The 262,873-nt window shown below is 47.1% G+C and overlaps 10 protein-coding genes across 15 annotated transcripts; 7 read left to right on the forward strand and 3 right to left on the reverse strand.

Moving 5' to 3' along the window:
* Nucleotides 1–3,793: 3,793 nt before the first annotated feature.
* On the reverse strand, nucleotides 3,794–20,697 carry SUCNR1 (succinate receptor 1). Of its 4 annotated transcripts, none has more exons than XM_074834440.1 (4): nucleotides 18,141–20,697; nucleotides 14,628–14,772; nucleotides 8,304–14,149; nucleotides 3,794–5,943 (listed from the first exon to the last, which is right to left on the reverse strand). In XM_074834440.1, the coding sequence occupies exons 3-4, from the start codon at nucleotides 8,505–8,507 to the stop codon at nucleotides 4,993–4,995; spliced, it is 1,155 nt and encodes a 384-aa protein (XP_074690541.1). In that variant the 5' UTR covers nucleotides 8,508–14,149; nucleotides 14,628–14,772; nucleotides 18,141–20,697; the 3' UTR covers nucleotides 3,794–4,992. The 4 variants fall into 4 exon arrangements, with proteins under 4 accessions (XP_074690541.1, XP_074690542.1, XP_074690544.1 ...); XM_074834441.1 differs by lacking the exon at nucleotides 18,141–20,697 and adding an exon at nucleotides 15,235–17,135; XM_074834443.1 differs by lacking the exons at nucleotides 8,304–14,149; nucleotides 14,628–14,772; nucleotides 18,141–20,697 and adding an exon at nucleotides 8,068–8,151.
* Nucleotides 20,698–20,785: 88 nt separating this feature from the next.
* Nucleotides 20,786–30,178, reverse strand: AADAC (arylacetamide deacetylase). Its single transcript, XM_074834439.1, has 5 exons — nucleotides 29,679–30,178; nucleotides 24,581–24,803; nucleotides 24,269–24,338; nucleotides 23,745–23,916; nucleotides 20,786–22,638 (listed from the first exon to the last, which is right to left on the reverse strand). The coding sequence occupies exons 1-5, from the start codon at nucleotides 29,814–29,816 to the stop codon at nucleotides 22,030–22,032; spliced, it is 1,212 nt and encodes a 403-aa protein (XP_074690540.1). The 5' UTR covers nucleotides 29,817–30,178; the 3' UTR covers nucleotides 20,786–22,029.
* A 45,730-nt stretch (nucleotides 30,179–75,908) lies between these two features.
* IGSF10 (immunoglobulin superfamily member 10) lies at nucleotides 75,909–86,550 on the forward strand. The gene is made up of 4 exons (XM_074833276.1): nucleotides 75,909–77,110; nucleotides 77,824–82,191; nucleotides 82,853–83,753; nucleotides 84,151–86,550. Exons 1-4 carry the CDS (start codon nucleotides 76,729–76,731, stop codon nucleotides 86,057–86,059), a joined length of 7,560 nt encoding a protein of 2,519 aa, XP_074689377.1. The 5' UTR covers nucleotides 75,909–76,728; the 3' UTR covers nucleotides 86,060–86,550.
* A 1,880-nt stretch (nucleotides 86,551–88,430) lies between these two features.
* MED12L (mediator complex subunit 12L) lies at nucleotides 88,431–227,147 on the reverse strand. Its single transcript, XM_074833278.1, has 48 exons — nucleotides 226,967–227,147; nucleotides 220,503–220,607; nucleotides 218,531–218,722; nucleotides 216,719–216,878; nucleotides 213,392–213,561; nucleotides 212,672–212,782; nucleotides 211,984–212,253; nucleotides 209,703–209,852; nucleotides 209,066–209,165; nucleotides 208,756–208,892; nucleotides 200,806–200,937; nucleotides 199,605–199,731; nucleotides 197,932–198,146; nucleotides 196,704–196,808; nucleotides 195,526–195,702; nucleotides 131,639–131,786; nucleotides 130,971–131,089; nucleotides 129,673–129,816; nucleotides 128,968–129,131; nucleotides 128,413–128,544; nucleotides 125,613–125,840; nucleotides 123,023–123,164; nucleotides 122,047–122,167; nucleotides 121,019–121,120; nucleotides 119,243–119,356; nucleotides 115,981–116,180; nucleotides 115,236–115,424; nucleotides 114,399–114,473; nucleotides 114,086–114,276; nucleotides 113,598–113,759; nucleotides 110,928–111,039; nucleotides 109,631–109,720; nucleotides 107,309–107,418; nucleotides 106,653–106,788; nucleotides 106,003–106,164; nucleotides 104,259–104,621; nucleotides 103,119–103,275; nucleotides 101,755–101,969; nucleotides 95,291–95,380; nucleotides 94,422–94,645; nucleotides 94,118–94,265; nucleotides 93,047–93,297; nucleotides 92,931–92,940; nucleotides 91,814–92,051; nucleotides 91,630–91,653; nucleotides 90,616–90,737; nucleotides 89,610–89,892; nucleotides 88,431–89,192 (listed from the first exon to the last, which is right to left on the reverse strand). Exons 1-48 carry the CDS (start codon nucleotides 227,063–227,065, stop codon nucleotides 89,140–89,142), a joined length of 7,269 nt encoding a protein of 2,422 aa, XP_074689379.1. The 5' UTR covers nucleotides 227,066–227,147; the 3' UTR covers nucleotides 88,431–89,139.
* LOC141927290 (P2Y purinoceptor 13-like) lies at nucleotides 137,898–139,681 on the forward strand. 2 transcript variants are annotated; one of them, XM_074834446.1, is made up of 2 exons: nucleotides 137,898–137,971; nucleotides 138,498–139,681. In XM_074834446.1, the coding sequence occupies exon 2, from the start codon at nucleotides 138,511–138,513 to the stop codon at nucleotides 139,540–139,542; it is 1,032 nt and encodes a 343-aa protein (XP_074690547.1). In that variant the 5' UTR covers nucleotides 137,898–137,971; nucleotides 138,498–138,510; the 3' UTR covers nucleotides 139,543–139,681. The 2 variants fall into 2 exon arrangements, with proteins under 2 accessions (XP_074690547.1, XP_074690548.1); XM_074834447.1 differs by lacking the exon at nucleotides 137,898–137,971 and adding an exon at nucleotides 137,996–138,173.
* Nucleotides 157,847–160,194, forward strand: GPR87 (G protein-coupled receptor 87). Its single transcript, XM_074834445.1, has 2 exons — nucleotides 157,847–157,880; nucleotides 159,158–160,194. Exons 1-2 carry the CDS (start codon nucleotides 157,847–157,849, stop codon nucleotides 160,192–160,194), a joined length of 1,071 nt encoding a protein of 356 aa, XP_074690546.1.
* On the forward strand, nucleotides 173,893–183,938 carry P2RY14 (purinergic receptor P2Y14). Its single transcript, XM_074834448.1, has 3 exons — nucleotides 173,893–174,355; nucleotides 179,673–179,763; nucleotides 181,574–183,938. Exon 3 carries the CDS (start codon nucleotides 181,592–181,594, stop codon nucleotides 182,603–182,605), a length of 1,014 nt encoding a protein of 337 aa, XP_074690549.1. The 5' UTR covers nucleotides 173,893–174,355; nucleotides 179,673–179,763; nucleotides 181,574–181,591; the 3' UTR covers nucleotides 182,606–183,938.
* Nucleotides 190,997–194,500, forward strand: GPR171 (G protein-coupled receptor 171). Its single transcript, XM_074834449.1, has 2 exons — nucleotides 190,997–191,080; nucleotides 192,773–194,500. The coding sequence occupies exon 2, from the start codon at nucleotides 192,819–192,821 to the stop codon at nucleotides 193,794–193,796; it is 978 nt and encodes a 325-aa protein (XP_074690550.1). The 5' UTR covers nucleotides 190,997–191,080; nucleotides 192,773–192,818; the 3' UTR covers nucleotides 193,797–194,500.
* A 6,585-nt stretch (nucleotides 227,148–233,732) lies between the features above and the next one.
* Nucleotides 233,733–242,817, forward strand: CLRN1 (clarin 1). Of its 2 annotated transcripts, none has more exons than XM_074834622.1 (3): nucleotides 233,733–234,014; nucleotides 239,850–240,033; nucleotides 240,982–242,817. In XM_074834622.1, the coding sequence occupies exons 1-3, from the start codon at nucleotides 233,762–233,764 to the stop codon at nucleotides 241,280–241,282; spliced, it is 738 nt and encodes a 245-aa protein (XP_074690723.1). In that variant the 5' UTR covers nucleotides 233,733–233,761; the 3' UTR covers nucleotides 241,283–242,817. The 2 variants fall into 2 exon arrangements, with proteins under 2 accessions (XP_074690723.1, XP_074690724.1); XM_074834623.1 differs by having other exon boundaries at nucleotides 239,916–240,029; nucleotides 241,017–242,817.
* A 962-nt stretch (nucleotides 242,818–243,779) lies between these two features.
* Nucleotides 243,780–257,817, forward strand: MINDY4B (MINDY family member 4B). Its single transcript, XM_074833279.1, has 12 exons — nucleotides 243,780–243,865; nucleotides 244,120–244,147; nucleotides 244,653–244,889; nucleotides 245,573–245,692; nucleotides 253,274–253,365; nucleotides 254,035–254,224; nucleotides 254,663–254,728; nucleotides 255,268–255,338; nucleotides 256,140–256,212; nucleotides 256,567–256,732; nucleotides 256,780–257,004; nucleotides 257,675–257,817. The coding sequence occupies exons 1-12, from the start codon at nucleotides 243,780–243,782 to the stop codon at nucleotides 257,815–257,817; spliced, it is 1,497 nt and encodes a 498-aa protein (XP_074689380.1).
* Nucleotides 257,818–262,873: the final 5,056 nt, after the last annotated feature.

Consider the following 262,873-nt stretch of genomic DNA (forward strand, 5'->3'; position numbering starts at 1 on the left):
TGGGAAGGAAGCGAGTGCTCGGGGTGTTGTTTGCTTAGTCAGGGCATGCAAATATTTTTAGTTTCTTATTCTGCAGCTCCAAATCCTGCTCATTTGTGGGAACCAAAAGTAGGTTTTGGGTTGGGCTGCAGGACCTGGGTCCAGAGGGGCAACGCGGGGCCCAAGCCTGCGCCCAGCTGAGCCCAGCCTGCTCACCCCCCGGCCCTCAGACCCCGCGCTGGAGCAGCAGTGCTCGTCCCTGTGTCCCTGCCAGCAGCTTGATGCTGCCACTTCGTGGGAAATCGTTGATGTGACCTTTTAGTATTCTTCTTGCAGTTTAATTGCATAGAAACAAAGAAGAGCTTAGCAGCTGCCAGCCTGTTCCTGCTCAAGTCAGAGCTATTGCAGTCCTTCAGAATTTCAGCTAAATGAATTAATAACCAGTTTTCTAATTAGCTAGCCTCTGTCTTTTAAAATTTCACGTACCATGACATGATCAGTACACGTACTAGAGAAATAATAGCATTACTATTTTAAAAAACAGTTGTCATAACATATGGGAGTTCTACTAAGTGGTGCTGGGCTCTCAGATGCACAGGCAGCAGTTTCTAACTTTGCACCTTTTTTATGATGCATATATAGTATATATTAACAGAAAGAGCATATATTAGAGATGATGATTACTTGCTGGGTACCAAGCCAACGGGGAATAGCCATGTGGGTAAATGCAACACGGTGTGTACAGAGAGAGGTATCCTTAGTGACTCAGTGCATTTAATAAGGAGCGGGTGACCCTGCTCACCTCAGTGGACACAGCAAAGCAAATAATTGAATGTATTAATCCATAAGAACTGTCACTACACCTTGTTTACAGAGAAAAATCACCTCCTGGCCATCGATTACCTGGACACCGGTTGCCACATGCTATCCAGACACATCTCTGGTGGGTAGAGGGCAGCAGCACCCGGTGTGCCCACAGCTCCAGCTCTGCCACAGGGCTTGGACCAGCCTCGGCCCAGCCTGGGCAGGACAGTGGAGCCAGATCCCGGCAGGACCCTGGCAGCAACGCCTGGATGTTGTTGGGCCGGCAGTGCCTCCTCTTCCAGCCTTGAGGAGAACATCTGAACCCAGACCTATGTGCCAAAGTAACTTGAACTTCTGCAAAACTATTTTCTCTGAAAATACCCAAAAGCAAAACCGTAAGTTTCTGCCTGGTTTATAGGGAGAGCCCAGAGTTACCTCCCTGGCAGTAACAGAATTGCTGACACCACGTGCTGACAGGACAACCAGACCTTGCTTTGATAAGGCCGTGACAGGACCCCATCCCTGCGTCTCGGCCGCAGTGGCTGTGCCCACCCCCAGGCAAGACCGAGGGGCTGCGGTGCTCCCCCGACAAGCCTTGCTGTCCTATGGGCTCTCCGAAGGGGCAGAGATGTGTTTTCTAATATTGTTAGAAGTAGGTTGTGGTTTACCATTTCATATTCATACAGGCCTAATTAGATACTTTCCAATTACCAATGTGGATGCTCCTGGGGAAGCTGCTGGTCTCCATCTGCCCTCCTGCCTGCACAGCTGCTGGGGGAGGCTGAGTTGGCAGCTCTCTGAGCTGAGTATTGCACAAGCTGTTTTCTGCTTAGCGGCTGACAGGCGGAAGTTTATTTCTCTTCTGCCTTCTCCTTCCTTCCTGCCCTGTCTTCAGCACGGGGCCTAAACGGGCGCCCAGCGACCCTCCCCTCTGCTTCCCCGCCACAGCCGAGGTGAGGATGCTCAACCCGCGCTTGCACAACAGGGAGGTTGCTGCCATCCCGCCCCTCCAGCACGTACGGCCGTCACGTAGGGGAAAAAAGTGATGGCCGGTATCACAAAACTGCCCCATGACATCAAAATCTGAAGAAAGCTGTTTCCGTAGATGAGGGCAAGCACCAGAAGAGAAACGCTACTACCGAGAAGAAAGGGCACGTGACGGACTGCCCGCAGCGAGCATTGCCCCCGACGGGCCTGGGGTGGGGGCCCCATGAACGCTGCACAGGTGGCAAAGTGAGACGAGGGGGGTACTCTAGCCTTACCAGTAGTCATGGCTTGACTATGCTGATCTCGGGGCTAACTCTGGGAGGGGAGTGGCTGAGGGAACTGGGGAGGTTTAGTCTGGAGAAGAGGAGGCTGAGGGGAGACCTCATGGCCCTCTACAACTACCTGAAAGGAGGGTGCAGAGAGGGGGGATGAGTCTCTTGAACCAAGGAACAAGCGCCAGGACAAGAGGGAATGGCCTCAAGCTGCGCCAGGGCAGGGTCAGACTGGCTCTTAGGAAGGATTTCTTTGCAGAAGGGGTTGTTGGGCGTTGGAATGGGCTGCCCAGGGCAGGGGGGGAGTCCCCATCCCTGGAGGGGTTGAAGAGTCGGGTTGACCCAGCGCTGAGGGATCTGGTGGAGTTGAGAAGGGTCAGTGTGAGGTTCATGGTTGGACTGGAGGAGCTTCAAGGGCTTTTCCACCCGAGATGGTTCTGGGATTCTGTGACTGGAGGTGCAGTGAGTGATAGGCACTGCGGTTGGTTTGGCAGATGCCTACGTGAGGCATGCGTATGAAATCAGGCTAAACAGCAAGCAGGGTTGTGTTGAAAACGCAAAACTTCTTTTCACACTCTCTCTCTCAAGCCCAAGCTGGATGGCAGCAGTGAAAGAAATATAGATAGTCAGAAGCAGGAGCTGACAACCACAAATCTCTAATGCCAGAAAAAAATTAAACACAAACAGCACATCCAGGCACAGTGCACACAGCCTTTTCACCTCTACTATAGGATTATGCACATATTTAAAAAAACAAAAGCCACCAACTCCTCTTGTGCCTCACATTAGCCGATTCACAAGAAAAAGAAGCCATCTGAGCTGATACAGGAAAGCCCCAAATAGCTACAGTCTTAGAAAACAAGTATTTCTTTGAAAAGTCCTGTTCTGTTCACTGCAAGAGGCAAAGGTGAGTCTACTAAAGGTGTTTCAGCTTAATATTTATTGCTATATAGCACTTTCCCTGGAAGAAAATTCCTCTTTAACGTGTTAGACTCCAACATTAAAAAGAGAATATTCGACTCACTTTTGGCAAATCTGCTCTTACCTTCATTTGTACAGGGCTGAACACGTACAACGTCACACCCAGCTGGATTATCACCTCTTGGTGCTGTGTACAACAGCCCTTAAAAACCAGGAGGTATTTATAACAGAAAGTCAAGTGCAGCCTTATCTGTCCCAGGCCATAACATGCATGATGGATCTTTTTTCCACCACTGACAGAGTGATTTAGCGATTTACATGTACAGATTTGTTACAAAGCAAACAGAGGGAAGGAAATAGGGATTTACGCACATTTTACAGCCCAAACTCTGGTTAGCACTCCCCACACACACCTTCCCCGCCAGCATGGCCTGGATGCTGTTTCCAGCCCCCCTGAGATGTGCAGAGAACAGCAGCACGAGCATCTCTGGGGGGGACACACCAGCCCCCCACCCCCAGCAAACCTCTCAGGGAGTGCTGCTAGAGGCACTCCTGTGATGTGACAGCAAAATCCTCCCCGCAGCATCACCCTGAACTCAGGAGGATCCCTGAGCACCCAGCACATTGGGGCCACCCCGGAGGAACGCTGGCACAAGGCTTTATGTGAGATACTTGCAGGGGAAAGCAGCTACTTCATCCCTCAAATTGAGCTCAGAGAGCTGTAGGGTCTTACTGTTATAACAGGAAAAGGCCAGGTGGAGTGGCTTTACGGATGTTAAATAGCACATAAAGCAAAAGAACACAAAAGAGGCACTGCTGTTTGGTTTTAAACAGGATGCACAGTTTATTATAATGAGGCAGGTAGGTATCAGTGAAACATTTAAGCCCAGACTGCTCAGCACACCCCAGCCCTCTCCTCCTTGGCAGGTCCTTCCCCAGCTTATTGCTTCATTGATCTCTTCACCTTTTAGATTTGGAGTCAGGTCAGTCAATCGGAGAGTAAGTTCTGCTGCAGCAACAGTTCTGCAGGGATGTTTGGCAGAGCACTGGCTCCTCAATAGCTCCTGCTTCATTATTGGAACTCTTAATGAAGTTCAAGCTGTGAGGTCCAAATTCTGCTTCAAGCTATACATTCTGCTCACACTTATAGATAATTACATTAAAGGTAAGTAAATCTATACTTTGAAAAGCGACTGTGAAAATGCCAGTATGAACATGCATAGCTGTCCCAGTGATTTACGAAGGCAAATCTCAGTTAAGAACTAAAACATTAGATCTTCTTATTTTTACTTCTGCAAGCTGAATCCAGCTTTAATATCAAAGAACCTGTCTGCACACACAGACACAGGTCTTTACTGTCTCAGTGCTCCCATGAAACGCTCATAAGACCAGCAGCCAAACGTTACAGCTTTCTGCAAAAACAGCAACCTGGCCACTGCCTCCCTTCTGCAAGACCAGCGCCGCGTTCCACCCCGGCGTTTGCATACCTGCCTTTTTGGCCACATCCGAGGTGCCAGCCCTCGCCAAATCAGCTGGAAATGCAAATTGTCCCAGTTATTTATTCTGAAAGATAAAGCCCCCAGGAGATGCGGAGTTTGCAAACACTTATGAAAAGACACCCTTGATCCCCGGACTGTGTTGAACATGTAAATTAGTGCCCCTGGCACGTTTTACCCAAGCCCAGGTCCAGTTCAGCATCAAGTTACAGCTCACAAAGAAGCTGTCTGAGAGCAGCGAATTTTCCCTCGAAGAACTACCACGATGATCCTTAATTTACAATATTAATAGGCCGTAACGTATCCTGCTACGAGGGCACAGTTTCCTGCCGTACTGCTGTGAGAGAACATCGCTTCTGGTCTGCTGGAGTCCAGTAGCAGGAGGAGGTCTCCTGTACAATAAGGTAACAAGTGCATTTAGAGGAATGCAATCAGCTCACACATATTCTATATCGCATAAATAAAGTTATCTTAAAAAAAGGCACTGTATGTGGGTGAACACATCTCCCACAATGAGAGGTTTCCTGACTCATTCACTTGCCAGGGGTTGTCAACCTGCTCAAGAGCTGCCTTAGTTTTGCCATCAGCATCTCTCTGAAGTGGTCACCCATTAAGAAATAAAAGACAGGATTAATGGCACTATTTAAAAAGGCAATGGGTCTCGTGATGATGTAAATGGTGTTGATGATGCCCTGCGTGCACAGCGAGACGTTCAAGGCCGGTATTCGGGAAGCAAGTCGGACGTTGCGCATTATGTGATAGGGAGTAAAGAGCACCGAGAAGATGACCACTGTGAGGACCACTAACGTAAGGGGTTTTTCAAGAGTCAGGAGGGAACTGAGTTGCTCGCTCCTGTTTTTAAGAAAAACAACCATCTTCACATAGAAGCAGCACATGATCACAAGAGGGATAAGGAACCCAAAGACAGTCAGGAACATGCTGTAGATGAGGTTTTCCACAGGGTGTCCAGAGCTCGCGTAATCAAGACACTTGTAATTATTGGCAGCAGTTATAGGCTCCAGGAAATACACCAGCGGCAGCAGTTCCAGTATCACCCCGATCCATAAGGCAACAGACACAATAAGGGCCGTTTTCCTCTTCTGCAGAATATGTTCTCTGAAAGGATATTTTATGAGCATGTATCGGTCGATACTGATAACAGTGAGGAAGAGGATGCTGCTATACAGGTTTGCATGCAACAGGAATCTGTTGCTGTGGCACAAGATGCTCTCCTTTGCCCACTGATCTCTGGAGTAGCTGTTGACGAGTATTGGAAGAGTACACAGAAATAATAAATCTGATAATGATAAATTGAACAGGTAGATGTTGCCACTTTTCCACTTTTTCAGGCAGAAAATATAGCCAAAGACAACAATGGTGTTTCCAGTGAAGCCTAAAATGAACTCAAGGCTGTACATGGTGGACAGATAATACTTTTCTAGGGCTCTGTTCATCAGCAAAGAGCCGCAAGTCTCGTTCACAGCCTGGAAAGTCAAAAGGAAAAAAAAATAAACACCAAAAATTAGTAAAAGATCACTGCATGGCTATTTTTATGTTACTGCTGTAATCAGTGAATACAGCATGCTATTTCCTTACAGCTTATATGGTAAGTAGAGACTTGAACTCAAAGACTATCCCTTACACACACAAAATTTCTACTTTCAGCTATTGACCAGAGTTATCGAGCAAGATGAAAACTTGGGTAAGCGAAAACCTGTGTGAGGAGTCTGAAGGAAAAGCATCATCTGAAGACATCTACCTCAACACGCCAGCTGCCGCTCGGCCAAGCCCACGGCGCTGCCAGAGGCCAGGAAAGTGAAACTTGACCGTCACCACTTTGTCACAGCCCTTTCTGGAAGTCAACCACCGTCCTGTTACCCAACCCCTGTCCCGTGGTGGCCTCGCTCATCTCTAAAGCAGAAGTCTGCTGGCAAGACTGATAAAGAATGAACTCATTAGCAGCAATATGGCCACGCTCTGACAGCATTACTCAGAATTAATTCAAAAGTCAGGAGAGAGAGTGTGTTTAATAAATTAATCGAAGCATTCATTATGCACTTTGTACGGTTCTGCTGGTAACTCGGTAGCAGAACAGCACGGGCAGGGCTGTGAGGATGAGGCATGTATCCTCTGCAGCACGGCAGACGTGCCAGAGGACCTCGAGCCACTCCTGCAGACACGGGGCATTTCTGCTCCTGGTTTTACAAGTATCTTCTCACTTTTCTACAAAGGGCCCTTTCAAGAAGGGAAAGTTCAGCTACAACTGATGAGTCCCTGTTGATAAGAAAGCAACTGTAGTCAAGAGGACAGCACAGTTAATTTCAATATAAAACTCCTTTGAAGCCAAATTCACAAACTTAAAATCACTTTTGTTACTAGCTCCCTGTGAAGCCAGAGCCCTATGTATGATTTACCTGATGGCAGCTCCTAACTGCTGCTAAGCCCCCGCCTGGGTACAACGGGGTGCCCCGAGCCCAGCCCCATGGCGCAGCTGGAGGAGAGGCCAGTCCCCGCCGGCACGATGCCGACACCAGGGTGGCCACCCAGGAGAGCTGCCGGCACCCTGCCTCCCCTCCCACACCACTGTGCCGTTTGCTGCTTGGCCCCAAAGAGTTGCGGCTTCCCGCCTGCAAGTAACACAATCTGTATTCTTCAAGGAGCAAAGCTTTCTAGGAAGCTGCGCCAAGGGTCTGTGCCTGGGGACAAGTTTTGCTTTCTAAGGGTGGGTTAAAAAGGTGCTTTCATGCTACAGGGGAAGAAAGAGAGTAGGATCTCAAGTGCTCCCTCCTGTCCCTCCCTCCTCTCCCTGCTCCAGCAAGGACACCCGTACCCACCTGCATGGGAACTGCAAGATAAAGACAGCTTTTAGCAAGAGCCTTTGGTTAAAATATTAGCAAACCAGTTAGAAATCAGGGCAAAACAAAACATCAGAGAAGTGGGATATAGGTTAAAAGTGAAATCAAGCTAAGTCTAAACTCTGGAAGAGCAGCAATGTAACAATGCCACCAAACCTGCTAAAGACAGTCTCCACAATCATGCAATTGTTTTAAGTATTTTCAAAGTTGTTCTGGTGTCTAGAATTTGTTAATTGGTCTCTGCTCTCAAAGCACTGTATTTTACTTTAAAAGTAGACTACAAGACAGAATAAAGTACAGCATAAACAAAGCTTCATAAAGTTATATCCAGCAAATATCTACAAGTTATATCCAGCAAATATCTACACTTAGGCTGTGTACCGCAGGAGACAAAAATTAGCTAGCCAGGAATGCTCACTGCAGTCGGGAGCAGCTCAGATGCAGCACCCAGCCTAACCCTGGCTCTTCAGGCTCTTCAGAAGAAACCCAACATTTCAGTGAAATTTTAATTCTAAAAATCACTGCTCTAACATCAGCACTTTAAATAGAAATGATAATTTGAGAATTACTGTATTGACGGATGCGTTGATTTAGATAGTTGTTAGGAAAAGATTGATTAATCACTTTTAAAGTAAGCAGCCAGGGTAAAGCAGTTAAAGGGTTCGTTCAGAGCGGGTCTCGCTAGAGGAATAGCAGAGTCTTTGCGAGAAGTGTCAGGCAGAGAGCCGGCTGCCGGCACCGGGACGCCCTTACCATCCCCTCAGTGCTCCTGCACCATCCCTCAGCGAGGCCGTCGGGATCCCTGGAGCGCAGCACCGCAGCACCGGCTGGCCTCGTTTACATACGATTCAATCATTAATGAGTCAGGGCAAGGGAGCGATTTGTTTGGCCGAGGGGCATACGGGGGCAGATTTCGTGGGAGGAAGGCGCTGCAAAGCGCGTGCTGAGCCAAGGAGACACGCAAACACACACTTCCCCTTTGTAGAGACCTGTTTGGAAACCTCTGGGGAGGCTGCAGCTCTGCTCCGCGCCGCTGGGCTCTGGGAAAAGGTTTCCCATGAAACGCTCCTGCCCGGGCGACGTGCAGCTCTCAGGGCGAGGCCCGGGGACGCCCAGCTCCCACCCAGCACGGTGCTCCCATCACTGCCGCGGTGTCGTGGAGGCGTGAGGAGGAAGAGGGCACTGCTCTTCATCCCACGGGCTGAGCGATGCCCAGAGGTGCCAGGAGGGCAAAGCCTGGCAGCTTGTGTCCTGCCTACACCCAGTCGTCGTCAACCATGGAAGAGCCTCTCCTCTGACACCAGAGATCACCACGACAGAGGCAGCAGCTCGGTGATATCTGTAGTTAGCAAACCCATTAAAACAACATATTTGCATTATATTAAAGCAGAGCGCTAAAGAAGAGCACTTAGTTTTCACATAGTAATTTTAACTCTTCAAAGTGTGCTGGTTTATTCATCATTGCTATGTAATATTACCATGTTTTTAACCTTGAGAGTTAAATGCTGCTAATGCAAAACGCCTCTGCTCTACTGCAACTAATGCACCTGAACCAGTTGATATCAGCACATTTCTTGGTTTCAAGCAATACAGTGACATTTTTACCTGTGAACTACTGTCTTCCACTGCTCAGAAACCCCAGGGCCTAGGTTTCAATTCCCTGGGGCAGGGCACACCCAGCCTGGGTGTCCTGGCTCAAAGCACGAATCGTTGCACCAGAAAGGGAGGCTGCTGCCGTTTTCTTGCGTAAAAGCGAGCAGGAGAGCAAATCTCAGGGGCGTCTGGGCTGAGCACGGCTGGTGGCTGACCCACACGAGATGTTCCCCGGCCGGGATTTCCGCTGCTCCCGGGCAGGTTGGGATCCAGCGGAGATTTTGAGGCAACCCTGCACTGTGCAGTGTCGGTTTTCGTATGCTTCCATTGAACTTCCAGTGTTGCACATAAGCACAGAGTGAGGGTTCAAACCAATAAGCTGCTGCTGCATGACCTGTCAGTACACATTAATGACCAACTACGAAGGGATCAGTCTTTCTTTCCTGGCTCATGTCAGAAGTGGAGCTCTTTCCAGTCTGCTACAGAAAAACATTTCACTCTGTACACAGGCTGCAGGGCTGCATTTACAGTTGCTAGGCCTACTTTGAGGCAAAATAACACCCCAGCATCTGGGGGGCTTATTAATCACCCCTTCAGTAAACAAGCCCAAACCACTTTATTCACCCGTTAAAGGCAGCTTGGCAACACCAAACCAGCTGCTGCTGCACCCCGAGCAGCTGCCCCGCATTTGCAACACGCACCCGTGTACTGACATCCGACCGCTTCATCCCATCCCAGCAAAAACGGGACATTCATGTGGTGTTCAGGTTGCAAACGACATCTGGAAAGCACAGGGGGTGCTGGCGCTGCTGTGAGCTGGGCGAGGGACTGCTTTGTCCCTCACATGGGACAAACTGAAGCTAGGCTCCCATGTTTTAAGTGTAGCTAAAAAAAGTATTTAAGTGCATTTGAAAAAGCCCCCGGGGGTTGCAGCAGAAGCCTGGGTGACAGCAGGTGACAACAGCGGCACCATGCCTCACTGGCCAGGGCGGTCCCTTCACTGGGGAAGGTCATGCCCAGGAGAAAGGGAGGTTCCAGCTGTGGGCAGAGCATTGCTGGGGGGTATCGCCAGGACTGGGGGGACCGCTCGGTCTCAGGGTTGTGGAATTCCCAGGCTCATCCCTGCTCCTGCCGGCCCAGGTCTCATCACGACCAGCCCAGGATCGGGGCTTCTCCATGCTGCCACAGAGAGCTTTTCAGAGGAAAGCTTTGAGGTTGTCTGCAAAACCAGCCACCACACAGCTAAATAAAATTACTTTTGAAAGCAATTTCCTTCCTTTTCAGAAAGAAATACGAAGAGCTGGGAAGATAAGGCTCACTTCTTTCCTCCTCTCCGTGTACCCAAGAGCCCTGCGGTGCTGACAGAGCTCCCGTACCTGGCAAGGGAGTGCTCAGAAGAAAAACCTGATGCTCCAGACATTTTGAAAAACTGCAAGAAGAAAGAGAAGCACCAGTGAAATCCTGAGCTCTGTGAATTCCCACTATGAGATTAAGAAGAAAAGGTCCCCAGCCCATGCTCAGTCCGTTCCTCTGGCTGCAAGAGAAAACCCAACCTGGGGGCCAAGGGCAGAACCTCCAGCCACACTCTGGGCCAGGACTGCAGCTAAATCACAGGCAGTTATTTATTATTTTTAATAAACATAAACATGGGGCACAACACAAACTTCTATACATCAACATTCACTGTGGAAATCCAGAAAGGAAATTAAATTATTATTAGCATTTATCTGGGAACACGTGCCTCACCCCTGCCCGTGGTGTGGCAGTTTGGACAAGCCGAGCTCACTTTAACGTGGCTGTGTAGGACGGGTGCTTTTGGAAAACACTGTTTAGAATTAGCTATATTGTTCATGCCAAATACATTTGTCAGAAATGAAAATTGCTGGAAATTGTAAGTTTAGCAAATACAGTTACATCTCCTAAATTTAAGCCAGAATTTGTATGCCTCATTTTTAAAGCATCAGTAAAAAGAGAAAGAAGCTACAGGTCATATGCTGATGGCTGCAGGAAAACTAAAATGAACTTGAAAAAAGCTAAATAAACTAAACTGCTAAATGACACATTAGCTTTCGGTCCCTGAAATTTTGGAAATAATCAGCACCTGCCAGCCCTAGCAGCTAAACTGAACAAGATGGGGAACATCGACTACAGGAATAAATAGTGGTTTCTGTTATGCTCAAAATAAGTCTTCTAGCTCTGCATATCTTTTGCCCCAGCTACCAGAGGGATTTAATTTCCTTTACTATGGTCAGCAGTAACATGGCCTGAGCTTTAACAGGACGATGGTCTCCATCTGTTTACAGTGGGGACACAGCTATCAACGAATGCAGAGCTGTATGGAAACTGCCACAGCAGCTACGTCATTTCTGCATCAGTATCTTGATACGTGCCATAAAAAATGCAAAATGGAATAGAATGGGCACTGATAACAAAGAACCCATCACAAGTGAGTCACCGTACATGACTGAGGATGGAAGAAGCTTATGGAGGATGAAGTGCTGTGAAACAACCCAATACTATGTGCAGAAAGCTCACAGTAAATGGATGACTCAGAGGAGACTTCTTTAAATGGCCAAGTAAAGCACTAAAAGGTAACACATTACATTAACCCATCCTTTTAGAGTGCTACCTTATACCTGTAAGGAAAAGTATTACCTTAACTGATCTTGAATTTCCACATCTTTCATACAACTGTCTTACAAAACCAGGATTTTTTCAAGGAGACCTGGTAGGTTATGCCAAGGCATGACGCTTGAAGCCCTGGATGAAGGTGATCTAGTGGTCATGATAAATCCAGATTTCCAAAAGGCCTTTGCTGAAGTCCCACCCACACCACACGTTTATGAAGAAATCCATTTTCTCTGTGGGTTTCTCTAGGTGAATCCTGGAAATCCCCGTGGGTACCAGTTCCACCCTCCCAACCTGCTCCTGTGGGCACAGCCCAACTGTTTTCTGCTACAGAAATTCTGGATTTTCCTTCTCTGGCATGAATTGCTGTCACAGGGCAGGAAGGAGCCAGGCTGGCACCAGGGCGTGGGAGATACCGGCGCTCAGCAGGCGGGCTGGCAACCAGAGCCCAGCCCTGGCTTCGTTCAGCGAAAGAGATTCACACCCAGTTTCTCTGTCAAATGAGTCAAAACTACGCTTTTATAATTAGCACAAAGTTTACCGTAATATTCTTCACTTACTGTATCTGAATATTATGATTAGATGTGACAAGACGAAATTATAGATCACTAATAAATCATGCTTTTCATGAGCAACTGCCAGACTGTATCTAAGGGAGCACCAGCCTCACGCCTTGTCCTGACTTGCCCGCGGACCACGAGGAGCCAGCAGCAGCAGCATGAGGGCAGGTCGGGCTCTCGCAATGACTGTCTGCACAACAGGTGCTCCCCAGTTATACTCCTAGGAAATGCTGATCCCACTACAGGGTCAGAGACAAATGCTCTTCTACGAAATATAATGATCAGAATTCTTCCTAAACCTTTAGATTTGTTTCAGGTTTTTTTGTTTTGGGGCAGGTTTTTTTTTTTTTACATAATTTCTAGTACTTTCTAGGTATATCATGAATGTTCATTCAGGACAAACTAGAAGCCTTCAACGCAATCAGCTGAAGTTAGTATTATGCTAAAGTAGATCTTATACAGTTTAATGATAATTAAAGACTTTTTTGATACCTATAATACTGAAAAAAAAAAATCAAATATTGGCTCAGAGGATGGTGAGCAGGGAGCAAAGTGTTTTCTCGACAGTTTTTCCCCTCTGGCTCCATCTCTTCTACTGACTCATTGTTCAAGATGGATGTTCAGAGCTCTTCAAAATATCGTGGACAACCCCTACATTAAGCCTCAGCAGAACAAAGGTGCTGTGGGACCAGAGGGTCTCCCCTGCTCTCAGCCCCCAGGGATACCCACACCACGTGCCAGGGCAGCTGCAGCTCCTGGGCACACACTGCTGGGAAACAACCACCCCCCAGAATCCTTCACCCTCAGAATACTCCACACCCATCAGCCCTGTGTGAGGTCATTTTCCAAATACCTACGTCCTTGATGGGTCATTTATTTAGAAACGGATTTGAAAGCAACTGGTCTTTTCCTACCTACCAGGCTTTAGGCAAGCACAGCTCCCCGCTGCCGGCTGGGGTAGGTTCTGATTCTGTTAAAAACAACCACTGCGTGCAAACAACCAATCACAGCATCCAATAAAACCAGTGTCTATGGTGAAAATAGTGTCGCACAGCCAGAATACCAGGTGTGTGTGCTGGGCCTTTTCAGAGCACCTGAAGAGACCTGTGTTTGCCTGATAAGGTTTCCAGCACAGGTAATAAGGAAACTTTAATTACACAATGTTGACACAAGTCACAAACCTCTAAACACTCATGCAGCTAGTGTGTTTTTCCACTCTGCCACTGAAAGGCAGAGGGATTTATTTTTCAAAACAAACTGTGCTTGAGAAAGGTGGTGTTCTGCCTGGCAGCAGCTCACAGCACCACGCTGCACCCCAGGGGTTTGATTTGGGAAGCCCATCGCTCTCCAGACCTGCTGACGGTACCTTCTGCTGCCCAGAGGGGTTTAAATAGTGTTTTGAGGAACACAAGGCACCTCATCTAGAGCTGTGTTGAAAGAACAACTTCATACAAATTGCAAAGTCAGTACTCAGGGATTTACATTTACAAGGCTAATCCTCCAGAACAGATGTGGGTCCAGAAGTGAGGAGAGAGACAGTTCTGGGGTGGGGGCACAGGAGGAGTGGGAAGCCCAAGCGCTCCAGGGGTGCGGTGAAAGCCCATCAAGGCCGGGAGCAGCAGGACATGGCCTTGGCCACTGTGCACAATTTGCTGATCCGGGGTACACACCCCCATAGTGACTTTGCAGGAGGGAAATTCATCCCATACCTGGGAACCCTCATTCCTACAGCACCCCAACAACGCTCTTGTATTGCAGTCAACTGCTCTTTCAAGGAACATCATCCGTACCAACCCTTCTACTGAGAAAGAACCCAATGCAGCCACCGTCCATCCGAAAGTCATTACAGAACCTCCCCCCGCTGCTCTGGCCGCAGTCTGTAGTGTTTCTCGGGCAGGCTGTTGAAATGGCACCGCCAGATTTCATCCTGCAGCTCCTGGCAATTTGAAGCAAGCGTGCAAAAGCTGGGCCTTCGACTGGGAGACAAGGGCAGGCTCCGGCTGTGAACTAACGCCGTGCTGTTAAATTCATTGGGCTCTTTAGCATCCTGTGGGCTTTAAAGAAGAAATGCAACTGGAGTCAGGCACGTTTGTTGTCATTAAATACCCATTAGTCAATTTATATTAGACTCAGGCTTATTAAACGAGTCATGCATATTTAACAGCTTATTATGATGTATTTGCATTTGACTGATGGGAATGAGTCATTAAGGCTAACCTTGAGCAGGATGTGGTGCCCTTCCTGCAGAGCCCTTCAAACAGGGGATGTTTATTCCCACTTGGGATTCATCCCCATGAGCAAAATGGAACATGGGAATATTCTTTTAAGTTATAAATTATTACTAGGGGAAATTAATTAAATACCTTGCCCTGACTGCCATGAGCCAGCAGAAGAGAACTTTGCCGTGACAACTGCAGTGCCCACAGGCAAGCAGCACAGGCTGATGCCATACCCCAGCCCATTACTGTGAAGGTGAAAGCCCAGTGCTGTTTCTGCCCTGGGCACAAAGAAGGGACAGAATTAAACACTTACTTTTGTTTATCTGTGGAGTGTTTATATTAGCCCAGCAGTACCTGGTTTCCCTGTGCGCCAGAATAAGTGTGACTCGTTCCTCCTTTGCTTCGGTCCCTGAGCCAAAGTCGATGTGTTTGGACCCAGATGCTTGTCTGGCAGCTTCCTGACAGAAAAACACACCTGAGCATTTCTGTGCTTTCCCCAAATTCAGCTCTCCCCGATGAAGGGGCCACAGCAGCTCCCGCCCTGGCTGTCCCATTAATTAGGGGACGTTTGTAGGGCGCTCCAGATACCTCAGATGCTAAAAGCAGCCCACATCCCAGCGATCTCACTTTACCCCGGGGTTGCTGTTCTCCTGCAGGCATGTGGCACCAGGACCCCAGCTCCAGGCTGAGCCTTGCTGGTGCCCCACAGTAAAATCCCCCACTCAGCTGAACGCCGTGGGACAAGTGGGCACCGAGGGGCCGTCACCCCCGCAAGCATGCACCGCGCCGCTGCGCGGCCACCGCCCTCTGACTGCAGGTTTGGACAGACCCATGGAAGCCCCCAACTGCCCCAAAGTTTGGGGTGAAGCTTTCCTGGCTCGATTCCTTCTGCTGAGCTAGCATAAAATAAAGCTTCCAACCTCCGACACGTCCCGCGATTCGGCTGTGAGCCTCCAGCTCTAACACGGGTGCTGCCCTGCTGAAGGAAAGCAGCGATTCAGGCACCTCCCAGGCAGAGCTGGCTTATAAACATAATTCAAACCCCATTTTGTTTGGCTCGAATGCAGTTTACTGCAAATGCCAGATCTCCTGGAATAATGACACCTGAATCTGGTGAGGAAAAACTAAGTGGAGGCAGGTGGGGAGGGCAGGATGCCTCCTTGGCGCAGTGCTGTGACCATTGGCCGTACCCCCAAGGGCTCCACCAAGGAAGGCTGCAAGCCCCACAGCTTTGCCACCCCCATCCACTCCCCCAGCGGGCAGCACCAGGCTGGCACAGCTCTTCTTGCTCAGCACCAGCCCCAGCACGGCCAGGCTCCAGCATGCCAAACCCACAGCCCCAACGGCACCCAGGGCCTCCACCAGCGTTAAGCTTTTGCTAAAGAAACAAAAAATTAAGGTATTTTAAGGTGTTGAATGTTCAAAATTAAATAAATCCGGTATTATAGCAGGAGAGGCAGCCTGCCCCGCCACGGGCAGCTCCTACCACCACAATCAGTCACCCAGGTGTGGTGCCCGGCCTTTAGCTGCAGTCATGCCTGAGCACCATCAGCTTCCCCCAGCAGGGTGGTGTGTCCACACAGCATTCACCAAACCCCGTGACTTTCTCCATAGTGCAGCATATTTACATAATAAGAGCTTATAGAGATATATAAAATAGCTGAACAATCAACCAGGAGGATTATACTGCATGGACCTTTTGCAGCCATTTCTCTAAACCAGAAGTTAGATATTTTATTTTTTTTTTCCCATCGCTGCCTTGAAGAGGCAATGGGTGACTCTCTCCAGCTCCTAAAATCAGAATGATTCAGGATGTCAGAGAGTAAATGCCAGGCTTAGGAAGTTAGAAAACCCACAGCACCGCAGTGACTAGAACCCGATGGAGGAAAGGGGGTTGTGCTCGGAGGGGGGAGATGGGCTGAGCATCTCCGGGCTGACGGTGCTCACCCCCCCCCGCCCCCAGCAGCACTGCACTGGGCAGGAGACCTGGCTGTTACGAGCTGCTGTGCACAAACAAGCAGCACATCTAAAGGGCAGATAAAGCCCAGCTGAATCCACTCCCACCCGTGTCTCTCCTGCCCGCAATTCTGCTTTTACGAGGGCAGCGCCTGAGCAAGCCCTCAGTGTGGCAGCTGGACAGGGGTGTTTGCGTAAGAGGCCTCCATAATGCACATCTCAGACAATCGCTCCCCTCAGCACTTTGCCATCTGTTATTCAGGATTGTACTAATTATATGCAGGGCCTGAAAATGAGGAAAGACATAAAATTGCTTCAATTCAATTAATTTTTTTTCCTAGGAGGAATCTTCATTAATAATGTATGTTCCAAGAAGTCCAACATGCAGATTTTTTCTGCTCCCCCAAAGCTATAAAGCCCTTTTTTTAACCTCCACCTCCCAAGAGGAGGAAGGGGCCTTTGCAGCTCCTGGCTGCTGCACAGAAACATCACCCTGGGGACTTCCTCCTCCTGCTTGCAGACCACCAGCCCAGCCCTGGGGCCAGGCAGGAGGGTGGCAGGTGAGACCCAGCATGGGCTCTGCCACCCCAAGCCCTCCAGATTGCCAGGGCTCCCCTCACACAGCTGCAGGTGTGCAGACAGCTCTGGTGTTTCTCTAAAGTACAACATGCATCTTACTGAAAGTGTGAAATTCTGTTGGATTTATACAAAGCAACATACATAAACTATATATCATACACTTATAAATGCATTTTTTATAAAATACCAGTGGCATCTCAGTGTAATTAGGGCTTGGTGAATAAATCCAGTAGACAAGTTAAGCACAAGGTCATGACACACATCAGTGAAGTCTGAATACCACCATGATTATTCTTAAATGGGAAAAATAAATGTGGATCAGCTGCTAAAAATACCTTTTTTCCTTCCTTCCCCTTTATTGTGATGTACTTTAAGGTTAGCAAATATCAACCTTATTAATATCTGGGATATAATAGTTATTCTAGCTTTTCTCTAAAGACAAGGCCAATAAATCAGCTAATATTTAAGCATTACAGAAGCTGCTTTAAAAGTTCCCACGTGGCTGATAAATAATACCAGCTTCTCATTTACCAGCTTTTAAATATCTTGTTCATTCAGTCACCTGCTGTTGCACTCAAGGATAAAGAGGGGCTGGATAAATGGAGCGTTTCTCCTTACACGCTGCAGTAAAGCTTCAAAGACCCAGTGATAGAGCAATAAAGCCATAAACCCCCCAAAACACCCTGCCTGGCTACTCAAGCAGGTGAGTTAGTGCAGCAGGGCTGGGCATGGGGCTCTGCAAAAGTAATCCCAGGGTAGATGCGTGCTCTTCACAGGTAATTAATAACTAACAGGTAATTAATAACTAACTTCCTCAGCACTTTCTAGCCGCAATTAGTGGATTTATATAAACCAAGCCCAACAGCTGAGGCTGAACAAAGTAAAATGCAGTTTGTTGGGTTTTTTTTGTTGTTGTTGTTGTTTCAGCTTTGCTGAGGGTGGGACAGCCAGGGCGCTGCCAGGAGAGCCGAGCCGTGGCAGGGGCCCCCACACCACTCCCCCCACCCCCAGTACCTCTGCCAGCGCGACTGAGCAAGGCGCAAATACTTCAAAGACGTTTCAAAAAATCTCTTGGAGCTGTTATAGTTAAAATATTCTTAACGTCATTTCAGTGGGTTTAGATTTTTGTTCCAGTTTAATATCTGTATGAATATTGTGTAGATTAATTTCATTTCTGAGCACAGTTTTCTAAACCTTGATTATTTTGAGGCCAGAGACTTAGCAAAACTCCGTCGCACAAGCTGGCATCTATAACTACGTCATGCTCCGGTAGCTCATCCCTAAGGAATACCTGGATTAAAGGGTCCGTCGGTGCCAGAACAGCCGGGTGTCCCACACAGGGTGCTTGGGGTCAGACAACGCCGGGCAGCCCCGCGCTCTCCTGGCTGGTGACACAGATTGAAGCTGTGCTGTCCTCTGCTGGGAGCGCTCGGCCCCGGGCTCCTGCACAACCTTCCTGGGAAAAAACAAACCAAAATAAACCAGCTCTACGGGTCGGCCTCTCGAGAGAGCCCCTGAAACTGCTTCTGTGAAGCGGTTAATGGAAATACCGAATATGCTGAGCAGCACCAATGCGACTGGGCCTTAAACTGAACTTGCGAGCAGGGAACAATTTAATCAACAGTTCTAAAAATACTAGAAAACCAAAACTACTTGCCAAGTTTTGTTTTTTGGGGGTGTGTTGTTGTTGTTTTTTAAACCAGTATAGTACTTCAGCAAAAAGTTAAGGACTCTTAAACTGACAGTGGGGGAAACCCTAACTGAAGAGGATGTTTTATTTCCTCTTGCGTTCACCTGCAAGTGTGAATTAATTTCATCCTCTCGGCATACGCCTACCCCCGCATCATGTTTTAGGCAGGTGCTGGGGAAGTGGAGAGTCCCAGGCTTGGGCCTCTTCAGAGGGTTTGACCTCTGTGACGGGAGCGGGTGAGAAACGGAGGAGCCGGTGGCAAGAGGCCGATGCTGCACCCGAGCACACACCGGCGGGGCGAGACCCGGCACCAGGGGGAGGTTGGGCCCAAGGGGCTGAGCTGCAGCAGGGCAGAGCTCCTGCAAGTCCTCCCCAGCCAGGCAGCTGCTGGCTAAGCCACACCATAACCAGGGCAAGGCTGAGCTTTGTTTTTTACTATCAAACACCAGATTTGATTTTGGTTTCCGGTGGGAGGCAGAACACCCTTGGGGTGTGTTTTACTGTTTTCTGCTCTGGATAAATGAGTTGCTCACTGCAGCTTCAGCCTCTCCTGCCAGAGACACTGACATTGCAGTTTTCACTGTCTCATTTTGTGCCTCACCAACCACTTCTAACTCAAAAAGTCTATTTTAGGAACCTAATCAAAAGCACATACAGTCCAATCAATCATGGATCCATATTTAGGTGCTGGTGGTTAAAAGACATTTGCTTCTTGTTCCAAGCAGAGTCCTATAAAAACATGCAGAGGGAGGTCGGTAATACTGTTGGAATTTTGCTTAGAACATAAATTTTTCTACTACTTTAGAGGTATAAAGCTTTTCTAAAGGCAAGAAAGATCATTGCTAGAGGTGTCTTTCAGCTCTGTTCCTCTCACTGCCAGCACCTTCACTGCTTTGTCTCTTTGATGGGTCAGATTCTCCACTAATTTAGGCATTTGCCCTTAAGGCATGGTTTCATCACCTCCCCAGGCTTGCTTCTTGGCCACCGACCATCTGGCCTTCCCTGCCAAGCCCTTCCTAATGCCTTTCACGAGAAGAACCAGAGGGAATGCCGGGACCCATGCCCCAAGCCCTCCACGGGCTTTGCCAGGAGTCACGCACACACACTGGGCGACCCCTGCCATGGGGAAGCGCAAGGAGGACCCACAGCCCTGCTCAGGGTGCAAAGGCTGGGGGAGCAGCACCCTCCTGACAGACCCCCTGCTGCTCTTACAGTGTCGGGTGCTCCCCGTGTCCCCGCTGTAGCCACGACAGAGGAAACACCGCCTTGGCAGCAGCGGGGACAAGGAGGGTGTCCCAGGTCGGTCCCACTGGTCTGGCACAAGTTCTGCCACCTCTCACAGCAGCGCAACCCCAGCCTTGGAGCATCTCCCGCTCCGACACAACCAGAACAACTCTCCTCTTCAGATGCGCGCTCAAGCAAGTCCTCCATTTATATGGAGGAAAGAATAAGGCAGCCTGTAGGACTCCAAAAGGATCACTGACAGCAACTAAAGGCCACCCCAGTAGCCTTGGAAACACCCTACCCGGGGAATATTCTTGTGGGTGTGACCCTAACACTCTCTAGAAAGTCAGACCAAAGGTGTTACTGAGACAAACCCCCCAACCCCTGCTTCCTCAGGAATGCTAAGCTGCTGTTAATTCGTTCCAAATGAGGGAGAAATAAAACCCCGTTTGAGATGTCTGCTGGCAGCAGAGGGGAGCCCAGTGCCGGGGGTGAGAGCAGGACCCGCCGGCAGTATTATGGAGAGAAATAACTTCCCAAATACGCTGGGAGCTCACACGAGCCCCGCGGACGTGGGGGCACGCAAACCCATCGCGCTGCTGCGCAGGGGGGTTATACAAGATGCTTTTTAGCCCCAGGGTACGTGTGGCACCTGGCGCGCTGGCAGCGGGGCACTCGCCGGTTCGAGGCCGGGCTCAGCAGCAGAGGAAGGGAACGTGCCTGCGGCAACACCCAGCCCGGTTTCCTGACCCTGTCTCCCGAGGCTCAGCTCCCCGCTGGTCTCCAGCCCAGGCACAAGCTTCAGCATCTGTAACTGGTAAAAGACACCTACTCAACCACTTCTGTTTCTCTCAACCACCGCAGACAAGCAGCATTACTGACTATTCACATCAACAGTAAAGCAGAAGTAAAGCAACATCTCCCTGGGCTGGGTCCCTGCTGTTTGCAATAGCTGCTGCAATAGCACCTTGTTACTCCTCTCCGATAAATGGGATGCGTGAGTGACAAAAAGTACGTTACACTGGAATCAAAGACAAGTTTAATTTTTATATTCAACATAATAAAGATGAAGACAGAGCAACCATTCCACATACATTCCACCTAAACAGGCTGCACACACTCAGAAAAACACACAATTCCTGAAGATTCAGTGTCATTTATGCAAAACTAAAAAGCAGGACGCTAGAAATACATGTTTGTGGTGTGTTGTGGTCAGTTTGAAACCAATAGCCAGCCTGTGTGTGCATTCATCACACAACATTTTTAGGGTGTATATTTAATACACAAAATATTTATATAGAGGATATTTGTTCAAGACTGACAGCTGAATTGTGTTTCTTTTTCAGGCCTACAAGGCTACTAAGCTAAATCTATTTTTAAAAATTTGTATATATAAAGTGCAAAAGAATTTTAAGGATAATTAGAACACATAATACATCCTTATTTGATAAGTGGCATAAACCATGCAGCAGTGCTGTTGTAAGGCTAGGACCTTCACAGTCTTCCTTTACCTGATGAATATCCAGTGCTGTTTTGTTACACTATTTCCTTCTAGTACAAGGATTAAAGGAAGTGATTACCGAGTAAGACAGATGCTTTCTAGAAAAAAAAAAAAGGGAACAAAACCAAACCAAAAACCCCCAAACATTTGCACCATTAGAGCCATCCTACTCAGTTTTGAAGTGCTTCCCTTGAGCTGTGCTGCAGAGGGATAACAGCACAAACCCAGCAGCCGCATGCGATGGGCAGAGGTTTCGCAAGCATCAGGTCCCTCCACCTCCACTCACCCCATTACCCGAGGGCAGCAGCGGCACCACCGAGCACCTCCCGTGTGCAAACAGCGGTCTGGTCTATCTGCACAAGCCTGTGACATGAGGACATGGCGACAGGAAGAGACAAGAAGCAGCCGACAAGCCATCAAGTCACGGCAGATGCCGTGCCAAGCCAGGGCTGGACGAGCCCAGGCAGCGTGCGGGCAGGGTCGGGCACACCAACCCTTCTGGTCTTGGCCAGGAGAGAAATCCCAGGGGGGTCCTGGCCATTCATGGGGCTCCGAGCTCAGCCGACAGCACTGAAAGAACACTTGGGGTTAGAATCAGACTGACTTTCCTGCCAGAGAAGATGAGAACGCTGCAATCCAGACACTGCAGGGCAACACCACAAAGACAGCAATCACGCCCAAAAACTCACATAGCTCCTATTCTCCTACGCTCCTCAATCACACCCAGCAAAAATGAGCCAGGCAGACTAGAGCAACGTTTCCAACTCATAGATTCTTGTTTAACCACTCAATGTATCTGTTGAACAGCCGCTGCCCTACAGCTAGCTTGGCTGGACCCAAGACAAACGTCATGGCCCCATGAAAAGCGTCCTTGGCGTGCTCATGTGTGACGGGAACGCCCACGGCCCGCAGGCGCTCGACGTACATGGCTCCGTCATCCCGTAGGACGTCGTGCTCGCAGGTGAGGACATAGGTGAGGGGCAGCCCGCGTAGCCGGTCATCGCTCACCAGCAGCGGGGCTGCCCTCGGATCCAGAAACCCTGGGTACTTCTGTGCAAGCTCAGGGCTTCCGAAGGTGGGACTGGTGTAAACGTGGCCCTTCTTCATCTCCGCAGGCAGCAAATTGCTCCAGTTTACAAACTGGAAGAGGTGGCTGTATTCAACAGGGACGTGCCTGTTGAGGGCCATGGCTTCCCGGAGAGACGAATCAGAAGTGAAATATTCACTCCAGAACTTGACCATAAGCGACTTGGATAAAATGGGTTTGTTTTCATTTTCTTGGTAAGATGGCAAATTCAGGTCAAGGGATTGAAGAGCAGGATAAATCAAAGCTTGGGCTCTGAGTTTAGTTTTGACTTCAGAGTCCTCTAACAGCTGTAGAAGAAAATAGAAATAATTACAAAAAGTCAGCTAAAAAGTGTTGGTTCTCCCATACTAATAGAAGATCTTAAAAGTAAGGAATTAACAGACACATTTTACAGCATAAGCAAAATAAGATTATCAATAAACCCAGGGTAGATTATTTTAGGCAGGTATGTTGTACTAAAAGTTCTCAATCATCAAATATAATTCCATTTTATTTCTTATGTTGAAGAATAATAATATTCAGGAATATTCCTTTTGAAGCATTGATGCTTTCTGTAGTAGAAACAAATGCTTTTTCTATAGCTACAGAAAACTTCTATTTTTATAGCTTAAAAAGTGCAGGTTTCTGAGGCTCCTTTAATTATTTCACACAATTTAGAGCTTATCCATCTGTTTGGATTTTTAACCCAGAGGTGTTAGAACTGAAACAATTACAATTCTGTACACTTTAGACATGTGAAAAATAAAATGTCATGAATTGAACACTGACATTTCTTACATGTCAACATTTTTCCCTCTTCACTAATTTCCACCTTCTCCCTCATCTTCTGCCTTCAGTGTCCATGGCAAGTTCACAACTTTTCCAAGTGAGATTCTTTACAATCCAAGTAACTTCTCAAGAGAGCAACAACATCGCATTGATTTTATTTAATAAACCTGAGTGAGAAGTGCAAAAGACACTAAAACTGTGTGTGATCAAATGACACTGGAACATTTAGTCTTTTTTTGCAGCTATTTACATCTGTACAAGTCAAATTGCTAAAATTCCCTTTTCAAACAACATACTTACAGTCAAAATGTACTTAAGGATAGAGTGATAGACGGCCTAATTATAGGTCAGAGGGCCTTTTTTTAGGGTGCAAAGGTTTTGAAGACATCACAGCATCAAAGCTACTTTGATGCCATTAAATGGCTCAAGTCTATTTGTTCACCCAGATGCTGGGGGCCCTCACCAACAGCCCTGCAGGCTGCGTGACGGCCCGTGTCCACAGACCACGAGAGACATTTGGGGCATGTGCTTGCTTTGAGCAGAGGTTTTTGTTAGTCTTCTGTAAGTGTTCACGAAATGACCAAAAAGAAATCTGAGCTAGCAAACCAGCTCTTTTTTTTTTTACCTGTTGTGCCACAGCTGCAGCTAAGTTGCCACCTGCACTGTCTCCTGCCACGCAGACCCGATCTGGGTCCACCCCATACTGGGAGAGGACACTGCTCTGGAGGAAGAACTTCGTTACCGAATACACATCTTCAAACTGAGTGGGAAAATGGTATTTAGGTGCCAACCTGTAGCTGTTAGAGGCAAGCAGAAGTGTGTTACTCCCTGCCACTAATAAAGAGAAAGGCTTGCTAACATCTGCCCCAGATAGTGAACGTTTATTATTTTCTGTGCCCAGAGAAATGGGAACTATCCGTCTATCCTGGAGGATCAAATATTGTATTACCCACCCAAGTTCATAAAGCAATATCCAAAAGAACCACCAACCACAATTGCACCACTGCAGCCTTGACAGCTTTTGTTTACAAATACTTAAAGCTAGCAGGAAAGCATGTGATCAAAAAAAAAAAGAAATCACAAAATTAGATTAACTAAAATAGATTAATTTCAAACCCTCATGCCGTCTAGAAGGAGAATCTCTCTTACTTGACTGATACCACGACAGCATTTAACATGTTTGAAGTCCACCTTGTCAGATGATCATAGGATTTCATGCCTGAAGTGAGATGAGTCACTTAGAACATACTCCAGTACATTTGAGAACAGACACATATACAACAGTGTGTTCCTCTTTGCAGAAGCTTTCAGGTGACTTTCCAAAACCTCCACCTGGTTTTAACTGGTGAAATACCCGTTCCCTGACCCTGGGTGGCAACTCCCAACAAACAAAAGGCAGCGCTTAACACGGGCCATTGAGATCTTGCACACAGACCCCAGTACTGACGGAGCAGAGCGTACCTGCCTGTCCCAGGCACCACCCTCCGCCATGGAAGAAGAGCAGCGCCCTTCTTGGCCCATCAGACGCCCTCCTGGGCAGGTACAGACGGACGGCAACGTTGCTGAACTCTGTGTCCATCACAGTGACGTTTTCATCGGACGTGGGTTCGACATACTCGCTGGATGTGATCAACGCCAGAACTTCCATGTAGTGCATCAGACCCAGCTGATCCATGACCTCAGCCTGAAGCCCAAGACAAGGGAAAACAACATTTTAAACACAGCCTTAGTTACTCTCAGAGATTAAATTTTCATAAAGCCATTTCATACTGTGTACAAGACTAACATCGCTGAGGCAAGAGCTGCTGATTCAGAGGAGCCCTGTCTTGCACTGTCACATTGTTCAGCCCGAGCTGTTCAAGCCCCCCATCTCCCACCACTCTGTCTGGGGCTCAGCAGTGGTGGCCAGAGGCAGCTCAGGGGCCACCACCACTTCTCATTGCTAGGACAACGCCTGGAAGCACAGGCACAGAGGCAAACAAGGACACAACAGAGGCTGTGGAAGAAAGCAGAATCGGCTGAAACCTCCTGACACCCAGCATGAGGGTCTGCTCAACGAGTCAGACCTCCTCATCTTTCCAGTTACCACAAAACCACATAACAGCCGCTCCTGTGATGAACCCCAGGAGCAAAGGCAGACAGTATTTTCAGGATGCCAAGGACACTGGTGGCACAAACACAAGGATATAGCAATTTGACTTCAAGCTGCACAGTAATTTAATGATCAATTCCATTCCAGTAGGCAAAGAGCATCATTTAGAAATGAGTACCCATACATCATTAAAAGGAAATATATTTCTACTCCGAGATGTTAAAAAGGCAGAAGTATATTTTTTGCCGCTTTACCACAGTCCAGCTCTGTTTAATTTCTTCAGTTCACATCTAACAATTCCATTAGTTACATCCCTCTATGTTTCTCTACGTAATGAAGTTCTCCTACTGAATAGCAGAATAAGAGCTCTGTTGTGTGTTTATTGTCCATTCCACGTGATAGCAGATGAGATAAAATGTGCCACTATACCTTCTAAAACTAACTCCTGCTCCACCTCCCTTGAGGAGGATCCAGCCTGCTCTAAGCCACACAAAGCCTTTCCTTACATTGGTTTGATATTCCACAATAAAAAGCTAAAAATTAACCCTGCCATCGATGTTCTGATCTCCACCAGCCCTCTGCCAGGGAGGCAGCTCCCTGCTGAATGAACAGACAGATGGACAGACAGCTCTGGTGTGGCATCACCGCGGTTGCGCAGCACTGGCTCTAGCCAGACTCCAGCCGGGGGAGATAAGGGGGAAATAGCGGGGAAATAAGGGTGACGCTAAGCAGCATCTCTGCCTGAGAAGCACATTAGTCCAGGGGTCTTAAAAAATACCCATAGGGTTAACTTTTAAAAAGCTTCTTTTTCCCCAAAAAAATCTTGACTCTACCCCAGCTGCACAGCAGCGCTGGAGGCCCAGCCCTGCGCAGCCCTCCAAGGGGAGAGAGCAGAGGTGGCCATGGGTGCCCTTGGGCATCGTCGGTGCCCCCTGCAGAGCTACGCAAAGGGCAGGGGAAGCTTTCCCAACGAGCTCCACAGAAATTCCCTGACAGAAGAACAGCAAGGTGGTTCAGGGTGTTCACAACCAAGGAATGGCCAACTTTTAACACTGTTAAAGCAGTTTCCTTTGAAATTCATGTTTTAAACATTTTTTATTAAATTCTATGGTTCTAAATTAGATTAGAGTTATTTAAGATGCTAAATAAAAACAAATAAAAACAAATAAAAGCAGGTGTCACATCTCCTCACGGCTGCCTCGGGGGAATGGCGACGAGTAAAGATGTGACCAGTGTTTGCTGCTACATAAATCTCACAGTGCTGACAATACCTGACAGCAACTGCCACCATCTTTAAGAGCCACCTCCGAGGGCTTGGGCCGAGTGGCGCTGGGAGCTCTGCCAGACCCTGCGGTTTGGAATCAACATGAAGGCAAACAGGCAGGACTGGCACGTGGCAGCGAAGGCAACCGCGGGTCCTGGATATAAGCTCGGTGAAGACAAATACATACATGTGCCAAAACAGCATAGTTTTATCCACAGCAATTACACAGTTCACATAAATATTTCTCAGCTGTTTTGTTTTCCCTGAGGATTAGCATAGTGAAAAAATATATGGGTCAAAGTGAGTCCTGCTGCAATTCCACTGAGCTTGTGAAATTCCCCCACGTTGGGAGAAACTCCCTCAGCTTCAGGACTGAGGCTTTCCAAAAATACTCAGAGCTGGTTTTTCCACAAGTGGACATTTTACATTGTGGAAAACCGCTGGTCTACTGCCTGTGGTTTCAAGGCCATTATCATCTAAAAACCAAAAGGAAAGCATGCTCTCATCTGAGAAGTCTCATTGTCCCCGATCTGACATTACTGCATGGTGCAGGGGAAGAGGAAAACCAACCACTTTGGGACTGTGTCCCCTGTGCTTTGGAAAGCATTTTTCATAGTTGCTTTCTCCATCTTTGTAAGGGGAGCATGGCAGCAAGGACACGCCCCCCCACCCCCCAAAGATGGCCCAGGGAGGGAGCCCTGGGTGCAGGGCCTGGTCCTGCATTTAGCAACTCATTTATCTGAGCAGGGACAGCTGGGACAGAGGCACCCCTCCAGGTAGGGCTCCCATCCCGGTCTCGCTGCACCCAAGGAGCTGGGCCAAGGCCAGCAGCTCTGGGAGGATTTCACAGAGCTGCAGCCAGGGAAGCGTTCAGCTAGGAAGAGATGCTGTATTGCATTTTATACTCGCTTCATGCATTTTATCTTAGGCTGTGTGCACATGGTACATCCTGAAAATACACAAAGAATGTTGTGCTTAAGCCCCTCAGAAAGCAGCTGGTTTATTCTTAGAGGCTACTCCCCAGCTAGAAAGCATGGAGACATGAGACCTTATAACAGAAACGCGAACGCAGACATTCCCAGCCTTCCTTCTGCAGTGAGATGGGCACGAAAAGACCCTTCAGCAGGCCACGGGCTGGGCAGTATTATTTCCCTTTTTTCAAACCAACATCAGAAAGACCAAAATAGGGTCCCTTCTGCAAATTTAGGCATACTATTAAGTGATTATAAGTTGTTGCCCTATAATCAGATGACTGTTCAGAATGTATTGAGGACACTTTTAGAGCCGTCTCAAATCTAATTTGCAGCAGTGCAGCTCCAGGGAGGCTGTCTCCATCAGGGTCCCTCAGGATTATGGTTCTGCATAAGATTAAAGCACAGTTACAAAATACACTTGCCCTGACCACTGCTGCTGGTAACGGACTTGCGCTTAACAGGCAGCCAGAGCAACAGCCAGGACAGGCACCAGCTCCATTACAGCAAAAACCCACCGTCCACCACCACTGAAAGAAAATGCTTCTGCTTGCTGAGACCCGCTGTGCCGAAGGCTCTGGGTCTGAGCGAGCAGAGACGAGCTGTTCCTGGGGAAGTGAGTTATCTGTGCATGCACTCCCCTTGCAGCCTACCTCTAGAAGGGGATTTAAGAGGGGAAGAAGTGAGGCAACGCATCAGAAGTGCACGCCACAGTTTTTCTCAACACTTTCATCTCCCACCGCTCAGACTTCAAACCACAAGATAAAAAACAAACAAGCAGCAAAGAGTCCATGAGGAAACACACAGACAAAAAGTCACCCCTCCCCTCTTGTTCTTCTGGCCATGCAGACCTAACAAGAGGTCCCCACTGCAAACAAAGGCTGTCTGACACACGGACAGCTCTGGAGATTGACAGTGGCTTCCAGATGCTGTCCAGAAGTGCAGTGTTTAGGAGACATCCCAAGATAACACACACCCTTGCCTCCACCAGAAAAATCATAAAACAGGTGGCTACCATGGACTTCTGAAAAATCATACCCACCACGTTTTAACTGAAACAACAGAAAAGGCAAGATCCCAAACTCATATGCTTTGGAGCAAACAGCCCAGGTGTTTGTGCCTGCCGCAGATGAGTCTTTCAGCAGCATCCCTCAAGCAAAACAAGAAACCTCTCCCCTGGCTCCTTAGTCCCTCCTTTCAATATATTTTATGGTGGAGAAAATTGCAGTTTCAAAGTGTTGTAGTAACCCAGAAAGATGCCTACAACACTCAGCCCCCCTCCTCCCCCCAAACCTTCATCTTTGACCTTGTTTTTAGATTTCAGTCACTGCTGCAGCCACCACTGGATATTAAGTACAGACAGGATTCAAACCAGCTCCCAGTTCAGTGTACTTAAGTGGTGGGAGCTGTTACTTGTGCACAGTGCACAGCCTCACAGATTATTTACATACGTTTGAAATGGCTGCGTAACATGACTGAAGTGAAGCAGAAGTCAGAGATGTAGTATATCTAAGACTAGTGTGGAAAGGCATCAGGACTGCGCTGTCAGTAAATTCTGCCATATAACTACAGACAGGCTGTAACACCACTGCCTTTTCCAGACTATTCTGTGCTGCTGAGCTAGATAGCACTTTTGTAGGCAAGATAACAGTGGTATTAAAAAGAGTCTTGTATATATATTAGAGAGAGCGCTTAATATCTATATGCCCTAGCATTATCACCCCTATAATTAGCTTTATGTAGTTTTTAGGCTCAGTAGATTTCTATGAAACCACAAAAATCAATAGTATTTAAGAAGTGCTCTAGTTTTCCCTTCTCTAGCACCCAATACAATACTTCCAAGGAAGCTCAATATACAGGTTCTGAGAAACAGGAATAATTCAAGGAGCAGTGCTTCAGCTGCAAAGGAGCATAAAGTGAAATAAACTTGTTTGCACTTGTCTATCCATATTCAAATTACGTATCACATTTCCAGTTACTCTGAATGTTCTTTTTTCAAGATTGCACAATTAAATCTTTTCTAAGTTTCTTTATAGTCATAGTTACGTTAAGTTTAATGCTTAATTTCAGACACTACTGTCCTTCACTTAGTATTTTGCCATCTATATAGGTTCTATATGCACGTATGCATGACACATTTATATTGCCATAGCTTTATTAGCCCCAGAGGCACCCAGAGCCCCCTCGGCTCTGCCACGCTCTCTCCCCAGGCTAGCCCAGCACCAAACTCACCAGATGCCCCAGGGCCTTGAAGCTAGCTGAGGTGAACATCACTTTCCAGGGCTCCTCGATGTCCTCAGGGATGGGGGTGTAGATGTAGTAAGCAATGAGGGCAGAGGTGAGGAAGAGGCACAGCAGCTTGGCCCCCATGTCTACGGGCACGGCTCCTCCCAGACTGACTGGTTTAAGCGCTCTCACGGACTTTTAACAGCCACAAGCCAGCACACGCAGAGGGCAAAGTTAATGCTGTGTTTTATTTGGGTCCCGGCCAGGAGGCGGTTTCTTATCGGATCGCCCAGGGCAGAGCTGCCATGCAGCTCCCAAGACGACATGTTTCTTCGGTGAGGCATTCACTGAGCCGGCACTGCAACCCCAGATTAAACATCGGGGCTCCTACACCCCCATCGCCCCCTTCCCTGCATTCGGCAGCAACAGCTGGGAGGAGGGCTCGGGAGGAAAGAGGCAGCTGAAAAATAAGGAACAGAATGTGGCCTGTGAACTGAGGGCTGCCACAAGGCAACACTCGAGTGCACAAAGATGTATTGAATATTCAGGAGCTATTAGCTGCTGCTTCATAACGCGGCCGTGCAAACACAGCCCTGCTCCGAGGTACCCAACGGGATCAGACCGCAGCAGCGTGCAACCCGCTGTCGTTTCTCGGGCAGTAACAAGCACCTCCTGCTTTGGCAAAGTGCACCCTCCCTCTTGGACTGACACACCAAACCAGTTGTGCAATAATAGGCCTGGCAGAAAAAACCCAACTTATTAACCAGAAGCCCTGCCCGGTATATTTGAAAGATAAGATTTAATCGCCACTGTTCTCAGGATTAAGAGATTTCTATGCATCTCCTAGAGGCAACCGCTTCTACCTAGGGCGTACTTGTAGGCAGGTAATAATTCCACTAAGGAAACACTACAAGCACAGTCACACGCACAGGAAGAGGGGTAAAAAACAACTGCAGCACCAAGAACCCTGCTTTAGAGATAAACTGAAACAGCAAGAACCTCAATTATAATTTGAGATAAACTGAAATGGTAAAAAGCTCAACTAAAATTTGAGTTACTTCTTTTGCTGAAGTTCTATCAAGTGCAAAGAAGCACCACCACTTGTTCTCTCACACTGAGCAGCCCTTGGGGCTGGAGCATCCTTTGGAGGATCAGAGAGCACAAAGCATCACAGAAGACTGAAAGCTGACCTGCGTGCCACCAGCCCAAATGCAGAGGAGTATGTCCTGGTCAATCTTCCAAATATTTTAAGTTTTGAGCGCCTCCAAAATATTCAAGTGCTTTAAAAATCCAGCTGTGCTATCGCTCTCAGCTGGGACAGGACACCCTGTCCTCCCTCATCATTCCTTCTGCAGCACAAGAGTGGCTCAAAGCCCGATGTCCTTGACACCACTCCAACAGAAAGAAGGGAACACACGTCCGCTCCCCTGGCCCATCTGGAGGGCAGCACTGGGTGCTGGGAGGGGGATCCGGCCCCACGGAGGGAGGTGGCCACAGCCCCACGCCCCAGGCCCAAGCAGCAGCAAGGCTGAGCCTGTGTTCCCAGCCTGCAAACACGCAGATCAGCAAACCCCATCTCCTCTTCTCTACAGCTCAGATCACCCATTTCTCAGGGGCTAGCTTTGGAGGTGGCAAAATGCAGGTGAAGGAGCCGGATTTCAGGCAATGGGGGGGAAGAGAAGGCCCAGCCCTGAGAAGAGGAATGGAGAAGGAGCCCTGTGCTCCCCCCGTCCCTCCCTGGGAGCGACACAAGCTTTCAGGACAGTTTGCTCTGCGCGACCACCGCTCGCTGCTTCAGCACTGGCAAACAGCGTGGAGGAAGATGCGGCCAGGCCTGGGACTACCACAAAACTGGTCTTTTATTTTGTTGCACTTACAGAACGTTTCACCCTCTTCTTCCATGCTGCTCTCCAGCTGAAGCGGGGCCATGCGCTTGCAGACACGCTGTGTGCTGGGCTCACCCCTCACCTTTCCTGAGGCAAGAGCTCACAGTGCTCAGCCTTCAGACACCAGCATCTCATCTCCTGGCAGAGTCACCCCTCCTGCCCCACAGTGAACTGCCACAGCAACCCGCCCTAATTCACACTGAGACTGTACAAAGACAACAATAAATTGAATTCTCCAGTTACCCAAGGCAATCCTAAAGCATCAACTTCAATATGCAAGTGCCTGTATCCCGCCAGTTTTATGAGAGCCTTTTCAGTAGAAGAGACCAGCTGAGGCAGCACAGGACCCCTCTCAAACAGGGGGATGGGTGCCAAATGAAACACATGAACATTAAAATCCCGATCAGTTCCATGCAGCAGTCACCCCCTCCGTGTTACACCCCAATGTCCAGTGGCCACACTGCTGCCACTTCCAGAGCCCTGCACCAGCACTCACCATGGCCCATTTGCTGCTGCATCACCTACTCCCTCACTACTCACTGCTTCCTAAAGCAAGCAAACCTCATTTTGCTGCTCTTCTTGCATGTGGCACACCAAGTCATACAGCATGCCCTCCTTATCTTCTGCATTTTCATAGATTCCAGTCTACTGGTGTTTCAGAAAACAAGGAAGGAAAAAGTTTTATGTAAACATAAATGGACTAAAGGCCAGGGCTGAAACTGCAATGGAAGGAAGAGCAGAGCGCAGCCCTGCCCAGAGGCAGCATCCCCGCAGACAACGGCGGCAGGACTGCCTGTCACTGCGTGCTGCACAGCCAGGGAGAGACTTGCATGGACTAACTCTGACACTGACCTGCTACCTCAATAAATCAGCCCTGATAAAAATAACTATTGCAACATCAGATTGATTTTTCAAGCTGTGGTTTGGAATCAAGAAGTGTGTGTGCTTATAACAGATCTGTTTGTAACAGCAGTACCTCTCCACCTCTCCTACTCCTATTGCATTTCTCCTTGCTGCACTTGCAGCATTACTGTAAAAGAATCATCCAGGCAACCAAGTTCTGCTCAAACAGACACCCCAGAAAACTGCTTGTCTTAGGAAAACACACCAGGAAATAAACCTCTTCAAAGGAAAAAGTGTTTGCAAGGCTGTCCAGCAAAAAATAGTATTGCCTAGCCTAAATGGGAAATAATGGAGTATAACTTGGCTGTGACTCAGCCCTTAATAATAATAATAGTCCAAAATATGACACCTAAACAAATGATTGATCAAAGACTGTAGCACAGTCCTCTCATCCACATTTAAGGCTGCAGAAATAGGATCTATTACTAGAGAAGAAAAATGAGCAATTTGGGTAACATTATTAGTATCCAACTTATTGCAAAGTAATTCTTTTCCGTTGTCTGTTGGCATAGGCTCAGTAGCTGTACGGGGTCCTCAGGCTCAGGGTTAGGGCACAGCCCTGAAGCAGCAGTACAGAAGTGCCTTGTGTCACACTCTGGAGGACAACCATGGTCTCATTCGGGAGTTTTTGTCAGTGAAATGCAGAGCACTGGAGCAGTTGCCCACCTGGGTGGCAGCGGGTCAGGGCACACCACAGCCCCATGCCCACTGGGAACAGGCATGTGGGGATGGGGACAGCCAGGCACCAGCGCCCAACCCACCCGGGCAGGGCTCCGGGGGTAAAGGATGGAGACACAGGTGTTGAAAGGGGATGGGGGGAAAAAGCTACAGCCCCAGGGACAGGGATGGCGTGGGCAGAAACCTGCCGCAGGTTCGGTGGAGGAGGGCAGACAGCCCAGGCACCTCCACCAGCCACTGCCGGTGTGTGTGGCTGTAGCCATCATGAGGGGACAAAAGGACAAGCAGAAATACTCTAGTTACACTATACACTAAAGTGGGGGTTTGGTTGTTTTTGTTTTGGTTTGGTTTTTTTCATTCGAATAGAGTATTTTAGGAAATAACCTGAAAAGCCACCGGGAGGCACTACAGCACTGCAGGAATTTTCCTCTCCACTAAACAGCAGAACTCGAAGGCTTCAAAACCCGGTTAGAAATAGCAAGTTCTGTGAGCCGTCCTCTCTCGGAGGGCAGGGATCAGCTGCCACTGTCGCCCAGAGGCTCCGGGGAAGGACACAGCGCAACACCGGCGCTAGCGAACATTGCCTGTGTTTGCCTTCGGTGAAAAGCTGCAGCCTTGTAATAAAAAGCAAAAATTTCATCTTCTTTCCTTTAATACCTCTGACGGACATCCACCAGACGATGAGTGCAGCCAGAACAGCGTGGGGCTGGAAATACCCTTGGGGAGGCACCACCACCCCTGCTGTAACCAGGTCTTCATCCAACACAGGAGCAGGCAGAATTCCAGAAATACCCTAGGTTCAAAAAGCATTAAAGTATCCAACAAAACATTTTCCAACTCAGTCTAAAAAGCATATCATCACGGGAATAAGATAACAAGATTTCAAATAAGTCAATATTTTGTTTTGATGTTTTAAAAATTATCTTCTATTTCAAACTCCTGGATCTCTGTAAGGAGTCGTTCCTTTGCTCCTGAAAGCCCTGCTGAGGGCAGCAGTGGTGACGGGGGGAGCAGGGGAGCGCAGTTTGGGGGTACCTGTGCCTGGCCGTGTGGACACGCTGGAGCCGTTTGCCATCCTAAGGAGCACCACGCGGGACATCGCTACCCCATGACTCCGGGCACTCTTCCCACTGCCCACGTAAGCACAGCCTGTGGCCAGGCCACCACTCCGTACGAGTCTGTTCGGTGTAAATGCTTAAAGCTGAAATTTAAGATTACTCAAAAGATGTGAACCACTCCTGGCAAAAAAGAAAGATGGAACTGAACATGGGTACTTCCCCAACAAAAGAGCCTTGCTAAGACTGTCACCACAGATCAAATGGATCAAGGCATTACTGCCTTCCTGGAGACTAAAAATAAAGAGTATATAGCCATGGTGCCAAGGGAAAAACCCTTCAACTCCTTGACTTCTCCGCGTCACATGAAGTATCTACACAAAGACAGATACTTGAAAGTACAGCACAAATGGCCTGCGGTAACAATTCCAAATTGCTATGATTTGCAGTGTTTGGTTTAGGAAGTCCAAGCTCAGACCGCACACCCTCCTCCCAGCAGCCTGTGCATCTGATAACAGAGCTGTACGAGTTCAGTGTCCTTTGGTTCTAGTTAAAGAGTTCCTGATTGCAAAAACTTTCACTGGGGAGAGGCAGCAGCCAGCCAGCCCTGTTTCTCTACTTGGCAGTGCTTAGGAAAAGAAGGTTATGTACACTTGCACAATTACTGTTAGCAGCTGAAATAGGATATATGCACACTTCCTCTCCCCCACCTCAGCTCTCCACTCTGGACATTTATACTTTACACAGTTAATTTTTGACAGGTATAAAATCAACTGTACATACATTAATTACTATTTAAAATTGTATTCCACTGACATCTACAGCATGGTCAGCAGAGTCCAAGAACAGATAAAGCTCTCCTCCCATCAGAGGCCTGGCCGTGTACACTAGCCAGCCAGCATTGGTTAATGCAGCCTGCTAAGCCACACCAACAGACCACAACAGGAGGCGCGCTCAAAGATTTCAAGATTAGAACCAAAATTAGTTCAATCACCATTCCCCATAGATCTGCTCTGAGATGAGGGGCGCTGCAGTTTAGGAAACGGAGGACAGACTGAAGGCATTGGGGAGCAGCCCTGGCTCCATTTATCTGCAGAGCCACAGCAGCCACCAGGAGCTCAGCAGCAAATCTGCCTGGGAGCCGAGGCAGAAGGAACATGCAGATACCCTTAAAGAGATCTCCAGCTTGCACCTCAACATCCCCTCAATGTCTTCATTTGCATCTGAATTGATTGACCCCAATCAGAAATTTAAAATGATATAGCTCCAAAAATAAGTGACTTCAGAGCATGAGCTGCCCGGTCAAAGTAAGAGGAATATTAAGGAGTGCCGATAACTATACTTGCTTGTCTAATTTTCTAAATTTACTTTGGATTACACATGAACTAAAAGAATGCGTATGGTCTGTTGTTCAAATCACAGTTTGTTTCATAAACAAAGACAATAGATTAAATAGAACATGAAACAAAACATATTGAAAGCATCAGTCTTTGAGCCTTGGATCTGGACATCATTTTTCCCATAAAAAAAGATCATTAATACTTCCCATTTTAGTCTCACAAGAATATTTGCAGACAGCATGTTTTGTGATACCACAAATCTGACCCCAGTATGTGTCAGCTCTATCAGCGTGTTGCCTACCCTGACCATACCCAACTGTATTTTGATTAAGTATGAAAAGCCCATGAAATGTTAAATTGAAGATAACAGGGAAGGAATTGTTTTTAAGACATCTTTTGAAGATATTGCTTTACTAGATAGTATTTCTCAATCTAAAATTCATTACATTACTTGTGCAGAATGAGTGCTTTAGGGGAAGCGTTGACTTTTGGGGAATTACTAACACAGCTGGGTATAAGCAGCTTAGTTGGTACATTTGCTTTGGATTGCAGCTCCCTGATGCCTGTATAGCCAACCTGTGCTTTCTATCAAGCTGTTCATTAGCCAGAATACTTCCATTTTCTGAGCTACTATCAGTGGCACTGCACAACCAACTATCTGCAAAGTCGTTACATTAGTTTAATGAGCTTAATATTAGTTTAATAATTTAGTGAACCTATTGCTAAAAAATACATACCCAAAAACATTATCAAAGGAGAACATACCAAACTCTTGACCATCACAGGAAAAACACCTTAACCAGGAGTTCTTTCTGAAAGTTGTGAATAGAGGTTTCCCATGACCAGTGCAACTACTCTCTAGCTGAATCTTTACAGCATTTAATAAAACAGACATGTGGCCACAGCAATATTCCTGTAACCATCCAGGATTAAAGCGGACAAAAGCCTGTGCTAGTTTGGCACTCCAAACAGTGAAGGAAAAATAACTAGCAAACAGTTTTGTCATCTGATGCACATGACTGTAGACACAATTTGCACCTCACTGTAATGTGTATTTCATGGGGTTTTTTCTCCCAAAGATATTACTTATTCATCCTTCTTCCCCAAAGCTATTCTTCCAGCCCCCTCAGGAGAGGTGCCAGCACACCCCTTTCAGCAGCGATCTGCAAAAGGGCACTCCACCTTACAGAAACGAGTCCTGCTTTACAGAGCAAAGGTCACTTCTGTGCAGACCTCGCTTTAGCAAAGTTTGCTCTTTCATTTTTGAAGCAGCAAATATCAACTTTCTTAATTTGTTCCTCTTGTGAATAGGAGAGGGAAGGGAAAACAACCAGAAGTAATTCTCAACAGCTGCTGAAAACACTAACACAAAAGACTCTGGAGGCATTTCCTTGTGCAAGAGAAGGTTTAGCCAAAGTACCACAAATATTTGGCATTTCTATTTGTAAGAGAAAGGTTAAAGGAAACTAAAAATGTTGGGCTACCAATTATTCATCACCTGAAGTCATATCTATATCAGTTGTCTGCCAGCGCAGTGTGTATTCAAACTCTTTCTATGCCACATAGAAAAATCCACCCAAGGTGAATTATACAACTCTGTCTGAAAAGTTGTAAAATAATCTTACTGGTCTTTGGAACATTTTAATGCTCTGAAGAAATGTGGGTCACATTCTATTTGTGCCAACAGAAGGTCCATCCTATGACAGCATTTGAAAACAGTATTACCACAATTAAATCATGGAAGGGCTCTGCAAAAGGCTGGGTAATTTCCCTGCCTGTAAGAACTGGTTTTAGCAGCAGCTTCATGTTATGAAGATTTAACTGCAGGTTGCTACTAACTTTCAGTCAGAATTAAATTCAAAAGCATGAGAAATTGAGCAGCAACTGCATGTCCCACAGATCTCACATGGACAATGCATTCACAGAACTGGCAGATCTAAAGATTTCTTATGCATGTTTCCACAAAGATTATCATTGTGAAATGCTATTTTCCCACAAATGCATTTCAAAGCCAGTCTCACACTAATGTTCTAGCTTTCATTCTCTCCATTCATTACAAACAAAACCATTCATTCAGCTAAAATGAAGCACAAAACTTAGTTAAAGCTAGAACCCAAAACCACTCTTGTCTGGGTCCATATTTTCTTCTCGCCCTCCATCTGTTTTTTCCCCGTGCCTGCGTAGTGCCTGCTCTCAGCCAGACCCACACATACTGAACAGACATTCTTCCAGCATCTGTGGCCAGGCTGGAGCTGAGGAGCACTGGAAAGCTCAGGGAAGTCCAGGCCACAGAGGTTTGAATAAACTCAAGTCATCACAAAGCATTGGCCAATTATTCAGAAAAAAACGGCTGATGTTCACTCATCACAGTGAAACGTGCAGTGAATGCTAATGCCTTAGGGGGAGCGGAACTGTTCTGAACAACTCTTTCCTTTCCAAACACAGCAGAGCTGAATGCCAAGACTCATAGTAGGTACTAGCAGTTTATTTCTCAAAATACCCTGCAAAGCATGTAGGATCATGGGTTACTTGTGACTGTTCAGAGAGCTGAGCTGGTAGAAGTCCCTCCTGGCTCAATCTCACCAGTGCAAGGTCCAAAAGAGCAAAGATTCAAGCAAGGTCCATTTGCTCCATCATTCAGTCCACCAAAGCTGTATGAAAACTAGAAGAAAAGAATAGTGCAGAAGGCATTTGGCTGATGTTAGAAGTCAAGCCCTTTCAAACCAAAGCAGGAACTGTTACCTCAGTAAACACACTACTAGGGGAAAAAAGTGTTTTCGGTAAGTGGAATCATGTCAACGTACTATTGGCATTTACCTTATCACTTCATTTTTATCTTGTGCTAACCTGGGCCTAAAGAAGAAATAGAAAGTGATAACTATGATGAATAAAAATTAATAAGGATGCAAATAAATCAAATGTTATAAAAACACCTATTGTTTGAGATTTCAACAGTGTCCCTCCCACCCTAGCAGTGGGTTCCTCAGCCCGCAGCTCCTGGTGCCCGTGCCTCTCGCTCGAGCTCCTCCCGCCACCGCTGCCCTGGGCCCTGCGGTACTGGAGGCGCCGTGCCCGGGCAGGGCTAACAGCCACGGGCATGCACTGGGCCAGATGAGCCTGGAGAAATAACGTCTTGGGATGCATTTTTCACTTCTTTAAAAAAAGAAGATTTCTGGCAAGCCTTTGAGGTGGCCACCACTGAGCCATACTCACACTAGTGAACCTACCTACAGGCCTGTGAACACCCGTTTTAGCATCAGAGCTCCAACGTGACATGGCAAAGAGAGCAGACCCTTTGTACTGCAGTACATTTCACCTCAAATTCAGCTTGAGTGTCTCCCCAACAGTATCAAACCGCACCTACAAGTGCGAACGTAAGGCAACAGCAGAGTAATTCCCAGCTTTGTGTACTGTCTTACTAACAGCCTAATCGTAACCATGGAGGGCTTTAGGGATTTGTGAGCCAAGGTTTGCCCTGAAACGCAGTCTGGATGATTCCAGGGCCACTTGTAAGAACAGGAAAGTGGTGAGTTTTCATACAGTGGTTGTTTTGTCATTGTTATTTTAATGGCAACTTCTGACCCACAACAACTTCCCACAGACTAAACATGAGGCTTTCTTAGAGCACTTCCTTCACATTTTATTACTTTCAGAGCTGCAAATATTGAAACTGAGTGACAAGAATTTTCACTACAAAACCAGTATACTTAATACAAACATTAGATCTTCCATAAAGTTTGAAAAAAGAAATATTTAGATGTTCCTTCTGTAAATCTTTATAAATGGGGGGTTTGTTCTTTACTCCTATTTTACTGCTGACCAAACATAGGGAATCTGAAGGGAGTCTCAGTATGCATTAATTTGATGTCCCTTTTGTAGCCAACCTGCCTTTTCCAAGGGATTACCAGGACTCTATCTACAGTACTTTCACAGTCAATCTCCTCCCAGAAGAAAGGCCAGAGTAACGCATCTTTTTTCAGTGGGAAGTGTTATTCATTCTCAGTAAGTTAATGCTTAGAATAAATACACATGGGGTTTAGCCTCAGAATAATTCTGAGAAATGTTGCAATATCCAGTCATTTTAATAAGCATTAAGGACATGAATTTGCAGTAACTGATTGTTAGTGTTTATTAACTGAAGGTTCACTGCAGAGACATTTATTATGTTTGAAAACACCTACAGCGCTCAGTTGGTTGCAGTGCTGTTGTAGAATTCCTGCTCAGTCTCCAGCAAAAGACTCAAGATTCTCAAGCCAAAGCTGAAGCGACTTCATCAATGTATCTGCAGTTGTGATAATGCCCCTGAGTCCATGAGGCTCACCAGCTCCGTGGCTCGGGTTCCTGTTACAGCAGAGCCAGCCCCCATACTTCTCACTGGATGTTACGAAGTGAAAATTATCTACAACTATAATTTGCTAAAACCTTTAAACTCATTTCTGTCTCTAATAATAATAGTGCAAGCTAAGCAAATAACTCTCAAACCACTTCTCTAGATGTTAACTAGGTTCCAAGATTCTGCGTTTTGCCTCTGGGAAAATGAAGACAGGAACGTGAAGCGACTCACTGCTTTGCACAGAGCGAGTGAAAAAGGCAGACCCAAATGTCAGTACCTGCTGACTTCCAGGCAGTTTGCACTCACAACCAGTTACTGGTTGTGGCCCAGCCAGTTACAAAAGCATTTTGGAAAGTGCAAGCCATAGTTTTCTCATGCGCAGAAACATCAAACAAGCTGAAGAGAATCCACAGCCATTGCCAATAACTAACACAGATGAGTAAAATACTCGGAGTATTAACAAGACTGAAAATACTGCAAGGATTTGGCCAAGGACTGGCCAAAAAGGACTGACCAAACACTTCATCAAAAGTCTCAGAATGTGAATGGTATCAGAGATTAAAGATACATAACCCTTCTTTTTAAATAATCCTCGTCATTAGCAACCAGCTTTTCTTGCCCCAGCTCACCACAGGCTAATGTCCTTCAGCAAGCTTCTTGTAACATTTTCATCTAAGACGTAAGGTGCAGCTATCACCGAGTTGTGCAGCCCTTGCTCTCAGGGGTGCAGCGGGGAGCAGGAGCCGCTGCCTTCCCGGGAGGCAGCTGTGGAGGCCACAGGCAGCGCGGCACAGGAAAGGTGGGCACTCGCCAGATCCTGGGGAAAAAGGGTTTCTTGGAAGCCTGCGTTAAGGATGTTAGTTTGGGGCTGCATCCAGCTTTCACAGGAGTCAGTGGAACGTGTCCCCAGGGTGAACCACATACCTACACCACAGCTCACACAGAGCACGAGGGGTTTTTACCCTTAGTAAGCAACAAACAACTGCCAGGTTTTAAGTCCAATGGGATTGAATCTAAATACAGAGTAATTCTGAGTGACACAGGAAAATACACCTGGATTTTGAAATAAAAATATCTTTGTCTGCAGTTGTTAACTCTAATAAAATGCAATTTTACAAGAAAAAATCTTTTTAAAATTGTAAAAAGCATTACAGAAGATTTAGCTTCTACAAAACAGAAAAAACAACTTCAGGGGGAGTTTTACTTCAAGCCACAAAGGCAAACATAAAATTATCACAGTCTGTAAGTGGAAACTCTGAGTTCCTGAGAAACTTCATCCCTTCTACAATCCTGCCACAACCAGAAACTTTTACTGGTTTTCCATAGATTGAATTCTTTCTGGCTTAGAAACATAAATTCTGGCTTTAGCTCCCTAACCAAGTTTATTCTAGAGATGATCACAAACGCAGTGTTAAAGCAGCAAGCCCTGCAGAGTACTGTGCTGGCAGCCGCTTCCAGAAGCAAACTGGCCATTAATTACAGCAGCCCTGTGACACGACCTGGCTGATTCCCCACCTGCAGCAGCCTCCCCACATCGGGGAGGGGAAAGGCACCCAGCCAGAGGCTCTCCCCATCGTATTTCTGGGTGCTGCTGGGAGGAACATCACCCCTGGCCCAGCCTGGCCGCAGGAGGCTGGATCCTGCGGGGGAGCAAGGAGGAGAAAACCTTCTCAGCTTCTTCAGCTCCAGGCCCACGGTGTCTGACCCTTTTCTATCACCACCCGAAACGCCACTCTCGTTCCCTTGGCAGGAAGGGGACCCGTGAGCAGACGCTGCCTCACCCAGGGCCCACACACCCACCCCAGGGCTCCTCTCCCTGGAGAACCTGCCTCCAACATGTTTCTGTGCGAGTTCCTGTAAGTCAGACATTTTCTGCATTTAGTTCCTCTGCTACTTAAATAAAAAGCAGGGAAGGCCTGCTGTAAATCCACTGACTGAGGACTTTCAGGAGTGGATTTGACCCAGTGTTTTCCCAGACTTCGCTAGCCTCCCCACAGCCCTTCCCACATACTTGCCTGCTGCAAAGGGTCTGCACAACCCAACATTTCAGCAAGATCAGCACTTTCTTTCACCAGATTTTCAGAAGACATCAGAAATGAGAACTACATCCCAGTCAACCATCAAAGCCAAGAAAACTACTATCTCTGGGAATGAGCTAATGTGTTAGATATGTCATTCAGACTCCCTGGCATGTCTTGGTCTTGAAATAAAAGTTACTTTAAAATAATACATTTGGAAGTGTGACGCAACCTCCTAATGACTCCACATTACGTCAGGCACCTACAAACAATTCAAAACACAACCTGTTTGTGCAAGTGGCAAAGCCTCACCCCTTTCAACACATCCACAGGCTCAGGAAGAAAACCTTGGTATGATGTCCTGGGCTCTGCTACACAGCAGAGCAAGCAGAGGGCAGCATGGCGTGGACAGACCCCCCCGGAGGTTCATTCCCAGGCAGAGGATGGATCTGCTGCTCACTGGCATTCCTGCGCCGGCCAGCACAGCCTCAGCTCACACCACACACCCGCCTCTGTGCGTCAGCAACGGGCTAGCAATGGCTTTGTTGTCACAGGCGAGGGACTTCTACCCCACGCACATAGACTCAGAGTCATTTAGGTCAGAAAAGTCCCTTGAGATCAAGTCCAACTGTAATCTTACCACCACCAAGCCTGGCTGGATGCTGCCAGCCAGCGGGCAGCAGCACTGCTGGGGCCGGGAGGAGCTGTGTGCCGCTGCAGTGGGGAGGGCTGGCACCGCTGTGGTTAGCTCCATCTCCAGGGGGCTCAGCCATCGCCAGATAACAAAAAAGGACAAAACAAAATGGAGACAGGAAAAATGTCAGACAATATTTCTGGATAGACAGATTTATCCAGAAGAACTTTTTCCTGGAAAGCCAACCAAAACCATGGTCTTTGAGTAGCAGTCAAGAGGCACGAACAAGAAAACGGGGTAAGCTGTGGATTTAAAAGCATCCATGTTAAAGTGCACTGGAGGAACATAAAGTGTGACCTAAATTAGAGCCATAGTCAGGAAAAACACCATCACTAGCAAACATCTGCACAGTTAAGATTAAACTGCCATATTGAAGGGGCTAACAAAACACCCAGCAAACCCCCAGGACACCAACAGAACTCCTTGGATCAGCCAGCTGACTTCACCAAAACAGCGAGATTTACATCAGGAAATTCTGACCTGTTTATTGGCTTCAAGCACAACTAACAGAAGTATTTCAACTGCACCAGATTTCCAAACGCAGCCTGTGACTCAGGAGGAGGCTCTGGTGATTCTGCTCTCGTTCTTGCTTGCTATCTGGTTTTCTGAAAAGCTCAGCCTGGAACCAGAGCCACAACACCCCACGTACAGATGGGGCATACAAGAGCACCTCGGAGAGCACTGTGAAAAATGCAGACGTTGTCGTGTTTATGCAAGTGTGTATCTAAGGGCTTAAAAATAATACAGAAATATTTTAATATGGTGCTATTGTAAGGAAATAGTTTTCCAAGTTTTTATCCCTATTTTTACCTACTGAGAAGCTGATGCGTATTAAAGGACCATTGATACTTTTTTTATTATTTGCACTTCACACAAAATTGCTCCCTAGCTGTCAATGACTTCAAACATTTGTTGTAATTCTCCATTACCGGAATCTAACTGCTGAAACCTTTGTTTCTGGTCTCCAGGGTTTAGACAGACTGATTTCTGGTAGATTCCTCCCTCTGAAAACTCCCTGACCTCCTGCCTTCAAGTTGGCAGCCAGAGCTTCTCTCCCAGGGTTGTCCCCTTTGAGGACAGCAGCTGCTGATGATGTTTGGTCTTGCTTCTTACCCTTATAAACTTTTTGTCCTTTATGGATTCTTTGCAGTTCCTCCAAGCGCTCTATACTGAGAGCAGTAAGCAGAGACCTGGCAAAATGCCAACGCTTTCTCACCTCAATTAATTTTAAGAGAAAATGCCAGCCACATTTACAGCCAAAGCAAATATTTTTCTGTTACTGCTGTTTAGCATCCTAAGGGCTGATACATGAAAAAACATACAATGCTAAAAACAGGAGGCCACATATACTACATAAACCATGCTCTAAGTTAACTTCTTTAACTTTTGACAGAGCTCCATGACAATTGCAACTTAAAAGGATTACTTCTACTCCTCCCCCCGATTAAAAAAAATCCAAACCAGACAAAAACCCACAGAAGCAAGCAGAAGTACAAACAGAAGGGAAAGGACTCTCCCAGGTCACTAAACTTTGGGCTGCGGCACACAGCCTTACACCAATATATTTCAAGAAAAGATACATCATCTTCTGAACAACAACAACAACATCCTACCTGATAAAATTGAGCCAAAGTGCCAGTCCCCCCCCAGTTCAGTGGGACAGTTTCCATGAGAGCTCAGGTTTCTCGCTATCTTCAGATATTAGTCCCTTAAAAACATCCAGGGTAGTTACTTCAGAAATGGTAGATGTGCTTAAATATCAGAGAAATGTGATTCTCTCTGTGAACAATAGCAGATGCGCTGTGAAAAATCTGAAATGTCAACTGAGCTGTTGAATAAAGTCTAGTGACAGCACGGCAAGAGAAGGCAGTGGTATCTGACCATATTCACACCTCGTCTCAGACTTTGCAGGAAAACACAAGGTAGAAATGGGAAGTAATAATAAATATCCCTTTCAGAATAATTTACACTTACCAGTGATGACTTCCACTTCTTCTCCCCTTGCTCACGATTCCACACTTTCTATTAGGAATTTTTGGGCAAAGTACTTTAAGCAGCCATTAAAACCACTTGAAAAGGCTTTCAAGCCCTACAAAGGTTTGTGCCAGCTGTGGGGAAAAAAAGCTAAGCCTGAGGAGATGCAGACACAGACCAGACCATGGAAGCTGAGAAGGGCTGGGGAACCAAAGCAAGTCCTCCAGCTCCTTCAGCCTCCTCCTTGGCCTGTTCTTCTCTACTCCCTTCTACCTCACCTCATGTCAACGACATCAGGCAAATTTAGAGAGAAATGGCTTTTCAAGCATATAGTAAAAGATTTGTCACATTATACAATTTCCCAGTGAAAACAAGCATTTGTCAGTAGTGCTATGACTCACAAGTCCAAATGCTGCGTTGCTGCTCATAAGTTTGAGCAATGATGCCTTTAGCAAAAGAAACACAAAATGAAGACAGACATTACCAACCGAGTATCAACCAAATAGGCCAAGGTTTCCTTGAGCCTAGACAGATATAGCAAGAAGTGTGATAAGAAATTGAGCTGATAGTTACCCAAGACAGATCACAGCATATTTCCTGGCAGAAAACATTATTAATATAAGCACAGTAATAATAGCCACATCCACCAGAATCAGGAAGTGTGCACAGCAGCTCCTAGAGTTACTACAGCAGCACACACCTACGTGACGGAGCGTGAGAGCCGTCAGATTTCATAGACGTGTTCAATGTCTCTTCAGAGAGCTCAGCCAGACGTCAGTATTGAAGCCAAGATGGGCAAGAGTCCTGTTACATTATTCCAAGCTATGAGAAAAAGTTACCCACTATCTGAGAATGTTTTGTTGGTACATTGCAATTTGACATTAATTACTCCCTTAAGTAGAGAGAATGACATTCATATAATAGCTCTGTATTCCCATCAGCTAATTTCCAAAAGCCATGGAGGGAAGAGGGGGCAGCAGCAAGGAGGAAAAGCACAATTTTCTCGCAAACTAAAGCAGTAAAGTCAGCAAGATTAAATGTCTTGTAAAGGGACAATACATGATTCTTCAAACGGGTTGAGGAGCTACCTACATGATAAAAATTCTACTGGCATTACAGGAAGTGCAATACCAAAGTAATGAACAGACTGTGTGGCCACAATTTGAGCTGAAATTACAGCACTTCTGATTTGTACACTCTGAATAATTAAGGTAAGAATGACTCACATAGAGCGCTCCTAAAGATTTAACAGGAAAATAAGGACTTTAACGGGAAAATAAAGAATTGCCATCTTTCCTATAGATAAGCATAGAAGATCTCCATCAATATGTATTATATCATTTTTATATTTCTGTAGAACCACAGTTTGACAGGTTTGAAACTACTGGTGAGGCCAGTACCTTCATAAAGCACACAGCTGTGCTTTCAATGTATGGAAATCACACACTCCTTTACTGCAGTGCCCAACTGAGATGTGTTAAAAGGGGGGCTGGGGGTGGAAATCCTGTCCTCACTTGAGTCCCATTGCCCAAACATTGCTACAGATGGTATTTTCCCTTCGCAGCACTAACTGTGGTTGGAATGAAGTGTAGTCTGGAGACAGTCAGTAATCAAGTATTCAAAAAAAGCTTTGCTAATATACCAGGATAAACTAGAGCAGTTGCCTCTCGCTTCACAGTGTGCATAAACCGGGATCCCATCATGGACAGCCTCACACATGGTTTTAATGGTTGCATGCATTGTTGTGGCAATTCAGTGGTTGTTTCTCATAAGATAATTAAAGCACATTTAAATGAGAATGTTGGGAAGGATTTCAGTAATGGATAGAAAAGAAAATTTCATTCATGTGGTTTTGGATGAAGCAGTCCCAGTCTGGAGAGATTGACAGACAGCAGCAAACACACAAGTCCCCATACCGCTGATGTTCAGCATGTCCCTTCCGTAAAGCCTGATCCCACGCGGTCCTGCTGCAGGCACTCCGCACGCACGCCAGCACGGCTTTAGCTGTCCCCTGAAACGTCCCCAGCCGTTGCAGTGCAGGCAGGGAAGGTTACAGCCAGATTTTATTACCTATTTATCCTCAGGAAACTGGCGCAGGATACAGGATAGCAGTATATTATCCCTGACATCAACACAAAGCTAGTTCTAGCACTTTTACAGGGCAGAAGGCAGTGGAACGCCAAGTTTTAGCTTCTCAGAAAAAAAAAAGTCACTTACATAGTCTACTTAATCGCTTTTTTTTCAAAAAGAAAAATATGATATAGTGAGTTTAAGGCATACGCTGTTTCTCTACCCCTTTCTCAGACTGAACCTAGTAAACAATCTTTTAGCCAAACTAATGATTTTCAGGAGCAGTTAGACAACTTGATCCAAAAGCATTCCTACTACAGTCCCTGTTTCTAGTCTGTAACGGATGACACTGTATTTCTCTGCCACACTTGGAAGTTTCCCCACATGCACCCATTTGTGCCCACCCTGCTGGGTTCTGCAGCATCCCGCCCGCCGGCCCGGGCTCGGCCCGCTGGCCAGCAGGATGAGCTCAGCGAGCAGACGCACAGGAGCCCCAGTACAGCACGGTGTACAGCTGCCTTGGGCAGACACATCCCAAAGCACATGACCTTCCCTAACTGAACCTCACCTCAGTCTTAACACATAGGTATTAACTATAAACCATCTGCGAAAGGAAGAAACTGTAGAGGAGCTTCTCTTCCAGACTACAGCTACATAGCGTACGTTCAATTCCAGCGAAATTTAATATAGATACCACAAATTGTGCTGACTGGGGGCCTAGTACACACAGAAAGCAGCGAGTTATCAGAATTCATCCACATGACCAAAACCATTCAAGCACCAAGGAAAAGAGACATACCGATCCAAACTGTATGAGCTCAGAAAGAAAGGGGAGAAGCCTATTTTCTCCCTCCACTCTCCTGCTGTTCAGTTTGGCACAAAGCATGGCTTTCCTCAAGCTGACATGTAGTTTTCATGGTTTATTAAAAGACTGTTTAGTTCTGAATGCACTTTCAATGTATTTTCCCCTGTATTTATCTAGATAGTTGTTTTATACAGGACATTAGCAATCAACTGGCAATTATTTTGAAAGCACAGCAGAGGTAGATTGATCCTGGTGCACACAAACGCCCACCAATACAGTGAAATTTTTAAAGCACTAAAGACTGTGGTTCATACAGACAAATTATCCAATTATCACAAAACTGGCAGGGAAATGAAATCTTGACATGTTTCACGAAGAAAAGAACTATGATTTTCTTAGATATCATTTCTCTGTCTTATCCAACAACATGCCTTAGCTGCCCTCTGAAGTTTGATTAAAGCAGTTGAATAGTGACAGACACCAACTTGTAGTAGCTGCAGTAATTCTGACACACACCAATCACCGAGTACTGTTTCTGTCCCCAAAGCATCACTAAGATGACCTGAGTGACTTTCAGAGATCAGTGAATCAAAGTGTTTTGAATTCAACATATATGTATATCAAATATCTCTAACTGTTTACAGTCAGTTTCAGTTTCAAAATCGTATCACAAGCTGATGTGATTTAGGCAACGGATCTTGTGTATGAAATGTAAGTGCTAACTGCTGTGTACGTGGCAGTGACCACAGAACTACAGGGAAGAACAGGCAACTACAGAAAAACCAGCACAGAAGAGTGTTAGATGCCTAGGAAAGTAGAGAGGAGGCAGCCTAGATGAGAGGACTCAAACTTCCCAGTGCAACAGCTTTAAGTATGTTATGTTCAGCATTCCTCAATTCCCTGCTGACTGTTGCTTCTGTGCAGTATTTCAGTTTTAACACAAAACTACAGCTTGTAATATTGGTGAATAGAAAAATAATGAAGAACAGTGTGTACATCCAGAAAGACAGTGGAAACTTCCACATTTGCTTGTCAAGCCAGTTCAGAAAGGAAATGAAGCTAAAACATTCCCTCTGTACAGGCATCCCACAGTCCTGGTCAGAGCTACCAAACACATGTTATTTGAAGGAACAGATTTGTGAAACTTTCACTGCAAAAATCTTTGTACTTGCATATCTGATCTAGGATACTATTCTGGTAGTTGCAGATTGGTTCCTTACCAACTATTCTCAAGCTCATCAACTCCACATATCAAACCTGTTTTCCTACTTGAGCAAAACAAAGTGTAAGGCAGTAAGGTTTTGACAGAAAGCTGAATCAGATTGTACCTAATGAACTGAATTTTTAGGTGAAGTGTCACGTATCCAGCAGTTCTGCTGAGCTGGTTAAATGTGTCAGCCACCTTTGTGCACTGGACAGAAAACAAAAATCAAACTGTAGGAAGGCTGAGCTTGACTGGGACAAAGCCAAGGACATTTGCATGGCCCATGTGGATCCATCCTGCAGAGTAGGGATTTTTAAGAAAAATGAGTGCCATTCTCAAAACTCAAGTCTTACTTGAAGCCAGATTCTTTTTGAATGCTAAATTTCTACACTCTATTAAAATTTATTTCACCTTTTTACAACTTTATTGCTAATAGCAGTGACATGATTTTAAATACTAGTGATCCTGAAAGTTGTTAAAAATCCCGTTTATGCTTCAATAAAAATTCCTCACTCAGACTCACTGCAAGGCTCGCAGGAGGGCCTGTCTGTGATTTACAGCGGTGTTACTCACTCGGTAACAGGTCTGCAGGAAGCCTCGCCAGCCCTGTCCTGCCCCACAGCAGTTTGCTTTGAAGTTTCCAGCCACAGACCCGGGGTCTTAGTTCACAGAAACTTGTTTAGCTGAGCCAGTAAATCACACTGCTTCAGCCTCCCTCTTACAGAACTGTCTCTTGCCTACATGATTTATTAGAAAAATAGCAAAGCCACTTTATACACTTTTTTTCCTGAAGGTCTTCATCTTTTTTGATTAGCCTGAAGTTTCTGAAGCAAACACTTGAAGGAGTCATTGTCTTGCTCACGTCTTCCTTTGTTTAATTTCTAGGACCACTAAATTGACATCAGTTTTGTGATATACTCTGCAAAATCAATGCTGTGACTTTGGAAGCACAAAATTTATATCTAGCAGGGTGACAGACACGGAGACACAACACTTCCCTAGAATCAAACACACCAGGCTTCTCAGCACCTAACAAACAAATATCTTGTAGATGTTTTTGTTTTTCTACCTTGTATCACTCCTATGCTCCAGCTGCTGAAAGCAAGTTTTCCTGAGGTTACTGTTACTCTTAGAGCCAGAAGGACATATTTTACAGTCTTTTTAATACATGGAATAAAACTAAAAATTGTTGTACACACACTGTTTATCTCAATATCAAGATAAACAAACAACACTAGTTCAGTACTTGCACTGCGAGACCTTCAGGGCAGGTACTGGCTCCAAGTATTTTTTACACTGCTTGTTACAGACATGCACCAGTAACACTAAAGTACTGCTTTGCTTGCTTCAAAAATCATTTATCCATATGAACTAACACACGGTTTCATCTCCAAGCATTTCTACCCACCATAAATTTAAGTGCCATGAAAAAACCTGGTTGCCATTTCAGTTTCACCTGTGGCACCCCAAGCACCAGGTGAAGTGGTGGGGAGCCCCTGCACAGGGCTGTGGGGGTCAGGGGAAGCCGTGCCAAAAGCTGCTGTGGGGAGCTCGCACAATAAACCTGCATCCTCCCAGTCAGGAGGAAACAGAGGAGCAGAGCTGGCTGAGATAAGGGGATGAGATCTTGATAAGGCTCCACCAGCTGAGTGGGGTTGATGGCATTTGCCAGATAATTGAAATTAAATGTATGCCCTAAAATCTATCCAGACACTTTCAGTCTCTCAAGACTGAGAGCACTCACATAAATATATGAACTGAAAAAAAAAAAAATGGAGTGCTGGCAGAAAGTGAGCCAAATGTGTTTGTCAGAGGCACTTGGATTTGCAAAATTAAGTCCTCTACAGCCAATTCTGAATCCTTGGAAACCAGTGGGAGTTTACCTATGTCATCACTGGATCAGAATTTAGTCCCTCATCCTTACTTATTATGACCTAGAAATTAAATCCAGCTCATACACAACCAAGCAGATATTTTCTATAGATATTCACAAGGGGAAAGTCTTCAGCAAGAGCAGAGGAAGCAGTATGGCACACTTACTTTGTTTTAGAAGACTTGAACCAAACTTATGAGGGAAAAGGGAAAAGCCAACAAAAGACCATGCATAAAAGTGCGTCTGGTGGAGCAGAGGCTCAGCATAAGGGGAAGTGTAATATGTTTCAACAAAAGGGGAAGTGTAATATGTTTCAACAACACAGAGAGCTCTATACTTCTACACTACTTTCCAAAGCATCTGCATTTAAAAGATTTGATCTGTTTGGCCTCTCTGCCAGATGTTTCTTATTCTTTTTATAGTAGAGATGGGCGAGAACAAGCAGAGTGCATCTCTCGGGTCAGAGCAGCCTGCGCAGGAATGACTGTATTCCCTCTTGCCTCCCTTGGAGGCAACCTGAGCTTCCCAGAGCTTGGCACAAACACCAGTCAAATCACAGATTAGTGCAGTTCTCCACAATTTCCAATATGAGAGAGACTAAGAAAAGATTTGGTTTGGGTTGAACGAACAATTGCATTCAATTTCAAGTGCTTTGTTTTGAAACAAGCAAATTTTTAACCATTTTTCAGTGAAGTTGTGAAAAAATTACAGGAATTTGAGAACCATTTCTGTCACAAAATCCAAATACTCTGTGTAAAAACTCGTGCCATGCAGATGTGTTGGCAGTAGAGTTCTCCTGCCAAAAGTCAGGTAAGAACCTTATCTGCTGTGAAATCACATCTCTACCTGCATTTTGATAACACCTCAAATGGAGAAGAGGTGAGCTCAGTGTCCCTGCCAGTGGCTAACCATACACAGCGCTGTGCAGAAGGGCAGCTTGTAACTCCCCCAGGCACACGCTGCCTCTCCTCCTCCACCAGTGAGACACGTTTGCCTGCAAGTGTCCAGACCAGCGAGATCCAGGCAGAGCAGCTATGAGGAAAGGCAGGGGAATTTACACCAGTGTGTGCTCTCAGCAGTGTTCTCCAAACACACTGGCCTCATCCTTCTACCAGCTTCCTGTGGGCCTGTGAGACAAGCTGTAAAAGTCTTACACCCCTTCAGAAGTGCTTATTAACTTTGGGTTTATGCATCTGGAAAATAATTATCAAAATGTTGCTTGTGAAGACAATGTTGGTAGTGCCAGTCCTCAATGAAACCCTTTATAAGCCAATGTAGTTTTATTACCACCAAGTGAGAGAATCTTGTGAGCTTCAAGAATATTAAAGCAAGCAGAGCTCAGAGTAGTGAAAGCCAGCAAGTGTTTATGTGCACACACATGCAATTGCGGAGACTGCAGACTTTCCCCTTCCTGTTCCACAGCCATTTAACCTCCTCTCATAGCCTACATCTCCATACATTTAACTTGTTTTTAAGTTTTCTGAACATTCTCTTCAGTTTTTGTTTAAAAAACAGAACTGCCCCTGCCCTTCCGAGGCTCAGACCTTCCCACCCCACCCTCAAAAAATTGTCCTCATAGACTGAGACTGCAGAACAAGGTTTTCTGAGCTGCTCAAAGCATTGCTCTGTTCACTGTCCCCAAGAGGCATTTTTCCATTGCTTAAAAAGCAGCACCACAAACCTGGTGATTTTCCCAGTAAGACACTGGCTGCACATCCCAGTGTCAAGGCAGCACGGGTGAGTGCAGCTGAAGGTTTCAGCAGAAGGGACTCGCTGTCCCCAAGGCCAAAGCCCACCTGTGACAGCAGCAGCTTTCCGGGGGCAGTTTGGGGCTGCAGAATGAACCCTCACAGGGGCTGGGGGCCACAGCAGCCTCAACACCTTGTCCCCGACATCCTCACTCGGAGCAGTGGCATGCTGCAGGCAGCCCACGGCACCCTCCTGCCCTGGGACCCAGAGGGAAACCCCAACACTGCAGCTCCCAGGGAAAGAAACTCAGACACTTGATACTACTCTGGGACTGACACAAGAGCCAAATTTAAATAAAACATTATTTTTAATTATGCTTCATGCCATCACAGGATGAACGGGGCACAGAAATCTCCAGTTTTACCAATATGCAGGATTTTGTTCTTGCAGTTGTCTGATATCCTTCTAGTGAAGTCACTTTGGACTTCACATTGTAAACAAAACCAGAACAAAGCCAAAGGTTATCTGCTGAACAGGCAGTAGATAAAACAAGCTAGAAGCCAAGAGCATGTGAATTTACAGCTAAGTACTTCCAGACAGTGACTCTCTGGTCTTGGCTAATCTCAGTGTCAGAAAATGTTTTTCCAGGATGGGGTGTTTTTTTTTTTTGGAAGAATTCAGAAATGAACTGACTCTTAAAAAAGAAAAAAGTCAAGTTGTGCTCTTTTTCATTCTTTCCTTTCTGTGAAAAAAAGAATTCTGAAAGTATTTTCAAGAAAAGGAAAGACTGCTTTAGTTCAAATGCTGGAAAAATGATGATTTTGGCTAGGTACAGTCTTGGGTTATTCCATCTATCCTCCACTTCCTACACTGAGCAGATAACTGACCTTCCTCAGCCGCTCTGAGGGACCTGGCCTCAGTCTGAAGGAGAAAGGAGGTGAGTATTGCTGGGAGACTGTACACCACCGGTGTGCAAAGGCAAGGCAAAGCACAGAGAAAAGTGAATCAACATTTCCAGTGTGTAACTGTGCCTTTATTCTCTGTTACGAAACAAAGGAAAAAACACTCACAAAATGTTTGCAAATTAAGATGAAAATCTTCTGTGACTAAATGTAATATTTACTTGAAGTAAATCTGGTATTTACAGATTTGGTTTTTTGGAGTGCTTTGAACATAAACAAGACTTTTATAAATATGCTGGAAACTGTTTAAACTTCAGCCAGAGAGGACTGTTTCATTTCAGAAATGAACATTAGCTCTGGGCTGACAGAGGAGTAGCACAGCATGACAAAGAAGCATCAGCTGGGCCCTTTGATGAAGACCAGTTTGTGGCAACAGGTTTCCAGCTTTTAACTACACCACAAGCCCATGTTATATCATGTTACAAAGAGCTAAGCTTGCTTTGGAAGTAATTTGTTCACATATATCAGCCCAGTACCATCAGCCCTAAGACAGCATTGAGAAAAAAAGGCATTTTCTCTCCATACCAAGAAAAATGTTGGAAAGCATGAAAATGAGAGGCGAATGTTGTTGCAGAAATAAGAAAAACATTGCTCAGGTTTCCGAAGAGCTGTTGAGCATGTGGCTTAAGAACTGCTGAAAGAATTAAGGGCACATTCCTTTCAGCTTGATTCAACAATTTTCTTCATATAGAAGTCACAGTATTAAGCTTACTGTTGTGGAAAGAGAACATATTTACTAGCTTTTAATAGAGAGTTACTAGATTTTAATAGAAAACTTTCAGCCAGTGTTCACAATCCACTGTAGTTTTACCCAAGACAGGCATTAAAGTCTTTATGGGTCTAACTACAGTTACTTGTTTGAGTCATTCAAAACCAGAGCTATTGCCCATGTCCTGATCCAAGTAAAAGGTTGTTTGTGTAGCAGTGAATTATTTTACCTACAGACACCTCCTCACGGCCTGCTGAAATGGCCGTTTCTGTTTGCCAAGCAAAGGAAGGGTATCTATCAACAGGCAAATGCCACCGCAAGAGACAACTCCCTGTGCTCAAGTGTGAGGACCAGCTGTGCCACCAGCACCCCCCTCTCCTGCACCGGTACCCGACCCCGTGCCAGCCGCGTGCCGCAGCCTGGAGATGCCCCACGCAGCTGCCATCCCAGGGCAGCCACAGCTCCGTGCCACTGGCCGAGGCCCCAGCAGCACCATGTGCCGGACACTGCCCCGCTCAGCAGCACGCCCGGCTCGCCGTTCCAGCACGACACCCAACCCGAGAGATTGGGCTCCCCGTAGCCAAGGCAGCATGCCGGCGTTGGGAAGCACAGACCCCGGGGAGCACCAGCAGCCACTGGCACTGTCCTTCCTCCGCTGCCAGGAGTGGAGGCAGAGAGATGAGCGGGCTAACAGCTCTGTTAACAGCCTAGCAGCAAGCTACTAGCTTGTCATGCAAGAGTCAACCATGCTGATTGAAAATCTCGTCTCTCATACAAAATGGGGTTGCTTTGAAGAGACTCTCTGCAGAGCTCAGACATGTGGGTGTCTTCCTCATCCCCCCCACACCACGTGCATGTGAAGAACCACAGTGACCCATCACATGCGGAGACCCTCCTTGCTGTGTGAGGGCTTTTGAAGCAGCCCCTCACACATATGACTTACCCCTCTGTTCACATGTTAACTAATCTTACAGCCTCTGTTTCTCAGGGCTGAGAAATAGGCATGATTGCACACGGCAAAGAGGGACAAAGCCTTTAGAAAATGAACAGATTTTAAAATTTGGATTCCTGAAAGCACCATTTAAAAGCCTTTACAAGCACCTGCAGAGACACAGTCAGTAGTTAACCTGGATCACAAAAGCACAATACGGCAAGTGTGCCGGTGGCAGGATTGAAACCCAGAGAACGGGCCAGGGTCCTGCCCTTGCCTGGTCACTGGCCCCTTGGCCAGCTGAGCTCCCGGAGCCCGCCCAGCCTGCCACGGCCCACACTGCGCCAGGGAAGTGGGGGCTTGGCCGCCAGCACCACTTCCCCACAGGAGAGGCAGACGGGCCTTTGAACACGCCAGACCTCGGGACTGAGCAGCCCCAAACACAGGCAGGAGGGAGCCAAGCCCAGGAACATCCATTTCAACATTTCTGGGAAAGCTAAAACAGCAGCTGAGCAAGTATGGTATTCTGCTGCTGTTGCACTTTTTGCTTGTTAATTGTTCTGCTTCCAGCTCCCTCTCTCAAAGGCACAGCTTTGCCTAGTTCTTCCTTCACCCTTCATCATCTTCACAGCTTTTCAAACACACAACTCCATCCCTTCCTCTGCGTGTCAAAGAAAGCATCTACGCACCACTGAAAGACACACACAGGGTAGAGGAAACCCCCTTACCCTCTCCTGTAAGTTCCCGTTCCAGACCCTTCCCCACTGCCCATCGGCTGACTAGACGCCCTGCCTTCACACCCGGTCCGGCCCTTCCTCGCTCCACCCGCTATCCAGGCTCCAGGACAGAGGGCTCCTTTGCAGCAGTTACTCTTGTGAAATATATAACAGACACAACATGAAATGTAAAAACCAAATATTGAATATCTACCCAGCAAACTTATGGCTTATAGGCTGCATTGTGAATGAAAACATGGCTTTAAAAAATGCCATATTGTTCATCTGAAATTTGTCAGTGTCAGGATAGTAAATATAATTTAGCTACCGAGCGACAGACTTCTTAATTTTTTTTTTTCGGTAAAAAAGTAGTCACATAGAGAGTGTTCTGATTCATATACACTGTTAAATATATCCAACCTCTTTAAAGTCATTTTTTACTAGTGCAACAAAAAAGGAAGTCATGCTTTTGTTTTTGAACTGTATTCAATTAAAGACTTAGGAAGACAGTCAAAGTTTTAGATTCTTAATGCATCACAATTTAATTTCTGAAGACAAGCCAAGGAATAAACAGAAAAGAACATTTATTTTAGTGGCTCGAGTTGCTTCCAAATGCTCTCTATTCCACATCCCTAATAGAAAACTAATAAATAAAACCAGATTATGCTAGGCTGAACACAAGGGATCGCAAACCCCGGAGCCTGATGCCTCGCCAGAGGATCCCTACTTGTCCCAGGTGTTCCGGAGGACCCTGCGGCACCTCCCGCCTGTGGAAATGCCACCCAGCCCAAGAGCCTCACCCGCAGTGACTGGGCAGGGGCCATGGGCATGGAGAGCTGTGCTCTCCCCCTGCCCTCCTGCACCCACCTCGCCCGCCATGCCCGTCCTGGCACACGGCACCTTCCCCGCTGCTCCCCAAAAGGACAGGAATTTGCATTAATGGTTATGCAACAGGGAGACAAGAAACAGGAGTAAGGTGTAGGGTAAATAAATTTAGGTTTATTGTAATTTGATCTGTGTGAAAGTATCAGATTTCTTGACTTTTAGCACAGCGCTCTGATATTCTATAAGAGGTTTTTATGGAAGAAAACTGTTTTGGAATGCTTTGCAACACTCATCCTCAGAGAGTATATTACATTCAGTAATGGAAAGGTCATTTGAACTGACTTGCAGTTCTGACACAAACCAACAGAAACATACAGTTAAGTCTGGAATATACAGTACATTTCCAAAACAAATGAAACATAATAGCAGTCACTTAGGAAACCAGTAAGGAAACGCTCTGTCCTCCACCAGTCCATTCTTGCCTTATGTATATGCCAATACAAAAATCTTTTGTTGCATCTAGCACTGCTGAAGGGTGCCCGATCTCAGTCATTAAGCTCAGGATCAGCGAGCTATCCCCAAAGAGTTGGTGTAATGATGGCATTTCCTGCTTCCATTCCCCCTCACCCCGATAAACATCCCCAGAAGTCGGCGCTGATGGAGCCAGCTCACACAGGAAAAGTTAAAGCTAACAGCCCACCAATGGGGCAAAACCTCATTTCACACCGGGTTTGGACAAAGTAATGGCATCCACCAAGAAAGTGATCCCCAGGTAAATAAATGCTATTACAAATATAAGTCTATAAACTTATTTGAATACATCAGATTGGACTCTGGATTCATGGAATGGGAATGAAGTTCACTCTACTGATAAAAACAAGTCATTATGAACTGCTGGGCCCAAGGAACCCAGACCTATGCACACGCCAATACAGCCAAAGCTCTGAGCCACCCCACTGAAATAAAGCCAAAATGTTCTAGAAATACCATTGGTCATATAATTAATTCAAAATTCCCACCTTTCCTTATCATCAGCAAGTCAACAGCCCAACACAAGAAGCACAGGCTTTTAACCATCACCTTTACTGAGTTTATTGAGAATTACAGAGATGATCTCATCAGCGTTAATGCACACTCAGTAGTGTATGCTCCTGTACATCCTACCTCATATTATCAAGGCCATCTCTCCTCGAGATATAAGACATTTGAGTTGTGGCCCTGTGTTAAACTGAACTTTATATATACACTTTATCAGACTTTAGACATTTCTACCATTACAGTTTAAAATGAAAAAAAAAAATCCATTTTCCTAATTGCAGAGCTATGTTTGGTTTGTGCAGTAGTACATATACTTTGCTGTACAAGTGCTAGGTTAAACACAATTTAGTCAACTATTTTGTAGGAGACTTAAAAAGAAACTGCAGAATATTATCTAATGCTGGAACATAACTAAACAACACAGACTTCAGAAATTTCATCTTGAGATGTTTGCAAAGTCATATTTGGAAGAGACCTTGATTTTCCCTGTGGTGATCCCTTTTAAACTAGAACACAAAATAAACATGTTAAATCTAATAAACAACGTAGCTTCAGCATTGTTTAAATGCTGAACTACAACACGTTCAAAGCAGGCCAGTCACTTCTCATTTAACCGCCTCATAGGAGACAGCTATTATAGAGCTTCAGAAAGAACAGCTACACAACAGTCCCTGTGTACTGTTAAAGAAGCCCCAGGGCAATGATATTAAGGTAAAAGTAGCAGAAGAGACACATAGACATCATTATCATGACCTCATTATGAGAATTAAAAATTTTTTCAAGTATTTTTAATTAGGCATTTTATACTTGAAAATTGAGACACACTCTGCTAGACACACAAATGGAGAAAAAGGAGAAAATGACAAGTTTAAACTCTCCACTTTTCACTTTTTTAATCTGTGTCACACTTCTACACTGTCTTCTCCTCTCAAATGACTTTTCAGATGCTATTCAAGATAGAAATTATTCCAATACTTAAAGCTGAAAGTTTTAAAAGGCACACCAAGTGAGCCTTCTCCCCTGCCTTCTTCATCAGCTTACTTGATACAAGTTCTCCACAAAACCAACACTACTTCATTTACCATACTCAGTCCCAGAGTCCAGGCATTTACTAACTGTTCACTGACATAGCTATAGCAGTAAAGCCTTCTAACAGAAGTTAAACTCACACAGGAAATTATGGTTTTGATTTTATGCAACCCACCATGGCAAGTTCAGCACGCAAAATAACATCTATTAGCTAAAACCACTCTTACTTCCTATACTGTGAACAAACATGTCCTGGTATAGGGCTCAGGCTTTCTTACCTGCAGAAGATGCATCTTCTCTTCCCTCCTCCCCATACTTCAATGCAGAAAACCTCTGCTTTTCCAGTATTGACCTTGACTTAGACCCAAATAAGACTTCCTACATTTGTAAGGCTTCTTGTGTCCTGCTTACTACTGGTCTTCAATTACAAGCCTCAAAACTACTGAATTGAACAGAGCACAGACCCTCAGACCTTACCAAACAAAAGGTCTGAGCCTCTGCTTAACCTTAAATAGGCCCTGCAGGTTTGTGTGCTAACACTAGGCACAACCTGACTCACCCTTCTAACACCTGAAAATAATGAAGTTCTCTGGCTAATTAAACATGCTGACAAATTGAGAGCAAAACCTATCAGCTGTGCAGAGGAAAGCCTGTAGTTGAGATCTGAAGAGCTAGCATACATGACTTGAAAGCATTTCCCTTTTAAAATTTGTATTTAATTATAACTGGTAAATAAAACATAGTCTAATTCAGAAATGGTCTCATCTGTAACTTGGAAATAACCAGCCATGCCTTGTTTCTTTTACCCAGACCTATCTGCTTGCTTGTTTGGGTGGAGAGTAGGAGGGTGGTTTGTTTGTTGTGGTGGGGAGTTTTAGTTTGTTTTTTCAGGTACTTAAAAGATGAATTAAAGGTCAGTGTGCAGGGCCATCTTCAGGAGATGGCAAACTCTTACTTCATCACAAGCAAAAATTATCCCTGGCATGCATCAGCTTTCTGTGTGTTTTCAATTGGCTGGGAGGCACGTTTTAAGATTGTCATTAATGAACTACCAGAACACCTTCCTTTAACCACTGCACTATACCTACAGGTTCTGTAGGCTTGTAGATTTGTAAGTAACAACATGCTGCCCTTCAGGCTCACTCATTTTTACCTAAGACACCAGCTAATTATAATTAGCAATTGTAAAATGGTTAAAGATGGTATCAGCTATTAAACAATTATGCTATTCCAATTCCCACTGATACATTACATCATTAAAGATGTTATTTAGTCACATATTTAATCATGTATCTTTATTCACACTATTTTTGCATCAGAGGAACTGTGATTACATTAGTTAATCTTACAGTGCGGTGAAGTACGGCTTTACCCAGAGCATTATGATAGATAAAAGAAATCAAGAACCATGGGTTTTTAAACTGATTTTAACTTGTCGCTCTCCGCAGGAGCCGCTGTGTACTGCCCAGCAGGAGCTGATGCCTCCTGGTGGTCAAGGACTCTCAATTCACAGCCACCACATCTACAGCTAGTGGTCTCTAAACTCTTCAGACTTGGTAGTCTAGGTTTAGGGCTTTCAGTTTCAACCCAAAGTACACAAGTGTACCCCAAAGTGTGCAGAAGACAATGGAAATACCCCAGCTGGTTTTGGCAGAAGTTGAGAGTAGGAATCTAATCAGGCCAAGAACTTGAGGGAAAGGCTTATCTCGGAAAGCTCACGGGTTTGAATTCACGTCATGCCCAGTATGCTCAGTTCCCATCATGACACACGAAATTCTCCAAAGTGCATTGGCCTCTGTGAGCCAAGATACTCAGGAGATGTGTGTGCTAGGAGAGAACAGAGCTTTAACAACAAAAAAGTCACTATGTGCAAAAAAAAAAAAAAAATCTGTAGTGGCTCCAGAAGAATGGAGACTGATCCTTTAACCTCACAGGTTTCTCAGTTTGCAAACTATTTGCAAATATGTGTCTTTTAAACCACATAGCTCACATTCAGCAAGAAACAAATAGAACCAAAACAAAGCTGCTGGTGAGTTGGTATATTCACAAGGAAACAGGTGAAGCTTCCCAGCTTAAAATTCAAACCTCAATCATGCTTTCTGCAAACTATACAAACCTTTTTGCACCTCACACATTAATCAAAGCTATTGATTCGTGGCAAAGTTACTGGTAGGGTATGAGAAGATACGATTAGGGTTGGTTTGCTGTTTGTTGTAGTTTTTTAATATATGAACTGCTCATATCAAAACAACAAGGGGAGTTAAATCCCTTATTTAAAGGCACCTGATTAATTTTGTGGAGATGCATAAACAGAAAAGTTTCTTCATACACTTAGCATAACTTTTTTTTTCTTAACTGCGCATGCAGGAGTCTTCTAATATATTTCTTTCCTTCAGATCAACAATATCATGGGAGAAATCACAAGTCACTTAGATCTATCAAAGCTGTTTTTAAGAATTCCTGACCCGTGTGGTTATTTTATAAGTAGAATAGTAAGATTGTCAGTTTTTAAAGCTGGAGGTTGGGGCAGAACCCCGGAATATTTACAAGGCCTAAAGATTTACAAAATGCAGGAGAATCTGTGCTGCAGTATTTACCTACTTCTGTTTGTGTACCTAATCTTGCTGACATTTTATAAAGCTATGTTCATTGGTTCTTCTCATGTTTTATTTTTTGTTAAGGCAGTCACAGTTCAGCACTGCTGGAAGGCAGTTAGGTTCATGGGCTGCCATGAGAGCCTTTCTGTGGGACTCGTGCACAGGAAAGGAAGGGCAGCAGTGAATTACTCCCCCCTGTAGAGCTCCAGTACAATGACTGTCCTCCACCACCTGTCAGCCTAAAAAATGAGTACTGACACCAGCCTAAGGAACCAAAACTGTTGTATAATGTGCACCAAATCTTCCTGCCCTCCAGGATCCAACCCACAAGCATTCACCATCAGAAGCCTTACCAATTTCAATAAAGCACTGTCTCTGCAGTTCACAGCATGAAGAAAAAAAAAATAAACAGATTTATGTGACTCCATCAGTATCAGGTAACAGGAGAAGAATGACTATAAGCTCAGATAAAAGGAGGACAGTATCCAAGTAGCGAGAGTGCAGGATATTCAACCTACGAATTAGCACAAAAATTGGTACGCAGGCATGTTCTGATTGTTACAGATTCAAGCTTAATTTAATGTTTCAAAATAAAAGAATATCCCACTGTTCATATGAGCATTTTATTATGGCTGTTCCTTACATTGTTCTGATGATGACTGGCACTGGCAATGCTGAACCCACAGGTGCCTGACAACAGCCTGGCCACGGTTTCTGCCCAAAGGCAAAGGCACTAAATGATCTACTGCAACGGGTCACCACAGCAGGAACTAAGAACTGCAAGAACGGTCATCCACCGAGTCAGACACCAGCATGATCTAGAGACTGACTCTGGATTGACTTAAAGAGTCTTCTCTTTAGACAAAGAGTCTTCTCTTTAGATAGTGGTTATCTATGTACTAATGCATAGTTTTGTGCAATCTACAGTCACTGAATTTGACTAATCTTTTTGTATCAGCATAGCTATCTTCCCCTCTTTTACAACCAAGGCCCCTAAAGTTCCTCCTGTGTTCATCCTGGTAGCTTGTTTCCACTGTACACTGCTAAAATACACCTTTCCAGAGCAAGTAAATGAGATATTACAGCTGCTTCTTCAAATGTATTAAAGAATTCTATCATCTTTGTGCCTTTAATAACACAAATAACCAGAAAACTTGCTGCCTTATCCTATGTGTGTAAATTCATAATGTATAGTGGCCATCAAGAAACAGTGACATGCCAGATTAAGTATCCTCACCATATACCTACAGAACACAACGCAGAGACATGCAAAATCTGATTTCAATACTGCTTTTGAAATTAAAGCCGTTAAAAAACACCCTAGCCAATATTTGAGAATAGCATTGAAAACATCCATTCTGCACCTGCAATACTACTTTAACAGCAGTATCTGTGTTTCAGTTCATCTGCTGCTTGAGTAGATTTGCAGGTTACCATCTCTGCTTGCGAGGTGGTCTGAAAGGAGATTAAAGATCTCACTGAAAGCACAGGAACTACTGATTGTACATGTCATTGTAGATCAAACATCCAATTACCCTGTTTGAGGATACGCTCCGGTAACGAGGATAGCAGATTCTCCCCAGGCACAGAGTTTCAAACAAGCTTTTCCTCTAAACTCGAGTGACAGATGATCCCTCTCTTCATGCCCACCTCTAACCACCCAGGTGAAAGAGAAAGATGTTACAGCTTTCCGTGAGGCAAGAAAAGGTTGCTCTTTCTCACTAAATTGGTTATTATCTGCATGCCTGTATTAAATGCACCAAGCGGGAGCTTTTGATGTGGCTGCCAATATCGCGGATGGTTTAGCGGGCCCCATGTCATCTGAGCTGGACAGAGTTCAAAAGCAGCAGCCGGTGGGAGTCCCTGGCAGCTCAGACCCAGCGCAGACACCAGCACCCGCCCATCCCAGCCAGAAAAGATGAATTACCTCCTGAGCGCACACCCGAGCAGCTCGCCAGTCACAGGGGTGCACAGCAAGAACAAAAGAAGGCCGGAGCACAGAGCTCCGCGGCCATGGGGCCACCGCTCGGGACAGGACAGGACGGGAGGGCGGCCAGTGACCAGCAGGTGAGGACGAGGATGAGGATGAGGACAAGGTCAAGGACAAAGACAGGGACGGGGACAGGGACAAGGACGGCGACAGCCCGCCTGAGACCCAGCCCGGGCCGGGGCTGCTGAAATGGAGGCGTCGGGCTGGGCAGAGCGGGGCCCTCTGAGGGCAGAGTGAGGCCTGTCAGTGCCCTCAGGACCCGGCAGCATCGCAGACAGGGAATGGCCCTTCTGCCGAGGATCCTGCAGAGAAAGCAAACATAAATGCAAAATTTTACATTAATTTAATTTTAGTTTTGTGTTAATTTTACAGCTGTGACTTTTGGAACAGAACTGTGCATTAAAACACCTGAGTCTGCTGGTATCATCTACACAATTCTAATTTCATTACTATATTAAAACCATAATCCTGTAGCCTTCCTCAGACCCTCTCTCAGGACAAGAGCACTTTTCACACACTTGGAGAGAGGGTCTGTAGGAACCAGAGGCCAGCACGCGTCTGTCTTCAGAGGTGGGCAGCCACACTCCCTGCCCACATTTCTCCCTCCAGCCCCGTGAGGAGCTGCCGGCGTCTGTACCCAGCAGCTGGGAGCTGTGTTCAGGGAACACCATCTTTCCTTCCCACCTGAGAAGCTCATTTGTTCTGCCTGTGACTAGCACTTAGCACAAAGCCAGCACTCCCCGCGACGGGCAGCACCCACAACTGATACTGTTTAACATTTTTCAAAGCATCTTAAAAAGCCGAGAAGAATCAACATGGATGCCAGGAGGTGGTGACTTCCACATCAAAAAGAGAGCTTTTTACCTCAACTAGCAAGTTCTAGCAATCTGCTAGGACAAAATCTGCATCAATTCGATTTGTTTTCTGTGGTAAGATGCTAACTGGCAACATCTGTCACAATGGAGAAGATATTTAAAAGGACCAGCTCTCTAGTGTAGTTGTTGGTAACTGTGAAACAGCTTGGTTTACTCTAGGTGCTATTCTCTACTGCTATACATACTCAACAGCATAAGAAAGAGCCTTACTGTCTCCTGACAAGATTTTTACATTGCTGTAGTTTCACTGAAATCAGCTAAACTTCTCTTAAGCAGTAACAGCGAAGTAAGAGCAAACACAGGACCAGTAAATCCAAGGTGCATTGTGAAGTCAGTCATGCACTTCCGACAGTTAACAAGGCCGTTAATTTCCACAGGAATAAAACTGAACTCTGACAGGATTACTGATGTGAGATTTTGGCCCTGGGAAACAGGAGTGGAATCTCTTTTCCCATGATCAGCTGGCTTGTTCTTTGAACATAAGTAGAAAAAATTTTTTAAGCTTTATCAGAGTTCTGTACTAAAACACAAAGGTTCAGGCTGTATGCCTGAATGTGCAGTGTTTGCTTATATGTATGAGAGAATCTCAGTCCTCTTTACGTATATTCCTCTGACGTGCTGCTTGGCTTCTTGGGGAGTGGTATACAGCACTGCACTGCACAAAGCAGGTGTGACTTATAGTCCCCATATTAATATTTGCATAAACACACTAGCAGCACAAAACCACTGATTGTGTTTTCAGAATCATTTGATGCTTTGCTGGGAGCTTGTCCAATTCATTACAATGGAACTTAAGCACCTGACTATGGCCTTGAGCCACAGAGGAATTGTACCTAAGTGTGTTATTTTGAAAATTCCCAGCAAGGCACTCAAAGTCATGTAATCCTTTTAAAGGCTGTCCAACAACCCACTGAGACAGACCTTAACAAAACCTTATCATCCTTATGTTAGTTGCCCTGTTAGTAACCTGTATTTCACAGTCTGGCGAAGGAGATCACTCGCTTTAAAGCTTATTTGAAGGAACTGATTTGCATCACAAGCTTCAATCACATGCCAGAGTTCTTTATTGCATTGGAGGTACTGCGACCACATCTAAAAACTGCCATATTTGCCTTAGAAAACCAGTAAAGACTACCTGAAGATGTGTTACTTTGACTTACTGTGTAAGTTGAGACACTGTAAGTCAACATAAACATTGCCTTAATGTCTAAGAACTTGAATATATCGCATATTAAAGCAGAATTTTCTGCATGCTCACTCAAGCACAGTTTGCTTAATTTCTTAAGGACTCAGCCTCAGAAGGTGAGATCTGTAGCTCTGAAGAATACACTGGAAATACCACACTGAAATGTAAAATACCAGTCTGGTTCTGACTCTGAGTGTTAAGCACTGTCAGAATGCTCAATTCTAAAGATTTAAGATATATAAAGATATGTAAGATTTCATTTGGAATGTATAAGATTAGGTTAAGACAAGCTAAGAAACTAGAAATATTTTACTGAAAGTGCTGCATAATTTGGTGCTTACAGCCTTACCCCAGGACTCTGCCTCAGTGCTCATTTTGTTGTGCGAGGAGGAGGCAGGGGTCTGCACAGCATCTGCTCCAGAGAACCAGGTGAGAGCAGGGACTTCTCTCCAGATGTAGCAGGACATACTGCCAGAGATGTGAACTGGGTTGGTCTCTTATCTCAGAGTTGTTCTTTCAGGTTTCAAAAACTCTGGCAGATGCAACTGCACCAAGTCACATCTTCAGGTTTTTCTGCACATAAATTACAGCAGAAGCCATACCTCTTTCAAGGGAAAATAGTTTGACAAAAGTACAGGACTGTAGGAGCTTAGTGACTCCAGTCCAGCACTGGGCATGTGTCATCTAGTCTGTTCTGACAGTTTCCCACTCCTTCTGCCTGACTACTAAAGAAAAATGAGACAGTAGGCAGCCTTATAGAATCATTGAATGGTTTATGTTGGAAAAGACCTTTAAGATCATCGAGTCCAACTGTTAACCTAGCACTGCCAAGTCCAGCACTAACCCATGTCCCCAAGTGCCACATCTACACATCTTCTAAATACCCCCAGGGATGGTGACTCAACCACTCCCCTGGACAGCCTGTTCCCATGCTTGACAATCCTTTCTGTGAAGAAATGTTTCCTAAGAGCCAGTCTGACCCTGCCCTGGCACAGCTTGAGGCCATTCCCTCTTGTCCTGGCGCTTGTTCCTTGGGTCAGGAGACTCATCCCCCCTCTCTGCACCCTCCTTTCAGGCAGTTGTAGAGGGCCATGAGGTCTCCCCTCAGCCTCCTCTTCTCCAGACTAAACCCCCCCAGTTCCCTCAGCCGCTCCCCATCAGACCTGTGCTCCAGACCCTGCACCAGCTCCGTTGCCCTTCTCTGGACATGCTCCAGCTCCTCAGTGTCTGTCTTGTAGTGAAAGCCTTGAGCCCTGCGAAGCAAGTCCTTCACACGGAATTAAATTCTTGGATAGATCTGGATCTCATACATTTCTGTTAGCTTTCTTTTTCCAACACAATTTTAAAATAACATATTCCTACACAGATAAGAGATGCTGACATACTGCTTTATCACAAATTTTAATATTTTGTTTGTTATTGCTTCCCTATTTAAGAAAACAATAAGACAATCCGATTCTGACACAATCAGACACACGATCTGGTACCATGCAGTGCATTGGCACAAGAAGACATTAAAAGAATGTGGTCAGCAAGAAGCTGTGAAGAAAAAGAACAACATGAAGACATTTTGCAAAGGGCCTTTAAGGAGAACTGGCATAATATGGAGAGAAGGGATAGCATAAGGAGGTACAAAATGAGGCAGAGTGGGAATGTCGTGTGACAGGAGCTGAGACACCCAGAGTACTGGTCTGCAAAACAGCCAGATCCATCTCACAAGGAAACAGTGCACATGTGGGAGGGAATGGCCAGTATCTGCAAGGGAAGAACGAATTAAAAAGCAAACATCATCAAACAGAAACCAGGTACATCATTCAGGTACATCATTCAGATTAGAACTGCATAGAAAAAAACTTTTGCTGACACTGATGCTTAAAACACATCAGTATGGTGTTCTTTAAAATTGCCTCCTGCCCTCTTAATGTAATTCTGACTCCTGTAAATAAAGGGATCATCCACTATTTCCTTCAAGATCCCAGCTTTATGATTCGGCCCCACCACAACTTGCTTGAAGGCAGCTGACAACACGCCTAAAGATCAGAAGCCTCGTGCAACAGCTCCCAACGTGCACAGAACACACGCAGCCCCCTGCCCCGGTCACTGCTGGTGCCACACCAGGACACTAGCATTCTGCCTTAGCAACAGGGGTGGCCACCACAGACCCAGACTTGCTGCCTGGAAAGTGAGACTATTCCCATTTTCCAAGAAAAAAAAAAAGAGGAATCATTCCTTCCATACATCATTTGCTCTCTGTGACTTCATTCCCTGAAGTTTGAGTCATTTTGCACTGACTTGTTCACGCTGAGGAAGAAGAAAATGCTCATTAAAAAAGCAAACAAAAAAATGGAACAGCAAACTAAGAGCACCAAATTATGAACTCTAATGCAGGGTGGATTAGTGTGTGCACTCAAAAAATCTTTGCGTATTTGACTTCGTAGGCCTGGCTTTCTTCAAGGACAGTCATAAGTAATGCTGAAATACTTCATAAACTAAGCAGCGTTCCGCGCCAGGGCCTAGACTTCTACTTGACTGGAATGGTATTTTTGCCTGACTGAAGTTCTCAGTATCGAGGCTGGGAACGATGAGTTTTACACTAACTCTGAACTACGGCTCAGGAGTGCTGGGTCGTTTCCCTGTGCTACCACAGATATGCAGGTGCTTTTGCACAAGTCGCTACTGGTCACCCAGCACACGGGTCTCTCTGTGCCCTCAGACCCCCAGGTTTTGGTGTGCCCCCCGCTACCTCACTGCCCAGCCAGCCCAGCTGCTGAGATGCCGCTCAGCCTCGTGGCTAAAAGCTGGATGCCAGCAAAAGTGACACAAACACTGAATTAATGAGCGTAACCTGCCTCCTCTGAATTACACAGGCTTCGAAAAGCAACTCTACACACAAGCTGTAGAGCAACATGCTTTTCCTCCTTGCTTCTACAAAGTTGGGTTATGTCCTATAAACGGAATTGAACCACTAAAACCCCCCCTGAGATCATGTTCTATTTTTGGTATGTGGGATTTGCTGTGAAGACCCAGTTTGAAAGCACTTTCTTCATTCAGCTTTCCTCCTCTTAGCACTACTGAATTTACACTCAGCCACGCTTTCTTGCCAAAATATAGTTTCACTTAACAAAAAGCTCCCTTGATTCTCCCCAGTATAATGAATTCCATCTAAAGCAATGTCTTTTAATATCAGACATGTGCCAGAATTTGCCAGCAGAACAGAGAGATCAGCGTGGGTTTGTAGAACCATTGTATTTTCCGTAAGGCAGCCCCATTAAATCACAACCACATTATAATGTAAAATATTCCACATGTTCTTCAGCAACCTTCTGGAAGGAGAACTTTGTATTTTTTGTAATTTAATACTCTGTTTCTCAGAAGCATAGTAAGAGCCAGGATTTAATTACAATACACATACTGTATCCCTAGATCAATACTCTTTTCTTAAAACTTTGACAAGGTACATTGTACTTTTAAATTTTTTTTTTATTTTATTTTAATGCAGATTTTCAAGTATGTGTTTTTGGAAAATGTTCTCAGAGACACTTCAGTCCCTTTTCTACCACAAATTATGGAGACTAGTACAAACCATTTAAAAAATGTCTTTTACCTCATGTTTACACCCACAAAAAACCAACATTGGAATGTGTCACTCCAGAAGCCTTGACCTCGGTAATCCAGTAGAAAGAAAATTACTCATGAAAGCAAGTCATCCTTTGCCCTTCAGACTGTAATTAAGATTTAGAAAACATGCCTAATGATAGCCCTGCAATCCTCTCTTGATCGCTGAGGGGAACAGAATTCAGTCGGATCAGGGACAGTGGGATCTCTCAAGTTTTCCCTTGTTCTCAGGGTAGCACCTAAAATTGTCAGCACGTAATTCAGCGCCAGTGCTCACTCGAGGCTGTTATTTTTCTGAGACCCCAAGTGCCGGGCAGCACAAGCAGGGTAGTGTTTCTGGACACCTGAATCGAACGAAGAAACCTACGTGATTCACAAAGACAACCACTGGGATGATCGTGAACATCGTCCCGTAGCACCTCCAGTAAGGTTCTTGCTGGCAGACACGTACAGTCACGTTACTACCAACCTCCTGAACTTCCCATAGTCTGTGTCACATTCCACAATTTCAGAATATGTTCATTTTTTAAGTACAGGTTGTCATGATGTTCTTCACTACTAAGCACACACAGTCACTTTATGGATTTAGATCACCTCCTCACTTGTTTCATTTTGAATTTGTCTGATCAATTTTTAGAACCTTTAAAAGATATTTTTGAGGCTTTATCTTATCTTTTAGATTTATCTTACCATCACTGCTCCAATTATACATTTGCTGTTTGCAAAGAAAACACAGCGTTAGCTCATAGTAGGATGTTTAGTCATCAAATTAGTCCAAGAAATAATAATTTATCAGTCAGCCACTGTAGTGATCTAACCATGCCTGCAAAAATAATTTTGAGTTCATGTGCAAGAACTCACTAAATTGTTCATGTTTTGCTTCTCATTATTAATGATTTCATGAAATAAAAATTTCATTTTTAATCTTAAGAAAAATTGTTAGTGACCCTAACCAGACTCAAATAACAACACACTCCGTATCCACTCAAATCTGTCATACCTGGCTCTTACTGTTACCTTTTCCCAAGTATTCTGAGGTCTAGTCAATATTGGAAAATACTGTCATGCTGTGGATTGTTTTCATTTTTCCATGTAGTCTTAATATAGGTTATTTTGCCATTCCAATACATTAATCTCACTGTATATGCTTAATCCCTCTTCCTGGCTTTAGATAACTCTGCCAAGAAGGACTCTCATAGATACTCCAAAAGCCTATTCTCATTTATTTCCCCTGGAAGAACATTGTGATTTAGCAAAGAGTCCCCTCTTTCTGAGGATAACCTCCGAAAGCATCGCACCAAGACTGTCAGCTGCTGTGATAAGCAGGAATGGCGAGACAGTGGATCCAGGTCAGGCACAGTGTGCCTATTGGAATGCCATAAACATGCAAATTTTACCTGATGTGCAGACTGGTGGTGGTTTTTTCAGAAATGTTTGACCAGCTGTAGTTTCAGTTTCTTCTTACAGTCATCACAATAGGGCAGGTTTACGTCCCAAAACGTGGCTGTACCATCAAAACAGCACCGTACACTCTGCCCATGGAAGCAAGAGGCAAGTCCTCTGAGTAAGTGAAAACGTTATCGTCAATATACCATTCTCAGAGAATTAGTGTTGATACGTGTGTAGAAACAAGAGTGAAGGGCTTCCTTAGTTTTCTTGATTCTGCAAGAACAGGGATCTTCCCAGGTCTTCACCAGAACAGCCTAAGAGATTTGGTTTGTCCTAGAAGGAGGCTGACAAGAAGATAAACGCGTGGGTACACACACGACGGCTTCTGTTTGGCACCGTGGCGCAGAGGCGGATGTCAGCAGATTCACACTGCCTTCAGATGCTTTGGCTTTCCTCAGAGAACACTGAAACATTTGGCAAAATTAACATTTCTCCAAGAAAAATATCAGTTCTGTGGAAAGTGCAAAATCTCAGAGAAAAAACAAACAAACAAAACAACATTTTGGCTGAAAATTCCTACTCTGTTCCAGGCATAATCTTGTATGAAGGTTCACGTGAAGTCACCGCCAGGCATTGCCTGCTTCCCTGTGGACCTCCTTACACGTTAAAGCACAATCCAGCGTTGTTTATGTTCCCTGGATTACACCGGTTTCCTCTCATTTCACTCTACACCTTGACGCCAGTCTTCTTGTCTCTTAAATCAATAGCAGACTATGTGCTATTCCACCAACTTTTTTGGTGGAAGATGTTTGGCAACTATATCAAATCCAATCACCAGTGGCTCCTGAGGCCTCATTTCAGATAAACAGGAGTATTTCTGCAAAAGAATGTGGGGTTTATGTGACATTGCTGAGGAGCTTGTTTCCTGAAACAATACTGAATCTTTGCTAATTGGGAACACGGAGACGGAGTCGCAAATGTGTGACATGATGGGAAGTGTCATAAACCCGAGTGACAGTTGGATAATCTGTGTGTCTCACCCAGACTATCTAAACTCAGCTGCTCTTTGCCATCCACAGGTAGGAGGAGTTCTGTGGCTGGACCGTCAGGTGCCGCGAGTTCAACCCGCTGATCTCTGAGGAACAGAAAAACCAGAAAAGCACCAGAGGCAGGGGGTGCCACGTGCATTCAGGCCTTGGTGGGAAAAATTCAGGTGCCAGACAAAAACTAGCAATGCTGGTGCATGCAGTGGTGTTGGTAGATAATGCTGCTGAGTAAGAGGTAGAGAGGGGGGTAAGAAGCTACAGGGCTTCTTCCAGTGCCGCTCGGAAGATGCTTTTATATCACAGAACGGTTTGGGCTGGAAGGGACCTCAAAGCCCATTCAGTCCCACCCCCCTGCCCCAGGCAGGGAAACCTTCCACTAGCCCAGGTTGCCCAAAGCCCCGTCCAACCTGGCCTGGAATGTTTCAAGGGTTTTCCTCAAAGTTCCTAAATTTTAACTTTGTGCAAGTTGTGATGTACTAGAAATTTCCTGTGGTTTAGAGAGTTCGTGTTTAACTTCTAATCCTGACTGCATAAGGATATACTAATTAACAAAAGCATCTATTAAAAGACAGATGTAAAGTTTAGCAGTTGAAGAGCTATTAGAGAGCTAGGTAATCATGTTAAAGTATCTACTAACCTTTTCTAACGCATACTTCCAGTAGAAACATGCCATCAGCCAAGTTTATTGCTGTTACCATTGAGCGAAGCATAAGGAGCTGAACTGATGGACTTGCTCTGAAAAGGAAGGTAGAAGTCATTCCCCCAAAAGTGAACTTAGCAGCAGTTTTCAGGTGCCATCAGCCAGTTTTTGGAGGGATCACGCAGGAGTTCCCCCCGATGGCAGGTGGAAGCTCTCCTGTTCCTCGTTGGCGAGGCCGGGCTGTGCTGCAGTTCGACGCAGGATCACAGTCCCGGGTTGGACGGGACCTCGAGGACCACCAGGTCCCAACTGTCTGGGCAAAAGCCTGGCCTAGACAAGCTGGCCCAGCCCCTGTCCAGCTGACCCTTAAAAGTGTCTGATGTTGGGGAATCCACCACTTCCCCGGGGAGATTATTCCAGTGGCTGATTGTTCTCAGCGTGAAAAATTTTCCTCTTGTACCCATTTTCGCCGCGGCACCGGAGACCCCGGCGGGGCAGGGGAGGCGCCCGGGCCCCCAGTACCCCCGAACGCGGTTCTATCGAGCCTTACCGAGCCGAGCTTTGCTGAGCAGGCTGCGGGGGCTCGGGCGCCCCCGGCCCCCCACCAGCGCGGCGGCCCCTCCCGGGAGGAGGAGCCGCCGGCGGCGGGGCTCCCCCCTCCCCGGCTTCCCCCGGCCCGGCTCTGCCCCGAGGCAGCGGCCCCGCCGGGGAGTGCGGCAGGTAGCGCAGCCCGGCGGGAGCCGCCTCCGCCGCCGCGGAGGTTGCGCAGGTAGGGGCGGGCAGGTGGCGACCTGCAGCCGGTCGCCGCTCGCCGGCCGAAGCGCTGCGGGGGCCGCTCCCGCCGCACAACGGATCCGCGCGCGGGCTTCGAAATTAGTTAATTTTCGCTGGGGATAATTGCTGGCAAGGAAGGAGCTGACGTGTTCCTCCCCGCGGATAAATTGCGAGCAGATTCCGCGGCGCTCGGCAGAGCCGCCGCCGGGACCCAGAGCTCCACCTGCGAGCCCGCGCCGGGCGCCCCGCGGCGTTACAGCGCCCCGCGGCGCGGAGGGTCGCGCAGGTCTCGGCTCCGCTCCGCGCGTGGCCTTTTCTGCCCGGCTCCAGCCTTCTTCTCGCGCCCGCAGACCCGAGCTGGGGACCGCCCCGGGCCGGCCGAGGCGGAGGGAGCCTGGCCGGGCTCGCCGCCGGGATGGCAGCGTAGCGGCTCCCCGCAGGATGGGCGCGGCGGGCGGAGGCCGGGGCCGGGGGCTGGGGACCCTGCTCGCCCTCTGCCTGGTCGCCCTCCCCGCCGACACCGCCTGTCCCCGCCGCTGCGCCTGCTACGGCCCCGCCGAGCTGCACTGCACCTTCCGGTACCTGCGGGCCGTCCCGCCGCACCTCCCGCCCGCCCTGCAGCGCGTCAACCTGGGGTACGTCCGACACCGAGACCTGCGGTATTCCCCGCGGGGAGCTCAGCCCTCCGCAAAGCGGCGGCTAACAGAGTCCAGATTTAGGGCTAAAAAGTAACCACGGCAATAAATAAGAGCTTAGCGTTCCGCAGGATTCAGAGGCGGTTGCACTCGCAGCTGGCAAAGCCCGAGAGCCACCAACACTGAGTGGAAATTTGGGGATGTATCACAGGGCACGCGAGGGCTTCAAATAGATCCTTTTGTATTACCTGAACATTTTGCATCTGTAACGTGGAACTCAGAGCCTGAACTAGAATTCTTCTGGGAAAAGATAGTTCAGAGCTCAGACAGTGGGCTGGAAAATGAGTGTGTATATTAAAATCTCAGAGGCTTTGCTGTGACTTTAGAATGTCACAAAATGCTGATCTCTGTGCTTTCATCTATCGAGTTTATGGGAAATAACACTGTCTGATTCTTTCAGGCTCCAAGCTGGTTCTGTTCTGTGAGTGGTTGAAAGGGACAGGGAATAGCTTGTACCCAGGCTCGGCTGGACCCTTAACGCAGTCTCCAGCACGTGTCCTCTGTCAGACAATCAAATGAGGAGACCAATCAGCGATATCTGACTGATCCCTGTACAACTTTTGACACCCATAACCTCTGAATTGTCCGTATGTGTACACAGAAAATAGAAAAAGAAGTTTTCATTGAAATCTTCCCCCTTGTCTGCCTTCTGCTTCCAGGCAACGTTCCCAGCTCCTGTCCGCCCTTTCCTTCCGTTGGTTTTGTCAGTGTTGTTCAGAAGTGCCATATACAGAGTCTTACAATTAAGTAGCGGTACTTTTATAAGACTTTTAGAGCCTCACTGTGGGATAGCGTAGCCTCACCGCTGTCAGTACTCACACTGGAGGTACGACCGCTGGTCAGAGCTCCTGGAGCAGTGCTGCTCTCGCTGCTTCATTTCTGGCTCCCCATTTAAATCCAGCCTAGACTGTCTGTATGCTCAGGGAAATCAGGGGGTTTCTCGGTCTGCGTTAACAAGTTGTGTGCGCCACACCACACCCGTGGAGCGGGAATAAAACTCCTGATGTCCAACTGAAAAGGACAACAGCATAGTCTGGCCGAGGGCCAGGGACTGCAGAGCCCCCCTGTGCCATAGCCAGGCACAGCCGCCCCCGTGCAGGTCCCAGGAGGAAGGTCACACCCCAGTACCCCCAGTTGTACCCAGTTCTTGGTGGGGTCCATGGACCTCTGAGACACTGCAGTGTTGGGGAAGCCCTGGACCGAGAGGCATCAGTGTGTCACTGACCTCTGCCCTTACAGGAGCTCCTCGCTCTTCTGCACCGCAGCCCCGAACTGGTGTTCTTGTGGGCACGTTTTTGCAGTCCTTTTCCCTACCCACTGTGAATAGAGTCTTCAGGAAGCTGCCCTGGAAGAGCTACCAAATTTTGTGCCAACATGAAGGAATGACTTAAAATTTCATCTTAGCAACAAGAAGTGCTATCTACCTTCAGGCATTTCCAGAGCTGCTGTTCTGGTTTGGTTCTGAGTTTGTTTGCTTGTTTGTTTTAAAACCCATGAAGCTTAGCTGCCTGACTAAACCCAGGTCTGGGGTAAAATGTTTGTTACAGTTACAACAGCTTGCTTCAACTGACGGAAACAGATTTTTCTGGCCTGGAGAAACTGGAGTTACTGATGCTGCACAGCAATGAGATAAACACAATCCCTGATAAGGTGTTCAGTGATTTATATTCCTTACAGGTAAGAACTGAATGACCTAATCTTAAATTAGGATATGACCTAATCTTATTTTTTGTTATGACTTCTAAAAAATCTGCAGTAATACTGATAAGTGGAGACAGACCAGCAGTCTGTAGCATTGTGGTTTCCTGTTTCTGATTGTATCCACATGAAAGACAAGGCCCTTCAAGATCCAGTATCCTAAGGGGAATGGCTTCCCCTCCCAGGTGGGCATTTGGGTACAGGGCAAAGAGCATGACGAAGATACTGCTGGATATCTGTCAGCAATATCCTAACGGGCAACTGCACTTGAAACTTTCACATGAGAAAGATTGCAGAGCTCCAAGTACTGCATCTGTGGTGGGAAACTTGGCTTTAGTTCATGTGTTAGTAAATACTTCTTTTTGGAGGATCGTTTTCCATCCAGATTTCCTTTTCCCATCAGTATAGTCCTGTCCCTTTCTATCCTTTCTTAAAAAGAGGCTTTAAAAAAAACTACAGTTCCTTGGTTTTATAATTTAATATATATTTGTGGACTTTTAAAATGTAGTATTTGATGCCTGTTTTGTTCTTCAGTTGAAATATTACCTATTTATAGAATATTATCTGTATGTATGTATATTGGAAAAATTAGTAACTGGGCAGTGTCATACAGGGATTCTGGAGCTATTGCAGTATCTCACTGGACTGTGTAGATACTCATATGTGAAGAAGTGCTTACGGGACTATTTAGGAACAACCATCCCCAACTAATTCGATGTACAGGTAGCACTTATCCACCAGTTACATTTCAATCTAGAGCTGTTGTTAACTGCTGTAGAGAAGTAAGAGTGTTGTAGCTGTGATGAACTAAGAACATGAGAGGCCTGAACTGTTCAGACAGAAACGCCAGTATTGGCTCAGTGGCTGGTTTTAGAGGATTAGGGGGCGGGAGGGAGAGGCAGAAACCAGCCAAGCTTTGGAGCACACAGATCCTCAGGTTTCAGAAACCCTCATAAAGGGTAGTTCTGGGCCTGAAAGCTTCCTCCTTAACTCCTTGCAGCTCACTTCATAAAAGCAGCTTCTCCTCCCTTACCAACAAGCAAGATGACAATTACAGATAGTTTTAATGGGATTACATTTGGCAAATAAAATAAACTTGCATGTTACTGTGATTTTGTACTTTTTTTTCTCATTAATTTTCAAAATACAGAATTCCTGACTGTTAACAGTATCATTGTAACAGGAAAAGTAGCAACAAAAAGGGTGTCTTGGGTACCATATTTAATACTTCAGCAATATGCCAGATTTGTTCATCTTGTAGTTACGAATTTGACTTTTAACCTATCGGCAACAAAATGGCACCTGAGAGTTGAGGTTTGGCAAGTACACAGCTCGCATGGCACAGATCCTGAAACTGGGAGCACCCTTAGCAGTCCCGCTGGGTAAACATCAAACAGAAGAGCCTGCTGCATGCATTTTTATAGTCGTAACAACACTGGCTGGAACAAAAATCGCTACCACCGTTTCTGGTCAAATTCTGCTTACCCTCTTCATAAGTGTGGTTTAATTGGGATTTTTTTTGAATGAGAAGTACGCATTGCTTTATTTTTTTGTCACTGCTTTTTGTAAATGTGACTGCAGAAGTGTCACCCTGATGGGCTGCTGGAACAAGAAAGCATCCTTCTAGTCCTGCAGTTAACATTGCATTTAAAAGTAATTCCTCCTAATAAGTTTTTTTCCAATCACTTACATTACTGGTCTGGTGGAGTACTTTCACTTCACAGAGTAACCATCAATCAAATTTTGTTAGGAGGCTTATAACAATATAACATGGGTTAATACTATATGCTTGTTTCTTTTTCATCAATAGGTCTTAAAAATGAGCTATAACAAGGTCAGAGTACTTCAGCAGGATGTTTTTTATGGTCTAAAGAGCCTGGTACGGTTGCATATGGACCACAATAAAATTGAATTTGTAAATCCCAACGTTTTCTACGGACTCACATCACTGAGGTTGGTCCACTTGGAAGGAAATTTACTTAAGCAGCTTCATCCAGATACTTTTGTCACCTTGTGCTATAGCCAAATATTTAAAATATCCTTCATGAAGCACGTATATTTGTCTGACAACATGTTGACTTCACTACCGCAAGAAATGTTCTCCTACTTGTCTGAGCTAGAGAGCATTTACCTTCATGGAAACCCGTGGTCCTGTGACTGCAGTCTGCAGTGGTTTGCAGAATGGGCAAAAGAGAGACCAGGTGAGCCGAAGGCTTCGCTTACGCTTTCTAACCGTGTTATAGCATCTTATTCTTTTTGATGAAGGTAGTTGTCCTTTATTTATTTATTTATTCTCCCAGGAAAGCCTGGAAGACAGGATTTTTGTAGGTGCACGTAATCAGGATAAACAGATCGACACCATTCTGATCCCAGATTGACTGAACCTCATGGTCTTACCCCATTCCCAAGCGCAGCTTTCCTGAACAGAACGTTTTCCTTGGCCAGGCCAAAGCTTCTGTGCACCAGGAGAAACCACTGGGAATAAGGAAGCTAATTCCTGTGCAACTAGCAAGAGCAAAGGCTACATTGTACTCGATTCTGCAAAAAAGGAATAAGGAACAGGACTGCAGGACCTTCCCTGTTGCTGCCCCGAGCAGAGGTTGCACTCCCAGCGCAGTGTTGCCCCCGCACCCTTTGGGATGAAGCGCTGGCCACGGGCCACAGCAGAGCCTCCCCCCACGGCGTAAAACCGTGGGGACGGGGGGCGCGGCTGGAGCTGTGGCAGCAACGGGCCTCCAGCAGTTGCATCAGAGAAAAGTCAGAGGTTTTCTGAGGTTACTTTAGGTTTGATAGGTTACTTTAAGATAAACTTGGTTAATATTTTGTTCAAGAGGACAACTTGCTGGTAGCTATATGTCTTTTTTAATACTAAAACTTGTATCACAAAAGCTTACTGCATTTTTCTTCCCTTCAGATGTTACAAAGTGCAAAAAAGACAGAAGTTCCGGTACTCAGCAATGCCCAGTTTGTGACAGCCCCAAAAACCATAAAGGGAAAAGCCTGGTGGATATCCCTTCTGCATCTTTAGCCTGCACCAAGCCAGCCATACAGGACTCCCTGAAATTTAAAAACCTCACAGTGCCGGATGATGGGGATTTCAGTTCCGTTTCTCCCAAGGACTTCATAGCTCCTATAGGATCCATGGTTCTGAACATGACTGACCAAGCAGGCAGTCGAGGTAACTTGGTCTGCAACATCCAAAAACCTAAAGAAATGTCTCCCATCTCATTTGACAGAGAGGGCAACAGTACAGTACTCAAAACATCGTTCTCGGCATTTCTCGTGTGTGGCATCGAGTATGAACATATTCAGCAGCTATGGAGCATCCTGGCACTGTACAGTAATTCTCCCTTAAAACTGGAAAGGAATGTCCCAGTGACTAGCGTGCCTTTTATTAGCTACAAATATAAACAAATCTTCTCTGATCAAGACGAACTTTTTACCGATATAGAGACTGACCTGAGAGCCGACCCGTCTTGGTTCATGCAGAGCAAAGTGGCACTGCAGCTCGACAGGACAGCGACCACTCTGAACACGCTGCACATCCAGTACTTCACGGACGTGCGGATTGTTTTGCCCAGCGCTGACAAAAAACAGGTGAGAAATAACTGGACCATCATCTCCAGGGACAACAAAACACAAACGGAGCACACTGTTCTAGTCGGGGGGACCGTAGAACTAGAGTGCCAAGCAGCTGGAGAACCAGCTCCTGCCATCGAGTGGATATTGGCTGACGGGAGCAAAGTTCGGGCTCCTTACATCAGTGAGGATGGAAGAATCACAGTGCTGGGAACTGGGACGCTCACGTTACGGACGGCCGACACTTTTGACACTGGGCTTTATCACTGCATAGGCACGAGCTACAACGATGCGGATGCTCTCACATTTAGAATTACTGTGCTCGACCCTTTCGTGGAACACAACAGCGTAAACGGAGCCCAACTTTCTGCGTCTGTCGGCAGCACACTCGACCTCCCCTGCACAGCCAGTGCCATTCCAGATGCTGCTGTCAGCTGGGTGCTACCTGAGCATACAATTCTTCACCATTCTGTAAGAAACAAACATATTTTTGACAACGGTACCTTGAGAATACAAGGGGTAACAGAGCGAGACAGCGGCTACTTTAGATGTGTTGCAGCCAACCAGTATGGTGTTGATCTTCTGGTTTTCCACGTGTTAGTCAGAAAGGACAAAACCACCCTAAAGAAAAAGCACGTCACTGGGGGAGAATGGGACGAGGGCGATGGCTCTGGCAACGCAGTGCTGGCCTCTGCTACAGCACAGGAACATCCTCCAGCTACTCAAGCCACCCTGACAGCGAAGCGGGAATCTGCTGCCTCGGCCTCCGGAGATCGGGTGGCAGAGAGTGCACGTAAAGGGAACAGCTACGGGAGGATGACTTACAGGCACTACAGGGACAAAACACGCCGGCGGTTTAGGGGACACCAGAGACAGTTTGTTTCCTCAGCCAGGAGAGTTGATCCACAGCGCTGGGCAGCCTTTCTGGAAAAAACAAAGAGGAACTCGACATTGGTAGAAAAACAAGGAAAAGTTGCATCGAAACCGCCTGTTCAAGTCCGTAAGTTCTCAGAAGTACCTGGGGATGAGGAGGAGACATCTGGTGATCTTGTATCTTGTGTAGAGGAAGAATTCATGATACCAGTAACAGAGACGGCCGCTCCGGGGAGAGCAATGGAGAGGCTGGTAACTGCAGGGCCCGAGGTGACCACGAGCAACACTCCTGCCAGGAAATCCTCGCTCCTGGTTGCAGAGGCAGTAACTCCCCTTCCCTCTCCCTCTTCACAGTCTGTGTCTTCTGACAGCAGCAGGCCACAAACATCCCTAAAACCTACAACTGCAAACTCCCAGGAAGGACCTGATTTAAGTCACATATCAGCAAATGGTATAAAACAATCAACTGCATCAAATGGAGCAAGTAGAACATCTACACTCTTCCCTGCTGGGCTAAGCTTGGTATATGCCAGGGAAAGTCATAACCAGCATTTAAAACCTATATCTACAACACCCACAACAGATGTTACAGACACCAGTGGGTCTGTAACTTCCCAAAACACAGTGGAGAAGCTGAATGTTTTCACCAAGTCTACTGATAATATTTCCACCAAAACAGATCACCAGGTACCTGTCGTGACAGTCAGTGAACCAAGTCCTGAACTTGGTCACGTTTATTCTCATAATACTCAGAAGCGAGTAACTCCTAAGCCGCCGTTGGCCTCGGCTGTTGTTCCTCATCAGCAAATTCAGATTATTCAGGACGCTACAACTCATACACCCCAGGCCCAGCAGCAATATGGGAGACGAAGGAAAATTTCTGGTAGGAGACGAATTGTTAGACCAGGATATATTGCAAGTATGAAAGAGCACAGATACAACTTTGGGAGGCCAGGATCTGCCAGAGGAAGTACGGCTGCAGCTCCAGATGTTCAACCGAATATGAAAGATGTATCAAATTTACCAACTTTAAATAATTTAAGCAGCTCCATCAACCCATTTAGACCAGAAGCGCCTCTGTCCTCCCCATCTACCATGAATGTGCTGCCGGAACACCCAGTGGGTACTTACCAAAACACAGCATTGCTTGGGGAGGAGGAGAATGAACCTGGTGACAGGCAAAAAGCTACTATGACAGTCTGGCCTTTCTTTACAAAGGGCACCCAGGACACTGCTCAGTGGGAATTGGAGAGCGGTGCTCCATTTCAGACAAATGCTGGTAGAGTCCAACCTTTCAGCACCACGCTGCCAATGATGGCAATCCACACAGCTCACGCTGCTACAGGAATTACACATTCCATAAGCACGGAGATAGCTTCTGCCCCCGAATCAGTCTCACCCAGCATTAAGCCTCGAACCTCACCCAAAAATTCCCAAAGAGGAGAAATGACTTGGGAACGTCTCTCTGGAAATGGTGCTCAAAAAGAGGTTCTGAAGAAGCTACCAAAACAACAGACAGAGACACTTCCATCAACAGAAGTATCGACCGTGCTTCCTAAAACTACAGCAGCATTATCTATGTCCACAGGGTCTCCTTTGCACTTTCTGCCTCTTTCAACAGGTGGGAATCACAGCAGCGGTTCCTTGTCTTTAAACAAACTCGTTCATTATGGCAACGGTGACTCAGAAGAACATCTCCCCACTGCAAAACCGCGTTCATCCTCTAATCCTGCAGCTAGTGCAACCAAAGGAAGGGATGTGACAAGTCCGAAGCCAACAGTTGCACCTATTATTGCTCCTCAAAGTGACACCAAAATCACCAAAAGTAAAATATTCAGAGTGGGAAGAAAGAGAGGTCAGAGGAGGAGGCGGCCGCCTAAAATGTCTACACCAAGTGTGACTGCAGGGCACAGCGCTGCTGTGGTTCCGCTGGTGAATACAGCCCCGCCTGTGGTGACAACAGTCAGATCGTTGACTGCAGCGGTGAGTCCCATGCCCGCAAAATCTCCCTCAGAGAGCTCGAGCATGGCCTTGGGGACAGTGCTGTGGCTCCTCAGCACGCCCGCGGCACCAGGGCAGGCTGCCGCAGCCACATGGCCACCCACCACCCCACTCGCCCGGAGGCACATCCCGGCAGCCACGTGGCCACCCGACAGGCGCATCGCCCAGAGCCCCGCTGTGCCGGTCCGAGCCCCGCCGCGGCTTCCAGGGCCTCCCAACGCCACCAGCACTTGGCCTGCTGCAGCCTGTGCCACGCTGGGACCTGCTCGGCAGAGCAAAGCCACCATGACAGCAGGTGAAAAGAAAACGGAACAGGGAATTATCCAAGAGCACCGTGTGGCACAGCCCACGTTCCCAGCAAGAGCAGGGTCAAGTACTCTGGCCACAGGCGCTCCCAGCGCTCGGCCTGCCGCCCCGCTCCCGGCCCCCACGGCGGTTGTGCCGCCCACGGGCGCTGCCCGCAGCACCTCACCTCCAGCCCCACTCTGGCAGGAGCCGCCTGTCCTGGGCAGCGAGCGGGGCAGCACCTCGGCCATCAGTACATGGGCCCGACCAAAGTCGTCCCAGGACGTGACTCCGTCTGCTGCTCGGGGAGGGAGGGACAAGGACAGCGCTGCCGGAGGCTGGTCTGAACCGAGACGAGCTCAAGGAGCTACCACTGCTAATCCTATCGCCTTGGACTCCTTAAGCAGAAATAATTTTGCAAAGCCCAGAATAATTGGAGGAAAATTAGCTGCTTTTACCGTGCTGGCTAATTCAGATGCTTTTATCCCTTGTGAAGCTACTGGTAACCCCCGTCCAACAATACAGTGGACCAAGGTATCGCCAGGTAAGCTTGATAAACCTCTACAATTTACCTTCCATTATAATCTTGTAACCTGGCAGAGGTTTTGTGTGCTGAACTCAAGTATGGCTTCATTTAGCAGTACTGTGAGATACCAGTGGAAAGATGAACTTGGAAACAGTGAAAAAGAAAGATATCCCAGCACTCTTGCTGGAGTGTCTTACTCCTAATTATGAAACAGTTCTTTAGGGGAATAAAAAGAAATCTGTGATCTATATTTAACTATAATTCTGTGCTTATTGTGAGAAGATTTCAATAGTTACTGTATGTTACCTGCTGTTTCAGAACAGTGAGACAAGTGAAAAGAAAAATCTGTCTGTGGTAACAAACCATCAAATCAAGTTAAAGCTATGCCAAAATATTTTTGAATCTGCAAAGCCTAGTCACAACTATGCCAAAGTCCTTTGGGGTATGCAGAGCCCCATCTGTTTGGTCCAAACTCTGTCTCTACTGAGGACTACGTTTTGGTTTTGCTTTAAAGCTTTGTCACTGGATATGCAAAATACTATTATTTCTCTTTCTGAACACTAGTGTCTTGGTTACTTGGGCAAAGCACACAGGGCTAGGGAAAGTGTTTTCAGGGACTGAGCAGAAAGGAAGAGGAGAGGTTCTGACATGCTGCACTGTCGTGCCCTTGCTTCCGCAGGGACAGACGCTCTGGAAGGCCGAGGGGAGGGCAGGTGGAGGGTGTTTGCCAACGGCACGCTCGCCATCGCCCGGACGGGCCTGGAGGACCGTGGGCAGTACCTGTGCACCGCCGCCAACCCACACGGCGCAGCCCAGCTCCTTGTCACCCTGTCGGTAGTGGCCTACCCGCCCCGCATCGCCGGCGGGAGGTGGCGGCTCCTCACCGCGCACTCCGGGAAGCCCGTGGCGGTGACCTGCAGAGCCGAGGGCAGGCCTCCTCCCACCATCGCCTGGGTTCTGGCAAACAAAACACACGTCTCCGACTCTTCCACAGGGAATAACGACGTTCGTGTGGAACCTGACGGCACTTTAATTATCAAGGAAGCCACTGTTTATGACAGGGGCCTCTACACATGCATGGCTAAAAACCCAGCGGGCACCGACACGCTGGTTGTAAAGCTGCAGGTCGTTGCAGCGCCGCCTGCTATTCTGGAAGAGAAGAGAGAACGTGTCGAAGGAACGATGGGGGAAAATCTGAAACTCCCTTGCACCGTGACAGGGAATCCTCGGCCCGCTGTCCACTGGGTGCTCTTTGATGGTACGGTGGTGAAACCTCTGCAGTTTGTAAACGGCAAGCTGTTCCTGTTTGCCAACGGCACCCTCCACCTCAGCACCGTCGCCCCCGCCGACAGCGGGAATTACGAGTGCATAGCCACGAGCTCAACTGGCTCGGACCGGAGGGTGGTGACCCTCGTGGTGGAACGCAGAGATACGCTTCCAAAAATAGCCACCGCCTCGCAGGAGATGACTCAGTTGAATTTTGGGGATAAGTTGCTTCTGAACTGCACAGCAACAGGGGAGCCAAAGCCCAGGATCATCTGGAGGTTACCCTCCAAGGCAGTGGTCGACCAGTGGCACAGGTAGGAGTCTTGGTTTTTTCCCCACTTCTCTCAAACGCTGTTTTCTCTGATGCTTGTGTAAGAGACTATTACACATCACAGAAACACTACGCTGTGAAGGAGACTCACTTTTAAATGTTTAGCAGTGGTGGAACATCTGTGATGATAGTGTGTTCTTATACGTCAAATAACAGATCCCATCAGTTGTCACAAGTGGGTGGGGTCTTACCAAAATGGTCACAAGTTATATTTGAATTAAGAAAAATGATGTTAATCACGCACTGGCTGAATTTTGTCATTTTATAGGAGGAGAAGTTAGTTATAAGAGGTGTGCAAAGTAGGACTCAGGAGGAAGAGGTTGCTGTAGTCTCCAGCTCTTTGTTCCATAATTCTTTTCCTCTTTCTCCCCCCGCAACAGAATGGGAAGTCGAATCCACGTCCACCCCAACGGGTCCTTGGTTATCGGGGCAGTCACTGAAAAGGATGCAGGTGACTATTTGTGTGTCGCCAGAAACACAATCGGAGACGATCTGATACTGATGAAAGTCAGCGTCACCATGAAACCAGCCAAGATTGACCAGAAACAGTATCTCAAGAAACTGGTGCCATATGGGAAGGATTTCAGAGTGGACTGCAAGGCCTCCGGGTCACCCACCCCAGAAATATCCTGGAGCCTGCCCGACGGGACGGTGATCAACAATGCAATGCTGGCAGATGACAGCGGACGCAGGTCTCGCAGGTACGTCCTCTTTGACAACGGGACTCTGTACCTCAACAAAGCCGGAGTAACGGAGGAAGGAGATTATACCTGCTACGCTCAGAACACGCTGGGCAGGGATGAAATGACGATACACGTCACGGTCGTCATGGCAGCCCCTCAGATAAAGCACAACTACAAGACACACATGCAGGTGAAAGCTGGAGACGCGGTGTTACTGGACTGTGAGGCCGTTGGAGAACCCAAGCCAAAAATATTCTGGTTGTTACCTTCCAGTGACATGATCTCCTCATCAACAGCCAGATACCTCCTGCACGTCAACGGGTCTCTGTCAGTCAGTCGAGTCAAGCTGTTAGATGCCGGGGAGTATATGTGTGTTGCTCGGAATCCTGGAGGGGATGATACAAAGTTGTACAAACTGGATGTTGTTGCTAAACCACCCATCATAAACGGTTTATACATGAACAAAACAATCATGACAGTGACAGCAGTCAGGCATTCAAAGAAACAAATTGACTGTAGGGCAGAAGGGATGCCCCCCCCCCAGATTATGTGGATCATGCCTGATAATATTTTCCTAACAGCTCCATATTACGGGAGCAGGATTGTAGTACACAAAAACGGGACGCTTGAGATTCGGAACATAAGGCCTTCCGACACAGCCGAGTTCATCTGTGTGGCCCGTAACGATGGGGGTGAGAGTATGTTGGTGGTGCAGCTGGAGGTAGTGGAAATGCTGCGGCGACCGACGTTTAAAAATCCATTCAATGAAAAAATAATAGCAAAACCGGGGAAAGCTACCACACTGAACTGCTCTGTGGACGGAAACCCTCCACCGGACATCAGCTGGATGCTGCCCAATGGCACGTGGTTCTCCGGCAGCATCAAGACCTCCCAGTTTCTCACAGGAAGCCACGGTACCCTCACCATCTCCAGCCCCGACACAGCCAAAGCAGGGAGGTATCGCTGCGCTGCCAAGAATAAAGTCGGCTACATCGAGAAGCTGCTCATCGTGGAGGTTGGCCAGAAGCCCAACATTCTCACTCGCCCAGCAGGGCCAGTGAAGGGCATCAGCGGGGAGTCGCTGTCGCTTCACTGCCTGTCTGAAGGGAGTCCCAGGCCAAGGACAGCGTGGACGCTGCCGGGCGGCTCCGTGCTGGAGCGGCCGCAGCTCAGCAGGAAGCACGTGCTGCTGGAGAACGGCACGCTGGTCATACGGGACGCCTCTGTCCACGACAGGGGCGACTACGTCTGCAGGGCCCACAACGACGCCGGAGAGTCCTCCGTAACCGTTCCTGTCGTCATCGTAGCCTACGCCCCGAGGATCACCATCAGGCCGCCGCAGGCCATCCACACCATGCCCGGCGCGGCGGTTCAGCTCCACTGTGCGGCACTGGGAATACCCAAACCAGAGATTTCCTGGGAACTACCTGACCGCTCCGTGCTCTCTATGGATAACCTAGGCCGAGCATCGGGCAGCCAACTGCTTCACCCCTCGGGGACGTTACTCATCCAGAATCCCCAGCCCTCAGACTCCGGCGCGTACAAGTGCATGGTGAAGAACCACCTCGGCAGCGACTTCACGGTTACGTACGTTCACATCATCTGAAGTAAGAAACGCAGCATGAAGGATCGTCCACAAAGTTGGCAGCTGGACCGAGCTCAGTCACGGAGTGAGGTTAATCAAAGGCAGCCACAGGCTAAATACACCCCCAGCAGTCAGTCTGCAGTGGCTGTGCAAAAAGGAGAGGAGGGACCTGGGGGAGATGAGGTCCAGCATTATTACCTGGCATTGGTTCCTTCAGTGATTATACAGACAAATTAATTTAACAGACTGAAGGCACATTTGCTCTGCCAGCAAACATTGAATATCAAATAAGATTACCTTTTGGAAATGTACCTAGAGATCTTCAGTAGAGGACAGACTTCTTCAATGTGGAATATAGTCCACCCCATGTGACTGTCATGAGCGTGGATCACATAAACCAAGAGTATCTGAGAACCAAAGAGCAGATTTTATTACGATGCAAACTACCGTCTCAATACATTTGAATATTTAGTATGTTTTCTAATAAATATTCAATGGTGAAACAAATAGTGAAGTATTTTTAATAATACAGCTGTTTCACACAGTCTTTGCAGAACTTTGGGATGATACGTACAGAACAGCTTTGTTCTTGTTTTTAAACAAGAGAGTAAGCTCTGTTTAGTGCTATTCACAATAAGTACAGACCGTGTGTAGCTTGGTATAATTTTCCTATGGTCACAAAAGTGTTTTTTAAAAATTTCTCACTAGAAAACAATTGCATCAATTTGTGTATATATTTAGAATTCTGGTTTCTCAATTCAGTGGACAGGTCTAAGAAGCAACCTTCAGTAGTGAGGGAAAAATACCTTCACGATGGTAGGAGATGGTTACCAACACGTTTTACACTAATGAATCACGGACTGGACTGGTCAAATAAATCTTTAAAATAGATTAAGCCAGTAACTAAAGCTCAGAGTTTCTTACTTTCTCCTAAAGAGAGAGATTAGTGTCAGAACAGAGGGGTCAAAATACCTGCACCACAGTTTTTCCCCTTAAATTTGCAAATCTGGGAGGACAGTTGGCGCTGGCCCTACACCGCAGTGGTCCCGCAGCCAGCGGCGCCCAGCGCAGCCGTCCCCTCCCTCGCGCACAGCTCCAGCTCTCTGCGGCGTTGGAAGGAACAAGAAGCCCAAGAAGGGCCAGACGTCCCTCCTGGGCCCATACGATGCCGCTGAGGGGGGCTGTGGCGAAGCCCCTCGGCACCATGACAGCCACCTCTGAGCCGCCCGCAGCACCGCTCCAGCAGCCGCCACTTCGCGCCCATCAGCGAGAAGGTGTTCAAGCACCCAGAGCTAAACGCAGATACTACCTCATCTAACCACGTCACAATCAACTTGGGGAGTTTTTAATTTTTTTTATTCAGGACTATAAGCTCAGCTTGGGTTGCTTTTGTGCTGGTTTGATCGTGTCCTGACACCGACCACACACAGTTGGCTGGGCGCTTGTTCCCCCCTTCCGCAGCGTGGATGGAGCAGCAGCCACAGAATGGTCGGATTAGGTGAATCTCACCTGTTCAGGTCTGTAAGAGCTTTAGCCACTATGAGGAACAGTTAAGTCTCCTTAAAAAAAGATTAGAACAGAATATATTTTGACATGAGTAAGACTTACCAGAGCAGAAATACTTTTTACGTGAGTAAGACTTACCTGACTACTGTAAAAACCAATCAAAACCTTCTTTTCTACAGATTTCCGTGCAGTGAGTATTGTTTCATTAGCTGGCTGCTTGGCCTCCCAAGTCCTCTGAAGCTTGTTCCCTCATTCCCAAAGAGCACCTGTGATACCATCAAGAAACTCTTTGTATGGTAAATTAAGCAAAATGAATTAATATAAACCAGGGAGAAGATATTCCTGTGTATATTTTAAACACCCTGCCCTTTCAAAATCAATGCATTAAAAAAAAAAAAATCATACAGACTAACACCTAAATTACATAAAATAGTAATAAATTTATTCCGTTTTTTCAACTCTGAGCAAAATTATATTTGTATAGGTTTGAACAATAACGATTTGTTTGTGGTAAATCTGATTTATAATGTGGTTTTGCACTCAGCTGATGGTACATGACGCCGTGCGGCACCGATCCCCGCCCCAGTACTGGACACACTCACCGCACGGCACTGCGGGCGCAGACGGGTCACGGGGCGGCTTCGGTGTGAAGAGGTGTCAGCGAGAGAACCGCGGGAAGGGCTCGGGGGGCTCTGCCACCCCGCTTCGTCGGCGCCGGGACGAGACCCGTGACTGCAGGCGTCGGGCGGGACACGGAGATTTGCAGCCTGTGAGATTTCCCGGCGCGGGTGGAGCAGAACCCGCCACGGCTGTGGGAGCTTCGCTGCGGCGCCGTGTGCTCCTGCCGAACCCAGCGCCCGTGTTAAAAACACCAGATGTCAAACGCTGCTACTTCTAGTAGGTTTATTAACGGTACATTGTGGCTTTTAATATAAACTTTAAGAAGTTCTAATACAAGCAATAAACCCACTTCAGCACCTTCTTACCACAATAAGAGCAAGAGAAAATTGGTAGTTTAAACAAAGAACTTTATAAAGTGCATATGAAAATTACAGTCAAATAAACACAATTTAAACTGATGCTTGTTCTACCAACAAAGAAAGAGGTGAACATTTTAATGAACAAATTAACTTTTATGCCAAAATCGGAAGTGCCTTTCAGTTCAGTAGTTTGGTCCAGTGCAGTTCTTAAAAAACCAAAAAAACCCCCGAAGAACCAAGAACCCCCAACAAAAACAAAAAACAATAAAAATAACCCAAAAAAAGTGTTTCCCTCAAATAAATAAATCCAGCATTCTTTGTCCTCTTTAAAAGTAACAGGACCTAAAAAGCACCAAATTCATAAAATCTGCAATAACATTCTTCAAATAGGCCCACAAATCCATACATTTAAATCTAGTTAAACGCAAAAAAAAAAAAATCCCCAAACCCAAAAAACCCACCTGTTACATATTCACATCAACTGCAGCACAAAAAATAAGTATTGAAATAATAAGAAAACTAAAGTCTGCTTGCTAGCAATAACTAGTGCATTGAATTTTGAATGGTCTGTTCTTCAGTGCAAAGGGAACGCGGCGTCTCCCTCCCGTCTCAGGGTCAGAAGTGTGAGGGGTGCCCATACTGGCTGGCTCCGGGCTGTGCCTGGTTACCTGGGCGTGACACAAAGGGACGCGTTTGTGCCCGTCGTCCGCGCCCCGCAGGACCACACACCCGCCGTGTTCCACGCCACGGCGGCACCCGCCACTCAGCACCTTCCCGCGGATGCGAAGGGGCCCGTTTCCTCGGGGCCTTTGCTGCGGGGGGATGGAGAAGTGGGGGGACACAACATGCCACCAGCCCCGGCCCTGGAGGTACCTCGGGCTCCCCCGCAGAGTGGTGGGAACCCACGGGATGTGCCAGCTCCCAAATCCCAGTATCACATGGCTACAGGGAACAGCCATCAGCAGGTGAATTACTTACACGGGTGATACCGGCGGTGTTTCAACAGGCAGAGCATCTCCAGGCGGATAATTCCACGCTTCGACACCCCCCCGCACCCCCACGTACAGGCACATGCAGGCACTTACTGGAGAGCTGCTTCTGGAGCTGCCTGACCAGCGCCGCCGTCTGCTGCTGCTGCTGCGTCTGCTGCAAGCCCTGCCGCGGGAACTGCGGGAGCAACGGGACAGCCGGAGCAACGCGCGGTGCGGGGACGTGCGGCCTGCGCTGCCTGTCCGCTGCCGCACAGCGGGCAGGGGTGTGGGCAGGAGGGCAGGCGTGCCCCTGCAGCAGGTCCTGACTGCATCTGAACAGCACGGTACAGACGCATGGAGCGTTTGGAACTCCCAGGACGTTTGTCCCCATCATTCCCTGAGGTCTGACACATTTCCAGTCGTGTCACAGGTCTCGCCTGTGTCCAGCCAGACACAAGGGACAGGGTCAGTCTCTGCCTTTTCACCCTCCGCAGAGGCCACTCTTCACCTCACAAGTCCCTCTAAGCAGCTTTGCTGTCTGCATTGCTCAAACAACGCACAAATCAAAGCTGCAAATCAAAATTAACAGCCCTTTCAGCATTTTTAAACACTCACATGTAGTTGGAGCAAAATAGTCAAAAGAAGCATCTAGAAAAATATTTTTCCCAGGGCAACAGCACTTCAGGTAAGAGAAGGGTGAGCACAAGCACGGGCTGTTCCTGTGCTGGAGGTGCCCAGGCAGCTGGGCCAGCTCCTCCACTGAGCACATGCAGCATCGTCCTGATCCTGACCTGGGGTCAGCCCACAGGGATCCAGACCACGGCATTAAGCACAATGGGCTGAGACACAAAAAGCTTCCACAGAAATCTGCTGTTAATGAATCCAATCATGACTTCAACCACTTTGAAAGCACTCCTGGTGCAAATGCCCTGACTTTCACAAATTCACACCCTATTTATGCTTGCATCAAGGCAGAATTTAGCCTTTGCTTGGTCCATCTGACAGCAGCTGACCCATGAAGTCTATTTTTCAGGATGGGCAGGAGAACAACTGCTTTGCCTTCCATGCTTCTGGATGTCATTCAGAAAAAAATCATTCTCTATTAACTTTGATCATCTACCTGCGCGCCGGCACACCAAGCGCGTCGCCCACCACCAAACAACGACAGACAGACGGTCTGTGGTGCCACGGGATGGACATTGCTGGGACTTGAGGTCTGCGTGGGCACCACACGCTTCTTCCCTTGGAAGATGCGTCACCGTTTGACAGAAACACGCCCAGGCAGCAGCTCTCGGAGTGCCGAGGACAGAGGTGATGGCACAGCTCTCCCACCCTCACCCCCCCGGGAGGGAGGTGGTGAGCGAGGCGCTGCCACGCACAAACCAAATCAGCCTTCCCCACCCTCTCTGTCTTGGCCTCAGGGCCTCTAAGCTTAGAGTTTCCCAAACCCCAGAATTTTCCTTCTCATTAGATTTGATGAAAATGCATGTGCTTCTAATTAAGAGATTTTCTGTGCTTCTGCGCAAGGGTACACAATACATCAGACCAGTCTGAAGACCTGATGTGCTGAATAAGACCAGAGTTATCCAATAATTTAATAACATTGTACGCGCTGCAGAAAACGCCCGTGCTTTGTTCAGTGAAACCTTCTGCTTACTGAAGGGAGTTTCAGTGTTTTACAAGACTCCAGCATCTTTTCCCTTTCTGAAACTAAATCCTTTACTTAGAATACATTGTGTAATCTTCTGGCTAACAGTCTGTAGTAAATGCTGAGGTTAGTCAAAAGCGTTAACCGCGCCAGGGCTTCTCGGGGACACGAAACCAGCACAGAAAGCTTTCTGCTTGCTACATGCTGGAGGAGGAGCCCGCAGCCAGGCAGGTGCTCTGTCTCTCTCACGCAGTTTGTTCAAGATCCAAACGCTACTAAGAAGACCTCAAAAATGGATTAAAATTATCTTTCAATAGCTATCAGATAAACGTCTTTCATTTATCCTTACTCTTGCACTTAGGAGCTGCCTCCCAGTTTCTCTATCAGATCATGTTGATTAATGCTTTTAAACTCAGAAGCTAGCAATTCCAGCATTACTGTATTTTCTCCATTTTTCTATAGCAAACGTTTTCGAGTTATCCTCACCTGCCTTAAATATGTCTGGAAAAACTGCCCAAATATAGGAAACAAGCACAATGACATTGTAAATTCAGTGGACGTGTCCATAAAAATTACTCGGTAGTGACAGTGATTTGGTACAATTGTTCACCAAACCACAAAAGGCTCCAATTAGCATAAAGAAATGTCTCAAAAGTCATTTTGTTTGTACAGTGGTCTTCATGCAGCTCTGTTTTATGACTAACGATTTCATTTAAAAGGTTCTTTGAACAATAAAGCCCATTTTTTCCGCAGCCCATTCGCAGTACAGCCACAGGCCCGGGGTCCCGGTCAGTGCCCCGTGCCGCGCAGCGGAGGGGGCGCGGCTGCTCGCACACCCGCAGCACGAGGACGGCGACGCGGGGAAACGCCGCCCGCCGGCCCCTGGCGCTTCCACGCGAAGGCTGCTCCTGGTGTTACAGCAAAAACAAGTTCCACGAGTAGCCTCAATCATACACCTTATCCTGCCTCCACTTCAAAATATTACAAAGACAGAAAAATCCACCAATTTGTATGCATCAGCAGCAACTACAGATTTCTCATCAACTTTCCATTTTTAAAGTTAGCAAGGGCTATTCATTATTACTATATTAATTAAGATAACACTCATAAAACTGCATAGCACAGCAAGCATAAACAGGGAAAATTCATCCCTGCAGCGGTGAGGTGTTAATTTACACCTGGTACTACTAAATGGTATCTTTAGACCCCCAGGAAAAAAAGATCCCCACCTCTTCATCGGGGCTTACAGATGGTTCTGTATCAGATTTTCAAAATACTCATTTATTTATGCTGCACTAGGAGTAAGACTGAGGGTGACTTTAAAACACGTCATTGTTTTCCCCCTCTGAATTCACATGAAGAGATTTAAGGCAGTTGGTCTGGGCTGTCCTATGTTACTGGTGATGGAAGAGATGTACAGAATTAGAAAAGCACCACTACCCATTTTTTAAGTATATCCCCAGGTATTTCTCAGAAGAACAGCTACGGGTGGTTACTGGTATTGTTTGGGATATTAATGGTTAGTTTTAAATCAATACTCCTAAGTGTAACTTCAAAAAGATATGTTGAAATGAAGCATTTGAACTTTTCCTATGCACACACAGATCTTTTTTCAGCCAAAACAGTGTGTCGTCGTTGGCCCAACTTTGGTATCAGTTTTGACTGAACTGGTGAACGCGCAGGAGGCCGCAGGCCCTGCGATCCGAGCGGAGCATCTCCGACCAGCAAGCTCCAAGGCCGTGCCAGGGGCTGAGCGGGGCAGAGCAGGGGCCCTCCCTGCCACCCACCTCCCACAGCCTTTCGGCAGGACGGGCACAGTGACACAGGCTCCTGTGGACAGACATGACCCTCCCCTGCCCGCGGCGGGACAGGACACCCTGCCTGGCCATTACTACTCCGTCACCACAGCTCTGCTCTGCCCATCGGCAAAACGAGCCGGTGGCCGCCTGTGCTGGGCACGCATCGGAGCGGCAGCAGCACCCGAACCCCCTCCCCGGGCTGCCCTGTCACCATAAACAACAACCCCCCCTGCCCTGTCACAGCCCTCGCACCTCCCCGCAGCGCCCGGCCCTCGCCTCTGCTTACCAGCGGCTGCTGCGGCTGCACGGGCTGGAGACCAAGCGCCTGCTGCGGCCCTGGCTGCTGCTGCTGCAACTGGAAGAGGATGGGCACTGAGCGAGCCGTGCCGTGCCATGCCGTGCCGCGCGGGCTGCCCCGCAGAACCACCCGGCACCGCGCCAGCCACCGCCAGCCACAGCGCTGGGTGCGGGAGGTCGGCCTCACAGCTCCCCACTGCCATCATCAGCCACACCAGGCTGACAAGGAGCATCGTTGACAGACAAAAAGTGCTCAAAGGCTGGTATATTTAGTTTACCACAACATCAGAATATTTAGATAAAATACATCATTGTTGGAGAAGAACTGGCACGGCTATTGCGTCACAACAAACACAGGAAAATAACTCCAACCATCAAAGGGCCACAGGAAGGATTTTTAATGTCATTTACTTCCCCCGTGACAAGCCCTACATATTTAGCTGATAAACTAATACTCACCTCCAAATTAAAAGTATATCACCAAATCAGAACATAGGCACCAGGCCAGACAAGCAGCAAGCCCTTTGATTTAATTCCAGTATAAAGGCCAGAGAGGGGAGAGCACAACCACTGCTTCTGCCTCAGCAGAGACAGCTAAGCTGTTCTCACATCTACCCCCTCCAGAGGCATTCTACGATCTTGAAAAACAAAAGCACTGAATTTTACATGTCTGTCCAGAGGTCTCTTTTGGAAGTCCCAAACGTAACTAAGGAATTACTGCACTCAGGAAAAAGCAGTTTGAGTTTATAGCACCAGGCTCTGCTGCTTCAGACTCAAACATGCGCGCAGGCGAGCGCATAAACGCCATCACCGGCCACAGGGATGTTTGCACCCCTCCCGACACCCAAACGTCGCTCTCCTGCAGCCGAGTCCCTCACCTGGAACAGTCTCTGCTGGCGCATCTGCTGCTGCCTCTGTCTCACCGGCTCTGGGGGCAGCTGGGCCGAGCTCAGGGCCGGGTGAGGACCCGCGGCCGCTGCACTGTCCAGTCCCGCTCCGACCAGCGAACTGGGCTGATGGCTCAACCTGATTGGGGGAAAAACAAGGGGGGAAATTGGAGAGAAAGGCGTATTTAATTGCTAATTAGACCCAGTGTTAACCTCACTTTGACTAATACAGTTTATTCTGAACAAGGCCTTAGACCTCTAAGCAAAGCCCAGGGCAGCGGCGGCGGGGGCTCACCGCTGCGCGCCGGCCAGCGGCTGGATGTAGGCTGCGGGCTGCTGTGGCAGGTACCCGCCGGGCTGCTGCTGGATCTGCCGCAGCCGCTCCATCAGCGTGGGGCTGGGCTGGGCGCCGGCGTACGCACGGGGGTTGTAGCTGGGGGAAAGCACCACGGCCCCGGGCTGCTGCTGCGGCTGCAGGGGCAGCGGTGTGCTGTACATGGTGTATCCGTGAGCCATGCCCTGCAGGGAGAACCGACACAAGAGTCACGTCGCTGCAACCGTCTTTAAATTAGCTGAACTGGAAGAGAAAGAGACGGCCTTCGCCAAAGAGCCAAGGCTAGGCAACGGGGGGCCAGCCAGTGAGACGCCGTGCTGTGCCCACGCCCCGACCCGCGAGCCCCCACGGGCTGCACCCCACCTTGGGGGGGGTTCGGGCAACGGCAGCACTGTCCCACGCGGCAGGACACAGCCTGCACCATGCCCCCTTCCCCGAGAGGCACTCGGCCAGAGCCAGGCTCTGCTCCACAGCTTCACCTCCCTCTTTTGTTCTTCTCCCTCAGAATCCCAAGTACCAGAATGACCATGACATAATTAAGAGTTACTGGTACCACTATCTCGCCAAAAATTGGCCAAATTTCAGGCTTGACACTGAAGTATGCTTGCCTTTACCAGCAACATCAGGAAAAACTGGGAAGTGACGGCGTTAAAAACGTTGGTAAGCGGCAGCATGGGGAGACCACAAGCACCCTAGGAGGAGGCCTCACGGTTACCTCAGGCCAGAGGCACGAGGCAGGTGCCGGCACAGCGGAGCAGGCCGGGCAGTAGAGGAGCTCTGTTTAAATGCGTGTTCCCGCAGACGCCCCGCGGCAGTAGCGCGTACGGTACCTGTGCCTGCTGTAACCCCGGGTACTGCGGAAGCTGCGATGGGGGTCGAACTTGCGGAGTGAAAATAGCAGCTTGGTCCATGGGCTGACCCTGAAAGACACATTGCCCATCAGGTGTGGCCTCCACAGCCCGACCAAGTCCCCTCTGGACACAAACCCCACCAAGTTGTGCCCTAAAGAGTCATGGAGAGACTCGACCACTTCCTTCAAGACAGCACCGTTACTCAGTGCCAAACTGCTGAACTGTATTTACTCGTGGGGAGGTGGAAAGGTTGACTTTTGTTTGATTTCCCACACTACTGTAACACTGCAGCAGTGAAGAAACAGCCGTTTACTGAACAGGGGTCTTGCAGACACCCTTTAAAACGGGGCTCTGCAGAGGATTAGAAAAAAAATATTCTGGCCATCTTGGAAGACAGTACATTAAATTATAGAGAAGGCTTAGAGTGAATGACAATCTCTAGTATAAATACACAGCTGATACCTTTCTCAGGCTACCTGGTTACCAGCTTCCCCCCAGATGAAGCAGGCAAAATGCTGATTAGCAGCTTTTATGATGATGTACAAAATACCAGTATGATAAATGGGTAATGCAAGCACCTCCAGCTCCCAACCAGTACAGCTTGGAAACACACTCGTATCTGTGGTCAGCAGAGAGCCTAGGTTGTTCATTCCAAATTGCCTCAATATTTATGCCCAATTAATGGCAAATCATTTAAAGATTTCAACTATAACTGCAATAGTTTTGAAGCACCAGAAAAGAGGAAAAAATAAAATGTTGGACTTAGTTTCAGGACCAAGGTTGTAAAAAACTGGTGAATGAGAATTTGCCAAGGATACAATCGAGTCTGTGTGCTGCCCAGCTGCACCTGATCACTTCCACCTGATCACTTTGAAAACCACTATACTCAGAAAAGCTCAGTGGCAGTCTGGAGCTGGAAGCAGTGATGCTCCTTCCCTGTAGCTGCCGTATCCACCCCAAAACCAAACAAAAAATCCAAGTTCTCCAGCAAAGCCTTTGCCATTTTAATCAGGATATCCTTATGGAGATGGATTATAATTTAAGGCTAAAAGTGACTTTGATAACACACTGCAAGCAGCAACGTTACAGGGCTACCTGGTGGAAAAGAAAATCCACGTGGGATAAAATCCTGAAGCCCCATTGGAACTGTCCCCCTGTAGGAGTCTGGGCCACGCTGGGAGAAAGTTAGTGCAGACAGAAGAATGCAAGGACGAAGACAAGGCCAGCAAAATAAGGCTGGCAAAAACACACAAGATAGCAGATAAGTGAGAAACACCTGTGGTCAGCAAAAGCACACAAGTCTGAGCAAAACAGGGTATGAGATAAGGGAGTTTTGGCAAGTTTTGGGCTTTACGTGCTAATTGCAATTAACCAATACAAATGCTTGTAGAGGCGCGTGAACAGCGCGTGTAGATGACCTGTAGCCTGTTAGAAGATAGATGAGTGCGTGTACAGAACTTAGTAGAGTATAAATGTAACCAGAAAAGGAATAGAAGATAATAATACATAATAAAAAAGATGGACGACCTGTTCATCACATTGGTGTTGCGTCGTTTCTGTTCCCGCACGGAGAAATAAGGACCCCAGCTAATGGTGACCCCGACATCCCCCTTTACCTGCTCACCCCCCTTTAGTGCTCCCCGTACCAAACGTTAACAAGTCTGTAAGCCCAGCCAACAGTCCTGCAGTTCAGCTGCTGGTTTGGACTGGGTTTAAAAATATGTGCACCCTCATCGACAGACCTGGGGAACGAGCAGAGCTACCCGCTGCAGTTGGGAAGCGCTCAGGGAAGCGGGGTGGTACGGAGAAAGCACCCCAGCTTCAGCCGTCCATCCCCGAGAGGCGAGAACCTCGGGGCAGAGAGCAGACAGAGGAGGGCAAGATGCAAAACAAGGGGCAAAGCTACCACAGGGTGCCATGGGGTTGTCACACACTCATTTTTCATACCTTCCTTGCTGTTAAAAACAAAAAAATGCCTGACCCAGCTGGGCTCTGTGCCAGCCTCTGGGACCACGGCTAAGGGGGTCGCCGAGGCGCAGAGACGACAGCGGGGAGCTCTGGTACAGTAAGGAGGCAGAAGCCACACTAAAGATTTGTTTTAAAAACAGGCCAATATCTCATGGAAAACTCTGAGAAACAAATTAGGGAGTACAGGAGGTGTGAACAGAGTAGCATCTACCAGTCCTGACAAAAGGTCGGGGTAAATTAAATTTATCTGGAAAAACATCTGCGAAGTCAGACAGGGAGCTCTCAAAACAACCACCTGATAGGTGAGAGACTGAAACGCTGAACAGGACGGACATCTCACAGAGGGGATGCACATAAAACAGACATCAGCCAAGTACAGCGGGAAGGTATTCAAGTACCTCGGGTTTTTCTTTTTTTAACCAGAAGCAAAAGAAGAGAAACAAAAAAAGAACAATAATTTATTTGAGCAAACTGCTTCTGAAACTTCTTCATAGGGTGCCAACCCCAGGATAGATAAAGATGTAACCTGAAGTCACCCAAAGGTGAGATCTGGTAAAACCATGACTGATTTCTAGAAAAAACGGTGTCTTAAGCTTTTCCCCACAGCCATGCAAAACCCCTGGTGGGTTCTGCAGGAGCTGGTTGCTAGCGCAGTGCCCCATGTGCTTCTGCTTCTCTGCAACACCAGGAGCAACGCCTCTCCAAACAGCGTCCCTCCAAAGCCAGGGGAAGTTATGTCAATGGAAATCGGATTGGGCCTTAATTCTGTAAGAAAATACTAAATAAGCAGCTGCATGACCCCAGCAACACGAGCGAGTTTTGTCCACCGGCCACTCAAGGCGCAGGGAGTGGCGGAGCTGGGGGGTGCAGGACAGGGGAGCAGCACACCCGCCCCAGCCAGCGCCGCACACCCGTCTGCAGCGTGAGCAGAAAGCTGCTCCTCAGGGAGGCACGGAGCAGTTTATGCCACGGCAGCACACGGGCACCGAGCAAGCTCCTGGGTTGTGAGAGCGCTCTGCATCCCTGAGCAGTGGCAGCAGATGTTGCTCGATTCAAAGGGACTTCTCCCTCCAAGCAAAATGTAGTAAAGAGTTAACGAAACACACAGGCTGACTGCTGCAGGCCAGAACTGTGCATGTCAAACAGAAACGGAACAGAAAAGAGGAGAAAAACCCCAAACACTTTTATTCAGTGCCGATGCAATGTTACACTAATAACCACCATTCTCTTTGTTCTGCTCGCACCCCGAATTGGAGCAAAACTTACTGCTTTTTCCTGTGACAGTATGTGACCACAGTGTGTTGGGAAGGAATTTTCTTTTCTAGGTGATGCTGGGACTGGCAAAGGCAACTGGAACAGCCATGGCACTGTAGGGTGATTTTGACCAAAATCTGACCAAATCGGACTTCAGAAGTAGGTAGTGAAACACTAACACTTATTTAGAGAAGGTGATGATGACAGATTTGAGGGACCTCCCTGTACTTGCTGCCTATCTAGGTGTGCCTAATTAACCGCAAATATGGTGATCTATACCCTGTTCTGACAGTTGCCAGCAGTGACAGGAATGATTGCACATATATAAAACATGGACAAGAGTGGAAGCAGCAAAGCCTTTTTAAAAACACAGTTTGCTTTGTCTTTCCAATTAGTGCTTTTAACAACATTGCAGTTTCCTTAAGACAGGATGAAAATCCTGCAAACTAACTCATTCACAGCCTTCCCACATGCAGCCGCTGCGCTCCCTAGCTGAAGGGGGTGCCAAAGCATATCATTCTCATCGAAAGCAAAGTGTGCAGCCTGTGTGTTGAAAGAAATGCATGTTTGTGCGAAAGAAAAAATAAAGAGAAGTTCACGGTCTCAGAGTGGTTACCATTACGTTGTCAAAGCCATCCTGAAGGGATACAGCAGTGCTACAGACATCCTAAAGGAAAAGGACAGGCGAGAAAATAGCAAACAACACAAAGAGTACACACGAGTAGGCTCGGATTGTTAGTGGAGCAGTACAGCACCTTTACAGAGCTCACCTGTATGTATGCAAAGAATGCTGGTGTTTAGGAGCATTAACAAGGTCCTTTGGGGTGGTTTTGGTCCTAATGCACCTCAATACTTTTATGAAATTTATTAACAGAAACTCTAAACCTGGAACGGACTTCCTACCATCCACAGGAGCTATTAATTCTATGCATAATACTTAAAATTTTTTTAACAAATCGTAGCTCCTGGAGACCTTGCAGCACAGCTGTGTGTTTTCAAGAGCCCAGCATGTACAGCACAGCACCAAAGGGCAGAGTCCTTCTGGACTGATTTTACAGAACCGTCCACGGGTGCCCGTGATTTTCAGCCGAGTAGGAAATTCCGTTCTGCAGCTGCAGAAACACAAAGAGCAAAGAAGAAGCCTTCCTCATTTAAGCGCTACCTAACAACACACACCACAGCAGCAGTGCTTACAGATCACAGCAAAGCTTACGAATCGCCTTGTTCCTAAATTCTCAGGTACTCCCTCCAGGCTCGTGTGCTGCCACAGGACCTCAGGGGCTTTCACTGGCGTTGGCGCTGCCAGCACGTGTTTGGGCAACAAGGAAAGCAAATAGGGCGGGCTGGCGAGTTGTTCCTCCTGTACCAGGCTGAGGGAACCTTCCCAAACACTCAGTGAGGCAGAACGTTCAAAGCAGACTGGAAGCACCACGCCCATCGGCACTGCTGCCCAGCACACCACTGTGGGGAAGCAACTGGGGATCACAGCCGGGGTTGGGACAGCTCTGGTTCGACTTGGTTTACATCAGTTTAACTTATAGTGACCTACTGTGAAATAAAACCATGGCTGATACGGAACCACTGACTGATAACACCCAGCACACGTACACTAGCTGCACCAGGCACCTCAACCTACCCCGCTGAATTTCAGTGCAACTTTTACACTGTAAAAGTTTGATCCAAATTTTGTGGAAAAGTTCATCACAGACACCTTATTAATCCTATTTAGGCATGGCTTCGTGGCTTCATGGTAAGTTGATTCTCCTTACTGACAACCTGCCTATGCAGCACTTCAGAGCAGAGCTTAACCTCAGACACCGTCCCTGTTTGAAACCAAAAGGGAAATGCAACATCATCTGTCCTCTAAACGTGATGGTGTTAAACAACATTTCTTAAATGCAAGAATAATGTGTTATTTTAGATCTTCAGTTACTACTTTTTGATCCACCCAGCCATAAGTAGTGATCATCATTTGTTTACTCAAGCCTGTATTCTATCATAGTAACTGAGAGCCAGTTGGACTTAACATTCAGAGTAAGATATTGCCTAATGCAAGAAATACTACAGGGTTTCTATGAAATAAGCAGCGATGGCTCCCTGTAGAGCCCAGTACCCTAACACTTAGGGTACCAAACCCTTAGTACCTCGTAGTGCCTGCGGGACGCCAGTGAGGGCTCACATATCCACCGTACCATGGATATGATAAAACACACAGCCAGAGCTTCTGGGGACTTTTTTTTTTTCTTTGAAAGGCAGAAGACAACACACACTCAGGGAAACCCTAGTTTCACTATTCTGAACAGCCCCATATAAAACTACTGCAGCCCCTCAGCAATTTAAACACTTCAGAGGGCTCTGCATGTGTCAGAGCAGAGAGACTGAAGAGGGATGAGAAGGGTAATGAGGGGGCTGTAATAGAGACAGCGTGGGAGAAATTATGAGGATACTTGCTGAAAATTTTGATTATTTTGAGCAAAGAGGGCACATCACAGAGTTTGAAGGCAAGATAACGTAAGGGTAATGTAATATATATTGCAGTGAGGGTAAGAATGGGTACAGAAGGACTTTAAAATAAAGAGGAAAAGTTACTGGTTTTGCCACCAACTACCGCACACGTATCACGGGTTATCTGGGATGCGAAACCCAGTTTTCTGTTGCCAGCCCCTCAATTGAGAAGCAGCCGGTCTGCAGCCACGCTCTGAGGGGAGCATGGCCTCCAAAGGGAGTTGCACAACAGCCCTGTGCGGTTTGGCACAGAGCGGCTGCACTCGGCAAAAATCTTAGGAGAAGAAATACCAGCTATTTCTAGAGAACACGGGTGTCTGTCTGCACATGTGTGTGGAAACAGCTGCTGCTGAACTTCCTGGGCTGCTAATAGGGAAGAGCTCTGTGCGCCTCTGCGGCTCACTCACAGCTCGGTGGTACACAGCACCCACGCAGTCCCGCTGCCACAGCCTCTGCGACACAACGGGGACAAGAATATCATCAAGTAGCAGAAGGAAAACCTGATTTTATGAAACACAGGAAAACTAGAATGGACTAAGAGACCAAAGGGCAAATGAAGTTTAAAAGCAGACAGCCCTGGTTAAGCAATATTTGAGGAGTTATTGCCACTGTAACTATCAGCTGGCTCTCTGCTCCGTGAGCCTACACAGGGCGACCAGCCCCAACAGAAGGCAAAACCACTGTGCTGCTCCTCAGACTGAGGGGTTTGGACAAACCTGTTGCAGAGACCGTGACTGTGCTTGCTGCCTGAGGAGCCGCTGCTGCTGCTCTTGCTGCAGGAGTTTCATCTGGAGCAACTGCTGCTGAGGCGTGATTGCATGGAGAGAGGGGGGCTGCATCATGGTGCCAGAGCGCCGCTGCAGCATGTTCGACAGGGCTTGCTTCGTGTTACTTGGAACAAAGGAGCCTGTCGGATCCAGCCTGGAACCACCTAAAAACCACCCAAAACACAAATGCATTCTCTGCCCTCGTAAGAGCATTGCTCGTACAGACCACTGCTAGTTCATCAGCTCCTACTGGGTTAGCTCGGCAATAATGATGATAAATTCCTCTCTGCAAAGACAGACAGCCACATTACTGGCCACATTACTGGCCTGAAAAATTAAATGGGCAAAATAACTTTGAAGACTGCCACTTATAAATGACAATGAAAAGTAAAAAGGCTGTGGGCTGTTGCATGTTCTGTGTCACATAAAACGCTTGACTACTATTGATGAACAAAAGTTGCATGTCAGCTCAAAAGCATATGAACAGCTTCTTATGTCAAGCCAATTTTATAATGAGATGGCAGTAATTTATGCACTGTACACTATTTGATAAAAATCATGTATCTATGTGTCAGACTTACGAAGGTAATCTTATACATTTATTTTTTAAATCAGCATTTCCTTAAACTTTTTCACCACCGTCTGGTATATTCTGAAGACTTTTACACACTTAAAGTACAGATCTAGCTCTATTTGGAGCTTTAGAAAAAATATTTAACATTTATAACAGGAAACAAACTTCTAAACTGCTGCATAACATCCAAGAAGGACACAACAGTATTTCTCAAAACATCACGAACTGCTGCCCCCTAGAGCAAGTAAAATACCTGCATTAAACTCTGTATGCATCAACTGGAAGAAACAAAACAATCCTACAAAAAATTAAGCACGTATCACAAATACTGAAAAAATGTGAGCCCATGGATTTTTTAGTCCGTCTGGCAGATGTTAAATCAGCCACCATGGTTCTTGGTATGAATCAAAGAAGAAATAATCCAAAGGTCATTTGTTCCTTTTAATCATCCCTCTTATTTCACTCCTCATTAAACTTCTACCAGCTTTCTTATACTGTCACCACAGTAGGTCATTTTTGCTCATTTACCAAAAAAGTTTAATAGCTTAATAGAGACAGGCCTACAACTGATAATAGAAAGCCCTTCGAAAAAAACGGCTAACTAAGAAATAAAGTAAATGGCATCGGCATTCTGCTTCGGAGAAAGGCAGAAAGAAAACGTGGTTAGAAGAGGTCAACTTTTGTCACACCCCAGATAACAAGGCACCACGTCTGTGAGCTGGAAGAAGCACAGACATACCCGGAGGGAGGGTCTGGTTCTGCAGGAAGAAGCCGGGCTGCTGCGGCTGTCCCATCACGCTGTAACCCCACAGGGCAGGCTGAGCCTGCTGCATCAGTTGGGAGGAAATGGGGGAGTAAGTGGGAGGCACTCTGTACAAGTTGTTCTGCGGGTATTCCTTAAAATATACAGTAAAAGTGAATGTTACTGACATTCATACCTTACTAACTCATAAATAATGCCGATTTTCCTACTAAATTATTAAAGGACAGAGACAGTTCCCATTGTCGTTTGCAACGATGTAAAAACCAGATTAAGTCTCAGGCTGCCCACAGGTAATTAACACTAACAACCTCATACACACACCATCCATTTTTACCTCATTAGCAAGTATTTTCTGCAGGCTATAATTACGTGTAGCACAAGGACAGCTTACTGTATCAGTATACAAATAACTGAAACATCAAAAAGGCCAGAAAATTATCTTAAAATTACAGCTACTTAAAGCACACCAGGGCAGCTGGGTGCTGAGAGAACGCTGCCGTACGACACCACCACCACACCGGCAGCACTAAGCGGACGTAACCGCACAGAACGCTGCTGCTGGAAGCACACGGTATTATTCGGGTGGTGCCAGGAGTGTTGTTCAAACCCTTGCTCAAAGTGATTCTTCAGCTTCGGAACCCACACCTCAAACCCCAATAAAAACCAGAGGGAAACCAGAAACCAGGACAAACTGCACAGTAGAACAGATTATGTGTGTGAAAGAGCCTCTTCCAAATTGGGTTCCATTTGAATGGGACCTGGGTTTAAACCACATGTTTGCTCCCAACGTAATTTGAGCAGGAGGAATTTTAGGAATGGATACAAACAGTAACAGCTGTACTTCACACCAGACAAGAGAAAGCATATTCGGAACCTCAATAATATTTAGTAAGCTCCAGTCTAGTGCGTTTTACATACCGCATTAGATCCTAAGGACAGGGCGTTCCTCTACACTGAGCTCCGTCTGATAGAAATCCATCCTCCCTCTGCCCATCCCCATTCTCTCCCTCTACTAGGGCCCACTCCTCCAGGTGCAGAGCAATCTCTGAAGGTCGCTAAGACAGCACCATGCAGCATCAGATACTTCACGTTTTGTATGGGGCACCGAGCACTTACATCAGCCCTTGAGCTTGACTTTGACTTTCGCTTCCTGCCCTTCGTCTTCTTCTCGTCATCCGTGGCGTGTTTTCCCTGATCTGAGAGCTCTCCTGACTTTCTTTCTGGTTCCTGAGACACAGGTGTGGTGGGCTCTTCCTCTTCCTCCTCTGGAGGAAGGGGCAAGGGCTCGAGGTAGTAACTCCGTGGCTTGGGTTTGGTGTGTGTATGGTACAGGAGGAGATGCTGCTGCTCCTCGTATTTGATCACTTTCCTGTCGACACGAACTGTACCAAACCACGCCCAGGAGAGAGGAGCAGGATTTTTGTGACCTTCAAATAAATCCCAAGGGGACACCTTTTGTTTTGTTGAAACCTGAAGACCCTGTTTCAGAATAAAAGTGAAGTTAGTATTTTAAGAAAGTTGGACACTAGAGCAGACTACTTGCTTTTGGACATCATTGTCTGAGTCAGAAAAATCCAGTAAGGATTTTTTCCCCTCCATAAAATGTACCAAAGGAGGTACATCGGTACATTTTGCTTATAGCTATGCTAAAAATCTCAAGTTCCATCTATCCTATTTTGGAGGAAAAGTCAAAGTATCTATCAAAAATTGCTAATCTGAGAATGCCCTTGCTAAAAGTTTCCATATTCAAATAAGGGGAGAAAGCCTCAGCACAAGATCACAAAAAAAATGCGTGCCCAGACTGCAGAAAAAAATGCTCTGTCCTAAGCTCTCTCCTTCTCTTTTAAATACATTCACTTTGAAAATCATGCATCCCTTTGTATTCCCAAAAAATCCAAAACAACTAATTCACCTGCCCCCACCTCTGCCCTTTTCCTCTGTCTTCTGTAAGGGGGAGCACCCTCCAGATTCCTCCCAGCCTGAAACACATCAAAAGGTTCCCAGGTCAAACGAGCTCTCAAATGCAGGATTCTGCTTGGAAAGCAAATACTTTTGTAAGAGCTTCTGCTGCTCAACTCCAAGTCAAATGTAATTTCCTTTTCAGCAACTTTTGTGGAGCTGGCTGCTATCAGTCCTGAGCCTGTCCTGCAAAGCTGAGCAAGCTTGTGTCAACCCTCATCACATCAGCGGTTCCAAACCGGCCACATGCTCTGCGGATCTAGCGAGGGCGGGCACACAGCAAACGTGACGACCAAATCTTAAACAGATCAGAAACTGAACGGGTACCCAAACTCTGGGATTTGTATGAGTGGCAGAAAGCCATTGCCACTGAAGACACGCGTGTGTCCGTAGCCCTGAGACGACCTGCCAGAACCACTGAACCATGCGGGAGAGCGGGAAGGGGTCACTGCCGGTGCACGGCCCCGCTCACTCGAGGCTGCTCGAGCCCTTGGGCTGGGCTTTAACAGCCCCCTGCCCGCCTCCCTCACCACCCGCTCCTGGTTTCACACTCTGCCTGAGCATCTTCACACGGACCACAAACCAAACGCTGCGCAAGAATACTGGGAACAGAAATACATCGGATACCAAGAAGCAGTCTGCCACTTGCAGCTCTTTTTAAAGGTATTATTTGTCAATTCCCCCCTGGTGGCATCCCTGCCTGTGGAAGAGCCTGCACTGCTGGGGCTGAGGCTGCAGCGCTGGCTGAGGGCAAGTTAGAAAGCTGCACCCCAGCAGCAGCACAGCGCTGTGGGTACTGCACATAACCACCCCCACTGTACAGGATGCACCTCTCTGCTGGAGTTTCCTACGCTTCGAAAATCGTGGAAAAACTGGGATGGAAGCAAACATTTACTCTTGCCTGTTTCTTATCAATGGAGTCAAATCCTGCAATTTTGTTCCCCTTGGTGTCGATCAAGGATCCCATTGGCTCACAAGTGATAATATCACACGTCTGCTTTGGCAAAGGGAGCAGCTGGCGAACCTTGTCGATGCTTTCAGACCGCTTGTCCCCCAGCTCCTTCTAGAGAATAAACACATCAATCAGTCAAACAGAAAGGGGGGGAAAAAGAGAAACATTACATTGCTTTCACTATTAGAAAATGTCCAGTCTCTGGATGAATCATTTCCTTGTACTTTTACTAAATTTAAACAAGCGGTTTTGCAAGGTTTTTTGCTTTTTCTTTTTTTAAGAGTGTAAGTTATCTTTTCACCTCTTGTTTAAACAGAATGTAGAAAATACACAAGCCAAATTTAGTGTCTCAAACATCAATAACAGTAACTAAGTATCTTGCAAGGTCCCTAATTTTAATTTAATATGAAGAAAATACTAGAAGTCCCCCCCGAGTTCCTGTATTTCTATTTTCTTCTTTTTCTCCCTGTTAACACTAGAGCTCAGTCTCTCCTCTTGTTCCAAGAGGCCTTCCCAGACACTAGAAATGACAGGATTAAAAGATGAGCACAGAATGCAGTTCAAAAGAAATGCTGAAAATGACAAGACGTGACACTTACTTTTAATTTTTTCACTAAATTCATGTAAGCCCTTTTGTTTTCCTCAGGCCCTCCTTGGGAAGCATTGGACAAGTCCGAGGCAAGCGTCCCATTGATGAGGACGCCCAGCATATCGAGCACGGTTGTGAACAATTCGCTGAGAGCAAAGACAAGTATTACCCTGAGGAACCACCGACAGACCCAGGGACAGGCAAGCCTGGCAAAGGCCACAAACGCAGCTCCCCGGCCGGGCCGGGCTCTGCAGGGCTTTCTGCATGCACACGCATCTGGGCTCGCGTGCACAAGCCCCGGCGTACACACGCAGGTGGGCTGTCAAGACGTACACACAAATTTTACTCTAAACCCCAGCTCAGAGCTGCAGACAGCACCGACTGCTAACGGGTAGTTATTAGGCTCCAACGAGCCTAATTAATAGAGAGCTGACAGGCTCTCTAAATGTAGGAGAGCGCTCAGGCACACGCTTGTTAAGGGAGAGCATAAACAGCGGCTCCAGTGCTTCTCTGGACAGAGGTGCTCCACCAAAAAAAAACCCCCCAAAAACCACACTCAAGCAGTAACAGGAGAACAGTAATAAAAACACAACACCACCACACGTGCAATCTGAACTTAAGAGCAGGACGGACGTGAATTAGCTCGTTTGATGAGCGCAGACCTACTTGTTGGTCTGCATATCGACCGTTCCCGAAGTGATTATCTGGAGGAGCAGCAGTGCCCAGTCCGTGGTCCACTGGGTGCTCCTCTGCACGGTATCAAACATGCCACCCACCTGCAAAACAGCACAGCAGATAGCAAGGCTCTGCACATACCTCACCGAGGCACATGCTGCCCTTCGCCTGGGGACTAATGAACAGAACTGCTGTCCCGCCCCACGGGTTCTTGTGCACCCAATGCCATCTTGAAGTGCTGGCTTGAAATAACTTTTCCTTCCCACCCCACGCTATCCCAGTAAAAAGCTTCTCCTAAGAAGGAACTATAGAAAATATTACAACACTGCTCCTTCAGCTTCATATCTTCACTTTCATGTTTGATGCAACAAACTGAAGTGAGTGAAAAACTTCTCAGGACTGAAAAGGTGTCAAATTAAAACTTTATAATTACCATTTTCCACCCACACCCAAAAATTAGACAATGTCCAGTGCAACAAGAAAAAATTCTGAAGAACAATACAGCATCGATTGAAAATGAAAACTGCTAAAAGATACATTTTACCCTATGAATAATGTTTCACTATTTCTATTGGTACAGTATGATGCTGTAAAATATGCCTTGGCTTTGAGAAGGGGCCATTTTGCCAGAACTCATCCTTCACAGGATCAAACTGCAATAACAAAAGATACCTGCTCGAGTGCAAGCCTGATCACTGGCCAGATGGTCGGAATGGAGCCCAACCCCCAAACTGCAAAGGTAGAAGCTTCTAGCACACAAAAGCTCAGCTCAAGCCCGCAGGCAGTGCCAGCCCTGCGGAGGAGCAAACAGCTCCCTGTCGCACAAGAGGACCCTTGCAGAGCGCAGCCAGAACGACACTGCTCTCCCCTTACTGGAGCACTGCAGCCCAGGGGATTCCTACTCTGCTTTGCACATTATCCCTGCACTCAATATCTCCATCAAATCATCCTTTCTGATGTTTCCCACTTGACATCTTTCCAAAAATAAATCTTTTTGTTTTGTCATGTTTCTGACCACTCTATATCCCTTCGCTGTTTGTGCCTGTAGTTGTTTCACTCTGCACAATTCTTCCCCATACTTAAAGCTTATTTCAGGGTTGTGTCTTGCTCAATAAACACAGAGACTGTTTCAGTTCTCAGTACCTGCTTTTAGCTCCTAAATCCTGTTCAGTTTGTATCTAAGACTATTCCTCGAACTACGTAAGTGGTTTATGGTTTACAAAAGGACAGAATCTTGCTGCTTTAATAGTAAAGCAAATATTGCCCACATCAAGAGCTCTCCCAGCCCACATGTCTCAGCGGCAGGTGATAGCTGCTTCACTTTAAGTGCAGCCACAGCAATCCCAAAGCTGCTCCCAGCTGGCTCAAGGCGCCCTGACGCGGGCCAGGCGTGGCGTAAGGCTGTGCTTACCCCTCCAGCTGCACACACTCCTCTAAGCGACTCCCAAAGAGAGGGGAAGAGAGCAGTGCTGCAGCGTTACTCCTGCCTCGGTGCTCTCTGATTTGGCCTTACGTGTAGTCCCCTCACACCTACGGCACCGCGCTGACAAGCTGCAGTGGCCCTGCTGCCTGGTACAGAGGTTCCAAGAGATGGGGGACATTGGAGAACTTGGTGGAATCTAAGTTGCTTAATACAGGTATGCAAGTAGCAGCAACTGAAATTGCACATGTAGGTTAAATAGCCAACTGTTACATTCCCCGGGAGCTGTGAAACCTCAGCTATACTGCCTGCCTGATTCCATAAAATCCTTGCTTGTTACACTGGGATAAACAATCAGTGAACGGCCTGGAATGTCCACAAAAAGATGACACATTTCTGAGGTTCCAGGGACACTAAAAGGAAGAAAGCAGCACAAAAATAAGGCACCAATAAGGTATAGGCTGTCCTTCCCATCCATTTTACATGAACAATGTCCAAACGCTATGGCCAGGGGGCACCAGCTGAAACGAGAGAGACAGGAAGAGCAGCAAGGAACACCAACAGAGCCGAGGGGGCAGAGGGGGCACCAGCAGCCCTTGCTGCCCCGGGCCAGCCCCTCCTGGGGCCACCCCCACCCCACCCTGGCCCTGGCGCCCCAGGCCAGGGGCCTCAGCCTGTGCCCACGGCCCTGCGGGGCCACACCAGGGCTGTGTCTGACCAGGCCTGATCCTGAGCCCATCCTGGTGTGGCCTCAGCCCAGCCCCATTGCCGTGGAGGTACCTGGTGCCCAGGGCCCCGTGGTGCCCTGACACAGCACTTCTTGTGCAGTACCACCTCCAGAGTAGCTGCTACACCTTTGCATAACATCAGGATAACACATAAGTTTTTCTTACCAAGTTAAGACGAAGTTGCAGGGCTTCGTGCATCATTTGCCTGGCTTTAACATCATCCTGGTACCGTTCTTCCCTCCAGTTACTAAGGATCTAAGAAAAAGCATTTGATTGAGGTTGTTTTCTTCCTGTAAAGGAAAATGTTCTTCCTTTGAAGTTTAAGTATTTGTGACTATTATCTATCAGGAATCATAAAAGACTATTATCCTTTTTATCCTCATGAATGTTTAAGGCTTAGAGCAGCATCCGCAAACTAGCGGGGCAAAAAAAATAATTTGTGAAGAGCTGATAATCTGCTATCAATTATGTGACTAGATCTTCCTGTGGTAGCAAAGAGAAAATAAGCAGCTTCATTATGCATTTATTAAAAATACTGTTTCAAACCCCCTATTTAACTGTTCACCACAGGCAAGTAAATAGATCTCCTGCACTGGATGCAGCTTCCCAACAAGATCTGGCAGGATCTCTGGATGAGCAATGACCAGCTTAAGAGAACCTGGACCAGCTGTGGTTCAGGGGAGAACCCCTACAGCAAAAGGAAAGCCCAGCTGGCAGTAACACCAGGGGAAAAAAAACATCAAAGGAATGAATTTAACTCAAATGGGGACCTACAGCGCAGCCTGGACCTGAGCTGAGAGGCAATATGAGAAGGTAACAGCCCTACAGGTATCCATTTTCACTGTCACGGTAATTCATCGAAACTAAAGATAGAAAAAAAGGCAACAGGCACCTGCTACACCGGGCACTGTATATATTCATTTTAAAGACAGTCTTAAGGAGCTATTGTAGGCTCGAGAATGAACCGGCAGAAGTCTGGAGCAGAATCAGCAGAGGTTATGAGCAAGCACAAGTGATCCAAAGGAAGAGCTGTAGGCAACGGGCCACTTTGGGACTAGCAATATTGGGTTTTAAAATATGAGAAACTCTTAATCTGTACCAGCTGGAGAAGGTGAAGGTCCTTCCTAAAGAGGGAAAGTTTCAAACTTATAAAAACTTTTCATGTTCAAGCTAGAGACTGAGAAGACTGTTCCTCTCAGGACAAACTTCTTTTACTGGTTTTCCTGGAAAGAACTGAAATCAGACTCAAGTTCATTATATTTCTCTGTAACAATTTTAGGAAAAAAGATGTATTCACTCTCAAAAAGGAACAAGCACCTCCCCATTCTTCCCTCCTTGGACTGTTCCTTTTGGCATACCACTGCACTGTAATTTTCCTGGTTTTACACCATCGTATACACATAAAACTGATGACACATAAAACATCTAACAAAGGGTGCTCATGGTTATGTGCTTGTTTTACCTGATTAACTTGATTCTGCAGTGATGTTAGAAGCCCTTCCCGTTGCTCATCCTGTCCCTTGAGGCAAGTAAGTACCAATGAAAGGAAAGGTTGCTGACTCAGGAGAGACATGCTTGAAGAGAGGCAAACACAGAAGTCAATTAGTAAAGTTATTTTGATACTTCCCATCACTCCCTTCCTTGTTTTGTCTACTTTTTTTTCCTGGAAGTGGCATTGCCTGCATCTGTCCGTGTCTCTGTTTCAGTACATTAAAGCCTTGCCAGGTGAATGGAGAGCGTGCCCATAAGAAGGCAGAGCACCAGCCAGGGTAAACGCACATGTTATGGTGCCGAGGACCCACCTCGCCCAGGGCACGGAATGACCAGGAATTGCACGGACACTTGAAGGCCTGACTCAGAAACAGAACAGGTTATTTTAAGACTGCTTTGATTAACCAGGGATATAATTTTAGTGGAGATTAGGCAGCTAAAGTTTCTAATCCATGCTAGTGGTCTGAAGTGAAGCCCAAGGAAGTTTCTCCTACAAGCACTGATCAGAATGACAGCTGCCTAAATTGCACTAAAATTCTAACATGGGCCTCGTGTAAGTGAACTGAGATGCATCTTCAGCTGGTTGTAGGAGACACACCATACCAATGCAAGGGCTTTCAGATTTCTTACATATTTTTTTAGATTAGTGCGTATCCATTATAAACATAAAATTAAGGCAAACTGAAAGAAATACACAAAGATTAATTTGGAAGTAGAACACGTGAACTAGAAGAGAAGTTAAAAACGTCAGCAAAGGGATTTGAGAAGCAGCTCGTGTGATGATTTTTGCAGTTTTAGGTATATACTCTTTGAAAATTACATGCATCTGTAAACACAATATAAACACACATACACACGTGCGTATTCACCACAAGTCTTCATTTCAACAGTTATTTTCATTTGTCATTTAACTTGACTTCAACAATTTAGGTGACAATTAGTATAAAGGAATGGCAAAATCCCAAGGTCCCATTAAAGGAGCAGAACAGAAAGTCTGCATTTTCAAAAGTCACACTAACCAGTGATTTTTCAGATTTTAGGAACAACATGGTCAGAACACCTCTTCATTTTCTCATTAACTTCCATAAGAAAAATTTAAAGTTTGCAAGACAGTTATTATTGCAATTGCCATCCCTGCTACACAAAGCAGAGTTGGAAAAAAGAAAAAGAGGTCCTATACACGTTATATAAGATTTCATACTTGCCCACAGTATCATTGGTTTTGTCACTCAGAGTAGTAAAGTTTGGTTTTGATCAAGGAGAGATTGAAAAGCTTCAAAAAGCACACAAGGAAGTCATTTATTGTTACAACTAGAACAACTTCGCAAATGCTTTTATTTCTGTGCATAGGAACTACCGTGGAGGAAGGGCTTGACAGTTTCTATAAGCATTTTATTTTGGCTTTGAAAGAGGCTTGGTTTAGATTTTCTACCCTAGAGCTCTCCCGTAGGAAAAGAAACAGAAGACAGAGAGAGGTTCCTTATTCCCTTCTACTGATGCAAGTAGCAAGAGAGCCGGTAAGAGCGGAAAAGGGCTGAAATGCTCAGAAACACCCAACAAAGAGACCTAGAAAGCAAGACGTCTTTTTCTATCTAACAACAGATCAAGCAGGTATTCCAAATGAATTAGAAGGAGGAGGAAGAGATGGCTTCACAGAGCTAATACAAAGCGTACTTAACTCACAAACTGAGCACAGCACTGCCACAGGTCGATACATCACATGAGAAGCTTATCAAAAAAACAGCCCAGAGGAACTAGGAGAGTCCAGCATAACCAGAGCTACGGGCATACTGCAGTTGTGACACAAAGAAAAGAAATTAAGTCTTCTAACCCTGAAGGGAAAATCAGCTAGGTGGAAGAGGCTGGAAAACAGCAGTAGGTTTAAAAGGCTCCACAGAATTTAAGGACAACTGTAAGTCAAAATCAATACGTGCAAGGCAGGTTTACAAGCATACTGTAAAGCGGCAAAGCACAGTCACTGGTCCCACACCCAGGGAGAGTATTCTGCATGAACAACATCGACGGTGACCAAAAAGACAATGCAGACCAACGCAACATGCAAGAACAAGAAACTTACAGTGGGACCAAATACAACAATCAAACACCACAAGCCTTTAAGAACTGATATGTTTTCTTGAACAGCCATACTTTGGAAAAGCTTTGCAAAAAGAAAGAGGGTTGGTATTTGAAGCTAAGAGCCCCTGTTGTGTATAGTGTTCAGTGTAATTTCTATCGAACTCTAAGAAAGTGCAAAAAAACTAGAGGCACTGTGGAAGAATATTTTCCTGAAAGAAAATCAATAGCCGTTAACATCTTAAGACAATTATGGGATCTTAATGGCAAGAAAAGTGGCCTACTGCCAGAGAAGGGAAGAGACAACAAGCGCTCTAACTGTTCTGTTAAATCTCTAACATTTCCCATTGCCAAGCTGCAGAATAGCCACTGGCAGATGTGTTATAAACTCTGAAACCAGTGACACTTCTTCAGACTAAATGACACCTGAACCCTGTTGGGGTTGATAACTTTTTGCTCCACAGAAGTGAACCAATGAAGTTTTGTGAAGCCAAAATCCAGTCCTCAGTAAACTCCTCCTTCAAAAATACCTTTCAGCTCTGCGTGCAGGGATTTCCCAAGGTCGTACCTTTTTTGTTTCTGTCTATCTCTTTCCTTCTTAGAAGATGACCCCAAATGCTGACCTTTCTCCAGCTCCTCTCCCGCAGCTTTCAAGACCCTACCTTGAACTGAGGTAGGCAGTTTTGCAATCAAGGGAGCCACCAGCCACACTCCTCGCCGCTCAGAGGAACTAGAAGTAGAACAAACTTATTTCAGCCAAAATATCCATGTAGTTTTGCAACCAGCATTAGCTGTTATAAGACTGAACTGCTTCAGTAAAGCAGTTGACACAATGCATCTGGAGTAACTAGGGTGGACTCAGCAGTCACCATTTCTGGTTTCCAGAAAATTCAAGAATAGCAACTATATTTATTGTTAAACAAAAGTAAATAGAAGTAACCTTCAGGTAACTCATTTCTGTACATTCCTGTTTCAAGTGCAAAGAAGTCTAGGCAATCTACACACAATTAAGCATCATGTTGGCTAAAATAATTAAAAAGGTGCTACAAAAAATACCTTAGGAATGTCTTTTTACCATTCTGTCTTGTATTACTTGTGTCAGCATTTCCAACAGAGTTTGGATTGAAGAGGCCTATACCAGAGTTAGAAGAGTTATTGTTTAGATCAGCGGATTGCTGAAACACCTCTATTGTCGCCTTTGCAATATTATCCAACAAGCTGTTCATTTCAGCCACAGACCCAGAACCCTACAGTGAAACATAAGTAAACTAGCACATTCATGGTATGTTTGCTCATGGACTACGTTAAAATTTAACATACTTTTTTGCATTAAATATTTAGATAAGGAAGTTTGAAAACAAATACTCACAGGCTCCTTCATGCACTGTTTGATCATTAGTTGCAGCTCCAACCAAGACTGCCGGAGAGTCCACTGATCTAAGTTCTAGGTCAGAATTAACATCACAAATACAAGTGTCAACACTTTACAGGTCTGAAGAAAACAAATAAATCTCCTAATGAAATACATTACATGCAAAAGCCTCCTCTTACAAGCAGATCACCACAGTCACTACTCTTTAACAGTCTAATGACATGCCAAACTACCAGACCTATTAAAGAATGTGTGTTAACTTCTGCATCTTTGCAGCTAATATCGTTACTCAATACTTGTAACCATGCAGCTTTTCTGAATAAAAATCTTGCTCTCTACAAAATCTGAGTTTAGCTAAATATGAGTATGGAAAATGTAACAGTAATTACACTAATCCACGGCATTGCCATCCAAGTGGACACATTTGTATTTAGCACGGGGCCATCTAGACACGATTAAAGCAAACGCAGCAGCTGAAGTGACTATTTTGCAGGACACTGATCACTGTTTGCCCTGGCCCAGATAGTGCTGACTTGATTCTTCACAGGTCTATTAAAGAAAATCCATTTTGCAGTTTAGGAAATGAAGTGTCCCTAATGCAGCCGAATTTGAAGAAATGACCAGTTCAGGACTGGCTGCGAAGGCGTTTGAGCCTCCTCCAGGGAGCAGGAGCATCTCTCAGTGCAGTGCCACCACAGCCGCTGCGAGACAGCCCCGGGAGCAGCTCCCTCGGTGGTGGCTTCCCACGGCTGACAGCGAGGGGGGAGCTGCTCAACACCGGGTAACAGTCATGGCACCACATGTGGCTTTTCCACCTCTTCCCCACTGCATTACCTGGAGTATGCGTTTGATGTGCTGCCTCTGAGGGTTGTCACCCTCGGTGCATTCTTTAACGCCATGAGGATAACAGATAAGTTGAAGGAGTTTCTGTGCTTGTTTGTTTGAAAGAACGGGATCCAGAATAAGATCTTTGTCTGTGCACAGCCTCTCAGGTTCTTTTAGACAGTGCTCTCCAACCCATTCCTGTAGGTAATCAGAGAACAGATTCACAAGACAGTTTCAAGGCAATATTAACTTTTGGTAAGCTAAAGAGAAAAGAGATTTTTCCATATGCAAAACTTGAATTGAACTATGGTTCATGCAACATGTGAGATTAGAAATGTCTTCTGTCATTCAGTGCCACCTGAAAGTATAAGACTGTTAACAGGTTTTCCAAAATTAATTTCTTCTGTACTTTGAAAGCAACTTTGCAATAAAACAAATGCTACTGCAAAAGCAATTTGAGCAGACAGCTGATGGAGGGGGCCTACTGTCTTCTCAGAGTGCACCAGATTCAGGTAGGAGAAACACCTCAATTTTGAGAGACTGCAGGGAGATGCTAATAACTAACTAAAGCAGCTTCTTCCCCCAATAACACACTATTCTGTGTATAAATTGTCCAAATCAGGAAACCCAAACAGAACTCAAAAATTGAAATACCTCAGCATTCATCATTTTGCACCAAAATATATATTACACTTTTCAAATAAAATATCACTGTTTCTCCAAATGAAGACAGAAGAGTAGTTCTAGAGATTACCTGCTGGCAAATTGTTCTTAGCACGTATCGAGCATACTCGCTTAAACTAGCAGTTTCTATGGAAACAGCTTTTCCGCATGATTTCAAAGTGTGAGAGGACCCCCAGATTTCATCCTCATTGAGTTCATCTAACAAGCCTCTCATATGGAAGTCTTCACTCTTCAAGGAGTTGACGTTGTTGGTGCCAATTTCAGCGTCGCCTGTACAGCAGAAGCACAGAAGCAGAGGGTGAACTTCAGCGCCGGCCCCTGTGCCCCTGGCCCGCTCACCAGCCGAGGGACAACATCAGGGGCACGGGCCAGGCAGGGGTAACGCAGGCCTGAGGCAGTGGCATTCAAAAGGGCAGCACCGACGGACTCAGAATCACCGTGTTCAAAGTATCGTCCACTTGCTTCATCTCACACAGCACCTTTTTAACGGATATTCCAGAAGTAGGAAAAGGTTTATACAAACCAAATGCAAACAGACGCACCATGTGCTCAACAGGAAAAGGTCTGTGAGTGTATGGAATGGCTTTGGCAGATAAGGAAGAGTTGGGTTACTCACTCTTCTCAGATGTCCCTTTTCCATGTCATCTCTCTTACTTTGATTTATTAACACTCCATAGATCAAGTTTTGACCAGTGGCCCCTTAACCCACCTTACTGTGAACTTCTTGACAAGAGAGACTGACCCTCCGGGGAGTGAAAAGGGCAGGGCATGCTGAGGGAGCCTGGCAGCCCCTGCTGAGCCCCTCCTCTCTGCCAGGCACCGCCTCAGCTCTGCGACCACCATCCACCTCCCATCAGCAGGGCTGACTAGAGAAGCAAGGAAAAAAACTCTGGACACAATGCAAAAAAATCAGTCCTGTAGCAGTTCATGTTTTACGTGTTCCCCAGCCTGAAACCTTGGATAAGGAAGAAGATGCAACTACAGCGTGTAGTAGTAGGGAAAACAGCCCAAACTGCTGCACGTAGTAATACCCCAGAGCCTGGGAGGCCACAGGGGAGCGTGCACAACAGCAGCCTGCTTGGGAAGCATGTTTGAAGTCAGAAGAAACTCCTGTGAATCTTAACTGATGCCCCACGTGACACTCATCCCTCAGAAAACCCCTCAGTTTACTACCAACATCAACAGCTAACACGACATGACGGCTTGCTTCTGTTGTTCACACACACTCACCCCGGCGCCTCTGGTGACACACACACTAGGATTTTTTGCTAAAATCTACAACTACCAGCAAAATATTTCAAACTACGGCACCAAGGAGACCAATGGCCTTTTCAGCAGCTGTGGCCACATCCCCAGACTACTACGTATGTACACAGAGTGCTCAAAACACCATGTTGCGCTGGGCCCTCCTGCACACTCCGTTCTCCCATCACTGTTTCTGTGTTCCCTGGTACTGCATTGCCCTGGACGAAAAAAAAAATGAGGGTTTAGTAGAGTCACTGCTAAGAAAAACAGCCAACGCCTGTGCCCCCACCCTGCTTTGTGCCGCTTTAGAGTTGCTCCTAAATAAACAGCATACAGCCATTTTTCCAACAAGACTGAACTCGTATTGAGCAGCATATCCAAAGCAGAGCCCTGACAGCTGGGAGGGAGCGGTCCGTGCCCAGGCAGACCCTCCTGGGGGTGGCAGCGGTGACCGCGGAGTTCGTCCCTGACCCCTCAGCCCTACGTCACAGGGAGACTGCACGAAGAGCCTTGTCACCCCAAGACACACAGAAATGATTTTTTAAGGAGGCCAATGACAAAGCAGCGGCGCATACCCTGAGACGTGGAAGCGGTTACCATCCCGCTGTTCCCCCAAATCCAGACCAACCCGGAACCCCCTGTACCGCCAACCCAGCGGCTGGCAGAGCAGACGCCTCAAGCCCTGCAGAGCCCAAAGCTCGAAGAGCGTGGGAAACAAGGTGAGGGAATCCTGTGCCCCACACACGTGCAAACAGCCCGTCCACACCCTCCCTGTGCTCCAGCATCTCGGGAGCTGGTGAGCGCAACCGTATCAACCCCAAATCTACACCTGTGAAGGACAAGAGGGAACAACCTGGCAGACAAATCGTAAGATGAAGAGATTGATACCAAGGCACACATGAAGCTAAAGCCATCCCAGAACACCTTGATAGAACTTGAAGACATTTAATACACCCTAGAGCAGCTGACTGCAGCACCGGCTTTCATTGTGGGTAGAGAGTATTTTTTCAACATAGATTTCTACTCACAGCTTTGTGCAACAGCTGTCATTTATCTGATGCTTTCCCTCAGCAAATCAAGTACAATTTTTAAATAACTAATGCAGGGTGCCAACAAAAGACAGCTCCAAATACAGCATTTTGGGTATGGGAGGAGAGGTGCTGCAGTGAGGCACAAAGAAATCGTGTGCCCGAGCCTTCCTTCGTACTGCCCTGCACCAGGCCCTGTCCAAACCCACAGAGAGGGAACCACAGGTGGTCACACTACACGCCAATAATGAGGAAAAAGAGCAAATCTCAGCACTCTGAATAGCGAGAAAACATAGATAATGGCCATAAATGTATTCCAAACTCACTCTCCAATCCATCAGTCCGTCCCAGATAGCCATGCCTTTAACATCTCTCCCAATACAGTCCCACGGCTGAGGATCACGGGGGATTTGAGACAGTTCTGAGACACTCGCTGACAGAGAACGTACTAATGCACTCCAGTCCAAGGTCTACTTCTGCAGGTGTGTCCATATCTGGAAGGTCTTGTTTCTTTAACTGGACATTTACTTCGCTCCAAAAATACACATCGCCATAGGCCACACGAGCTTTAACTGAATTTAAGCCAAACCAAGGCTCTGAGGCAATTACTTCTTTGGAAAAATATCCCACTTGTCATTCGCGGAGAGTTGCTTAGCAGTGACTCTTTTACAACTTCCACAATGACAGACACATGTGATTTGTGGTAAAACACAGAAAAAGGTGGGAAAAACTATCTGAAACCATATTTCCTCTTTGTCTTTGAGAGAGACTCGCCTGAGTTTGAAACGTACTGGGACTTGGTGGCAGGGGTAGGGGTCAAAATGTGCAAAAGCCACATCTGCTTAAAGCCTCATCAGCCGGGCCTGACTCCCCAGAGAAAAATCCTCTCTTGACCTGTGGGGGAAGCGCTGCTCACAGCTACAGAAGCACGGACAGCATCCACATTTTTCTCTTGTCATCAGGGTTTTCCTTTTCCAGGAGCGTTCCCAGGGAAGTGAAATAGCACAATCTGTTTTTTACCAGAACAAAAACATTACACGTGACTCTGCATAATCTTACCAAGCATCAAAATTGCTTTTAAGACTGCAAACACAGCTCCCACTTCTATACTGTTGTGAGCAGCAGCCAAGAGGTGACGATCGCAAGAAGAACGAATTCCAGGAAATAATTTCCCTGTGGAAAGAAGAGTAAATCTTGTAGAAAATTTCCTCTGCACAAAATCCTTCTTGTGTAGAATAGCTATAGAAGTACAATAACTGAATGAAGAACTGAATTTTCTGAAATAACTAAAGACCAACAGGTAAGTCATTAAAGTCATTCCCTGGGATACAGGGTCATGATGTATTAATATCAAAATAAGCTATGGTCATTTAAATGTAAAGAGAAGCCTGTCATTTCCCTGTGTCCACGTAAACAGGGAGTTTAACCACAAGGAAACACTGAAGTGTATTTTGGTTTTGACTTCACAGATTTAGGAAATTACCTCCCTCACCTAGTCTTCAAAACAAATGAGACCAATTTAATTAATATCAATGCCTGTTGCACAGTTAAGCCTCATGCTGCAGCTCAGAAGCAGACTGCAAAAGCAGTCAGTGAGTGCTTTTTCTAACTTGAAGGAGAAGATAAACCAAAAGACAGGGAGGAAGGGAAGGAGAAAGGATCTACCACCTTTCTAAGGTGGTTAACAGCCATATCTAAGAAAAGTCGGTAATGTGGTCACATGTTGTTTGATTTGCCTACTTCCTAGGGTTCAGACATGACCTCTCCTATCCATTCAAATCCACTTTTATTTCTAGGGAAGTCTGGGACCGTGTGACATGTTTCTGTTACTCAGAGAGTATTGTTCACAGCTCTTACTTGTTTTGCTCAAATATGCAACAAAAGCTCATTCATTTCTGGACCAAAAATAAATTAGATGGAAGAATTTGACACGATTTAAGAGCTGAAATCTTTTTTCTTTCATTTCATTTCCCCATAGAAATACTCTTGTCATCAAATTTGCTGAAATACTTGTAAGTCAAAACACAGGTTATTTCTGGGCTTGTTTCCTTTTAATTCTTAGGTGCTTGTTCCTTGCCTTTTTTCTTCCTCTTTTGGTCTGTGGCAAACAAACACAGGTCAGACTACAGAATATTCAAATTTAAAAGGAAAGAGGACTACACTGAAACATCCTGAGAACTAATTTCCTCATGTTTCCTCTCTTGGACTAGATGCTTTATTATACCCTATGTAAGGCCACATCTCTACCAAACTGGACGATGCATTTCCCTGTTCGCTCTCTGTCGCTGCGAGGTGATCCACTGCAGGAGCTGTCACTGCCCCGACAGCGCTCAGGACGGAGGAAGGTGGGGACCGGGAGGAGGACTGCCCTGCCAACAGCAGCCCCTGCACAAAACCAGTATTAACAGGTCCCAGGCTCACATGATTGTTTTGGTGAAGTTCCAAACCAAAATGAGAACCATCAGGACAGAGCAGTTCTTCTAAATGCATTCCTCTTTGCCAGAGTGTGCACAGATGCTGTGTTAAAACTTAATTTTCTTTTTGAAGATGCAATATTAACATGGCGAAGTTTTATGTCAACATTATGCCATGCCTGGGTGGCCAGGTGTTGATAATGATTTTCAGCAAACTTCTGTAGTTCTACATGCACATAAAACATTTCCCAAACAAGTAAGAATGGTACCTATCAACTTTTCACTAGTGAACATCTGTCATTTTAAACAGGCTGTCCTTTCTACTTGCACAATGGATATTTTCACCCATGAAATCTGAAGCCATCAAAAGCCACCTGGGTTCACTTTCTGAACCAAAAGAACCACGCAGCCAGCACCTTACCTGTTCCCTGGGGAAAGAGGCAGACTTGGGGTGTCCTGAAGAGGTGCAGGAGTAGCCGACAGGTCATCCTCGCCCCGGGCTCGGCATCCGGATCTCCACAGGCTACAGAAGGTAGGATGTGACATAAAGCATCTGCCCAGGACCTCACAAGTCCCAGGGGCAGGCCTGGAAATGTTCCACCTCACAGCCCCATTTTACATGGGAATACAATCATTTCATCAACAGGAGTCAGCATTTATGGCCTTGAGTCATTAAAAACCAGGAAAGAATAGTAAAATTTTTGGTAAGCAAGAGACCTAACTAATGGCAGAAGAGAATACAGTTAAAATGGTTTTTGACAGTCAAATCACAAATAAGAAACACAAATCTAAGCAGGAAGTGAAAGGAAATGCGTGAAGTGGCCAGCAAAAAGGACGACAGCTACAGCAGTCCGGGGCTGGAGGCAAAATCAACGAGGTCAGAGAGGAAACGCCAGCGTCGGGCAGACGGCTGCCAGGAGGAGAGGCAGAGCCCGAGCAGATGCGGCAGATGTCTGTGCACACAGCGGAGAGCAAGGGGGAGCTGGGAGCAGGAGGCCAGGCTGAGGGACACCAGGGGACAGCGCGCTCTCAGCAGCTCCAACAGCACCCACCGGAGCGTCATTTCTGATCGCGCTCGGTGTCGGGAGCCGCAGGGACACGGGTGCTGTGAGGCGCCGTGCTGGCGTTCACACAGGAGCGGGGAGCACAGCACACTGCCTACTCAGTCAGTGGAGAATCCACAGAATCCCAGAACCATCCAGGTTGGAAAAGCCCTTGAAGCTCCTCCAGTCCAACCATGAACCTCACCCTGACCGTTCTCAACTCCACCAGATCCCTCAGCGCTGGGTCAACCCGACTCTTCAACCCCTCCAGGGATGGGGACGCCCCCCCTGCCCTGGGCAGCCCATTCCAACGCCCAACAACCTCTTCTGGAAAGAAATACTTCCTAATAATTCTTAACAAGTCTTAAGTTTTTAATTTTAAGTTTTTCTCTTGGCATTTCCTTACCAGCTGCAAGAAGAGAAGGCAGGGCGACGTGCTGAACCACGTCTTCCAGAGAAAAGCACTGCCGGGCGATCAATATGGCAATGAAAGTGGCCAGGGAATCGTGGAACGACAGGTCACTCACCTTGAAGGAAAAACATTGCAAGGCTTCACATAACAGGACACACACCACTGCCCCGGTTATTAAGGAATTAATTATAAACAGTAATATGTCTACACACAAGCATTTGTCTCTACATTTTAACACACTTCCCAAACATTTTATGGCAAATACTGATAGCTCTTAACTCAACACATACCTATTTCAAATACCACAAATTCTGAAATAAAAAACATTAGTCTCATAAAAACTTGAGAAAATTTTATCAACCTATAAAAACAGATAACAACAATACTCATTCCTCAGCTTCAGGACAAGAGTATATCCCCAACGTACACAGCTTCACTCTGTTCCTAAAGGCATATGTAAGCAAACTATAGATAAATATATTGAATCAGATATTGGATAACATTAGTCACCATAACCCTGCTGACTTTACCAGGACTACGGTAACTTACATCAGGTGAGTAAGAAACAGCAAAGTGTACCCCCCCTTCTACAATCTAAGAGCCAACACCAAAACAGGGTCTTGAAAACAGAGACAGTTTTTTACACATCCATCAGCGTTTCAGAAAAAGTATATGGACACGCATGCTCCTTTTAAAGAGTAGCTCTGATATCCTGTATCATTCCATAATAAAGGGACAAAAAAATGTACACAGAGAAAACTCTAAGCACTGCCCAAATTCTACATTAACCCTGAAGATGTAGGAAAGAATAAAAATCAGTCAGCGATCTCATTAAAAGCCTGGAAAACTCCAATGGATACAGGACTAAACGTGTGCTCCGCGTTTTGTACTGGATGAAAACCTTACTGTACCTCTAAGCCCATGCTAGGTAAATTGGTTTAACAGGTATTTCAGAAGATATTGAACTTACATCCACACTGCAGAGCAGATCATTGAAACCCCAGACATGATTTGAAGAGCAGCAAAGAGCTTTTACGACCCCTAACCACTCTGAGCTAAGCACCGTGCAGCATGCCGTCAGCTCTGCGCAAAGGTTTGCTATGTCATTAATCCTAGGAAAGAAGAGAAAAACTAATACAGAAGCAAGATAGTTTGTCAACAATATTTAGGTCAAAGCAGATCAGTGCTTGGCAGAAGAACTGGTGTCTCCCTACTTTAGGTGGGGGTTTATGTCCAAATGTGTTTACACCACCGTGCATAGAACCCAGGGTTATGCAGCTGTGGACAACTGGCGCATCTGGGAAAAAACCTGAGACTTGTACCCCACAAGTTGCATCCACCCAGCCTAGAGCAGCACAGGGCCTTTATTTGGTGTAAGCCCCACCCTGCAGCCTGCCCACATGACGGAGCGCCCGCAGCCCGCAGCCCCCCGCCACAGACCCCTGCCCCGCTCCGGCCCTTCCTCCAGGCCCACTGCCTCCCTCCGTGCAGCAACGGCTCAGGGAAGTGGGGGGGTGTGGTGTGCATCTCCCCAGCCCCCCGGCCCCCACTGTCATCCCGCTGCCGGAGCCCTCCCACCCGTGCCAGGCCGGCACTGCTGTCTGCGAGAGGAGAGCCACGGAGTCATTAATGAATTTTACTTCACAGATCACACCCTGGGTAACGTGTGAGTTGGTGTGTGATTCAGAGTTATGTAACATTTTAAAAAACAGAGCAGAGTTGACTCATCCCAGTGCAAGTTATTTTTTCTCTATTTCACAGTGAAACTTGTTTGGCCACATTTAGATGTTCCCCTTTATCGCTCTTACAACACTGCTTCCCCTCAGCTGCTCTGCTCCGTCAAGGATGCCCCACATTTCATAGAATCACAGACTGGTTTGGGCTGGAAGGGACCTCAAAGCCCATCTAGTGACCCCCCCTGCCCTCGGCAGGGCCACCTTCCACTAGCCCAGGTTGCCCAAAGCCCCGTCCAACCTGGCCTTGAACCCTTCCAGGGAGGGGGCAGCCACAGCTTCTCTGGGCAACCTGTGCCAGGGCCTCACCCCCCCCACAGGGGAGAATTTCTTCCTTAGATCTCATCTAAATCTCCCCTCTGTCAGTTTAAAACCGTTACTCCTCATCCTATCCCTACCCCCCCTGATCAAGAGTCCCTCCCCCCTTTCCTGTAGCCCCTTTCAGTCCTGGGAGGCCGCTCTAAGGTCTCCCCGGAGCCTTCTCTTCTCCAGCTGAACCCCCCCAACTCTCCCAGCCTGTCCTCACAGGGGGGATGCTCCAGCCCCCTGAGCATCCTTGTGGCTCCTCTGGACCTGCTCTGAACATTTCAGAGACGGCTTCACACTGGGGACAGGGAGAAGGATACAGGAACCGCACACACTTTGGGCAGGAGTCAAACAGAAAAGGAAAAAAAAAATTCCACAATTTCCTTGAGTTTTGTGATCTGTAAGCAACCTTAAAAAAGACTGCCAGCTACTGCTGCACCTAGGCCTAACTATCAAGACCAAGATTTTCTTAATAAAAATTGGAACCGAATCAGAAGAGAACACCAAATTCTGGTGGTTCTGATTGTATAAGAGCAATAAAGGTGCTGGGTACAGGGGTAAAGACTGCATCCAAAAACTGGTGTCCACCTCACCTACATCACAGACTTTGCAGCATGGAAAATCAGGGTAAAACAGTTTCAGCATTGCGGTGCTACATTTGCCCAAGAAGGCTGAGTTTGTGTGTTTACACACTGGAAGGAGGAATCAACTGAGAGCAGAAGATCTGAACTACAAAAGAAAACATACTGTCAGCGTAAAACCTGATGTTAAGTTGTTAACTGATGTTTTCCTGCAAGGGTTCTTCACTATACTTCTTGTGAGTAACTTGAGATCATCTGAGAAGATCTAACATAGACTTAAGACCCACGAAGTGTCCCGCTGGGTCAGAGCCAAGCTCCACCTGATGGGCCAGGAGCCAGCGCCCGCTGGTGTCAGGAGGCAGCGACAGCCAGACAGCGCGGGGCCACCGCTCGCGGCCCGAACGTGACTTGGACTGCGCACCGGGAGATCCAGGCTTCTCTTCAAATGTAACTGGCAGCTGGTGTAACTCTGGTAGCTTCTATCCAGTAAATAATACTTTAAAAAATATTTTAATACTTTTAAAAAATGGTTTTGGAAAAATCTACATATTACCTACAAAGATGAAATCCATAATAAATAAGTTACACTTTTAATAAATTAAACACCGACTACATCAGAAGGAAACGACCTAATGCAGAACCGTCCCTCGTTTACAGGCTTCTAAGGAGCAAAGACTGTGCTGAGCAGTTCTGTCTGAAGCGGCACAACTGCTGATACCAGAGCTCACTGCCTGTCTTACGGTGAGGACTTTCTACTTGTCACTCCCTACCGCCAAATTACGCAGATTGAGTGCGTGAAATAACCCAGAGGAAACTTACTCAATACATTGTCAGCAACCAGAAAGAGTAATGAATGAAAACAATTGCAAACAAGACCCCAAACAAAAAGGTGAAAGGAAGCCTCATCTATAGCATGTGACTCCAGCCCGGTCTGCCTTACCTGCCTGCATCCTGGTGACCCATGCACACGTTCATCAGCACGTTGCAGACAAAGCTGTAGCGGTTGGCCGCGTTATCACTCAGGATCTTGCCCAGCATTGAGTAGTTAATGCTGTGAGCAGAAGGATTCTCAATAAAATCTAGCATGAACTCTGGGTCCCACAGTAAATTGGAATTTGAAGGCTGAACATTGCTGTATATTGTTTGCTTCACCTTAGAACAGGCACTACTGAGGACCAAAAAAAAGAGAGAGTTGCCAAAAAACGTCCTTTGGAGGAACGCTGTTGAACATACCACGTGCGATGAGAAAATCCTCATTTGGTTACCACTCTACACATTTTCAAACTCATTTTTGATAAGGAGCATCTACCAGAAAATAAGGCTGATACATCAATTTCATTCAAGTTTTCCTGCAAAGTCTCACGTTTCCACATCGCTTCTATGATGTTTCTGTGACCAAAGCTGTGAGCAACTGGTAAGGACCAGCCCCTTCAGTCCTTACTAGCAATAACCTTCCGGAGCACCAGACACCTCTACAATCAACTGTAACAGCGCTTCACAACGCTGCTCCCCCTTTATGTGCTATCACAGTGAACTGCAGTGGTGGTGAGAAGAATTAGTTATGGAAAATGAAAAAATTTATCTAAACTAAAACCTCTACATTTGGTAATAATGTGACATAACAGACTTTCTGAAATCAGTAAACAGAGAAAAGATACTTAAAGGTCATATTTTGACATTAATAATTATGACAAAAGGTCACAAAATGTTCCAGGCTAGGAATACCTCTATGTTAATTGTCTTTATTTTGGGGGAAAAAAAGGTGTTAGTGAAGAATGCAAATTCCACACGCCAGATGTTCTAAGGAGTGTTTGTCTCAAGCTTTGGGTCTTACACCACAGCTGGAAACCATGTCCACATGGATGAACTTCACTAATTACCCCAACTGGGGAGGCTTCCTCATTACTGAGAAAATCTATTCACTGAAATTAACTTGAAATAGATGAAACCTTTGGAATGTTTTAGAAGCCCACCGGCCACAGGAGGAAAGGACAGAGGAGGCTCTGTGCTGCCTGGAGGGGCAATGGGCTTCGGATGCTCCATTAGCAGGATAATTAATCTACAAGAAGGGTCATGACTGACCTTAACCCTTTGCTCTAACAGCCAGTGTAACAGCAAAGGAAAAACCCTGGCTCAAACCTCAGGCACTAGTAAAGGGGCACCCTGGGCACACGCAGGTCCCCGACACTGGCATGGCAGCAGCCACCTGCGCTCACCCCACGGGCCACAGAAAGGTCCAAAACCCAAACGATACAAAAATGTGAGCAAAGCGGCCTCTGATACTGTACTTGCACAAGAAGTAATGCTGGGGGAGTGGTCAGAAGATAAGATTTAAAAAAAAAAAAGCGAAGGAATGATTTTAAAAAAGGAAGTTTAGTGAATGCAACTAACTATACCAGGCATACTAAAGCATAACATGCAGCTCGCTTAGCAAACCCGGTCATGAGAAACACTGCAGGGGAGAGCAGAAGCCACATGCGAAACACTGCAATATATGGGAGGTAAGGCTCTAAATCTGAACATTTCTGAACTGTAGTTATCGTCACTTCAAACTGACTTAGAGAGAGAGAGAAATAGCTGGACTTAGAGCGTGCTAAAAAGGGGCTAAAAAAATTGGCGTGTACAGCCACCGCTTTTGGTTTTGTTTCAATTGTAACAAGGAAACCAAGAAGAAAACGAGTGTAGCACTATTACCTTATACACAGCTGTTTAAAAAATGTATACAGAAATTTTATTACCAGTTTTCAGAGAATTTCTAACTCCACTTGTCTGAAAAAAAGGGGATTCAAATCACGTGCTGTATATCACATATTTAATATAAGAATTATTACCTTAAATATCTCTGTATTACTAGATGATGTTTCGATTTGCTATTGTAGGTTAGTATTAATTAAAATGTTATTTTTTATTGTGTTACTGAACTTTAGGTTTTAAGCAGAAAAATGAACATACAACTAAGACACTTCTGAAGTTCTATATTTCATATTTCTTTTTCCTTTTTCTCATATTAAATGCTACTGTTCCCATGTGTTTGTAAACCTATTAAGATTATTACTGAGAACCCTTTTCCTGCTCCCTATGAAATGAAAACCACAAATCTGGAATACGCAAACCAAAACCAGGTATATAAAGTAGGAGGGGAAACAGTAACTGAAGTGGTTTGTAGGTCTCACAAGATGCATATTTGCATATGACAGGTTTCCACTCCCCCTTTAAAAAGTAAGAGCCAAAAATACAGCACATGGGTACCTTAAATATTTTTTTAATTTAAAAATCAAGGAACTGAACATTCGAGCTTAAAACTTCACAAACATGTTTGTGCCTCTCCCCACACCAAAGGAAATATTTAATAGTCTATTATATAGACTGCGTCAGCTAAGATTTTGTTATTTTTCCACCCAATGTTGTACGTACTACAGCCAATTTGCTGATGTGCTGTAGACCCGAATCAGTCACATCACAATCTGCAAAAGCAAAAGTGTGCAGGGAGGGGTCCGGGGCCTTGCCAAAGGCATGGGGCTACAAGGAGGGCTCGGCTCTGCTCCTCCTCAGCCTGCACCCGTGTGGGCTTCACCGGCTCAGGACCCTGCACTGCGCTGCCGCGCTGGCACGGGCGAGGAAATTGCCCCAGTAAAGGTAAAGCAGCAACGGTGTATTTTCCACGGAAAGCAAACTGGACTGAAACCAGCGCAGCCTGCAGCAGGCTAGGCAGCGGTGAGAAAAATCCCATTAGCACCCACCTGAAAAGGTCTCCAAACTTGCTTCTCAGGTGACTGCAAGACACGTAGAGATCGTAGAGGTAAGCTAAGATACACCTTTCTGGGGAGGAACACTCTGAGGGATTGACGACGTGCTTTACCACCCCACACAACCTGCAAAAATAAAACCATTCCAAGTTCATTCCAACACACCTCAGAAACGCGCCTCGTGCTGCTCGATCTCAGGTAAACCCCACCGCTCCCTGGGCACCGCAAAGACAGACCTGGCGTCTGCAGCCTGAGGGGGCTCATGAGCTTTGGTGGACACAGAGGCAACTCGAGGAGCCCAGGGCGGAATGGGGCAAGGGGGCAGAAAAATCAAGACACGCAGCTCCCCCCTCTTCCTCGATGAAGAAGAGCGCGGGTCCTGCCAGCCCCCAGCAGTGGGGAGCCACCTGCTGCCCTCACCCACGCTCACTGACGGCCTTCCAACAGCGGGGCGACAGGCAGCCTCGCTACCTCAACCCCAACGCAGTTTTTGCTTAAGAGAGAACACCAAAAATTACGTCTTTTTGGAAAACCGCAGCTGCCACGAACCCTTCAAAGACTTGCGCGGTTTGCTCCGAGTTGAGGATGAGGCAGGCGTGGTAACGCCGCAGCACGGCCACGATGCAGACACACAGCCCCGTGGTGTAGCTTCCCGCCAGGCTGGAGGACTTCAGCAGCAGCTCTGCCTCCACAACGCTCAGCTCGTTCAGCAGCTGAAAACGCACACACAAAAATCACAAACTGAACACCACTTCCAAGTTAAACACATAAAATACGTGCAAAAAAAACCCCACATTAAGGAAAAACTGTATGGCAAACGAAAATGAAATTCCTTACTACAGGACAGGGGAAAGAGGAGCAAAATAAACTGTTAAAGTATCAAAAATGTCCCTCAGAACTGCTCTTCAGAAATACACGGCATTTCTGGCACCCAGGTGCTTTACTGTGTAGTACGATGGTTCAGCCTGAAACAGTGAAGCCCATCCTAAAATACTCTGTGCTAAAATAATCCAGAATTTTATTAATTTTGAACGATTTTAAAATAAAATACATCCACTGATTCTCCATAACTGTCAAAGTAAGACAGAAGGGGAAATAGCTGGCACTCAGAGGTCAGAAAACCGAAACAGATGAAAGCGCACGGCAGGAAATCAGGAGAATTTGCAGTCTGGCTCTTGGTTTTTTTCTGGGTTTACAGAAAACGTATCACAGCTTTATCCTGACATAACCCCCCCCAAAATGAACTCTGTCTACCTGTATTGCAAAGTCTATAAGCCCATTGATATTCAGTGCTGGCTCCATGAGATCAAAGATGAGCTGTATATGGTGAGCCAAGGGAAGATGGTAGGATGTTCCTGAGGCAAAACTAGTTATCTGCTCCAGAACATTACTGGAGATCTGTGAAAATAAATGTTGAGAAGTCATACGGTGACTGAGGGCTTCTCAGATACATCTGTGCTCCAAACCCCCTATTTTATAAGAGGTAACAGCAAGTGACAGCATTTTGCAGACAAAAGCACTAACGAATCATGCGTGAGTACATCTATTACTCTACTATCCTAGTCGTAATGCCATTTTATTTTCAAAACTGACAACACAGAAAATGCTCTTCTGCTGCTTTACAGCTGAGAGTCAAACTGTTCTTAACACCTACAATACTAATTTTTATTCTGTGGAGTATTTGACTTTTAAAAAGAGGCAAAATCATTTTCCCTTCCATCTTACTGCATTGTGATTTTTTGATTGATGGTTTTCAGATAATTAACAACACGTTATCCTGCAAACAAACCCATAAATTCATTCAAAAGACCAGATCCAAATAGGCCTTATAAATTAAGTATCAAACGTGTAGCTCTTTTACTTTGCTTTTTATGCTAGCCTCTGGTTATTAAAATATACTTAAAAACTTTAACACCTGACAAAGTGATTAAATGCTACGCTAATATATTTGCACACTTACAAGTCCTAATATAAACCAGGAAAACTGGACTTGTCATTTAAAACAAATTATTTATGTTCTCCAGTCAGCCACTGATACAGTTTTGTATCAGTAAAGGCTATAAATCCTAACATCCAGAAAAGAACAAACTGAATAATCCACCAGCTTCTCCAAGACACTCAGGTTGTTGCACAAAACCCCAGGATTGTTCACTGTCCTTCATAAACACCGATACAGTAACACACCTTATACACATGCAGGAGATTGGCTAATAAGTACCTAATTTATCAATGAGCCCTAAACAACGCTGTTAAGGGAAATTTATGTAAATTTATTTCAAATTTTTCATTACAAAATCATGACATCTGTAATAATCCAGAAAGCTTCTTGCAAAAGAAACAAACAAAACCCCCCAAACAAACCAACCAAACACCCAAATATCTAGGGAAGCCAGTGTTTTAGAACACCAAGGCAGCATTTTTTTCCTCTCGCCTTTGAAGCAGTGCACCGAAAATTCTTGTCTATACAAAACACTTCCAAAAACCTTGATTTGCTTCCTATTTGGTATCTCTACAGCAGAATGTGAAAGGCTACGATTTTACAAGGGAAGTACCTGAGATGTCACCTGATGTTGATCAAAATAGGACAGTTGCTGCAGCTTTGTGAACACGGTCTCTAGGGTTGGAAATGCTTCTTGTTTGGTCTTCCTGGCTTTTTGCCCTTCATCCCCAACTTAACAGACAAAAAAAATTATATTGGTCATTTTATATTTAATGGAGCCCTAGCAGTTTTGCATTATTACTGGTTTAAAAAACAATAAAAATCTTCATAAGCTTTACTCATGACTACATAAAACCCTACCTGCCTCAGTTTTCCACTATATCTGGGACAAATATATGCCACAGCGTGTAACAATATCAACGTTACTTCGAGGTTATTCCAATGCAAAACCCAAGACAGGCTGAAGAGCAGCCAGTTTCTCTAGGAGGGTAAGGAGCATGCATCACTGGCTGCCCCGTGTCTCCTAGGGGGGGTTCAGCCCAGCAGCAGCGGTTACAGCCAGCGGTTACAGTGGAAACAGGGATTTTAGGCACAGTGGCCTCTGCGTTGCGGTGCAGGCGTGGGGCAGGCCGGCTCCGGGCAGCGCTTCACCCTGCCGCTGCCAAGGGGGTGAAAGCCAAACGACGTGATCAACATGCACAGCTCCAGACAACGTGCTGACACCTCACAGCCCCCGTCACCTCCACTACAGGCCACCGACAGCAGCGTTAAAGCATTTACCACCCATTTCAGTTGTACTCTTCTTATTCAGAATTTTGAGGATGTCTTTGGTAATTTTCTTCAGCTGATGCCTCGCTTCATCACGCTCCTTACCGACACCATAAAGGAGAATCATGCGCTGGTTACACTCGTGACTTGAAGATTCATCCTGGAAAGACCAGATAGGAGTGAAGTCTCTTTTCTTTTTCTGCACCCACCTACAGAAACCCGACCCACATAGCCCAGACTGCAATAAACAATAACCGACTTGGTGTCACAAAAAGCATCTCCTGGGGTTGTCTGTGTGGAGGAAACAGTGCCAAATGAAATCACTAAAGAGCAGGGTAAAACTACAGCAGGGGGGAAATGTCATCTGATACTATGAATTCTGTATGTGTCTGTAAGGCCAGTCAGAGGATGCAGACGGGTGACCCTCCTAACTGTCCCCTGGAGCAACAGTCAGTGGCAGATTGGTAAACAGAAGACAGATGTCTAGAAACTGTGTGACATTTCTCTTATTATGTACAAATCCATTGAAAAAAAGATGCAGCCCAACTCCTAAATTCCTATTTTGCACATCTCAAAGAAACTGAAATACGTATAGTTTATTTGAATTGTAACTGGTTATATTTAGTCTTTTACTAAAACATAATATTGATGCACTGTATATAACTTTCACTGTATATAACTTTCAGCACTGCTCTGCAAGTCTCATAAAGCATAAATATTTTGTTCAGTAATATACTTACCTCCTCCAAACTAACCAATCGCTTCTTTCAACTACTTAACAAGTTTTTAAAAAAGAAGGCTGTGTACAAAAACAACACTAAAGAATCACAAGGCAAGAAGGTAGTAGACGAGACTGCAACTCTACGCTCAGAAAAGTTGCCCAGTCTTACAAAATACATGCTGTCTTCTAAAAATAGTGATTCTGTTGTTAGTATGTCAAAAGCAGGAAGTAAACCTCTAATTATTGTAAATAGATCTATTTCTCTCTCTCTTCTAGAGGAAACAAAAGCAGAAGCACTGCAAGCGTCACCTGGAATTTGCAGCTGTCTCTGGCTCAGAAACCAGCGCAGAGCCAGAGGAAGGTCTGTCTCACAGCCAGGATGCGGAGCTGCTCCTCCAGCCCCCCTCTGCGCCAGGGGACCTGCGCCTGAATGCTGCTGGCTGCTCCGTGGTGAAGAGCTGGAGGAACCGCCAACGGCCTCCACCAGCAGCGCCAGCTCCCCAGCACAGGGAACAGCCCAGCCTCTCCTCGCTTCTCACGCCACGGTAACCTCCTCTTTGATTTCGGGGTGCTGGAAGGTGTCTGATTTTGCATGCTTAGGGAACACGTATTTCATTGGGATTAGACTTGGCAGCTGAGTACGTTACATGTTTCAGGCATAAGCCAATCTATTTCTATCTTACAGATAGAAATAAAACTTTGCAGCTCTGTAAGGAAGTGGTCAGGGAAGTTTGGGCATCGGCTGACAAAGCATCAACTCCCCGCGTGCGTTATTTTACAAAGGCAGAGGTCACACAGAACTATAGCAGTGTTCACAGTGGCATCACCACACAGCTGAAACGCGCTCCTTTTGAACTGCAACACTGACCGACCCAGCACCCCGCCTGGCTTTCCCAGGCCACCTGATCTGATCTGATCTGATCGACGTTTTGGGACTAAGAGCCGCAGTTGCCAGCCCAGCCCCTGCGGCCGGTCAGGCGGGTGCCAGCCATGCAGCATGTGCGGATGACCGGCCGGCCAACGCGCTCTCAGTTTCGCAGCAAGAGCGGGCTCGGAGGGGCTACGCAGGGGCCTCGGCACCGACTTCAGGTGGGCGCTCGCTGCAGAGCACAGGGGCTGCAACGCCTGCTGGCTCGGGTCAGTGACATTTTAGATTTATTTGCAACGTGGCACCGGTAAAGCAAATGATTTAGGAAAATGATGGGATAAACTGTCAAACTAGAAGTAAAGGTCTACATGAATACCCACATAAACAGAGCTACAGATAACTTCAGACTGCTGGCAAATGTGAAACTGCTGAAGGGACCGTGAGCTGTCCCCGTGCTAAGGTGTAGGGTTGAAAAGCAGCTGCTCCTCTCGCACTTTCTTCCCCTTGGAAGCAACAAGCAGTGACTGTGTGGGGTGCCACCTCCCCCCCAGAGCACCTGGGTGAAACGGCAGCGGCCTGTGAGCAGCTATTCCCGGGGTGTGAGCAGGGGCAGGGAGGGGAAGGCAGACATCAGCCTCAAGGACAACCAAAAGGGAGACTGAAATAACACCACTGGGAAAGACAGCCAGCCAGCCAAGCAGAAATACAGTAAAAAGGGGCAAGTTCAGGGGGATGGATGGAAGCTCAGGGCAATGGGTGGATGGAAGGTCACCTCAGCATTTCAATCCCAGAAGGTCAAACCAGGCCACCTTACAAACATGGCTACATCTAGTGCTCTTCTGTAGAAACCTGAAGTCCTGGGTAAAATAAAACACAACTTGCAGCAGTCAAAATCCCCAAATAAATGTTCCCAACATACAAATTAAACATGTACTAAAAAGTCTCATGACAGATATAACTCACAATTTCATTTTTTTCTTTTTTGTTTTTACAGGGAGGGGAAAAAGACGAAATGCAAATGAAAGCTGCAACCAACTTCAGCTACTCTAGAAACGACAGCAACTGTACCAGTGATAACAAAATCAGCCAAGTCATTTTTCCTTTGCTTTATACAATTCTGTTCCTGGTGGGCATCACCATGAACGGCCTGGCAATGTGGGTCTTTTTTAAAGTATCCAGTAAATCCAATTTCATCATCTTCCTCAAGAACACTGTCATTTCTGACTTCCTCATGATCTTGACTTTTCCATTTAAAATCCTTAGCGATGCAAAGTTGGTATCATGGGTACTGAGGGGATTTGTCTGCCAGGTCACTCAGGTTGTATTTTACTTCACCATGTACATTAGCATTTTGTTTCTTGGTCTAATAACTATCGATCGCTATCAGAAAGCTGCTTCGCCATTCAGAACATCAACACCGAGGAAACTTTTAGGTGCCAAGATCCTGTCCACAGCAATTTGGATATTCATGTTTGCTCTTTCATTACCCAACATGATTCTATCAAACAGGAAGAAAACGCCTGAGAACGTTAAAAAGTGTGCTCTCTTGAAATCTGAGTTTGGCTTAGTCTGGCATGAAATTGTAAACTATATTTGTCAACTTATCTTCTGGGTTAATTTAGCAGTCGTAGTTGTATGCTACATACTCATAAGTAAAGAACTGTACAAATCCTATAAAAGGACAAGATGCACAGGAAAGGCATCCAAAAAGACTGTAAATCTGAAGGTTTTCATCATTATCGCAGTGTTCTTTATCTGTTTTGTGCCGTTCCACTTTACCAGAATCCCCTACACGTTGAGCCAAACGAGAGATGTTTTCGAGTGCTCCGCCCAGAACACCTTGTTTTACCTGAAAGAGAGCACGCTGTGGCTGACATCGCTCAACGCTTGCCTCGATCCATTCATATACTTTTTCCTTTGCAAATCATTCCGAAAGTCCTTGCTAGACATGCTGTGCAAGCACACAGCACCGTCAGTACTCAGAGCACAGATGAAGGAGCAGAACGAAGGAGATGACACGGACGAGACACCGCTCTAGAGCTAAGAACTACCCACACCCCTTCTTGGCCACATACGTTTATTGGTGGCAGTAGCAGCACAAATCCTGAGGAAGAATACCTAGAATTTCACCGGCTTTTTTAGAAATTGTCCTACCAATGAAGCACAAGCACCCTGGAACCATCCCTGTTTGCAAAAATGGTGGAACCAGAAAGCCTGAATAAAACAAGAGCACCATCGGATCACAGCCTCCATCCTGTCAGAACTGCTAGGAAAAAGTTTGAACTTATAGTTGGAACTATAAGAAAAAAATTAAAACAGTGTCTTGTAACACTATAGATAACTTTATGACCTACAAAGATTTTGCAGAAATAGCTTAAACTTAGGCCAGAGTAAAGCCCATGGCAACACAAGATCTGGGAAATGCAAATAAAATCCACACTAACTGTGTTTTTTTAAAATATAGGGAAGTTGTCACCTTGTACACAACTGGCAGAAATATAGGACATATGTAGATAAGCTATTTATCTGTGCAGATTTTTGGTAACAGAGTAACATTTTGCTTATCTCATTATATGCTTGCAACCCTTCATCCAATGACCAATAATTAATAGTTGTATGTCAGAGGAAATTATTTCATAATGATGCGTATCTTGATGTGAGCTAACTCTTCAAATACTTCACCTTACTATATGAATAAACAAAAATGTGCACTTTGATAGAGAACAGTCTATTATATTGAAAAGATACAGACTTAATTTACATAATACTTAGATCTTAGGGAAAGATTGATTTATGGTAAAATCATTACTGATTATTAAGAGCAGCTCTTCTGTACTATACAAAAAATTTAACCACTTCCTCTTTTTCATTTGAAAAAGTTGAAAAAAATCCAGGGAAGTCTTTTCAGGTACATAACATTTTCAAGCATAACAACCAGACATGGAAAGGATCCTAGGCTACTGTAATAAATTATGGTTCATTTCTTATCACTGCAGAACAGCTCCATTCAGACGCATGTTTCTCCACCAGGCAAGACCTCGGTCCTGCCACAAGCCATTGCCCATCTACCCTTAACTGAGCCTGGCGGGGCACCAGACGGTTTTACAAAGGATACTCAATTTCCTAAAAAGTGAAAAGAGTTGTTACTTTAGCACTCAGCCTTAGAGTTTATGCATCTCTTATAACCTGCCTGTATGAATTAAATATTTTACAAAACGTCTCGTGCGCTGCTTATGCTGGTACCTCACGCACACTGCCCACAGTCAGAACCGGGTTACACCAGCAGCCCCCCGGACGCGCTCTGCGCCGCAGCCCCGCGGGGCCCGGGGCCATCAGCTCCAGCTGTCCCCAGCAGGGAGGTGCGAGATGCCCCACTCCCACCCTCGTGGGGACAGAGTGGCAATGACCTGGCAGCTGCTCCTCCCAGCCGATGGGCTGTTAGACAAAAGACACGGCCGCTACCTGCGGAGCTGCCACGGGTGGGGCACGGGGAGGCACTTCGTACCCACCTCTTACACCCGGGAGCAGTGCCAGGAGGTCAGTTGGGAAGCAGATGTGGAAGCACCAGTCCTTCTATCTTGGCTTTACACAGTCCTCAATGAATGAACAGAAGTGGGGTCAGGCTGCTAGGGACGTGTCACACTGATGACAACAGCGAGGGTGACCTTCATCCCAGTCATCCTCCAGGCTCTGCGCTCTCTGCCAGCCGTTCCCCACCGACACAGCAAGCACACCGACATTAACCAAAATGTAGATACTAAAGCACAAACTTATGCAGCCCCAGACCCTCAAAAAGCAATCCGTGTCTGCCTCCAGAGGGACAGCTTGAACGCGAGCAACCTCCCACACGGCAGCAAGTGAGAAGCCAGAACCCCACCTCACGTCAGCTGGCAGGAAAATACAAGACAAATCACACGTCTCGGCTAAACTTACACAAAAAAGTTCTGTTGACAGAGAAATGCACTCGATTCCAACATTACACGTGACAAACACACAATAAATACAAAGCACACCCTGCAGTGGCAGCAGCTTCTGCTAGAACCAGAAAGTGGCTGTAACCAGCACGCTGCACCACCTGGCTACGCCAACACCAAAATAAACCACAAATCCCGTTCTGAAGATCAAAAGTCAAGCTCAGGTTCATGTGTCGATATGAACAGGCTCCAGAGGGAGGGCACAGTTTCTGAATATGTCAGTGCAGGTGACTCTGTAGCTGAGTAACCCATGGTAAGGGTGGCTCCGAGCAGATTTTCTGGTCATGCATTTGATGACGACTAGTGCTGTCCAGAACAGGGGAATTCACACGCACAGACAAGAACTCAGAGCTGCATCTGAGGATTATCCTGAAAAACTGTCAGGAAACACTCTGTGTTTGCTCATCCCACATCTCTAAAGGAGCCAAATCGTAATGGCACAGTGTAGGTGCCATCGGGTCTGCCCCACACAAAAAAGCCAGAAAACGTGCCCGTTTCGATGGATCCGGTCATTCTTCTCTTTGTTAGTCCAGGAGAAGGTAGTGCACTTCCTGACAGAGAGCAAAAGAGGGAAAAGCCACAGCAAACATGATAACTAACTCAGGCAATATGTGAAAATCAGGAAGGAAACAGCGCACCACACCAACAGAAAAAGTCTCATCTTTCTACACATTTCCCCATTCCTAATACTTTGCTCGCGGCTTCTGTCAGCAGAGGAACAGCGGATGACCCGGAGACAGCCCAAGAGCCCCCTCTGAACCACCCGTGCCAGGTTTGCTCAGGTACCCCACGGTCGGAGCGTTCACGTGGTGGGACAGGGTACTCGGTCAGCTGCTGTCAGATGCAAGAGGCTGATAACCAGCAGTGCGAATCTGATCTTGAGAATGATTTTAAATCTGTGCTGAGAAGGGAAAGACGGTGTGTGCTTGGTGAGAAATACCAGAAGTCGCTTCCCTGGAAGTGCTTTGCTTTTGGGCCACAACTGTAAGATTTCTATTCTACGTTAAAATACATTTCCATGTAAAGATGAATGGTGCTCTAGGCAATCTGCTGTTACACCTTGCTGCTCTATTATCTTAGGCCTCATAATGAATATACACCATTTTAACTTTTCATTAGACACTAGTATGTAAACAACTTAAACTTAGGCAAAGATTCAGATTTTCTATGAACTAGAAGAGAAATCAGTTGGTCTATTTAATGCACGTTCAGGTTTTGTGTTTATTTGTGTAAACCTGCCAGCCACTGTAAGGAACATGTAGTTCTAAATAGTTATGTTTTATGTTTTCTCTCTCCTTTTCACCCAAGTCTATTTTGAACAATGGGAGACTTTGCAAACGAGAGCACTGTCAGTAACTCCAGTGGAGCACCCCCCTCCGCACCGTGCCATCGAGACACCACGGTCACCCATCTCGTCTTCCCAGTGCTGTACACACTCGTCTTCCTTCTGGGACTCACACTGAACAGCCTGGCTTTTTGGGCTTTCTTCCAGATTCCAAGCACATCAACCTTCATTGTCTACCTGAAAAATATCTTGGTTTCTGATTTTATAATGACGCTGATGCTTCCTCTGAAAATCCTGACGGACTCTGGCCTGGGACCGTGGCAACTCAAAGCCTTTGTCTGTCGCTTCTCAGCCGTAGTATTTTATGACACCATGTATATTAGCATAGTGCTGCTCGGCCTCATTGCTTTTGACAGATTTCTCAAGATTGTGAGACCTTTTGGGAAGTTCTGGGTGCAAAACCTGACCTCAGCAAAGATCCTTGCGAGTCTGGTCTGGCTCTTCTTCTTTGCTCTCTCTCTGCCCAACATGATCCTGTCAAACAAGAAAGCAACGCCCCAATCCGTGAAGAAGTGTGCCTCATTGAAGAATTACTTCGGACTCAAATGGCACGAAGCTGTCAATTATATCTGTCAGTTCGTCTTCTGGACTGTTCTCATCCTCATGTTCCTATTTTATGTAATTATCGCCAGAAAGGTGTATGAGTCTTACATAAAAACACAGAAGAAAGACAACAAAAGTGAACAAAGGGTCAAGGGGAAAGTATTCATCATTTTTACTGTGTTTTTCTTGTGCTTTGCCCCGTTTCATTTCAGCAGGGTCCCCTACACCCTGAGTCAAACCACGGCCCGGATGGACTGCCGTCTGCAGAACCAGCTCTTTGTTGCGAAAGAGAGCACGCTGTGGCTGGCTGCCACAAACGTCTGCATGGACCCCCTGATATACATGTTCTTGTGCAAACCCTTTGTGGAAAAGCTGTTATGCAGGGGAGTGAAGACACTTCGGAAGACAGTTCATATGAACCCAAAAACCGAACTGGATACACGAACGTCTGCTACCGATTCCTGATTCTGCAGCTTCGTGTTCTACAGCCTCTGCATATTCATAGAGAAGTTTAAAAATCATTTGTTTTACTTCTGTAGAAAATGAGAGAGTGGATGTACTGTAATATTAATATGTAATAAAAGCGGCACAATGGATCTCCCTATTTATGCTTGCTGCTCAGCCTTTGTAGGCAAAAAGCTGTTGCTCCAAGTGCGGGGCCCAACCCACCACCGCTCCCCCCACCAGCCGTGCCTTGGCCGTGCCGCAGTGCCGCTGCGCTCGCACCACAGGATCGCCGTTACCTCGAGTCACTCGGGCCACTTCACAGCCCAAAGAACATAAAAATAGCATCGATGATGCATAAAATTAAGAAGAGCGGTTTGCAGCCTTGTGTTGCTGTGCTGGCTCTGCAAAGCTAATGAGAACAGAGGCTTTGCTGATTTGCTCACTACATCACGTCCACCCGACAGAACACAGACAATCCGTAGCCTATGAATTAAAATACCATATAAGATAACATAATGCCTTCATATAATTATCTACAGAATAATTCTATCCACCTTAAAAAACCCTACTTATTAAGATTTAAGCAGCTTACTGACTATGGCTGCTTCTAAGGGCAATTTAGCTTTATCTGGGATTAAAACCCAGAGCTGTTGACTTTGCATGCCAGGAATCCTTACGCTGGGTGTCAGCTCGGCTGGCACGTCGCAGGGCAGGGAGGAGGAGGAACCGTGCTTGACAGTGGAAGGAGGACACGGTCCCTCCCCGCCTCTCTCACCCATGTAATTACTTTCCCACTGCCTACGCCGTTTCACCATCCTTCCTCTCCCCTCCCAGCGGGGACTTTGGTGGAGGACACAGGCAGCAGCACCCCAGGACCCCCCAGCACACACTCCTCATCCCGGCCAGCAGACCCAGGACTGCTTCCCCTGCAAAGGGCACCCCAGAGCTGGCAGCATTCGTGCCCACCGTACTGCTCGCCAGCGGGGAACACCCAGAAACATCCCCCTTGGTGGCACGTTCACCCTTCCCAGTCCCAACGACAGGCAAAGAGAAGGCAGCAAGCAAGGCTGCCGAACCCTCCCCGTTCAGAACCTCCCCCAGCTGGCTCACTACCCCGCTGGCAGAGCTCTCCTCAGCTGTCCCACAGGGGAAATCCAAATGAACCGTGCCTAAAGGGAAGCTACTTGTCAATCCAAAATCCTGGAATTTATTTCACTATTTTAAGACGTGAAGGAGATACCAACCGTTTACCGACTCCAACTTTACGAAGCGTATTAAAAAACCTGTTAACCCGACCTGAGCCCTCAGCAGTGCTTCCCTGCTTCCCCAACAGCACGTTCCCACTGCCGCTCGTCCCCGACACCCCAGCCAGTCCGTGCGACTGCCCCGCACCACAGGCCTCGGGGACAGCGCCACAACCCCCCATCAGCCCCTCTGCCTGCTGTGACACCCCCCCCACCCCAACACTCACCTACCGCTGCTCTGGGACACTGTGAGCTGAAGGTGAGGGTCCCCCCAGCACCTTCCTGAGAGAAGGGTCACGTCCCCTTTTACACCCTTCCCTTCCTCGCAAGCTCTCCCACTAGCTTTGTGCCTTCTCACACCTGCCAGGTGCTTTGATCACCACTGGGTTGCTATTTTTAGAAATTAAATATTTACAGTGGCCTAATACCATCACGCAGGTTGCTCCATACAGCCTGATGTTTTCAAGCTGTTTTTAGATTACCGTGCATTAATGACATCTGCCTGTGGGATTCCCCAGCCTCTGCCACACAGGTAGATGTGTGTCTTATTTAGCAATTCCCACTGGCCGTGTCTTCTCTGCCAGGCATGCTGCATGCTTTCCGAACCTCTGACACCCTTTGATAACTGGAAACCCAGCTAATCCCCAATCAGCTTCCAGCTGGTTCCAAACTTCCCTGTAAATCAATGTTTTCTCTGACTGTGTCCTCCTCTCAGGATTAAATGCTATTGAGGAATTAGTTCCTCTCTCCCCACACACATACAGCGTTTAACAGGATTAACTTGGCTACTTTAGTAAAAGTAAATATATTGAATTCTTAGCTGCTAAGATAGTCACCACTTTAGCAACTGCTTAAGGAAACGTGTGAGGAGCCTGAAAATGTTTCTCTCAGTCTGTTGTAGTGACCAGAGCTAAACATCAGGAGAAGACGGTTTGTAAATCAGCTGCGATCTTCCACCAGGCAGGTGCCCACGGACATCCATGTTCCTGAGCTCTGGGTATATTAGGGACGAATTCAGCATGAAACTTTGCAGCCCAGGCCCCCATCTCCCAAATGAATCGCACCAGCACAGCTAACACGGAGCTCCGCAGGACTCTCAGCACACGCTTACGTCCAGCTCCGGATTTAAAAGCGGAACTCTGGCCCATTTTTGTGGTTATTACACAGAAAGACAGTAACATAAAAGAAGTCATATGACAGTGATAAACTATGAAAATGCCGAAGAATGAAAAACTTATTCCACTGTGGAAGTTTGTTGGGCTTTTTTCTCATTTCTACTGCTTTTACTACAAGGCTCATTTAACGCTGCACACACACCCGCACTAGCAGCACACACAGTGAAGTACTAAGAGCCTGCATGTAAGGGTGAGTGTAACCACAAAATGGGCTGAGTTGCTCCTTAAATAAGGGGTGTGCCAAAGGTTTCAGAGGAGTCTTAATCATCTGTTTTTCAGCTGCTGCTTCTCAGGTAGGTAAAAGGCAGGCAGAGTTACCAAACCCTGCAGCAGAGAAATGCAAGGTGACTGCAAGGATAGGGCATCTGGTTGATCCACTTACAGAAAAAAAGTCCCCTAAATTCCAACATGTGGGATTTTGCACTTTTTTCTGCAAGTTTTCAGATCCCTGCCTCCAGATGGAAGTAAGAATCATAACAGTTAAAAAGCCTCAAAGTTTAGGTCTCTGCTTTTCAAGGCTCAAAAAAAAATGGCCAAAGTAACATTTTGTGTTTTACACCTGACCAAAACGAGACGTGCTTTGAGAACAGACACCCCTCAGAGACGAGGGAGCCATCAGCCCAGATGCTGCAGAAAGCTGCTCCTCTGGGCTCTTCAGATTTCTTTAGCGCAGCCAAAGAATTTATGTAATTTAGTAAAGTCTTCCAGCGTATTCAATACAGCAGTCACCATTTTTCCAAATCTGATTTTTCTCCCAACGTAACTTGAAAAGGCTGGTGCTGACACTCCTGTCTCAGCAGCTGCTTTTCCTGGATTCAGTGGCTGTAGCAGACAGCACACACACGCAGCGTTTCCCCCGCGCATGGGCTTTCTTGGGTCCGTCCCCACCACGAGGCAGCAGCAGGGCTTCTCCCTTCTGCAGCCAAATGTTCATTCGCTCAGCTTCACTACGCTCCGGAGCAGAAGCAACAGACAACCTAGAAACTGCAAAACTGGCACCAGGCCTTAAACTTGTTCAGACAAATGAACTCTATTCCAGGCTCCTGTGATCCAGGATTCACACGGAAACTATTGACACTTATTCTAAACATTTTTACAGGTTGCTGGGTTCCCAAAAGGGGAAGTAAAGGGCACTAAGCAGTCGAGTTTTGTAGGAAATCAATCTTATTAGGGTACACAAAGGCTTACAAATATTTCTTTGTATTTTTTGTTTTACTTGTGTTTCAGAAAAAGGAAATAGATGATATCTTTACCTAACAGACGCACCATCTAGCCTTCCAGATTTTGTATCACACTGCCTCTCCTCCGAGGGACAGCAGGCTCATTCCTGAATGCCTAAAGACAAATTCTGCGCTTCATATGCATCCCGACTCTCCAGCACAGCGATACACATCCCTCCATCAAGGCTCCTACAACTCCGAGAACTCAGAAAACTCTCCTAACATACAGCAGTACTTCAATTAATTAGAAATGCAAAACAACAATCTGCATAATGAATAAGAGCTGGGAAGCCAAGCTCAGCAGCCAAGATGCTGCCCACAGGACGACACGGACACGCAGAGGCAGCAGGCTGCATGGGAAAGCCGAAGGCACCAGAGCAGCCCTAAGTCTGTGGACAGGATTGGCCAGCCAAGGCGTGAACCTTGGGTCACCGATCACATCATGCCAGGAGCTCGAGGGTACAGGAAAAAAGGAATGAGCTTTTTAAAAGTCAGCTCTTAATTAGCTCCTTTCCTCCCTCTTCCCCTTCTAGTGACAGCCATCAGAACAGTGATCGAAGTAAACCACTAAGCAAAGGGGAAGTGTCAGACCCTTCCAGGACACTTCCACTGACAAAAGCACCTCCATCTTGCACACCTGCAGGAATCATCCCAGTGTCGCAAGCTCTGATCATCCCACCTCCTTCCTATGTGTAAAACAAAGAAAAAGCCAGTCTCGTATATTATCCAGGTGGCTAATCTGCTTTAAAAATATTGCTAAATACAACAGTAAAGGAGTTTTAACATGAAGCAACATAATAATTGCAATAATGTTGTTTAGGCTCTTATGAAATCTGAGAACTGCTCTCTAATCACCAGAATACAAAAAAGGGAAATCCAACCTTTAAGTAACATGAACAATAGTGAAGTTATAGGTTAGCTTCCAGCTTTTCTTTACATCTGAGCTTCACGTTTCTTTCACGCTGTTTTTACGACAAGCTCCACAGCATTTCCTTTTCATGCAGCAGCTAGTCCTGACTTGCTCCAGCCTGAGAACAGCCAAACAACATGCCTGAATCAAAAGCCTGCTAGGGGATGCCATGACAGTGGTTTCTAATCCATTAAGCTTTACCGATATATCAAAATACAGAGATTTTAAAGAAAAGTTTGCGTGCCATGGCACCACGTTCAAAAAACAAACAAACCCCCCCCCCATTCTCATGTAGAATTTATTCATCTGTTTATTGTTTGACCACAGTTAACACACAAACTTTGGAGTGTGTTCTCTATTCACAGAGTACCAACTATTAAACACTTCGGTCTCTGTAAGAAATTAAATTTTATTTTTTAAACATCCCAGTTTTCACTTGTAATTTCCCCCCTTCTTCCCCACAACGTATCCTGCAGCACTGTTCTTAGACCCAGCCTAAGAGGACACCAGCATCAGAAGCGCCCGAGGGACAGCAGCGCCCATCAAACCGTGCCGTGCCTGCGGCCCCGCAGGACTGAGCCCAGAGGAGCAGACGCGGCTGCCAGCACCCCCCAGGGCCAGAGCCCTGCCCAGCACCAGGGACGCAGCACAGCTCCCGGCTTGGGAGCGCGGGCTCTTGTGCAAAACACAAGCCAAGCATGTAATCTTCAGATTTTGGGTTAAAACTGCTGTTTATGATCGATCTGCAAATCTGCTTCCAGCCCTCAGCTACAGCACTGGGGCTTCCAGGTGGCCGAGGCGCTGGTGCAGGGCTCTGCTGTTCCTCGGAACGGGGAGAGGAGCCACCGCGGCCCAGTGGAGGGCCTGGCAGGGGGACACTCTGCACAGCAACACGGCGCAAACGCTTTGTTGGGTGCCTGAGCTGTGAAGTCTCTGCTCCTCTGAGGACATCTGATGCCAGAACCAGACCATGCCAAAAGTCAACTGAGGAGCTCATCAAACGAGGCCCGTCCAGAGTGCAATGCACAAAGGCAGATGCTCACAGCTCTGGAGCCTCCCGGCTGTAGCAAAGCCACAGCACAAAGGGCAAAACAAACAGCCTTGTATGCTCCCTGCAGGGAGAACCAGGCCTCCACTGAACGGAGCAAAGGACTTCTCTCACCTTGGAGGCACAGCCCGCTGACCCTCAGTCAGGCAGGTGCTCCTGTCTTACACAGGCTCCACTCGGAACAGAGAACCGGATCACCGCACGTAGTGTTAGGGTGGAGAATGACCGAAAGCCACGGAGGAGGTGACCCAAAGATTGGAAGGAAAAACAGAAGGCACCACAAGTCAGAAACAGGACGAGCAGTTGAGAGGGGAACAAAACACAAGCAGCTGCCAAGCGCTGGAGCACAAGGGACAGCTGAAAGGAGGTGAGCTAGTGGCTGGCACACGCTGTCCTACATAGCCACGTGCAAGGTCTGAGAGAGGCAGAGACTCCGACAAGTCCCCTCTCCCTAACTGCAGAACAAGTCTTCTCCACCCTCGGGTGATGCGACGTGCAACAGGGACCATCGCTTCACGTCAGAATACCCAGCTCCTGAGATCAGTTTTGAAAACACACGACACAAGTGTAACACTTCTTCCTGCCGACTTCCTTTGCATTTTCTGTTTTGCCTTGCAAAAGCTGATCTTCAAAGATGAGCCATGCCAGAAGTCTCCCACCGTCAGGGACTGTACAGGGAGAGGTCCCGAGGCAAGTGGGAATTTTACAGTCTGCCCACTAGCAAAATCATGGAAATTAGCACACGGCTGCCCTGGACACAGGGCCAGGAGAAGCTGTTCACCACCACGGGGAGGCAGCTGGTAGGTCCTGCTCCAGCTCCGGCTCCTCACAAGGCACCCATGCAGAAGGCTGTCCAGTCTCAGAAGAGGGTGGCTGGGGATTCAGTCCCTCAGATCTTTGAAGAAAAAAGAAGAAAATATGTATGGAGAAGTCCAGGCAGAGCAGACAGAGTAGTCCAAGAAAAGTGACTTGACAGCCATTGCTCTCGTAGCATTATTTTTTACTTTTCTCCTGAAGATTTAATGAGGGAGATGTATCTCGGCTTTCTTTTTAAGAAGGCTGCAGAAATGGGAAATTAACCACTTCATCCTCTACTGACACGAAGTAAAATTTTGCCCTGATATAGCTACTGTCATGATTATTTCAGCACTCTTCAGGCACTAAATTATCTTACTCTAATTGTGTGTTCAGCCAGGACCCCTGGCAGCAGGACTGCAGGAGTCAGGGGCTGACGGTCAGAGTCTTAACGAGCACCACGGCAGTGAAGGGCATGCAGTAATCTGACAGTCTAGTCATTGTAGCTGAAATATTTAGTTACAGACTTCACATTTTGCTTTCATCCTACACACTATTTAGAAGAGAGGATCTGTTCAAAGCACAACATTAAAGATGTCTAAATATAGTCAAATTAATAATTGAGATGATCATCTCAATTAGCAGATATTGGCATCCATCCAGCACAGGATTTTTCAGTATCACATTAAATTCGCGTTTCCCCTGCAGACAAAGCTGCGTTCATGGAAAGGCACGGGCACGGCTGCTGTAAAACACGACTCGGACCGTTCACAACGTCTCCCTGCACGAAGGCTGCTGCCTCCGACAGGCACTAACCCAGCTCTCAGGTGAATCACCGTCTGCGTCCCAGGCGCCCCAGTGCTGCGGAGCCAGGAAGTGAGCGGGAGTGCGCCGCTCACCTACCCTGGCATGTGAGTCATTCCCAGGAATGAGAAAGCCAGTTGCTCCAGTTGCTCCTGGCCAGGGGAATTCTGACTCTCTGATCAGGTATCGCAAAAAAAGCCATGGGAAGCAGAAAAGCTTACTTCCAGAGATGGTTTATTTAACCACCTTATCGCAAGAAATACTCTCGTGCCTACTGTAGTTTGAAGAATCACTCTGGAGGAGTCTAAGGTGTTCAAGATGCAGCTCAGAGACAAGCGGAAGGCGACAATGGTGACAGGTAAGTGATCTCTGACCACCTGAAAGGTGTTTGATAAGTTGTTCTGTGAATCCTCTTGCTCTTAATCACCCTCAAGTGAAAAGAAAACAGGAATTAAGATACAGTTGTTGAAAACCAGACTTGGAACCAACAACCGAGTATCAGATCAATTGAAAGTGTGAAAAGTTCTCAAAATAGCACAACTTTACTAACCTTATATTCGTTCATTAAACGTTACGCGTTATCTTTTTCCTCAACGGCAAAAAAAAATGGTTTTCTACTAATCATTCCTTCTGAGAGATGAGTCGAAGTGCAGGAGGGTTCATGGTTTCAGTAACTTCCTGACAGAGCTGAATTCATATCAAGTAAGATTCAGTATCTACAACATCTGAAATCGGTATAAAAGGTTTGTACTGTATTCCTTTTCACCTCTATCAGCAAAGGAAAGCAAACTTGAATTCTCTTAATTATATTATACAGAATAAAGGTTCTCTTCCTTCATACTTCGCTCAGATCATGTTAAAACTTGTCAGGTTCACTGGAAAAACCACATAGCTCTGAACAAGCAACTTACAAACTATACGTCTGATTAGTCTCAAAGTTTGGGAAATATATAAGGCTCTTTCAAAAACCTCTGTCATGTAAGGAGTATTTTAGATGGAAAGGGTTATTCTTAGTTACGAAAAACTGAAAGTAGCAGTGCAATTAAAGTTTTTGTATGTTAAAAAATGACTTGCCATTTGCACGTTACAGGGACTGTAGGCATCTGCCTCCTCGTTATGTGTGCTTGGGCTGGAAACTCTAGTAGCGTTCCACGCTTTTTTCCATCTTTTTAAAGAAGATTCTGCAATCTTCTTTTAAAAAGGGAAACCAGGAACCTCATGCAGGCATTCAGCTGATGTCACTGATCCACTCCCAGCAGTGCAGGCCCTGAACCCCAGGGAAGCCACCAGCATTTCTCCGGCCACGAGCCCCTCACTCTTGGGGGGGCACCTGCCAGAGCTCTCCTCCCGCCCTGCTCTGGGGACAGGGTGCTGGTGGCACCTGGGGACGACGCCCCGCACAGCAGGACGTGGCTCAGCTCTTGCAGGAGGGAGAGGAGAGCAGGGGAGCGAGGCCAAAGGGCAAGCAGGGACCTCAGAAATTTGCACTGGGGGCGTGTGAGAAAAAAGCAGCAAATTTTAAGCCTTACCAGCCGCCGGTTCCTCCTCCCTCCCTCCCTCCCTGCAGAGGGCTGCCTTTCCCAGCTCAGCCCTGATGTCTCACCCTTGGCTCCCTCCCTCACTGCCGGGGCCCCCTTGGGGCAGGGAGGGAGCAGGGAGACCAGCTCACCCAGCACCTGCACCCCGCAGCCCATCGTGCGCCAGCACGCACTGTGCCGGGTGCTGGAGCATCAGGAGCAGACGCCGGGCAGACAGGCCACCGGCAGCGGGAGGGAGGCAGCGAGTCACAGCCCGGGGTTCATCCGACACCCAGGCAGCCCTGCAGAGGCCAGATGCTGCTTCTCAACCGGGAAGCGCCTACTCCAGGCACTGCACGTCGCCCTGGATGAGATTTATCCAGGAACAAGTGAAGGGGGAAGCTCCTTCTCTTTTGATGACAAGTCCCTTGCTCGCCTTCGCACAGCGAAGTTCAGCAGGACCTCCTCTTCCAGCAGCTCAGCACTAGGAAAAGCCAGCCAAGACACCCACAGGAAGACTGTAGCATTAAGCTTGAACCGTGGAGTATTTATTAAAGGTTTGGAACTGAGCAAAAACGTGCCTGACACAAACCAAGAGCTACAGAGCCACCCTACTGCTGCCAGCTACCAGGGCTCCGTAGGAAACCAGCCTGCGAGCGGCACTAACCCCGGTGCTGCCAAGAAAGCACCAGAGGAAGGCGGCGATATTCATTCCTACGTTTCAGTGGTCTTAACCCTTCCCAACATAAAAAATTACCATACCGACTTAAAAAAATTACAAAAAAAATAATCACACCCTCAATTATCGAAAGTAAGTTTCCACATGGGACTAATGCTGGACTTCACATGGATACTCCAATAAACACTATTTCTTGTTTTTTCTTGGGAAAATATCAGTGACATATCAAAGTGACAACTGACAACAAGCAGCATAAGTTAGGCTTTTATCACATTCACTGCCACTACACAAGGGTCAGCCCAGAGCAGCTGGGGCAGAGGCGCAGCAGCTCTCCGCAGCCAGCACCCTGAAGCCCTGCCCAGGATTCGCAGTCCGGCCATTTCCGAGAACAGCAGCCAGAGCAGGAACTCATCTGAACTTCTCCCAGTCGCACCCCAAAATCCCCGTGTCCTTTTCCTTCCTCTTTGAAATGGTGGTGTTGCTGCAAGTACCTAACATGGTCAACTGTCTGCAGCAGTATATACTGAAGCACAAAAACCCCAGCTGACAACAGCAGATGAGGATTTTTTTGTCCTTTTGCAATGTGAAGTCGAATTGCATCTAAAAAAATCAATAGAAACTGTTTCAATGCAAAGTAGAACATCTAAAAGCGAGACTAGAATTACTTAAAAGTTTAAATGGCACTATCTACATGCACATACCAATAATAATTATTTTTCCCCACAAGATATTTTTCCACAGTATCCCCTGTGGTATTTGAGAGACATGACAGATGCACAATAGCCAGAGCCACAGTGGGTGAAGGTGCAGTGTGATCAATCACACACCTTCGTCTTCTCCTTTGTGACCCAGACAACACCTTGACTGTTTTTAAAGTTTCATTACGAGCTTTTTAACTTAATGCTTTTCATTGCATAATACCAATAATCAAACCTAAAAGCTAGTATTTTCAGCAAAAAGCTCTGGCAAATCCAGGCGGGCACCCGCGCGAGCTCCGCCGGCAGCACTGAGCCCAGCAGCTGCCTGCCAGCTCCTCTGGAAGCAGCTCAAGACCACCCAAGCACCACATGCTCAAACTTCATAACCAGTTTTTGCTTTTTGCCCAAACTACGGTGTTCATAAAATCCTAAATTTAAAAGACTATGACTTCGGGATAGCGAAGCACACTGGGAAGTAAGGAACAGCCTATGGAATTGAAGGTGATTATTTGACAAAGATTTCCATGCTGCCCGTTGTGCCAAGAACAGCGCCCACGAAAACACAAGCAGAACAGGAACGGAGAGGCTGGGAGAGAAGCTTGTGAAGGGACTAAAAGAGGGAAAAGCTGAAGTTATTCCAGAGGAATACACGTCAATGTGAACCTGCTTCTGGCCTCCCCCCACTAGAAAAGTGACCTGGTGAGAGATTAAAACTGCAGAAGACCAGTAATCCAGTGGGGTGGAAACAGGACAAACTTTTCCAAGGACACCAAACTGGGAGGAGAGGCTGACACCCCGGGGGGTCATGCTGCCGTCCAGAGGGACCGCAACCGGCTGGGGAAAGGGCCCGACAGGAACCTCACGACGTTCGGCGAGCAGAAGCGCAAAGTCCTGCCCAGGGGAGGAAGAGCCCTCGCGCCGGGACATGCTGGGGCGCCAAGCAGCCCCACAGTGAAGGGCCCCGTGGACAAGCTGAAGGCAAGTCAGCAGTGTGTCCCTGCAGCAAAGGCAGCCAACAGCCTCCCGGGCTGCGCAGGGAAAACACAGTGTGAGAGACACAAGGGCAGGCAGGTCACGGGAGGGATCCCTCCTTCCCGCTCAGCACTGCGAGGCCATGGCAACCAGGCTCCCCAGTACAGGAGAGACAGGGACATACTGGAGCCCAGCACAGGGCCCCAAAGACAACTCATGTACTGGAGCAACTGATGTACAGGAGGGCTGAGAGAGCTGGGACCATTCAGCCTGAAAGAGGCAGCTGAGGGGGATCTATCGATGTGTACAAACACCTGCAGGGAGGGTGCGAAGGGGACGGAGTGAGGTCCCTGTCAGGCGACCGGTGCCAGGACAGGAAGCAGAGGGCATACACGGCCACACAGGAGGGTCCCTCTGAACACAGGGGTTGTTTGGTGCTGGCGGTGTTTTGGATTTGGTTTTTTTGATTACTGTGAGGCTGTTCAAGCCCTGGAACAGGTCTCCCAGAGAGGTTGTGGGGTCTCCATCCTTGGAGACACCCCCTGCTTGACCGGCCACAGTCCGCAGCTGCTGCTGCTCCGAGCCGGGAGCCGGAGCTGAGGAACAACCTGCCAAAGGCAGTATCAGGGAGGAGCTGAACAGGCTGCGGGGGGCACTAACCGGGCGGCGGTGCTGGGGGGAGGCCAGGACCCCGCTGCTCAGAACCTCGGCACTGCCCCCACACCCAACTCCGCCGAGAGCACTGTGCAGGGAGGCTGCACCCCGCAGGGCACCATCATAACGGGGCTTCAGAGGAGGCAGCTCTGTAGGGTCACAGTCCAGCTCCTGTAGGTTTTGTGCAACCAGAAACAACCATCAGCAGCATCTTCTAGAAAGAAGTAAAGGAAACATTCTGGAGTTAATCTTTTCCTCATGTCTAATTAGAGGCTGCCATACTGAGAAAACATTCATTATCCCAACTCTGCCAACTATTGCATTGTGCTCTCTTACTTTTTTTTGTTTAAAAAAAAAGGCAAGCCATTGCAACACATGGCTCCTCTTCCACCACCAACGGCCATTTACCTGCTGCCCAGCATGACACCATTTGTGTTGGCAGCTCTCTCCTAACCCTTCGCGTAGAAGCAGCTGCAGCCTGAAGGAGCGGTACCTCCACACCGCTCTGCTTTTGGAAGGGCAGAGAGCAGAGAGCAGAGCACACACCACCGGCGCCCACAGTGAGCATGTGACAGGGGTTTCTGCTTTTTGGTCATGAAAAATGCACGTGCTTGTCGTTAACACAAGAAAGGACTGGAAAGCATTTCTTCAACATCACTTAGGAACTACGATGCAGATTCAAGAGGAAAGAGAATTCGTGCATCTTTAGGTTCTGTAAATAAGCTTAAAAAATAAACAGTCTTACAGGAATGATTAACAATATTTACTAGATTTCATAACCTCTGCACAGAAATTAATCCATGAACTTGTAACGAGGAACAGTTCAAAAGACAGAAAAAAGTAAAAACTGGATAGTTTGGGCAGCAGCCCAAGAAGGTCTCATGTCAGAGCTATCCCACACGGGGGAAAACAAAGGCTCATAATCGTTCATTTGAAACGAGAAAAAAAATATTTATTACATTTGGACAAAATGTTCCAAAAGTGACTTTGAGAAAATTAGAAATGTCCAAATAGTATTTTTTTTAAAAGTGAAGAAATCATGTTATCCTAAGGGCATATTCCCCCAAAATTGAGAATTTTCTATATTAAACAGCATTACTGCATGCTTACTGCAGCATTCTGCTACACCCAGCCCAGGCTCTCCTGCAACTGTAAAACAACCGTGCAACAAGGCAAAGCGAAGGTGAGACTTCAGGCCATGCCTACAGGGAAGCAGGGGCAGGGCCTGACGGGAAAGTGTGAAGGAGCATGTTCAGCTGGTTCCTCAGACGCCGGGCACAGGCACTGGAACCGTGCGCGGTACTTGTGGCTGTCACGTAGAAGGGCCCAGGAAAGACCAAACCCCCAACGTCCACAAACGGCGGCGTGCGGGAAGCTCTGCAGGTTCTAGGAACGGCCAACAGAACGCTTTTCTTGGAGACACCTCCCGGGGAAGGAAGCCCCTGTGCGCAGCATGCCCCCGCACAGGGACACCGCCGCCCCCACACACGTACCAACACCGACGGCAGCTGGGTGCCCACGGAGGCCTTCCGGGGACGTACAGTCCCCGAGCACCGCATCCTCTGCTGCGGACAAGGGCAGGGACACGATGGGATCTGGGGGCACAGGGAGCTCCTCCAGCAGCTGAAGGCAGATGGAAGCAGGCTGCAGCACAGCCTGCCCGAGGCCAGGACGCTGTGCCGTTCAGAGACACGAGAGGAAAGCTAGGCTGGAATCGAGAGGGAAGTTTAAGGAGGAACCTGAAAACCAAGCAGGGGATTTTGTACTAGATACCGAAGCAGACAAGTTTTCTGAGCAGAGGCAGCAGTTCCTGTTTTTGGCTCTGACTAAACAGACAAGCGTCCTAAGCCACAGCTGAAGACAGTTATACCCAGTTCTTATTTCGCAGCCTCCCCACGGTTCAGTGGGTTAGGCACGGGAGCGTTACAGGGAACCAGCACACCCCTGCCTGCCCACACTCCCCGGGAGCCCAGGGCACAGAGCCCAGCTAGGGGCTCTTTTCACCCCCTGTTGAAGCAGTTCCCCGTTCGAGCAGCCAACACGTGCCAGTCAGACATGCGGGGTGCTGGGCACCCCCACCCAGTTCCACCTCAGCAGGCTTGCAGGAGTGGGGGCTCCACCACAGCAGCAGAGCGTGGCCAAGGCGGGGGCACCCAGGAACCCCCCGCACCGGGCAGGGACAGTTTGACCACCCGCACAGTAAAAAAAGTGTTTTCTTGAGCTGATGTGATTTCCGGAGTCTCAGCCGGTGCTGGTCAGGGGGGTCGCTGAGAAGAGCGAGCCGGGCTCCCCCCGCAGGCCCTGGTTGCCCCTGAGTGCCGGTGGAACCCCATCAGCCCTGCCAGCCCCTCGGCAGAGGAAAGGCGCCGTACGCGGGAGCTGGTCACCAACCGGCTGCAGTCCCGCAGCGCACAGGCATCGGGGCTGACACAAAGCCTGGCGTGACGCCATCACCGCTCACCGCACGGCACCTCTGGGCGCAGCTGGCACACAGCACGCTTCAGAGGACTGGGATGGGACAGCTAGAAAAATGTAGAAAGTAAGGAAGTGTGCAAAGCACAAGGGAGCAAGAGGTGCATACTCACTCACTGTAGGTACAAACTCCAACCGGAATATCAAGTTATTCCACTGTGCATTAACAGGACATTAACATACGCTTTTACCAAAAGGGAGATGGACAGTTTTTAGCAGAGGCCTCCGAGGAAGGAAAAGGTGGTAGTGCCCTAGTTACTGGGATCGGGCTCTCAGTTAGTGAACAAGGAAAAGCACTAAGGAAGATCAGTGGGTGTAAGCAGGGAAAAACAGAACATGAAGACTTGCCGAGGTGAGGCAGGGCAGGAGTGGACTGAAACGAAGAGGAGAGCAGGAACGTGGGCCCCACTGCATCCATCTCTCACAGAAGCTTTATGCACATGTACACTTACCCTGCAGTCTACACCAATGCTCTTCTCCCCTAAATCTTTACAACTAACTCCGTGATTTGGTTCTGATGGGCAACAGAAAACAACATAATTCCAGCCAGTCAATGGCAAATTTAATAAACTGGCTCACGCTTCTACTGTTTACATTAACTCTGTCATTTACCAAACTTTATGCCAATGCAGATCAACTGGCAAGAAGCCCCACGTCCAAAAGCTATGTGCTCAAATTAAAAAAAAAAAAAAACAAAAAACACTTAAAACTCGGCAGCCCTATGACCTAGAATACCTAGTCTAGTTCACAGAGAATTTTCTAATTTTTAAAAAGTTGTAAGATGAAAAAAGAGCAATTAGATTTAAGGATACAGAATTTCTTTAAAGAGTGAGGCAACTTAAAGCCTTAGTCATTAGAAAAACTATACAGTCATTCCCTACCCGTATGACACAAGTCTACCATGCAGCCTATTATTTAATTTCTCATCCGAGGTTCTATCAGTCATGTATATAAACCAGTCTGTCAACATCAGCAGCACCAGATTACCTCACCTGTGAAGCAGTATGTACTTAACTTGTATTTAATGCAGCTGACAGCCTTTAGGGGAATGATAGAAAAAACCCAGCTGACCAAGTGCATAAACTACAAGAAGTAAAAAGCATTCTGGTTTAAAAAGCTGCTTGAATAAAGGAGTAGCTCCAAGCGCATCTTCAAAACCATCCAAGCAGAATATATTTATATGGAAGAATGAGGCAGCTGGTTAGGATGAAGTTGGTCAGAAGAAAAGTGGCCAGAGAACTAGACAAGGAGTGGAAAACAGCCTTGCCCAGCACAGAAATACCACATTCAAACAAGTAAAAAAGCCACTGTCAGAGTGCATAGTCAGTGAACAATTATAAAATATCTTAAAATATCTTTAAAGAGAAGGCAGACTCATCTCCCATTCCAAGAGAACACATGGAAAAGGGTGGCTTCTCCAAATGTGATAACCTTCTTCCATCTCATAGAGTCTTTATTGGAAACAATGAGGCTTCTGTAGCACAGGGATGCGCCAGATTTGACTCAGACGAGTCTTGCTCACCCCCCAGCATGTAGATCATGACGCCACACTGCTCCAAGTGCTCTGCCTATCGCAGCAGCCCTTAGCCTGCCACACTTAGGTGGGAAGCTCTGGATACGCCTTTGGCCTGGTGAGCCTAAGCAGGACCACCTCTGTACCCCAAAGTTCTGTCACACAACCAGCTCTGCGCAGCAGCGGCCACCCTGCCTGCACTTCTCTGCTGCTCTGCACAAACCTCTTTAGGACTTTAAATCTTAAACTACAACAGCGTAAGGGACAGTCTTCAGCGCATAATTAGGGCAGCCCTCAGCAGGTGCTGTCTCTAACCTGCACCCCAGCGCGCACCAAAGCCTCTCACTGCGCCCAGCTGTGCCAGCAAGGCAGGACACGGAGCACTGCTCATGTCGTTTGGCTGCCCCGGTTTGCAGCTGGGAAGAGTTTGTCGCTTTCTTCTTCCAACCCACGCTTCGCTGGGATTGGTTTGGAAGATGTTCTAACATTAAAACCATCAGGAGTAAGATGACGGAGAGCCATCCATTCAGAGGCCTGACCAAACAACGAGCACTCCCAGTACGGCTTCCGGGTGACCTGGGTTTCCCCGGGCCACGAGCGCATGGTCACACCTCCATGGCCAGGCGGGTGGATGCGGCAGGGAGCCCCACGGCCAGAACTCTGGGCAGGCATCGGCACGCCCGTGTGGGATTCATGAAAAGAAGAGATGGGGGATCCCGCTGCTCCTGCCCCCCTGCAGCGCCGTCCTGCGCTGCCTCTGGAAGGGCCATTGGAAGCCAGCGGTGAGCAGCCGGGCTGCCTCAGCAACCCTCAGGGAGCGGAGGCATTGCAGGGCAAGCGCGGGAGCAGGGCTGGTACTATGGAACCCCAAGAGGCACCGGCGCACCCATCAGAGACTGGGGACCACAACATGTTCCCTGGGGAGGCAAGAAACATGCCCGACCGGGCAGAGCCTCCTGTGACAGTGATTTAGCCATTTCCAGCCCAAGGGGCTGCAGTCCACCCTCTGCAGTAGTTTTCAGCTGTAAAACAACAGGCGAAATCCCAGGACTCAGACAGCCCAGTGGATACGAGTAACAGCACCCAGGAAACAAGACACCACCCACAAGGAGGAAGGAAGATGAATTTTGATCCATGCTGAATAGGAGCTGGAGAGCCTTAAGGATGTTGTGGTGGCCCGTCGCTGCTGAGAGTACAGCACAGGATGCCGACGGGAACGCAACCCCTGCGAGCTGGAGGACAGCGAGGTCGAGATCCCCTGCAGCCAGGGAGCCCTCGCACTGCATCAGAAACCGGCCACCGGCTTCTGATGTCAAACAAGAGCCAGAACCCACGGAGAGCGCAGGGGCTGTCTGCACGTGAAGAGGCACCCACAGACACTACCTGGTGTGTTCCATCTGTATGGTCTCACGGTGACAACAGCCACCTGCGAGGATGGATGCAGAGGTGCAGAAGGGAAGGCGCAACCCCCCTGCCGAGTGACCGGCAGCACCCGCCAAGTCCCTCCAGCACAGCTCCGACCCCCGCTCCATGGAGCCCCGCAGCGCCCCCCAGGGTCACGGCACACGGGGGGCAGCAGTTGCACCGCCTCGAATCCCCGGCAAGGTGGCCACTGCTGCTCTGAGGATCTGGGAGAGCAGGGAGCTTTAGGGGACCGGGACCAGGAACTACACAGACTTAAAAGGGACTCTGAAAAGCAGGGAAATAAGCATCTTATTTGTGTAAGAAGATAGATATGCATCTTTTTATAAAATCACATATTCTTTTGATCTCGATGCCTTCTGGGCAAAAAAGGATAGCTGCAAGTTATGAACAACAGCAAACAAGGGATAGGGTGCTGCTTCTCAGAACAAGAGAAAACAAAATATCTAAAATACCCCTGACAAGCTCATTATGGACCCCATAGTTATCAGAGCAAACAATACCAGACAAGAAGCCAAACTAAAAAAAAGCTTAAAATATCCAATTAAACTTTTTACTGAGGGTTTAAAATGTAATGATTTGTTTTACTGCCATCTAGTGACAACTCAACGCAGTTCATAACAGCGCAGTAAGTGAAGTCTCAGCAGAGTAAGAAATGCAGGCAGAGCGCTACATATCCGAGATGGAGACAGGTTCTTTAAAGGAAAGGCACCGGTACAAGAACACACAAGACAGAAAGTGGCCACGGAGACATTCAGGCTGGAAATTAGAATAATGTTGCTAAATATTATAACAATAAGGCTCCAGCACAGCTTGTTAGTGAGGTGGAGAAAGGGAAATAGTTTTAACAGTGGAACTGGTAGGCTTATGAAAACTACCGTGGCAGGATTGCCTGAAGCGAAGCAGCGGGTGCCTGCTGTAGGTGAAGACGGGGCAACACAGACCTCGACACAGGACAGCATCCAGAGACCAGCACGCCTCAGCCCTTTCCCCGGGAATTCCGGAGGACGCTCACTTCACAGAGCTCCTCTCCATGCTGGGGAGGGGAAGGTGGGGTCTTCTGTTTTGCTTTGGGTTTAATTCCCATTTATTTTCCCCAGAACGTAATGCTGGCACAGCCCACACCACGTCCTGGATCTACGGCTGCCAGTGGGACTCCTGAAAAGCATTTCAGCTGAAAACCTACAGCAACACAAATGATGGGGTACAATTTGACTTATGGAAAACTGCCAGGTAAACTACTGTTGGAAATTTAAGTGACTGAGAAGTGTTTATCGTATTACTATCAGCTCCTACCAACACATTAAAGAAATAAGTCATTTCAGGAAGGGCTAAGTGCTGCCCAGTGCTGCCCCTGTGGGTGTCACTCCCGGTTCACCACACCAGCCCAGTTCAGGAGTATAAACAACATGAAATACAATGTGCTATAGTTTTATGAGAGAATTTCTAAGACCGAAGTTTTTTCACAAACATTTACACATGAAATCTTAAAATCCCCAGAGACTGGGATTTTTAAATACATTTAAGTAAGCTAAGTTTCAAAGCAGTGTTGTAATAGGCCCAGAAAGTCTCTCCAGAGCCCTATCTCTTGATAATCATCTCAGCTCACAAGCTGAGTTCTGTCAGGACAGCAAGAGCTGACAGCCTGTAACTCTGACCAACAGCTCGTTCCCAACCTGCTGGCATGCAGCTGCATTTGCCCACAGCCCTCCGCGATCCCAGCGACGGGCCCTGCAGACCTCGGCCCGCAACACGGGGAGCGCCCAGCTCCACTCCACAGCAGGCGGACTAAGGGAACTCAATCCCTCCTCACATTTCACAAACCAGATCCCCTGGTTCTCTCCACAGAGAATTTCCAGGCTGTTTTATCTTCTTCAAACACTGCAAAGACATTCACTTGCACAGTCCCACGCTGCCGCAAGGCTGGCCAGGCCCTGCTGCTCTCCGCACCCCAGCATTGCTCGGGCAGCCGGTGCCAACCAGAGCCCCCCAGCAGCTGTGCAGCACAGCCCGGCCGGCTCTGCCCCCGCCCCTCACACGCTGCATCTCTGACGGCTCCGTCCAACGGCCCAAACTCCCGGGGTGCTCAGCCACAGCCGGGCTGTGCCTCTGCCCTCGCCATGCAGCTCCCACCCCCCGCGCCGGGCTCTCCAGTCCCCGCAGCGCAGGCAGCAGCACGGGCAGGCAGGGAGATGGCAGCCTCGGGAACGTACACGCGCTCCCATCCCACATTTTTTTTCCTGTGAAACTATTTGCAGAAGCACCTTTGTATTTCAGCAGGATGCACAGACATTGTGCTCGGAGGCCAGCAAGCCACCAGCACAATTATTGTGACACGTGCAATACTTAGCAGCACTGCTTTAAACTCAAGTTTTCCAGGCTGGTTAATCCAAGCAGCCTCCAGAATTGCCCAGAGATGGGACATTTTCTGGAGGACAGTTCTAAAATGGCTCCACTTGCAAAACTCTACAAACATACCTTAAACTTGTTGCTGTCCCTCAATCCCACAGATGATCGGCTGAGCCAAGACAACAGTACCTCACCCAACTCCACGGCAGGCTTACTCGGGAACTCCACGCACAACGAATTCACCACCATCGTCCTGCCTGTGCTTTACCTCATCATCTTCCTGGCGAGCATCTTGCTGAATGGCCTAGCAGTGTGGATTTTTTTCCACATCAGAAATAAAACGAGTTTTATATTTTACCTCAAAAACATCGTGGTGGCAGACCTGCTCATGACACTGACGTTCCCATTCAAGATAATCCAGGACTCGCAGCTGGGACCGTGGCACTTCAACTCTTTCCTGTGCCGCTACACCACGGTTCTGTTTTACACAAACATGTACACCACGATTGTGTTCCTCGGACTCATCAGCATCGACCGCTACCTGAAAGTGGTGAAGCCTTTTGGAGACTCCAGGATGTACAGCATCACCTTCACCAAGATCTTATCTGCCTGCGTTTGGGTTGTAATGGCCTTCCTGGCTCTGCCGAACCTGATCCTTACCAACGGCTACCCGACAAAGAAGAACATCGACGACTGCCTCAAGCTCAAGTCTCCCTTGGGGGTCAAGTGGCACACAGCCGTCGTTTACATCAACACCTGCATGTTCGTAGTGGTGCTGATAGTACTGATAGGATGTTATATTGCGATATCCAGGTACATTTATAAATCGAGCAAACAATTTATTAGCTCATCAAGCAGGAAGCGGAAGCATAATCAAAGTATAAGGGTGGTTGTGGCTGTATTTTTCACCTGCTTTCTGCCATACCATTTGTGCAGAATACCCTTCACTTTTAGCCACCTAGATAAAATTTTAGACGACTCCGCACATAAAATCTTATATTATTGTAAGGAAATGACACTGTTTCTGTCCGCATGTAACGTCTGTCTGGATCCAATAATTTACTTTTTCATGTGTAGATCATTCTCGCGAAGGCTGTTCAGAAAATCAAACATGAGAACCAGGAGTGAGAGTATTAGATCGCTTCAGAGCGTCAGACGATCAGAAGTGCGCATATACCACGAATACACTGATGTCTGAAGTCACCCGCACAGAGACTTTTGCTAATCTGTGAGAATGTTTGTATATCATGTAAATAAAACTGATCTTTGAGTATCTGACCATGGAAGTTCATTCAGAAATGCAGAGACATGTACAGCTTTTCCATTTCAGCTTACTAACATCCATCTCCAAATTCAAAAGCTTAAAACCACACAGAGATCAGTTCACTTCAGAGGGGTTTGGGGGTTGTTCTGGTTGCTTGGTTGTTGTTTTTTTAAAGGCCAGGAGAAGCTCAGAAAGCAACCTGGAGCTCCAGGAGGCTCCAGCTGGGATGGACAAGCTCTGGCCTCAGAGTGGGAGCTGATGAGAGGAGTCAGCACCCCCGGGACCCGGCAGGCAGCTGCAGAGCAGCTCGCAGCAGGGGAAGGAGCAGAAGGAGGGAGGGGGCACACAGTCCTGCAGAGACCCCTTGGTGTGCCCACAGGCAGGGCGGCCATGGGGCTCCAGCCACGGGAACGGCGCTTCGTTTGGCCAACAGCGTCTCGGCTTTTCCTCTCCGGTGTCTGTGTGCTGACAGCACCGTCTCGCCCACAGGTCAAATCTACCAAAGTGCTTCTCACCCCTTGCAAAATATCAAACATTAAAAACTCAAGCACAACCCTAGTTTAAGTCTCTTCCCAAAAAAGAGGAAAAAAAAAAAGAAAAAGAAATAAAGACTGTTAAAACAGCTTTTAATTCCCATTAATCTCATTCCAAGTGAGGACACAACAAAAAATGTCCATTGACAGACTCACATGTGACAAGACTGAGCAATCAGCACCACGCTGGAAATTCAGTCTCCCAGCACTTTCTATGTCTGCTTAATACAACAGGAATAAGACTTAAAGCACTAGGGATTTTTTGTTCAAAATTATTTATAACTTCGGCTGCTTTCAATTGGAAACTATAATAGTGTGCGATAAGCAGGTGAAATTCATTTCTGAAGAGCAGTTTAGGCAACACCTTCAGGGTATTGTTTTACACTGCGGTACACGCAACCAGAGCAGAGGAAATATTAAAGGCGAGCACCCAAAATCAAGGCAAGAAGAAAGGCATGACAAAAGGCCAACAGAGCAGCTGCTGCATGAGAAACTGTTGACTACTATCTTATTTAAAAGAAAAAAGCAAGTCCTGGAGAGTCCCCACCAGGGCTGGTATTGACTGGGACACCTCAAGTCATTACTGAGATTCTGGCAGGCTTCGCTCCACGCGAGCAGCCACCAGCACTCCAGATTTATTTATAACAAGGGCAGAAGAAACCAAAACGTGTTGCAGAAACATTCCAAGCTGGTTTTGCACCAGCGGAGCGGGGCAGGGGCACCCATGCCAAGAGGGTGGCGAGAGCCATGCAGGGTCCAAGGCTGCTGCAGCAGCTCCTCCGCCCTGGGTTGTGGCGTGGGCACCTCTTGGGGTAAGGCAGAGGCAAGGACAAGTTCCTCCTCGGAGGCCACCTGCCCCTGGACGGTGAGGGGACCTGCCCCGGGAGCCTAGAGCTGCTCAGTCAGGGCCTGCAGTGGGAAGGCAGGGACAGGGCGAGCACAGGCAGAGGGGCAGGAAGGTGGGGAACCGTCCCACCCAGGGGCGTGAATTCGACTGCCCGAGATCCCCCCGAATTCACAGCATTTCAGGGACAGGCACAGGCCAGCACCTCCACCCCTCGCCCCGCAACCTGCCAGACCAGAGGACATATTCGGCCACGCAAGGCTACAGGGATGTGTTCAGATTTAATCTTGGAAAGGGAACAACGTTTATGTGAATCACTTTGTCCTGTACTTCACCGGGGATTAAATCAGATTTGTTTAAGCAAAAGCCGCTGGTACAAAGGAAACAGTCAATTTAAAAAATGCAGATTGTAAGGGGCTGACAGGTGTTCTGAGCAATCCATTTCTACACGCACCTTCTGCAGTGTAGTGCGAGTGAACAAACAGAAGATGGCAACAGTCCATCATCAAGTGCCTTCTTCATATAAGGACTTCCCTTTTAATATAGGAAAAAAACGGTTTGACAAAAAAATCCTGGAAATGCAACACTCAAATAATAAAATACTGCATGAGAACACCTTTGATCCAGTTTTCTACTGAAACAAGGGTGGGCTTCTTCCTTTTTTTAACAGTTAGTTTAGATTCTGTTTTATGCATCAGGAAAAAGTTGAAGTGTGAGCATTATAATATTTGGATTAATGCAAGTTATTACACAACTACTTACACTGTTCAAGGGAGATCTTTCTGAAAAGGAAAACAGGGTATTTTGGATATTTACCCTACTTTAAAAATATTTTAAATGGCTAAAATATGCAGAATAAACCCTCTTTTCCAACCAGCTCTGTAGAAATCTACGTTCACACACAACCTCAAAGACTAGTCTGGGAACGAATTTGCCCTTTTGTACTCTTAGAGGTCCATGCACATACAAAACCGTACTAAGAGAACCATTCTGGGGACTGTGTTGCATAGTTTAAATTCTCATAAGCACCAAATTAAATGCATACTGGGTTGGTTCTGTGAAATGGCAGTATTTAGGAACAGTTATGTACACACAGACATTAATAACCAATGACTCTCTTATTAGGTCTTACATGGTTAGAGAAAGCCAAGACCAAGTGCTTCTGGTCTCCCTTTTATGACACAAGTAGTAGTAAATCACAGGAGGGCTTCTGGCTTGTTAAACTGTGCTCAATAATTACTGTGTTAAATTCATACACACACACACACACACACTCCGGTCTCTGCTTTGCAGCTATTCCCCTTTCAACACCTCTGCAACACCCACAGGAACAGGCAGGTACACACAGCTTGTCTTTTCCACCAAGGGAGATTGCTACACAAAATCTTGCAATAACAAGGTCATTTATTTACAAGGCTGCAACACTTTCCCACCCCGTGCCCACGACGTCACCGCAAGGCTGAGGCAGGCAGCTCGTGCTACTGCACATTCCCCGAGGTGCTCCATGGGCTCAGCACACAAGACAGGTGGGTATTGTTGTATTTTTACTTTCTTACAGCCTTCTCCAGTATTAATCTTTTGAGCAGAATTTTTCTGTGTACTGTAAAGCCTATCTTGATTTGCCTCGACCATCTTCTGTGGTGCAAGAAGGCACGGGGGCCCATGATAACATCCAGGCAGACAGTGGATTCCTGACCAACTCCAGCAACACCCAAAGAGCTCCTTGAGTGGGAACATCCCTGTTTGCCCCCAGCCAGGGCACAAAGGCCGGGCAAGAAGACAGCCGAGCAGGCGCAGGGGCTGAGGACCCCTGCCCTTGCACAGCCTGCACACCAACCGGCAAAGCTCAGCAACGGCTGGAAACGTGGCCACAGGGCCCCGACAGCTCTTCTCGCACGCCACACGCCCTCCTTGCAGGACATGCGTGCACACACACCACGCTTTCACACTGCCCCGCTTATTTTTTAACTAAAGGGCACATTTACATGGTATTTCCTCAGGAGAAACAGTACTGCTGTTCCCTGGTAAGAATTTTATACCAAAAAATCTGTTACCCAAAGCAACTGCACCTGGGCTGATGCCCTCCAAAGCCTGGCCTAAAGATACCCTTTTCCAGGGGCCCATAGAGATAAAGCATCCAGCAGTTTGCAGAAAGTCTGGTCCCAGAGGGGAGCAGGGGGGCAGCTGTAGGAAATCCCACACCCGGAAGGGACGACGCGGCCGCACTTACCCGGCACACAGGCCGGCCAGGACAAGCCCCAGCTCTGAAGCCTGACAACTTGGATGTATACAACACTTCACTGTAAAATCACACCAAAATAAGTTTACTTTATCTTGACAGGATGTATCTGTGACAATCCTTCATCACTGGTTTATACACACACTTACATATACAACAGTTCTTTGAAGATGCTGTTTGTGAAATACTTTCCCAGGGCTAAAAATGAATTATAAAAGAATACCCTAGTCCCCAAATACCAGATAACTATATTTAATTCGTCTGGATTTGACAGGGAATTTTGGTCCTTAAAAGTTGTTCTTGAAAGAAAAAGATACATGAAAGTTTGTAGGAAAAGTCTCAGGCCCTGCTCTACCACTGTCATTTCAGAGCCACATCAGGACAGAACCGTATGTAACTTTTGGTTGCGCAGCCTGAGACTCCCATTTTTTGTAGGACGCTATATGTGAAAGGTGGTTTTCCAGGTGGATGCACAACAGCCGGTCAGACCCAAGAAAGGAAGGAGCACACAATTTGCAAACATTTGTGACTTTTTTTGTTTAGGAAGCCTTACCTTACGTTGTAACTGAGCAGCCCAGCCGAACCCTCCATGCCATGGGGTTATTGTGGAAGAAATGTTATTTGCACAGGTACTCAGAGACAGCTCCAGACCACTACCTGCGCGAGATTTTTGTCACTGCATATATTATGCCCTTTACTTTCAAGGCTTCTCTAGCAATAACCTTTCCTGTGGTTTTCCCCAGTCCTTAAAAAAAAGAAACTAAAACCCCAAATGTTCTAAAAATGTATCTTTGTATTGACACATATCAGAATCTCACGAATGAAGCAATCGTCATTGCCGAACTCGCGCGGCCCTGACTGGGCTCATTCAAACATGCGTCAGCCCATTCCTCAGCTCTCCCCCCTGGACCCTGCGCCACCCCGGGCAGCCAGACGCCTGCGCCGCAGCGGTGCCATCCGAACGCCGCCAAAGGCCTCGCCACTAAGTCTCAGACAGACCCTTGTAAGGCCTCAGAAGGCTACTCACCCACCCATGATGCACAGACAGCATCCCGTCAGCAAAACAAAACCAGGCCAAAAGTATTTGCCAGCAGCTTTGATGGGGTGAAAACCAAAATCCAGAAGTCCTGCAATGCTTTTGTAATTAGCATGCCTTCTAGCAGGATTATTCTGTAGAAATATTTATCTTGTTCATCCTGCTTTTATCAATTCACAGAGCTTGGCCAAAGATGTAACACGAGGCATGTGTTCCCACATTTAGTAGGGTGGGAAGCGCTGGCTACTTCATTAGAAGGTTCTGATAACAGGACACAGACCTATAAGAAGATTAGGGTCAGAAATGCTGCTTATATATGGCAATAGTTTGGTGACGTAAGAGCCTTCGTTTAGAAAAAAAACAAGTCTGAACCCATCAGCCACATTCCTGTCAGCACAGGCCTCAGAGCTGCGACCCCAGCGCGCACTTCTGCCACCAGACACGTGAAGAACCAAATCACCAGCACCACCAGCCCTTTCAGTCACCAGATACTCTTCGATACACCACCAGTTTTCTCCCATCTCTGCCTATGAATCTGTAATTTTTGGTTCTGACACAGAAGTCCATCAGCAGGACCATAAAAAAGTTTTCCTTTCATAGGCACAGAGCTCAGACAAAAAGTTCAAATTATTTTCTTAATAAAACAATGGCCAAGCCAGCAGAGGTGAATTTTGGATTTTGGGGGAAGTAAAAAACTTTTACGGCTAAAGGTAAAATACATTATCAGTTTGTTCTTACACCACCTTAAGCCATATACTTTTATGATTATACAGCAGGGGTCTTCTGGCAATCATGCTCGCTTTCTAACCCTTTGGAAATAGGGGCTGTATCTTTAGATCCTTAAATACTAAATTTGGCTGGCATTTTGGAAAAATATCCATGTTTGCATAACAAAGCAACCCTTCGGTTTGCCCTGCAGCCTACAGTCATTCCAATGGGGTGAAACTATACACAGAGCTGAGACACCCTCCCCGCTCTTTAAGCTCTTAATCCTCTGCCCTGGACGACTGCTTACTTCTCTCTGAAGCACTCAAAAACTTATCTGTGCTGCAATGTCTAATCCATCACAGAACAGCAGCTTACGCTTGAAAACACTGAATTTCTCCTTCTTTTGGTCCTTCACATACTCATGGAGAGCTGGACACTTCAATCTTCTGCTGGAGGCAGAAATGTGACTGATGTACTTACTTCTAGTTTAACAGTTCTAAACAAGTTTTAACCAAGAATGACATTTCAAACCAAAAGGTACAGCCATGCCATTAGACAATCCTACAATGGCGTAAATTCAAAATATAAAGTATGGAAAAGTCATCCCCAAAGTTGCTCACCCTTGGGTTCTGTTACCCTTCAGCACATCACCATTTTTTAAATAATTTCACCCTGACGGCTGTGAAGCTTGAACTGTCTGGTTAGACCTGCACAACTTTTCAGAGAGAAACCACAGACCAACCACACATTTTAGCACTTCAACTGGTGTTTGAGATAACACTGCCCGCCTAGATTTGACTTCCTTTTCCAGCATACACTGCCCACTCGTGATCCCCAGAGAGGAAGACCAGTGACACTTCGCTCCTGGTCCGCTGGCGAGTGTTCTGCTCCCACCGCTCAATCCCCTGCAGCGGCCAGAGCCCGCAGCCACGTCCCCGCAGGGAGCAGCGCCAAGGGCCACCGGCTGCGCAGCCCCCAGCCCCACCGCAGGAGCAGCGCCAAGCACAGCAGGTATGTCCTTCCCCAGCACCAGCTAAATGGGAAAGAGCATCCTCTTAGCTCAGGCTTAGATCTGCAGCGTGGACTGCTTTACATTAAACTCCCACCCCCAGCTGAAGTCTATTGCCATTACACTCTGGTTTTAAGGTGTACCTGGTAGCACTGCCTTGTTCACAGGGGCTTACCTCTTTCATTTTGTGTCACCCACTTTCCCGCTGAAGAAGGTAACAAGCTTTGCAAAAAATATGTATGTAAACAAGGTCCTGGGTGTATCAGGGCAATCAAACATACTGGGTCCATGCACAGCCTGGAGCTCTGGATGTCTATAAACCAGCGAGTGCTTTACAGTGAGAGCGGGCACCACTCCTCCTGCCTTTTGATTCTTTTCTTCCTAAGCAATGACTCCTGACCACCGTAAAAAACGATTTCTGAGTTAATTAGTTTACCGGTTTGAGTTAGTTCAGCAATTGTATCTATCAGAATATGATCAAGTTTTAACTAACCAAGAAACCAGTTTTGGGACAAAAAGAGGGTGTGAGCACATTAAACATGTATGTCTGCTTTATACCACATCCATATAAAACCACTCACACACAAAAGCCTTTTGATAAACTCCCCTGGCAACAGTCTGCTAGAATGCTTTGTTTAGTTCGTATTGTATTTCAAGTACAATGTTAGTCATCAGAAGCCCCAAACAATAAACAAAATGGAAAAATAATGCAACAGATAAAGGGAAGTGAGAGGGAGAAAGGAGATGTCACTAACCAGACTGAATACAGGATGGCTATTTAAAGCCACCAGAACAGCTTTGAACATTTAACATGAAAAGGTGCATTTTGAGGGTTGATTTTAAGCTTTTCCTCCTCTTCCTCAATACATTAAACAAACACACAAAATTATGTTGTTTTCTCACTATTAAAGGCAAATACTGTTATCTTTATTTCCTTCTGGGCAATAAATTAGTGAGTTACAGCATTAAACCACAAGCCTGAGCAGCAGGGTCACACTGCCCACCCAAAGATCCTGCTCAATTTATTTTAAAATACTTTGGGTTTAACTCCCCAGAAATATTTTGCAAAGCACAGAAAACAACCCTTGACTTTGCAAGAATTAAATGTCAAGTTTTGACTTCAACCTAAAGAAATGTCCCCTCTAGAAAGACTGAATTAAAGATTCTGTTCAAAGGCAGGCTTTGTGTAACAACTCTTCCGTGCTCTCGTTCTGGGGATGAAATTACATTACATAAGTAGAGCCAAACAAAAACCGATCTAAAAACATCTCCTGCAGTTTCAGGGGTGTTGCTCTGAAAAGTCGTGGGACTAGGAACAGCGAGTAGGGACCAACACAAAGCCTGCCCGTGCAGAGGACAGGCATGCGATGTTCCTTGGAGCATGGGGGCCTGGTCTTCTGTGTCCTTAAAAGGCCAATCAGCCACCCCCCAGCAAACCTGGACCCCCCCCTTAACGCGACTGGTGGAAACCAACGGCAGCAGCGATCTGCTTATGCTGTCACCGGGAGTTACTCAGTAGAACTGATTCACATAACGTTCCACAGTAGTCACAAATATGGTGCTAGTATTGCTTTCTCCAGAGAAACAAAGTCAGTAAAAACTACAGTTGCCTAAACTCACCCCACATCAAACCCAGAGGCGCTTACTTGCAGAACTCCATTACACAAAGCTGAAAAATAAGGACAGGCAGCTGAGAAGTAAGAGCCAGCCCTGCCATATGCACAGCACACAAGACAGCTTGCTTCTGATGTTATCAGAGTTGACAAGAGCAAGATGCTTCACTTTCTGTTTCCAAGCATTCTCTGGCTTGGGCGGGGGGCAGGCAGCAGCAGGGGGAGGGATGGGAAAGGATATCCAAACAACTAGGATCCAAACTAAGGGATGTAAGTGATGTATTTACTCCACAACATCAAAGCCCCATTTCTAGGCTGTATGAGAGCAACTCCTGATCGGATACGAGACCCCAGGAAAGGAACTGAGTGTTAGAAAGCACTGAGAAGGCCTTTTAAGCAAGCTGGAATTTCTCAGGTCAGACTCTCAATTCCAATTGAGCCTTTCAAATAGGGAATAATAAACACACAATCAAAGCCCAAACATGCAACAAGCACGCAGTCAAAATTGTCCTACAGTTTGCCTCACCCTGGAGATCAGCTGCAGCTCTGTGCCTCAGCTCGGCCTGCCCTGGCATCGGTGTGCACCTCGGTCACAATCTGTCCACGTGCTTTCACTCAGAGCCAGAAGTATCTAAAACACAAGTTCTGTCCCACTGACAAATGAACTCCTGACAGATGACAACATTCACAGCCGGACATGACAACTGCATCACTCTGCTTCAGCACACGCCGAATTGGGAAATCTTTCGAGCAGTTCCCATTTACAGCCGTGCAGTCCCAGAGCCTGGGTCTTGATACGACTGCGGGGATTTCACGTGTGCCTACGCTCCTACCTGCCACAAAGCCAGGGACTGACCATCTACTGTGAATAAAAATCAAGAGGTTTCTCCATGAAGAAACACCTTTCTTGGAAGAGGAAGACATGCCCCCACAGCACTTCAACTCTGTGCAGCCCCGGAGGCTTAGGGGATCAGGTAACTGGCAGGGCGGGGCCCACTGCAGGGCCGAGAGGATTGCCAGACACAACATTTCTAGGAAACCTCTGCTTAGTAAAGAGAATTAAAGCACCAACCTAACAGGTGAATCCCCTGATGGTGCAAGATATTTAACACACAACAGCTCTGAGTGGCAACAGATAATTTCATGGACTTTCCAATTAAGACACTGCAGAGCACAGAGTCTGGGTCTCTGGATCTTACGACTCTAAGAAAGGAAATCTGCAGGCAAAGCATGGAGAAAGCTTACTGTTCTCATTCACAATAGGACAACAGAATCCCATGACTGAAAGCTTCTGGAGCTGTTTCCATCGAAAAGAAGAGACAATACACAACTACGTACAGAACTCAGCTGTGTCTGTTTCCAACTGGTCACTCAATAATTGCCCTGAGGAGCGCTAGTTCACCAACGGCATCCCAGAGAGAACCGAGATCCTCTCTTTCACACTCAGATGAAGACACAAGCATGATGCATTTCTCCCTCCAACCACAGCAGTGAGGCTGCGCAGAAAACCAGTCCAGGGATGGGACCACACAGAGGAAAAGGGCAGTTCCTGCTGCACTCACTGGGACGGGACGGTCGGGCCTGAGCCCTCCCAGGGCAGGAGCACTGCAAGGGCAGCGTCAGCACTCCAAGTCACTCGCCTGCGCTCACATCCACCTTAGTTAGCTAGGAGAGGTCTCCTCTACAGAGCTAAAAATAACAAATTACTGAGTCACTCGGGGATGGAGGCCTAGGCGTGGACTCTAAACCAGCTAACCAGCCCTAGAAGGACCGTTATGCTTCAGAAGAACATAAAAGAGAAATTGCTCTGCACTGTAGGGAAGAGCTAGGTGTAGCTCAGGGGACAGCTGGGCATGCCTACCCCTCCTGCAGGAACCCAGCACACCTGCAGTGACCCGGAGATGCTCTAACACTGCTAACGCAGAGGTGGCAGAAGAGAATTCTGTTCTCACGCATAGACAAGTAACACCAATGGGCTCTGGCCGTGCTGAAGCCTAAGAGCCATCTCCAGAAACGCGAGCAACACTGCTGGCAGGAGTCCCACTTCCACAGCACATCACTACCTGCAGGTCCAACACGGTGCACACTCACCTCTGCTGATGAGGGAAAGCACATAAGTGCTTCTGGGCCGCTTTAGGGAAACTGGAAAATAAAAAATTTGGGGGTAGAAATAACGTACTAAAACAACAGTGCTTCCTCCCCGCTTTGCCTATGACACAAAGGGCCCCTGCAGCACAACTGCAGCAGCAGGCGCTGCCGCAGTGTAACAAGCCTGCTGCGACAGGCACCCTGGAAACCCTGGTGTCTTCTTCAACCTGCTTTGTAACCCCCCTCCTCGGCATCTTTTCCAGCAGAAATGGGGTAAAAGCCCTGCTGCTGTTCCTGCAGCTCACCGGAGGCTGGGGAAAGCAGCCTGTGCGCTGGTGCCTTTGGAAAGGAGCTGGGCGGGGGGTGTGGAGGAGCAAGCAGGAAAAGGCTTTACCATCGCACTGGGAATTAAAGCTGAACGGAACCCAGTGAGGGCGGCTGCCAGCCTGGGCCAGCTCGGGGCTTCCCTGCCAGGCGGCACTGAACCATTCAGGCTTCAAATGACGATCTTAGTTCTGTTGCATGGCATTTGACTCTACCAGAGCCCAGTCCCCCAGTGCCAAGCTTGCTGTTTTAGCCTGCAGGAAAGACTATTTCTGTCACACAAAGGTTGGTAGTGTGATCCAAACTGTTGGCAGCAGACTCAAGTCCCGATTTTCTGATGAATCAGCAAAAAAGGTTATTGTTAAACATTCAATTGCTTGAAACAATGGGAATAACTTTGGAATGTTTACGCAATTTTCTCACTGCTCAATTTTTCCCTTTTGCTAGGTCTTTGAACGACGGCCTCCAACAGAAAGCCTGGAGTGCTGCACATAAAGTGAGAACTGCCCTTGGGAGGGAGAGATTTAATTGAGGTTGGTGGACAATTTTGCTTTGCCAAGAAGTTCCTCCTATCCTTTATTTTATGTTTCTCTTTCAAACTCACTTGTCTCGGCAGACTGCACTTCTGTTCCTCTTTTGCAAGGATTTCATCTGGACACAAACAGAACATTGCTTATTTTAATTTTAGGCTTAGATAAGGAAGCTATTGGAAAAAGTTTGTTGTGGGTCACACTCTGAAAGCTGACCTTGGTCTCAAAAGGGATATTGAGGCTTCTGCTGCTGTTTCTGGGGAAAGGAAAAAAACAAAACAAAACAAAAAGTTTGTGTTTTTTAGAATTAATTACAAACTGTCTCAGAGGGACAGAGGTTTTTAAAGCACTTGTGATCAGCCAAAGCTTCCTCTGACCCATCCTTTCATCCTTGCTTCAAAAAATGACAGTAAGGTGGATGGAAATAGATCAAAATTTTGGCTGACTGGGTGCTTTCTGGGGAGCTCCTGACAGGCCCTGTGCATCGTCCTGCCCGACCCTCCCTTGGACAGGCCTCTGGGCCCAGCCCAGAGCAGCTGGCTCCAGCAGAGCTTCCCGGGGAACGGGCCTCAGGGCTTGGAGCCACCGGGAGATGCACCGACACCCCCGACACCTGCTCCTGACAGCGAACTCTCTCGAGGAGACAGTGGCACCCGCGCCGCAGCGGAGCGGGATGGGCTGGGAACCCAGTGCTTCCCCCCACGTTGTGTCACACAGCCCTGAGCCCGGGCTGCCTCCAAGCCTGCACAACACCGACTGCAGCCCAGCTGTAAAGAAGAAATAGGTTGTGCTGCCACCAGCTCACGTCTGGCAGTGTGCCACTGGGCTCCCAGCACACAGGCGTGATCCTTCTCTAGCCGACTGCCACATTTGGAACGAGAATGAGAACGGAAACAGAATCCCTGTTTTTCCAAAACATGCTTCAGTTATAATAATACCCCATGATGAACAGAGGAAGGAACAGGCTTTTCTGGGGCCCCCTGCCCTGCCTGAAACCCTCACTGACAAGGGAACGCGTCCCAGGAACAGCAGTTCAAGGGTCCCCACCATCCCCAGCAAAACCCAGTCTGGCACAGTGCTCAAAGCAACACGGCTCCTGCGGCTGCTCCCAGCAGCGCTGGACACCGGTGCAACGCAGGAGGATGGTCCCCATCGAGCCTCCCCCAGGAGAGAGGGGAAAGGGCCCAAGCAGGGCGTGGGCACCCGAGGAAGCTGGACATGCACATGCATGTGCACACACACACACAGACTCACGGGGGAGCAGCGGCAGCGGGAATGAAGCAGGGCAGGTCACCCTGGGCGGGTGCGTGAAAGGGTTAAACTCGTGAGATGGGTGCAGGGCAGGGGAAAGAGTAAAGGGACAGGATCCTCTAAGCCTTCCCAGGAGGATGGGTCCTTGTCCATCAGGAGGAGAGTTAAAATCTACAACCTCTGGCACTCACCACTTCTTCCTAAGTTACAAGTTTAACCCCCTCTTCTCATGAGGTGCATGAAGAGCTACGAGTCACTAGGCCAGACAGATTTCCTTCGGTTTGCTTGAAACTGAAGCCTGACGGTACGAGGTGTGACACAACATCCGTGGGACGTGAATCCTAAAGCTACAGCCTGCTGGCCCACGGGAAGACGCCGTGCAGCGGGGCCCACGGGAGCTGCGCCAGGGAAGCAAGCTGGCTGTCACCACAGCAGGCTGGCTGTCATCTTGGAGGGTTGTTATCAGGGTGGGCTGTTACCGGCGGGAGCTGCCACAGCTCGAGGAGACTGCCCACAGAGGAGGGCACCCGGTGGCGGGCAGCTGAGAGGGGACCAGAGGGTGCCCCAGCCTCCAGCACCCAAGAAGGCAACTGAATCCGAACTGCTGCACCACAGCACCTCCCTGCCAGGCCCCAGGCTCGGATTCAGCTTCCCAGACAGGCTGAGTGCTCGCACTGACGCAGAAATGGAATATAAGGCGTATATAAAAACTGTCAATGGAACCAACATCCAAACTCATCACCCAAAAGCAACGATTAATTGACCGTTAAGGCTTTGATCTGAGAGTGTCAGAAATGAGAAGAGGGGCAGGAGTATTCAGAATAAGGTAAAGACAATTTTGTCTCTGAATACACCCCCTTATTTCGCTGAGAGAGATTCAGTGAGATTTGGGAGAAGGGCAGGCTTGGGTTACTCACTGTAAAGCAGAGCTCAAGTCATGTATTAAGTGTTTATTAACGCTAGTGTATGCAACTTCAATCACTTTTTTTAAAATATAAACCTCAATTTCTCTCCCCAAACCTCAGATCGCTCTCAGCATATACTACTTACCCACATTCATAGAAAAGAGGTTAGCTTTTCCATTTCCATACATTTCCACTAATTTTGTGCTTGATTTCAAAGCCTCCTAAGTAAACATGTAGGGAGAACAGGAAGGGAAGAGGCAGACAGGTGATTAATGTTAAAAGAGGAGAAAAAGAAAGAAAAAAGCCATACACCAAAGATTCATCACTTATCCCAAGAATATATTTCCCAGCCTTTGAGCACGCCCTGAGCAAGCAGAGCGTCAGCCCGTGCGCTGCAGTTCAGAACACTCCCATTAACAAAAGCAGAAGCTATCAGGGCAGTAAAGCTTTACAGAAAAGGTCACAGCCAGGCCTGGGAACAGTTTAAGAAAAGAAAACACCAGCCCTTAACTTAAGATTGCTTACTGCTTTGCCAGCTGCACAAACGTGTCCTTCTTGAAACCAGTTCAACACTGATCTTCATGGAAGTGCGTGTAAGAGCCCAAAAATAGCACCGGCCATCTGCAGCACTCCAGAGCTCGACCACATTTGGCCCGACAGCAAGGCACGGCTCACCAGTGCTTCGCTCCTGCCTGCGCCCATACAGCCCACGCTGACCCGCCGCCACTGCAACAGGTACCGACGGTAACACCGTCTGCCCGCCTGACAGTAACACTGCCTGCCTGACCAACCGACTGTAACACCGACCAACCGACACACCGCCTGATGGTAACAACGCCCACCCAACCGACTGACTGTAACACTGCCTGATGGTAACACCAACCGCCCAACGGTAACACCGACCACCCGCCCCACGGTAAGACCGCCCCGCACCTGCGGAAAGAGCCAAACCTGTCCAGGCGGGACGAGCCGCCCATGGGCCAAGCAGAGCAGAGGCAGGACTGTGCTCCAGCCGGTAAGTGACAGAACCTCTGCAGCCTGCGCCGCTTTTGTGGTGTTTTACATCATAAGGCAGCTGTAACGGGCTTATTCTGTAAATCTTTCCTAGCTGAAGAGGGACCACACATACACTTTTACATTTCTTTCCAGGTGAAAGACTCTGCTTTCATTACACATTTCTGTACATTCCCAACACTCTCTAACATTCTCTTTTAATTTTTAAATAACTCCTACTATCATTTGTTTTTTTTAAATTGACAAATAAGGTGAACAGGAAATCATCCACGTGTTACGCAAACCACAAACAAATTACTTAGAACACAAATGAGCTGTCATAACTGTAAAAAAATAGAGAAAGCCAAGGCAGGCAAACTCCTACACCTGTTGGGCTGAGACACAGAACAGCCTCCAGCCACGCCACCAGAGATCTGGTCTGCAGGGAAGGATTGTTCTGTCTTGTGTATCTTGGCAAAAGATGTTTTTCTTAAGCAATTACTTTTGTTTTAATTTACGACCAAGGAAACATAGCAATATAAAACTCACAGTTTAAAACATCAGAAAATAGAATTAAAACCCAAATATTTAAATGAGAAATGTTACTATTAAAATAGAATATTAAAGGGAACAATTTGAGCCACATTTTACTTTTAAATATCCAGTTTTAGGGCAATAAAACTACTAATCATTAAAATGTTTTATTGACATACTCATACTAGAATAATTCCAAATTTGGTAGGACAGTTGCTTCAAAAAGCTGGTCTGTTTAATCCTCTAATATCAAGGCATAAACTGACCATTCCCAATACCCTTGTCCTGACTTTTCCTCTTACATCCACCACTCCCTGATTCAGGTACTATAACTGATGGGAGATAGGAAGGATCTCAGTGGGGGTTTTTTTGAGACTTAATTAAAAAAACCTGAATATTTGGGTTAGATCTGAAAATGACCCTACATGCAAACAGCTCAAAGCATTGCCCAGGTTTCGGTGTGAATATCAGGGTTTGCACAGATACTTCATAGGTTCTAATCTTTTAATGCTAAAAGGTTGTGGGTTTAGAGTAATTTCAACTCTTGTGTAAAAATCAGAAATGAAAATAGAATGAAAAGTTTAACTTATCAGGAAAATCAGGCTGTTAAATTTCAGATTTCAAAACTAGCATAGGGACTCCTGTGCAACAAGAAAAATGAAACAATTACTGGTGGGTTTTGTGAGGCAGAAATAAAAGTTCTACCCTTGAGGTGTCCTCACACTGCAACCAAATGAGCTTGCACTGCCCGGCAAAGAGTCTGCTGTTTTTACAAGAAATAAACAGTGTTATCTACAGCCGTGCTCTATACATGTTGGCTCTCCCACTCGCTGTGTCCTTCAGAACACCAGGAATTAATCACACATGCCAAGAAAACATCACACATGATCTAACTGATGGAGTAACTTTGGCGGGGAAGATCTGTTACGAAACGCTGTCGATGCCAAGGGCGGTCTGGAGGACCTGGTGCCGGTGTACGCACACGCCATCCCCGGCCGAGTCAGCGGCACTGAGCCTTCCAGTGAGCACTGGCCGCGAGCCGGGCCGGGGCCACACGCAGGAAGGCGACCCAGTTGGACTCTGCACCCCCCACCTCCTGCCACACTGCTGCCATCCACCCTGGGGACAAACACACCGATTTTCCACAGGCTGCCTGAAAACATCAGCTCGCAACACTTTTTAAAGGGGGAGCAGATGGGGAGGAAAGGAAGGAAGGAGGGGAGTGAGGAGAGCAAAGCTCAGCACTCAGATCTGCCTCAGTTGTAGAAACAGATGTTTTGTATCCAACTGGAAATAAGAATTCATTCACAACCGTAAGAAAGTCAAGACTTTCTACTGCAATACTGCATACTTCTGAAAGGTGTTAGCGGGACTCCTTTCAGCCCAATCACTGGCAGGAAATGTTCATAATGCACTGAACTTAAAAGCTTGGGACTGTTTTTGCAAATATAAGGAATAAAAAAAGACAGATACAATAATTAATTCACAAGCATTTATAAATAGCGACTGTGTTATACAAAGAAATTCAAATCTTCACACACATTCCCCCGAGAATTACACAACCAACCAAGAGCATACAGGCAGCCAGGGGCAAATACAGTCCCAACAAAGAGAGGTCACAAAACATGTCATGGCTTTATTCCGTGTTTTTTTGTTAAAATAACATTTTAAAGGTTAGATGATACAGCCAGGTTCTTCCAAACTGAGCAAGTCCACTGCTCCCTTCGGTTAAGAGATGAGGAAGGAAAGAGTCCGGGTTCAGACCTGGTGCTGCCTGCAGCAAAGCCCAAGGCTACAGAGGGCTGCAGGGGGGTTGGGGTGTTGCAAGATGGGGGGTCCCAGGTCACTCCGGGGCTGTGGTCCCTGCACAGGCACGAGGGACATAACGTGGGGACGCTGGCAGAAGGGGCGACCAGGCAGGGCTTGGGGATGAGGAGGAGAAAAGCCGACAGTACACAAGGTGACAGCTCACAAGGCCCAACAGCATCATCAGGAAGGACACAAGCCCCAGAGGACAGAGGGCACCCCTCTGTCCTTCCCCTCACCAACCAGAGCTGCAGCAAGACGGACCCGCAGTGTCCCCAAGCCTCGTCTGGCTCAGGGGGAGCCACGGCTACACCCGGGGACGCAGCAGCAGCGACCTTCCCAGGACACACGGCCTTTCTCAGCCACTTTAACAGGGGACACTACTCTCACCAGCACCCCGAGGAGCAGCCTGAGTAGAAACACGGCTCAGGCAGTCCTCTGTCTTCTCACACCAGACGTGAGGGGTCTTGAAAGCAAGAGCTGAAGACACAGCAGCAAGGACCCGACACCCTCCGGAACCTCCTGCCACAATTACCGATGCCCCGTTTCCCTGAGCCGCGCCAGCGGAAGCGGGCACGGAGCACCACCACATACAATGCTCGCTCACAGTTCCTCGCTTACTACTTCCTGCAAATGCTATTTTATTTTTTCCGTCATCCTAGTTCGACTATTTATCCCATTTTCCTGCACTACATCCTATGCCTCTATGACAAAGAAGAACAACTACCACCAGATACGCCATTCTAAAGGGCTGAAATAGTACACAGTGTATTTTGCATACTTCTATTCTCTTAAGTATTAAAATCCAGACATTGCCTTATGACAAATGTTATAATAAGAACAGAAAAATAACAAAATCTTAGTCTCTTGGCAAACTTGCAAGAAGTCAAGTGTACCAACATATCCTCCACAGTCACTGCACAAAGCACCTTCCAAATGAGAGCAGCAATTACAGCCAGGGCTCCTGAGGGCCTCCACGCTGGCACCCACTCCCCCTGCTGCCAGGTCAGGCACCTCCGCGGAGACACGGAAGGGGAGCAGGCCCGCCCTGAGCACCCACCCGCTAGGTGCCCTTGGATGGCCCCTGCCAGCCCTACCCCAGAGCCCCCCACCGAGCAGCTTTCAGCCCCCGAGGAGCCCCAGGGCAGCCTGCCCCGATGGTTCCACCACGGGAGCTTGGGGGAGCGGAGCAGGCAGCTTACACCGCGGGGCCGGGGCACGTGTCCACACTGGGCGCTGCCTTCCCACCGCATCACACTGGCGTGGCCGATATTCCTACCACAACGGAAAGAAAACTTAAAAAAAATTATTCTTCTTCTAGCACAACGCAGCACAACTCGCAATTGCTGTGTTCTGTGTATTGCACTTCCTCTTTCTCTAGATTTCTCGTAATATCTGAGATAACATCTAGCATGATCTTCCCTGATAAACTCCATTCTGCAGTTCAAAAAAGATTTCTGGGGACAGTGACCACTGTCAGCAATTTCTGACCCAGTAACTGCATTGCATATTTATTTATCAAGCAGCTGCATTAATTTCCATGAATAGCTAAAATGTGCACTCAGTGCTACAGAAACTTCATTATATTCAGAGGGGAAAAAAAAAAAACAAAACCAAAAACTTGTAAATATTATGCTTATGTTCAGTAAAGCAGCCATGAACTTTGAAATTTGCCAACCAAGTTACAGAAGTCAAGAAAAAGTGCCTTAATGGATATTGGAAGGGTTACAAATGACAGCATAAGAGTCTGAATACAGATGGAGCTAAACATTTTTAATGGTTTATGCAACTTTCCTTTTCTGTATTTTGCCAAGACACTATTTGCAAACTGAGAAAGTTCAAACTTTGATATATTTTACCAGATCAATCTTGTTAATTTGGTGAATCAAGTTTGCTGGTTTTGCACAGCTAGTCGGTATCATCTACACAGAATAACCACTTTGTGCTGGACCAAGCATTTGAATGCGGAACGCTGCTCAGGTACGACAGGCTGCTCTCACATACAAACCACAAATTGCTCAGTGCTGACAACACATGCCAGCAAGTGACAGCAGTTATGTAGCAGCAAAAAAACAGCAATGTTTTAAAAACTGGGGGGGAAAAAAAAAGCCTCCTTAAGCTTAGTCATCACCTCAAGTAGCATTTGGACAAAAAGGTCCTAAATTGACCCACCAATTAACATCAGATGAGGACTATTCACAGTTCGCAGGTGAACCCCAACATGGAATGAGGGGTATCTACGCTCACTGCAAATCGCGGGTGATGTGGTGGAGCCACTGCAAGTTCCCACGTCCTCACCAGAGAAGAGGATGTTCCCATTGCAAAGGTTTACGGGCAGCCTGAACAAGGACGCAGCCAGAGCGAGCACGGAAGGGCAGCTCCTCTAGGAAGTGGAAGCACAACTCCTGCCAGCCACGGGCAGCCCAGCCCCGCAGCCTGCGCAGCAGCAGAGCACAGGCACTGTGGGCCGTGGCCACCAGGACCCCATGGCACCGTGCAGCTGCGCAAAGGCCGCCAGGCTCGGGTGCTCCTGCTGCAGCACACAGTCCGAGCCGGCGGGACCGCGTCGCCGCGGCTCCTGTGGCACCCACGCTGGGAGCCACCACCGGCGGAGGGAGCGGCGGGCGAGGTGGCGGCGGCCACCAGTGCGGAATTCTTCAGGGCAGTGGGGACGAGGCATTTCAGCCAGAGCTGAGCCTCTGCCGCGGTGACTGAACGGCAGCTGAAACTGGTCAGGACACAAACGATGGGATGCATGGCCGAGGGGACACAAAGGCCTCCAGCCCTACCCACGCAGTGACGGGCTCTAGGGTGAACACGACTGCTCCCTGACTCTGTCCCTAACCAACTCTGACCTCCTCCAGGAAGATCTGGAGAGCTGTCTGCAGCTCCGGTCGTTAGATCCTTGCGCTACGGGAACCCCTCAGCCCCGCAGAATTACACTGTCGTGCGTTATGATACACAACTCTGACAACTGTTTTCTCCTGTCTCTCACGTAGGTCTCCCAGCAAGAGAAGAGGCCCCGGGCCTGAGAATGGAAGGTGCTCTAGACCCTTAACAAAGAGCACCGCAGCAGTCAAACCAAGAAAGGTAAGGACATGCCATCGATACGGAAAGACTTACAGAGTCTGGCTTGGACTCTGGCCTCCTTCTCAACCACAGGCAGTTGATAAATCTGCTGTATCAGATGTAAAATTCATGTAGGGTGTCGTCCATGCTGCATAGACACAGTATTATTGACCAAGGTTTAATGTCCACAACTCTAATCACATGCTTCTGAAATAATCCTTTGCTGTATGATGCCTCAACATAAGAAATACTTCATGAACTTCCTAAGCCATTTATTATCTGCTACTAAGCCCCAGCATAGAAAGAGCCAGCTCCAGGGACTTTGCTTTAGGAAACCCTACAGCGCAGGAACAAGTTCTAAACACACCGTATGCAGAGAGGGTCCTGCTCAGACAGCCTGACAGGAGGAAGAGAACATGTACGCAGCAGACAGAGATGGGAAAAGAACAGTTTTTAAATACAGTGTGTTACCATCTTAAATAGAAGTGCCATTTACTGTTGGTGCTTTTCCAGATCTTTCTGGTTTTAACAAACCTTACCCATCATTACCTCCTAATCCTAAGGCACCCATTCACATGGTAGTTATAACACCCCCTTCTCCACACCAGCCTTCTCCTTTAAAAACCCAACCAAACACAAACAAATGCTTTGATGGCTAGAGCTTAAACATAAAGGTGGGATGGCAGGTCCTCCTATGGAGAGCTACCAGGAAGAGATTAACTGCGGGCTTGGGGTGTGAACACAGGTAACACCTGCTCCCTTGCTCCACTCATCCCTGCAAATTCCAGAACAGCACCTAAACTGGTCAGCCTTTGCAGCGTCTGACACAGAAAACAACATACCAAAGGAAACAATTTTACCTATTTGAAATAAAATTTCAATTTCTAGTTATTGCAAGGTTGCATTCAGGTTCCAATCTGCTACACAAAAGCATCAGCTACTGACTTTGAATTGTGGCCACAAGGAAACTCTTTATTTTCTAAAAGATGGGTTTTTTCCCAGCTCCATGGCACTTATTTTCCAGTCGCCTAGGTTTTCATTTGCTAAATACAGCAGCGTTATATCTATATCTGTTCTGCCCTCCCTACAGAGGATAATCCACCCCCATAAACATTCTGTCAAAGAAAAGCAGACAGCAGATGTGATTGCTTCTTGGAGATCCTCTAAAATGTAAATCTGAATGACTTGACAGGACAGCTCTAGCCTCCACGCTATGCTAACACACAGGCACACTCCTGTGTGTTGCGCTACTAAAAGTTTAAAGCAAACTGTGCTAGCTGCACATACGGGTTTCTTTCAAGTGAACGTTAGAAAATATTGGCATATGCCAGATACTTCCACGCTTGCCTAACGGAAGAGTGGTTTTTATGCTTGTATACAAAACAGAACACTTGTAAAAGGAGTATTCATATCCCTCACGTGCTTCCTGGTAAACCAGCGCTAAAAATACATACCGGTCCTTAAGGATTAATAAGATATATTTAGTTACAAAATCACTGTGGCCCAGTGACCCTCCTAGCTTGCAGCGTGTAGGCTTATACCTGCAGAAAAGCAGCAGCACAGGGCTTGAACAATGAATCAAATGGAGGAGAAGCAAACAGATCCTCTGTTCAGAACAGCAGCATGCCCTTGAACATCACCAAAAAGTGAGACGGCACCCCTCGGAAACCACTAATGATGTATCCCTGCTGGAAACGATACGGTGTGGAAATGTGGTCACTTCTGAGAAGTGTGCCAGGTTTATTTTGAATTAAGAGTAGAAATCTTATACTAATTAATGGAAAGCATAGCACCATGTTATCCTACTGAAATAACCTTTCTCTGCTTCTAGGAACAAAGATACTGTAAGATGTTCAACTCCAGCACAAACTCCTCAGGAAACAACTGCAGTCACAGCACAGTAATAACCAAGACAGTCCTTCCCCTGATCTACTGTTTCATTTTCGTAGTAGGACTCTTGCTGAACGGGGTGGCAGCATGGATCTTTCTGTATGTTTCTAGCAAAAAGAGTTTTATTGTCTATCTCAAAAACATCGTTGTTGCTGATCTCCTAATGAGCTTGACATTTCCTTTCAAAATTCTTGCTGATTCAGAAATTGGACCTCCACAGCTCAACACATTCGTGTGCAGATACTCTGCAGTCATTTTTTATACAAACATGTATATCGGGATAACTTTTTTCGGCCTCATAGGTTTCGACAGATACTACAAAATTGTAAAGCCTTTATTCACCTCCTTTGTTCACACGGTTAACTACAGTAAGGTGGTCTCTATAATCATATGGTTATTGTTAATACTTATATCCTTTCCAAATATAATATTAACTAATGAAATCACTGAAGAAAATTATTCCAAAAACTGTATAGGTCTTAAAAGTGAGCTTGGCAGACAGTGGCACAAGGCATCAAGTTATATTAGCACAGGGATTTTCTGGGTTGTTTTTTTTCTGCTAATCATTTTTTACACTTCTATATCAAAAAAAATATATAGCTCTTATAAAAAATTCAGACGGAACTCAGATGTGGCCAAAAGAAAAACCAGCCGTAATATATTCAGCATTATGTTTGTATTTGTCGTTTGCTTTGTACCCTACCACCTCTGCAGAACACCATACACTCTCAGCCAGACTAGCTCACAGTTCAACTGCCAGTCAAAAAAAACCCTGTTCTATGCAAAGGAGTTCACTCTTGTACTGTCTGCTGCAAATGTCTGCCTCGATCCCATTATTTATTTTTACCTCTGCCTACCCTTTAAAGAAAAGCTGTATCAGAAACTGCATCTCAAGCTGAAAACTTCAAGTGAGGTTGAAATTTCTAAATCCAGAAGATCAAATACACTTCGGGAAAGTATAAACATAGCGTAGGTTCAGGTCTGTAAAATAATGCACATTTCAGAAAGTTATTCAAGAATGCAAATGTCTCAGAAAACCTGAACAGATGTGAGCCAGCAATAAAACAGAAAAAATGTTTCAGCATAAAATACCAAGTGGTGTTTCTTTGTATAAAAACATTACTGCATGTTGCCAATACATTTACCACGTGCTATTTCAGTTAATGCTATGATTGCGTGATGGTGTGATACGACCTATCTGCATCTCAAAAAAACAGAAAGGAGTAACTGGAACAACACACTCTGGAGCTCCCCGCCATGGTCTCTGAGCGGATTATCTGGCAGCCCCAGCCATCAAACTGCCTTGCTGCTGTTTCTCGCAAAGCCAGGCACCACACACGAGCCCCCACAAAGCAGCCTGAAGGGCTGGACCCAGCACTCGCTCCAGCCCCGCCCCAGCAGTGCCTGCAGAAGCCACACAAGGAAGTTCAGCACAAGTCTCCACTTGACCTCCACCAGCCTGGAAAAGAGGACTGAGACCCTGAGGGGAAATCTCATGTGTTAACCGGGTCACGAAGGAAAGGGTTGAAGGCAGTGTGCAGCTTAAGGAAGGACACTATTCCAACAAGTTGGGGGGAAAGAGATAAGGAAAAAAAAAAAAGGAAAAAGTACACATCAAATCCTCAAAGATCTGCTCAGAGCCTGAAAAACCCTTGGTAAAATTAAAAAGGATATATATTGATTTTCTTAAGGGAAACAGTCTGTAAAATTAAAAATTAAGCATGACTATTTGTCACCCTTATGCACCAAATGTCAGATTATTTCTGTAAAATGTGATGCTCAAGAGTTTAAAGAGGAGCTTTCTATAAACTGAATAGCACAGTTACACTGTACCATATTCCTCGGGACTTTTCTGAAGTAACACTGTGTACACCAGGAATGTTCACGCCAAACTGACTGAGATTTCAGTAACTCCCTTGCTGTTCTTGCAGAAGGAGGTAAGAACACTCAAGGAGCTGCTTGAAAAAAAACACACGTACAGCCATCCAGAAACTCTGGGGTACGTTTAACTCCAGAAAGAATGATTTGTTGGTTTTCCCATGCTTTTGGCACGATGATAAAGCATTTCTCTCCGTACAAAGGTAATAGCTGAAAGCCACCAACCTTCTGTATATAAATTTTATCTCTTTTTTAACTGTATTTTCCAGTGCAGCTTTTTTTGATTGATTGGTTTTATCATTGTACAGGGAAAACACACCAGTGCATGAAGTGCCCACAAGAGCTTTCAGGCAGTGGCTCTGAGAGCTGAACGCTTTCATTTTACTTAACAAAGAAGATACAGGAATAAAACCAGAAATAACACATGCTTCACCTTTCTGCCACTGTGCTTCATTTTAGTCCTAACAGATGATCCCTCAGGGTGGAAGACATTTAAACACACAGTCTTTGATCCTCCTCCAAGGCTGTGGGTAACTTCCCTTGGTCTGAGACCACCGACCTGCAGTAGAGTACTCTGCCATCACACAGGATTATATTTCAACTAAAGGGCCAGAGAACTGCTGAGCTTAAACACACCTTGGGGGAGTGTATTTACCTCCATTTATGTCCCACCCCAAACCCTGGGTGCTCACCGGGCTGCAGGGGCGGGGGGACCCTCTGCCCAGACCAGCCCTCAGGGACTACAGGAGGAAGCTGCGGTGTGGTTGGGTTTTTTTAAAGAGAATACATAAAAGATTATTTATATGGTTCTTTCAGAGCTCCCTGACTCTTGTCAAACTGAGACTTCACAGGCTCTTCCCTCCAAGCAAGGGAAACAGCCTGTTGAGGAAGGGAATCTGTTGCTTTGTGGGAGATTTTTTTGTCGTTTATGGCAAAAAATCTTTAGTTCCTTACATGGCATGGCGTGGTATTTGCTATGTAAATCTAAGTAATTGCAGCTGTGAAAGCACACTGTCATGCAGAGATGGAAACACTTCCATAGTATATATAACTTTTTAATTACTTCACAAGCTTTGAAAAAAATTATTTATATTGCAAAATGGTTTCCTCACCCCATCAGATTACTGATATTAGAATGACTAAAATCTACATACAGGCACCCAGGGGAAAGAATGCTGACCAACACACTTTTGAAGAAGTGACATTAAATTTCTAGCTTTTGGTTTGCTTTGAAAAAAATCTTCCTCCAATAGCTTCACTAGTCAGAAAACACTTCTGTGACCCCGGCCGTACTGCAACCTGCCACCCTCTGCGTGACAAGTCTCAAATAACACCATTATCAAAGCAAGCATCCACACCATGTCCCCAGCCTTGCTCTTCACTTTGCTGTATGAACCCGGACCGAAACATGTGGGGCCAATTTTGTTTTGCACTGGGTAAGTGAATTCTTTCCCACCTTTCCCAGTGCACCACGCCCTGGATAAACCTAGCCAGCTCCTCGGACACCAGACGTCCTGTGGTTGCACTAAGTACCAGCTCTTGCCTTGCCCACCCCCCACCTGGAGGAACCTCCCCAGACTTCCTGCAGTGAAGGTTATGGGTAACCCAGGGCCAGTCCCCCGCTGCAGCTCATCCTCCTGACGTACCCATGACTCCCTCCCCGGCACCACAGGAACAAGACACTGGCGTTGGTCTGTTTCTCTTTGGAGAGGCAGGTTATCCACGTGGAGAGGGATCTCTTGCAAAGGTGTGGTGCCCCAGAAAGAACCAGCCTGCATCATGGGCTGCCCCAAGACAGCAAACACACGCCTTTGAGTTGCCGTGCTCACACATTGCAGCCTCTCTCCCCCAGGCCACTCCCTTGTAAGGAAACATTGTTCCACTGTTCAAAACCCTGAGATAGCACCCAGGTAGGGTGGCATAAAGCTGCTTCCAAAAGCCCATAAACATCTCCCATTTTAAACTATGCATCACCTCATAAACCACCCTGGCCCTTAGCAACAGCACCCAGCAGCCGCCTCAACATGGCCCTGCACAAATGACAGGGCTGCAGTTACCATGCAATGGGTTGTTCATGCCAATATCGGGGTGTAAGGCTTCAAAACAGACCATTTCCTCTAAGCACTACTTCAGGACTACGGTAGAGCACAGTAAGCACTACTTCAGGACAGAAAGCTCACTCCACAACTGCCTCAACACATAAAAAAATTCTGGTTGTGCAGAAATCATCAATAAGACTCTCACATAGTTTAATTTTGCAGGGTGTCATCTCAAAAAGTGACCTGTATTGTAAAAAAACAACAAAACCAACTTACCAAAGAGGGGGCAAATGTCAGTTTAATCTACCTAACAAGGGCACACAGTCACAACCAGCCGATGTAACGAGGGAGCACCCCTTGTATTTGCTAACTTTAACACAGAAGGGACGGGAAGGAAGGGCTACTTTCCCTCTGCCAACACCCTCACACATATTCTCCCATCCCAGCCCAATAAATAAGCACTTTATTCTTTTTATGAGAAATCTTCACTAGCACGTCCAACAATCATCACTTCAGGGCACTGCACACCTGTAAAAGGCTGTTCAAACAATTAAAACTAAATAGTGGTAACTGATGGAGGGCAACGGGGCAGGCCGAGGAGCCGCTGGCTGTCTGACAGGAGGGGGGGTGCTCTGCTGCCAGGCAATGACACACACCCCCAGGACAGGGTCACCTACCCCCAGTTCACACACAGGCAGGGCAGACCCCCCCTACACTGAACACACCTGATGCTCTGAAATAAATACACGAAGCAGTTTTCAACAGAAATAGTTATTTCTGCTCAGAATTTGTAACTCCCCTGTGCCAAGATCACTCCTATTTTTCATTTACAATGCAGACATTACAATAGGACAAAAAATTTTAATCTGTCAATGAAAGTCATGACAAGCAGTAAGAGTAAATACTAAGCTTCCTAGTTTGTACATGTTTGCACGTGAAAAAAACTTCTTGGCGACATGATTAAAGCATGGCAAAGACACCACTCAGACTGCTCCTGAGAGACATACCTCAGCACCAGAACACGACTGTGACAGCCGCACACAGAAAGAGAGGAGAACTCTCCCAGGACTCATTTGTGCCATCTGCTCATTACTGCGCCACTGACAGCGACTCTGAACACTTCCCTCACAACTGAAGATAAGCTGAAAGAAAATCAACTGTTTGCAAGTGTCTTCTGGTCTTTTTCCTGTCTACCATCATGTAAATGATACAAAATCATGATAAAAGCAGGGCTTCCCATCAGTTCTGTCTCATAGATTGACTCCATCTGGCTTGTACAGGCACATAAACACACACGAAAGAAACCAAAACTCAAAATAAAATCTCAAACTTTCGGTGCCTTTAACAGCACATTTATACAGGGCAAATCCTGGGAGAGCCACATCCCTCCCGCAAGCAATCCACCCCAAAACATCCTTCGGCTCTGGCGATCTGCCCGGGTCGGGAGGAGGAACTGGGCTCTGCCTGCACTGACACCACTCCCACCAGGGCCTGATCCTGCTCTCAGGCTGGACCCTTCTCCTGGGAGAGGGGAGGCCTCCTGCACCCCCAGCACCCTCCCACGCCGCAGGGAACTGACAGTTACCTTCCCCCACCTAAGTGTGGGTGAAATTTCTCCCAGTTTTCTCCCACTGCACCCAAGGCTGGGAAATCTGACAGAGTCCACGTGGGCACGATGTGCAAATCAGCCTTACTTTTGGAACTGCACAGAAAGCAGGCTCAGAAACCTTATATAAAGGAATCGGTAACCCTCAGCTTGACAACCTTCCTGATTTAAAAGAGACAGGGATAGGAATGACAGATTCAAACATCAGCTTCCTACCAGCTGGATGAACAGGTTGTTCTATATTTTCCTGATGTAAAGAGAGGCGCTCACACAGAGCCCTGAACACCCATGCCGGGCCAGTGCTCGCTAACACTGCATGTTCCCCAGGACTGAAGGCCAGGAACACACAATGAAAACAAGGGGCTCAGAGACATCACCTCACCGTAAGCTGCAGAAATAAGGACAAACATTCTGTAAATGCACACTCACATGCAATCCTCCAGTACAAAATTAAAGAAAACTGTCCTTTTAAATTTAACTGCGCCCCTTATAGTGCATCTTTAATTAGCTTTAATCCCGAATAAATCCCACGGGACACTTATCTGTGGAGCCCTAAGTAAATAACCCCTGAGGCTGTTACCTGAAATAAAGACTCTCAAAACCAAGATTAGTTTGGAGAGGAAATATTGCTTTATTCTGGGCAGGGTGCTAGGTGGAAAACATCCATAATCAAGCACACCACAGCAAAGAACTTCAAAGCATTTACACACTCCAAACTACATGATTGCATGTTTACTGTAATGATTATTGGTTACTTACTTATCACCTCTATCCCTCACTGTTAGTAACATACTCGCTCCAATTTAAAGTTACAGTGGGTTTTTAATTTTCTGTGCAAGCTCAAAGGGTGAGGAGCTTTATTCGGGAAGGGGTCTTCAAAGCAGTGGGTGTGATTCTTACGACTATAATGAGGCTAGTTCTTCCAAAGGACAGTCTAATCTCTAATTAAACTAATTTATATTAAACAATTTTAACAAGCTTCCATGTTCCAGGATGTTTCGCCTCTTCAAGGACGGTAGCTCCTGATTAGAGGTTCCTTACTAATTATGGTTGACTGTGTGAGGAACAGACTGACCTAGCTGATGCGTCCAATCTGTCCTTGTATTTGATGAGAAACATTTGTACAGACAATGATACGTACTATGTGTCCTTGGGCACGATGGGAAACAGTTATATGGCCCACAGTTCCCCAGTAAACAATACATTCTTTCCTGTGGACAGCAAGCACATAAAATTTAAGCAACTCTGAACAAGGCCTCCTGTTCAGGGTAACGAGGTGACCTGCTGAAGGGGGAGGACAAAACACACAGCGGCATCTCCCGGGGGGGATCCTCAGCCAAGGCGAGTCCTAGCGCACCCCAAGCCCACGCTGGCGCTGTCACGCGTCGTCACACGAAGTGTTTCATCCCTGAGGAGCAGAGCCCGGCCGGGCAGATGCCTGCTCCCCCCCACACGGCCCCAGTGCTCCCCACACACAGTTCACAGCTCCCAAGAGCTGAACCCCAGGCGCGGAGACCCCGCAAGGACTCTGAGGTACATCCAAACTCACTCCCCTTCCACCCCGGCTGCTCTCGGCCCCTGCCCCTTGTCCCAGCTCCCCCGCGGGTAAGGCAGCCCGCAGCCCTCCGCGGCCAGCCCCAGCTCGCTCCCTCAGCGGGGCCAGAGTCCCAGGCTCCCCCTTCCCGGGGCACCAGTGCCGGTGGCAGGCGCTGGGCTGGACCACGCCTGCAGTGGAGGGTGCTCGGAAGGGGAAAAAAGGGTTAAAGCCTACTAACGGCAGAGCTTCAGAAAACCTCTGGAAACTTCCTGGAGGTGAAACCTTTCTCCAGGTGAACGTGCGAAATGTGGAGAGGTATCAGAAGTGATCCTGATACAAGGACCACCCACATACGGCTTTGGTGCGCCCAACTCAAAGCACAAGGCACCTGATGCGCTCTTAAAGGTCATCAGATTTAGGGGTTTTTTTAGGTTTAGATGCTATTTTTTCTAGCTTTGTTCCCAGAAATTATTTAATCATTTTGGCTGAATTCCCACCCACAACAGCACCCCTCCCCTTCCTTGCACCACACCCCAGTCCCAGGAGTCAGCCTCAGCAGCCGTGCACCACGGAGAATTGCAAATCACAAGTCAAAAATTCAGCAAAGCTTAAACCACCAAAAAGAGGGCTTTATGATAAGAAGCGCTTAGCAACTTTAATTACAGCAAAATCTACCATCTGCATCTGTAATTTATGAACTAAAATGGCCTTTCAAATTAGACATCTAGACAGGGGAAGAGGATGACACCAAACCGCAATAAAAACAGGATTATGACTCAATAGATTCACATTCTCATGTTTCTTCTCCTCCCAAAACACATCTGTAAGAAGCATAGACCATTTCTCAGTAAAGGTCTACCTAACCACCACCTTGTCTTTTTAGACCTGGGAAAGTTTTCTGAGCTGTAAACTGACTCTATAGAAAACGGGAGACACACACACAGAGGAAAAAAAAAAAAAACAACTGAATGTTATGTTTCAAGTATAAAGAAAAAAAAAGAAGAAAAATACAAGTATGGAAAGATCACTTTTTCATGATGAGCGTAACACCATAAAACTAACTCATGTTTGCTCAAAACTGAACACAGGATCATTCCAGATTATGAAGCTCTGCAAACATTTCAACAAACGTGGTCTGAACTTCAAGCTTATGACTAAACTTAAAACCAGACGTTCGTAATTTGTTTCTTCACAAAGCTCTGGTACACAATTTGTAAATTCCTGTGGATTCTCAACTACAACAAAGTGCTAACATTTTGGGGTTTTAGTACCGTTGTCAGTCTCTCCGCCCCCTAGCCGGTGTTAAGAGAGTTTCTCCTGGTTTAAAACCAAAAAAACCCCAATTTAATTATAAACATTTCCCCTATATCCCCAATGTGTCATTTTTATTTTTAATAGTGCTTGGCAAATGTCCAAAGGTTTAGAATTTTAATTGCTATCAGTAGAATCCCTATGTGCCTTTAAATCTGCGAATTAGGTTGCAACTCTAAAAATACCTGGAATTTCATGCAGGAATATTGTAATGAATGAGGGTAAGCTCCATTGCAAACCCCTGATTCCAGAGAGATTTTAAATGTAAGACAGGGAGCGGGGCGGAAGAGAGTTTCAGATTTTTAAAAACAAAAGCAAAGAAACGGCCACTGACACCACACATCTACAGCCCCAGGTCAAGAGTCTGGAACTCACCCGATAAAGTTTTAGGGACTACGTGAAAAAGGCCACATGCCAGGGCTGACCAAACCACACCTGTCTTGTCACCCTTGCACATGTGAACACACAATAAATATTTAAATGTAAATCTTTGGGTTTGAAGTTAGGAGGAGAGAGCGAAGATGGCGCTGCCCTCAGGCCCACCGGCCATCCGCCACCTTACGGCACTGTCATCGTCCCTGGTGGCTCCCTCACGCTGATGGGCCAAGCGACTCCGAGCATCCTCCCCACAAAAACATGCTTTGAATTGCAAGACTCGTAATAATCCACGCCACTGGCCCCATTGACATGTCTAACGCAGCTCGTCCACAGGCATTTTTGTCCCCATCGCTCTTCGCTTGGTCCCGGGCAGCGGGTGGGGAAGGGCACTGCCCCGTGCCCACCTCCTGCCCACCGCCACACCAGAAGCAGGAAAGAGAGGTCTCTCGGGGCGTTCCGTGAACGCCTACGGTTTTCTGTTACCTCTCTCTTAGGTAACTTCCACACGGTTTAGTTATTTGAACGCCAGTTTGAACTACGTCAATCAGCACGTTTAAAAACCACAGACGTGTTTTAAAAAACCAGCAGACACAGCCAGAGGAAAAGATTAACACGCTACCGGGCTGCCAGAGCAGTCGCCGAGAGCCACCAGAGCTGCGCAGACTAATGCTCAGAAGAGCCCAGAGGCCACTAAGACAGGTACGTGCTGTCAGTCTTTGTCCCAGCCTATCTAGACCTGCCTGAAATGGTCACTGGGGCCAGCCGCGCGGAGGGCAGGCGCAAGCACCCAGCCCAGCAGCCTGTGCTTTGCCTGTAGCCAGCTTTGCCTGGCCGCGGCGGTGTGGCACCCCTGGAGGCCCCAGTTCCGCAGGATTTCAGGGCTCCGTTTGCCGAGGAGGAGCGGGGCTGCGCAGTGCGCGGCGCAGGAAGCTCCCAGGGCCTCCGGACCGTGGCGGTGAGCCCCGCAGCCCCGCTCGCTCCTCGCCTACCCTCACCCAGCGGAGCCGAGCTCAGTCTGGGCGCGTGTTTTCAAGACAACAGCGACTGCCCGCAGAAAGCCAACTGCAAGAAACAAACTGCTTTTTCCCCCGTTTTAAATCATTGGAGTATCTGCAATCATTTTGGTTTACAGATTATGCACACCTGCATAAATATTTTACGGCAGAAAACAAATGTGCAAATGCAGTAGTTCTCTTATACTGTATATTAAAATTAGGAACAATATCATGAAATAAGAGTGCTGCAGTCTAATGCCATTCATGACATAAATGTACTGGTTTTCATTCCAAGAAATTCTAACAAATGTGCCTCCCTTCCCACAGACATTCCATGCAGCAGTCTGACAGCATAGCAGACAAAACCAGGAAAACACCTCAGTCAGGGAGTAGTATATTTAGTTAAAGTAAGACCAAAATCTACTTTTCTTCCCTCTAACTTCTAGTGAAGCCTAAAAAGTGAGCAAAATTATTTAATAGCTGCTTCTTTCAAAATGTGCTTTTTCTAAAGGCTTCATAAAAATATGCGATTAATTTCTCCTCTGTTCAAGTAGGAAGAGAGAACAGTTCACAGAAACTCAGGACTGATTAGAACTATTTGCTCATCTGTATATTGGTTTGATAGTGCCTTAACTTCAAAACTCCTAATACATTTTTATAGAACAAGAATGCTACAAATATTACATTTTTTTAGCATTGTTTCAATTGTCCAAAAGTTACGAGGTTTTAGTATGACCAGCTTTAGTATTAACCAGATCCTTAAACAGATTCAAACATTCTTCTTTGGTGTTTTGGTTGGTTGGGGCAGGGGGGATTGAACCAAACACTCAGAAGAACTGCTCTAGTGGAAAAGTTTCTCAGAAGTCTGTATGCTTTCTAGAACAAATCCTAACACATTTCCAACCTTTTCCAACATGAGAACAAAGCCTTCCTGAGTAAAGGGGGCCTACAAGAAAGCTGCAGAGGGACTTTCTACAAGGGCATGTAGAGATAGGATGAGGGGTAATGGTTTTAAACTGACAGAGGGGAGATTTAGATGAGATCTAAAGAAGAAATTCTTCCCTGTGAGGGGGGTGAGGCCCTGGCACAGGTTGCCCAGAGAAGCTGTGGCTGCCCCCTCCCTGGAAGGGTTCAAGGCCAGGTTGGACGGGGCTTTGGGCAACCTGGGCTAGTGGAAGGTGGCCCTGCCCGGGGCAGGGGGTTGGGACTGGATGGGCTTTAAGGTCCAAACCATTCCAGGATTCTATGATCTGTGAAGTAGCGTGAAGAGAGAGAAAACTATTTCTTCCCAATTGCATTCTTTCCATGAAATTAATCAGACAAAATCCTCAGAGAATAACTAGTGTTGCTCAGGAATAGTTGATGTCACTGATGTTTGTCTTGGTTCATTCTGCAGGTTCTTGATATCTCCTAGCAGCAAAACCAACTTGCACAAGTTTACAATGTCAAGCAATGTTTCACATTGCCAGCTCGGTGAAAAAATGGAAGCTTTTACCTATTTTTACTACTTGATTTTTCTGATGGGATTTATTGGAAGCTGTTTTGCACTATGGGCATTCACACAAAAAAATCAGAAACAGAAGTGTATGAGCATCTACTTAATTAACCTCTTAACGGCAGATTTTTTGTTGACTTTGGCATTGCCAGTAAAGATTATTGTTGACTTAGGAGTTGCGTCCTGGAAACTGAGAATATTCCACTGTCAAGTTACAGCCTGCTTCATCTACCTGAACATGTATTTATCCATTACATTTTTGGGATTTGTAAGCATGGATCGTTGCCTTCAGTTAATGCACAGTTCTAAGACCTACCGCATTCAAGAGCCTGGCTTTGCCAAGATGCTGTCTGCAGTCGTATGGGCAATGGTTCTCCTCGTAACGGTGCCCAACATGGCTATTCCAATAAAGATCATTGAAGAAAGACCTGGTGCGGGATGCATCGATTTCAAAACAAAATTTGGAAGAGACTGGCACGTGTTTACGAATTTCATATGCACAGCAATATTCCTGAATTTTTCAGCTGTGATACTGATTTCCAATTTCCTTGTTGTCAGACAACTCTACCGAAACAAATACAGCGAGAGTTACGCCAATGTGAAGAAAGCCCTCATCAACATCCTGCTCGTAACTGCAGGCTACCTACTGTGCTTTGTCCCGTACCACATTGTCCGTATCCCCTACACCTTGAGCCAGAGCGATACCATAACCAGCTGCTCCCTGAAACAAGCTCTCTTCAAAGCTAAAGAATCCACCTTGCTCTTTGCAGTATCAAACCTCTGCTTCGACCCTATTCTGTATTACCATCTGTCCAAATCATTCAGACTGAAATTTAGCGAGACTTTTGCAGCACCCAAAGAGGCAAAGGTTTTCACAGAGGAAGAGGAACAACACAGAAGTGAAGAGCAGATGCAGAAGTGCTGATTCTGAAATACATCAGGAGAGCACAGGCCCATGCTACAACCAGCAACTGCGAGCACGGCTACGGTGGCCAACAAGGCCCCTGCTGAGCACAGCTACCGTGGCCAGCAACGCTCCTGCTGAGCCGTAAGCCCAAGCAGAAAGGAAAAGCTTGAGCAGTACCAATGGCTTTGTTACACGTTCACAGAGTGGGTTGGAACTAGCAGAACGCTTTTTCAGAAACAGCTCAGTGTACCAGGGATGACCCACCAGGGACTGGCAACGCTTCGGAACGCAACGTGCTCAGACTCAATCATACCTTGTACTTATTTATGGTAAAAACACCTGAACTCACCTTTTCTAAGTTAAAGATGGTATACTTACTATATTAAATGACTTGGTACAATCAAGTGAAGAGATTATTTAATAGCGGCTCTTCAGCTGCAAAGTTTTCACATATACAATTAACCCAAAAGACTTTAGAGGGCATTATTTACTCCAGAAAGTGATTTTAAGCTGCACTGATTAAAAATTATTGTATCTGCTTACATCACACCTGCAGTTTTTATAAATTTCTTGTTCTTGCCAAGTTCCACTGCCTCTCCTTGCTGCTGCTTCAATGAATATGAAAAAAGCTAACATGTTATTACCCAGAAAATTCAAAGAAATTTTAAAATTAAGATAAAGAGTAAGTATAAATATCCACTGTGTTCTCTTTGCTTGTGTTTTTATAATATTCTAATTTACAATTACTTCCAAAAAATAATGCATATATAGAATAATCAGTAATCAAAATTTAAAAATCAATTTGCACAGGAAAAATCCAGATACCTGGATTAGCTCCATCTGTAAATCAAAAACATTTCAGAAACAAAACCAAATCAAGTTCTCTTTTTTCTGATCCTTAAAATGGGTAAAGTATGAGACAAACTTTAAGCAAGCATTCTAACCTGTCCTGAACAGAAATAGCTCATTCAGTATTCTCATATCAATTCACCTGCAATAAGTCAGAAGCCAAACTTTGTGAAGTAAGAAATTTAAAGCAAAGAAAACCCAGGTTATCACATCAGACTCTCACATGACACTTCCTGTGTTGACAGGATTTAGTATTGTTAAAAAGTTATCATTGTTGTTTAAAAAAAAAAAATTCTCAAGTAGATACATTCCAGTTCGAGGCTTGCTCAGTACTTAGGCCCTTTTTCCAGCACAGCAGAAAGTATGAGTCATCATCTGAATGAGGGTTTGGGGTCTGGAATGTTCTTCGTGGGGCTTTCTTCAGTTCCCATGAGCCCACAGACACACACAGCAGCACCAGCTGCCAAAAATCCATGCTAGAAAGAGCGAGGAGTGGGTGGGAGGAAATAATACCATTCTGTCCCCTACACATCTCAGAACTATTTCTTTCAGATATTTTGTTATTCATCCATCTGCCCAACTACAGTATCAAATTTTCTATTTAGCAAACTCTTATTAGACCCTGGAACATGGTGGCTTTACTGTGGTGCCTGCCTCCCTAACCCAAGCCAGTCAGCCCACATTATGACACCCTCATGCGTTCTCCCAGCGAACCCCCCTCCACTAGAGCAGAGCTGCCGGCGCGCTGGCAGCCACGGCGCCAGGCGACGCGGGCAGCGGCCCTTGGGCAGAGCTCACACAGCCCAGCGAACTTCAGACAGCCGACTTCTGCTGCTTTAACTGCCCTGCTGTCCCATCAGGCAGTACCGTTACACACGCAAGCGCAGGGGCCACTCACCAGAGGTATGGGGAAATGTGTTGCATACTGCAAATGGCGAAGAAGGTCGTAATTGGATGGAAAAATCAGTTCTCTCAGTCTTTCCCTCTTGACTGACTTCTCGCTGGTAACTGAAATTCTTCTATCCAAAGAAGAGTTCACATTCTCACACGACTCTCCAGGCATCGGAGAAAAAATCTAAGTCATGTAAAACAAACGTTTAAGGTAAGTGTAACCTCTAGCTTTCGAAATTCAGCAATTGCATTCAGAGATTTTGTTCTTGCTTACAGTTACTTTTTAGACATCTGAGGGTTCTCAAAGATAGACAGAGCAAGGGCAATTGTAATCAAGCCTGAAACTTAAGATACATGTACACATCAGATCTCTATGCAAACCTCCACTGTTATTAGACAAGTTTTAAATTAGCAGTATTCAGTCAGGAAGAAAGGCATTACAAATTCAAACTCCACGCTTCTTATGCTGCTGTGACACACAAACCACAATGAGGTGTTCCAGTGATTGAGGGAAAATAATGAAAAGGGTGAAGCAGGAGGTGACAAGACGCTGCAGGCACGCATGGACATGCTTGAAACCACCAACACGCCAGATGTCAGACAGAAACAGGGGCGCCAATATCACGCAAGAGGGTCTGCACCGACAGGCCTGGGCAGAGGAGTCCATGCGGATGTAGGACAAGGCCCAGTCCACAGGAAGATACCAGGAGATTCAAGACTAATGCAGAATCAGGCTAAGAGCAAGGAAAAAGAGAGGGGGAAACACATGTGGAAGACAGAGCCGAAACACAGAGCAGTCACTGGAAAAAGCAAATGGTATCGGGGGGGTTCCTCAATGTCACAGAAGCGGATAGCTCTGAGTATTTATTCGTGCCTAACTGTAATACGCAGCACTCTGAAGATGCCAGGGCAAGGGGTGGAAGGGAAGGAGGCAGAGGAGTGTGCGAACACACAGGCGGAGAAGCAGGGGACGCAGGGAGGAGCAGCAAGCTGTCACATGGCAGGGATGCAGAGAACGGAGGCCATGTGCTGCCACAGGAGATGGCAGGGACCGGACACCAAAGGACATCGGCTGTGGGGGGAAGCAGCAAGGTGGTGCCAGGGGCACGGAGAGACACTCCACGAGAAGCGCAGGCAGCAGGCACAGGCATCAAAGGCATGCAGAAAATTGAAAGTTAAACCTACTGGAAATTCCGAACCAAAATCTGCCTTAAAGTCACTCTTGTCTACATCATCAAAAATACCAGCAGTTCCCGAGTCAATGCCCATGTGTTCCATAATACTATGATCCTAATAATTGCCAGAGAGAAAAACAAATATCAGTTACATTTTATTGAAGACCCATTTCACTGCTCACAGGTAAACCCAAACACTCCACCTATTTAAGAGTTAAGAAAAAAGTATTAATGGTAAGTTTTCAGATCTCGAATTTTAAATCTTTAGGATAAGCATTAATTCACAGAAGTATTTCTCAAGCTTAAATCCCCAAAAGCACAGAAAAGGGCAGGAGCCAAAGGGGGAAACAAAACTTTACAGCATACTCCTGTGAGCAATTCTGCTCCAGGGACACCTACAGAAGAGGAAGCCAACTCTTGTACCTTCCCATGATTTATTTCTTACTTTGTTGTACCACAAAAGGCAACTTGTAGAAACCCCCTATATTTCAGGGCAAATTTGGCCATGAGACCAAGGTAAGAGATATACAAAAGAAACTACAAAGACGTGTAAGAGGATGATGCTTCAGCTGCCCACAGGCTCCACGTGGACCGTGCAGCAGAACAACAGGCTACACCTCATCACACGAGTACACACGTGGTCTGCAGTCTTGAGGTTAGAACAGCCTTCCTCCTGCAGTAGTTTCAGAAAAGGTTACGAACTGCTCATCTGGTGGAAGCCTCGGGATTGCCCCTGGACGGTGCAGGTACGAGCCGTGAGGTTTGGCCCCGCAGCCCGCGAGCTCCCCACCACCCAGCAGCAGAGGACAGGGCTGCACAGCGCTTGGCCTGCGCAGGGCCAACAAGCCCCACGCTACGGAGAGGACAAGGGGCTTACTCCAGGCTCCCCGCGGACTCCTCCTGCTTACTGCTCTCCCTTCCCTCAGCTGAAGCACCTCTGCAAATAAGTTTTTCCACTGGTACATTCAGAAGTCTACATTGTGCCTTTCTGTTTGTCCCAAGTTATTCAGATCACCAGATAACTGTCAGGTCAGTGTATCTGCACCAAACCAGCAATATTTACAGCTATATACATGAATGAAGCTCATGGATCACTTTCAGTCTTCTCAAAGAGAGAGAGACAAGGAGACACAGATTAAAAAACTTAGTATCTCGCATCTGAAATACTATCTATGTGTGAAAATCTATGTTTAACAAAACAGAGTACCACACGCGGGAGAAACAGCATGAAGGGTTACCTCCAGTTTCACATCATGATCCTTAGAATAGTGTTCATCCACAGTTTCCCCATTAGGTGAACGTGGTCTAGTAGTTGCAGTGATTGACAAGTCTCCACGTGATATTAAAGTGCACATGTACGCATCATGGGAGAAAACATCGTGCCGAGTGAATTCAGAAAAAAGCAGCACCAAATTCACAAACTCTGTCTTCTCATGGTCGCTATTTGGGTCAGCTACCCAAAAAAGAAAAAAGTTAGACTGTAGTTTCAACTACCTAAATTGCAAACTCCAGAAAATTACGTTTAAAGGCCTACTAGAAATGTCTCAGGCACCCTGCACAGGTTTCTCTTTGTCTCACAGAACAACCCGTTTCCCATCTAATCAGCATGTTTTCGCTTTGCTGTCAGCTCCAGACACAGGACAGACTTCAGACAGCAGGGGATTCCAGAGCATCCTACCCCATACTCACCTGCCCCAGCTGCAGGGTGTCAGCAGTTAAGCACAATGTTCATGAACTTCTAAAAATTGAAGAGGGGGGAAGAGGGCGAGGACATTCCTTGTGTAAAGAAAAATTAAAGCTGAAGCTCTGGGTTGTAACAGACCACCCAACAGTTGTCCTTCCCTCCCAAATTACGTTACTACAGTAAATGTCACAGTCTTATCTATAGTACTTTTGTATTTATAACAGAAAACCCCTTAAAATATTTTCAAAGAACTCAAGATTTCTGCATGCCAGGCCTCCAAGATGTAAAAGCAATATTTTATTAAATCTTGATAGTGTATTTTATCTATTAAATGTGCTCATGCACATCAGCAAAAAGTTTATTAAAATAAATGCATGTTATTTTGCCAGTGCCAAAGCACTAAGAAATACAACATATAAAATTTTGTTATTAAGTTTTCGTTGCCCAGCTGCTCTCCCTACCCTGCCTCACAGAGCTACCCAGGTGCAGAAGGACGATACCGCATTTGAAACAAGCACGTCAGAAACACAAGTCTAAATAACACAAATAGTTTGGGTGGCTTATTAAAACCAGGGTCACCACTGGAACGAAAACAGGGCACTGCCAATACCTCAGAGTCTGTAACAAATTTTTAAGAAGTTTCTCCTTTTTCGGATGTTGAGATTTTTCAGTATCATGTTTCGAACCACTTAAAATCCCCTTTACTTTAAGGGCACTAGAAAAAAAAAAATGCTCTAACTAGCAGTACTTAAGATACCATAAACAGAAGCTACAGTATCAGGCAGTTTTATTAGACCAAGACATTTCATAGAGCAACCTACAGTGAACAAAGATCCTTTTTTCAATCCACCTGTTTGTCAGCTAACAGCTTTTGATTTTATCACTTGTGTGTAATTTCCAAGTCAGCCACTTCGAATGTGGATGTGTCAAAAAGAGGCGAGTGTTAAATATGCACAGAGTGCAAGGAATTTCCTCCAAATTTCTTACAGCTTAAACAGAAATAAACATAGGTTCTGCCAATTTTCCTTTTGTGAAAAGAAAGACATAAAAATCACAGAAAGATCCTGTAACGAGGCAGGAGATTGAAAAAAAAAATGTGCGTATGAAAATAGAGCAGGTTATCACAGAAACTGTGAACCATGCACAACAGCAACAGTAACTTCAGCAGCCAGACAGCAGACCAGTTGCTTCTGACCTACTTTGGAATATAAATTAGTTAATACTCACATAATGAGGGAGCTTGTGTATCTAAAAACCTTAGTAGGACATTCTGAAAAACAGGAAGACTGGAACCTGTCAAGGAGGCTGAAGACAGAGACTCCTTTTCATCTAGGACTTCAGATTCACCACATCTCTGCACAGTCAGATAAAAAATAAAAGGCATGTATCTACACACAAATGCATATAACATTCCACAATTTGCATCTGAGGCAACCATACGTGTGATTGTTTCCTACCTCTTCATAAAATCCAGACTTGCTCTAGAACGACAGGTTTTTCCCATTACCTAGTTTGGTTATTTCTAAGGTGGTTTATTTAATCACTTTGGATTACTTATTGAAAAGGAATGTCTGAGACATGTACCATCATCTGCAACGACATGGTTTCATATAAAAGCAAAAATTGAAGATACAGAACTTCCAGGACCAACGTGAATACAAAAGGTACCTCCTCTCATTTGTGTACGTTACACTACAGACAGTAATAACCAGGGAGTTACTGAGGGGATTTCGGTGGGAGTGAGGCAAAAAGCAGCATGATGATGTGGTGCCAAAGCAGAGCGGCTCTGGGAAGGGAGCATCTTCCTGCACCTCTGTGCACTGTCTGTACATCTGTCTGCAGAGACGCACCTCAGAGCACACTCTCACCTGTCTGTGCCTGCAGCCAGGCCGGACGGGAACCCTGCGTCACCTTCCTGGGGGCAAAACCCGAGGCCAGGAGAACCCCCACGCTGTGCGGATGTGGGGAGGCCAAGGCAGGGCACGTTTCATTTGCCCTGAAAACAAAGGAGTCCTACAGAATGCCACATTTAAAGTGACACTCAAATTTTGCCTCAAAACAGATCTTAGTTTTGGAACGTTCCCAGAGGTCCCTGCCAGGCAAACAGCCCTGACCCACCGGCCAGACCCACAGCCCCCTTCTTAAGGGACTCCACGGAAGTCAAACCCTTCAGACAGACAGACATAAATCAGCTAATACAAACCATTCTGAGTCAGGTTGTAACTTCTTCTTTTAAATAGAAGGCTTTTTCATTTTAAATTTATCTAGAATTTAAAAACTGTAGATTGATAACAAAAATCCCCGGTGCTCCAAATGCCATCAAACCTGCTTGTTTTGTAATGAGTAGAGATTAAGGTGATGTTTCCTTGGAAATATCTTACTTTTTAGGCGTACTGTTTGCACTATTCTGGAAGTAGAAATAACTTACTTCTGCTTCAATTTCCGCTTGTCTCTTCTCCAGGAGCTTGGCTACGGCCATGGCCCTGTGCTTACCGGACCTTTTACAGCTCACAGCCCACTCACAAAGCAGCGTTACCACAGCCTCGTCGTTTGGGGCTACCTGTTCAGTGAAGAACAAAGACAGAAACGCATTTCACCCATTGCCAGTGGGTTTAGTTCTGAGCAAACAGCAGCAGCCAGAGTTCTGGGGGATGAAGACAAAAGCCACTTTTTATTCTTTAGTACGGACAGATGCACACATTTGCTTTATTCACAGTGTTTTCAAATTAAATATAATCTGGAAGCCAGAGAGGGCAATCTCAGTTTTCACACTGCTGATACTCAAATCAAAATTTTCCTTTATCATAATGTTGCTTCACAAAACCAGAAAAGGGTGATCTGCTTTATGAGAGAGAAACAGGAAAAGCACACCACACAGCCTCTCGAGCCAATCAACCACACAGAATTTACACTTTCCTTACTTTAAGTCTTCCAAACCTCCTTCATCTCTTTCCAGACCATTACTTGCATCCCACTGATGCATTAAAAAAACAAAACAAAACACCCCAACCTCTAAAGGTATAGCTATCAGAAAACCAAGGCCAAAAAACTCCCTGAAAACTCAATTTATTTCTGACCTAACACAGACATTTTTAAGAAGCGGCACGTCTTCAGAAAATCTGGATATAATCCAGAAAAATAGGATATAGTACGCTTCTACCTATTGAGTGTTCAGCCAATCTCCGTTTCCACTAACACCCACATTTTGGAAGTACTTTTTTCTGGTGTGCTACTGAAGTGGATCTGCTGAACTTCCTCACTCCTGCCCAAGCTGGCTGCCATCTCTAAACACTTAAACATAAGACCGACCTGCACATTAAGCAGATGCGATTTTTCCTCTTTCCCCAAGATTAGTGGAAACTACACTTTGAAGTAAACATCAGAAGGGCTAGAGTCAAGCACAGCCCCCTCAGAAAGCAAATACTTTTCTTCCAAGTGATTGGGCATTACAGACCCACAAGCATGAAAGTTACTACTTCAAAGCTACCTCAGTCATCCTCCTCAAAAAATACAAAACAACTGTATGCTAAACAAGGCTGCTGTGTACCTGCACACACACCACCCAGAGAAGTTTCCTGTAAGTACACTTCAACGGGCGAGCGAGCAGGAGGTACTACATGACTAGAGGTGGGGGAGTGGAGGGAAGAGGGGAAAATGTTTTTCTCTTACCCAGCTGAAGTGATGTGGTAACGTCACCACTGCTGTGGTCAGATGCGGTCAGCTAACAACAGAAGCACAGATACATTTTTGAAGGCAACGCAGAGCACCTGGAAGAGTCTGACCTCCACACTGACTTCCTTCCCTTTCTGCTAACAACAAAACCCCCAAGTGCTGCTGTATCTCAGGCAAGAGTCAGGACCTCAGAGCTGAGGCAAAGCATGTCAGGTTGCCCGTTCCCTGAAGCTGCACCTGCACCACATCCCGCAGCGTCCCAGGGGCAGCGACGCTGGAATGCTGTCTCTTGGCCTCTTCTTACAGGGAACTGCAGCTCATCTCACACAAGGAGCCAGTGAGGCTCCTACACCTGAATCCCTTCAGAGAAGTAAAGGAGGGAAGCCTTGAGGAGGTGGGGCAATGGGGCACTAACACCAAAGGTCAGAGCTCACTGTGCTGGGGCAAACACAGAGAGGGAAATCCTGGCAAGAGACATTTAAAGAAGACTTACACGGGGTACTTCTGAAGGAAAAAATGGTTATGAAAGTGTTCCTACATGCTTCTGTTCTGGCCTAAAAAAACGGGCTTAGGTTGTTTTAGGAAATGTCAAATTGTAGAAGAAAGCTGATTTTTGGCTTTCAATTATATTCCACTTGAGAGAAATGAGGGTGCTTTTCCCCCAAGGAATACACACACTGTTCAAACATTACCAGCATGCAGACAGACTCTGAGGAACACACAAGCATGTGCACACGTACAAGCATTTCCTTCAGACGCTGCCAGAGATACTAAGCCAGGAATAGCAGCCTGTTACTCGACTGCCCTCAGAGCTACGCTCAGCTGCACTTAGCACAGCAAAGCAAAACCACCGAAGCCTGCCGCCGGTGAGCTGACCACTTCCACTGCCGCTGCTCCGCTGCCCGAGGGAGCAGATGTTTAAGCCTTACGACAAACATCCCCAAGTGCAACTCTGGTCACCATATACGAGAACACACACGAACACAATTCAAAGCAAATCTCACACGCCCCTGTTTTTGGAGCCCTCGTGAGTACCCCTTGCAGCTCTGTGCCTGTGCCGCTTTCCTCGGACAGCTGCGAACAGACAAGGTGGCAGGGCTGGGCCTGTCCCCGCCAGCGAGCCCACCCGTCCCCGCTGCCCGTCCCCACCGCCATCACTCCGCGTAGGGAAACCCGAGCGCGGCGCGGAGGCCAGCCCGCTGCACAGCGCGTTGGGGAGCGGGTCATGCGAGACCCACCCACCGCAGGGGGGGCTCCCATGGCCGCCAGAGCCCCTGCACGCCCAGGGCACAAAGCCAGAGCCAGGAGCACATGCTGACTGTACTGACGGGTCACAATTAACAAGACACCTCGTCGGCATCGCACACCCAACCGCCTACGCTCAAGGGCTAAGGCTCAGTTACCCCAGCAGGTTCCTTTCATGATGGGTTGTTGGGTTACAATCTTTCTCACTGACAAGGAGAGCAGCAGAAACTAAGTAACATTGTGATCAACAGCAAATTGCACTTTTAGACTTTTAGGTATGAAGCCAGCAACAGTCACTGTCTTTTTTTTTAAACTAAAGATCGCATAAATGACTTATTTGATAGCCTAAAGAAAGGAGAAAAACCAGGGCAATCTGACCTTTTTCTGTTAAAGCTGGATGTTATTTCAAGAAATGCCGTGAATTCTTATTGAACAGCACTCCCATGCGTAGCTCTACCCACACACCGCAGCACTGACAACAGCTCCAACACACCTTCCTATTGGAGTACAACTTGCACATTTGCTTCAAATTATGAGACCGTGTTCAACAAAATACTAACCACCGCTTTGAAGTTGTCTCATATAAAAAGAAGAAACAAGTTGTGTGTTCTTTTTAAGGACCCCATCAGTCATTTAAGTCACAAAATAAATTTTCCCCTTCCAGAGAGATTTTGTACTTCAACTCCCTTAGACACCAAGGTGAGCAGGAGTCTGATGTTGGAGTTACTGAAAGAATAAAGGGTGAAAATACCCACACAAACAAGCTTGAGATAAGTAAGCAATTCAAGCAACTGAACTAATGCTAACCACATTATTAAAAATGTTACAAGAACGCTCAGAACATGCTCCACCTTCTCAGTGCTTGTAGAAATAGACTCCAATTCTGCAGATATTTTAATCCATTTTATTTTGCTCATCTTGTCTCTCTTACCCGTCATGCATCCCAACATGCTCAGATTCAGGGCCCTTACGTACTAACGAACTGTTTAAATTGCAGCTTACTAACCCAAAAGGCATGGTTAGGCCTCCTTTCCCACAGACACAGCAGGGTTGGGGTTTTTTTTTGTTTGTTTGTTTCATTTCCAGCAAAGTGATCTCAGAAAGACAAATATTAACTCTCTGAATTTGTAACAAGCCCTATTCGTGAGAACCAAGTTCAAAACAGGACTTTTTCACTCTAAAATGAAAAACATCTCTTGGCATCGTAAGGATTCAGTTGCAGTTCAAAGACAACATGAGAAGCAAGACTGAAATACAAGTTCAGAGACCTGAACCTTAAAAGCAATCAGAGTGCACAAATATCCATGAAGTTTCAGGATTCTATATAGTGATTTCAAGAAATTCAATATCGGTCCTTAAAAATCAAGCTCTCTTTCCTTTCACCCATTTACTGCTGCATACTAGCTAGAAAATACTGGTATGAAGTTTCATTTACCAGGTGTCTCTCCCACTGCTTAGGGGTGTTTCAAGCTATACTTAACCAAATGTATTTTTCTACACAGAAGACTGACAAGTTAAAAAGTCTCACGAACCATTCTAAAACAAAACAAATTGGGGGGGGGGGGTGGAATCCTGTCTCAGTTCCCTGCTTTAGCTGTATCTCTGAAAGGCTACGACAGATAAAATACAGGTAGACCAAAAGTCAAGTGAGAGTTGGGTGGGTTTAAGTGCCAGGAAGATGACAGGTGAACTCAGAGAGGAGTTTTCAGAAACATTATGAAAAAGTCCCTGTTGCATTCGCTGGCTCCCTCTTCTGAGGACTCTACTTGTGCACAAATTGACTCAAGCCTTCAGATCTCTGAAAGGGGGTGGAGAGGAATCGAAGGTGTTCCAAATCTGGGTGAGTGCAACACAGCTTTACTCTCATTTCAAACTGTGTGGTAGCAATATAAACCGTTTACTGGATTTATTTATGTAGCGATGCCTCCCCAATAACCACCACAGAGGTAATCATTCTGGAGCTGTGCACAGAGACGTTGTGAGTCAAGGAAGTGTCAGATGAAAAATACCTGCGGCTAGCAAATAAGGCCAGTAGTTTTCTCTGCAACACCATCTCAAATGAAAGTGAATTTACTGCTTTATGCCACGTCATAGATTTCAAGTCCTCCTACTCAGCCAAATCTACTCAGAAACTCTACAAGTCAGTGAAGCAGAACTAGAAATGAAACATCCTTTGTATTACTCACAGTGCGCATGGTCACACTCACGGGGTAGCATCATTCTTACTGTATTAACTGTGATATTACGTTTCTATCGGCTGTCAGACCTTCACACCACAAGAATTCAACAACTGTTATTATCATTTAGAACTTTCTGGATAAAAAGCTGAGCATCCGGCAGACGTAGTAAGTGCTGCTTTCTGGGTTACTCACAGAGCCTGACAGAGGCCGGGTGCCCGCAAGGAACCTCCCCCACGAGCACCCAGGCTGTGACCCATGACCGAGGCTCAGGCCTCGTGGCCACTCCTACGGGATTACACAGGGACAGTCGGTCAGAAGCTGCAACACAATTCTTATCTCCTATTTAAAGTCTGCTTAATAATGCAGCATTTAATAATGCTCCTCCATGCTAAGGCATCTCCAAGTCACTGGAGAAGCGTCAGCTTCTCCTCCCACCTCCGTGGCCTCTCAAGTCAAGGCTGGAGGGTTTGCTCTGGGTCTGGTCAAAATGTGGATTTAACATCCCATTTTCTCACAGAGCTTCAGTGTGCCACCTCTGCCCCGTGCAACACGCTGCTCAAAACCTGAGCTCGGTTCAACACCTGCCATCCACCTGCCCCATCTGTCCTGCTCCAACTCAGCGTACCCCCTGCTCTCTCATGTTGTGTCACTGATGTCACTGGATACCAGTCTTCAGAACCACTCCTCTGCAGCTCCCTGTGGGGTGAAAAGCAACCCTTCCCCCTGCAGGGCCCTTCTGCTCTGACACTTGGAATCATGAGTTATATATTAAAACAACTCTGAAGAAATCAATAGCATGTATGAAAGCAGCATCCTGGGTGCGTTTGTGTGGTTTCAGTCTCTCTCAGAGCCTAAGCTTTCAGCAGGAGCCACCTCCCTCCCATTTCAGCACGTGCCCAGCACTCTGCAGTGCCGCTCTCATATGTACCTGCTCTGCCTGCGTTTGCAGCCTTCATGACAATGTTTTGCAATCCAACAGGAAAAACAGACAGGAAATAGGTTCCAACCATGTTTGTCAGGCTCACATCAAAACAGGGGCAGATAGCTGTTCTTCAAAGTACATTTTGCTTTAAATAACTATGTCAGTAGGCAGATATCCTAGTGATGGGCATCTTATTTACTAAATAAAAGTCCTTACAGGCTCACATGAGTTGCCAGCTGAAAACAGAGTGTACACGACCTCATAACTTCCGGCCTTTTCTGCCAAGAAAAAACAGCCAGTTTATTCAGGGGGAAGGAAACAGAGACAAGAAGAGACAAACAACATCACATGTGGCAATGTCCCTGCATGCTCAACCTCGCAGCGCCGCAGCAGAGGCGCAGTGAGTGTGGGGAGGCACCGACACCCCGCGGCCATCCAGCAGCTCTGCAGCCCTTGGCCGGAGCACGGGGCTGGGCTTCGCCCCCCACCAGCCCATCCAGGAGGTCACCAGCTCAACGCTCCACCAGTAACTCGGGCATAACTTTGGCACTGCAAATGTCAAAAGTACCATCCATCGGGCATTCAGCATCCCAAGGCAACCTCTTGTCTAGCTGCCACGAGTTAAGCTCGAGCCAAACGACAACCAACAGCCTTGAAAACTCCAGAGGAGGTTAAGAACCTGCAGATAATTTAAAAGTTTAATTTCCTATCAGCTCCAGATCTAGTCAGGCAAGACCGAAACTTTCAAAGCTCAGTTTCTTTCTCTCAGAAAAAGTCAGCATCTTCTTTGCTTCTGCTCTGCCTGCAGCCTCCTGTGATCACTGTGCAAGCACAGGCGTGTGTCACTCACATATGGCAACGCTTTACCCTTACTCAGCATTCTTCACCTCGGAGTAAAATGTCATGCCACTAGGAGACAGGTAGCCCTGAAAATTAACTAGGCAGGCCTTCATAAAAATGTTTGGTACCCAGAACTGAGAAGCACATGTCTGAGAGCTGTTTTCAAGCAGCTCAACCTCAGGTCATAAAGTGCAGTAACAGCAGACAACAGCAGACCAGATTACCTTACATTCAGAAGTCTCCCTACCACCACTGCCTTTTGAAATACAGTTTGTTAGTACAATTGTGGCTGGAACTCAGAAAAACTTTTTGAAATACAGATAGAAAGAAGGAAAAAAGATACAAATAGAACTGCAGAAGGGCAACAGCACAGAACCATACCACCTGGCCCCAAAAGCAGACGAAAACAAAAAGCTAGCATGGAAACGATAAAGCATATCACACCCTACCCATTTTAGAAATACAAAAGAACTTCTGTGTTGAACTTCTGATTCCATCCAAGCATCAGGGTTAAGAACGTTCAACAACTTCACCTGCCTGGACAGCTCTCCTTCCTCCGGTGCTCTCTCACAGCCGTAATGGTGTATTTGAAACACAAGGACAACTCTGGCAAGAGTTCCTCCTCCCTACCAGTTCTGAGCTTCACAGACAGGGTTCGTGGGCAGGTGTGTCTCTGGAAATACTGCCAGAGACATTCCCCCCCGACACTATGTTCTGCTTGCTCATTGCAAAGTCATTAAAACGCTGATTGACAGTTATTATGCAGTATTTCTGTGCAACAGAGGGTCTTGAATTGTGACCATCAATCACTGAGAACACATAGTCATGAACAAAAAACAGGTGCATTCAAAAAACAAGCCATTTTGCATAAAAGTTTTCTTAACATTAACATGAGCAACTATGACATATTCACTAATACTTTCCACTTTAAAATTTTACTTCAACGGTATATTATTAAAACTGGCTATTTCTTTTTTCCCCGAACATTTTCCAAGGAAACTCAAAAGTTTGACATTATACATAGGCCGAGTGACATTATCATCTGCACTGCACAAAAAAAAAAAAGTAAAATGTTAAAGATTTCGCATAAAATTTCTCATGATCTCCAAAAATGGTTCTAGAAGCACAGGTAAAAATATCAAAAAACATAAGAGTATGCAGTTTTAGAATATTTTACTATACTTAACCTATTAATTTACTAGTTTCTACAATAGATTTAAGAGCTGTCATCAAACAATAATCCAGTATTTAACTAGGCAGCACCCAAAAAACCAACCACATAACCCTGATAGATCATTTCTCCCAAATGAGGTTTACAGTGCACGGCACTGAAGAATTCAGTTATAACAGCAAAGAACTGTTTTCTCCTAACAAACCAAACATCAAGTAGTCAAGAAAAAATAACACCAAGAAAACACAAAGCTTTTGTATCAAATACACACACACACACAATTCTCATAAGTAAAAATAAAATCCACTGTCTACAGATTATGAAGTGAGAGGAGAGTGTAGCCATTACCTCTTGGTTGTCTTTATTCTGATTTGCCCAGAAAATCTTATGATAAAGTGTCTCCATGGAATTGCTGGAATCTGATCTGTCAAAACAGTGCCGATCCAACACTTCCAAGGTGTGCAAAACTCGGCTGATGGTGACCCCTAGAGATGGGAGTTAGAGAGGACAAAAAAAAATTTACAGGCAGTCGTTGCATTACATTCATCTGTCAAATGTATTACTAGAATTAATTATGGTACAACAGGATTATACTCGGGAGAAGAACAGATGCAAACCCTAAAGCTCCCACCATTGGTTTCATTTTGAGCTGTCTTACCGGCAGTTGATTCTTGGCACTTGTCGAAAGACCACCGCACCTCCACAGCACGACCTCTTTGTTTTATCTGCTGTTCTACTTCATAAATCTTTGCCCGAACCTGTAAAAAATACAGTTGCTAATTAGCTAGTGGTGGGAAGTCTCTATTTTCACCTCCAGCTTATGACAGCTTTCTCAGCAGGAGCAAGGTACCCTATGGTGTGCCGCAACACTCCCTACATTTGGGAACAACAAACTGAAGTACGTTCTGTTCAAATGCTTTTGTCTGTTACAAATCCTCTTGTACACTAAAATATCTTTTCCTTGTATTCCATCCAACAAAAGTTAACTTTCAGCGTGCCTGAAAAGTCTGTAATCTCAATACAGTACGCCAAGCTGCTTCTTATTTGCCATTTTACATCTTAAAGTAATTGCGGTTTAATAACAGAAAACATCTGAAAGTAAATAAAATTCCTGGTATTTTCACAAAATCAGTACCTGAATGAAGTACAAAGTAAGGTCATCACAAACTAGCACAACACTACTCTTGAAACTAGACCTACAGAAATACCTAAACTTGGCTTAAGTCCTAATGATCCCAAATCATTATTTGGGATATAAAACAGATCTTACTAATGTGACAATGAAAAAAGCTTACCTGCTGATTAAATGCTGAATTTCCACCTGGCATAGGTAAACTAGATGGAGCAACTTGAAGTAAATCCAGAGGCGAGCCTGGATTAACGTTCTTATTTTCATTTGTGGAATAATTCCACACCAAGGCACTTGGGCAACAAAGAGTTACAGTCTGCAAGCAATAGTACAAAACAGAAGTAATTTCTTTTTCTAAACACATGTGATAGACAATACTGACAATAAGAGCCCATGAGACTAGAATCACTTTTGTTTTAACTACTGCAGTGAAAGAAACAAAAAGACAGGCCTATGCACAATTACTTTAAAATATCCATTTAAGGAAATTCAACTACTATATTATTTTCCTTCTTCATTATTAAAAAACAATTTAAATATATAGGTGTCCAATTCCCATTTGTATTGCTTTCAAAGAACATCACTAAAGGTTAATTTCAGTCAGATCCTTCCTGTGAAATGTGAATGGGCTTTAGAAAAAAGAAGCCGTTTTGGTGTTCAGCTTACAGAAAGAAGCTACTTGTGAAAAATTAAAATTTAAGAAATCAGTTAAAATCAACTCTCTGTCAAGATTTTAAAGCACAAAAGGGTCACTGAAATGCACCACGAACTTAAGATTTACTTCAAAAGAAGATCTCACATTGACAGGATTCAAAACATTTTACAAGGGCTTGTCAGCAGGTACTCATTGCCCTGTGGCACTGGGTACTGTACAGAGCGGCACCAGAAGGCCTTGGTGTTCTGGGGTCAGACCTTAAATATCACTGAAAATGATGGAAGTTGATTCATCTTATAGATTTTTGAGGCTGCTGGATTACTTCTTGGGAAGCTCCCCAGTCCAGATCTGGATTACAAGGCAGCACCTTGGCAAAAACATTGCCCAGAGAAAGGCTCCTCCGAAAAGGCAGAGAGCTTGTCTGAAGCCAGGCCGTCCTCTGGACCCGCTCAGTAGCACAAGAAAAAGGGGCAGAGAAGAGAGCAGAGCAAACACACACAGAGACAGACCCAAACAGTGCAGGAAGCAGAAAGATTACCAGCGCTGCTAGTAGGGAGAAGCTGTAAAGCTGCCGGAGTGCACAGGCACCCAGCAGCCCGGGAGGGAGACAAACGCTGAGGCTCCCAGGACAGATCCGAGTTCAAGAGGAGAACAGCCACAGGATGCTGAGCGCCAGAGAGGATCAAACCCCCCGACACAGGCACCCTCAGCGGAGCGGGATGCAGACACCCCTCAGAGAGCACCCACCGAGCCTTCCCTGCGCCAGGCCTGGCGCTCCCTGCACCGCGACGGCTGGGGGAGAGCAGCAGCCCCCAGCGAGGGAGCTGTGAGCCACAGAGCACTCGCTCGGTCGCTGCGGGGATGGTCCGGCACCGAACAGGCTGCCCAGAGAGGTCAGGTGTTAGAAACCCAGAGGGACACTCCCGAGGAAACAGCTCTCGCTGAGCCATCCTGAGCGGGGGGGGGGGTGGGGGGGGTGGGGGGTGTGTGACATCACCTCAAGAGGTCCCTGCCAACCCTGCCAACCTCAGCCGTTCTGTGGTTATATGATCCCGTGGGCACCAGCACATGCCTGGTACCTCCCCCAGGCCATCTCCACACAACCCCCAGAGACAAACAACGGCACAGACAACGGCAGGAGGGTTTGAGGAAGTCTCACCAGGTCAGCACTCAGGAAGGCAAACAACCACAGCTCATCATACAAGTCCTTTTTTAGAAAATAATTACTCTCTTGACAATTCTGCTATTGCCGAGCAACAAGCGCAAGCGAACAGTCTCTTCTCTTCCATGGTGTTAAAAACTCTGGAAGCTGATGTGGCCATATAAAATTCTGACAAAACCAAACCGAAGCAGCCTGCAGTGGCACTGCGCATTGGTGACAAGCCGGAAGAAGCAAGGAAGCCCTCCGAGGTCAGAGCCTGCGGCAGTCGGCACGGTGCTGCTCTGCCAGCCACGCTCGACGGACAGACGGGGCTCACCGGCGATGAGAGCGTGACGTGACGCGCAGAGCACTACCGCCACCAGAAACGCTCTACCGCAGGGGAAGGGCTGGGCCATCCCTGGCACCGGAGCCGCTCCTTCCCGCAGCAGAGGTGCGGACAGACACACGGATGGCACACGATTCCCTGGGTGTGGAGAACCCACCCTTCCACTCCCCTGACCCACTCGGTCCTCGCCCTTTAAACAGTGCTTTTCTAACCACAACTAGTGCACCTCATCCCACCCAAAACACTCTGCCAATAACCAGGCTGGTTCTGGCCTTGGAAATGAAAAGAACAGAGCACTGGCCTACCTGCAGCATGCAACTAAGTCCATAGACCAGTGGACGGTGCTGAGGGCAGGAGAGGAAATCTGAGCAGGCCAGCTGTACTGGGCTCACCACGGGGCCGGCGGCCGGCGGACTGGGGGCTGCCAGAGGAGGGTTACTGGCTCCGATAATCATGTGAGGAGAGTGTGCAGCTACAAGGTTAGGACCGTCGCTTAGCAATAAAGATAGGCGTCTGGCACAAAAATAAGCAAGGCGACGGGATAGGTAAGCTGACTGAACAAACTCTTCTGAATACTGAAATTAAAAAAATGCATTGTTTACTACAGGGTCTACTCCATGTATTCGCTTTCTGTAACAATCTAACATTGAACATGCATAAACTAGAAGGGATGACCTCCAATATTTAAGAGTCCAGAAGTTAAAAAATAAAAGAGCAGCTCAAATACAAATCCATACTTCTGTCTCTTAAAAATTTCATCTGCCCTCCAGGACCAGTTACAGTAACAGAATCCTTCTACCAATTCAAGTTAAGGATTATAAAGCATGAACATTTTTAAGGTGTTTATAAATTCCAAACATGCACCATGCAATATATTTCCCTAAATGTCCTAAGTTAAAATGTTTATACAGATTTTACCACCACAAATAATAAAATCATCTAACATGTATGAATCACACTTATACTGATTTTGGCTTTAAAACACGCATGTACCTGCAACATTAGCGGCAACAACAGCTTAAGCAGATCATCATCAGTGGGTCTGATCTTTTCCAAAACGTCCAGTATCCACGTCAAATACTCATGTCTCTCCAGCATTCCTTCCTTAAAGGATTTAAAATAGCACATCACATATTAAGTGGGAGCGCTGAACAAGCAGTGTGCAACGACATGCTTTATTTCGTTTCTGGTTTAGCTCTCACTCCCCACGCCAGCGCAGAGCCCTCACCGCACGCGGGAACCAGCCACCGCCACAGCAGCCTACAGACAGGGCAGCGACTGCCAGCAGCACCCTGACCGACCCACCGCTGGCGGGCAGCTCCCTCCCAGCAACCCTTCTGCTCTTCCTGTCCTTGGGTAGAAACAACCAGAGTTTGTTTCCTAGAACCACATGGAAACCAACAGCCAGGCCACCACTCCAACAGCCAAGGCTTCACATGCCACGGGGGCCTCAGCCTGATCCACAACCATTCAAAACACCCTTAAAAGATGGGATAAGACAGAAGAGAGAATAATTGAGCACATGGCTGCAATTGCAATCAAGCACACTAAGCAAATCAAAGCTTTTTTAGCGAGCAAACCTTTAAAATTAATTAGCATTTATAATTTATGCAAGTCTTACGACAAAAGCTACCACTAAGTTCTAAAATTGAACTTTCCAAGAATGGTAACCTCAAAAAAAAAAAAAAATCCATGCACTTCTTAAAATATTACCTGAAACATATAAAATGACAATTTTTCATTATATTCCCACTGCTTCAGGGCTTGTTCCATCTCTTGAGGCATCACTACGGAGCTGCTGCCCTGGCTGGAAGCCACATGATAAAACTCGGCAACCTTTGCCAGCTGCTCTCGAAGGTATTTGGTTATAATTTGAGTCCATTCTGCGAAAGAAGTTTACAATCAGAACACTTCAGGTGGTAGAAGACAAGGATTGCACTCACAGTGAGAACTGAAACAAACTGACACCACCTTTGTCATCAGACACACTCCCCCAGAACACTGCAGACAGGCGCCCGAGGCGGCCGCGCTGTGAGGAAGCGGGTCCCTGGGCGCGGGTCCCGGGGCAGGGCTGGGCCAGGCCCGCAGGCAGCCTGCCAGCCCAGCACCCCCGCGCCTCGGGGAGTCACCCCTCGCTCCCATCAGACTTCAGCATGCGGCCTCAAAACAGCCTTGAAACAGAGAAATACACTTCATTACTCCCTTCCATCCAGACCTTTACTCCCCTTTTCCTTCCCCCTCCAAATACAGCAGGCATAAAACTCCATGGGACTTTGCAGAGCAATGGGATATAAAACTGTTCTTTCTATAACCACTCAAACATCTCCAGATTTTTACTGACGAGAATGCAAAAGCTGAAGAGCACCTTCTCAGGTCACAGTGACCCGCACAGTGCAGAGCTCTGCCAGTACAACTGATTATCTTTCCTTTGTCCTAGATAAGTCAGTAGATGCTCTTCAGCAAATACACAAACCTATTAAAAATGATCAGCTTCTCTCTCTGCTCAGCAGTGATTCTGGATTTTAGTATAACTTGGATAAATTAGTGAAAAAAGTAAACTTGCTTGGTCATATACCTAAAGCTTTGGGGAAAGAGGAATTGCAAGGAGCGCATTCTCTTAACAGTAACTGCAACAACCAAGGGTATTTGTTAATGTCTCAGAGACAAACATCTGACAGAGCTGTATTTAATCAGCAGGCAGCGTGTTTTAGAAGAGTGCACTCTTTTATGAATACATAATGCAGTTGCTTTGACAACCTAAGCCTGTTTACTGTCAGAGTGGCAGGAACTACCACTCAAACACAACTATTTTCGCTGTTTACTACCCACCTCAGACTTCAGCTAACGCATTCACTCTTTTTTTCCCTTTGCAGTTCTGTCAGCATACACAGACTATACATTAAATGTTTTTCTATCCAAATCCACTGAAACTCCTGTACTAAGCTAGTGGGTTTTAGCGTTTTCACAGAGCAGTTTAACTACATTTACCTCAAACATTTGCTCACTTTTGGAAAAACAATTTCAAATCCACTACTTCAAACTGATTTCATGTGACAGTATGAAAGAATAGTTTTCCCAAAGCAATTACCAATATCTCAGTGTCACTGAGCTAGAAACAATGCAACCGCGTTTCTGCTACCTGAGGCACAGATATAAAACATTTGGGGAACTGTCAAAGGCTGCTCAGTAGCACGCAGCAAACTACTTCCCAAAAAGCTCTCAGCAGCCTTTGCAGAACAGGGAATTTGGACAGCGGACATAATCTTCAGTAACCTACCTCAAAACACTGGCTGGTAAGAGTCAGGGGCACCTCAGCCCGCAGACCCTTACTGGTCCCGTTCATGCTCGCTGTGAAGTGGGTGCGGCCACGGTGCCAGCCTGAAGCAGAGCCAGAGCAGGGGTCCCTGACAGCCCCCCAAACGCACACCCCCACACCTTCCCAGTAAGCATAAACTTTAAAGAGTTACTACTCCCAGCCAGAGCAAACCAGGTCTAGATCAATTTATCACAACAGAGGGGACAACCTTAGCTTTCCTCACCACCTCCTTACTCCCCTTCCTCCCCCACTCCCAGACAAGCAGGAAAGAGGGAGTTTAACTACACCCGAACGAGTTCGTGTGCCAGGCAAAGGATCAGCCCCTGTCCTGGTGCACAGCATCACCACTGCAGCCCCTCGGGAGAGCCGCAGATGCTCCCCCAACCAGCAGCACTACTCATGATGGATTAGGAAAGCAATCAGCCTGCTCTCGCTGCCTGCTCCGAGCCCCCTGCTCAGGTCTACCCCCAGAAGTGCTTATGCCGTTCAAGAGAAGAGGGATGACCACGGGAGAGGCTGGAGAGAGGGGCTGTTTCAGCAGCCCTCAGTGCAAAGGATGGAAGGGGAATTTGAAGAAGGAAAGAGCAAGTCGCCCAGCCCCGCTCAGTAACACCAAAGCAGCTCAAGGGAGCCTGAACGCATGGAAGGAGGAGTGGGGAACTGTGCTAATCCTCCACCAAAGCAGCCCTGCCTTCAGCACAGCAGCGCTAAGCCCAGCCCTGCAGCCTCCCAGAGCTCACGCCCCAGCAGAGGCACTGACCTGACTAAACAGATGGGCAGGTGTCTCCTTCCCTTCTTGCCAGCCACACGTGTGGCCTCCCCCTTGCTCTCTGTCTCTAGAAATCAGACCGGTTTGTAAAAATATTTTTAAAACTATCACCAAAAAACAAACAAGGATGCTTGCTAGAACATAGAAAATAAACTTTTGGGGCTGTAATTAGGAACTCAGAGTGAAAATGGGTGTTATGAGTCTACAAATAAAAAAAACCCCACAAAGCAAAGTTTGAAAGAAACAACAGATTGAGTTGGCAGGAAGAAGTAGACATTTCTCACAGCAATCCAGAGATACTGCTAATCACCAGTGAAATTATCTGCTCTGAGCACAATTAGCTCAAGGACAAAAGTAAAGCATTCATTCCAGACAGTAGCAAAACTGTAGGTAGTGTATGTAAATTGTGAGAGTAAAACTACAACTTTGATAATAGCTAAAGTACCTTTGAGCAGCTTAAAGGTGTTCACTGCTTGGCCCACTGGCTCAGTGCCAGACAGCGTCATTTAAGGTTAAAATAAATACATTGCCACCTGTGTTCTAATAAGCAAGCTCTGAAATTCACATTTCATACCAGGCTTTCTAAATCAGTTGTGTTGACTCCCTGGTAACACTGATCTTAGCCCAGCTTTTGCCACCCTGCCCATCCCACAGAGGGTGGTGCCCATGGTGAAGAGGCAGCACAGTCACCCCTCCAACGCTGCGCCTGGGGATTCAGGGAGGAATCAGATGGGAGGAGCAGCAGCCAACAGGGCAGTATTTATGCTGCATGGCACCTGGTACTCTGACACACATTTCTAAGTGAAACTGATTCAAAAGATTTTTTATTCCCCTTCCCACTACAAAGATTCCTCTCTGGGTGCCTGGTAACACCAACGCCATGAACAAGAGGAGCCAGAGGAGCAGGCCCCTTCAGCTATTGTTATGCATTTAGACATTAGAGATGTTTGTTTACCAATATTTGGGTCAGTGGCCTGGCGTTTCTTGATTTTAGCTTCAGAAATAGCAGCGTAGTAGGCACATGTCATTTTGATCAGCCATGCCGCTCGCAGCAGTGGCACAGAATATTTTGCTAAGTAAGCAAAAACATCTTCTTTTTTACTGAGAATAGGAACCTGAAACAAAAGAGGAAGGAAGTTAGAGCACACAGTGCAGAGAGCAGCCGGCCCTCCCGGGTTAGCCCAGGCCTCCTCTGCTCGGCCCCTCGCGCCTGGGGAGTGGCAGACGCCCTTGCCAGCCCAGGAACCCACTGCACAAGCACCACCTCTGTCTGGACACACGGAAACAGCGACCTGACAAAAAAGAGACACTGCCTCACACTTCCCCCAGCTTTCACCGAGAGCACCTTCCCCTCCTCAGAGACACCTGAGGGCCACTAGAAACCTCGACACGGCCAAAGGCCTCCAAAGTGCAGAGAGAGTCCTGCAAGCTGATCCTCAGGACCTCTGGGAAACGGCACTATACCGAGGGTTTGGGAAAGGGTTTGGTTACACAGACACCACCGGTTTCCTGGTGCCCTGGTTCGGAGGAGCCCACAATAACCAGAGCGTGCCAGGGAACAGCCTGGCCAGCTAACACTGCCTGCACTGGACACGCATGCAATGGGGCTGGCCCCGTGAGACTCCCAGGTAAAGAGTCACCCTATTCACTCACAGCAATCCTCACAGATTTCTGCCTGAAGGTAGAATCACTTTAAAATGCATTTTTCAAGCATCATAGATGAGAATAAGACATTTTGCAGCCAGTGGAGGCACGAATGCCTTAACATCCTTAGGTACTGTTATCAGCGGGTTTATAAATCTGGTTATTTAGAGGAAAACTTATGAAAGAAGTCTCTCTAGCACTTCTAGTCACAAAGTTAACCTCTCAGAAAGTTCAGGGGAAACTTAGGGTGTGAAGCTCTTGCTTTTCTGGTGGCTCTACTGGTCCTCACCAACAGCACAGCAACAGACAAAAACAGGTGGAACTTGTACCTTCTGTTATTTTGATCCATTTATGCTCAATAGTCTTGGAATAAGAGCTCCCTATTTCAGTCTCATTTATACTTCAGAATATCTCCCAGATACCGTAAGATTAGCTGCTTGTGCACAGAGCTTCAGGAAAGAAAGGCGTGAATAACAGCACCTTTGTTACTGACTTCTAGACGCCACCTTAGATGAATTTTAATGACCACTTCAAATTTATCTGGTACTGCTGTTCTTAACAGCATGCAGTATCCAAAAAGATAGCTCAGAATTGCCTTCTCCAGTTATACAGACACTGCTACAAAGCAGCAAGAACTCTTGTTCTTAATGGAAACTTCAACAAGAATGCAACTAATAAGACCATTTAACAAAGATTGTTAATACAAATACAAATTTAAATGTGAAGAGCATGCAAAGGGGTTGGAGTTAGCAGGCATGTTCTTCTACGAATGCATTGGCTTCCTAGCTGATTGTCTCCTTGCCAGACACGAGAATTTCTGGAAACTGTTCCTTCACCTGAGAAAGAGACCCTTGAAGTGAAGTGTAGAGGCAAAGAATCTGGCTGTCCATAAGATGAACATGCCTGAGCTGAAATACAGTCACTCAAATGAACTTTTTACCAGCTAGATGGGACGTTCCCCTTTGCCCAGGCACCCTCCCTGCAGAGAGGGGACACGCTGCACAGCAGCGGCTGCCTCCAGCACCACCCCTCATCCAGCACGATCAGCCATACCACCCTACTCTTACAGCCCAAGACAGTACAATCCAATATCCAAGAAAGAGAGGAAGGAGTATTTTGATACCTTTTTTGCTAAAAGAGTCAGTGGTTTACTTCCTGCTAAATCTGTGAACCAGTTGTGAATTGCACTCTGAGACCGAGCGGTAACCAGCCAGTAGTTGTCTTTGGCATTTACTTGTGGTTTCTTCTTTCCCGTGTCCTGGAAAGTGTTAAGTTTTAGCTTTTCCGCTAGTATGCTGCTAAAGTAAGCGCCAATCTGGTGGGAGAAAAAAAGGCAAAACATGTATGACAACCCAGTAAGTAGGCATCTATTGTACATTAACGCACAAAGGGTTTCCACCTGAACAGATGCAGCCACCGCTCCAGTCCGGGCTCTCAATCCAACACGACCACACAGCCATTCCCTGCAGCTAGGGGATGGATTCACGATTAAGCACCCGTGCAACACTTCTGCATTGTCACTGTAGAAGCAGCAGGTCAGCAAAACCAAGCCAGAGGCGAGCAGGCCACCGAGACACCAGAGGTGCAGCTGCCACTTAGGCCGGGTCCCCGCACGCCCAGAGCCACAGCCCTCCGGCAGATGGGCGCCTCAGATGTAGGCCCCCATTCAGTGTACCCCAAGAGTGTCCCGAACACTCCCTTTCTACACTCTACCCTGGCATAGTGTGTAAATACATGCTTTTCGCTTCTATTCAGAACAAACTACACTGTCACAGGAACCCCATCCATCGTCTTGCCATCATCGGTTAGAGCAGGCAAATCTTCAGAGACTGGGGTAAGCTAGGAAGAGTTCTGGCTTCTGTTCAGAACACCTCCACTACCACGCGATACCTCCAGAATGGAAAGCTTTGCAAGATCTGCCTCCCCAGTACTTTCAATCCCAAAACAGCAGAAAAAAAAAAACAATAGGGATTTTACTTCTGATGTAAGCTTATTTACTTTTCAAAATTACTGTAATAGAAATTAATTTTTAGGCCTGTCAGTAAGAATAAAATGTTTGATTTTCTGGTAAATACATTCATAGCTGGGTAATTTTAAAATATATGAAAAGCTTTTAGGAGATACTGAACTTATTTTGGTGATTCTACACTTAAATCTTCCAAATAACTATAAGCCCTTCCTTGTGAATTTCTGGTTTAGTTTTCAAACCGTTATGTTCAATACCCAAAACACAAATAATTAAAATATAAGACAGAAAGTGCCTGCAGGTAACAATTCTAGAAAACAAGATCAGAATAATGTAACAGGAAAACCTGTAACACTTCAACAATAGCAACCCTGTCATTTCCTTGTATCTCTTCTGCTGCTAAAATAAAAGAGCATCACTGTATAAGTAAATTCGAGTTTTCCAATAAGCTATAAAAAGTTATATATTTTAAAAGTCAAACAGCAGAAAATTATTTTGTCTGAAAACCAAAAAAAGCATACACGAATCTGGACAGATTCCTCAAAGAAATATGGGATTTTTTTTTTTTTTCCTAAACAGCTCTTATTTTCAATTTGGAGGATAGTAACTAGTGATTTTTATTGCTCTTCTGTATCTCACACTTCTTTGACTCTCAAAAAAAAAAAAAAACCAACAAACTCCAAACCACGGGATAGCTAAGCTAAATTTCACTAAACAATCCAAGAATATATTTCCAAGAGACCTGGACCTCAGCGACCAGTTTCTCCTGGCAGAAAACAGCCCGATAAAAAAGATGCAAGACCAAAGCAAGCTAAAGATGTGTAAATACCAGGGGCTTCCAGGGGAGGAGGCACTACTGCCTTTGTGAGTGAAGCAAATAAAGAACAGGAGCGCAAATAAACGTCTCTTCTACAATGACATGTGCTAGTTCTGTTTTGTTCTTGGCATTCATGTTTTCCTCTGAAGACTGGTGACAGTAGGTAGCTCAGCGTTCTTATATTAGTTCTGTAATTAACTTTAACATGAAGGCTTGCGACTAGAAAGCAAAGCAGTCAAGGACCAAGTACAACCCCTGGCAGCTCAGTTCCAATCTCGGTGAATATACTCAGATGGAAAAGCCCAGTCTTACCTTTGAGGCATTAATGACAATGTTTCTAGCAGATCCATGCTCATCTCCAGAGAAGGCAGGTTGGTTACTGAAGCCTTGCTTCACGTTCACTGCAGTAAGCTCATCCTGCAAAGAGTGTTTTAAGGGCAAAAAATGAAATGGCAATGTAAGAAGTCACATCACAGAGAAGCATGTTTTTAGAAAGGAAATTCATGTATTTGTTAGTACGTCACGCTCTGCATTCCCCTGAACCCTCAAAGCCCTTCGCACATTCATGGGATTTTAGCGGAGGGGAACACAATGCCGCTCCTACCCTCCAGTCCCTGTTATGTGTCCACCTCACCACAGGCTCCAAGGCCATAACTTGATAAGGATGCCGCTTGTCTTGCTGAAAGAGGGTTGCTGGCCCTGCGAAGGACAGCAGGAGACAAAGCCCTGGCAGCCTTCACAAAACCTGGAGTGCTCCCCAGCACCGCCCCAAATCCTCCTCCTGGAGCTGGTACCAGTCACCAGCCATCCTCACCAGCATCCTTCCCCCTGAGATACGCTGGGCTCACTGGAACCACCTTTCCCCCAGCACGCAAATGTTTTTGCACAGTTGTTTTGTTGACGTTTAAAACTCTCTGTTTGCAGCCCCACAACCACCATTTGAGAATATCTACTGAAATAGGAAACAGACCACCTCTAGCAGAAACAGTTTCAAGTGAACATCTGTCCCTGTTGCAACTAAACTCACTTCTCCTGGAGTTACTTTTGCAGTGGAAGTACTACTGGTCTCCTGCTATACTATCAACACACCTTCTTCATTTTGCTGTGTATCAGTATTTAAGCAGGCTTAGCTGGACCCTATTTGCAGCCACAACAGAACAGACAGAAGTGGGGTCAGCAGCATTAGGCACAAACACACACCCCAACCTTCACAAACGCATACTGGCACTTCTCTTGGCCAACGTTAATACTCTTCCGTGGTGGCTGCACAGTTCATTCACTGATCCAGGATCACACGCCTGCCAGACTGAGGTTTACCTGCACCACAGGAACAAGAACTCGGCTTGTTTGTTTGCCTTAATCCTGCTCTGAGGAGGAGGCACAGATCTCCCCAGTGAGCCAGTCCCCTGCCACCACAGGCACTCGACCCGAGCTCAAGCGGTAGCGGGTGAGACACTGGAGCAACCCCCGAGATGACTGTGAAATAAGCTGTGACAACAAAGAGCAACTGCCGTGCCACCAAGCAAACCAAAGAGGAGAAAATAAAGTTAAGAATGTCATGATTTTGCTAGAAGATTTTTATTACCAGCTTGGGGCAACATGTCTCCCCCAAACCAGACCCAGAAGCTTCCATTCGGTTTATTCTCTTACGCTTTGCAGCGCATTCTGCTTTTCAGTATTTTTGCGGAGTTTGGGAGTAACACAGAAGACGGCAATGTATCGAGAACAACTCTAAACTCTCTAGGGTTTATGAAGTTAGCAAGCCTCATCTGAATTTTAAATTAAATCAACAAGAAGTGCTGGAATGCTCCTCCACCCACACCATCCCCAAGACAGCCTTGAAAACACAAATAAAGGCAGGGATGAAAGTGATCAAAGAGATTATAAGCAAATAAATAAAAGGTAAATGGCAAACAGATGGAGATACATGTTACTATTAGTGCCATTTCCACAGATGACCCCAGGTCTGTTATCTTTAAACTTCTCCTTTGAAAAAAGCTGTCTAGATATCGTTATGCTGAAAATAACCAAGAACCGTATGTTGTACTGCTATATCTACCACTACTGTAGGAACAAGCTGCGGATGGACTGACAACACAAACACATCAGTGTTTTGGTTTTGTCTGGCTCAGATTATTAGCTCGGATTTCTCTCTGCCTTCAGCAGTAGTTCAAAAATTTTAAACACAGAACATATCACGGTTGCATAACCAAACACCAGCTAGAAATGAAAAGGCATGTCATCTGTGAAGACAGTGCACAGAGATACCTTTACAAACAAATTAACAATAAAATGGATGTTCTCAGGAGCTCCCATTACATCTCGCTTGCACCAGCTCCATTAGGAGCTCCGGGCCCTCTTCCACGAGCAGAGCTGGCCGCTAGCAGAGAGGAAGGTTTCCTAGACAGACAGGCCGGACACCAGCACAGCCAAACTGTACAGCACGGAACGTGCCAGGGCTGAGCCCGCTCTGGACCACAGGCCCGGGAGCACGGCGCACTGCTGTCACTGACGGACGCACTCCGTGCCACAGCAGGCTGGTCCTCAGGACTCCTGCGGGATGCGGAGCTTCCTTTCAAAACGTCAAGCAGGGCCCCAAGCAAGCCCAATCAAGGCTTAAAACCATTCTGCAATTTTAAACAGCCAAACGAACGTTCAGGCCCAAATTGCGTTCATTTGTTTCAGAGCTGTAGTTGTTTTGCGCGGGACAGCCCAGACCCGCAGCTGTACATGCCGCACTCTGTTTGTGCACACAGCACGTACCCTCGCAGAAAGCCCGGGCAGCTCAGGCCGTGTTCGCTGGCGCCGAGCAGCTCTGCGGGAAGCCAGACCCCACGTTAAGCCTGCGCGCGTGACTTCAGGCCAGCACAGCTGTGAGTCCAGCAAAGCCTGTCCAGAGGCCACCTGTAGCACTGGCCCAGCCAGGGTGCTCAAACAGACCGAGAAAAACCCACCGCTGTCAGGGCCATTGAGCTGTTACGGTTGCATGCTCTGGACTGTATAATTCCATATTAATTTGCTTTTAATTAACAGGAACGAGCTCTTTCAACTTAAGCATTCTCCTGCTTATTGCTGCAGTAACACTTGCTCACTGCAGCACCAAGCCAGCAAGAGAAAAGCAGAGAGCTAATGATGTATGAAGGTCTTGAAACACTAGGAACTGGCCAGTTTATTCTGACACCTGAGCTGAGCAAACACACAACATACAGAGCTATACTGGCACAGTCAAAAACAAGGAATTTTTGAAAGGCATTCTTTTTCTCCCTGACCTCAAAAATTTCCTATAGACAAGAATTTTAAGAGAAGTCCACATTAAACTCACAGAAGCAACAAAATGGATCTTTTCAACCAGTCATTACTTTTAGATCCCCTCACCTGCTCCACCTTTTGCTTCATTTCTTTTCATTACACCAGGGCACCAACCTTCCGCAGCTCAGAGCAACCCCAGCATCAGCCTGGAGACACAGACCCTCCGCGGGAAGGTCCAGGAGCTCACCTGCGGGGTAGCTGCTGCAGCACAAACCTTCTACTCGCGCTCAGCTCATGCTCTCGGATGTTGGGCTTGGTTTGAACAACGAGATCAAAAAATAACTCCCTAAGAGGCGGTGTAAAATACAGTGCCAGTTACAAATTACTAAACAAGCTCTATTTCATGAAGGAGAGAGGAATAACCACATTTAGAGGAGCATTATCCACTCCAAATCAATGGCCAGAAGTCACGAGCAAGGATTAGCCATTCCTGACAGCCAACCACGGGCAGAAGCAAGGAAGGAAAAGCAAGGAAGATGACATACTGTTATAAAGAGATACCAGGAGGGCCCAGAGAGACTCTGAGCTGGCATAAGGGGGACAATGCTGGAGAGGCCTGACAGAAATTTCACAGAATCATCAAGGAAAAGACCTTGAAGATCCTCCAGTCCAACCATGAACCTCACACTGACCGTTCTCGACTCCACCAGATCCCTCAGCGCTGGGTCAGCCCGACTCTTCAACCCCTCCAGGGATGGGGACTGCTTTACATTTTTTCCCAACTGCTTTACCTACCCCACCAGTGAGAAGGTGGTCTGGGCTACCGGTGATTGTAAACATCAGAGAACTGAGCCCTGGAGGGGTCAAACCCTGTGCAGTATGTGCAGAGAAGGTGATGAAATTTCTTCTGTCTGAAGGCTATTTCTCAGCATAAAATGATGTTCATTGTGCTTTTTTGTGTTTTGAAATGAATTCAACTGAAATTAAAAGCATTACTCACAAGTAAAACCATCAAGATCTGGCCCTGATGATATGGTACATTCAGTGGTTACATCTTTGTCTTGTAATAAACATGATTTGCATTATATTTTATCCATCACAGGGAGACGGTAACAATTTAGAGCACAGGAAGTGTTAGAAAAAAGTGTATTCTAACACTTGCCTTCAGCTGCTCCTGCCAGGGCGTGATTTCCACCGCTACCTCTTGCTCCATAACCAGCAGCAGGGATTGCTGATTACACAGAGAAGCAATGTGCAAAGCACTGTCCAAGGTTCAAAGAAAACACATTACAGAAAGACAAGGAGAGCTAATTCCTCCTCATCCTTCTCTTTTAGAGCAGTATCAGGTGTTAAAGGCAGCCCCAGCAGGTAACTGCATTCAAGCAGAAGCTATGTGCTGTGCAATTTGAAGCCTTCCCTTCTGCCACCCCTTCCCTCTGCAGAGGGCACACAGCAACGCTCTGGGGCAAAGCCTCACCCCAAGTTTTTCAGGAGGGAACCCTGCAGAGGTGAACGGGTGCTGGGGCAGGGGGGCCCTGGAGGTGCCAGCAACTGGCAGAGAGGGAGCTGAGAGAGGCACAAGGTGACACTGGCAACCATCATCACCACAGCCCATCCCCACCTCTACCAGGACCCGTAACTCCGCATCTGTCTCCTTTTGCAGTGACAGACTTCACCAGCCCAAAGGCTGGGACGGCACAGGACTGTGTCTGGAAATGCCCCGTGCAACACAAACACGTACACACGTGGAAGGAACTTTCCCCAAGCCACATTTCAATCAATTACATTATGGCAAATAACAAGCCTGTTGCAGTTATTTTCTACTTCCTAATGCACCCATGAAATGTATTTTCAATATTAACCATCTGGGCACTTGCCACTTCCATTCTTATTGCTGCATATTTATAAATGTGTCTGCAAGAATCAATCCACCACCTGACTAAAAATATTCAACAGTCCAGAGCTAAAAATTCATCTCCATACATTGTCATAGCTGAGTTCAGATGCAGTTCTGCCAGCCTGGTCACGATCACACATAAAAAATACACATCAGGGAAATATTTCTAGCTACCGTAATCGTCAAGTTTGTAAGTAGGATGAGTAGTGGCATAAGGGTGAAAAGACAGAGATATGCTAGGGGTCAGAAAATAGAGGTACGTCTCAAAGGATTAGTAATAGACTTGAATATGCATCTTTTATCGCGTGTTGTCAAAGCCACAACACTGATCAACACAACCAAACTGGTCAACCAGCACTGACCAATAGTCACTCTCCGATGAGCTCTCTCCAGCCTATGTGAACCAGATAATGCTCATAAATGACTAACAAATTGCCCTTAATTAGCGTCCTTTCTGGAAGCCTCAACAAGAGGACAACAGACCAGGAACAGAGCAAAGCGCGAAGAGCATTGCATGGCTGCCCTGCTGTACTTGCTCTGTTTAACTGAAGCTCATCCTCATCCCGGTGACTTCTCCAAGCCTGAATTCACCGGGACAGAAGACGTTTGGGAACACCAGGACACCGCAGACCAATGACACGAGAGGCAGGTGTACCCACACACAGCTTCGTCCACAAGTCACAGCCCAGCACACAAGGTGAATCTCAAGAGAGACCCGTTGGCTTTGCGGGGAGACACCCCAGTCACAAAACCCAACCAGAGGCTTCTTGCATCCACCTCTGGGAGGCCAGCAGTGAGGGATCGAGACCGCGAAGCGGGGCCAGGGTGAGCCAACAACTGACCCCACGGCGCCCGCCCGCACTACGCACTCGCCCCCAGCACCGACCGACAGCGGCTCTCCATGGGTTTGGCTGTGGAACCCGGAGCAGGACAGCCACAGCCTGACACCGGAGTTGAAGCTATCACCTCCACCCTGCGGTTTTTGGGTACATCTCCTGAATTCCAAACACCCTCCCACAGCCCTTTCGTGCCTCCAAACGCGGGTCGCTGCCGTCAGGTCAGAAACAGGCCTGGGCTCCTCAGCCGGCCATACGGCACCTTGCACCTGCAGGCAGCCCCTGTCCCTCACGGGCCGTGGGTGCCCCTCATGGGCTGGGGATCCCCTCACGGCAGGCAGCTGTGTCCCTCACGGGCCCCTCATAGGCTGGGGATCCCCTCACAGGCGGGGGGTGCCCCTCATGGCAGGCAGCTGTGTCCCTCACGGGCAGCAGCTGTGCCCCTCACAGGCTGGGGGTCCCCTCATGGCTGGCAGCTGTGTCCCTCACGGACCCCTCACGGGCTGGGGGTTCCCCTCACGGGCCCCTGATGTCCCGGGGTGCCCCTCCCGGCAGTCGGCCCGGCCCCTCTGCCCTGGCCGCCGCCCCGCAGAAGGAGCCCGGCCGCCGGCCGAGCCGCGGGGAGGACGCCGAGGCCGAGGTGGCAGTGAGCGGGACCGCCGCCCCCGCCTCGCCGCAGAAAAATGCAAGTCAGCGGGCGGCTCCGCGGCCGCCCGGCGCCGCTCAAAAGTTTCGGGGGAGGCGCCGGGCCGGGAGGCGAGGGCGGCGGCCGGGGGGCGGCCGGGCGGTCTCACCTCCTTCTGGCGCGGGTCCTGCGGGTAGACGTCGGGCGGCCCCAGGCGCGGCCGCTTGAGCGGCCGGTGCTCATAGCTGAGGAGCCCGAAGGCGGCCATGATCGCTCATGTTCGCCGGCGCGGCGGGCGGGCGGGCGCTGGAGCGGGCTCCCGGCGCCAGGGAGCAGCACTCGCCCCCCGCCTCACCCCCGCCGCGCCGGGGGCGGGCTGCGCGCCGCGGCGGCGGACGGGCGCAGGGGCGGCGCGGCCCGGCCCACCCCGCTCCGCTCCTTCCCGCGGCCGCCCACATCCCCCCCACACCGCAGCGAGGCCGGGCACCCCCCGCAGCCGGGGGGGAGGGAGCGGAGCGGTCGGCCGAGCTCCCCCCGGGGCGCCTTCCCAGCCTCAGGGACCCCCCTGCGTCCGCCCTAGGGCCCGCTTGGAATATGGCATATGGCTTGTTTTAGCGGATGAAGAATTCCCTGGGGGTGAATAACGGCCCGCCGCGGAGCGGGCAGGTCCGCCCACGCTCCGGCGGGGTGGGGGCCGCGGCCCGTCCCCCCCACTCCGCTCCCGGCGGGGCCTCCCCGCCGCCTCTCCCCTGCCCCGGAGGAGTTTGGTGTCCCGGCTGCCCGCTGAGGAGGGGGATGCAGCAAAGCCCCACACACACACGCACCCCCCACCCCTTTTCGCGCACCCCTCGCTCCGCTCCAGCCGCTGGCGGCCCCGGGGGAGCGAAGGGCGCCCGGTGCCTCTTGCTGCTGCCCGGGGCCTGCGGCAGGTCCCGCTCCCGCCCGTACCGAGGGACTCTGTCCCCCGAGAGAGGGACCGTGTCCCCTCGGGGGTCGCAGCCCGGGGTGGCCCTTGGGCGAGTCGCTCCGCCCCATCCACCCCCCTCCCGCTGCGGAGGCTCCCGCCGATCCCGAAGGATGCTCCGGGGCCAGCCTGTACCGCGCAGCTGGATCCGCGGATCCCAGGGGCTCGGCCAGGCAGGACAGGAGGCGGGATGCCGACAGGCATACGGTTTATAATAGAGAATCTTCAAAAGTAATAGAGCATTAACGCTTTGGGGCACCTGCCTTTCCTGGCGTGCAGGTGGGTGCCCTGTACTCGCTGCCTTCCTCGAGTGAGGCTGCAGCCTCAGCCACAGCTGGTGTCCTGCTGTGCACAGCACCTTCCCCTCTCCACCATCTCCTTCCCTACTGGAGTGGAAGGTGCATCCCTCTAGTAGCATTACAGCAAGCAAGCAGAAGAACTTACACACACACCTTTCTACCCATTATTTGTGCCAGATCCTCTCCTTGTGCCACATCTCCGGGACAGTACAAACCCAAGGTACTTTGGAAATACAGGTTTAGACAGTCAGTTGCAAGTAAGTCTAAATAAAATGAACTACAGCACTCTACAAATGAGCTCACGTTCAAATTTAGTACGGACAAGAGCTGGAAATACAGGCAAACCACATTTCTTCTGTCTCTAAGCAATTCTCTAATCAAACCACAGATGACCTAAAAACTGAGGCTGAACTAGGCAATAATGATAAAGTAGGATAGTAATGCCCTACACTGTCTCATATTTGTTAATACATCTTCTATTTAAATCTTTGCCACTTTTGGTTACTGAATTACTTTTCATGCACCCGGCTGTGTTGTTCACCAAAGGCAAGGCTGAGATCTTAAAACTTCAAAATCTAGCTCCGAGACGCCTTCCTTGACAAGTTTAGCAGACTCCATATGTGATCCAAGGGCACACCCCAAAGACCAGCAGCGTTTGCCAGCTCTTCACCAGTGGATAAAAATGCTTCTGAGCTTTTCATGAGTTACACTGGCCCACTAGATCAGTGTTGTGGTCCCTGGCTTCGGGATGATTAACATCATGCATATTTTAAGGCAGTATCTTATCAGCATCTTATTGCTGGGACTTTGTCAAGCACATCTTGATGTATTTAAACACACAGATTCCAGTCTTTTGGTGCTTTTTGACATGCAGAAAGGCCTGACCATCTCCTAAAGGCACTCGCTGTTCTGTGTTGATGTGCCTACATTTTGTAGTGTGAGTGGCCCCCCAGAGACTGGCCCCACGGAGTCCACAGATCAGGGTTAGATCTGGCTCTGGGTCACTGCTACAGTCTGCCCTTCAGACCCTGACATTTGGGAAGTCTGGGTTCAAGTACAGGGTTTTTTAAACCGTCAAGTCTGCAGATTTAGTTTTTCTCCAGAAACACTGCCAGGGGAGCCAGGTTTGGTTGAGCTGTCTCTGTTCAGAGGGTGACAAATATTTCATGTCACCTTTAGTCAAGTGAGTAGCACCTTAGGCCACCACTTTAGTACAGGAATTTGAGTAATAAGCTCTGAATAAGGAAAAACAGCAAGTACCAGTTCATAGTATTTTTTTTACCATGACTAAATTCTTGTCATTTGCTGTGGCTTTGCTGATGGTAGTTAAAAATAGAGGGTAGCTTCTGAAAATACTGCATTAATTATTGGTTATGTGCTTTCTTCAAGGACATCTCATGTTTAACGTTTGCAGGTCTGTTCAGTTCTCACGGTAGTGAGGGACAAATGGCACCACTTGTCTAGACTGTGGCTGACGCCAGCCAACATGCAAACTTCCCACAGGCATTTCTGCTAATAAAATATAACGATATAAATATTTTTCCATTTCTATATTTATATTTCTATATATAACTAAACATAAATATTAAATAATAGCATGTTGCTATTGGTCCTCATCACCCCTGGTGTTTTTATCCTGAACATCTCTACAGCCAAGGATGGCCTTTCTGGTAAATTGATATAATTTCTACAGCAGTTGTGATACAGTACAAAAGAGCAGAATGGAATCAGCATCAGTTCTACATGTATCATGAGTTGTTACATGACTGTGGATATACAGAAGTTTTCGTCCATAAGAGTTACAAAATCCAAATCTCTTATAAAAATTTTGGAGGTCCTAAAATCTTTTTCTACTCTGTCCTTGCCATAAGATAAATTTACTTGATAGAATTAAAAGTAAAGTATGCGTTTGACTGCAATGATTGCCAAAGATCAAGTTAGTGCAGGACATTTCAGTCTCTGTAAGAAGTGGCACGCTGTTACTGCTTTACAGGTCCACGTATACAAGCCACTGTCCATCTGTCTGTACCTCCCACTGCATATTTACCCTTAAGTATCATAAACTGGGGTTCAGGCATCTGTGGGAGAAATAACAGAGGTGGTTCTTTTCCACTCCTCACTTAACAGGCATTTGCTCTCAAAGCCATCTAGTTGAGTGGTTTTTCAGGGTGGTTGTTTGCATGCACCAGTTGCTCCATGCCAGGTGGGTGACCCAGAGCAGTGCGTAGTGCTGCTCTCTCTGGGGACTGGCCCCCAAGTCCTGCAGGTGGCAGAGGTTTATACATCACTAGTACTCACACAGCTTCGTGTTACACTTACATGTGTGCAATTAGTTAGTTATTTACGAGTGAAATTAATTAATCATCATACAACACTCCTGTGACTTGAGAAGTATTATTGTCTATTTCTTTAAATTTAGGGGGGGGGGGGGGGGTTAAAAAGCTTAGTGGTTGAGAGAAAATTCTGAGAGAAAGTGCATCAATGTCGATTTAAAGTCAGCCCTGTTGAGGAGGAGCTACACAGGAGCAGATAACACCGTGTTAAACAGGGAGAAAGAGTACCAAGCCCTCTACCAGGTGATGGCAGGGGTGGAAAAGCCTCCCAAGACTGTCAGAAATGGGACTCCTGTGTAGCTCAGTATCCAAACAGTCAAGATTGTGTGATAATATAGCACCGCCCTAATTTTTTTTTTTATAAGATCAACAACAACAATCTTTATCTTTTTCATTGCATGCAGACCTGAAGGGAGAAACGGGTATTTAGGGGGACAGGAGGGATACATCCCCTCAGCAATCTGCTCACAGAACAGCTGGGAGCAAGGAGCAGGACAAAGAGGGATCAGCCCCAGCCAGGCTTTGGGGAGAGGTCCCAGGTGCAGCGTTGCTCTGCAGGGCCGAGGGAGCTGGAACACGACACGGAGCAGAGGCCCAGGAGGAACAGCGTGCCAGGGCATGGCCCAAGCAGCCAGTGTGAAGAGGGGCTGCGGCAGCGATGCCCAGGGCCTCCAGAGCCCACCTGAGCCAGTGGGAGAAGGGCAGTCGTTGCCAACAGTGCCAGGAAAAACAGCAACAGGTTTGGCAACGTCTGGGGCAGGAGAAAGGACTTGAGCAAGAGGAGTGAGCTGAGGAGAAAGGCTCATCTGCAGTGAACGGGATGGCCCAAGGCTGCGACAGACTGAAATGGCTGAGACTGCTTCGTGCTGCACCGCTCACAAGAGGAGCCTCCCAACACACAGGAATTACCAGCCCAGTCACAGCAGCGATTTTACAACAGGCCTTGGCTACTTCTGTTTGGTTTTCAAGCTTGTCCTCAGACAGTGACTCACCTAAGTCTTGCTTCTAGTGTGGTATTATCAGAAAGTGGGGAATCTAATGCTTCTGAGGGAAGAAACCAATGTTTCTGTTCCCCTTTTTGTGATTTGGTGCATCTTCTGTGCTTGTGTCATACATTCAAAGCAGTATTTGTGGTGGAGCACACAGCATTTGCAATAAAATATTTTCTGTGATCATCAGATACCTCAGCTTCACTTTTTCAGCTAATTATCCATTAGTAAATAACCCAATATTTGCTTCACATGCTTTTAGAAGAGGAAAGATGTCACAAAAACCTGTCAAAAGTTCATTGAAGGACACATTCTTTTCTAAAACTGCCAGTCTTTAACAGAGAGCATGAGTTGTTTTTTTTCCCCCTGTACTTGTTCAATAAACACAGTACCCCAGACACCAGGAAATATTATTTTAACTGCCCAGAAAGCAACACTGTGCTACTGCGCAAATGCAGAGGCCCCGTCAGATGCCTCCTTGGCGTTCGCTGCAGAATCCACCCCTGGAGTTCGAAACGGACTCACACTGTCTGCCAAGGCACATATTAACAGAACTGTTTTCAAACAAACACAGCCAGGATCTGTTGCTGATAATGAGTGTTCCAAGAAAAAGTTACTCCAGGACAACTCTTCACTCTAGCTTCCAGCTTGTCTATGTTGTTCACAACACTGTGTTCTCTCCAGCCCGATCTCATCTCCTCTCCCTTCACGCCACCAGCCTCTGCCCACCCTACTGCAACCCAGGCAAAGCCCCCCCATGCTGGCTGCTCCTGCAGCTCCGCCTCTGCTTTCCCGAGGCATTCTGAAAAATCTTGGCTCATTCAGAAAACTACGTCATTCTCCATGGCATAAACTATTGCTCCACATGAAGAGACTGTCAGAAAGCTGACTCTTGAAAAAAGCAGTCACCAAGACAGGTAAATGCAATTAAATTGGGTTTTGCCCCATCAAATTCCTCCTAGAACATGGTCACTTTCACATGCATATGCTTACATCTGTTCCGTTCACTGCTATTATGCCGATAATCACACTGAAATATTACAGTCCCTCTTCAGGGAACGATAAATGCATTCTGCTCAAGTATTCCAAACCACCTTTAAAAATAAGCCTTTTCCCAGACCTGTATGTATGCAGCACTGCAGGCAGTGCAAGCTGGGTGGTGATAGACCCTGGAGATACAGCAGTGTGCCATCTTTTGGTTACAAATGATGATCACAGCACGAACCGCAGCTTTATTTAAGCATTAGCTTAAAAAAAAAATCATTTGTCTGTACACAGCCTTGATTCATTTTAATTCCAAGGTTGTCTTAAAACCTATGGTTTAACTAAACCAGACTCACTGTTTAAGCCTGATGCAATACTCTTAAACCACCTGAAGAGTATTCCTGCAATGGATACACATCCAGTCCACAAACCACTAAGCTGATCTGGTGAGGAAAAACCCCAGCCCCTGTGTTTGCCAAAATCACTGGCAGCCAGTAGACTGATGCGGCTGGCCGTGCTGCTGGTCCTAGCCAAGGGCCCGAGTTAGCCCCGCTCCAGGGGATGGGCTGTTTTGTGCCGGTCGCTCTGGCTCCCCTGAAGAGCAAGGCAGGTCCCCAGCGGCAGCCCGGCGGTGCCTCTCCTGCATGAACCACAGGGAGCCAGGGTGCCGCAGAGCCTTGGGTAGGCTGGGTCTTCTGTGAAGAAGGGAAAATGTCTTTGAAACCTGAACTGGAATGTTTGTCTGAGCATCCTACACACTTCAGCCAAACCGGTATATAACACACACACGGCCCTTGCCAGGGAAAAACAAGTGCCCAAATGCAACTAAATACGGCAGAGGGGCCTCCTGGCTTAGCGGGGATGGTGGTGTTACCTGTGTCATTGCATTAGGAACAATAGAAAAAACACCCCAAAAAACCCAAACCACAGAGCAGCTCCACATTGCTAGTTTTAGAGGAAAACCTGGAAAAATAAAACCCTCTGAAAACTTCCTTTCTGGAGAGCAGATGATCAGATGCAGCAGCCAAGCCTGTCTCTGAAATCCCTCACTCACCCAATCAGACAGGGCTGGGAAGAGCAGAGCACTCAAATTACAGAGAGACTCCTTCCGTCACCTTAAACCCTTGTTATCGAGTGACAGAGGATGCGCTGAAACACCCTACAAAAGGCTCTATTTTCCAGCTTATTTAAGTGCATTAGTGCGGAAGCTGGAGCTACACAGAAGGGACAGGGAAGAAAAACCTTTAGAGCATCCTTGGGGAAGCGTGTGCCTCGCGGGGGCCGGCTGTGGGGAGAGTGCTCCGGCCGGGCGCCCGGGGAGCTCAGCTGCTTGCCAAGCTGATGAAGACCTTGTCGCTGCCTCGCTGAAAGCCTCGGAGGACTTCGCACGCCACCATGCCAGCCCAGCAGAAGAAAATTATCTTTTGCATAGCCGGGGTGCTGAGCTTCGCTTGTGCGCTGGGGACAGCGGCAGCCATCGGCACGCAGCTGTGGGTGAAGGGGACGATCCTCTGCAAGACAGGAGCCCTGCTCGTCAACGCCACCAGCCACGAGCTGGAGAAGTTTATTGGCGAAATCCAGTACGGGCTTTTCTACGGCGAGCGCGTGCGACAGTGCGGGCTTGGGGGGAGACCTTTCCAGTTTTCATGTGAGTAACAATGGCATCTGAATTATTTAACACGGCACTGCTGACGGCCCGGGGAGCCGGGAGAGCGCTGCCCCGGTGTCCCCTTGCTCATCCTCAGAGCCTAACAGGCATGAAATATTCTAAAGCAAACACTGCCGTCACGGTGTTCTGATCCTCAGGTTCAAGTAACTTATTGTCTGATACTAGTAAAGCCACACTAACATTTTCAACAATCTATTTCAGTTACAGATATCTACATTTCCAAAGATTTATACTACTACTTTAAGAAAATTATATTTTTGTTTTTCAATTAATCTGTCATCTCCCTCTGTGAATGTGTGTCATATTACATCCTCTGTACTGTCATGAAAGTGAACCAGACTAGCAGAAATCTGATGAAAGAGCTGGGGCATAGATACCTTTGGCTGCTGTTGAGAAACAAAGCAACCAAAAAGTTATCAGTCTGCTGCAGCAGTTGGAAGAACAGCTGGTTGATGGTAGCTGGTGTTCTGTCGGTTGATCTGCATGTCAGACTTGGTATCTGACATACGAATTCTATCAAAGACTCTTAGGAATGGTTTTGCTTTATATGTAATATTCATAACCTATTTATCTTCAAGGATAAGAAGATCAATAAAACGATCAAGTGAACACACAGTTTGTATACAGCAGCACATTAACAGATAATAACAAAGAGCCATTTGTTATATGTACAATATGCTGCCTGAAGTTACTACAACACACAGATCAGAAGCATTCTGCTAACACAGCGCTGGTAAATTGCTTATGTGAGTTGTGTAAGGCAAGGTAAGGTTACCAGATTAGGTACCAGAAATTGTTTACTATATCATGTTTTTCCAAAGTAGCAGACCAAATTAATATAATATTGAGATTTGCCATCTCTAAATTCCATCACTAGTCTATTTATACAGCTTAAGTTCCTCCTGATTGCTTGCTTTGTCATCACAGCATGCAGATATTTCACCCTGCTGGTTATAGCCTGGGCTAAATTTTCAGAAGGGTCTACTAAATCCTGAGGAATGAGTTTTCTCATGAGCAGGTGACATTGTTCAGAACCCTGGCTAGCAAAGCCGTGAGCCCCCAGCAGCTCCGTGACGGCCGTTCGCCGGGTTCCTTCCAGCGACAGAGCGGTGAGGCACTGCGAACGAATCGGCTTGGGGTGTGGGGCAGGACTAGAGCCCCCCGACAGACAGCCCTCATGCCGGAGAAACCAGTCAAGAGCCTGCTGCCTTCTCTTTCTCATCATTTTCTTTCCACATACTTGTTATTTAGATACTTTTAAACCATTTTATTGATGTGCCTTGCATTCAGGCTCCCATCTGTACATTTCTTCTTGTTATGGCTGAAATATCTTAATATTCTGCTACTGTGATTGTAGCAATAGATTCAAAATAATTTTGTGGGCAGTGTGAATTAATATTACAGCCACAAGAGAGAATACAAATGCACAGCTTGTTTGTGATGATTTAATAATATCAATCATCACGTATTTTTAAGTATCTCACAACACTACACACGGGTTAGCTCTGGATCTGTCCAAGTACTGCAGAGCATTTTCAACCAGAAGTACTCTGGGGTTACCGAGTTTGCTCTCACTATGGCCATACACTTTCATTCCACCCTCTCAGGAATCTCATAACCAAGCTTTCCTATCCAAATGTTTACCAAACTTGCATTCAAAAGTGTTATGTCAACAGAGTGCACAAACACAAATGTAACCAAAGAACAGAAATAATATAACGTGAAGTTCTTAGTTACAGCTAAGCAATCCACTTTTGGAATGGTAAAAAAAAATCCCACAAAACCTGAGTGTTCATAGAGAGCTGCAGAATCCTACTGCACAGGACAATATTAAAAATTAATTTCTTTAATATGAGTGCCTAATGCACATATTGAAAGAGCTCAAAAGCTTTCAGGAATTGTATAAAGAAAAAAACATTGAACAAGTAATTCACTCAAACATCCGTAAATATCACTGTTCTCATTTTCAGACAGAGAAAATGAGGTTTGAAGCACGTGCTTCAATGCCTGTTCCCCAGATCTGAAATCAAGGCTGGGTTTAACCTTATGCCTGAGACTCTGAGCACGAAGCGAAGCTACCGACAGGCCCATGCTGGAGCCGCATCCTTCCTCGGAGGCAGCAGCCCCACTCCCAGCATCCCCACGCCCAGCCCATCGGGCACCCGTCCCAGCACATCACCGCCTGCAGCGGCAGAGCTGGCGGGGCTGAAGCACTGGCATCAGAAATGCAGCCCAAGAGCCTTGAGCACCTAAAACTGAACCCAAGCCTGCTTATCAGAGCATCCTTTTAGCTTTTATTCTCCTTCCACACAAGCCACACATTAATAGTGAAATATTTTGACATTACAAGCCCATCCTGTCAGTCTTATCTGCCTGCACTGGCATCCTTTACACAGCACTCTGGAAAGGTGACGCTACGAGGTGACCTTTGGCACCGTGTATATCTGAAACACAGCCCAGCTACAGCCTAAATCATTTCACAAGCCCGGTTGTACCGATCGTGGCACTCCGCAGGGCTTCGCCTCTGTGAGCTTTCCCTGACAGCAGAGGGTGGAAGCATTGCTGTCCTCCTCACAGATTGTTCTCAGATCATCTTTTAGATTAAAAGCAAACACAATGTTTACTTTAATAGGATTTGTGTTTAGAAACAATGATTGGGTGGCTTAGCAAAATATGCCTCTACCAGAAGCATTCACTTCAGAGACCACTTGCTGAAGGAGGCGGGTTCACCTTCTCTGGGGCAGCAGCAGACCCATCCCAGTCAGTGCTCTCCAGAGCTCACTGGGAGCATCCTGGAGAGCAGGATAACCACATACACATCCATAGTTTAATGCACTGAAGTGCACTTTAGCATGCCTGAGAAAAGGCATGGAAAATAGGCTAAATGATTTAGTTCTATGTTTGTTCCCATTAAACACTCCCCTCTGACCACTATAGCTCTTTTAATTGTGAAACGAATTTGCTCTGCCAGCAATCCCAGTGCAGCTGGGGAAAGCCTTCTGCTTCATTTGCTCTTGCTGATTCTCATCAGCTTCTGGGTCAGCAGTTCATTTTCTAAAGGTCACTGGCATGGATGCCTAACACACTATTTCATTCATTACAATGAAGGAATGTTTTTCTTTCAAGGCAACATAGCTGCTGGAATTAATTTTTCCTGATATGTCACATAAAATTTTAATGACAAACAACTATAAATGCAGGTGCCAAGGGAAAGATTCACTACAACAGTAGTGTGTTTTCTTAAAACAAACAATACAAAATTCTGTCATAAATACAGTTTCGCACATCCTCCCAAAACATCAGGTAGCATTGCAAGAACTAATGCTATTCCTTGTAGAAATTCTGCACAGGTTGGGGCTCTTCAGCCTTTTCATTGGATAGCCTGAATGGTACAACAATAAAATTGTACCTTATGCCACACTAACAGTACAACTGCTTCTTATGCTTGTAAATGTATGAAATAAGTAATATAAAGTCCATAAACACAAGGTCTAGCTTCTAAAACATGCTTTGTCTTTACTAGGGTGGTATAAGGAATTTAAGCACCAGTGGCCAAACTGGACAATAAGTAGCCATCAGCAGACATAACCTTTTATGCAGGCAAATTCTTCCTTTAGGTAAATAGGTAAGTTTAGCAAACAGGCAGCTTTGCAGCATGCGGCACTCACATGAGCCAGGACAGGGAGCAGCAGCATCACTGGCCTGGGCCCAGCAGCCACGAGCTCCCAGTGCTCAGGAGCCAGGCTGGCGGGGATGCCCCTGGGGCCGGGGGCTGGCCGGGATGCCCCCAGGATGGGAGGGTCTGTCAGTGATGGCCCCGGCTCCTCCGTTACCCAAGGAAGGTGCGAGCGCCCACGCAGCACCGCATCAGTGGGCACAGGGTGAGGGTCCCCAGGGGGCACCGCCTGCCCGCACCTGCTCCACTGCCAGCCAGCCGCAACACAAAAGGTGATATTTATTTAACACAGCTTCAAGAATAGTTTGCAAACATTTGCTTTGTTAATTCCCCTTTCATTTAGTCAGGGAGATAAATTGACTTGACACCACAGTACCTGTTTTCTGTGCTCACTGTGTGGCCAAGCTGTGGAACTGTTCGCTGGTAAACATTTTACAAGGTGGAGTAATTTATGTGAGGCTTTTTTACTCTCTGCACATTACAGCTGCAGCAAGGCAGCACCGAGATGTTATTACCCCCACTTTAATCATGCCCTGCAGATCAGGAGCAGTTAAGTGTGTTTGATGATTCCTTCTAAAATACCTGTTGTTGCCAAACAAACATGAATGATTAAAAATTATTCTCTCATACTGAGTCTGATTGACTATCCCCTTGTGCCCTAGCTAAGCAGGGTCACAGTTTGAAATAGTAGCTAAAAAGCTGCATAAAAATATTTAAAGTTTTTAAATTTTATCTTTTTTAATATTTAAAAGGCACCAGCCTTTGTAGCAGCACGCACATTTTATTTGTGCTGCCTTATTTTAGCTTGGTACCCACTTTTTTCGTAAGATTTCTCCATTTCCTCTCACTGATTTATCTTCCCTTTTTGGCTTTGTGCTTCCAGATACAAAATATTCCACAAGGGTTTTACTTGGGGAAATACAGGGGAGAAAATTTTGATCATATAAAATTTGCTTATTCTTTCAAAATTTTAGCCAGAGTTTGTTCCAAGTAACTCTTTGATGCAACTTATGAATTTCTTCCTCTTTAGTATCATATTCCATTTAAAAAATAATTTAGGAGATTAATCTATCTACAGAAATATATCCCTTTCCTATTTTTAAGGATTTTTCAAAATACCAATTTTTTCTATTTTCTAAAAATAGAAAAGTGCTAAACAATAAGAGGCAAGAACCCTCCAATTCTTTTAGGTGTTTACACATCTCTTTGGCAATAACTGTTGGCAGATTTTCACAGGGACTCCCCACACCACAAACAACTCCACACGGTATCTTCCCCAGGTATCACCCGTTCCTGGAGCCTTGAGTGTCTCGCAGCACACACAGAGCACAACACATTGAACCCGCCAGCAAGTCAGCCCCTCAGCTTTGCTGAGGGTTCCCTGCTTCTTTGTAATAAAACATGGACCTTTTAACTTGTGCATTTATTGCTTAAGGTTTTCAGAAGAAAACTACATTTTTAGCCAAAATTCTTCAGGTATAAACTTGACAAAGCAGCACTGTACAATTTGTACAAATCAAAGCGGTTGAATCGCTGCTCTGGAACAGAACAGTGATCAGCATCCTGGGCGGGGACAGATTTTCTGGGCAGGTGGAATGGTCAGACCTGAATGTTTGTGCACTTGGGACACATCAGACTATAAACCGCGGGTACTGCTGCAAAATAATCCAGTACACAGGGGAGGCTGGGCAAGCCCCCGCCACACACCCGGCCACCTCCCCGCTCACCCATACAGCCAGGGCTTCGAAATTCCCAAGGACTTTGCCCATCATGCATTGCCCAAGACGTGGTCACGAGGGGAGGGACCCCCGCGGGGGGCTGCCCAGCCTCCTCCCTGCCCACACCCCCCGCAGGCCAGGGAGCCAGCAGGAGCATCCCTTGGGAAGGGGAAGAGAGGCTTTCCCTGGGGCTGGTCCTTCTCTCTTGGCCAGTCTACACTTCTGAGCATCACAAAACGCTTCTGCTTCCAAGCACCTATGAAAACCTGTTTCTAGTTAATAACTTCATTTTCACCTTTGGTTGCATTTGGAAGAGCATGATTTAGAACAATTATCACAAACCAGCAAGAAATCTCTGGCCTGATTTCTGAGACAGCTTTGCCTAGTGTGTATAATAATGCTTTGTTCATTTGTTTTTAGTTTTTCCAGATTTGCTCAAAATTATCCCTGCAAGTATCCATGTTAGTGTCATTCTCTTCTGTACAGTACTGATCATCTTTGCTCTGGTGGGAGCAGGTTTCTTCATGTTCAATGCTTTTGGCAGCCCTTACGAAACTCTACACGGCCCCATCGGGTTGTACCTCTGGAGCTTCATCGCGTGTAAGTACCACCCCGCCCTCGGCCACCCCGCCCAACACCCGGCCACGTCCGCTACTCACAACAACCGATTTATTGGCATAGGAGAATATTAAAGACTGTGTCTGCATTTACTAAACTGGCAAAATAAAGCTAGGCAGAAAGGCGAGTGACTCCATTTCAAAACATGTTTTTTCCAGATTGATGTTAAGAAGTAAGAGCTGAAATCCTCCATGCAGGCAGGTGGTGGGATGGGTGAAGGTGTGGGGGGCTGCCCCAGCACCTCCAGCCCCTCTGCACAACCTGCAGAGAACGGGGATGGTGCCCACAAGCCCCAGGCACCCAGAGCTGGACGCACAGCACGCAGTCAGAGGCAGAGTGGGGAAAAAACACAACCAAAAAAAGTCAGTGATGCAACTGCTCACATTCAGCATGATGGGAGGCTTCCAGCCATGTAAGCGAGCTCACCACTCGTAGCAGCTGTTCTCAAGGAGCAGAAGGGGAGACTGACAGTGACTCGCTGTAAAACTGGTCTCTGAAAAAACACACCCAAGAGGGATAACGGATCATCCCTGTGCCTCTGCCACTTCAAGAGGGTAAAGCCCATTCTCTGTGGTGCTGGCTTGGCTGACAAGGAGATTTACCATTGCTTTACGAGGTATTATGTATTACAGTCATAATTTAATAAAGGACCTAAGTACATATTTATCTTTAAACACGCAGACAGTTCAGTTATGTTCAATGGGACAATGAGCAGCTTTAGGCTAAAAAAAGAGCACAGATCCTTTGCTGGATCAGGGCACTAAAGCAGCCATGCTAAATATTACTGGTCCTAAGCCAAATTCAATTAGAAAAAGCTGACTAATCTCGATTGCCATTGGCTTGGGTTCTAGAAATATTCCCTGTTAAAACTAAGTTACAGTGGCCACAATAACACCATCAACATGGCATTTGGCTGTGGCCTCGCTGCAGGGAGGGCCAAGCTGATGAGCATCTCCCCCTCTGTTTCAGGTTCCTGTGGTTGCCTCATCATGATTCTCTTCTCTTCAGAGGTGAAAATCCACCACCTTTCAGAGAAAATTGCTAATTTCAAAGAGGGAAGTTTTACATTCAAGACTCACAGTGAACAGTTTGCAAATTCATTCTGGATCATCCTGGTCTGCTCCCTGGTGCACTTCCTGAATGCCTTGTTAATACGATTTGCTGGATTTGAATTTCCCTTTTCAAAATCAAAAGATTCCGGGACAATCACTGGAGCAGTTGACCTGATGTATTAGAATTACATAATTTAAGAACATTTCAAGCAAAGAGGTTCATCACTACTACATTCAACAACCACCAGGTGTACTAACTTGTAAGTGATTAGTTCTAAGGACATTAAAGAAAGTGAAGGCTTCAAATAAACACCAATATGCCATATGTGGTAAACAAAAGAAGACATGCTATTTGGTACTGTCTAGATCAAAATACCCTCTCTTTCTTGGGGTAAGACTTTCTGAAAGCATTTGTCTTTTTTCCCAGTAAGTCATTTCAAAAATAGCTGGTATGAAGAAAACTAGGAATATCAATAGTATTGAACTGGATCTGGAAAGCAAAATAAATGGGTTGCAATAGAGGCACACGCTATCACCAGCAGCAGCTTTGCCCTTTAGCCCTCAGGAAGGCAGGGATGAAGTTGTCCATTAAAGCTCTCTTTTACATTTTTTAGTTTTAACAAACCAAACTGTAATTCTTTGACCCTGAAGTCCCCAAAGTCCTCATTTCCCCGTGCAGTCACAGTAGATAAGGCCTTCACAACCTTGGTTAAACACTGCACACAGCAAAGCAGAGTGCAGAGGAGATGCAACACGTTCCCTCCTGCCTGCCAGAGGGAGGAGCCTGGCTTGGCGGTGCTGAGCACCCCCCCACGACACCCCAGGGCGAGGGGCACTTCCCAGAGCAAAGCGACAGGAACGAGACCAGGCACGTTGCACCGCAGCCTCCCAAAGCCTCGCAGTCAGAAGAGCCCTGCAAGCTCTCTCTCATCAAACAACACAAATAAACAAAGCGAAAACCCTTGAAAAAGGGCAGCAATGGAATAAGACAACAGACAGGCTTACAGTGCAGCAGAGACCCGTGGGGAAACACGTGAGGCTCTCTACCTCAAGGTGTGCAGGAAGGCAGAACAGACAAACACATCAGCCCTTGCACCCTTAAACGTCTGCAAATTGGTTAAAGCAACCGGAGCGCTCACCCCAGGCCCAGCTCAGCGAGCCCACTCGCGGTCAGGCAGATCAGAAGAGCGTCACAGCACCCAATGCTGCCTCCGGGGGAGTACGTCGGTGTCGGAACTGCGGGGCTCCTGCAGAACGTGGACACAGCGCCAGAGCAAACCCAAGAGGAGACACAAAGGGAGTGACTCCTGCCCCAGCCACCCCTTTATCTGCCTGCCCACACCCAGCCGCAGGTGAGGGTGATCTCACCCTGAACCCACCGAGGCACCTGTGGGGAAAATCAGCCCCGGTACCCGTCAGGACTCACCTCTGAACACTACATGCTTCAAGCCCTAGTGACTTGCTAGATGACCTCACTGACTTTTATCCCATTTTTTAATATTTTTACTATGAATGGCAAAACATTGGGGGGGGGGGTGTAAAAGGTTTGTCAGCTATACCCCTACTCCACGAACCCTTTCACAAAGCAGCTCAGCCTCCCCACGCTGTACCCTCTCCCTAGATTTTAACAATGTGTAAGGGCTACTGCGAGTTGCTACGGCACCCAACATTTTTTCATCATTTTCTTCTTAATTAATATGCATTCTTCTTAATGTTATTGTACCTTCTTAACACAGAATTTGTATTACATCTCATGGTATTGTTTACATCAAATGATGAGGAGCACTGTTTCATCCTTCTTGTTGCTGGTGTTTCATGAAGCTGCTCAGCTCTGCAGCTCTGCAGCAGCTTTGGCAATCAGCAGCATATAGGGTGGGCTGTACGGGGTCAGACATACAGGGTGGGCTGTACGGGGTCAGACATACAGGGTGGGCTGTACGGGGTCAGATATACAGGATGGGCTGTACAGGGTCAGACACAGAGGGTTGGATGTACAGATCAGACACAGGCTTGGCTGTACAGGGTTGGATATACACACTATCACATGCGTGTTTCTCTCTGGGTGTCCCTCACCAGTCCTGAAGAAGGACCTGGCCCGTGTCTGTAAGATACAGGCTTGCCCAGACCTGGCCCAGCACAGAAGATAAACCCGGTCCTGTCCCTTTGCTGTGCAGGGGGGAGCAGCCCCTGGCATGGGGCCTGGGGATCACGGGGCATCACCTCGCAAAGAGCCCGGCTCCCCCGCTCCCATCGACTGCAGCAGGAATCTCCAGCTCATCTCCCCGGTGAAATTACTCGACTTTACAGACATCTGATAAGTCTGTATTTTTTTTTTCCCTTGAGCTACACGCTTCCCACTCAGCCCTGGCAGCCCAGACTCGGTCCCGCCTGTTGTCAGCCCGCGCGGGGGGAGCGGCAGCCCTGCAGCTGGCAAATCCCCCCGCTCCTGCCCCGAGCCCCAAGCCAGCCCTTACACCACCGAGCTGCGTCACTCCATGCTGGCATTAAACATTCACACTCCTCATACAGCTAGCAGAAAACCAGACTGGGACCAGCTCTAATGAAAGTTTGATGCCGGTGGGACAGCGGGAGCTGACAGCGAGCCCCGGGGGTGCCAGCAGAGGGGTGCGGGTGCCTGGCAGAGGGGCTCCCCGAGCAGCCCCTGAGCGGGCGGCTGCGGATGGGCGACCGGGAGGCTGAGCTGGAGGAGATCACCCGCAAAATCTCAGATCTAAACAAATGGAGAGAAATTTTTAGTTTCCATGGGTAAGACTTTTGTTCTGCTTCATTATCACGTTTTTAATTCCAGGTGGTTTTTAGTATCATTTTATAAGTTCTGTTTTATTACAATACTTATGTGACCATGCAAAAGGTCTTCATGTACTCAGTAATGCAAGTACTACAGCTTTTACTCTTCCTTTCTTTTGGGGTTCTTTTCTGGCTGGGCTCCTGTTTCTTCATATGTTAGCAAAGCCTCTGCCTTTTTTTTTTATAATTGGTATTTTATTTTCCCTTTTCAGTTTGGAATTCAGCAATACAACTCATCAGGTAACTGTTTCTCTAAAAGGTAACATTTTGTATTTGTCTACTGGTTTTTGTGACTGTCCAGCCAGGTCAGCATGTGGAGGAAATCACACATTTATATATGCAGCACAGCAGGCAGTTTTATGTAGCTATATCTCTTACGCTCCTCCTTTAAGAAACATGCATTTTCTTCAGATATTTTAAAGGAATGTCTTCCCAATCTAAATCAAAGTGGCAGAGTAGTCCATAAATTAACCTTTCTGTCTAAAAGTAACAGTTTTCATGGTCAATTTTAGAACACAGGAAAAAAAGCATAACAAATTAAGATCTCTTAAATATAAGTATTTGGAAAACCTGCTGTGTCCCTTGGTTGGAAGGCACTGAAGCTTATTCCCTGTAGTTCTAACACAACATTATTTTATACTCCAATCATTGGCTTGTAGGGACGTATCCGTAAGGACTGAAAAAAGCTGGAAGTCAAACCCTGTGATGCTCCCTGGCAGCAGTGTCCTGCCTCCACCCATCGCAGGTCGCTGTGCCCATCCCAATGGCAACACTGGGGACGGGGGTAGCTTTGGGTGCAGGCGAGGCAGCAGCTGGGGATGATGTCCCAAGTTCTTCTCTCTCCATGCAGCGCGACCGGGGACCACCTGGAGCTGGAGAGCCCGTGGGGCCGCAGCCACCTCTGCCCCCCTCTGCTGTCCCCAGGCCCCTCCTGGTCCCTCCAGCCGTGGGCGGGCGGCCCATCTCCTTGGAAATGGCAATGGTGAGCAGGCCTGCTGAATTAAGCATGAGCTGTAATTTAATCTCGTTAAAAGAAAGAGACTGGGGAACCTTACCTGGTGCTGTGGGAGGCTTGGCATATTGCTGGGCTGAAGGCTGCAGCCTGCTGTTATCTGTAGCAGAAGCGTATAATCGTAATGATTTATTTATGAGACTTTTGAAGAACATGGTTGCAACACAACCTTAAAACTGATACACTATAATCTTCATTAGATAATAGGTCAAATGAGAAAGCGTAACGTTTCCCTGCTCTCCAGTGCTTTGCTAGTGAACAGCCTCAGAACAGGAGGTAGAAGTTCAGGAGATCAGTAAGATATTTCTACTCTCACCCAAAATCCTGGTTTGGAGTGCAGTAGCAGACAGCAGGCACTTTGCCCAGGTCTTCCCCCAAAAGGTGCAGCCTATCCAAATGCAAAAATTATTTACACACTGCAAATGTACTTCACAGGAGTGGCTGAGTGCTGAGTGAAGTCACTGAATTAACCACAAACATCATCTTTGCTTTGCAATTATGGGGCCCAATCCTCAGTAGGCGATTTTACGCTGCTCTGGCTGGGAGCTCACTTGCTGAACCCGTATCCCAAGGCCCCTCTGACATGAAAGATCCTCCACGACACTGGGATGCGAAGGGAGCTGAACCCAGCCCCTCTTTCTCCTCCTCCCCAGAGGCTGAGAAAGCTGCTGTTTGGAGATGTGTCCCACTGCTTCAGCTGCGAATGGGCAAACACGCACTTCAGGTTTCGCCAGCCGTGCTCTGACTTGGCCTATGCTTTGGAGGCAGAAAAGGTAAATGTTACAGTGCAGCGATGGGCACCGTCTCCTCAGGGTCTCAGCTGCTCGCGGGAGCTGGCAGCCAGCGCTGGGGTCAACCCCGGTGCGAGCTGGCCCAGGCAGGACGCAGGAACAACCGCAAAGCCACCAATGAAACACAAACAGTAAATTTATTCTCATTACCTCATGACCCAGGGGGTCCCCAAAGCAGCGCCCGGGCAGAGGCGCGCAAGCACAGACACCGGCACTGCAGAGCTTGGTCCGTGCTAGAGAGAGAGAGATCCCGAACCTCCTGCTTTCCCCTCTCCATCAGGGATTTCCGCGGGTGTAGTTTTCCACGGCGCTTTGATCTTTCCCCCAGCAGGGCAGGAATCTCAAGGATGTTCCATCAGGTGCCCCCGAGTCTCTCACAGGCCCGTGTTATCTAAACGCAGAGGTTCTACTTGTCGAGCACACAAGGCCAAACAACAATTAGTGTGAGATACGTGTTTTTCGACACCCCAGCTGCAAGTCACTCGGGCGTGTTTACAGTCCTCCTCGCCAATCTTCCGATATTTTCCCCCATTCCACCCCCTCGCTCAAGGGCTCGCTTCTGCTGGGCTGGCAAAGCTGGAGGTGTCCGTTTGGGCTGGCAGGGTGTAGGGCAGGGTAACTTACAGAGGCACTTAATAAACACGTATAGAAAAAAGGAAAAGCATATCCCTACAATAACGCTGTGAATCAGGTGTCCCACCCATCCCGTCAGGGAGTTAAACCCCTCAGCCAGGCAGGCACCACCAGCAGATTGTTTCATCTGATGCATTATGTCCCGGGGATGTCGAATCTCATCCTCTGTGCTGGCAGTTGTGCTGAAGCAACACACACCTTCAGACTCAGAGCAGCGTTTATGGTGTCAAAGCAGCAGGCAGTCCATCCCCAATCAATTTGGTAATGTTCCTTGGTGTACAGCCGTTACCTACTCAGAAAAAATAACAGTGAGGAACATTAATATCACAAGCACTCAGCATAGTGTAATCCTGTAGTACAGCTACTGGGGTTGGCACGCCGGTGAGACACATTGTCAGGATCTGAAGCTGTTAATCCTCCCTCAGTACAAAAGGCAGATGAGTTAGTTACAGGAGAGGCCAACCAGGTCCAAAAATTTATATGCTGATCTCAGAGAAACGTAACCAGGGCACATAATGTAGTACAAGCGTACAAAGCACGACGAGCCAACCTGTGATAAGGGGGGGAAGCAGGAGCGCCGTCCCCGTCCAGCAGTACGAACGCTGTTGCTCCAGCTCCTGCAGCTCATACCACCCCGGGTTTGAGAAGCTGCTGCGGGGTGATTGCCCACACGCACTGGAGAGCTATGGCTTGCGATTTTTCAGGTTGAACTTTGATTCAGTCTTGGGCTTGTGACAACAATAACACCATTCCAATGTATCTCCTCTAGATAAGGCACAGGTATTCATCAAAGATGCCTGAAATACAAGAACTTGAGCATCTGATATCAACAGAGGGTATAAAATCAAAGAAGTTGGGGTTCAGAGCCATACGGCATTCTCAGGGCTTATTGTATGAATCTTCACCTCTAGATCAAGTGTGTGATCCCACCACACAACCCATCAGGGTGAACAATTCCATTTCCCCTGTAGTTAATATTTTGGGGGAGATACCACCTGGAAGAATCTCAGTCCTCACCATGTTTTGTACTAGAGGTGTTGTGATACGAACATAGGGTGTTTGATTATGAATATTCCATCTGTTTAACAAAAAACCTGCTTTAGTAAGATATGAACTCCAATGCTGTAAAGTTTTAGTACTGGTTAGCTTTTTTAATTGCTCCTTCAACACCCCATCCATCCTTTCAATCAAGCCATTAGCCTGGGGATGGTAAGCAACGTGGAATATCCAGTCTAGCCCTAGACTTTGAGCCCAATCTTGGACATTATGTCCAGTGAAGTGTGTTCCTTTGTCCCTTTGTATTTGGTGAGGAGGTCTGTATCAATGATGAAGTGTTCTAATGCTTCAATTGTGCTATGTTGATTTGCATATTTGGTGGGTTTAGCAAAAAGCAATCCTGACCCTGTATCCACAGCAGGGAACACGTATCACCACCCCCTCGACAGGAGCAGGGAGCCCACAGAATTGACCTGCCAGGCATTCAAGGCCCACTGACCATGTTTTATCTTTCCCCATGGCCTATATAGTGCCCTTAAATGTAGCTGTGTACAAGTAGTATAATTACATGCTTTATAAATACGTAATGACAAAGGGGTTTGACAGTGAGCAATGTCCCATGTGTGCGTGGTGTGAGCTGATCGATGCCCACAAGCCCCATGTGCGTTTATAGCTTCAGCATGCACTTTGGTGGAGGTCGTATTATCTACTTCCCTATTATTTTGTGACTCAAGTGAATCACCTTTTAGATGAGCTGAGTCATGCCTTACTTTTGAAGGGCACCTCTGTACGTATTGCCAGATGTTGCCATATAACAACCCCCCGTACGGGGCATTTCTGTACACGCCAACCCTCTTGGGCCCAGAGGGTAACCACCTTGGGAGGCCTTTGTGCACCACACAAGTGTCAGTGTGTCTGTGCCCTCCCTTCCAGGAGGGCAAGACATGCTGCAACCAGCTCAGCCCACTGACTGGATGCCCGCAGACCTGTTTGCCATAACATCATTCCTGGAAGTGGAGCGTACGCAACTCCTCTCTGTCGTCTCCGGCAGCTCCGTCAGCAAACCAGGCACCTTCCTCGTGCTCTTCTGGCAGCTCGTCATAAGGGGGAGCCTCCTCCCCAGGAGATGTAGGGAGATCTCCAGGGGAAGGCGCCCCTAGGGTGGGCATACGATTAAATGACAGCTCCTAGAAGAGCAGCCTGTGGAGCTGTTACAGGTGGTTTTCCTGGTAGAAATCATTGCTGTAAATAATGTTTCCATTTCCAATGTGTGGCTGCCTGAGCTGCCCCTGCACAGGCCGTCACAGAATCGTCACTAACCCAGCAGGAACAGGTAGGGGGTGTGTACAGTCACACCGTCCTGGCCTGTGATTCTTTCAGTTTCTTGTAGTGCCCAAACTATGGCTAAAATTTGGTTTTCCGTTGAGGTATAATGTATGGCCGAGCCTTGTAATGCCTTGGACCAAAATCCTGCAGGTTCTTTCTTATTGTTTGGCCCAGTCACCTGGCACACTCCCCACGAGACTGTATCATCTAGAATTGTTGCTTCTAATTCGAAAGGATGTCCTCGCCTCAGAGTGTACAACGGCACATGCCCAACCAAAGCACTCCTGCAGGCATCAGAGGCTTCCTGCTGCGGCTTGGGCCGCTGCCAAACAACCTTCTTCGTTTCGTTTCTGCAGAGGGCAAATTAATACTGCCAGATGGGGGTGAAAGTTCTCCAATACCCTAAGAGTCCCCAAAAGGTCTGTAACTGTTTCACTGTGATTGGCAGAGGAAATCGCTGGACTGTTTGCTGGACCTTAGTTGGTATTTCTCTAATCTGGCCATGCCAAACTATTTCCAAAAATTCTATAGTAGTACTAGGGCCCTGTATTTTCTTTGGGTTAATTGCTCAGCCACAGACCTGTAAATGCTCTTTAAGCAATTCGGCAGCTGCTTCAATTTCTTGCTGTGCCTCTGCTGTCACCAACAGATCATCAATATAAGGGCAGACAGCCGCAGTACAGCCATGGTGCCACATCAGCTGCCATCGCCTGGCTGTCTGGATCCCCAAGGCAATGCTGGGACAGTATATTGCTTTTGTTGCCAGGTAAAGGCAAACTGGTTCTGGCTTTCTGAAGCAATGGCTATCGAAAAGAAAGCATTAGCAAGATCTATCACGGCCTTCCAGGGCTGTAAATTTTTGCTAATTTTTTCTGTAAGAGTAATGATGTCTGGTACCGTAACTGCAAGTGTGTGGGGGGGTGACTTTGTTCAGCCCTCTCTAATCTGCAGTAATTCTCCAAGTGCTGTCTGGTGTTTGAACAGGCCAAACAGGATCATTAAAAGCAGTCACGCTTTCCTTAACACTTGCTGAAGTGCCTGCATGGTTTGAGCAATTTTGTGTGTCCCCCCCCCCCCCCCCCCCCAAGATGATCCTGTTTTACAGTTACCACCTTGGCAGGCACGGGCAGCACAACAGGATCCCCCTTCGGGAATCCAGCAAGACGGTTACAGATCGAGTAGTGAATCCCACTTGTGAAGTCCTGAAGCAGAAGCGACCATTTAAAGTTTCAGCTGTTCATCCTGCCAACACATCAATACCCAGAATATATTCTTTAATTGTGTCAATTAACACCGCTGTGGTAAATGGAGTGGCATCTCCTATTGTTAAGGTAACCTTAGCTCAGAGGGCAGGGGTTGGATTTCCCCCTAATCCACAGACCAGTGATGTGGCTTCTTCATTATTAATATCACGATGCGACACAGTAATTTCAGCTCCAGTATCCATCCGAACTAACACGTGTAAAACGCCCCCACCAGCACTCTATAGTTAAAGGAACACTGGGGCATCAGTCCCCCTCACAGTAAGAGGCTGCAGTAGCAGCAATTTTGGGGGACCTGCCAAACCTTCATTTCTGCTGTTTTGGCATTTTCCAGGCAGTGCCTGGCCCTGAGGCCGCAGATGGGGTGGAGGGTGGGCGTAGAGCGGGCGGTGGGGCCAGGACCAATCGGCTTTTTTGTGTAGGTGCTAACTTTTGCCATTGGAGAAACATTTCTGATGTTGTGATCCCATTTATTTCTGACTGTGGGACACCAGCTTGTACAAGATCACTCCCCATTTGTTTCCTCATCACCCATGCTGTAGCTCCTTTCTGTTTTGCCGGCTTCCCTTTATCCACCACCCGAACAGAGAGCCCCAGAATTACAGCCCCAATTTCCCTCAAGGTATCTGCTAGGGCGCCTACATCACCTGTAGCATTTGTCACTGCTGGTATGATCAAGGGTTTTAGTGAGGCGGGCACTCCTCTCAAAAACTGCATTTTGATAGTTCTCGTTACTGCCGCCCTGTCCGGACTGGATCCCGGAACCAGCGCATGAGCCATCCCCATCTGCCGCACCAGGTTAATACCCTCCTCCATCGTGCACCAATTCCCGAGGTACAACACCAATTCGACAGGTTCCGCATATGCTGTTAAAACTGCTGCACGCAACCACTGATAGAGCGTCGGGGCAGTAATATCTTGCCCATCAGGACCTCTGATATTTTGCAGCTGAGCATATGCTCGTTGTATCTGATTATCTCTGGCTATAGGGCTTAATAAAGCTTTTTCGCCCATTAATAAACGGATGGATGCAGCTCCACTATCCCAAGCTCGCAAAATCCATGCCAGTGTGCCTTCCCCACTCTTTTGTTGATAGATCTCTAAAAATTCCCTTAACTTTTTCGGGGTGTAAGTTCGCCTGACCTGCACTCCCCCATCTGCTTGTTCCTTCATTTGTACGGGGGGTCGAGCTCCCACCCCCTCCCTGCCTCCTAAATCCGATTTAGACTCAATCTCAGAGTCTGAGGATTCACTCCAGATATTTCCATCCCATTTCTCAGGATCCCAGGAAGGTTTTGTAATGAGAGCACGAACTTGGGAAATCGAAGCCTTACTTTTCCCGCGCCTGACCCTTTGTCTATTAGCAATACGTGCTACCAGCCGCTCTGTGGTACCCTGCAGCTCAGAGCACCGCTCCGCTTGAGTAGTAATCACTTCTTGTGGAATCACCTTTGCATCTTGTAGAGTCACGACTTCCTTTTCCAGTTCTCTCGTTCTACCCTGTAATGCAACAACTTCACAGTGAAGAGCTCTAAGGCCAGTAACTAACAACCATCCCAATCTCCCTGATAATTTGCGAGAAGAATCTGATGCCGCTTGCCACGGCAACCCACGCACAGCCGTTTCAATTGCCTGGGGGGTAACCACCCCCCCCCTTCTCTAGTTCAGGCCAGGCTTCTGGAGGAGCCAGCGTAGCCAGGAAAGCAGCCACAGGGGTCCAGTCCTCAGCACCGGACCACCCTGGAACAAGGGGAGTCGCCATCAAGTCCTCCCCAGTCCCCGACATCTTTTTCATCCCTGACACGGCTGTTCCTGGATCCTGCTGACTACTGCAAATGTGTGAGCCGGCCCAGGCAGGATGCAGGAACAACTGCAAAGACACCGATGAAACACAAACAGTAAATTTATTCTCATTACCTTGTGCCCCGGGGATCTCTGCAGCAGCTCCCGGGCAGAGTGTGCAGGTGGGGACACGGCTCTGCAGAGCTCCGTCCTTGCTGGCCAGAAAGGGGAGAGAAAAGGATCCCAAACCCGCTGCTTTCGCCGCTCTACCAGGGATTTCCGCGGGTGTAGTTTTCCACGGCGCTTTGATCTTTCCCCCAGCAGGGCAGGAATCTCAAGGATGTTCCATCAGGTGCCCCCGAGTCTCTCACAGGCCCGTGTTATCTAAACGCAGAGGTTCTACTTGTCGAGCACACAAGGCCAAACAACAATTAGTGTGAGATACGTGTTTTTCAACACCCCAGCTGCAAGTCACTCGGGCGTGTTTACAGTCCTCCTCGCCAATCTTCTGTTATTATCCCACATCTCTGCACTCTGCACACCTGCCCCCCACGCCTGCCCCCCACACTTGCTCCCCACGCTCCGCAGCCCTGCCCGGCTGGGTTTTCTCCGGGGGGGCAGGTTGTGGGGCGGTCCCCGCCGCAGCCGCACTCCACTGCGGCCCTGGGCCCTCGCAGCGGAGACGCTGGGACGCGTCTGCAGTGGGATGAGCTGTCCTGATCCAGCAGCACGCTGCAGGCACACACGTTAAACTCCGCGGCAGTAAGTGCTTCCAAGGTAAAGGCTCCAGAGAAAAGCAGCAGGTGGTTGTAGGCAGGCACAAATAAGTGGTATTTGCTGGGTTTTTTGGGGAATTAGTTACCTACTTCTTACTGCCCCACCTGGAAATCAAATAGATGAATTTACTGAATGAGGGAGTTTTTCTTCTTCCTTATTTACCATCATGATACCACCCCCAAAAAAAGCATAAGACCAAGAAACACACTTAAAATCACAAACAGCCATAACCCACCAGGAGGCTAAAACACTTGTTACAAATGCAGGTGAGACTCTCTGGGTTCAGAGGCACTGTGACGCCAGCCCTGACACGTGCAGGCACGGCCACCCTCGGGCACGGCCCCACGTCAGCCCCACTCTGCCTTGAGACCCCAGTCCCTTTGCTGCGAGGCTGGAGGAGAGGAAAAATAAGCTGTGGTGCTTCCAGGTGTACACAGTACTGGGAGGTCAGAGCCCTTCCCTGTGGCTGCAGCGCTGAAAGGGAGGGATGCCCGCCCACGACCTCCCCTCCTCACAAGCACGCAGCCAGGGCCACCTGGAGTCTTCTCTTGCGTAAAGGCTTCTTGGTTTTAGGCACATAAGATCTTTTCCAATTTACTTTCCTATTTATCTCAGGAGTTGTCAGCAGCACCTCTGAACTCCCATGGAGAAATGCACAATGACCCTGCCGACCCTGCCAGCAGGACGGCTCACGCTGGCTGGGGATTGCTGTGAGTTCCAGGAGGTCGACATGGCACGTGCTAGCTCAGGCTCCGCAGCACTGGGGGTGTTGTCTTTCTGCTTCTAGGGGGGAACAAGAGCCATTCTGATGGCGGTACAGGCGCACGTCATCGCATACCTGCTCTTCGTGAGAAACACCAGACACACTCACCTGGAAAGGTAAGAGGCTGAGCCTTCCCATGGGACACGGGGAAACTGTTCCTTTGCATTATCTGGGTAAGACAAACGCCCGCCTCTAGGCTTAACCAAACTAGACTCGAGTTCAGGTTTGCAGCTACAGGCGGGGATTTGCACCCAGGGAAAAGCCTTGTCTGACTCCCAGGCGAGGATCTTCCCCACCAAAACTGTTTTCGCTCCCTCGTCCTGTTCCCTGGTGCTGTGGTCACGGCCCGTGGGCAGCACTGGCGCTGCATGGCAGCTCACCAGGCCACCAGCCAACGCCAGGGAGGGGAAAGCAAAACTCGGCTCTCGGTGCCGGGGACCCCCCCGCGGCAGCCCCGGCTGGGGCAAAAGCCCCCCCAGCACCCACGTCACTCCCAGTGCCCGGGAAGCTCGTCTGTGCTGGCAGCAGTGATGGCGCCAAGCAAAAAGTCAGAATCTCAAGGACGATGGCCACAGCTCAACGTGCAGCTGCCTGCTCCGCAGATCCCCTCGGGTCTTTGTGTTCCCACTTGTTGTGGCTGCAACCGATAACCGGGGCGGGTCGGGACCTCGGGGTCCCATCCAGCCCCCGTGGGGAAGGGCCCTGCTCACACTCAGGGTCAGCCTCAGGGCGGGGGGTTCTCAGCGTCCCCAGGCCGGACCCCGACGCAGCCCCGGCATCCCCAGGCTGCGCAGGGTGAGCAGGCAGGAGCAAGGCGAGGCACTGGCAGCTGCCCTGGCAGACACCCTGTGGGCAGCAGCTGCAGGAGGAAGAGGAGGAGGAGGAGGAGGAAGGAGAGCAGTGGTCTGCCTCCTCGCCGCAGCCGCCCACGTTGTGCCCCGTGGAGACTACGAAGCTGACAGCTTCACAGAAAGAGTGAGTATGAGTACGCCTGCTGCAAACAGGATTTTCTTTAAAGACACATTTGGCCTGAAATTTTTAAAGACAAGACATATAAAATCTCATAAACCTGTTCCCTAACTTACGGTGCACCACAAATTGGGAGCACGTTAGACCCACGTCCCTGTAAGACGCTCCCACCTCCTCGTAGAGGCTTTAGGGGAGTCCAGAGGCTGCTATTCCCTTTCACTGAAGGCTGATCTTGCTTCTCCTGCAAAAAGAATTAACCAGTTAACGTAAAGCTGTGCCTCTACCTCTTTGTATAGAGCTCAACTCCTCGGTTTAGGAAGGGGCATATAGACTCTTGCATTATTCTTTCATTTGTCTAAAGGAAACACTGGATTAAAAAGCTCAGCTTTTTGATACAATTATTGCCTCCTTTACAACACCTTCCCCTACACTTGTGCCTGACAGATCCAGCTGTTCGAGTTCTCTGAGAAAGCAGCAGCTCAGGAGTTCATCTTTGACCATATAAACTGTGTAAGTACAGGATATTTGCTTTATTCTGAGTTATTTTGTTGCTTGCTGACATCTATCTCCCTTTCAAAAGCGGCCCCTATGGAGATCGCTAGCGTCGCCTTCAGCAGGACGTCCAGAGCGTTAACGTAGTCAGCTCATGGGTCTTTTCTAGCCTTTCCCACAGGAATGTCCCTGCTCCCACTAAAATCCCTGGGACTTCATCCACCGACGTCAGCACTCTCAGTCCACAAACGCCGGGTAAACAGGGACAGCATTTTGTGCATTAACCAAACACAAAATACGGTTCCTTGCAACTTTAGCAAAAATCTGGGGAAAAAAGTGTACAAAACCAGTTTAGCCAATATCCGGACGTTTCTTCTTTCTTTTTTTTACCTGATCCTATTCAGCAAGATTAGTTGCAAAATCTTCCTGGAATAACAACTTACTCATTTGGCTCAACACACTCACCTAAGGTTGTATTAAAGCAGAGGAATTGTTTTAATTAAACATCATATACCTGCCATAATTCCTCCCCTGTGATTACCAATTTCTTTTTCCAGTTCAAAGGTGAAGGAAGTCATGGAGTGATCCTGTTTTTATACAGTTTACTTTTCTCTAGGACACTTGAAAGGTATATTTCATTTTTTAAACGTTTTCCTCTGGCTTAGTTACATCTGAAATGGTCTTTTCTTTGTTTTACTTAAATGTCCATTCTTAGTCACTGTGGGAGAGGCAACTGTCCAAGAGGCAGAGGCAGACCCCGGGGCTGTGCGTTATGGGTGCGGGTCCTGCACACCCCGAGCGCATCCAGAAGCGGGCAGAGGGGCTGCAGAGAGGAGGGAAACCCTTTGCATACACAGGAGGGTGTAAAACCAGGAGTTACCCCACTGACAGCAATACTCCCTGTCACAGTCAATTAAACTTAAGCAGGAAAATCACAAGAAGTTTATTTAAACACAGAATTCTGCCAGTGTGACTATGCTGGCAGAGGTGACCGATCCCGCCTTTCTAAACCCGATGAAATTAGATTTGGGTAAAGATGCTTTAGGAAGGTCCAGAGGCATATTTATACCAATATAAAACATGATTCATACTAATGTGATGCTGCGATAGCTATTTAGCAAAAAATTGCACCACTACTTCAAATAGTCGTGTTCAGGCTGTGCCAGGGAGTCACTGAGGCCTTTCAGGGAAACCCCGGCTCCATCCGCAGGGGGTTTGAATCTGACCCTAAGTATGAATTTCAATAGGAACAGATCTGAAATGCAAGAGCTCCAGCCGAGCATCAAACTGCTGTGTCAGACGAGCACTGCTGTGCCAACAGCACAGACAAATTAGCGACCGGGATTTCCTCCCGTTTCCTGCTAACCAGGCAGGGACGGACAGCGACCACCTGGGCACTGCTCCCCTAACACTGTGCTTGCTCGGGCAGGGTCCAAGAAGATTTAGACTGCACAGCAACCCCTCTGTTAGAATTCAGTTTTGGAAACATCACCTGTACACAGGTAAGATTAGCCTCGTTCCTCAAGTTTTATTTTTTTATCGCTCCCACATTTGATTTAGGAAAAAATTCTCACTTGTTAATCCAATGAAAAAAGAAGCATAAGGCCATAGAAAAATATTTTGTAAATTTGAATCATGACTGTCTATTTTAAAAATGGATTATAATGATAATGATGATGATGATGATGACGACAATAATAATAATAGTAGTCGTAATAATAATAATAATAATAAAGCCACATGGCATTCCTCCACTCATGACTGGCCCGACCGAGCTGGGAGCAGGCCCCCAGTCGCCATCTTGCCAAGGGCTTTGCTGGTGCCCCGTGGTGTGACCGTGGGCCGTTTCCCCGCAGGCCGTGCTCAGCCTCCTCCTCACGGGCCGAGCAGGCCCACACGATCTCGACGGCAGCCAGGAGCCGGGTTCCAGCGGTGAGGCTGGCGATGCCTGGAGGCAGCGGGGCCCGGTGGGCTACCTGCGCTGCGGCGGAGGGCCAGTGGGGTGGCAGGTGAGCACTGGCTGTCTCCGTGCCAGCTATCCCCACACCGGCTGTCCCCGTGCCTGGCAGCGAGGCGCCGGGGCACAGCTGCTGTCACCGCAAGGCTTCACCCCTCTCCCCAGGCGAGCCCCGGGCTGAGGACGCCCCGGCTGCCCGTCTGGCTGTGCGGCCTCGCCGGGAGGCACGGCGTCCTCTTCGGCACTGACAGCCAGCTCCTCTCCGACTGGAAAAGGGAGCGAGTCTTCCACCTGCACTTCTACAACGGGCAGGCAAGAGCAGCCCACCTAACGATAGGTAGGCACCCGAGCTCGGCGGGGATGAGAGGAGGGATGGATGTCCCGTACGGGCCTCGTGTGACCTGTGCCTGTGCACAGCCTGGTGGCTCTGCTGAGGTGGATCGTTCGATGTTCTGGATTTAATACACACACACACAGGCTGTTTATGAGATCAACCTTTCACAGAATGTGAGGAGCCTACTCCAAACAACACCGTAAAACAACACGAATATCAACCTCGCTTTGAAAGGACCATGACTGTAATGAGTCCTGTAATTTCCTCCCTCTCCTTTCTCCACGGCGTTTAAAGTAAGAAACTTGCAAACACCACACTAAAGGGTAAATCTGCAGGAAAGGAGGTGAATCAAGACTCAGGGTGATGACAGACAGCGTGGCCACGGACAAGGACGTGTGCGTCTGTTCAGAAAAACAATATGCAAACGTGCCCTGCAGGGAGTCGAGATCTATAGCACCCAAATTTCCCAAGGAGGGGCCCGCATGGCGCGGGGGGCAGCCCCCACCTTCCCGGGGAGGCCGAGTCAGGGCTGCCCCAAGCTCCCTCCTGGGGCATGGCGGGCAGCACACCTGCGGCAACCAGCCAGTTCTGCTTTTAACCTTTTCTAAAACTTTTTTGTGGGAGGGTTGGGTTTTTTCAGAGGGTTTTTTTTTAAACTGTGTTTCATTTTCAGACACTCATTCGCGTCCCTGGGAAGAGGACCCCGGCGAGGGCCCAAGCAGCTCTGGGAAGAGGCGCCTGCCCGTGGAGACGGCAATCAGGAGCAAGTGGGCAGGTGCGAGCGTCAGCTGGAACGGAACAGAGCCCTTCTTCTGAAACGGGGCCTCCCGCTTGCTGCCGACTCCACCAAACCGCCGTCTGGAGGAGAAAAAACACTTTCACCAATAAAACAGCCCCAGGGGCCTCGAGCAGATGCTGTTTGCAGAGGCGTTGCCCCCACTGGGGAAGCCCGTGCCGGTGGGGAGCAGGCAGTAGTGCTGCTGCCTGAGCGTGCAGATCCCAGGTGGTGGGATGCAGGTTCCTTCCCTTCCCGGCACAAAAAGGAAAGAGGGCGGCAGTTTGCTTCCCTCCCACGCCAGGCAGAGATTAAGAAACCAAGGTGTCTCTTCAGAGTGCAGTGGAAGTGAAATCAATACTGAGCGTTGACAATACTGTGTGCATCCAACTTATTTAATCAGTGTGTGCCACTAATTTAGCTGTTTGCAGTAAGGTTTCCTCCCAGCTCTCTGCCACTGGGACTCATGCAGCTGGGTCTCCCTCCCCTCAGCCACACCTCGAGCATGACCCCGGCCATGCTGCCTCACAGAGGTACCCGCATCCCACACACCCGCAGGGAAGCACAGCTCGCACACGGGGACTGGGGCAAAAGGAGCTCTCACGGGCTGCTCCCTGCTGTGAATTCAGCGATTTCACTGACTCGGAGCGTGGCCAAGCCCTGGCACCCTGCAGCAGTTCGGTGCACGCAGGCAGGGCGCATGGCTCCTTGCTCACGTTAACCACTTCCCACTTCCTTTTTTATAGACATCACCCAAAAAAGACGTGTTAGTCATACCAAAATGTGTGTTGCTAATGACAACTATACTGAGAACAATAAACCTTTCTGCAAGTGATCCAGAAGTTTGGTTTAAATTATTTGAATTTAAAGAAGAAAAAAAAAAGAAGTGGTCACAACCAGCCTGAGATTCACAGAATCACCTCGGTTGGAAAAGACCTTGAAGATCATCTAGTCCAACCATTAACCTCACACTGACCGTTCTCAAAAATTCTCAAAGACAGCCCAGCGTGGTGAGGAGCCCGCTGGGTAAGGAGCTAACACGGGCTCTGCACTTGTCATCGCCCCCCTCCTTCAATTTCTGCTCAGTTCAGACCTCCCCGAGCGCGTGGTGGCCCCACTGCAGGGCTGCAGGTCAGCCCAAGCGCTGCCGTCCCCGGGCGCCTGCAGCCCCAGTGACACCATGACAGGGGAGCCTCCGCGCAGAAGGGCCTGAGGCAGGGCTGGGAGCCCCCAAAACCGGGGGGGCACTGGCGAGACGGCAGCCCCCAGTGCCAGTCGCGGAGCTGCCAGCTCAAGCCAGAGGCCGAGGGTTCAGTGGGGGACATGAGCGTGGAGAAGAGCCCACGCAAAAGCAACGAGGTGCTGCGAGACAGCGGGGTCATTTTAACTGGGGAATGCCAGCGTGCACTTATGCAAATAATGAACTAATAATGAATGAGTGAAGCTGCGCGGTACACACTAACGGAGCTTGGTCGCCCAGCACGACGCGGTATCGTGCAAGGCTATGTGTGCCGTGTAACTGCTAAATGGGTTACTACGGCGGTACAAGGGTGCAAGGCCCGGCCTCCCCGAGCTGTTTGGCCCTTCCTCCTGCTCCCAACAAGCCGTGGCCACCTTCGGCGCCACAGAGAGGGGCCCCGGGCTGCGGGGCCTGTGCTGGCTGTCACCCGGCCAGGAGCGCACCGGCGACTCTGGCCATGGGCGCGGTGTTGGGAGCAGGGTCCCCCATCCCTTCGGCTGTGGAATCGTCCCCAGACCCCCCATCTGCCACCCCAGCCCCTGCTGACACACGCCCCGCAGCTCCTCATCCCACGCACAAAACGGGGTGAGCAACGCCCCGATTGCTAAGGACTGGAGGAGGGAGAAGCCAGGACTGCAGGAACACGCGCTCTCGGGCTTTCATCCTCCTGCCCCCACATCTTCGTGTCTTTTTATAACCTTCTCGCAGTGCAGGGCTAAATTTAAGCTGCTGATTTCCTTCAATGAGAACTAAGCCCTTGCTCATTTCTGCGAGGTAACATCAGTTATGGGTGCTTTAAAAATAAGAAGCAGTAACGACACAATCTGGCTCAAACTTGTCTGAAAAACCCTCACAGTCCCAGCACCTCAGAAAGCTCTGTCCTCACGACAGGGACAAGTGCTACAGATTTTCACTTGTAGTCTGGAAACGCCTTTGTAGAAATACACCTTGCAACCCCCCCCCCTGCCCCCCGCCATCCCACAGATACTCAGGGGTACTGTCATGCCCTGAAACAGAGGAATATTTACAGGGATCAGGGGCTACTCAGCAAGGAACACGAGCAACAAATCCCAATATGCACCAGTGAAACTCCTGCCACGTTTTGGCACCTTGCAAGAGGCGATCTCGGGGAGGAAACAAGTGTTACTGGGGCCTCTGGCAGCTCGCAGATGAGCTGCAGGTTTTTACCAAGAAGGAAGAAAATGGGATCAGCTGCATGAAAAGGCTTTTGAGGCCATGTGTGGTTGCCAACGGGCGATGGGCTCTGCAGCTGCAGAGGAGACAAGCAGAGCTCATTTCTCTGTTGAGCACCAGTTTCCAAATCATCTCTTCACTGCAAACAATTATTGCCATGGCGCAGAGACAGTGACCCGCGGCATGGCAGGCAGCCAGGCTACGGCTATCTCAGAGCAGTGCCTTTGCCAGCGGAGGGCTGACAGCTGGGGGAGGCAGCGGCAGCCTCACCCCTTCCTGGCACTCTCTCGACCCGCTCAGACCCTGACTGGTGCTTTCCCATTCGTCCCAAGCAGAAGAAATGGACTCTGCTCAGACTATCTTTAAACCAGACACCAACCTTCTAAAAACTATTTTGTCCATTATTTATTTAAAAGAACGCTTTGGGGGTGCCAAAAAAAAACTGGGATAGCCACATTCTGACATTTAGAAAAAAAATAAATATATATATATATATAGCTTAAATAACATATTTTTAAATTACCCTGTATTATTGAAAGCACAGAAAAAACACATTTTATTTGTATAAACATCCACACCGTTCCAGTCTATTTGTGAAAAGGCTCTTATTTTTCCTCTTCCCTATACCACAGAATATCTAATAAACCACAAACCAAGAGGTCTCCTCCAAGACCACAGGACTATTCTGGCCTTGTTTTCACACCAGGCTGTGGGATCAGGGGAGAAACGGACTCAGCACTCCAAGATGGAGACTAGAACCTCGGAGCCTATTAACTCTGATTCTCCAGTCTCAGAAGACACACTCATACACCTATCGCAAAGTTTCTCAGCAGCTTTTACAACCCAGGTTCTCTGTTTTGCTCTCATATAACCTATAGATAAAAAAGATAGAGGGAAATTTCTCAAAATCTTAATAACTCGGTAGCCTTTTTTAGTCTCTATATTGTACGGCCATATAATTTCTAGAGAAAATGGTACAAACATCTCAATTATACCATCTCTGAATCTATTAAAGATTTTTTTTCCCTGCAGTTAGTTATCAAGAATTTGGCTTTCTATTGTGAATTCAGTTTTAACTGGAACCAGTTTGGCAAGCCATTGGTGAAGATTTTAAGCATAATTTTATTCCAAGATACCAAAATACTGTCATCCTTCGAGAGTGATTTTTTTTTCCTTTAAACTGCTCAGTGCAACTCGCAGATCTTTCCTTAGTGCCCTCTAACTTCCAGGGCTTGTGGAGAGAAGGCTGCCATAGGCTTCATTCAGCACAACCCCTGGTTCCTATAAAAATTCAGCAAGAACTCAGATGCTTGCTCCCATTTGTGCTTTCCCAGAGAAGGCTTTCCTGGCGAGCTCCACCCTAGGATCGTGTTAATTTGTACCTCATAAAGCGCAAGGCCTTTCCATTACACCCGAATGCACAGGGTATTATTGGGTGATTTCTTAAAATAGCGAAGAAAACAACATGCAAACCCTCTGTCAGGAGAACAGCACACAAAAGGATTTTTTCTCATTTCCTGGCCGGCGCCATCTTGCACGGTTTAATGGAACTTTACGAACACGAGGAAAAAAATCAAGACTTCAGCTAATAAGGTACCTTAATTTAATGGAAGTTGAGTACAGATAGTGCCTTAACTGAGAAGTTTCCAAGGCCTGGAGTCAAGAATGAGTCACACAGCTGAACATCCTAATGGATCTCTGATAATAACACCACTTTAGTGAAGTATTAAAAATGCTCAACGTGGGTACATCGGAAGAAAGTATTGCTCGTTTAAGGACAAGAAGCCTCGGAGACAAATTGCAAGGAGAACTGTCCTGGTTTCGGCTAGGACAGAGATAATTTCATTTTTTTTTTTCCTTCCTTCTTAGTAGCTAGAATAGTGCCGTGTTTTGGATTCAGAATGGGATTTGGTATGAGAAGAATGTTGATAATGCACTGATGTTTTCAGTTGTTGCTAAGAAATCAAGGACTTTTCAACTTCTCGTGTCCTGCTAGTACGCAGGTAAACAAGAAGCTGGGGGGGAGAATAGCCAAAACAACGGACCCGAAGTGGCCAATGGAATATTCCGTGCCATCTCACGTCACGCTCGGTATATAGATGCGGGTTGATCGGGAAGCTCTCTCAGCCTCCCAGGACTGGGGGTTCAGGATTCTCTCTGCTCTGGGATCACTAGCTGGCAGCGGGCTGGGCATCGGTCAGCGGGTGGTGAGCAATCCCTTCGTGCATTACTCGTTTGTATTTTCTATTATTGCTATTATCATTATTATTTTAATTCTATTTTATTTCAGCTATTAAATTGTTTTTATCTCAACCTACGGGTCTCCTGACCCCTCCAAGTCTCTCCCCCATTCCCCAGGAGCAGGGGAGGGTGAGCGGGTGGCTGCGTGGGGCTGGGCTGCGGCCGGGGTTACACCACGACCAGAACAATGAGCCCATATGCCAACACGCCTCTTTAATGATGACACCACCACCTACGAGCAAACACGCTTCTTTATTCCTCGATCTCTCCATAACAGGAAAGGGATTTGGGGAGATTTCTGTCCTGAGCCTTCAGTGTCTTCACTTCTCCAGTGTTACTGGAGCAGAAGATGCTTAAACTATCACATTTTTTCCCAAAACTTCTTTTATCTGGGGAATGAAACCAGCCCAACACATTTCCTT

Source organism: Strix aluco, chromosome 9 (assembly GCF_031877795.1).
Source record: "Strix aluco isolate bStrAlu1 chromosome 9, bStrAlu1.hap1, whole genome shotgun sequence".
Taxonomy (NCBI): Eukaryota; Metazoa; Chordata; class Aves; order Strigiformes; family Strigidae; genus Strix; species Strix aluco.

Bases quoted from the DNA above. Each gene is read 5' to 3' on its own strand.
- MINDY4B (XM_074833279.1), top strand. From the start codon at position 243,780: ATGGGCGACCGGGAGGCTGAGCTGGAGGAGATCACCCGCAAAATCTCA. The intron at 255,339-256,139 runs GTATATTTCATT...TTGCTCGGGCAG, and splicing joins TTCTCTAGGACACTTGAAAG to GGTCCAAGAAGATTTAGACT. The intron at 257,005-257,674 runs GTAGGCACCCGA...TTTCATTTTCAG, and splicing joins AGCAGCCCACCTAACGATAG to ACACTCATTCGCGTCCCTGG.
- MED12L (XM_074833278.1), bottom strand. From the start codon at position 227,065: ATGGCCGCCTTCGGGCTCCTCAGCTATGAGCACCGGCCGCTCAAGCGG. The intron at 123,165-125,612 runs GTAAGGCAGACC...CTTCTTTCCTAG, and splicing joins GGTCACCAGGATGCAGGCAG to GATTAATGACATAGCAAACC. The intron at 89,893-90,615 runs GTAGATGATCAA...GTCAGACCTCAG, and splicing joins CTTGGTGTGCCGGCGCGCAG to GGAATGATGGGGACAAACGT.
- CLRN1 (XM_074834622.1), top strand. From the start codon at position 233,762: ATGCCAGCCCAGCAGAAGAAAATTATCTTTTGCATAGCCGGGGTGCTG. The intron at 234,015-239,849 runs GTGAGTAACAAT...ATTTGTTTTTAG, and splicing joins GAGACCTTTCCAGTTTTCAT to TTTTTCCAGATTTGCTCAAA. The intron at 240,034-240,981 runs GTACCACCCCGC...CGCTGCAGGGAG, and splicing joins TGGAGCTTCATCGCGTGTAA to GGCCAAGCTGATGAGCATCT.
- GPR171 (XM_074834449.1), top strand. From the start codon at position 192,819: ATGTCAAGCAATGTTTCACATTGCCAGCTCGGTGAAAAAATGGAAGCT.
- SUCNR1 (XM_074834440.1), bottom strand. From the start codon at position 8,507: ATGAAGAGCAGTGCCCTCTTCCTCCTCACGCCTCCACGACACCGCGGC. The intron at 5,944-8,303 runs GTCTCTACAAAG...TTGACTTTCCAG, and splicing joins CCCCAGAGGTTTCCAAACAG to GCTGTGAACGAGACTTGCGG.
- LOC141927290 (XM_074834446.1), top strand. From the start codon at position 138,511: ATGGGAGACTTTGCAAACGAGAGCACTGTCAGTAACTCCAGTGGAGCA.
- AADAC (XM_074834439.1), bottom strand. From the start codon at position 29,816: ATGGGGGCCAAGCTGCTGTGCCTCTTCCTCACCTCTGCCCTCATTGCT. The intron at 24,339-24,580 runs GTACGCTCTGCT...ATCTCACTTCAG, and splicing joins GTGGTGCCTGGGACAGGCAG to GCATGAAATCCTATGATCAT. The intron at 23,917-24,268 runs GTAAGAGAGATT...TGCCTCTAACAG, and splicing joins GCTGTCGTGGTATCAGTCAA to CTACAGGTTGGCACCTAAAT.
- P2RY14 (XM_074834448.1), top strand. From the start codon at position 181,592: ATGTTCAACTCCAGCACAAACTCCTCAGGAAACAACTGCAGTCACAGC.
- GPR87 (XM_074834445.1), top strand. From the start codon at position 157,847: ATGGGGTACAATTTGACTTATGGAAAACTGCCAG. The intron at 157,881-159,157 runs GTAAACTACTGT...TCAATCCCACAG, and splicing joins GACTTATGGAAAACTGCCAG to ATGATCGGCTGAGCCAAGAC.
- IGSF10 (XM_074833276.1), top strand. From the start codon at position 76,729: ATGAGCTATAACAAGGTCAGAGTACTTCAGCAGGATGTTTTTTATGGT. The intron at 82,192-82,852 runs GTAAGCTTGATA...TTGCTTCCGCAG, and splicing joins GTGGACCAAGGTATCGCCAG to GGACAGACGCTCTGGAAGGC. The intron at 83,754-84,150 runs GTAGGAGTCTTG...CCCCCGCAACAG, and splicing joins GTGGTCGACCAGTGGCACAG to AATGGGAAGTCGAATCCACG.